The sequence below is a fragment of the Giraffa tippelskirchi genome, chromosome 9 (genome assembly GCF_054371585.1).
Source record: "Giraffa tippelskirchi isolate mGirTip1 chromosome 9, T2T-mGirTip1v1.2.pri, whole genome shotgun sequence".
Taxonomy (NCBI): Eukaryota; Metazoa; Chordata; class Mammalia; order Artiodactyla; family Giraffidae; genus Giraffa; species Giraffa tippelskirchi.
In genome coordinates this window covers 130026918-130302048 of record NC_137283.1, presented here as the reverse complement: position 1 = coordinate 130302048, position 275131 = coordinate 130026918, and the positions used below count along the sequence as shown (strand labels likewise).

At 40.2% G+C, this 275131-nt stretch overlaps 2 protein-coding genes, 2 long non-coding RNA genes and 1 other non-coding gene across 17 annotated transcripts; 2 read left to right on the top strand and 3 right to left on the bottom strand.

Annotated features, from left to right (window-relative positions):
- Positions 1–39471: 39471 nt before the first annotated feature.
- Positions 39472–119458, top strand: MRAP2 (melanocortin 2 receptor accessory protein 2). Of its 4 annotated transcripts, none has more exons than XM_081529779.1 (4): positions 39472–39806; positions 92095–92227; positions 102179–102278; positions 117899–119458. In XM_081529779.1, exons 2-4 carry the CDS (start codon positions 92101–92103, stop codon positions 118287–118289), a joined length of 618 nt encoding a protein of 205 aa, XP_081385905.1. In that variant the 5' UTR covers positions 39472–39806; positions 92095–92100; the 3' UTR covers positions 118290–119458. The 4 variants fall into 4 exon arrangements, with proteins under 4 accessions (XP_081385905.1, XP_081385907.1, XP_081385906.1 ...); XM_081529781.1 differs by lacking the exon at positions 92095–92227 and adding an exon at positions 50524–50602; XM_081529778.1 differs by lacking the exon at positions 39472–39806 and adding an exon at positions 69509–69624.
- A 9179-nt stretch (positions 119459–128637) lies between these two features.
- On the bottom strand, positions 128638–223865 carry CEP162 (centrosomal protein 162). Of its 10 annotated transcripts, none has more exons than XM_081529772.1 (29): positions 223765–223865; positions 222631–222744; positions 220005–220120; positions 210656–210767; positions 206764–206910; positions 206248–206428; positions 202066–202133; positions 194754–194869; positions 193819–193849; positions 190717–190833; positions 179953–180144; positions 179315–179396; positions 174784–175066; positions 173679–173937; positions 170362–170495; positions 169872–170099; positions 169190–169330; positions 166942–167054; positions 164950–165055; positions 158994–159120; positions 157990–158153; positions 156617–156721; positions 154089–154301; positions 152325–152974; positions 148264–148405; positions 147085–147183; positions 142202–142336; positions 131797–131979; positions 128638–128902 (listed from the first exon to the last, which is right to left on the bottom strand). In XM_081529772.1, exons 3-29 carry the CDS (start codon positions 220059–220061, stop codon positions 128840–128842), a joined length of 4248 nt encoding a protein of 1415 aa, XP_081385898.1. In that variant the 5' UTR covers positions 220062–220120; positions 222631–222744; positions 223765–223865; the 3' UTR covers positions 128638–128839. The 10 variants fall into 10 exon arrangements, with proteins under 10 accessions (XP_081385898.1, XP_081385903.1, XP_081385897.1 ...); XM_081529777.1 differs by lacking the exons at positions 222631–222744; positions 223765–223865 and adding exons at positions 212766–212875; positions 221836–222041; XM_081529771.1 differs by lacking the exons at positions 222631–222744; positions 223765–223865 and adding an exon at positions 221836–222041.
- Positions 195594–195665, bottom strand: TRNAF-GAA (transfer RNA phenylalanine (anticodon GAA)). The gene has a single exon. It is a non-coding gene; the product is annotated as a tRNA-Phe (tRNA).
- On the top strand, positions 222102–248208 carry LOC145521329 (uncharacterized). The gene is made up of 5 exons (XR_014065323.1): positions 222102–222184; positions 242271–242875; positions 244740–244823; positions 246620–246709; positions 247441–248208. It is a non-coding gene; the product is annotated as an uncharacterized LOC145521329 (long non-coding RNA).
- Positions 248209–265311: 17103 nt separating this feature from the next.
- Positions 265312–274126, bottom strand: LOC145521330 (uncharacterized). The gene is made up of 2 exons (XR_014065324.1): positions 274046–274126; positions 265312–266866 (listed from the first exon to the last, which is right to left on the bottom strand). It is a non-coding gene; the product is annotated as an uncharacterized LOC145521330 (long non-coding RNA).
- Between the last annotated feature and the right edge of the window lie 1005 nt (positions 274127–275131).

The window sequence follows — 275131 nt, the reverse complement described above, 5'->3', positions numbered from 1 at the left end:
CACGTAAACTTGTCCTAAACTAGTCTGGGGCTGTATTTGTTGATAACTACAGACCCCCATCTTTGGGCAAATGAAAGTCTCTGCTTGGTCTCTGATATTTAGAATGGTGGTTGCTAGCTTAAAAAGAAAACATGAAACCTCCGCCAGACTCCTTCTCTTGGTGTCTTTCTGCTTTGGTTTTCTTATGAATCATCTTCACGTAGGGTTGCCAGTTTGGCAGGCCTCAGAACGCCAAAGTAACCTATCTACAATGCAAAAAACATGTTTTCTACCCTGGTTCAAGTCCTCTTCTGCTGCCGGGTTCCCACTCATGGAATGGAGGCTCCACTTTGGGGGCAACATGCTGAGCTTGGGGCCCCCATAATGAGGCACTGTTTCCTCACAAGGAAAGCAAGGCCTGAGGACTTCAGGCCACTGCCCCCAGCCCCCTAGTCCTCCAGCAAGTGCTCAGCTCTCTTCACCTCGAGAGAAGCTTCTGTTATCCCAAGAATATTCATGTCCAAATCCTTCCATGGATGTATTTTTTCATTCCTCTTGGATAAATACCTACTACTGAAATTGCTGAGTCATATGGTAACTGTATATTATATTCTATTTTATTCTGCATATATTTTTAGATCTAATGTTGAGACATGCTAGTTAGATAATCATGCTTTTGAAGGTACTGTTTCAAATTTTTAAGAAAATGCCAGGGTTAGGGGTTTTTTTGTTTGTTTATTTGTTTTTCCAAACTGGCCGTACCATTTTACATTCCTACCACCTCTGTATCTGAATTTCACTTCTTCCACATCCTCAACCTTGAATTATTTATCTTTTAAGCTTGTAGGGGTATCTTACTGTGGTTTTTTAAATTTATTTATTTTTAATTGAAGGATAATTGCTTTACAATATTATGGTTTTAATGCATTGTCTGATGTCTACTGATGTCAAACTTGTTGTCATGTGCCTATTGGCCACTGGTGTGTTATCTTTCATACGGTGTCTGTTTTAATCTTTTGCTCCATTTTTAATTGGATTGTTTTTATTATTAAATTGTCTCTGGTGGCTCAGACGGTGAAAGCATCTACCTACAATGCGGGAGACCTGGGTTTGATCCCTGGGTTGGGAAGATCCCCTGGAGAAGGAAATGGCAATCCACTCCAGTACTCTTGCCTGGAAAATCCTATGGACGAAGGAGCCTGGTAGGCTACAGTCCATGGGGTCACAAAGAGTCGGACACGACTGAGCAACTTCACTCACTAATTCTTTATATATCTAGATAAGTCCTTTTTCAGATTTGTTTCATGCATATTTTCTTCTATTATTTGACAGCAAATCCTATGGAGTGCTTAGTACAAGAATAAGTTTAGAAATATAAATCAATTTAAATTTGACTAAACCAAGAGAGTAAAATAAATAATAGTGCAGAGGGCAACTCTGAAGTTGATATGTGAATGACTAAAATTCTAGGACGAGAACTCTGGTAATGGAGTTGGGAGAACATTCTGGAAGGGAAGGGTCTGAGAGGCAGACAGCTAATGACAAGCAGGATCATAATGAAACACCTTCAATTCTGGTTCAATGGCAAACACATTAAATAATGAAAATCATCACTGTTGGCAAATACCACACAGGCTTTGTGGAAGCTTGGCTTTGGGGGAAAAACAACCACTGACTTGTTACAGTACATTTTGTCCACTGCTCTGTTAGCAACTGGGCACTTGGAGGTAAATCTGAAAATGCTGCTGGCAACCCTCTTCCTTAAATTTGAAGAGCTTATGTTCTGACTCAGGATTTTCTAATTAGCCATCGCAGCCCATGATGATCAGAACAGCAAGGAAAACATATCTTTTGGTAATGTTTGCTGAGGCAGCCTGCATGGACTTCATTACAATTCTGTTTCCTCTCATTTAGAACATGCTGAAAAACATAGTTATTTGTGTTCAGTACAAATAACTCTTACTTGTAAACACGACTAAGGGAAAAGCTGCTGAAATTCTTAGTGAAATACATTCAGGTATTTGTTATGCTGGTGATCTCTCACTTTCTGAGCAAGTTAATATTTTACTTATATATAAGAATTGTCACAAGGCAGGTCTTGGATAGCCACGTGCTCGCACAGTTTAGGAAAAAAAATCACAGAAATCATTATGCATCTAGGTTTTCCTCATTGCCTTTCACATATTAGGTTGTGTGTTTTAATATATACTCTGGTGTCCCAGGGGTGAAGAATCCACCTGCCAATGCAGGAGGTGCATGTTCAATCCCTGAGTCAGGAAGATCCCATGGAGAAGGAGATGGTAACCCACTCCAGTATTCTTACCTGGGAAATCCCGTGAACAGAGGACCCTGACAGGCTACAGTCCATGGGGTCGCAAAGAGTCAGACATGACTTCACAACTGAGTATACACTCATAAAGTAGATAATATTTTAAAATCTTGGATTAATTGTTCTAATCTTTGGTGAGGTGAGAATTCTTTGCAATATACCATTAGAAGAAGGGCCATTCTTCCTCACCCAGTTTCTGCTGCTGCGAAGTCGCTTCAGTCGTGTCCAACTCTGTGCAACCCCATAGACGGCAGCCCACCAGGCTCCCCCGTCCCTGGGATTCTCCAGGCAAGAACACTGGAGTGGGTTGCCGTTTCCTTCTCCAATTCCTCACCCAGTTAGGAAGTGGCAAAAGCACCCAAATACAGGGCTCCTGGTAATTACTATGGTTTAGGAAAAGCACAACCTAGATGGGTGGGATGGAGGAGATGGGAGGGAGGTCCAGGAGGGAGGGAATATATGTATACATACAGCTAATTGACTTCATTGTATAGCAGAAACTAACACAATATGGTAAAGCAATTATACTCTAATTTTAAAAAATACACAAAAGTAACATGTGAAGATACCATCAGCTCACTCAGTAATGAAGCTGTGGACCTCAGCCCCTTGGTGCTAGACCAACTCTAGAAAAACTGCTGGTTCCTTGGTGCACCACCACCCCTCATCCTAGCTCGGGCACAAAGGAAGGCCCTACCTGTGTGTGCTGCCAGGTGTCCTGTAGGATGGAGAATCATCTCTTGCGGGAAGCATTTTCATTCCTAAACGTGCCCTGTTTTGTCCTCTTGGTCATGAATTCTTGATTATAGTGAATATTTACGTAGTGCTTTTTCCATTGACAAAGCCAGTTCCAACAACCCTGCAAGGGTAGCTGGTAAATGTTTAACAACCAACTTTTCAGTTCAGTTCAGTTCAGTCACTCAGTTGTGTCCGACTCTTTGCGACCCCATGGACTGCAGCATGCCAGGCCTCCCTGTCCATCGCCAACTCCCGGAGTTTACTCAAACTCATGTTCATCGAGTTGGTGATGCCATCTAGCCATCTCATCCTCTGTCGGCCCCTTCTCCTCCTGTCCCCAATCCTTCCCAGCATCAGGGTCTTTTCCAATGAGTCAGTTCTTCACATCAGATGACCAAAGTATTGGTGTTTCAGCTTCACATCAGTCCTTCCAATGAATATTCAGGACTGATTTCCTTTAGGATGGACTGGTTGGATCTCCTTGCAGTCCAAGAGACTCTCAAGAGTCTTCTCCAACACCACAGTTCAAAAGCATCAATTCTTTGGTGCTCAGCTTTCTTTAAAGTCAAACTCTCACATCCATATATGACTACTGGAAAAACCATAGCTTTGACTAGATGGACCTTTGTTGGAAAAGTAATGTCTCTGCTTTTTAATATGCTGACTAGGTTGGTCATAACATTTCTTCCAAGGAGTAAGCGTCTTTTTATTTCATGGCTGCAGTCACCATCTGCAGTGATTTTGGAACCCCAAAAAATAAAGTCTGTCACTGTTTCCATTTTTTCCCCATCTATTTGCTATGAAGTGATGGGACCAGATGCCATGATCTTAGTTTTCTGAATGTTGAGTTTTAAGCCAACTTTTTCACCCTCCTCTTTCACCTTCATCAAGAGGCTCTTTAGTTCTTCTTCGCTTTCTGCCATAAAGGTGGTGTCATCTGCATATCTGAGGTTATTGACATTTCTCCCGGCAATCTTGATTCCAGCTTGTGCTTCCTCCAGCCCAGCATTTCTCATGATGTACTCTGCATATAAGTTAAATAAGCAGGGTGACAATATACAGCCTTGACGTACTCCTTTTCCTATTTGGAACCAGTCTGTTATTCCATGTCCAGTTCTAACTGTTGCTTCCTGACCTGCATACAGGTTTCTCAAGAGGCAGGTCAGGTGGTCTGGTATTCCCATCTCTTTCACAATTTTCCACAGTTTGTTGTGATTCACACAGTCAAAGGCTTTGGCATAGTCAATAAAGCAGAAATAGATGTTTTTCTGGAACTCGCTTGCTTTTTCGATGATCCAGCGGATGTTGGCAATTTAATCTCTGGTTCCTCTGCCTTTTCTAAAACCAGCTTGAACAGCAAAAACAAGACTGGGAGCTGACTGTGGCATAGACCATAAACTCCTTATTGCCAAATTCAGACTTAAATTGGAGGAAGTAGGGAAAACCACTAGGCCATTTAGGTATGACCTAAATCAAATCCCTTACGATTATACAGTGGAAGTGACAAATAGATTCAAGGGATTAGATCTGATAGAGTGCCTGAAGAAGTATGGATGGAGGTTCGTGACACTGTACAGGAAGCAGGGAACAATACCATCCCCAAGGAAAAGAAGTGCAAAAAGGTAAAATGGTTGTCTGAGGAGGTCTTACATATAGCTGTGAAAAGAAGAGCAGCAAAAGGCAAAGGAGAAAAGGAAAGATATACCATTTGAATGCAGAGTTCCAAAGAATAGCAAGGAGAGATAAGAAAGCCTCCCTCAGTGATCAGTGCAACGAAATAGAGGAAAACAATAGAATGGGAAAGACTAGAGATCTCTTCAAGAAAATTAGAGATACCAAGGGAACATTTCATGCAAAGATGGGCACAATAAAGTACAGAAACGATTTGGACCTAACAGAAGCAGAAGATATTAAGAAGAGGTGGCAAGAATACAAAGAAGAGCTATACAAAAAAGATCTTCATGACCCAGTTAATCACAATAGTGTGATCACCAGCCTAGAGCCAGACGTCCTGGAATGTGAAGTCAAGTGGGCCTTAGGAAGCATCACTACGAGGAAAGTTAGTGGAGGTGATGGAATTCCAGTTGAGCTATTTCAAATCCTAAAAGATGATGCTGTGAAAGTGCTGCACTCAATATGTCAGCAAATTTGGAAAACTCAGCAGTAGCCACAGGACTGGAAAAGGTCAGTTTTCATTCCAATCCCAAAGAAAGGCAATGCCAAAGAATGCTCAAACTACCGCACAATTGCACTCATCTCACATGCTAGTAAAGTGATGCTCAAAATTCTCCAAGCCAGGCTTCAGCAATACGTGAACCGTGAACTTCCAGATGTTCAAGCTGGTTTCAGAACAGGCAGAGGAACTAGAGATCAAATTGCCAATATCCGCTGGATCATCGAAAAAGCGAGAGAGTTCCAGAAAAATATCTATTTCTGCTTTATTGACTATGCCAAAGCCTTTGACTATGTGGATCACAATAAACTGTGGAAAATTCTGAAAGAGATGGGAATACCAGACCACCTGACCTGCCTCCTGAGAAATCTGTATGCAGGTCAGGAGGCAACAGTTAGAACTGGACATGGAACAACCAACTGTTAGGACAAACAAAAACAAAAAGCACTGATTTATAGAGTTTGCCCACTCGTGTGGTTTGGGTCCTTTTGCTATGGCCAGATTTAATGTGAGGTGACTGAATATGGCCTTTGGAAGAGATGGGTGCCGTTGACTTTGCCCCCTGGGTGACCATCTCAGGTTATGGAACAGAGTTGGCAGCTGTTGACATACTTTCACTTAGCACTCTCCGTCACTCAGTGAGGTGGGTATTAGATACTCTTTTTTTTTTTTTTTTTTTGAAGCTTTAAGAAGCTTAGGCTTCTTTAAGGCTTCTCTGATAGCTTAGTGGGTAAAGAATCTGCCTGCAATACAGGAGACACGTCTTCAATCCCTGGTTTGGGAAGATCCCCTGAAGAAGGAAATGGCAACCCACTCCAGTATTCTTGCCTGAGAAATCCCATGGACAGAGGAGCCTGGTGGGCTACAGTCCAAAGGGTCATGGATGCAACTGAGGATGCAAGAAGCTGTGACAGGTCAGAAAGTGATAGAACCAGGACTGGAATGCACTTGGTCTGATTAACGTGGGCAAGTTCACAAGCTGGTAGGAGTTGTCACAGGGCCTTGGAGCCAGGGGTGCTGATAGGGAGAGCTCTCTTCTTTCTTGGGAGCCCTTTGAGTTTTGTTTTCTATTCTGTGAAATTAGAAAACACTACATTATGGTCAGGGCTTCCCTCTTAGCTCAGTTGGTAAAGAATCCGTCTGCAATGCAGGAGACCCTGGTTCAATTCCTGGGTCAGGAAGATCCGCTGGAGAAGGGATAGGCTGCCCACTCCAGTATTCTTGGGCTTCGCTTGTGGCTCAGCTGGTAAAGAATCTGCCTGCAATGCCGAATACCTGGGTTTGATCCCTGGGTTGGGAAGATCCCTTGGAGAAAGGAAAGGCTACCCATTCCAGTATTCTGGCCTGGAGAATTCCATGGCTGTATAGTCCATGGAGTTGCAAAGAGTCAGACATGACTGAGCAACTTTCACATTATGATCAGGCCTAGAGATTGCCAGAAGCACCTTTATTTTATGTATCCTGGTTTAAAAATTACCCTGAGATGAGACAGAAAAACAAGGGCTTCCCTGGGCAGGACAGAAGAGTGAGTACAGAGAAGGCTCTGTCCCCGTTTAGCTGGGTGGCTTTGGGAAATGGATGTCCTCCCTTGGTGCCCTGTTTTTCTCATATGTACAGTGGGGATGAATGATGCCTGAAGCAGAGAAAGGACTGAATACACCTTAGCCTCTAATGCAATCTCAGAATGTTCTGACTTTTTATATATTTGATGGAACAAAGAGCTGAACTTTTTGGAGGAAGGATCACGAGTATTTGTAAGCTCAGGAACATAGGATGAAATTAATGGGAACTTTATGAAGCATTGCTATTACATTGCTTTCTGTTACAAATACTTACAAACACTTTTCAGAGTTTTGGCTAACATGAGGATTGGTATATTTAGTTTTGAGTAACAAAGTAATCTGATGTCAGCACTTCCTTATCTTTTTAATAAAAATCAAATATTTCAGACATATAAAAAAGGTTTAGAGAAACTGTCAGGAACAGGCAAGTATTGTCCACCTAACCTGAGAAACAAAGCACTTAAATATTACTGAAGACTCCTAGGGACAGTGTTCATCATTCCCATGCACATTTTTTTATTCTGTAACTTTGTACTTGGCCTAAACAATATCCCCATGCAGAATAGAGAATTGTCTTTTATGTTTTTAAATTCATTGTTTTTCAGTCACTCAGTTGTGTTTGACTCTTTGCAACCTCATAGACTGCAGCAAGCCAGGCTTCCCTGTCATTCACTGTCTCCCGAGTTTCCTCAGACTCATGGTCATTGAGTCAGTGATGCCATCCATCCATCTTATCCTCTGTCGCCCCTTCTCCTCATGCCCTCAGTCTTTCCCAGCATTAAGGTCTTTTCCAAGGAGTCGACTCTTCCCATCAGATGGCCAAAGTATTAGAGCTTCAGCATCAGTCCTTCTAATGAATATTCAGGACTGATTTCCTTTAGGATTGACTGGTTTGTTCTCCTTGCTGTCCAAGGGACTCTCAAGAGTGTTCTCCAACACCACAGTTCAAAACATCAATTCTTTGGCACTCAGCCTTCTTTATGGTCCAGCTCTCACATCCATACATGACTACTGGAAAAACCATAGCTTTGACTATATGGACCTTTATCGGCAAAGTGATATCTCTACTTTTTAATACACTGTCTAGGTTTGTCATAGCTTTTCTTCCAAGGAACAAGCATCTTTTAATTTCATGGTTGCAGTCCTCATTTGCAGTGGTTTTGGAGCCCAAGAAAATAAAATCTGTCACTGTGTCCACTTTTTCCCCATCTATTTGCTATAAAGTGATGGAACCAGATGCCATGAACTTAGTTTTTTGAATGTTGACTTTTAGGCCAGCTTTTTCACTGTTCTTTTTCACCTTCATCAAGAGGCTCTTTACTTCCTCTTTCATTTCTGCCATTAGGGTGGTGTCATCTGCATATCTGAGGTTATTGATATTTCTCCCAGCAATCTTGATTCCAGCTTGTGCTTCATCTAGTCTGACACTTCACATAATGTACTCTGCATATAGGTTAAATAAGTAGGGTGACAATATACAGGACTTCCCTGGTGGCTCAGACGGTAAAGTGTCTGCCTACAATGCAGGAACCAGGGTTTAATCCCTGGGTCGGGAAGATCTCCTGAAGAAGGAAATGGCAACCCACTCCAGTATTCTTGCCTGGAAAATCCCCATGGACAGAGGGGCCTGGTAGGCTACAGTCCATGGGGTCGCAAAGAGTCAGACACAACTGAGCGACTTCACTTTCACTTTCACTATACAGGCTTGATGTATTCCTTTCCCAATTTGGAACCACTCTGTTGTACAGTTCTAACTGTTGCTTCTTGACCTGCATACAGATTTCTCAGGAAGCAGGTCAGGTGGTCTGGTATTCCCATCTCTTGAAGAATTTTCCACAGTTTGCTGTGATCCACACAGTCAAAGGCTTTAGCATAGTCAATAAAGCAGAAGTAGATGTTTTTCTGGAACCCTTTGCTTTTTCTATGATCTAACGGATGTTGGCAATTCAATCTCTGGTTCCTCTGACTTTTCTAAATCCAGATTGTACATCTGGAAGTTCTCAGTTCACATACTATTGAAGCCTAGCTTGAAGGATTTTGAGCATTACCTTGCTAGCATGTGAAATGAGTGCAATTTTATGGTAGTTTGAACATTCTTTGGCCTTGCCCTTCTTTGGTATTGGAATGAAAACTGACCTTTTCCAGTCCTGTGGCCACTGCTGAGTTTTCCAAATTTGCTGGCATATTGAGCGCAGCATTTCAACAGCATCATGTTTTAGGATTTGAAAAAAACTCAACTGGAATTACATTACCTCCACTAGCTTTGTCCATACTGATGCTTCCTAAGACCCACTTGACTTCCCACTCCAGGATGTCTGGCTCTAGGTGGATGATCACACCATCATGGTTATCAGGGTCATTAGGACCTTTTGTGTAAAGTTCTTCTGTGTATTCTTGCCTCCTCTTCTTAATCTCTTCTGCTTCTGTTAGCACCTTACCGTTTCTGTCCTTTATTGTGCCCATCTTTGGATGAACTATTCCCCTAGTATCTCTAATTTTCTTGAGACCTTTAACTTTTCCATTCTGTTGTTTTCCTCTATTTCTTTTGCATTGTTCACTTAAAGTTTTCTTATCTCTACTTGCTTTTCTCTGGAACTCTGCATTCAGTTGGGTATATTTTTTCCTTTCTCCTTTGCCTTTCACTTCTCTTATTTTCTTAGCTATTTGTAAGGCCTCCTCCAACAACCATTTTGCCTTGTTGCACTTCTTTTTCTTGGGGATGGTTTTGATAACTGCCTTTTGTACAATGTTACGAAACTCCATCCATAGTTCTTCAGGCACTATGTCTATCAGATCTATTCCCTTGAATCTATTGCTCACCTCCACTGTATAATCATAAGGGATTTGATTTAAGTCATACCTGAATGGCCTAGTGGTTTTCCCTACTTTCTTCAATTTAACCCTGAATTTTGCAATGAGGAGCTCATGATCTGAGCTACAGTCAGCTTCAGGTCTTGTTTTTGCTGACTGTATAGAGCTTATCCATCTTCAGCTCCAAAGAATATAATCAATCTGATTTTGGTATTGACCATCTGGTGGTGTTAATGCATAGAGTCGTCCCTTGTGTTGTTTGAAGAGGGTATTTGCTATGATCAGTGTGTTCTCTTGGCAAAACTCTGTTAGCCTTTGCCATACTTCCTTTTGTACTCCAAGACCAAACTTTCCTGTTACTCCAGGTTCTCTTGACTTCCTGCTTTTGCATTCCAAGCCCCTTTGATGAAAAGGACATCATTTTTTTTGTGTGTGTGTGTGTTATTTCTAGAAGATCTTGTAAGTCTTCATAGAACTATTCAACCTTAGCTTCTTTGGTATTAGTGACTGGAGCATAGACTTTGATGCTGAATTGTTTGCCTTGGAAATGAAATGAGGTCATTCTGTCATTTTTGAGGTTGCACCCAAGTACTGCATTTTGGATTTTTTGACCTTGACCATGAGGTATACTCCATTTCTTCTAAGGGATTCTTGCCCAAAGTACTAGATATAATGGTCATCAGGGTTAAATTTGGCCATTCCTGTCCATCTTAGTTTACTGATTCCTAAAATGTTGGTGTTCACTCTTGCCATCTCCTGTTTGACTGCACCCAGTTTACCTTGATTCATGGACCTAACATACTAGGTTCCTATGCAATATAGTTCTTTACAGCATCAAACTTTTACTTTCACCACCAGACATATCCAAAATCATTTGGCTAAGCCTCTTCATTTTTTCTGGAGCTGTTTCTCCATTTCTCCCCAGTAGCATATTGGACACCAACGGACCTGGGGGGTTCATCTTTCAGTGTCATATCTTTTTGCCTTTTCATACTGTTCATGGGGTTCTCTAGCCAAGAATGATGAAGTGGTTTGCTATTCCCTTCTCCAGTAGACCACATTTTGTCATCACTCTGCACCATAACCCGTGTATTGGGTGGCCCTACACGGCATGGCTCATAGCTTCATTGAGTTATGCAGTGCTGTGATCTATGTGATTTCTGTGATTATGGTTTTCATTCTGTCTGCTCTCTGGTGAATGAGGATAAGAGGCTTGTGCAAGCCCCCTGATGAGAGGCACTGGCTGTAGGGAAAACTGGGTCTTGCTCTGATGAGCAGGGCCTTGCTCAGTAAATCTTTAATCCAATTTTCCGCTGATGCATGGGGCTATGCTCCCCCACTGCAGTTTGGCCTGAGGCAGCCCAGTCCTGGAGTCTGCAGTCTCTATGGTAGGGCTAATAGCAATATCCTCCAAGAAGACTTATGCCAACATGCTATGCCTCCCAGGACCACTTCTCCTAGTGCTCCTGACCCGAAAGCAGGCCAGTGTCAACCCATACCTCCTCTAGAGACTCCCAAACACTCACAGGCAAGTCTGGCTCAGTCTCTTGTGGGGTCACTGGTCCTTTCCCTGGGTCCTGGGTCCTAGTGTGCACAAGGTCTTGTTTGTGCCCTCCAAGAGTCTCTGTTTCCCCAATTCTATGGAAGTTCTGTAATCAAATCCCACTGAACTTCAAAGTCAGATTCCCTGGGTATTCCCAGTCCCTTTGCTGGATCCCCTGGTTGGCAAGTCTTTTGTGGGGCCTAGAACCTTTGCAACAGTGCAAGAACTTCTTTGGTATAATTTTAAACTTTATATAACTGATAATTGTATATGGTCTTCTGCTCCTTACTTTGCTTTAATGGCATGGTTTGATAGAGAAATCCATTTTAATATATGTAGCACTAGTTTCTTCATTTTAACTGTGATATAGTATTCCATATGAATACATACGAATATGAATACATAACATTAAAAAATCAATTCTTCTATTGATGGACATTGAAAGTTTTTCCATTTTTTTAACCATCTTCAAATAGTTAATATCAATAACCTCAGATATGCAGATGACACCACCCTTATGGCAGAAAGTGAAGAAGAACTAAAGAGCCTCTTGAAAGTGAAAGAGGAGAGCGAAAAAGTTGGCTTAAAACTCAACATTCAGAAAACTAAGATCATGGCATCCTGCCTGATCACTTCATGGCAAATAGATGGGGAAACAGTGGCTGACTTTATTTTTCTGGGCTCCAAAATCACTGCAGATGGTGATTGCAGCCATGAGATTAAAAGACGCTTACTCCTTGGAAGGAAAGTTATGACCAACATAGACAGCATATTAAAAAACAGAGACATTACTTTGCCAGCAAAGTTCCGTCTAGTCAAAGCTATGGTTTTTCCAGTAGTCATGTATGGATGTGAGAGTTGGAGTATAAAGAAAGCTGAGTACTGAAGAATTGATGCTTTTGAACTGTGGTGTTGGAAAAGACTCTTGAGAGTCCTTTGGATTGCAAGGAGATCCAACCAGTCCATCCTAAAGGAGATCAGTCCTAGGTGTTCATTGGAAGGACTGATGTTGAAGCTGAAGCTCCAATACTTTGGCCACCTGATGCGAAGAACTGACTCATTGGAAAAGACCCTGATGCTGGGAAAGATTGAGGACAGGAGGAGAAGGGGACGACAGAGTATGAGATGGTTGGATGGCATCACTGACTCAATGGACATGGGTTTGGGTAAACTCCGGGAGTTGGTGACGGACAGGGAGGCCTGGCATGCTGTGGTTCATGGGGTCGCAAAGAGGCGGACACGACTGAGCGACTGAACTGACTGAAATAGTTAATATTTTTGCGCATGTCTCCTTATACCTATATGTGAGAATTTTCTCTGGAATTTATACCTAGGAGTAGAATTTTTAGGTCACAGATGTGTGTACCTTCCATTTGGCTAGAGAAAAACTCTCTATTTCAAAATTGATTGTGTCAGTTAACCCACTCACTATCAGTGGATTGGATTTCTCATCCATGCATATCCTTAAAATGCTTTTTATTGCTTGACTTTAGAAATCCAGATCTAATGGATTTGGAATGCTCTCAGTGCATCCTCTGGTGTGTTGGGCATTTACCTCTTTGCTCTCGAATCTTTTCTCTCTCCTATCCTGGAAGTAGGGCTTCCAAGGTGGTTCAGCAGTAAAGAATCCGCCTGCCAATGCAGGAGACGCAGGTTTGATCCCTGAGTTGGGAAGATCCCCTGGAGAAGGGGGACCCACTCCAGTATTCTAGTCGTGGAAATCCCATAGCTGGAGGAGCCTGGTGGGCTATAGTCCATGGGGTCGCAAAGAATCAGACATGACTGAGTGACTAAACAACAACAGTCCTGGAGGTAGCCCATCTCTAATGGACAATTCCCAGGGTCCCTTGCCTGCTGGGACAAGTCCATGAGATCCCTAAGAGTCGGGCACAACTGAGTGACTGACACTTACTTGCCTGCTGGCTTCCATTTTTGCTCAGCTAATGGGAGGGAGACACTGGTGGGAAATTGAAGGGGAGAAGCCAGGGTCTTTCTCTCTATCCACTCTGCCTCCAGTGGGGCCTGGGCTGTATCTCTGTGGCCCCAGCTCCCTTGGCCAGCCCCTGCCATGGCTCTGACTTGGCTGGATGGCCCATTCTCCACTCAGGGCCTGCTGGGCAGCCCCAAGTCCTGGATTCTGAAAACACCATCACCTCTCTTGCCTTTCCAGCCTAGGGGTTCCTGCAGTTATGTTTCCAAAGCCTCTGTATTAAATGTCCTGTACTGAAGACGTGCTGCAGTCCATGGGTTCACAAAGAGTTGGACATGACAGCAACTGAACAACAGCAATAAATTGAAGGACTAGATGTGTACGTTGCTTTCCAGTGTGAACCCAGATGGTACACCTGACCCAAGTGGGATTGAGCTTTTCTTTTTCTCCCCCCTCACCAGCCCTCTTTCTCTCTCTCCCTTTTTCTTTTGCCCTTTAGATCTTCTCAACTGTGAACAAATTGCACATATCTTTGTACTTTTTTCTTTGGGGGTGTCTTTTTCTTATTGATTTGTAAGCATGCCTTTAAAATTCTGAATATATATAAGTTGCAAATGTTGTATCCTGGTCTGTGACTTGTTTTTTTCACTTTTTAAGTCATGTATTTTAATTCTCAGGCTTCGCTGGTGGTTCAGATGGTAAAGAAAGCGCTTACAATGCGGGAGACCTGGGTTCCATCCCTGGGTTGGGAAGATCCCCTGGAGGAGGGCATGGCAGCCCCACTCCAATAGTCTTGCCTGGAGAATCCCATGGACAGAGGAGTCTGGCAGGCTACAGTCCATGGGGTCGCAAGGAGTTGGACACAACTGAGTAACTAAACACATTTTAATTCTTAGGAATGTCTATTTTAAATGTAATCATATGTATCAAGCTATCCCTTCGTGACTTATGTTTATGTGGCTTATGTTTTTCATATCATTGAAGAATCCTTTCCTAGCTAGGAGTTAAAAGGATGTACTACTGTGTTTTTTTGCTTTGCATTTTTCTAACTTTTGCTTTTCTCATTTCATATTCACATCTTTGTTTTTCAAGGATGTGCCAGGTATTTAGTTCACCTGAAATTAATGTTCATGTATGGTGCAATGTAGAGGTCTGATTATTTCTTTCATATGCATAACCAGTTATCCTGGAATCAGTGTTGTGCAGCAGCTACCTTGTACCAACAATAAAAATTCTTTGTTAGTTCTCAAGAATCTCTTTAGTTGGCTGGTAAACACACTGCCAGTTCATTGTCAACCATGGTAGGAATTTTTATACCGCAGCTATGGGCGAACACTACAAATCAACCCCCTCTCCAACTTCTGGAGAACCATACTAGCATACTCACTGCATGGAACCGTCTATCACGAACTTCCTTGTGCAGTGCAGTGTTTCTGTAGCCATTATGGTATCAATTGTATGCATTGCAACAATTTTGTGTTTTTTTTTTAAATAAAACAGGACTGAATAGAAAAATACCAGAATGCATTGCACATAGTAATTGTGACTATTTTCTTTGAATCTTCTGCTTTCATTTTATGTTTTGATATATATTGACTTATGTACACATAACTGTGTGGTTTGGGTTGCAATATTAAATGCATTTCTTACTGTGGGTAATTTAAAACAAAATGTGAAAAACACCGGACTACTTTGTCCTTCTTGTTTTCCAAAGTCGCTTCTGTCACAGGTCAGGTTTTCATCTATGAACGCATCAGTACCTGAGTTCTCCATTCTGTTTGTATGCTTCTTTGGCTCTTCCCCTGTTCCATGCTGCTTCATTCTTCAAGTTTTAGGAAAGTCTGCATAGGTGCCAGGATGAGGGGCCTCACCCTGAAGTTCTTCCATATTGTCATGTCTGACCTTGGCTCTTTGCTTTTCTACATAAATTTTAAGACAGTTTGTCAAATTCCATGAACAGTAGAGATTGTAACTGAAGCTTTATAGCTTATGGGGTAGGAGGGCAGTTAACATCCTTATAATATTCATTCTTCTTATCCTTGAACATGGGATCCACTCTTCTTATCCACTTATATAGTGAACTTCTTTAATGTCTTCCAATAAATTTTTATGATTTCCTTTATAAAGATATACATGTTTTCTTTAGATTTACTTATAATAAAGTTTGCATTTTGTTGCTGTTACATATGATATGCTTTAAAATTGTATGCATGTGTATATTTAGGTAGGAATGCAACCTATTCATATGTATTTGTCTTATTCCGACCTCAATTAGTAATTCTAATAATTGAGTTTTCTCAAGTTTGAGTTAGATAATGAATTCAGTTCAGTTCAGTCTCTCAGTTGTGTCCGACTCTTTGCAACCCCATGAACTGCAGCACGCCAGGCCAATGAATACTATTTGTGAATAATGGTTGTTTTATTTCTGCCTTTAAACTAATTTTAAAATTCTTTAGAATTAATATGTCACCATTAGATAGGATATTTGCTATAGTTTTACAGGCTTTACCAGATTAGGAAATCCCTTTTTATTCATAGTTTGCACGGCATTATTTTTTGTTTTTTTAATTTATTGCAGTATTGTTGAGTTATTATGTGTTAACTTCTGCTGCACAGCAAAGTGAGGCAGTTATACACACACACACACACACATATATATACAGTCTTTTCATATTCTTTTTCGTTATGATTTATCACAGGATATTGAGTGTATTTCCCTGTGTTCTACAGAGGGCTTCCTGGGTAGCTCAAATGGTAAAGAATCTGCCCTCAATGTGGGAGACCTGGGTTTGATCTCGGGGTCAGGAAGATCCCCTGGAGAAGGGCAACCCACTCCAGTATTCTTGCCTGGAGAATTCCATGGGCAGAGGAGCCTGACAAGCTACAGTCCATGGAATCCGAAAGAGTCGGACACGACTGAGTGATTAACACTATGGTCCACTACTCTGGTGCTCTACAGAAGGATCATATTGTTTATCCATTCTATGTACCATAGTTTGCATCTGCTAATCTCAAACTCCCAATCAACCCCTCCCCGACCCCCTCCCCTTTGGCAACCACAAGTCTGTTCTATCTGTGAGTTGCTTCTGTTTCATAGATAAATTCATCTATGTTATAGTTTAGATTCCACATGTAAGTGACATCATATGGTATTTTTGACTTCACTAGTATGATAATCTCTAGTTGCATCCATATTGCTGCAAATGGCATTATTTTATTCTTTTTATGCATATATGTACCACATCTTATTTATCCATTCATCTGTCAATGGACATTTAGGTTGTTTCCATGTCTTGGCTATTGTAAATTGAACATTGGGCCACGAGTATCTTTTTCAAACTATAATTTTCTCCAGATATATGCATGGCATTTGTTTTTAATTTTTTTAATTGAAGTATAGTTGCTGTACAATATTATATGTTACAGTTATATAATATAGTGAATCACAACTGTTAAAGTTTATACCCCATTCATAGTTATTATAAAATATTGGCTGTATTCCCTGCATTGTACAATAAATCCTTGTAGCCTATTTTATACCTTTTAATCCCCTACCTCTCTCTTGCCCTCCTCCCCACAGATGACCCTAGTTTGTTCTTTTTTTGTATATATAATTTTTATGATTTATTTTTGGCTGTGCAGGGTCTTCATTGCTGCATGAGGAGCAGGACTTACTCTCTAGTCGTGGTCCATGGGCTTCTCACTGTGGTGGCTTCTCTTGTTATGGGGGCTTCCCTGGTGGCTCAGACAGTAAAGAATCTACTTGCAATATGAGAGACCCAGGTTCAATCCCTGGGTCAGGGAGATCCCCTGAGAAGGAAGTGGCAACCACTCCAGTATTCTTGCCTGGAGAATTCCATGGACAGAGTATCCTGGTGGGCTACAGCCCATGGGGTTGCAAAAAGTCAGACGCGACTGAGAGACAAACTCTCTCTCTCCTTGCAGAGCATGGGCTCTCAGGCATGGGGGCTTCAATAGTTGAGGTTCTCGGGCTCTAGAGCACAGGCTCAGCAGTTGTAGGGCACAGGCTTTGTTGCTCCAGGCACACCATGTGGGATCCTCCCAGATCATGGATCAAACCAGTGTCTCCTGCATTGGTAGGTAGGTGGATTCTTTACCACTGAGCCACCAGGAAAGCCCCTAGTTTGTTCTTTATAGCCAAGAGTCTGTGTTTTTAATTTTTAATGGTGTTAATTTTATCAAATGTTTATCTTATTCTATTTTCTATTTTAAGTATGATTTTTCTGTTGTATTAAAATTTGTATTAGGTTGAGGAAATTTCCTTCTAAATCTGCAAACAAATATGCTATGTTTTTAAAATCATCAAATTAAAGAAGTTTTTCTCCATCTATTGAGGGGATCTTATTTTCTCTTTTATTCAGTTAATATGATAATAGATAAAATATAGATATTAAAAAAACAGGTTTTTCTAGACTTAACTCATATTCTTGGGGTAAACCCAGTTACCCAGTTGGGTCATAATTTTTATTTCATTTTCTAATCATTGGATCGTCTTTGCTAACATTTTATTAAGAAGGTTTTTGTCAGTGTTTGTGAAATTAGCGTTGTTATTTTCTTTGTTTAAATCATTCTAACCTGGTTTTGATATCAGAGTAATATTGGTTGTGACTTTATTTTGGGGGGCTCCAGAATCACTGCAGATGGTGATTGCAGCCATGAAATTAAAAGACGCTTACTCCTTGGAAGGAAAGTTATGGCCAACATAGACAGCATATTAAAAAGCCGAGACATGACTTTGCTGACAAAGGTCCGTCTAGTCAAGGCTCTGGTTTTTCCAGTAGTCATGTATGGATGTGAGAGTTGGACGGTGAAGAAAGCTGAGTGCCGAAGAATTGATCCTTTTGAACTGTGGTGTTGCAGAAGACTCTTGAGAGTCCCTTGGACTGCAAGGAGATCCAACCAGTCCATCCTAAAGGAGATCAGTCCTGGGTGTTCATTGGAAGGACTGATGTTGAAGCTGAAACTCCAATATTTGGCCACCTCATGCGAAGAGTTGACTCATTTGAAAAGACCCTGATGCTGGGAAAGATTGAGGGCAGGAGGAGAAGGGGACGACAGAGGATGAGATGGTTGGATGGCATCACTGACTCAATGGACATGGTTTTGGGTGGACTCCGGCAGTTGATGATGGACAGGGAGGCCTGGTGTGCTGAGGTTCATGGGGTCACAAAAAGTCGGACACAACTGAGCAACTGAACTGAATGTGTGTTTTGGAGTAGATAATTCTTCTATTTTATGGTAGAGTTCCTAGGTGGCACTTTTGTTGGTAGATCTCTTTTGTGAAACTGTTTGGTCACTTTCCCCCGATCCTACGGACAGATTTTTATTGGGTTGGCCAAAAAGTTTGTTCATGGTTTTCCTTAAGATCTTATGGGAAAAACCTGAGTGAACTTTTTAGCCAACACAATATATTCTTGTTTGTCTTTAATACTTTTAAGTCTCTTTGGAGTTATCTTAGTCTGTTTAGGTTGATATAATAAAATGTCACAGACTGGGTCGCTTATCAGCAACATAAATTTATTTCCCACAGTCTTGGGGGCTGAAAAGCCCAAGATCAAGGTGCCAGCCAGGCCACTTCCTGGTTCACAGCTGGCACCTTCTCTCTGTGTCCTTACATGGTGGAAGGGGTAGGGATCTCTCTTGTGTACGGTGCTAATCTCATTCACGAGGGCTCTATCCCCATGGCTTAAGCATCCCCCTACTAAGTAGGGCCCACCTACTAATACCATCACCTTGAGGGGTTAGAGTTTCAGTATATGACTTTGTGGTGACATAAACATTTTAGATTATAGCAGGGATTCTGTGCTTTCCCCCCTCATTTGAGTCAGTTTTCCTAATGTATTCATCTAGAAAATGGTTTATTTTATCTAATTTTTCTAATTCCCTGGGAAAAAATTGTTCAAAGTATTTTCTTATTTTGGGTGTTGGATCTATAACTGTAGTTAAGGGCATTTTCTTCATTCCTATCATCTGCTAATTATCTCTCTCTCATCAGTCTTTTCCATACTTTAGCTATTTTACTAATGTTTTTACATAATGAGTTTCTGGTTTTTTTCTGTCCTCCCGAATGTATTTTTGTTGTCAATCTTATTATTTTTGTCCTTCCTCTTTTCATCTACTAACCGTAGCTGCTTTACCATGACTCCTTTTCTTCCTGGGACTAGCAAGTGAGGCTCAAGAGGAGGAAGAAGAAAATGTACTATTCTGGAAATGAAATTAAGCCAAAAGAAAAAATTGAGGCTGCCATTTCTTCCAAGAAGTGCTAGTCTCAAGTTGTTCTTTAAAGGAAAAGTTTTGAAACTCTTCTTTCAGCTATTTGGAAAGCCCTGGAAGGTATGTTCTAGGGGAACATTTTCAGAGAATGTTAATGGCTGTTTTTACTGAATAATAAATGTCTAGGCAATCTTAGAGGCAACAGGAAAAGGATCTTTATTTTCTTTATTGCTGTGATTCATTGTAGAGCTCGTAAATGCTACATTACAGCATGGAAGGCAAGGGAGGAGAAAATAAGAAAGCAATGACTATATAATTTATTTCTAAGTCACAGTTCACAAGCTGAGCTCTGGCATTTTGCCTCGCTGATGTACCCCTACCCACATGAAGCCAAGGCCCACACAAATGGCAGGATATTCCCTACCTCCTGCATCTGCAAGCACCCAAATGATACACAGCTATGAGGAAGAGTCTGTTCATCTCAGTTTTTGTTTTCACCCACCTCATCCCTGTGTTAATTCAAAATTTCTGATGACCTCTGAGCCCACTTTGGGTGGACACTTCCATCTCTCAGTAAAATAGAATTTTTTTTTAAATCCAGAAGACCCTAATTTAGAGCATAACAAATGAGTAAACAAACAACTGTGAATTGCAATAAATGCTCACTAGAAATATGCAAAGAATACTAGGAGAGGTATAGAGATACTCCTTTCTTAGTCTCAAGGAATCATAACAGGTTTCCTGGAAGAAGAACTGAAGCTTAGGTTATCAAGCTGGGGGAATCACTTCACTCCATGATGGGCATGGAGGGGTAAGAGGATTTAAGGCTAGACGGATGAAGGATGAGTGAGTCATAAAAGAAAGTGAGGCTAGGCCATGGAGGAGCCAGTGTCAAACATTCTGAAACACTCCAATAATGAGAAAGGAGGCAGGAGGGGAACAGAGAGGGGAGTGGTGGAGCATCTCTTTCTTAACTGGATGAGCAATAGTGCTGTCCAGCGCAGAAGATGGGCACCAAGTCTCAAGTTTCACCTAACGGACAACAGCTGCTCAATCAGAGCTGCTCCAAGCCTGAGATGTCTGCTCCCATCTCGCCTGGCTGGTCTGCTACTTGCATGTGCCCACAAATGAATAGACCCTGCCACCTGATGACCTTCTCTCCTGCCTTGTCATTTCTAGAAGGGAGTATCAGCTGAGCCAGACCAGGGTAGTCAGGGATGGGGGCCCAGGCTGACTTGGTCAGTCAAAGCCAGGCCTTGGGACATGAAAACTGAGTGAAGGCCATGCTGGCTGACCAACAGGCTGACCCCACCATGTGCGACCGGGCAGCAAATAGGGGACCTAAACCTTCTTGGAGAATGTTCTATTTCAAAAATAACTTTGAAGTTACTGCCATAAGAAATATAAGAAAATTGTGTTATTAACAGAATTTCTTATACCAGTTTTCTTATACTTAATCTTTATCTCTGGCTCTAGGGTCTATGCTGAAGAATGCTAGATAAGATTGCAGAGGCCTTCAAGATGTCAGGGATGGGACAATGGTTAAGATTCCACCTTTCAATGCTGGGGGTGTGGGTTCAATCTCTAGGGAGGGAACTAAGGTTCCACTTTGTGGCCAAAAATTAAAAAAAAAGATGTCATGGATGGAGTGTGTGGCAATTAGCATAACTGATGCCATCTGGGGCCCTTACAGTTTCTCCTGTCCTGCTGACTGCCCAGGATTGTACTGTACAGTAAAAATCACTTCTCTGTTATCAAGGGCTTTTTAGTTAACAGGTATTATTTAACAATCATTAGGACCAGGTAGCCTCTATTAGTCCCCCCCTGAAATCATAAAAACCTTCACTGACATATTTCTGGCACCCATGAGACTAGATTCATGAATCTTGACTTAAGAATGTGCTTCCTGTTTCTGAATACCTAACCAAGTAACTCAGGTTAACTAGAAAAGTGCCCCGGTGACCCCCTTGGTGGTGCAGAATGCAGCTGCAAATACTTCCAGGTCATTGTCTCCCCTCCCCCAATCCAGATACCACCCTGTAAGTTACCCTATATTAAACTGATTGATTGATTTTATGAAGTTGCTTGCCTCACTTTTCCATCTCAAGATACCTTCTCAGTTCAGTGAGCACTTTTTGTTCCCTCTGTTCTCCAACACGGCCCTGGATGAAAGGCTGGTAAACAGGGATAAGTCCCTGATCCAAAGTGTTTCTGAGGAAGAGAGGGTGCAATGAGCCCCAGTCAAGGGAATAACTGAGATCTCTAGCAAATGTTGCAGAGCATTTTCATGAGCTGCATCTCATTTTTCCCTCACCAAACGGTATGCTCTACACATTGTACTCTATCAATAATGCCCACTTTGCAGGTGGGGAAGAGGTGCTGGGGGAAATTACATAACTAACTAAGCTGGTGAGTGCAACATTCAGGACTCATACCTAGATCTTTAGACTTCTCAGCCCACATGCACCTCTCCCTGACCATAGCCTTGGCCTTGGGTAACTTGGTTGGTTATGAAAGGATGGAGGTGGGCAGGATGTCTAGTTCTTTAAGGCTTGGCAGACCAAGGAGGTTCTCAGTCCTGGGGAGCACAGTGGAAGTTTGCAGTGAGAACAGGGTCAGCGGTTGAAGGAATTGACCTTGTTCCCCTTATATCAGGGGAACCTGATATCCCCTTATATCCCCAACCTCCAGGATCTAATGCCTGATGATCTGAGGTGGAGCTGAGGTAGATGTAATAATAATAGAAATAAGGTGCACAATAAATGTAATGCTTGAATCATCTCCTTCCCCTGCCCACCATCTGTCTTCCACAAAATTGGTCCCTGGTGCCAAAAAAGTTGGGGACCGCTGCCTTACCTTCCTTCCTCCAAGGCCATGGTGGGGGCAGCTGGAGTACACAGTGGGGTGAAGTGGCCTCAAAGGACAGTGGGCAGGAGGGAGGAGGGGAAGGTACCTAAAGCAGGACTTTGCTTTTTTTCACCTCAAAGTCAAGATTATTCTCATGCTGCTTAGCAGCCTTGTATGGGAAAGTTTTTCCTGGGTAAGTGTTCTTTGTTGTGTTTAAGCGGGTATGTCAATGGCCTTCAGATACAACCCCAGCTTTCGGTATTTCAGACCTAGTCAGGGTCCTTCTGCTGCTGCTGAGGAATGATGCTCAGGAGCTTGGGGGTTCATAGGCCAATTGCACTGCATTTCCTGTAGTAGAGGTGCATCCACCAGCCATGAAGACCAGTGCATACGACTGGAGTTAATCTTGCTTTGTCTCTTCTCTATGTGGGTGAAGTCTTGTTCTGTCTAGCACTTGGCTGTGTAGTGTCTTCCTTGGCCTCTCCTGTACCAAGATGCAAGAACGTGTAATCAAACTGTGATAAGAAGACATGCTGGAAGCTATGACAGGAAGCTTATGGGAAGTCTTGATGATGCTGATAAAGGAGAGGTGGAGGGTCAGGGCTGATTAATCAGGGCTCTATGAGGACGTAATCCCAGGCCTCCCAAATGGCACCAGTCCTTTCCACACACATACTATGAGATTTCCTCCATGACCTGGGAGATGTACTTCCTCTTCCTGCAGCCTAGAATCCTTGTATGTAACACGACAGTTTCTAGTTCCTTTCCTGGCCTGGCCTTCTACGTGTGTGTGCTGTGCTCCGTTGTGTCCAACTCTTCCTGACCTCGTGAACTGTAGCCCACTAGGCTCCTCCGGCCATGGGATTTTCCAGGCAGGAATACTGGAGTGGTTTCCATTTCCTACTCCAGGGGATCTACCCAACCCAGGGATCGAACTCGCGTCTCTTGCATCTCCTGCATTGGCAGGCAGGTTCTTTATCATTGCACCACCATGACTCCATAATTTGTTTTCACACATCAACGCTGTGATTTGGAAGAGAATGAGATGATATTCTGGTAGAATTTGACAGCTCTAGTTCTCTTAGCAAATTAAGTGAAAATATTCAATTTTTGATATTCAAATCCATCTTTGCAAGCTCTGATTAGCGTGGACTAGTTCTGTCTCCCAAATTACTTCTGGGCAGGTTCATCAGACTCGTCAATCAAATTGCCTGATTAGTCCCACTCATCCTTTCCACAGCACATCACACACCAGTATCTAAGGTTGGGAATGGGTACCCTCCCTGCAACAAACAAGGAAAATAGCCTCCAAATGCTGTTTTAAAAACACAGCAAAAAATGTAGGGAATATGCAAAAATATAAAGGAAAAAGCAAAAATGGCTAAAATCCCACCAATCTTACTCCAAGATGATCACCATCACAATTAACATGTGGGTGGCCATTCTTGCATCCATTTTCTACATTTAGATATACAGACATACATAATTTTGTTTAAGTGAGCATATACTATAGATACAAGGCTTTTAAAAGTTGACTGAAAAACCTATATTTGAGAATTTTATGAATTTAATAATTTTATTGTAGAATTTAAAAATTATACTTTTTCTTATCATTAAAGAAAGGATCTTGGCATAAAAAAGAAAGATGAGATTTGCTCTCTCAAACCACAGTTGTACCATCCATGTCTAAAGATACTGACGAATATGGAACTGACACTGTAGAATTCTCTAACAAAAGAGACTGCAAAACTCTACATGAGAGAGATGAAAAAAACCTCTGTTTCCTTCACTTTATAGGTGTTAATAATTTGCCAACTGGGTCTTATGCAACAGAAAATTTTTAGATAGTATAGAATATCAATTAAATTGTCACTCTATATTGCCAATTTAGTGTTGCCAATATTGAGACCAATAAATCAGAGTTCAAAGAATAAATAATCAAATATTTTAAACATAGGCTTGATGAGCTCTTTAAATTCCAAAAATGATTTGTTTCAGCTTTTGAACTAGAGATGAAAACTCCCTGAAGCACCTTCTAGGATAAGTTACATGACTGAAGAAGCACAAACAACTTGGAGACAAATAAATCCTGTAACGATTTTATAACCAGATATTGTTCACTGCCTGCTGGATGAAGAGGAAGTAAAGGGAATCCCAATCAGTACTACTTCCCAAGGTAACAGCAACTCAGTGAATCCAAGGCTTAGCTACAAATATGGAGACGGAATTCGCATCTTTCCTTCTGCAGAACTGCACTTTCACTTTACAAATGGATTGGTCTATAAACAGGACTGGAGTGACTTTTTTTTCCTTCAGCTCATCTCTTATCAGTACTAACTGAGCACAAAGAAGAGGTTCCTATATGTGAAAGTTCCACAGCGAGCCTCATCTACGCTGGAAAATTCAAAGGGTTGTTTCACTTTTTTTTTTTTAATCTTATGGTTTATCCTTGTACAAATGTGTTGACATTTTATTGAAGATGCAAAAGCACTGGTGTGTAAAAACGCTGGAGCCTTAATACAAATTAAGTCAATTGCACTGAACCAGTGGTGTTTGTATTATTCAACATCATGCAAGCCCTAAAATAGAAACAAATACCAGTTTCATTTAACAATGCCCTTGATGCAGAAGAAAAATATTGTGTGAGACAAAATAGTGAGGACACATAAGATATTTCTGCTGTAGACTGAAGGCAGTTGTTTCAAGGAAAAGCTCTTTGAATTGTAAGCTGAGCTGACTGTTTTATTCAGAGAAGACTATTTTTATTTGAAACAACAAATGACATACAAGCTATGGTTATTCAGACTGGTGGGTTTGGCAGGCAATTTTTTTTTAAACTAACAAAGTAGGCTGTCACTCCCAGGACTGACATTTTTGGCTAATTTTGTATTCTTTGCTAATGATAAAGTTTTGACTTTCAAGAGACTAGAATTTTGGAAAACTTGTGTCTTCTGAGTTTGACAGCTTCCAAATACTTAAAGATATTTTTGATGATATTGATGGAGCTATTGATAAATGTGATTTTTTTTTTGGATATTGTACAATTTGATGTTGTTTAGTCACTTAGTCATGTCTGACTCTGTGACCCCATGGACTGCAGCACACCAGGCTTCCCTGTCCTTCACCATCTAGTTGATATCAACATTTGAAAGACCTGTACAATGTTGTGAGTAGATATTTACCAATATGCTATCTGGGGGGAAAAAATCCATAACTAAAAGATCTACTCAAAGTACAAGATAGACCAATGGATTTTAATGTTACAAAATACAAAAGGTTCATTGACATCATTTCAGATTCCACAGTGTAGTTTACCTTTGAGAAACTATTGTGGTTGAATTTTGGTATTGTATCAAACAAAGTTATCCATAGTTATTTGCTGCTGTTGTTAGGACACTAAGTCACTTCCAACTCTTTGTGACCCCATGGACTATAAAAAGCCAGGATACTCTGCCCTCCACTGTGTCCTGGAGTTTGCTCAAATTCATGTCCATTGAGTTGGTGATGCTATCATAGTTATTTAAAGGCTATTTAAATGCTTCTCTCATGTAGAGAAAAGGGAACCCTTGTGCATTACTGATGGAAATGAAAATTGGTACAGCCATTGTGGAAAGAATTATGGAGGGTCCTCAAAAAGTCAGAAACAGAAATATGACCCAGCAATATGACCCAGCAACCCCATTTGAGTGTGTGTGTGTATATATATATCTCCAAAGGAAGCAAAAACAGGATCTCGAAGAGGTATCTGCATGCTCATATTTATTTCAATATTATTCACAAGAGCCAAGATATGAAAACAACCTAAGTGTCTGGCAGCAGATAAAGATGTGTTTTACTCTTTTGTGAGCCCATGGACTGTAGACTGCCAGGCTTCTCTGTCCATGGGATTTCCCAGCCAAGAATACTGGAGTGGGTTTCCATTTCCTTCTAGAGGGGATCTTCCCCATCCAAAGATCAAACCTGAGTTTTCTGCGTTGGCAGGTGGGTTTTTTGCCACTGAGCCACCAGGGAAGCCCCATATGTACAAAGGAATATTATTTGGCTATGAGAAAGAAGGAACTCCTGCTGTTTGGGAAAATGTGGATGGAACTTGAGGGCATTATACTAAGTTAAATAAGTCAGACAAAGAAATACAAATACTGCATGAAATCACTTATATGTGGAATCTAAATACAAAGTCAAACTCCTAGAAACAGAGAAGAAAATGGTTAGCAGGGGTCGGAATGGGGAAACTAAGAAAAGGCTGAGAAAAGGATATAAACTTTTAGGAATAAGATGAATAAGGTCTGAGGATCTAATGTAAAACATGCAGATTATAGCTAGTAACACAGACTTATATAATTGAACTCTCTTAAGAGAGTATAAATGTTCTCACCAAAGGGGAGAAAAAAAGGAAAATATATGAAGTAACAATCTTTTAAGAGTGTAAAAAAGGGTCCTGAGGCCAAAACATTTGAGAACCACTGAGTTTGCCCAATTTGTTTAATTAATGCCTGAATTGAAATTACCTATTATATTTGCATTGTTTATTAAAAAGCTACACTCTGTTAAGGAAATAAAATTTAACCTATGCCTTATAAAATTGTTCATAGAAACAATAATGTTGATTTAGCACTGAAATATATGGTTCAGGGAATTCCCTGACACTTCAGCGGTTAGGACTACACTTTCACTGCTGAGGTCAATCCCTGGTTAGGGAACTAAGATCCCACAAGCCAGCCAGAAAGAAAGTATGGTTCAATAGTACCTATAGTATTTTGTTTTCTTTTTAGTGAATTTGAAATCAAAACTTATATTTTCACCTCCTATTACCCTTTCTTTCTTTTTTAATATCTGCTTAGCGAAGTGGTAAGTGGTAAACAACTTCAAACCATTTGACCAAAATGGTTCAATGACTGAGATACACATTAAATGTGTACTACTATTGGGTCATGGGCAAACTTAGGCCTTTCTATTTCAATTTAAATGAGCCTTCATTTTTCAGTTCAGTTCAGTTTAGTTGCTCAGTCGTGTCCGACTCTGTGACCCCATGAATCGCAGCATGCCAGGCCTCCCTGTCCATCACCAACTCCTGGAGTCTACCCAAACCCATGTCCATCGAGTCGGTGATGCCATCCAGCCATCTCATCCTCTGTTGTCCCCTTCTCCTCCTGCCCCCAATCCTTCCCAGCATCAGGGTCTTTTCCAATGAGTCAACTCTTCACATGAGGTGGCCAAAGTATTGGAGTTTCAGCTTCAACACCAGTCCTTCCAATGAACACCCAGGACTGATCTCCTTTAGGATGGACTAGTTGGATCTCCTTGCAGTCCAAGGGACTCTCAAGAGTCTTCTGCAACACCACAGTTCAAAAGCATCAATTCTTCGGCACTCAGCTTTCTCCACCGTCCAACTCTCACATCCATACATGACCACTGGAAAAACCATAGCCTTGACTAGATGGACCTTTGTTGGCAAAGTAATGTCTCTGCTTTTTAATATGCTGTCTATGTTGGTCATAACTTTCCTTCCAAGGAGTAAGTGTCTTTTAATTTCATGGCTGCAATCACCATCTGCGGTGATTTTGGAGCCCAGAAAAATAAAGTCTGACACTGTTTCCACTGTTTCCACATCTATTTCCCGTGAAGTGATGGGACCAGATGCCATGATCTTAGTTTTCTGAATGTTAAGCTTTAAGCCAACTTTTTCACTCTCCTCTTTCACTTTCCTCAAGAAGCTCTTTAGTTCTTCTTCGCTTTCTGCCATAAGAGTGGTGTCATCTACATATCTGAGGTTATTGATATTTCTCCCGGCAATCTTGATTCCAGCTTGTGTTTCTTCCAGCCCAGCGTTTCTCATGATGTACTCTGCATATAAGTTAAATAAGCAGGGTGACAATATACAGCCTTGACGTACTCCTTTTCCTATTTGGAACCAGTTTGTTGTTTCATGTCCAGTTGTAACTGTTGCTTCCTGACCTGCATACAGGTTTCTCAAGAGACAGATCAGATGGTCTGGTATTCCCCTCTCTTGAAGAATTTTCCGCAGTTTATTGTTATCCACATAGACAAAGGCTTTGGCATAGTCAATAAAGCAGAAATAGATGTTTTTCTGGCACTCTCTTGCTTTTTCGATGATCCAGCGGATATTGGCAATTTGATCTCTAGTTCCTCTGCCTTTTCTAAAACCAGCTTGAACATCTGGAAGTTCACGGTTCACGTATTGCTGAAGCCTGGCTTAGAGAATTTTGAGCATTACTTTACTAGCGTGTGAGATGAGTGTAATTGTGCGGTAGTTTGAGCATTCTTTGGCATTGCCTTTCTTTGGGATTGGAATGAAAACTGACCTTTTCCATTCCTGTGGCCACTGCTGAGTTTTCTAGATTTGCTGGCATATTGAGTGCAGCACTTTCACAGCATCATCTTTGAGGATTTGAAATAGCTCAACTGGATTTCCATCACCTCCACTAGCTTTGTTCATAATGAGGCTTTCTAAGGCCCAGTCCATCAACCTGAAAAAGCTGACTATGATCACTCACTGGTGTGCGGTGTCAGCAGAGGCACCACCAGCAAGCCTGTGTGTGGCAGGATGTCCTGCTTGAAGGGAGACAAGGTACTGTTATGAATCAGCCTCCAGAGTGCCTGTGAAGACTACATCTGTGACTCAGGACCTGGGATATAGTAGGTCAGGTTGGTTTTTTAAAAAATAAATCTAATTTAAAATTTTGTTGTTCAGTCACTCAGTCGTGTCTGACTCTTTGCAACCCCAACCCATAGACTGGCTTCCCTCTCCTTCACCATGCCCAGAGTTTGCTCAAACTCATGTCATTGAGTCGGTGATACCATCCAACCATCTCATCCTCTGTCCCCTTCTCCTCTTTCCCTCAATCTTTCCCAGCATCAGTCTTTTCCAGTGAGTCAGCTCTTTGCATCAGGTGGCCAGAGTATTGGCCTGGGATGTAGTAGGTCAGGTTGGTTTTTTAAAAAATAGATCTAATTTTTAAATGACCCTACCATTCCTCCCCTAGGTATTTACCTAAGAGAAATAAAAGCATATATCACACAAAAATTTGTGAACAAATATTCATAGCAGCTTTATTCATAATGACTCCATGTGGAAACAACTCAAAAGGAATCTTTTGCTGGTGGTATGTAGTTCACTATGTTGATTGTGGTGATGGTTCACAGTGTATGCTGCTGCTGCTGCTGCTAAGTCGCTTCAGTCGTGTCCGACTTGGTGCGACCCCATAGATGGCAGCCCACCAGGCTTCCCCGTCCCTGGGATTCTCCAGGCAAGAGGACTGGAGTGGGCTGCCATTGCCTTCTCCAAGCATGAAAGTGAAAAGTGAAAAGTGAAAGTGAAGTCGCTCAGTCGTGTCCGACTCTTCGCCACCCCATGGACTGCAGCCTACCAGGCCCCTCCATCCGTGGGATTTTCCAGGCAAGAGGACTGGAGTGGGTTGCCATTGCCTTCTCCCTATAAAAACCCCTGCCTCAAAACTCACTTTTTAAGGTCTGTTTTTGGATACAACAATGTTGGTCTTGTTCATTTCACGGTGTATACCTATGCCAAAACTTACCAAATTGTACTCTAAATACATGAGCACTGTATTCTGTGCCAATTGTACTTCAATAAAGCTGTTGACATATTCTTTAAAGGAAGAAACAAATAGGACTCTGAAGCAGACAGGTCTGAGTAGTACCTTAATCATTCTCAGTAATTAAACAGGACACTGTTTCATCTCGTTATGAAAGTGCAATTACTTTTCCCCCCAACATCTCAAAATTTAAAACAATTTTTTTTTCCAAACAAACTACTTTTTTAATGTATAGTTGAATTACAATGGTGTGTTATTATCAAGTGTACAGTAAAGTTATTCAGTTTTATATATATATATATACTTTTCCATTGTAGGTTAGTAGAAGATACTGAATAGATTTCCCTGAGCCATAATGTAGGTCTTTCTTATTTATCTATTTTACATACAAATACTGTGTATCTGTTAATCCCAAAGTCCTAATTTATCCCTCCTCTTTGGCAAGCATAAATTTTTTTTCTATGCCTGTGAGTCTATTTCTGTCTTGTAAATAAGTTCATTTGTATCATTATTTTAGATTTCACTTATAATCACTTCTTGGCCTTTTGGCTACGATCAAGTGTAGATTTCACTTATAAGTGATATCATATGATATTTGTCTTTCTCTGACTGACTTAATGTAATAATCTCTAGGTCCATCCATGTTGCTCCAAATGGCATTATTTCATTCTTTTTATGGCTGAATGATATTCCATTATATATTATATATTTATATATTTTGTTTCCATGTCTTAGCTACTGTAAATAATGCTGCTATGACCATTGGGGTGCATGTATCTTTTCAAATTAGATCTTTTATGTTTTCCAACTATATGCCCAGAAGTGGCATTGCTGGATCATATGGTAACTTTATTTTCAGTTTTTTAAGAAAACTTCATACTGTTCTCCATATGGCTATACCAATTTACATTCCCACCAACAGTATAGGAGGATTCCTTTTCTCCACACCCTCCCCAGCATTTATTATTTGTAGGTTTTTTAATGATGGACATTCTGATTAGTGTGAAGTGGTACCTTATTATAGTCTTGATTTGCATTTCTCTATTAATTAGCGATAATGAGCATCTTTTCATGTGCCTGTTGACCATCTTTCTTCTTTGGAGAAATGTCTGTTTAGGTCCTCTGCCCATTTTTTGATAGGACTTCTTGTTTTTTGATATTGAGCTGTATGATCTGTTTGCATATTTTCAAAACAAATCCCTTGTTGGTCACATTGTTTGCAAATATTTTTTCCCATTGCATAAATTGTCTTTTTGTTTTATTTATGATTTCCTTTGCTGTTCAAAAGGATTTAAGTTTTGTTAGGTTCCATTTATTTATTTTTTCCATTATTCCAAGAAATGAATCAAAAAAATGTTTGCAATTTATGTGAAAGCATATTATGCCTATGTTTTTCTCTAGTTTCATAATATCTGATCTTGCATTTAGGTCTTTAATCCATTTTTAATTTATTTTTGTATCTGGCATTAGAGAATGTTCCAATTTCATTCTTTTACATGCTGGCCAGTTTTCCCAGCACCACTTATTGAAGAGACAGTCTTTTCTCCACTGTATATTCTTGCCTAATTTGTCATAGATGAATTGAACATAAGTATGTGGGTTTATTTCTGGACTCTTTATCCTGTTCCATTGATCTATGTGTCTGTTTTTGCACCAACACCATACTGTTTTGATTACTGTAACTTTGTAGTGTAGTCTAAAGTAAGGGCGCATGATTCCTTCAGCTTTGTTATTTCTCACGATTGTTTTGGCTATTTGAGGTCTTTTGTGTTTCCATAAAAAGTTAAAAAATGTTCTAGTTCTGTGAAAAAATGCCATTGATAATTTGATAGGAATTGCATTGAATATGTAGATTGCCTTAGGTGGTATGGTCATTTTAACAATATTAATTTTTCCAGTTCAATAACACAATATATGAAAAATGCAATTACTTTTTAAGACTAACTCCTGATTTGTTTTTCCTGTGCATTTGAACTACTCATGGTCCATTGCTCTGTTGCTCAGAGAACCATACAATTCTTCAGGACACCAGCCACGCTCAAAGTCAGGCTTGGGCTGCCTGCCATCAAGTTCTTCTTCCCACCTTTGAATCTGAGTGAGAAATTACATGTAATATTCTTTAGTTTAGGATAAGACCACCTCATCTCCTTCTCCCACCCCCGACCTGATCTCCTTCCCTAACCCTGACACAACCCTTTCTTTGAAATACCAGAGCCCCAGGCAATATGACAATATGTATGCACAGGAAGTAGTTTTCTGAAGATTGATTTTTTTTTTTTTAACAAACTTTCTTCAGAAAACTTAAAAATTAGTTAACAAGCTCAGGAGTTCAGCCTGACCTGGAATTTCCATGTGAACAATACACATTGTTTAAAAAAAAGATTAAGAACACCTAAGACCAACGCATATTTGTTGCAGCTGCTCAGAGAAAGACTGTGATGTTCATTCTAGCCTCTTGGCAGTAACAGATAATTCTGAGTTCTCAGCTGTGACATAGAGGCTAATTCTACAAGGTCACAGGGGGAGAAGCTAATGATGTGAAGCTTCAGGTGTCCTGATAAAGAAGTGAATTTAGCATAAAATGTGACCATCAGACAGTTTTCAAAATGAAACCCTAAAAATAAGATTCTGATCAGCAAAACATCTTATAAAATGAGGAATGTAGTTTATGACCTTGCGTGCTAAGTCCTATTTCAAAACGCTGTAAAACCACATAGAAGAGACTCTCTCTGGTGTAGTAAAGGAGAGAAGGCACTCTGTTCTGGTGCTTGTCTGGTGTGTAAAGAGAGAGACAGCCTGGGAAGGAGCAGGGACTTTTAACTTCTAGGACTTGAGTTCAGTACTTACGAGCTGTATGACCTCAAGTTACTTTGCTAAGTTTCATTCTCCTCCTCCATAAAATAATGATCACTGATCTGCTAAGATTGTTTCAAGGTAAGCAAACACTGGAAAACATTCAGCAGTGTTTAGTGGGAAGGATGTAATAACTGTCAGCTTTACTATTACAGTTTAACTGTGATGTGCCTTGCAATTTTCTCCTATTCAGAGTTCCCCAAACTTGTCCCACCAGAGTCACTTGGGACACATTAAGTGTATGGATTCCAGGGCCCTGTCCCAGACCTACTGAATCTGCACCTCCCAGGGAAGGGGTCTGGGAGTCTGTTTGAAAAGGACCTCGGGGCTCCAGGCACATTTGGGAAACACTGATTTGTTAGTCAAACTCCATATTCTCCACGTGCGTGCAAAGTTGCTTCAGTTGTGTTCAACTCTTTGTGACTCTATGAACTGTAGTCCTCCAGGCCCCTCTGGCCATAGGATTTCTCAGGCATGAATACTGGAGGAGGTTGCCATCCCCTTCTCCAGGGGATCTTCCCAACCCAGGAATCAAACCTGAGTCTCTTCCATCTCCTGCACTGGCAGGTGAGTTCTTTACCACTAGTGCCACAGGGGAAGCCCTGTCTCTACTTGGGTGGGTCTCAAATTTGGGAAACTGATTAAAGTACACACTCCTAGCATCCACCCCTGCCAGAGATTCTGATTTAACTCTTGGATGGAGTCTACTAAATTACATTTTAAATAAGCCACCCTGGTGATATATGAGGTAAAGGACTCTCAGCCCACACATGGGAAACACTGCCCAACATTGTCATACCCCTATTTAGACTAAACAAAGAACTCTAAGAGGAGTCTGGTATCTGGAGAAAATATCCTCTACCTTTGCTTCTGCTACCAATTCATGGAATACATGAATTAGAGGGAATCACTTTGCTAACTACTGTTTGATCTCACAGATTAAAGTTGGTCCCTTCTGTGCCAAGTTCTTTGGCTTGAGGTTAAAAAGTAACCGTCTATTACACAGTCCACGGGGTTGCAGAGAGTCAGACATGACTGAGCAACTGAGCTGAACTGATTCTGTACTTGATGTGTCTATTCGGGGTTTGCATGGCTGTGCTTATAGAGGCCTTTTTGTCTACTTGGATCACCCAATCTGATTTAGTGCCTTGTAGGCACCCTCAAGTTGAGAATGTACCTGCTTAACTTGTGTGTGATGCTGAGAACCGCTGAGGCGTTGCTGACGAGCAGAGGGCCCAAGGGGAACGAGAACAAAGGAGCTGAGAGCTGGCCTGCTGATAGAAGCACTCAGGTCAGAGTGAGGCTCAGTAGTGCTGTACTTACCAGCTGCCCCAGTGCTCCTCCTCGGGGTTCTGGATTCATCTAATGTGCTGAGAGAAGCAGCAGACAGGCTGTCTTAGTACAGGCAGGCTACGTGGACATGATATGTGTCAACTTTCTCTTCTTTGGCTGCACTGGGTCTTCACTGCTGCCTGTGGCCTTTCTCTAGTTGTGGAGCACAGGCTCTCAGCACATGGGCTTCAGCAGTTGTGGCACATGGGCTTGGTTGCCCTGCAGCATATGGGATCTTTGTTCTCTGTCCAGGGATCAAACCTGCATCCTTGCATTGCAAGGTGGATTCTCAACCGCTGGACCATCAGGGAAGTCCCTGTATGTGTCAACTTAATTGTGCAGCACTTGAGAGGTCAAAGATAAACACACAATTGTGTAAGCAGTTGAAAGACAGGTCTGGGAAGCTGTGACAGGATGTCTGAGCTGGGGAGTGTGGAAGGCTGGAAGAGAAGCACAGCCCAGCAGAGAGGAGCAGGGAACTGCTCTGCTAATCCTGTGAGCCTCCACCAGGCACTGAGACATCATTTTGTTGCGACAAGTATATGGTCACCCACACAAAGTTAAGAACCAAAACAAAACAGAAGTTATGGCATACATATAACCCAGTATGTCCATCTTGCTAAATAACTGGCATTTCCAAGTGTGTATGAGTGTGTGGGATCCGCAGGCCTGGGCTGGAGTTGTTTCGTCCATCTCCCTTGAAAATGGATTCACTCTATTTTCTTAGAAGTCAACCCAGGAAGTCAGTTTTATTTTTCATAATGTACCAGTTCCAAACTCTACAGTTCTTGAAACTCATTTAAATTAATCATTCAAGGAGATTTTATTTCCTAGCTGTCTCTTTCATCTATGACAGTATAGGAGCTTGAAATCTGCCTCTGATAAGCAGCATCATTTAGAGAGTTAGAATGAAGAATAAAAATTGGGGAAGCACTAAAGTCCATTCCTCTCTCCATTCTTCATTTACTGGGGGAATTCTGGCAAGTGAGTTAAATTCCTAGCTTCTGAATTTCTTCCCCGCAAGGTCCACAGCCAGTCACTAGCTGAACCATGTGCACACAGCCTTCTGAGGATGGAGATGTCTTTCCACAACTGTCTTTCTACAACTCCATGCTGATGAACAATAAAAAGTATGAATAGCTTAAAATTATAGGTAATGTTGGAAACTGTCAGAATGCAGGTCTTCTTACTAAAGTTCTAGCAATCTATGTCTGAAAGAAACAGTTTTTCATTTGTTTTTTAATGGCCATAATGGTCTCCACCAATAACAGAAAATCTCATTAGCACCCTTTCTTTCTGCACACACCTGCTCCACATAGCCTAGAGGCAAGGGGGGGCTTAATTTGTTCTGTGTCAGGAGAAGGGAGGTATTCAGAAAATTAAACCTTGGATCAATTTGAAGCAGACACAGTCGGAAGAGATCTCATCATGAAGTTCTATTTATAAAGTTCCTGTATTCACACAACTCGCCCAACTTACCAGAACTCAAGCCAGCTTGTAAACCTTGTGTGTTTCTTTCCTCCCAATCTTCCATATATCCCTTCTGCCCTATGTATTAGCTAGAAATATTTTTAGCTGCAACTAATAAAGTGCAAGTATGAGTAGCTTAAATATCATGAGGGTATACATTTTTGTTTACTGAGACAACTCAGGATTGCTTGTCATCTCAAAAATGATGTTAAAGACGTGGATTATTTATTTATTTATGTGTTCTGCTTCACCAACCTTAGAGTGTGGATCTGTCCCTCTTGTCTGTCATCAAATGCTCGTAAGAAGGCTGGTGTGACTCCAGCATCACATCCTTACATCATTTTATTTTTAAATTAAAAAAATTTTTTTCACTGAAGTATAGTTGATTTACAGTACTGTGTTAGTGTCAGGTGTATAGCAAAGTGATTCAGTTATACATATATATATATTCATATATATGAATGTATACAATATATTCATGTGTATATATTTATCAATATATACATATATGTTATTTAGTTGCCAAGTCATGACTGACTCTTTTGCAACCCCATGGACTATAGCCTACCAAGTTCCTCTGTCCATGGGATTTCCCAGGCAAAAATACTGGAGTGGATTGTCATTTCCTTCTCCAGGGTATCATCGCGACCCAGGGATTGAGTCTCCTGCATTGGCAGGCAGATTCTTTACCACTGAGCCACCAGGAAAGCCCATACATATATATGAAAACATATAATAAATATATTCATATATATATGAGTAAAGATACACAGCAAAATGATTTAGTTATACCTACACATATATTTGTATATATATACACACACATATATACTTTTTCAGATTCTTTTCCCTTATAAGTTACTACAGAGCATTGAATATAGTTCCCTGCATTGTACAGTAGGGCCTTGCTTGTTGGTTATTGCTTTTTTTATGTGTGTATATATTAATCCCAAACTCCTTATGTCATTTTTAATGCTGGGAAGCAGAAAGAAAAGGGGCAGATGCAAAAAAGTGTAGCTTGGCCCTGACTCGTGACACAAGGAAAGTAGAGAAGACCAGCTCATCCCAGTATGGCTTAAGTTAGGAAAAATGAAAAACAAATAACCATAAATAATATTGAGCACTTTGGGCCAGGCCTGTGCTTTACATTTGTTATCTTAATTCTCATGGCAGTACTATGAGATGGGTACTATTAAAAGCACGGTTCTATAGCAATAAAAATTTGATGTAGCAACATTAAAAGGGATTTTTACACACATGAAGGCTTTTGAATGACACTGTATCCTGCCATTTCATACCAAATGTCCTCATTTTTGTACTGAATAGGGACATGTGTGACTCAGCTTGCTTCAAGGAAGGAATTGTGGGCTCAGCTACTAAGAGTGTTATCAGCAGACACCTTCAGGTGGAGACCCTGCAACCGAGAACTTTTTCTCCTGAGGCCACCCCTCCCTGGAGTGGCCCGCGCCCTGTGACTGAGCGTGGGGGACCATGCAGAACAGGGATTCTGACCCCACAGGGACAACTCTGAGGGACCAGGGCAGCTAGACTTCTCCCTGCCCTCCCCCCTTCCAATTCTTCTTTCCCACAAGTCTTGATACTAAGGACTCCCTAAAAAAACAACTTGAAGTCAACTCCATCACAGAGTCTGCCTCCCATAAAAATCACACTGGACCTTTCTGACTTACTTCACTCTGTGTGACAGAGTGAAGTATGGTATCACTTATATACGGATTCTAGAAAAATTGTACAGATGAACTTGTTTACAAAGCAGAAATAGACGCAAATATAGAGAACAAACTTATGGACACCAAAGGGGAAAGGTTGGAAGTGGGGAGTGGGATGGATTGGGAGATTGGGATCGACATATACACTATGATGTATAAAATAGATAACTAATGAGAACCTGCTGTATAGCACAGAGATTCTATTCAGTGCTCTGTGGTGACCTAAATGGGCAGAAAATCCAAAAAAGAGGGGGTATATATGTACACATCCACACATATAACTGATTCACTTTGCTATACAATAGAAATTCCACAACATTATAAAATGGCTATGTGCTTAGTTGCTCAGTCATGACCCCATGGACTATAGCCGACCAGGCTTTTCTGTCCATGGGGATTCTCCAGCCAAGAATACTGGAGTGGGTTGCCATGCCCTCCTCCAGGGAAAACAACTATACTCCAATAAAAATTAATTGAAAAGAATCAAACTGGGACCATTTTTAACACCTTTCCACCCCTTGTCTACATACTGGGTTTCTTCCATGTCCAAAGTAGAGTGTTCCTAAGAAAGTTTTTGTAAATCAGAATGGTGTGAAGTGGAGAAGCAATTGCCCAGGGACACATCCAGCTAAGGGATACACAAAATAAATTGAAATTAAACTGTAGATGCTCACAGACAGCTGCTTCCCAGGTGGTTCAATCGTAAAGAACCCGCCATCAATGCAGAAGATGCAGAAGACCGGGTTCGATCCCTGGATCAGAAAGATTCCCTGAAGGAGGAAATGGCAACCCGCTCCAGTATTCTCGCCTAGAAGATCCCATGGACAGAGGAGCCCGGCAGGCTACAGTCCATGAATTTGCAGAGTCAGACACAAATGAGTGGGTACACTTGCTCAGAGACACAGTTAAAGCTAAGAAAACCTGATACTGAGATGCTGATCGTAGTTCCAAGGAAAGAGCTTGGTGCTACTTTCTCTGCTTAGGGTACACATGGCCTCTAACAGCTCACTGCAAACAAATGCTGAACTTTCTTTTTGTTCTTCACCTTTTTTTAATAAAAGCAAGAATCCTTGTAGGATTTCTTTCCATTAGTGAAAGCAGGTGCTAATGTAAGCCTTTCATAAAAATGAAGCGGTATAAAAGTGAACTTTCAAAAAGAGTGGAGGGTAACTAACTACATTGGATTTTTATTTTACATTATTGCAGACGTACCAGAGCACTATTTTATTCTATTTTTTAAACTTAATATACTGTCATGAACAGTTCCTCATATTACTATTTAGCCTTCATAATTACCTATTTAAAATGTAAAACTAATATAACTGTATCACAGAACATTTGAAAAAGAGTTACCACTAATTCCACTACCAAACTGTTGATCTTTGGTATTTTTTTTTAATTCAAATTTACCTTTTATTTAAATTAATTATCTTATTTTTTTACTGAAAATTTTTTCTAACTTTTTCTTCTTTTTTTACTTTTTGGCCCCGCTATTCCCTGGTGGCTCAGACAGTAAAGTGTCTGCCTACAATGCGGGAGACCCGGGTTCAATCCCTGGGTTGGGAAGATCTCCTGGAGAAGGAAATGGCAACCCACTCCAGTACTCTTGCCTGGAAAATCCCATGGACGAAGGAGCCTGGTAGGCTACTATCCATGGGGTCGCAAAGAGTCGGACACGACTGAGTGACTTCACTTTCTTGTGGCTTGTGGAATCCTAGCTTCCTGACCATGGATCAAACCCATGCCCCCTGCATATAAATAGTTTTCATAAGGTTATAATCACAATGTATGAAGTGTCCTATTCACATTTTACAATTCTTATTTGTCTACTTTTATGCTCTCCCTTGGGCCAGAAAGTGTTAAGAGCAGGTTATAAAGTTACATAAGCTTACTAAAATGTATGCTAGGCATCAGCCAGGGCCTCCTTCAGAGAGTCAAACATGACAAATGAGAATTCAGAGCCCTTCTATGGTTTTGAGAATTTCTTACAAGTCATATATTCATCGTTTTTTTTTTTTTCTCAGCTCTCTGTCTGCCTCAGGGAGACAAAGTACCTGAGTAAGTCCTGTCATGTCAACCGGGATGACAAGCAAAGCACCTTCACCAGTTTGCCACACACATATACCAACCCCACACAATAAACACCGAAATCTACTTTCACCAGGCATTTTGTAACTTTGATCATTCCCTAAAGTTTTGGGAGCCCTAGGGTGCAAAGCCTCTGTCATCTGGCTGGAGTCCCCATCCTTCCTCCTCTGAGTAACTCTTCCCCTCACCTCACCCACAACAGTCCCACCCACTTTCAGGCCCTGCCTAACCAAAAGCAGCTGATTCTGATTCACATCATTTCCTCAAGAAAGGCAGGTCTTGCTCTTCAAGGATGTCTCTGGCTTTTTGCAGCTAAGAAGTGTTTCTGGACTTCTAACATTACAATACAAGGGTTAGGAAACAGGTCAGAGAGAAAGAAGCTGATGCCAAGAGAGAGGTTAGCACAAGAAGTGTAAGTCAGTGAAGTTGCCACATTTGGGAAGTTGCTGGGGAGGGTGGAGGAAGGGATGAAGTCCAGCAAAACAACAAAGTATCTGAAAAATGTAGCAGCTGGTGAGGCCTGAAGAGCAGAAGTGGAAAGTCTGGGACCAGCATGAGAAGTCTGGGCCTGGGGGAAACTGGCCCCACCTTGAGATGAAATGAGGACCTTGGGAAGGTAGGTCATTTGAGAGGGAAGGGGCTGCATGCACCTTCACAGAGGAGGTATTTGTAAATGGACTTGGAGTGCGGATGAGCTGGGAACTGGGCCCATTCCTGGGTCTGTCCTGGCTCCTGGCTGCCTGTGAACATTTGGGAAGAACTATGAGTTGACACTATCAAGTCAATCCAAAGATAAGGGAGAGTTGTAGTGAGGGTAGAGTGGAACAAAAAAAAAAGAGTATTTTTGGTATGGATTAGGTGATGGGGTGGTGTAGGGAGATGGATTGACTGGAGCAAAGGAGGAGACTGTATCTATGAATTCTGGAGTGTTCACAGTTAGGGTTTTTTCTTTTTGTTACTTTGTCTGAGTGTTGGAGTTATTTTGTAAAAGGGTAAGGAATCGTGCTGGGGATGGAAAATGATTTTCTGCCTCTTGCTGTGTTCACCTGTTACCATGGTGACTGATTTCATCTGCCAAGGAGGGAGGACTTACTACAGAGACACCCTATATTGGACTGTTGTGATTTCAAAGGGAAATATTTACAGCTGTCAGTATAGCTGTTCCAGTTGAGACTGTGACTTCATGGCACATTCAGCTACATTTCTAAAGAGTTTGTTATTGATTCCAAGTAACATCACTGTTTTTGATCAGCTACCAGGAGCAAATCACAGCAGGATGTATATTAACCCCTACATTGGTTGGGGATAGTTTATCTTTTTCTTTCAGTTCTGTCAGTGATAAAGTTAGTTGCTCCACTTGGGGTTTTGAATCCAACCAAAAGACGAAAATAATTGTGTGAGACACATGTGGCTGGGTCCTGGGGAAAGCTATTGTCCTCACTTCGTGACTTTCTGGGAGCAGAAGTCAGAGAGTCCTCCTTCTCCAATAAAATGCCCCTCCCTTGAGCATTGGTGAGAAATGAACATTTTAAAGGAGGCTGCTTGGGCAGCTGGTTTATATTACAGAGCTCAGTCCATTTTACCTCTTCCCTATGGTGGAATCCTTCACTTACCAGAATCCTTCTTCCTTAGACAATAAAGGGGTACTTATAAATAAAAAAATCTTTTTTTCCCCTCTGCTTGTGTTTAAAACTATATGCGTTATTGTAGGTTTGTGCATACTTTTGGTTTGAAGCCAGGTTTCTTGGCTTTTGAAGTTGAGTACCTCTTCAGATTCCATCAATAACAAAATCTGGATATACTGTCCTGCACCAAAAGCACAGAGAGGAAGAGTCTGAGTCTTTCAGACTCCTAGTATAAGGCTGTACTTGCATGCTTGTTGTATCTGACTCTTTGAGACCCCAAGGACTATAGTCAGACTCTGTCCTTGGAATGTCTCGGGCAAGAATATTGCAGTGGTTTGCCATTTCCTATTCCAGGGGACCTTCCCAACCTAGGGATCGAACCCTCATGTCTTGCATCCTCTGTATTGGCAGGAGTATTCTTTTCCGCTGAGCTACCTGAGAAGCCAGTGTAAGATTGCCTCCAACTTAATTAGCAAAGTGTTGTTCTCATTCTAATTGAGTGCTTGAATATAACTTTCAAAAAATGATTGCTTCACTTTCTACAGTGGTGTTTTCCATCTTGAAAAATAATTTTGTTAATTAAGTTAATCTTTTTTTTTTTTTTAACACCGAAAGCAGTTTGTATTGGGGTATAGCTGATTAACAATACTGTGAGTTTCAGGTGAACAGTGAAGGGACTCAGCCATACAAATACATATACATGTATCCATGCTCCCCCAAGCACCCCTCCCATCCAGGCTGGCATATAACGTTGAGCAGAGTTCCATGTGCTATACAATAGGTTTTTGTTGGTTATCCATTTTAAATATAGCAGTGTGTGCATGACCTTCCCAAAGTCCGTAACTGTGTCTTCCCACTGACAACCATGAGTTCATTTTCTAAGTCTGTGAGTCTCTGTTTTGTAAGTAAAATTTCATTTGTATCATTTCTTTTTAGATTCCACATATAAGAGATTACGTTAATCTTGATGAAATATTTGTGTGTAAAGAGAGATTTGAAGGAAATATTGAGGATTTTTACATATTCCTAGCCCTGTTCTGAAACCAGCACTACTCTATCCTCAAACACAGTTCATCAGAGAATTAAAAACAGAATCTGCTGACAGACACTCATCATTGAAACCTTTTAACCTTTTCCCTAAACTTTAACTTCACCTAAAACAGATGGTCTCTTATTCATTCTTTATTCATCTACAGATTTGTTGAGATATTACTGTGAACTTGGAACATTTTGAACATACATTGTGGATATTGTTGATATTGTACTTGAATTTGCTTCTGGAAGAGGTATTTTTTGTTTTACTTATATGGCAAAGTAGACTTTAGATTAAAAACCTAAGATTCTTTTGATTAATTTTTTATAAGTACCACTATTTTATTTTTTGAGAAGAGTAATGACTAACTCAGGACTAAGAAAATTTTACATATTTGCCATAATAGGGCTTCCCTGGTGGCTCCGATGGTAAAGAATCTACCTGCAATGCAGGAGACTTGCGATCGATCCCTGAGTCAGGAAGATCCCCTGGAGAAGGGAATGCCTACCCACTCCAGTATTCTTCCCTGGAGAATTCCATGGACAGAGGAGCCTGGCAAGCTACCTCCCATGGGGTTGCAAAGAGTTGGACACAACTGAGCGATTAACACTCTTAATAGGAAATTTCCCCTTGAGTGCCTCATCAAAATATCATTAACACCTAGCGTGTCTTTCATTTCAGCCGTATGAATAAAACCATTTTAAGAGCTTTTGTTTTTATTTCCCTTTTAAATGCAGGTATGGGAAAGACACATAGTGTCTTTGTGTCTATTAGAAATAAAGATACTACGATAGCACAGATGAAGACACAGTTTCTCTTTCCAAGGAAGTTACACTAATGTGGGGGAGACAGATAAGTAAGTAAATATTACATAGCAGTATAGTAAGGGTAATGAGAGAGGTACGCAGAACATTCAAGGATGACTAACTGGCCTAGAAAAGTTGGAGGAAATCAGGAAGTTTTCTCAGGGGAGTTGACACTGGTATTGATATTTAAGGACCAAGATGAGTTTGCCTATCAGGATAAGGTTGAGGGAGGACACAGGTGCTCCAGACTGAGGAAACTACAATAAGGCAAGGAAAATACTGGTAAGCAGATGGGACTATGATTTTAGCAAAAAAAAAGCTCACCACTTGTTGCTGCTGCTGCTGCTAAGTCACTTCAGTCATGCCAGATACTATGTGCAACCCATTGCTAATTCAAAACGCTGTAAGGTATGTTGTTATTATTATTTCTTTTTTAAAAATTATTATTTCTTTTTTATGAGAGGAGAAAACAGAGGTTTAATGAGGATGAATACTTGCCCAAGGTCCCAGTGATGGAATGGGACATCCAGACCAACTCAGCTGAGCTTAGAGGAGTTTGTTTCCACTTCTTTTGAGTAGAGTCAGTATAAAATTGGACTGAGAGAAGGCATAGGCTTCTGTTTGATTCAATTTCCTGATAAATGATATGATCATGTATTATAATTATGAATAATTTACTCAGTTATGATAAATAAAATGATTTCATAGGGACTTGGGTCTTTGAACAAGAATTCGGATGTAAGATATGAGCCTGAGATGGAATTTCCTGATTGAAACATTTTGATAAATTAAAGTGTATTTTTCTGACATGTAAGAGATCCATTTATAAAACCAATGCTTCTTAAAGAGGTCCTATTTCTGTTTACTGTGTCATGGGAGTTGTGAAGAGGTGGATGTTGGTAGCGTCAGGTAGAAGCTTTTGTGGGCTTTCCTTCTTTTTCTCCTTAAGGAAAAGAACTAAAATGCTGAAATAAGTGGAACATTAAGTTTGGAAGTTTTAAATACATATGGTCTCAGAAAATACACACCTAAAGGATCATTTTCTTCAATGTGCTCTGAAAGTGAAACGGCACCTATTTTCTGCCGTTTCACTTTCAGAGCACATTTATATTCCCCATTGTACAACCGCATTGGTGGAAAACCCACTGTGTATCTTTTGAAATGAATATAGCCCGGTGTACTCAAGAGTCTGTTTAGTACATCCCACAGATTGCCTGAATTTTGACCTGAAGTTGTAAACTTAAGAGAGCAGACTAGTAATCATTCTATCAAAATGTTTGAAATGTATAAGCACAGAATAGTGCCTAAATTTTCTTATTCCCAATTACATTTTTTATACCTCACCCTCCATATAGTAAGTATGATTTAAGACCAGGGACTGTGCTAACTATGGGCCACTATATTGGTTTCTAAGGATAAAAAGATAACATCTGGTATCTGCCAATTTTAACAGGACACCAAACTTCTATTCCACTAATCACCATGTAGCTTAGTGAACAATAAAACAGAGATATGGGCATTCAGCTGGAGAAGACATAGAAAGACCCAGCGAATTATGTCATAATTAGGGAGGGCTTCAAAGGCATTTCAAAGTGTTTCACAAAGACATTACTTCTTCAGTCTCAAGAATGAGTAGGGTCCCTTTAGGAAGATAAGTAGAAGAATATTGCAAAAAGTGAGACCAGCATCAGCAAAGGCATGGAGGCATGAAAATGCACAAGAGATTTTAAAAACAAGAAGTTAAAACCAGGCCAGAGACGAGAGTGTATCATGTAGAGAGAGGACAGCAGATGTCTAGCAGTGGGACCAGTTTAAAAGGTGTCCTGGTGTGGATTATGAAGGGCTTTGCTCCCTGTTCTAAAGTAATTGAACAAAAAGCCAGTGCAGGGTGTTTAAGCAAGTGAATTGAGAGCTCAGTATCTCAAGGCTGGTTGGCTTCAGGCTATATATGCTTTTGATAACCTAGTCCTGTTTTCACAGTCTGATTTGGATATTCAAGCTCAACCATTCATGTCTCCAGGAAAGATGGCAAATAGTCAGCAACCATCTTGTACACAGTTCTGCTCTGTCTCCTCCCAGTTTTCCCTTTTCGAGGCTGAATCAGACTCACTCCTCATGGAGCTTATTCTTCAAGTCTTTAGATAACTGCCTTTATAGGGTTCCACTGAACTTCTGCCAAGTTCTTTTCTTCCTCCAGTCTTCATCATTAAAAACTCATTTATTTATTTTTGACTAGGCAATGCATTTGAATAATTCAAACATAAATCCCCAAATAGTATTATATCTTTCCCATCCTATCCTCCATCTGCCCATTTGTTATTGTCCTTTCCCAAAGATAACCACTGTTTTAGTTTCCTATTTGCCTTTCCAGGATTTTTAGCATATAAAAGCCAGTGGAATAATATGTGATTTTTCCTTTTTTAAAAAACAAAGGTTAGATTTCTCTTCATTAAGTTCTGCACTTTAATTTGGTCACTTAATGTCTTGAAACTATTTCTAAAGTAGTTCACAAAGGTTTTCTTCGTTCTTTTCTAAGATGCACAATAATCCATTGAATGACTATACTATAATTTTTTAAATCAACCCCCTATTGACGGACAGCTAGGTTGTATGCAGGTATTTGCTATTTAAATTTCACACATGTAAATATATGTAGTGGAGAAGGCAATGGCACCCCACTCTGGTACTCTTGCCTGGAAAATCCCATGGACGGAGGAGCCTGGTAGGCTGCAGTCCATGGGGTCGCTAAGAGTCGGTCACGACTGAGCGACTTCACTTTCACTTTTCACTTTCATGCATTGGAGAAGGAAATGGCAACCCACTCCAGTGTTCTTGCCTGGAGAATCCCAGGGACGGGGGAGCCTGGTGGGCTGCCGTCTATGGGGTTGCACAGAGTCAGACATGACTGAAGTAACTTAGCAGCAGCAGCAGCAAATATATGTAGAGGGTAAGTTTTTTAAAGTGCAATTTCTATGTGAAGGGAAATATTTTTATATATGCAATCTAATTTTGGTGTGTTAGTGCATGCTACGTTGCTTCAGTTGTGTCTGACTCTTTGCGACCCTATGGACTGTATCCCACCAGGCTCCTTTATCCATGGGATTCTTCAGGCAAGAATAAGGGAGTGGTATGAATAAAACTCATATTATAAGATTTTAAAGGTGGAAAGAAAGCAGAAATCATGTTCTCTTCCAGCAGTGGAGGCAGATGAGTGGCCATCAGCTGCTCTGAGTCTTTGCAGGAACTTCCAGATTCCCCTTCTGGCCACCCTTCTCAGGACTACAGGGCTACTGGGAAATTGACTGAAGTTACTGGGTATTTGGCAATAAAAATCAGCTGAAAAATCTACAGTTCAGTAAAGGAGCATGTTAATCATTCAGTCATGTCCAACTCTTGGCGACCCCATGGACTGTAGCCCTCCAGGCTCCACTATCCTTGGGATTCTCCAGGCAAGAATATTGGAGTGGGTTGCCATTCCCTTCTCCAGAGGATCTTCCCAACCTAGGAATCGAACTCAGATCTCCTGCATTGTAGGCAGATTCTTTACTACCTGGGCTACCAGAGAAGCTCAAAGGAGCATAGTATAATACTAATGTTAATAAATGTATATATATTCACACACACATATATATTTCTCTATATATCCATATATACAGTTAATATAACAACTTAATGGAATGACTATTAACAATAGTAATGAATAAGATAAAATATCAAGAGATAAGTGTATCAATAATTAAACAAAGGCCTATGTGAAGTAAATGATAGGATATGAAGGACAAAATGGACTTGGACAAATGGAAAGACATTCATTTTCTTGGATGGCAAAACTCACTATCATAAAGAATTTATTGAGATTTTCTTTGTATACTAGTCTGGTCAGTTTTAGTTGACTATACTATGGGTGCTTGAAAAGAAGATGTATTTTCTAGGTGTTGCATTCTTATTAGTTATCTCTCTAATTAATTATGTTATTTAGATATTTTATATCCTTGTTCGGTTTTTGCCAATTTATTTCTGAGAGATAAATTAAACTCCTATTAGAAATACATTTTTGCCAATCTTTCTGGTATTTCCTATAGTTTCTGAGTTATGAAAATTTTTGCTGTTATTTTATGCTTAAGTAAATACTTATGGCTGTTATAGAGTCAACATTAATTACAAGGAGTTAGGATTTTAAAATGCCTTCTCATTGTTTCATTTAATGTTCCTTTTCTGGTACTACATCTATTCTGATTTTATAATTGGGATCCCTGCTTTATTTTGGTTTCTAAATAGCTGGTATAACTTTCCCCACTTTTATTTTAAATCTTTAGGACTTACTTTGTTTTAAGTGAGTCTTTTACACACAACTTGGAGTTGTGTTTTGTTGTTCAGTCTTGCCTATAATTCTTTTTCTTTTAGTAGATACGTTCAGTCAATTTATATTTATTGATTTAAAAGACATGTAGTCTAACAACCAAAAAAAAAATATTTCAGTCTGTGATCTTTATATTCTGGATGATTTATCTGATACTTAGGAAGTTTAGTGGTTTTGTTTTGTGGTTACTTGTGTAATTGTAGATATGTATTACCCTTAGCCTTTTATTTCTTTAGAGACAATACCGATTTTTCCTTACTATGAGCAATAAGGTGCTGGGCTGTGCTAAGTTGCTTCAGTCATGCCTAACTCTTAGCAACCCCACGGAGCATGCTCATATCCAAGGGAGTCTCCAGGCAAGAATACTGTAGTGGTTGCCATTTCCTTCTAAAACAAGCTTATTTTCATGTTTTCCACTCTACTCCTTCCCCTACATCTCCTAATTTTGGTAAAAAATAATTTTAAAAATTTATCTTTATACCTTTATATATGCTTGTATTTGTATTCATTTTACAGCCTTAAATGATATCCTTTGACTCAGATGTATTACAGATCATTATATTTTTCTTCCCCACTTTTTTTTCCATCTTCCCATTTCACTTTGTAATAGTTAAATCACATTTATACCACTAGACATATACTAATTATTATACAATTTCTCTATATTGCAGGGGTCGTATCATGTTTACCATTTTGTTTCTGTCCCTCTAATTCTCATACTACTTAAGTAGTTTTTCTCTGTTTGGTAATTTAAACTACCTGTTGGATTTCCTTTGCCTGTTTCTTTATCATTTTCTTTCTAATTCTGTTCAATTTCCAAAGAATTTTTTTTATTACAATATCAATTTGATTTGTGCTTCCTCCAATTTTGTCTTATTTCTATGGTTTTCCTTTTCCAGTTCTTTGCTGCTTTCTACCAGCTCTTGTTTCATCTCCTCCCATCGTTTGCCATCTCCTCCCTGAGTACTAACATTTCTGTCTTCTATTTTGGTTATTCACTGAAATGCCTGGGGGAAAAAATCTGCTACCCAGACACTTACCATGAAACAAATTATCTTCACAGGGGAGGTGCTTTGATATAAATATCTCATAGTTTATGTGGCCTGTTATGTAAATGGGGATTTATGTAAATCCCCAGCCAATGATATGCATGCTGAAATATTTAGGAGGTTATGAACTAATGCCTATAATTTACTTTCAAATGCATAAAAATAAGATAAATTGATAGGTAGATAGAAGGTTGGACCAATGGATAGTTATATGAGAGAGCAAATGTTAATGATATAATCTAAGTGATGCTGACCATAAAATTCTTTTAACTTTGCTGTATGCTTGATATTTTTCAGGGTGAAGTGTTGGGGGAAATTGTGGAAGTCCAAGCAATTACTGTGTAGTTGTTGATTTCATGGCATTTATAGTGTTCCCAAATTAAGGGCATTTTACCTTTAATTCCAATAGATAAAAATGGAGGAGTCAGTCACAAACACTTGATGATTACTCTCTACTTTGCCTTTTTCTCAATGCTGCTTGATTGGTGTGTTTGGTTCAAAGGTTGGGTTGTCTTAACTTGAAATTCATTGCAAGGTGCTTTTGGCCAAGATCCCTCCAAAGATGAGAAAAACATCACCCAGTGGAGCTGGTTTCGGGGGAACTGCTGCTACAGCAATTCCATTACTATTCTGAAATCAGGAAAACTACTTTCCAAGCATTCTTGTTCTGGAATGCCACTGAAAGTTGTCCAAGTTTGGTGGATCAGATAGGAAACTTCCAGTTTTGGTCTCCTCCTTGACCATCCAATATCTGAGTTGTGTAAACTCCCAACACCCTAAATTTTGGTCTCATATTATATATGATAAGTTTGAATGCTTTAAGTCAACTTCAAATAGGATATTTCCAGTGACTGCCCAAGTGCTACAGCTCAAGTGGATTATTTTAATGAGGCCAAAGGGCCGTTGCCTGATGGGTGTCTTTTAAAAGCCACTATATAAAACATATATAAAACCTAACTTGCTGACATGAAAATCTCATGAGTGAAGCCAAAGGCTTACATTTTTAGGGTGAATAGGTCCGTAAAATGGTTTACACAGAATGGTTTCTTGAACTTTAGTCATTTTTGTTAAAATTATAAAAATTTGTTTCTGGCTATGGTGAGTTGAATTGTGTCGCCCTAGAAAAGTACGTTGAAGTCCTAAGCTCTGGGAAGTGTCTATGTGACCTTATTTGGAAATAGAATCTTTGCACATGTAATTAAGATGTAAGTTAAGATTAAATCATGCTGAGGTAGGGTGGATCCCTTATTCAGTATGACTAGCATCCTATAAGAAGAGAAAGCAGAGACACAGACACACATGTGATGATCGAGGCAGATGTTTGAATGATGCATCTACAAACCAAGGAATGCCAAGATTACTGTCAACCACCATAGGCTAGGAGAGAAGCCTAAAACAGAATCTCCTTCAGAGATTTCCAGAAGGAACCAACCTTGCTGGCCCCTTGACTTCGGACTTCAAGCTTTCAGAACTGTAAGAGAATGAATTTCTGTTGTTTTAAGCCACCAAGTTTATGAGATTTTGCTCTGGCAGCCCTAAGAAGCTAATAAACCAACCAAAACTATGGAGTCCTGTAGACATAACTTCCAAGGTCAACATGATGATAAATAACCTCTTCCTGTTTTCTACAATCTCACTACTTATTTCTTTACTTCTTAGAGTCATGCCAGGTCATCAATGATGCTTTCAACTTCAATTACAAAGGACCATAAAATAAAAATACAGGTAGAGATTCACCAATAGAAGCAGGAACTAATGGGTGAGTCATATTTAGGTGGTGATTCCAGCAAGACATTCTGGGCCAGATATTGATTTTGGTTAGAGAAGGATGCTTATAACTCCCTTGGTAGAATTTGAACTCTCCCTGCTAACAAGCTTTCTTTCTCCTAATAAAAGAAGTAGTGGAGAAATTATTTTCTTTTTTCTTAACTGTATTTCTTAAAGATTTTTTTTAATGTGGACCATTTTTAAAGTCTTTATTGAATTTGTTGCAATATTGTTTCCATTTTATGTTTTGTTTTTTTGGCCACAAGACATGTGGAATCTTAGCTCGCTGACCAGGGATGAACCTGAGCCCTTGGAAGGCAAAGTCTTAACTGCTGGACCACCAGGGAAGTCCCTTGGGGAAATAATTTTTTGAAAAGTCAAGCACAATTTAAGTCAGCTTCTGGCTTCTTTTTTAAATAAGATTTTTTCCTCCTTTGTCCTGAGTTTCCTCACTAAATTCATATTTTCTCAGCCTTGAGCTTAGAAAGGAAATGCAAATACACATACAATTTTGATATCATTTGTCTCTCTAAAACAAAAAAAATTGAGATTTATAAAAATCATTTAGAACTGTGGGCAGAATTTCCTTCCTCTGTTGTGATTTTCATGGTAAAGTCCTTAAAACTTGGCAAAAGATGAAAGTAAAAAAAATAAAATTTCCATTGAAAATTTCCTTTTCCTTTATTCTTTCAGAGAGACACAAATCTGGGCACCTGTATTTCTGGACATAAGGAAATGAGGCAGTGGACTTGGAACCTCCCCAGATTTTAGGGTCACTTGTTGTTCATTGAGTTAAACACAGTTACTAATTGGCTAGAAGAAAATACTTTGAATGACTTGTGTATTGCATAGTGTTTGGCCTGGGGCCAATAAGTTCATCCTGGTAAGGAAAGGAGCCAGGAAGGGGAGAAGATGGCTGAGGAGGAGCCAGAAATTGCCTGATGAAGAGCTTCAAAACAATGTTTTCTCAAGTTTTTATTGTTGCTACAAAAATGCCTTTCCTCTACTGCCTGCTGACCTGCCCTGGGAATTTCAGCTTCCTGCTATCTTTGTAGCTCTCTCAGAGGAGGGACTAGTGCTTTGAATCTCAGCATCAAAAATCACGATTGAATGTTTTTTCGTTTCTTTGTGTCCTAGGGGCCTCACTGTTCTAAAGAGACACATGGATAATGCTCTGGCTGGTAAAAATAAGCATGAACTCATAACTGTACTTTTCTGCTGGGATATCAAAATGTCAGTGTTATGACCGAAGGGAAATTTGATGGAACCATTATATTGGGAGGGTGTGTAAGCCAAGTGGTCTTCTGAATCCCACACTCTAAACTAGTCACAGGCTATTTAACTCCAGGGTTTTAGGTTTTCCCTCTCAAATCTGTATATCCAGTGGGGTTGGAAAGGAGGTATTGATTGGGCATCTTTTCCTTACCTGTATTTCTTTCTATACACTACTAATTAACACCCTCATGTGTTCACTAGAATGGAGGGGGGGGGTTTATTTGTTTCTTATTAAGCATCTTCTTTTCAGGTCTCACTTCTCAAATAGAAATGACATAAAAATAATTTCCGAGCCCCTAATTGCTTTTTCTTTCAAGGTTCCGTGGTCTCTTAACATGTGTTTACCAACACATTGCCTGTATGTACTCTGAATCCCAGACCAGTTATACAACAACAATAATTTAACTAGGTGTCATTATGGATAACTGAGTTTTGCTGGGAGTGGGGGAAAGTTGGCCTCTTTAGAAAGTAAACTTGCCAACTTCATCAGCATGAAGCGTGGGTGCTTTTTCTTGGTGGTTCTCACTTGTACTTTGTGCACTTCATTGCCCTTTCATGCTGGGTTTGACCAGCCTGTCTCTGCTCTCCTGAGGGGTCGTCTCAGGACTTTGTTCTTGGCGCATGACTCTGGCTATGGCTCTGCAGTTACTGCAGGGCACCACTCAGATCTCTCTTCCCACCTCCTTTCCCAAACTCCTGTTATTGTCCCATGCTGCCCTGGAACTTGTTTAACCAAATTTTGAAAGCCTGCCAGGGCCACTGAACACAGAGGCCCCAAAAGCTTTTCCTTATTCAGGATATCTACTTGGAATATAAGGAAGATGAGTTATTGGTTTAAACCTAGCATCTGGTATAGAGCTAAACCTCTCCCGCCCAAAGAGACATCTGAAATGGAGCCCACAGTTGATTGCACTTTGATGATTCAGTGTTCACTCTGCTTCCAAAATCTGGGGGAATATCCATTAGAGTCTGGCAAAAAACTCATGCTCTCTAATCAGCAGTACAAGCCCTGAGCTTTCCTCAGAAGCTGAAGGGAAGGACTGGTTTTCAAACAATGTAATTGCCAATCAGACAAGACAGAGCTTGCTCCTTTTGTTTGATTTTTGAGCTAAATGATTTCTCCTGGTCCTGGGAGGGAACTGACAGCTCGGTGTGTCATCCACCCTCTACAGATAACTGTTTCTGGTGACTGAAGGAACTATAGGCACATCCATAATCTGCATTGAGTCAGGCACCATGCTGCTTACAGATCCATTTGAGTCCTAAAGTAGAACGCTCTCCAGAAGATTAAAGGGAACTAATGTTTCTACTATCATGAGAAAGAAAGTGCTGTGTGACTTTAGTTCTTTCTGTTTATTTATTTGGCCTCACTGCGTCTCATGTGTGATTGTTTCCAGACCAGGAATTGAACCCGTGCCCTCTGTACTGGAAGCACGGAGTCTTAGCCACTGGATGTCCAGAAAAGTCCTGTTTTTTTCTTATAAGGCAGATACCTTACCAAAGCTGATCCCAAAGGGATAAAAATGAAAGAGGAAATGGGTAGAAAATTAAAATAATTGGGAGTCCAAGGACAAAGGTAGACTCTATAGACTCAAGTGGTGGAGTTGGTTAGAGGCAGAGCTGGAGGTACGATGAAGGGACGTGTGCCCAGGGACCCTCTGATCTACATGCTACCTGGAAAATACCCGAGTTCCCACTTGGCATGGTTGACTTGCTTGACTGACTGCTTTCGTTCAAACATTCCATCCATCTGGCTAGATCTGACACTGTTTGGTATCACTGTCCTGCTTGATGTTATGAGTTTAGCTGAATTCAGATTCAAAGAGTAGTTTATAATGAAAATCTTTGATTTCAAATTTGAGGGAAATCTGTCTGATGGGAATGACATCTCCACCTAGGTTTCTAAATTCCATCCATTTCTCCTCTTGATGCTCATCTAAATTATCTTGGCAAACTAATTGCCAAGTCTTTACATCTGGCACATCTCAAAGGTGATTCAAAATGGGCACTTGCCTTTGGTCTATGGACCCTCCCAAGAGGCATGAAGCTCACCTTGCAGACTGATGCCTGATACATGAAGCTTGAACAAACCCCTTTTGTCCTTTACCAGCCTCCTGACTGATCACAAGATGGGACTGTCTAATCAGATTCACAGGAATCAGAGATCTTACCCAGGGGCTTCCCAGGTGGCGCTAGTGGTAAAGAACCTGCCTGCCAATGCAGGAGACATAAGAGGTGTGGATTTGATCCCTGGGTCGGGAAGATCCCCTGGAGAAGTAAATGGCAACCCACTCCAGTATTCTTGCCTGCAGAATCCCCATGGACAGAGGAGCATGGCAGGCTACAGTCCATGGGGTCACAGAGAAGGATACAGCTAAAGTCACTTAGTACACATGCACACACCCAGGGTCAAGCATTCCTGATATTTCAAGGAGATAACAGATCAAGAAGCACAGGGTAATCAGGGACCAGCCTAGGGCTGTCAACACAGGTCTTTAGGATGTTTCATGAAGTCCTGGACTCACTGTAGCTCAGGGGAATTCTGGACATGTCTGAGGGATATGGCAGGTCAGATCAAGTACAGAAGAGAGCCATTTTAGTCTTGAAACCTCTCCTTTTCATACTCAGTTGGTTACAGAGCTTACATGCCTGTGACAGAGAACTCTGCCCCAGAACTTTACAAAGCCCAGGCTTGATCACCTGGTACCCATGGGTAAACCTTTCCTTAGAGAAGGACTCTTCTACCAGCAATTTAATTACTTTGCTTGGCAGGAGAGCTGTCATTAGCATCTTTACAGAGAGATTAGACCAAGATTAGACCAAGTTACCTTCTTTGTTTTCTGTGGGCATCTCTGCCCCCTTAATGAGGAGAGTGAGTTGCAGACCTGCTGTTTAATCATACCCCCTAGAGATAAAGTGGAAAGACTTGGAAAGTGCCTTTCCCTTGGAAAGCTTGAGGGAGCACTTTTCTGGGGAATCCATGCTGAGAGGAGATGTCACAGAGTCCATTCTTTTCAGCAAAGGAAAAAGCCACGGGACAATATCTCCCAAAACAGCAGATATTAAAAAATAAACAAACTTCTAATTCTTTTCTATTTGAGTTGAGAACGCTTCTGCCTGGGGACTTTTCCCCCCTAATTATGTTCTGCATGCATGCCAGAGTTTGAGTTCCCCAAGCCACCATCACATCTTGTAAAAAGGAAGCAACCCAGCTCCAGAAAATATTGTTGGGCACAGAGAAAAACCACAGCATGGACACAAACTAGAGCGAGCAGCTTCATCGTCTCCCTGGGAGACATTCTAGTTTCACAGAAAGTCTATTGGAAGTAAAACCCACTCAGATCTTGGGGTGAATGTTTTTGCAAATTTTTTTTATTGAAGTATAGTTGATTTACAAGGTTGTGTTAGTTTCTGGTGTACAGTAAAGTGGTTCAGATGTATATATACATGCACACACATATATACATGGTGGAAAAGATATAGATTATAACAAGACATTGAATATTTCCCTGTGCTATACAGTAGGTCCTTGTTGATTATCTGTTTTATGTATAGTTATGTGTATATTTTAATCCCAAACTCCTAATTTATCCCTTCCTCACCCCAATGTTCCCCTTTGATAACCATAAGTTTGTTTTCTATATCTGTGAGTCTATTTCTGCTTTGTAAATAAGTTCATTTGTATCATTTTTTTAGATTCCACATATAAGTGATATCATATGATATTGCCTTTGTCTAATTTGCTTCATTTAGTATGATAATCTCTAAGTCCATCCATATTGCTACAAATGGCATTATTTCATTCTTTTTATGACTGAGTAATATTCCATTGTATGTATATATCACGTCTTCTTTATCCACTCACCTGTCGAAGGACATTTAGGTTGCTTCCATATCTTAGCTTGTAAATAGTTGTAAATAGTGCTGCTCTGAACACTGGGGTTCAAGTATCTTTTCAGATTAGAGTTTTCTCTGGATGTATGCTCAGGAGTGGGACTGCTGGCTCATACAGCAATTCTATTTTTAGTTTTTTAAGGAACCTCCTTTCTGTGCTCCATGGTGGTTGTCCAAACTTATACTCCAACCAACAATGTAGGAGGGTTCACTTTTCTGCTGAGGCTGCTTTGAAGTTGTTGTTCAGTCACTTGACTGTGTCCAGCTCTTTGTGACCCCATGGACTGCAGCACACCAGGCTTCCCTCTCCTTCACTGTCTCTTCTAGCTTATTCAAACTCATGTCCATTGAGTAGGTAATACCATCCAACCATCTCACCCTCTGTCATCCCCTTCTCCTTCTACCCTCAATCTTTCCCAGAATCAGGGTCTTTTATAATGAGCTGGCTCTTCACATCAGGCGGCCAAAGTATTGGAGTCTCGGCTTCAGTATCAGTCCTTCCAGTGAATATTCAGGGTTGATTTCCTTTAGGATTGACTGGTTTGATTTCCTCACTGTCCAAGGAACTTTAAAGAGTCTTCTCCAGAACCACAGTTCGAAAGCATCAATTCTTCGGCACTTAGACTTCTTTAAGTTCCAACTCTCACATCTGCATGATTGCTGCTTTGAAGTAGGCCATCCTTGATTCCACTTTTCATGTGACTCTGGAACTGAAATAAAATTAGTTGCTACTTGTGAGGAGTGGCTGGCTGATGCCTTATTACCAATAGGAGTATAAACAGATTCATTGATTTGCCCAGAGCACAAAATTGTTTACTTTTGGACTCAAAAGTCCAGACTCAAAATGACTTGTCTTTTCTCTGCAAGGCTGAGCCTATGGCCCTGTGATTACTGCCAGCATCATGCATAACCAAGCCACTGCTGCTTCTGATGAGTATTTACTATGACAGATGCTATCCTAAGCCCTTCACGTAAGTGACATCCTTCTAATCCCAACAATTCTGAAGACAGTGCTTATCTTTACTTTGCAGATGAGATAACTGAGGAACAGAACAAGTGAGTGGCAGATCAGAGATTCTACCCTAGGTCTCTCTAACTCTAACCCTGCCTCCTCACCACCCACTACATCATCTCTCCTTAACTGCTTGGATGCCACCAGACAACTTCTTTCCTTTCATTGATCTTTAACATTTTTTTCTCAAGTGAACAAGGGTGAGCAATTATTGGATTAGCCAAAAAGTTTGTCCTGGTTTCTCTATAACATGTAACAGAAGAACCCAAATAATTTTTTTTTCCCAAACCAATATTTTGACAGGGCACAGACGCTGAATTTATTTATTTTTTTTGTTCTCCCGAGTTGAGACACAGTTTTTGAAGGGCATGAGCCAGCTGTGTCCTCCTTTGCCTGGCAAATCAATAAAGCTATTCTTTTGTTTGTTTATTTTTCTTTTTAAATTTATTGTTAATGGGAGGATACTTGCTTTACAATGTTGTGTAGGTTTCTGTCACATAACAACATGAATCAGCCATAGTATACCTATGTCTCCTCCCTTTTGAACCTCCCTCCCACCTCCCACCCCATCTGACCCCTCTAGGTTGTCACAGGGCACCAAATTTGAGCTTCTTGCATCATACAGCAAATTTCCACTGGCTGTTTAATTTTACATATAGTAATGTATATGTTTCAATGCTACTCTCTCAATCTGCCTTTTTTTTTTTTTGCCAGAACACAGACACTGAATTTAGAACTGTCTTCAGGATTTAGCTTTTTCAGGTTTCCCATCTACCTAGATAGATGTAAGTTTTATATTGTTTTCAGCCGACATCCTTTCCTTTCCTGATGCTGAAGCTGAAGCTTCAATACTTTGGCCACCTGATACAAAAAACTGACTCATTTGAAAAGACCCTGATGCTGGGAAAGATTGAGGGCAGTAGGAGAAGGGGACGACAGAGGACGAGATGGTTGGATGGCATCATCAACTCAAAGGACAGGAGTCTGAGCAAACTCCAGGAGATAGTGGAGGAGAGAGAAGCCTGGTGGGCTTTTTCTCATATATTCTATACAGTATGTTATGTATAGTACAGAAATAAATTGGGTTGACCAAAAAGTTGGTTCATGTTTTTCCATATGATGTAACAGGAAAAGCCAAACGAACTCTTTGGCCAGCGTTATAGTATTTCTGGTCTTCCCTGGTGTCTCAGACAGTAAAGAATCTGCCTGCAATGAGGGAGACCCAGGTTTGATTCCTGGGTCAGGAAGATCCCCTGGAGAAGGAAATGGCAACCCATTCCGGTATTCTTGCCTGGGAAATCCCACAGACAGAGGAACCTGGTGGGCTAAAGACCATGGGATTGCAGAGTCGAACATGACTGAGTGACTAACACTTAGGCAACTTAGGCATAGTATTTCTATTTATAAATATATGATATATCTATGCTTCTACATGTATGCATACAGATACATATGTATATGAGTGTATACACAGTTGTTGTTGTTCTGTAGCTCAATCATGTCTGACTCTTTGTGACCCCATGGACTGCAGCCCACCAGGTTTCTCTCTCCTTCACTATCTCCTGGAGTTTGCTCAAACTCCTGCCCTTTGAGTTGATGAAGCCATCCAACCATCTCATGCTCTGTTGTCCCCTTCTCCTACTGCCCTCAATCTTTCCCAGCATCAGGGTCTTTTCAAATGAGTCAGTTCTTCGCATCAGGTGGCCAAAGTATTGAAGCTTCAGCTTCAGCATCAGTCCTTCCAATGAATATTCAGTGTTGATTCCTTTAGATTGACTGGTTTGATCTCCCTGCTCTCCAAGGCATTCTCAAGAGTCTTCTCCAGCACCACAGTTTGAAAGCATCAATTCTTCACTACTCAGCCTTCATCCAACTCTCACATTTGTAGGTGTGTGTGTGTGTGTGTGTATATATATATATATCCTCCCAATGGCACCCCACTCCAGTACTCTTGCCTGGAAAATCCCATGGACGGAGGAGCCTGGTAGGCTGCAGTCCATGGGGTCGCGAAGAGTCGGACACGACTGAGCAACTTCACTTTCACTTTTCCCTTTCACGCGTTGGAGAAGGAAATGGCAACCCACTCCAGTATTGCCTGGAGAATCCCAGAGACAGCGGAGCCTGGTGGGCTGCCGTCTATGGGGTCGCACAGAGTCGGACACGACTGAAGCGACTTAGCGGCAGCAGCAGCAGTGTGTATATATGTGTGTGTATATATATATATATATAATCCTTTGCTATACTAGGTCTAATGTGGCTTTTTTCTCAGGTAATGAGGACTTGAAAAGGGAGCTTGCTGCCATCTTTTCACTCACTTCTCCCTCTAAACAGAGACCTGCTAGAAACCTGCCATGGAAGGATATGTTTACTTTTCTTCATTTCCAAGGACAGAGAATGCCTGTGATGTCCCAACGTGTCCCAATCTGGACTCTACTTCTAGGTAATCCAGTGATAACAATGAAGAACTTAGTTAAACTACTGGAAAGTGAAAAGCCAGTATTTCACTAACCAGAACACACTGGAATCACTGAGAAAACAATCATGCAATTCTCAAAAATAGTTAATGCTTGAAGATGGAGATGAGGACAGACCCTTGCTTCATCCAGACATCAGTTTGACCCATGGACCGGCGTGTCTGTTGTACCAAGCATTTCTGATACCCAGATCCCTATCTTACCCTTCCAGTTTCTTCAAAGTCATATGAAATGACATAACTTTCCATTTCTGAGTTACTGTAATTTCACAAGAACAGCATACTTGAAAAATGCAATGTTTAGAACAGCATCTAATATTGACGAGTTATGGTTCCCAAACAAACGCTGATAAAGCATGTACTATGTGCCAGGCAGGAACTTTTAAAACATGGATAAAATACAATGTCAGCCTGTGAGAACCTCATAGCTTAGAAATTGAAATATCTTAGGCTTGTAATGAGACTGCTTCTGAGGCTTAACTTCTTTCCTATGTTAAAAATGCAGTCATTTTCAGGGGATTCAGGACATGTTGCCCATTTGGGAAGTCTGAGTTGGAACAGTAGAAGTCCAGGCCCATGGGTCAGGACACAGCTTGCACAGCGCACTGGGACAGTGGCTCTTGGGGCTTTGTTTTCCTCCCTCTCCACGACTCAGGTTGTGCTCCTGGGCCAGTCACTGGACCCTCTAAACCTTTACCTCCTCATGCACAATGGAGAGAATCCCTGATCTATTCTCCTCATGCTGTCATTCTGGGGTCAAATAAGAAAAATCACACAGGGACCTCCCTGATAGTCCAGTGATTATGACTTCACCTTCCAATGCAGAGTGTGTGAATTCCATCCTTGGTCAGGGAGCTGAGATCCCACATGTCTTATGACCAAAAACCCTAACGTTAAAAATGGTCCACGTCAAAAAAAGAAAATCTTTAAAAAACAGCAACAACAACACACACACATACACATAAAACCATTTTTGAAGACTGCATCAGGTATCTGTAAGCACTATGAAGGCTAGTTTTTTTTTTTCTGTTTTTCTCACTCTTGCATTCCTAGCATCTAAAATAATGCCCAAATCATGCTAGATGCATGATGCAGATTTACTGAATAAATGCACTCCATTATAAAAGAACTTGCCTTGTCACTATAAACTGTTCAAAATTATGGTAATTGATTCTTTTCTATATTACAAAAGGAAAAACTCATTTTGTGTAACTTCTAGAGTGACCATATCTCAGGGTGGGAAGAGATCTTACAGAGCATCCAGCCTAGGTTTGCAGGGTGACTTGAATTTGCCTTGAGTCCTTGATATGGGCCAGATCGCAGCCTTCAGATGGAATCTCTCTGGGTCATGCTGCAGAAGTTCCCCTTACTTGGCAGAAACCTGCCTCCACCCAACAATTCTCCCCCAATTCTTCCCCTTTTACTTAGTAGCGTTATATTATCATCCTTCCCTGCTCTCAGTTTTCTCATATCCAGGCTAAGTTGAGTAATTTCTCATTGATAAACTTAAGGTACTTCATAACGACATTTATTATTAATAAAATAACTAGACACAAAATAAAAACTGTTACTGGTACATTCTGCTCTTACCCACCCACAGGCTTTTGCAAAGGTGGATGTTGCTGGCGCCACCTATTGGCAGACACCTGAAAAATGTCTGCAAATGTAAAATACTCAATACATTTGTAGTTCCAGTACAGAGAGAAAAATTGCTGTGAATTTTGTTATATCTACTTTTATATAATATAAACACAAATATCATTACAGCAAATCTTATAGTAGAAAAAAATCAGAATTTACCAAACTTTCAGTAATGAGATGAATTATGGTACCTACTCAATGAAATATTGTAGCTATTAAAAGTGATGGTCCTAAAGATTATATAATAAAATAGAAAATGCCTACAATATAGTGGGGTTAAATGAAACAAATACAAATTTGTAAAGATTATATGATTACTACTTAAAAATAATTGTAAACAGCCATGTTTCACTACAGTCTAAAAATAAGTGAAAAATGCCATCATTGGTAGTTTTATGGTAGTGAAGTTATATATGATTTTCTCTTTTGTCTTTCTATAAAGTACTTCATAAAGTACTAGTGCTACTTTTAAAATCATAAAAATTCAAATGTTTTTACATTTCTTTCAATAGCTCTCTCTGACATTTTAGACAAAACACACATACCCAGATGTATATACATTCATGCACCACTTCCTTATTATTCCTCTTCTTCACTTTGAGTCACTTTCTTGTAAAATGTGGACATGCATTTTGGTGGAGCCAGAAATATTAAGAATAGTTTTACTGATCATTTGAAAAGAGGCAGAAGTGTGCTGAATGCTTTCAGTGCATAGGGGCATATGGCATCTGCCTATCCTTGTTAAGCATCAGTTTCCACATCTATAAAACGGGGCTGAGAACAACAGCAGCAGCAATTTCATAGGGTGATTGTGAGGATGGAAAGTGATGTCTCCAAAGCAACTGGCATGGCATGGAGTAAGTGCTCTGAGTATTATTGGCTTCTATTCTGTGGTGGTGGTTTAGTCGCTAAGTCGTGTCCGATTCTTGAGACCCCATGGACTGTAGCCCGCCAGGCTCCTCTGTCTGTGGGATTCTCCAGGCAAGAATACTGGAGTGGGTTGCCATTTCCGTCTATTCTGAGATCGTTGTAAAATTACAGTGGATTGAAATTGTGTCTCTGTGTGTGTGTAAGTGTGGATTGTCAAGGAAGGCTAGAGAGGAATGGGACCAAGGGTGATAGGAATGTGACTGAGAGCTAGAGGCAGCCTCCCACAGCAAGTTCACCCAGGGCCAGACTATCTGAAATTCCTGGGAGATGAGGGAGGAGCAGAGAGGGTGTGAGCAGAGTGGCCAGGTACTGGGCCGGCAGTGCTTGTGAGTTTGCAGGAATTCAGTGAAGGCTGAGGGTAGTGGGCGCCCATTTGAGCGATGGCATTTGGGGGGACTCCTTCTGGGTCAGTACATGTTCTCTGACAGCAGGGATACACTGGCTTGGTCATGCATGAACCAAAACCAGATAAGGAGATCCTTCCTGTAAAGATGGTGAGTGTAAAATTCCTCTGAAGCCAAAGGACCAGGAACAAATGGTGGAAGGAAGGTGGGTTCCCTGGGAAGATGAAGCCACAGGGGGCTGCAAGACCTCTTCTTGTTCTCACTGGTAGGGTTGCTGTGCAAGTAGGCAGCATGCAGACAGAGAAAGCCATGCACATGTAAGGGCCACCCACGCGGCCATAGTTTCCAATATCATAGCCAGAGTCAGTATGCTTTTCCACTTCGGAATAATTCCTGCATGTGATACAATTTAAGGAAAAACGAGGAGCAACTAGCCAGGACAAATCCAATCTCTCTTTCTTATTTGCTGTCAGACTGGGTCAGCCCAGAGTCAACAGACTGAATCTTCCTCATTATTGTGTGATAGTAAATGAATGAGCAGCCACCAGAAATTCACTCCAAAACAGTTTGATTTGGAAAAAAAGAAAGATGTGAGCATCAGAGCTGCTAGCTGCAAGTTATCACCACAAGGTTATAGTTTCTCCCTGGGCCACTCTCTCTCTCTCCCTGGCGGTGTAAAATGTATTCTTGTTGACATTTCAGAGCAGCTGGCAGCTCCATTGTCTTGATTGAATGCCAAACATGAACTCAAATGCATTAACTGTTTTGTCTGCCTGGTGCCAGGTCTGTGGGTGGACATCTTGCATCGTTCTGCTGGAAGAATAACAGGATTAACAGAAAGAGGAGAGCTCCAGACACATGCTCAAGTCTCAGAAGGAAAGGAATGGGGTGGATATACCCAGGAGGGAGTCTGTGTGTGCATATGTGTACAGATGGTGTTCCGTGGCCTGTGTCTGCTCCATGCAGTAAAAGGGCACGGTTGGCAAGGGAGAGCAGTTTACATATTCTCAGGAACAACTGTGCTAATTTGAAAAGAACAACAGGATAATCAAGACAAGGCAATGAAATCCAAGTCAGGCAAAAAGGAAGGAAAAGGTGACAATTCTCAAATCACCTAAGAAAATTGGTGGAGCACACCTACCGTAGCTGACTTGGGAGAGATTCTCTATTAGAACATGGCCAGCTTCAGACTAGGAGAGGCAATGGCAACCCACTCCAGTACTCTTGCCTGGAAAATCCCAGGAACCGCGGAGCCTGGTGGGCTGCCGTCTATGGGGTTGCACAGAGTCGGACACGACTGAAGCGACTTAGCAACAGCAGCAGCAGCAGCTACAGACTGTGCTCCTCATGTTGTAGGTTTCTGAACATTCACTCTCTTATTTATTTTTGGAAACTTAATTAAACAACTGTATGGAGGCGAGTTGTACTTTCTGCTCCCTTGGATAACTTTGCATAGTGGAGTGTGTGTGTGTATGTATGTGATGATTTTGCCTTCAATTTGGATTTTTTTTTGAACCATGGGTTACATTTTCTTTTTTTCTTAAATAGGAGATTTTCTTATATTTTTGCAATGAAGCAAACAGTTGGCAGACAAATTACGGCTAGAGACAAATGACAAATTTTATACCATCTTTCTGATTAAACTACAAACTATTTGGAAAATATGTAATGTTTTTATGATAGATTATCTTTTCATTAACAGGGTTAATGCTGTCGTACTATACACTTTGACCTCTGAAAACAGTGTCAATATTTCATTCCCATCCCTTTCCTTCAGTTGTTTCTTGCCTCATTACTGAACTCACTCAACCTCTGCCAAGTTTCCCTCTCCCAGACACAGTAGCTATTAGGAATGTGTCCTTCTCTGAGAGAGGTCTGGATTTTTACTGCTTCCTGCTGGCCCATTGGCATGGATCCTGGCCAACCGGAAGATAAATGGAGCTTTCCCAGGTCTTGAGCCAACACTGAGCCGTGCCTGCCAGTCCTGGAAGCCATCTGTGGCCAGCTAGCCACGCCTGAGTCCCTTCTTTACATTCCCCTTCCTTTTCCCTATCCCCTCTCCAAAGTCACTCCTCTGCAGTGATTTTCCAAATACCTCCAGGTTTTTCCCCCAGCTCATTCTGCTTCCAAATCTTTTCTTGTTGCTCAGACACTTGGGAACCCCCTTGGTGTGTTGCATTGCATTTATCTTTTTCATGAGAAATTTCTTAACCAGACGTCATCATTTTGAACAGCTGGGAAGGAGTCTCTCTTACATGTTCTTATTGATCCATCCTTCCCTTCCCCAAAGTTCCCCATCCCCAATAGGATTCAGGATAAAGTCATGTGCTCACCACTGAATGAACAAATGACTGAATTTCTCAAAGGTAATTCAGATAACTTTTTTTTTTTTTTTTACCTCTGGCTGTTATTTTGATAGATTTTCTTACTCTATTCTCTAGTGTCTTATTTCATCAATGATTTCCTCTCTCAACTCTGCCTTCAACTTCTTTCCTCCTTCTGGATCCTTGCTGTCAATTGATAAACAGGTTTAAGTCTCTTTCGTTGGAAACAGAATAAAGACAAAACACAGGCAACTTTTCCCTTAACTCTGTATCCCATGGAGAAGGCAATGGCACCCCACTCCAGTACTCTTGCCTGGAAAATCCCATGGATGGAGGAGCCTGGTAGGCTACAGTCCACGGGGTCGCTAAGAGTCGGACACGACTGAGTGACTTCAGTTTCACTTTTCCCTTTCATGCACTGGAGAAGGAAATGGCACCCCACTCCAGTATTCTTGCCTGGAGAATCCCAGGGATGGCAGAGCCTGGTGGGCTGCCGTCTATGGGGTCGCACAGAGTCGGATACGACTGAAGCGACTTAGCAGCAGCAGCTGTATCCCATTCATTTATGGAACATGTGTTACTGGACCTCCTATGTGTCAGTATTGCTGCCAGCGCCAGATGGAGACAGAACGGTTGCTGCTCTTGTGGAGTCAGTGAGGGGATGCAGATAATAAATACACCAACACACGAAGCTCTAGCTGCACCTCTATTATTCAAGGTGAGGCCATTAGGTGTCTTTGTCAGAAGACTTTCCATCAACCCTTCCTGCAGGCTGACATGCCTTGGTGACAGAGTGTGGGCTGGCTTTCAGTCTCCTGTCCCTTGGGTCTTCATAGGCCTGCACCAAGGTCCTCAGCAGTCCCACCACCCCTCCCCTCCTCCACCCACCAGCCTCCTTAGAAGGGTAGCCTGCAACTGCAGCCCTTATTCCTGATCCAGCAGCAATCTGGCCTCAATTCCCACCACATGACCTTCATGCAAAGGTCAATGGTCTTCGGTTCTTAGTCCCATGACCTTGAGCCTTAGACCCTAGTGCTCATTTCTCCATTAGGGGTCACCTTCCTCCTCTCATCCACCCCTGATTTCTCTAGTTGCTTTTTCTCTGTCGTCTTCCCTTCCTCCCCCCTTCCTTCCTAGCTTCCAATACTGGCCCTCTGGTGTTTTCACTCCACATTCCCAGGGAGAAGTCTCACCCCTTCTCATGGCTTCCACCTCATCTCTCTGCTGATATTGTCCCAAGTTGTCTTCAGATCATCGTTCCCATATTTCCAAGATCTGGCATCATGGGCATGTGGTCAGCATGGGGCCTGGATCTCCACACTTCAGAGGGCCTCATTTGAGGTTTAATGCTGTGTGGTCACCATATTGATATTCTTAAAAACTTTATCTTTGAGGTGTGAATCTGTGTGTTATATACCTGTGAGTTTGTCAGGGCTACCATAACAAACCACCATGGACTGGATGGCTTAAAGAACGCAATTTTGTTCTCATAGTTCTGGAGACTGGAATGCCAAGATCAGGGTGCCCTCTGGCTTGGTTTCCTCCAAGGAATGAAAAGAGAAGGTCTGTTCCAGGTCACTCTCCTTGGCTTCCAGAGGTCCATCCTCTTGCTGCCTCTTCCCATGGTGGTCCCTCTGTACACGAGTGCCCCTGGTCTCTCTCTGTGTCTTAATCTCTTCTTATAAAGATACCAGTCAGCTACCTGCTCCTTTTGTCTTGAGAGCATACTGGGGTGAAGATGCTGAGAGGGTCAGGGTCCAGCCATCCTTGCCCAGGCTTGGCAGCACCACTGCATGTTTTGAGGTGATTTGGCAGGGCTCAGCCTTACACCCCTGCCCGGATATACAGAGCATCCTCGCTGATGTTGCAGTCCCTTGGTAACTTCCCCTTACCATGGCCTGTGGTCTGTGGATTTGACAGCAGGCCATGGTAAGGGGAACTGATTTCCCTATATCCCAGCCGCAGGTCAGTCAGCTCCTTTGGGACTCTAACTAAAGATCACAAACCTCTCCTGCACAAAGTTTTTGTATATAGTCATCCATGATTTTATACATGTTCAGGGGATAATTGACTCCATGGAGCTAATGTGTGGACCATCTGTGGTTTGGCTTTGCTTACCTTTTCAGCCCCATCTCAGTACCTCCTTCACTGTGCTGCAGCCCTCCTGAATTCCTGCAGCCCTTCTCTGAATGCACGTTTTCTTGCATGTCTCCATATGTTTACATGTGCTCTTCACTCTTCCTACCATATGCGTTTATTTAATATATTCTATCAAACTATGATGTATCCTCCAAAATTAAAATTACATTTTATCTCAGTGAATCCCTATTGTCATCACTTAAGGTTCAACAAAGCACTCCCGTGGGGCCACTGTGCATCTCTTTTATAAGATTTCTAACACTGAAGTCTGATTGTTTCCTAATTGGTCTGTCCCTTCTACAAGATTGAAAGCAGTTTTGAGGGCAAGACTATGTTTTAACCACCTGTCATTTTCTCAGCACCTGCTGCAGAGCTGAGTACAGTAAATACAAACATTTGTTGATCACTCAATGTATGAATGCACGTGTGAATACATAACTGAATGAGGAGATGCATAAGTTTGTGGTGAAGGACATGTACTTTGGAGTCAAACAGCCCTGGGTTTAAATCTCAGCTCTGGCAATGAGCTGAGTTTAAATCTCCTTGGTTTAAATCTCAACTCTAGTCTCATGACCTTGGGAACATTACTCATAAACCTCAGTTTTCCAACTTCAAAATGGGGCAAATTGAATTGACTTCAAAGTAAATTGTTGTCAGTTTGTATTGACAGACAACAACTATGGCTATATATAAGTCCTATCACTAAATTTCTGTGAGCTTGAAAGGTGTTATGGAATGAAGTGACAAAATTAAGGGACAGTGGACAGAAAAAGACAAGTACTGTATGATATCACTTATATGTGGAATATAAAAAGTACAACAAACTAGTGAATATATTGAATAACAAAAAAGAGACAACTCACAGATACAGAGAGCAAACTTGTGGTTACCAGCAGGGAGAGGGAAGGAGAAGGGGCAATACAGGGATAGGGGATACAGGGATAGGGGATTAAGAGGTATAATCTATTATATATAATAAGCTACAAGGATATATTATACAACATGGAGGATACAGGCAATGCTTTATAATAACTATAAATGGAGTATAATGTTTAAATATTGTGAATCAGTATACAGTATACCTGTAACTTACATAATATTGTACATTAACTATATGTCAATTTAAAAAGGAAAATGAAGCTGTGTTCTTCTAGAGTTATTCACAAAAAACTCATTAAATGTCTGCTGGATACAAGACACTAAGCTGGGACTTATGGAGAAATAAGGAGGAGGAATAGGAGGAGCTTATTTGAGTTAAATTCTAAAATGACAGGTGCCATAAAGAGGGATCAGATTTTAGAATAAGAGTTCGTTTGTAGCTGGGGCAGTGAGGAAGGCTTCCTGGAAGAAGTGGCATTTGAGGTGCACCTTGAAGAAAAGGAAGACGATATTGCTGGCACTGGGAGAAGGAAGAAGGAAATAGATGCAGTCATGGGGAGGAATGAACTATCAACAACCTCAGATACACAGATGACACCACCCTTATGGCAGAAAGTGAAGAAGAACTAAAGAGTTTCTTGATGAAAGTGAAAGAGGAGTGGAAGAGTTGGCTTAAAACTCAATATTCAAAAAACGAAGATCATGGCATCTGGTCCCATCACTTCATGGCAAATAGATGGGGAAACAATGGAAACAGTGACAGACTTTGTTTTCTCGGGCTCCAAAATCACTGCAGATGGTGATTGCAGCCATGAAATTAAAAGACACTGCTCCTTGGAAGAAAAGCTAAGACAAACCCAGACAGCATGTTAAAAAGTAGAGACATTACTTTGCCAACAAAGGTCCATCTAGTCAAAGCTATGGTTTTTCCAGTAGTCACATATGGATGTGAGAGTTGGACTATAAGGAGAGCTGAGCATCAAATAACTGATGCTTTCGAACTGTCTTGTTGGAGAAGACTCTTGAGAGTCCCTTGGACTGCAAGGAGACCAAACCAGAAAATCCTAAAGGAAATCAATCCTGAATATTCATTGGAAGGACTGATGCTGAAGCTGAAACACCAATACTTTGGCCACCTGATGTGAAGAACTGACTCAGTGGAAAAGATCCTGATGCTGGGAAAGATTGAAGGCAGGAGGGGGAGGGGACAACAGAGGATGAGATGGTTGGATGGCATCACTGACTCAATGGACAAGAATTTGAGCAAGCTCCAGAAGATGGTGATGGACAGGGAAGCTTGGCCTGCTGCAGCCCATGGGGTCGCAAAGAGTCAGACATGACTGAGAACTGAACTGAGCTGATGGGGAGGCGGAGATGCTCAGGAGAGAAACGGGAGCTCTGCCTTCCCTTTGTTGATATTGCTCCCACTGATTGTTGCAGTTTCAGCCTCCGAAACTGAGGGTTAGTGGCCTTTTCCACACAGTAAGATCATGCCCTTGTTTTCAGGAGTCATTGGCCCTCTGTCCAAAAGATGCCACCCGACTTGGACAGCTAAGGCAGAGACGGGCCTGTCTGCACCATGTTTTCTCAGCAGTAGTCATTCTGAGGCTCCGTGCTCTGATTGCATTTGCCGCATCCTGTATCATCAACAGGGCGGTACGGGCTCTTCTGTGTGGGTGATGGATCGCTTCCCGGTGACCGGGAATGTGTAACCAATATGGAGAATTACGGAAGGACTAGTGCATCTCATCACGGATGGTCACATTATGCCATTTAGAATTAAACTGCCTATGGCCAAGGTTGAGGAATATAGCTGGAAGGATGGTTTGCAAAACACTTCATTTTACATAGAGTGATGAAACTAGCTTTAAAAAATAAAAAAGAATCAGCTGTCATTTCCAGGAATCCTTTTCTGGCACCAAGAGATGGAGTTAATGAGAGTCACCAACCTGCCTGCCTGCTGCTCTGGCTGCATTTACCCCACTGCAATACAGCGCTGGTTCCACTTGGCTTCCAGGGCGCCAGGCCTCCTGAGCTTGAAGGCAAGCCCTACCGGGAGGTCATCTCCAATCCCCTGCTTTAATACTGCATTCCTCATCATCAGCATTCTCTGTCCTTTTCCTGAGTTATTTCTTCTCTACAGCACTTGTCGCAATCCAATAAAGGACACGTTTGCCTGTCTTTTCACTAAAATATAGGCCCCAGAGGACTGCTTCCCATCGCCCGATCAGTGACCGGCATGGAATGGAATTAAGGGCTCAAAACGTATTTACTGGAAGGCAGGAGCGAACTAGGTCTCTAACTTGAAATCACTCCTGTTTCACTCCCATCTGTTGGGGGCCCTGTCTGGGAGACCCGGTGCCGGCAGGCATGAGGAGATCAATTTGAGGTACTAAAGTAGCTCACGATGGCGAGTCCCAGCCTAACTGAACCTGAACCCACTACCGAGGATTTTTCCTAACCCCCTCCTAGACTCAGTTCGCGGGCTCTGGTTACCTAAAGTTGGCCAAGGGGGAGCACTGCCGAGCCCCGGGAGGGCCAACAATGCGCTCGGGTCCTTTCCCCTTCCTCGAGACAGGCTGTCATCCAGAAGGTGCGTGAGTGTCACCCCTCAACCCAGGGCACAGAGCGTTCAGCAGAGCTAGCTCCTCCAGTGGGGCGCCCTTAAACTCGATGGGGGTTGGGGGGACGGCCCCAAGCCGCCTCCGCCTTAGGTCGGGAGCGCGCGTCCCCGCCGCACCGCAGCGCCGGGAGCGCCCGGCCCGCCAGACAGCTGAAGGCGGCGGCCGCGCTCACACACCTCGCAGGAGCCGGTAACCACGGACAGCACGGGACTCTGGGGGCTTGAGGCTCTGGCTCCCACGGACAGTCGGGCTTGCTGAGGTTGCGAGGGGGTGGTTTGGGTGGAAGGGAGTGGGGAGGAGAGATCTGCTGCTCGAGGAGGGTGCCCGGGGCAAGAGTGCGGACGCGTGGAGAGGACCCAAGTTCAGAGCCTTCCTGCAAGCCGGTTGCTGTGCGCGTCCTGCCGGAGGGCGTCCAAAAAAGCAAGGAGCACGGCCCCCGGGGCTGGGGTGGGCTTCCTCCTTTCCTTCTTGCACTCAATAATAGGTCACACCTTCTCCCTCCGGGGAGAACTTTCCTTGTTTTGGCGGGCCAGGCCCGATGTCCCCAGCAACCGAGAGATCCCCCAACCCGGGACGGGAGACCTGCCTGTCCCGGTGGAACGCGCTGCCCGCGGCTCCCGGGTGCGCGCCCCTGGCAGTGGGCTGGGCTCCCGGAATAACGTGGGTTTGACTGTTAATTCGTTTTGCTTGCGCCGAGGCGCCTGCCTGCAGGTCATTCTACTGTTTACAGGGAAATACCGGGTTCGGTTTTTTCCCCTTTTTTCATCGTTTCTGTATAGTGAATTGAGGAAGATGGAGAGTCGCCTCATTAGAAACTTGTTCGGAGGCTTTGTGCTTTACACCGCGGTTTAGATGACACGGGCAATCGCAGATGATACTCCGGATTTCATCTAACAAAATCGAAGCCTGCGATGGTGTGTTCTAAAAGCAAAGGGAGCTTGGGGAAAGTCTCCCTGCTACTCCAGGGAGGAGAAGGGAACTCCCACGTATAAATTAATTCTGATAAAATCCCAAAGGTAAACGGTCATATTTCCAGTTTACACGTGAAGAAAATTAGGTTGAGATATTAAATTTCCCAGCCAAGTCTCCCAGTTAACAGTGGGGAGGCGAGGTCTGGAATCTAGGACTGTGATCCAGTGGGGGCGCATCACCTAAAACGCAAGCAAGAAAGGCCAAGGCTACAAGGATAAGGTCCAGAGTGCAGGAGGGGTAGCCAGGTGCTGGGGTGCCTGTTGTCTGTGTTCTTGTCAGGAAGATTGATTACCCAGTGTTTATGAAAGATGAGGTGATATTAACAGGTGACAGGGGAAGGCAGTGTTGCTTCCAGTCTGTTTCTTTCTTTTCAATAAAGGAAGGGCAGCCCAAACCCCTTTAAGAGGATCTGGGAACCCTGAAATTGAGCTGAGGTTCAAGTAGCAGGCATCCTAGCTCACAGTCCCTCAGAGCAGGCTTGAGAGATGGTAACCGAGCCCATAGACTTCAAAAGAAGGAAACACTGAATCCTGGCAACCGTCCAGAACAAATTCTTAGAGAAGCTAGCTCAAGAGCACCTAGCTCAAGAGCACCTGGGAAAGGATTTACAAAATCAGTTTATGCCAAATGAACTTTGTTCTCTTTCCTAGCAACCTAGTGGGGCTGCAGATTGGGGCACGCCGTATCTACTGTTTTTCAGCTGTGGGTTGTGACTCATCAGTGCAATGCTATCAGTGTAGTGAGTTGCACCAGCCTTTTTTAAAACATGAAATTCAATAGAAGGGACGAGAAAGGATCAGAGTGCACTGTATGTACAAGGGCAAGTATTGGGTTATGAATTGTGTGTGTGTGTGTGTGTGTGTGTGTGTGTGTGGTTTATCCCACTGCCTCTGCATGGGTGTGCATACCTAATCCTGGCTGCCCTATTGTTCCTTCCATGCTAACTTCCTCTGCTCACCGTGGGGTCATCTTTTACTTTGCAAATAATATCATCAGCATCTTCTGGAAAATGTAGCCTTCCTCCTGCCCATTTCTCTAGGCTCCCAGGTGTTGAGGTATTTTACCAATCAGAATTCCTCTCCAAATCCTTTATTTTTGATCTTCTAATGTTGTGGATCTGATGACAGCTTGGCTGTGTGCTTCCTACTGCACAGCTTCCTTTGGTCCTCACAGCCAGGTGGCTGAAGTTGTTTACATTTCACAGCTAGGGACCTATGAATAACTCAGTCACTGCTTCCCACCCTCATCATAGGTGTGTGTCCTGCCTTTACAGAGGCATACTCTCCCTAAGGATAAGGTGTGGGAAGAGTGGGCTCACCACAGGGCTCCATCTCTGCACCTCCCTGGTGTCACTCATCATGAGACAGATATAGAGGGAACATTTTTGTAGGATTCTCTATGAGACCCATCTCCAGGCAAGAGATATAATGTTGAGCTCATAGTATGGTTGAAGGTCTTCTTCTGCATTTGGGATCAAAGAATCAATGAAAAAAGTAAAGGATGGGGTGGCTCTGCTAAGCTGCAGGTTCATGTGAGAGAAGTAACCTGAGGTCTCGGTGGCCCACCAGGCCAACATGAACCTGTGTGAAGCTGCTGCTCAATAGCAAACATGGGTTGCAGTGATGAGAACAGGCTTTAAAAAAGAAAACAAACAAAGCAAATAGATATTTGCATGGAGCTGATTATGTGCCAGGTAGAGTTGTAAGTGTTTCACAGTTGTTTTCTCAATCCTGTGACACCCTCATGAAGTAGGGAATATGATTATCACTGTTGACTTTAAAGATATTCACAACCTAAAAGTTGAGAGTTATGTTTAATTTGGTGGAAACTTTTAGGACTTAAGTCTGGGAGGCAGCATCTCAAGTAACCCTGAGAGAACTGCTCTGAGGAGGTGGCATGGGGGGCAGATTATATAAAAGTTTTGCAACAAAGAGCAGGTAGTCAGAATATCAAAAGATGATCGTTAATTAAAGAAAATTAATATCCCAAGTTAAGGAATTTAGCGCTTTTCTATGTGTGGGAAGATGCATGAGTCTGGGCTCACTGAAATCATTCCTTTGATATGCACCTCAGCTGTCTGGGGCCAGTATCTTGTGTTTTTGCATCCCAATTTTCCTCAGGGCTCACCATAGGAAGTGACTGCTGGCTGCTAGATGGCAGGACTTTTCTTTCCTGACTTTCCTCAGGCTTACCAGCTCACCATCTGTGGTGGCTGCAATTTCTGATGACTGTGACATCCTTGTTTTCTGATATGGCAGGATATACTCCATTTGTCATCACCATTCCCATTTAACAGATGTTGAGACTAAGGCACAGAAGGATTAAGAAATTGGTCCAAGATCATAGCAAGTATAGAGCTGGGATTACAGCCTGGGCCTTTAACCACTACCATCTACCAACCTGTGACGTTCGAGTCAGAGGAGCTGGGGACCACTCTACTCAGGGTCACATCCTGGGTGGCTCCTTTATAGGGGACAGAGACCAACTTCAGAGGATCCCAAGGAAGGTGATGGGATGATGAGGGTCTGAGTACCAGGCCGTATGAAGAACAGGAATATCTTTTTTCACCTGGCAAAAAAGCAGCCTTGGCCAGTTCTGAGGACATTCCTCAGATATCTGAGGAAGAGAAAGTAGGTTTGCTTCCAGAAGTAGATCAAGTCATTGCTGGGGGGTCTGTCAGGACTGGGGAAGGGATTGCCTCTGGGTGAAGGGGTGTCAGATTTCATTACTCAATGCCCTTTCTAGTGCTCAAATTCCTCAATTTTATTAGATCTATACCCTGGTGGTTCAGACGGTAATCTGCCTTCAGTGCAGGAGACCCGGGTTCAATTCCTGGATCAGGAAGTGGGTTGCCATTTCTTCCTGGATCTTCCCCTGAAGAAAGGAATGGCAACCCACTCCAGTATTCTTGCCTGGAGAATTCCATGGACAGAGGAGCCTGGCAGGGCTATAGTCCATGGGGTCATAAAGAGTCAGACATGACTAAGAGACTCCCACACACACATATAAGAGAAAAACAAGCTTTCAGTAACTGGAAATGAACAGACTTTCCTAGACATCTGTGTGTGCCTACAAAAATAAAATAGGGAACCAAATTAAAGTTCTGAACAAGGCACACATTCAAATTATGCGCAATTTCAAAGTAAAGGGCAAGACCAAGAAGTAGAAATTCCAGTGTAGATATTTGAGAACTTTTCATGATTCCCAAACCTCATTGGCCACTTCCGGAACAGAAGTTCTTTGAGAGCAGAGGCTTTGTTAAAAAGATTTCTTCAAAGATATATACTTGTACTTCCTTCATCCCAGACATAATGTGAGGGGCTGTCATGGTATCACGAGTTTAGCTGTACATGCATTTAGGGTTCAGTGGTGGCCTAAGCTGCAGGATCACCTGCCTTCCCAGAATTTGTCAGGGCAAAAGATGCCCAAGGATTTCCTGAAGACCTGCTGTGGCCTTGTGGGGAGACGATTGGCCTGGGTCCACTCCAAGTTCAGCCCAAGTGTGAGGGCAACCCCAGCAGCTAGTGTTTCCAGAAATCTAGAGGCTCACTCCCATCTTAGGAGTGAGCCATCAGTAGAAGGAAAATGAGTACATGAAAGCACCCATGTATAGAGTGTAGGATATGACAGCCACTAGAAAGAATGAAATATGATTTTCAGGAGCATAGCTAAAACTATGGATGATTAAGTGAAGAAAGTCAGAACCAGGAATATGGCAGGAAATATTCCTTTTCCAGAAAGGAAACCAGAAATATGGCATGAAATACTCCATTTGTCCAGAAAGAAAAATATCATATTACTTATAGATGGAATCTAAAAATAGTGAATTAATTGAGAAAACATAAATGGACTCAGGGACTTAAAAATCAAACTTATAGTTACTAAAGAAGAAAGAAGGGCACAAGGGGTGCATTAGGAGGTTGGAATTAACAAATACAAGTTATTACATATAAAATAGTCAATAACAACCTATGTATACCAAGGGAAGTCTATCAACACTCTGTAATAACCCATATGCAAAAAGAATCCAGAGATGAACAGATAGATGTGTATGTATAACTGAGAAAGCTTCTGTACATGTACAACACATACAACATTATATGTCAGTGTTAGGACAGTAAACAATAAAAGTTAATATAATAAAAAAGGAGGGAATGAGACATAAGCTTTTGGAAAGTGATCATTAGAAAGTGTAACTTTCCTGCTGCTCTATCTTAAACCATTGCTTTAGTTTAAGTTTCCTTTTCTGTGAAACAGAGATGGAAATACCTGGTCCCACTCCTTTCTTGCTTATTAAAAGATTGATTCAGCTCCAGGCTGTAAGGAACGGTGTGTGCTGCTTGGAGACAGATTTTGGGGGTTTGTTCTGGCACATTTCACTCTAATTTACAACCCCCAAACAGGACTGCCACAGCCCTTCCACTTGCTTTGATCTTGGAGAAATGAGAAGCTGGCCAGCTCTTTGGCATAAGGAAAGAGAAAAGACATCAGCCATCCCCGGCTCGCTGCAGGAGTCCGGCGTGCAACAGGCCTAGCTGGCATAGGCAGGAGATTTATTGTTATAACCAGGTTGGAGTTTCTTTTGTCTCCAGGCAGCACACTTTAATTCTTGGGAGACTTTGAAGTGGTTGCTTGAGTAGAAAAATCCCCAGGATTCTGCTCAAGTGTTAGTCTGAGGGAGGGAAGGATGAATCCACCGAATGCATTTTAAGGAGCAGCGGAAGAGAAAAATGAAATTAACATTTCATCAGGTCCCATAAATTGTGCCAGCTCAGAATGTGTGTTACATACGCTTCAGTGGAAATAGTAAAGAGTAGCAGTCTATACTTGATGTGTACTTCAGACGAAGACTTCAAGAGGAGCCTTTAGAAAAGAAAAGGAAATGTTTACTTGCAAGAGAATTCAAGGGAGCCAGGCTTCAGAAGATTGGTTCATCAAATGAAATCACAAAAAAACTTGAAGGAAAATGCCCCCAGATAGTTTCCAGTATTCTCAAATGCACATAATCTGTTATCCATGTTTGAAAACAGCTTTCTCACACGATGGTCATATTCCCCAAAGTAATGACTTATCTTCAGACATTCCCATGGTAAGCAATCAGGGTAAAAAAAAATTTAGGAAGTCCAGGTTTACAGGACATTTTCAAAGTTTTATGATTTTGGAGACCAAACCTCCAGACAGGATGGTCATGTTATTTTTGGCTTATTTCAGGGTGCAAAGGGATTTTTTTTTTAACTGGAGTATATGAAGTGCTTGGTCCCATTGGAAAGAAAGGCAAGTATGCATTTTTGCTTCCTCTCTTTGCCAGGGTGAGTCTTCAATCCATCATGGTGTTGCTGAGATGTGAAGTAAAAAATAGAAGTTGAGAATCTTTGAGCTGCTAAAGGTGGATGTTTTTGTCTCAGTTTAATTGTTGCTCATGTCCATGTTACCAAGAGCTATGTAATTTCCCCCTGACTAGAGAACATTGGTAAATTTCATAACCCTTCAAGTTAAAATAACTTATAAGCTTCAAATGATTATTTTTCTCTAAAGGTGCATTTGTTTTCCTCGGCCAAAACAACCATTAATTAAAGGCAAAGACAGGGCAGATAGGGGAGCTGCTTCCTTAAATACTGGTGCTGAATTCCCCTGGTTGATCAAGGAAAAAAACTAGGAGATAAGTGATGCTAATAGTTATAAACATAATCTGTCTTTCTACCAACCTTTGTGTAGATTTCCACAGAAAATATAATTCTATCTTCTGTGAAAAACAAAGCAAAAACCAACAAGAAAAAACTCACAGAAATTTAAGATGCAGATCTGAAAATCTGGAAACTACTAGAAACTATATCTTGTAAACCTACCTACATTCCTACCTATGCTTCTTTAAAATTTGCACTAAATTACCACCATAGGCAAAGAGAGTTAACTCATTTTTCTGGGAGTCTGAAGTGGAGCCCAAGGTTGCCAGAAGCAAGTAGATGTTTATATTGAGCTTTCATTTGCTATTTGTAGTTATTTTGTAACCTGTTTAATATTAAAATGTCCCCTAAATTTTCTCTTAAAATTGATGCTCCGGAAGGTTGAACCGGGTGGGACCCAAGACTTTGGGTCTTTTTGGCACCATTGGTCCTAGGAGAGAATAGATCATTAGAAAGTGTAGCTTTGTTGCTGCTCTGTCTCCAGCTCTTAAACCATTGCTTTAGTTTAAATTTCCTTTTCTGTGGAACAGAGATGGAAATACCTGGTCCCACTCCTTTCTTGCTTATCAAAAGATTGATTCAGCTCCAGGCTGTAAGGAACAGTGTGCACTGCTTGGAGACAGATTCCATCAGCAATAAATACAAAGTCGGTTTGTTTGCCAGATCATCCTCCAAGTGATTTAAGACACAGCCAACCTCACACTCCTTAGTCGTCTTGGGCCAAATGTTTCAAAAACTCCATTATTTAAAATGGAAAGGGCGGTTGTCTCCCTATCGTCATTAAAATGGTAATTCACCTGGCCATGATACTTTCTAATAGCATCTATATAAATCAGTATGACGGTTTGGTGAGAGGCACTAACGGAATCTGATTTATACTCTCGTTATTAAAATGAGAGCTTCAAGTAATCCATGTGATGGGATTTAAGAGAAAGGAGAGGGTCCTCGAGGACTGAGAGACTTGGACAGAATTCCCTGAAGGAAATGGTGACTGATCTTTACCCTTAGAGGCAAGTGGGAAGCTGGAGAGCAGGAGATGGCAGTCCAGACTGGCAGGTGGGGCAGAGTGGGCAAAACCTCAGAGGACCATCTCTGAGGGTCCCCTCACCCCAGGCTCCTCTGTCATAATGAGTCCTTCTATTTCTTCAAAGTTTGTTTTTTTATTTTAATGTGGGCCGTTTTCAAAGTCTTTGTTGAATTTGTTGCAGTATAGCTTCTGTTTTGTGTTTTGGTTTTTTGGCTGGAAGTCATGTGGTTTCTTAGCTCCCTGACCAGAGATCTAACCTGTACCCCCTGCAATGGAAGGCAAAGTCCCAGTCACTGGACACCAGGCAAGTCCTGCTGAGTCCTTCCTTTCTTAATGACTGTGTTGTACCTGTTATCTGTTTGTCATCAGGCTGCTGTGATGTTTCTTAATGAGTGTGTGTGTATGTGTGTGTGTTTGAGAGAGTGAAATTCAACAGAGGAGAGCATGGTTCTAAACTCAAGCCTGAATTCTCTGAATTCCTTGTGGGTACAGGCCTTGACTTTTCAACCGCTGCTAAATCGTTGAACATCAAACTCATAGTGTTTAGAATTTCTTTATTGAGCTGAATTGACTCATACTAATTTTAACATGCTCATGTTCTTTCTCCTTGAGGGGCATGTTAATAAGAATGTGATCAATGTATTGGTTGATGTTGTCATATACTAGAATAGGTTTTCTTTCCGAAAATGTATTTGTCATTTAGTGCCAGTAAGAGTGATTGGTATAAAGTAAGTTATTTTTAATGGCCTTTCTAGGACAGTTTGTCTAATTAATTCATCAAAGAAAACATCAGTTTTAAAAACTTAATTTCAGCACCTTTATTCTTGTTTTCTTTAATTAATTTATTTTAACTGGAGGATAATTTCTTTACAGTATTGTGGTGGGTTTTGCCATACATTGACTTGAGTCACCCATGGGTACACATGTGTCTCCACATCCTGAATCCCCTTCCCACCTCCCTCCTCACCCCATCCCTCCGAGTTGTCCCAGAGCACCAGCTTTGCGTGCCCTGCTTCATGCATTGAACTTCAGCAGCCATGTTCTTATGCTAGGACTGCTGTAACAAAATACCTGAACCCGAGTGGCTCTAACAACAGAAATTAATTTCCCAGAACTCTGCTGACTGGAAGTCCAAGATCAAGGTGTCAGGGGAGTCAGTTTCCTCCAAGGACCATAAGGGAAGGATCTGTTCCAGGCCTCTCTGGTTTACAGATGACCATCCTTTTGCTTCTTCTTCACATGGTGGGCTCTGTGTACACCAGTGCTCCTGGTGTCCTGATCGCTGCTTCTTATAAGGACACCAGTCAGATTGCATTAGGGCCCACCCTAACAGCAATCGAACTTAAGTACCTCTTTAAAGACTGTTTCCAAATATAGTCACATCCAAAGGCTCTGGGGAGGGACTTCGCTGGCGGTCCTGTGGTTAGGACTTTGCCTTCGAATGCAAACAGTGCAAATTCGCTTTCTGGTCAGGGAGGTAAGATTCCACATGCCTCTGGGCCAAAAGCTTAAAACAAGAGCAATATTGTAACAAATTCAACAAAGACTTTTAAAATGGTCCACATTAAAAAAAAAATCTTAAAAACAAAAACGCACAAAGGTATTGGAAGTTAGGATTTCAACATATGAATTTGGGGGGAACAACTCTAATAGCATCTTAGTCATGCTGCACTACACGCACACATCACTGAGTGTGTGATGCAAGTGGAAAGCAACTTATTAAGTTCTAGAGTCATAGATCTGGAAAGGAGTCTCACTACATCTCTTTTAGTCCTTTTCCTTTGCTTTCAGAGAGAGTGAATATGTAAGCCATTCCAGTAGCTATCACGTGAGTGCAGTGGACAGAGGCAAGACCTGAAAGGAAATGTCTGTTTGCTGTAAAAATACTGGTGCCAGGCTGCCAGCTCTCTTTCCTTGCAGAGAACTATTTTTATTGTGAGATTATATCTCTTCTCCTTGGAGGGCGGTTAAAATAACTTTTTGTCTATGAAAGGATCATTGTTAATGATAGCTGTTTTTGTTTTGTTTTGTTTTTACAAATTTCCTTACTTGGCAAAAAATATATATATATACTGGCATCCCTGTTTTCCAGGTCCATGAAATACAGCTGGTCTCCAGGAAACATTTCGCAGAGACTAGAGCCGATTTTATGAGATTGAGGCACTTCCTTTTGGTCCTGGGGAAGCAACTGGCTTTACATGTAATCCATGAGAAGGCCCTGGAAGCTTTGGAAGGAACAGGTGGTGGACTTTATCCTGAAATGTGGCAGGCTAGTGTGACAAGGGACCATGGGAGGTGAAAGTTACAGAAAGAGTATGGGAAACGGAACTAGTCTGTTTGCTGGACTAGCCAGAATGGGAGGGCCACAGCTCACACAGCATAAATATACTGCCAGCTTCTCCCTGGTACAAGGAAGTGTGATTCCTCACAGCCTGGACAGAGTGAGTATTCCTTTTACGTGGTGAGGAACTGCCACATAGGCTCTTGAACTGAGCAAAGCTGGATCCTAGAAAGTTGGCTGTGGAAGAAGGACCCACACGGGGAAGGCGCCTGGATGCCCAGCACCATCTTCTGTCGCCTGGGGAACCTCTCAGCTACCGTCCCCCATCTTAGGACACTCGTCAGAAAGGGTTGATTTTTGTTATATTTTTCTTATTTAAAATATTTTAGAATGTTTTTGGGTGAAATATGCATAATGTACCATTTTTAAACTACAACTCAGTGGCATTAAGCACATTTACAGTGTTGTGCAACCCGTCAACCACCATCCATCTTTAGAAGTTTTTCATCTTCCCAAACTGAAATTCCATATTCATTAAATCAACCTGTTTGCCACCATTTTTGGCACCAGGGACCAGTTTTGTGGAAGACAGTTTGTCCGTGGACCGGGGTGGGAAGGGGATGGTTTCAGGATGATTCAAGTACATTTCATTTATTGTGCACTTTACTTCCGTTGTTATTACATTGGCTCCACCTCAGACCATCAGGCATTAGATCCTGGAGGTTGGGGACCCCTACATTAATCAGTAGTTCTCCATTTTCCACTTCTCCTTGCATTTGGCAACCAACATTCTTTGTCTGTATGAACTGGAGTGCTCTGGATATACCATGTAAGTGGAATCATGCAGTATTTGTTCCTGTGTGTCTGGTTTATTTCACTTAGCATGCTGTTTTGAAGGTGTATCCATGTTGTCGCATATGGCAGAATTTCCTTCTTTTTTAAAGCTGAATAATATTCCACTCTATGTACACACTATATTTTGTTTATTCATTTATCCATCAGTGTACATTTGGACTGCTTCTTTCTTCTGGCTGTTGTGAATAATGCTGCTGCAGTGATGTACAGCTATCTCTTGGAACCTCTGCTTTCAGTTCTTTGGGGTATATACCCTGAGGTAGAAATGCTGGGTCATAAGGTATTCCATATTTACATATTTGAGGAACCATTATCCTGTCTTTCGTAGAAGCTACACCATTTTGTATTCCTAGCAGCAACACACAAGGGTTCCAATTCCTCTGCATCCTTGCTAACACTTACTGTTGTCTGGTTTGGGGACTTTTGTTTGTCTGTTTATTTGATAATAGCCATTCAAATGGGTGTGAAGTGGTGTCTCATGATGAAGCACTGCTTTTTGATAGTTGGTTCTTCGGCTTGTGTGTTAGTCATTCAGTTGTGTCCAACTCTTTGTGAGCCCATGAGCTGTAGCCCACCAGGCTCCTTTGTCCATGGGATTCTCCAGGCAAGAATACTGGAGTGGGTTGCCATCCTCTTCTCCAGGGGAATTTCCCAACTCAGGGAAAGAATCTGTCTGCAATGCAGGAGACCCAGATTCAATCCTTGGGATGGGAAGATCTTCTGGAGAAGGGAATGGCAACCTACTCCAGTACTCTTGCTTGGAGAATCCCATGGACAGAGGAGCCTGGTGGGTTACAGTCTGTGGGGTTGCAAAGGGACACGACTGAGTGACTAACCCTTCACTTCACTTCTTTGGCATGATTCTAGCACTTTTAAACATTTTTATGTATTTAAAATTGGTTTTGTTGGAATATAGTGGATTTACAATGTTGTGTTAGTTTCAGATGTAGAGCAAAGTGATTCTGTTATACATATATTCATTCATTTTCAGCTTCTTTATTCATATAGGTTATTATAGAATATTGAGTGAGTTCCCTGTACTATACAATAGATCTTTGTTGGTTATCTTTTTTATATATAATAGCATATGTATGTTAATCCCAAACTCCTACTTTATCCCTCCCTGATCCCCTTGCTCCTTTGGTAATCATGTTTGTTTTCTGTGTCTGTGAGTTTGTTTGTTTTGTAAATAAGGTCATTTATATTCTTTTAAAATTAGATTTCACATATAAGTGATACCATATATTTGTCTTTCTCTGTCTGACTTCACTTAATATGATAATCTCTAGGTCCATCCATGTTACTGCAAATGGTATTATTTCATTCTTTTTACAGCTGAGTAATATTCCACTGTATATATGTACCATATCTTCTTTATCCACTCCTCTGCCTCTGGACATTTAGGATGCTTCCATGTCTTAGCTATTGTAGATATGCTGCTATGAACACTGGGGTGCGTGTATCTTTTTGAATTAAGGTTTTCTCTGGATATATGCCTAGGAATGGCTTGCTGGATCATATGGAAATTCTGTTTTGTTTGCTTAAGGAAGCTTCATACTATTCTCTATAGTGGCTGTACCAATTTACATTCCCACCAACAATGTAGAAGGGTTCCCTTTTCTCTATATCCTCTCCAATATTATTTGTTTATAGACTTTTTGATGCTGGCCAGTCTGCCTTGTGTGAGGTGATCCGCATGTAGTTTTGATTTGCATTTCTCTGATATTTAGTGATATTGAACATCTTTTAATGTTCTTTTTGGCCATTGTATGTCTTCTTTGGAGAAGTGTCTATTTAGATCTTCTGCTGTACTTTTTCAGAAGGCTCAGGAATATAGCAAAAAGTAAATAGTAATAGGAACCCCAAAAGACTAATTATAAGAGAGTGGTCATCTTGGGATATGTCCTCGACATGCCTAGGGGGCTTCCCCGGTGGCTCAGTGGTAACGAATCTGCCTGCAATGCAGGATACGTGGGTTTGATCCCTGGGCCAGGAAGATCCGCTAGAGGAGGGAATGGCAACCCACTCCAGTATTCTTGCCAGGAATATCCCATGGATAGAGGAGCCTGGCAGGCTATAGTCCATACAGTTGCCAAGAGTTGGAAATGACTGAAGCAACTGAGCATGCACAACGTGCCTAGAATATTTTGAAGTCCGGAACAAGGAAAACAAGGTCCAGAAAGAGGCAGGAGTTCACTAAATGGATGACATTTCTTTAGTGAGGACTCCAACCCCTCCACAACAGGACATCCGTGTTGGGATACAAGACAAACAGCAGAGCATCCTGTCACATGTGTAGTGGGCTAAATTACATTACATGACTCCTTTGCCCTCATTCTACATTCTCCGGCTAATCTTCTTATCTTGAATTTTGTTTCCCAGACTGCAAAACCTCTGCTCTGGTCTTCTTGACCATTTTGTTCCTTATTGTAATTCAACAAATGAATGCTCTGGTTATAAATCATTCTCCTTTGCTTGGTCATTGTGCCCGCCTGACCCCTGGAGGACTGTGAAAACCCAGCTCCCTAAATCTGCAGAACTGAGGGCAGTGTGCCTGCCACCCCCTCACATATCTCAGAGCCGTGCGTTGTCACTTTCAGGCAATCCTTCCCAGATGGAGGCTTTACAGCTTCTCTATGGAGTGTTTTTCCTTGTGTAGGCCTGACAGTTTTCTCTCTGTCCAGCTGAAGTCTCTGTTAAAATGGGAAAGTTCTCTTCTTGGGTTCAGGGTTGAGAAAGAGAGTGAAAAAAAAAATGCATGGCTTTTCCACATCATGAGAAACTGACTCGATGAGTATTAATTGCATGTCTGCTATGAGCCAGATTTTGGGTGGGTTGCTGGAAATACAGCAGTGAGCAAGTGGGAGAGGTCCCTGTCCTGATGGAAAAGAGACCAAAGGGAGGAGAGAGCCACCAAAGGACTGCTTCGTGCGGTCCTAGCATGGCCTGTACTGTGGTATATTGCTGAGACTGTTCCCATCTCAAAAGACCTCTCCAAGGGGCTCAAGGACAGCCATTGTGTTCCCCACCTCATAATTCATGCAATAAGCATATGCTGTATTGACCCAGGGAGTAAAACAGAGCCAGAAAGGGCCAACTTTATAAAGTACTTTTCAGCCTATGTGCGGCTATGCAGGTGCTCAGAACATAACTGGAGAAGGTGAGTGTAGAACCCACCCCTTACGCTCTTTGAGAGATCCTTTCTCCTGGTAGAGAAAGGATGCCCACTTGTTAATTCAGCATCTCTGCATTTCAGGTGTTGGCTGAATATCTAGTTGCACAAAATATAAGTTTCCTTTCTGGTTTTGGAAATTGTTTTTCTATGGTGTTGATTCTGATTTTCAGACAGGAAATCTTCAGGCTTGCAAGCACTTTCTGTTCCAAGTTTTGCTCCTCAAAATAAGTTGCTGTTGTGCAGTGGAGAAAGAGGAAGAGACAGGAAGAGGATGCATCCAGAATTTCTCTGTCAGCCGTCAGTCACTGTGTTTTTGTTTATTTATTTATTGGCTGTGCTGGGTCTGTGTTGCTGTGCAGGCTTTCTCTAGTTGTGGCAAATGGGGGCTACTCTTCATTGTGGGGCCTGGGCTTCTCATTGCGGTGGCTTCTCTTGTTTTGAAGCACGGGCTGTAGGCTTGTGAGCTTCAGTAGTTGTGACTTTAGACTCAGTAGCTGTGGCTTAGTTGCCTGCAGCATGTAGGTCTTCCTGGACTAAGGATCGAACCCATGTCCCCTGCATTGGCAGGCAGATTCTTATCCACTGTACCACCAGGGAAGTCCTATCACCACATTTTTTGTGAGTAACTGAGTACTTTCTAGGAAATGGCCAGCAAAGCATAAACCTTGATAGTGTAGAGAAATTTTGGAATTGTGTCCATCTGAAAAGGGAGGAAGAACTATGTGTGTGTGTAATATTTCTAGTCTGAATTGAGTAACTAGAGTCTTGGACTTCACAAGTAAGATGTATGTTCAAGTCAAGATAATAGTTAGGAGGAGGACTGAAGCCCAGGAAGCATGGCCTCCTTAATTGAAGGAAATAAAAAGCCATACTCTGTGTAAGAAGTTGCTGACTTAAAATGGATTCACCAAAAAGGAATCTGCAAACATGAGAATTAAAGTGACAAGTGCAAATAGAACACGGTGGTTCTCATTCACATGGAATCTATAAAAGGAGCAAAGCACGGGGTAAGAAGACCATGTCAGCATTTGTTAAGTAACATTCTGGGAGGGGACCACAGAGGTTCTGATTTTATAGAGTCAAGTGTGATTCCTTGCTGAGATGCAGTGCCTTTTGGAAATGCTTTAGGAATATCCAGCTGGTTCTGGCCTAACCATGAGCCCAGCTCAGAACCCTGAAGACTCTCATTAGATTTCTGTATGGTCCATCCCACGTGGCTGCACGTAAGCTGGGTGGATCATCAGTTCTACTTTGGGTGCCTGGTCATATCTCTCTGCAGTGAGGGACTGAAGCTTCTAAAGCTATGATTCTGAAGTTCTGACCTTGGACTCCTCAGTGACCAAAATAGGGCCTGGCCAGACTTGACCTTTGATTTTTTGAATGTCTCAGCTGAAAAGAGAAAGGGTGATGAGTCAAGAGGGTGACTTCTCTGTTGTGAAGGAATAGCTGTTCCTATGAATAGAAGGAAGATAGAGATAAGTGATTAATGAGATCGTCATGGCCCAGGTCAGAATGGAGGTTGCTATCCTGGGTGGCACACCGACTTTTGGAATTTGGGAATTGAAGAGCAGAAAGAATGCCTACTGTTGGGGATTTTGATCTCAAATGCAAATGCGTCATTAGGTCTGCCTCTATGCAAGCTGACCAGCTTGGGTCATTAGGTCGGTCTGTGGCACTGGCAAACAACTGTTTGGTGTATCTTCCTGGCTGTGTGTGTGTGTGTGTGTGTGTGTGTGTGTGTGTGTGTGTGTCTGCACACGCGCACGCATGTGGATACTCATTTTTTAGGATTTATAGGCATCTTTTGGATCTCCCCTTTATGTGCTAGTCCTGTGTCTGAGTTGGTGATCACTTGGAAAACTCAACTGCTCATGTCTACCCCTTAACATGGAAATAAATGTCCAGTTCCAAGGAAACAGCTCCCTTGTCACATGCACCCATCATGACCCACCACAGATATTGATGAAGAGTTTTTAATTCACTCCATGGGAACATCCATGTTCATATGTGAAAGTGAAAGTGCTAGTCTCTTAGTCATGCCTGACTCTTTGCAACCCCTTGGACTGTAGCCCACCAGACTTCTCTTTCCATGGGATTTTCCAGGCAAGAATACTGGAGGGGGTAGACATTCCCTTCTCCAGGGGACCTTCCTGACCCAGGGGTTGAACCCGGGTCTCCTGCATTGCAGGAAGATTCTTTATTGCCTGAGCCACCAGGGAAGCCCCATGTTCATATACATCTTCTCAAGTTCAGGGAGGTGGAGAGAATTATTTGACCTGATTTAAGAAGGCAAGAGGATATCCAGGAGTGGTGTGGGAACCTGGGTTGGAGAAAGAAAGATTGGATAATTGGAAGAAGACATGAAAGTGTTGGGCATGTGAATGGGAGAAGGGGCAATGTTTAGATAGTTCTGAGAGGTTCCTAGGGCCTGCTAATTGTCCTCTCCCACTCCTATAAACTGGCCTAAACTACCCAGTGCACACCTGGAAAAGGTAAGTTTATTTTTCAGGTGGGGCTTTGAGGTGAGGTTATAATTTTTCATTATTGTTGTTGGCAAGGATGTGTTCAGCTACTCAAAAGAGCAATTAGTCTCTCTGTATAGCACCAATAGGCTTGTTTGGGATATGTTTCCTCTGGAAGATGTTTATTTACTGATTCTAATACTATGAAAAAATCTGACATTAAGAGACTCTCAGGAGGGAGTGTGTAGGAGCAGCTGGGGAGCAGAAGGCAGCCGCACACCGAGCTCTGTGTTTCCTGTTTGCTGTGCTCTGAAGAGAGCAGCTGTCTGAGTCCAGCACCCCCATGAACAAGCCTCAGTGCCCCATCTCTCCCTCAGTGTGTGTTCAAGCCCAGACATTCCTCACTGTGGTGACAATATACTCTGGGGACTGCTACCCAGACTTGCTGGCAGCTTCCAGATGGTGAAGCAGCGCCAGCTTCTGTGTCTGCAAAGCTCAGAAAGGCAACCCTGGGCTTCACCGATGAACATTATGCAGCATCCTGCCTTCTGTCTGTTGTTTGTCCTGTGCATGTGATGGCCCAAGCTGGCTCATTTGACACTTGCATGAAAAGCACTGCCTCATGGACTTTTTCAAGGGTGTGGGGTAGAAGCAGAAGCCAGAGGTTCTGTCCTCCAAATCTGTCTTGGCAATTCAAGAACTGAGAGGAAATAGCCAGTGAAAACACAGGATGCTCCTTTCATCAGAAGGACTCCACAAAGATGGCTGCTCTGGGGTGGGGATGGTGTGGCCTGCATCCCATTCTGCTTCCCCAGAGAACCTCCTATCTCCAGGCATTTGACAGGCATCCTGTCTTAAAGGACCATCTTTCCACTCTCAGGACCTTGTCACCTATGACTTTCATCACCCTTTGGTCTCCATCCATCCCTAACTAGTTCATTTAAATGAATAGGAATAATGTAAGGGAGAGAAAAAAGAAGTTTAAAAAACACCTCTCTGTGGTGGGTGAGTTGTTGATACTTTTTGATACCCGACTCTTTTACAGATATTTTACTTGCTGGTTCCTGGCTGGTTCTGTGCAGGTGGTACTAATGCCTCTTTCTGAGCTGATAGAGTAGCAGGAAGAGCCGCTGGTCCTGGGCAGCCATGGATGGGGGACCACTGTGCACAGATATGGAGAAGAACATCATGGGGAATGATGCTCAGAGCATGGAAAACACTTGCTAGTATTTGTTTTCTTCATCATTTTATGTACTTTTTTCTGTTTTTCTAGTTTCTGTTTTGACACCAGCTGAAGCCAGGTGCCTTCCTCTGCTTATTACATTGGCTGTAATGCTAATTTCCCATAAAAATGATATGATCAAATCAGACTTCCTCTTATTTGCCTCAAAAGGAGAGAGATTATTACCATATTTTTGATCGGATGAAACATCATGAATCCCATATTTCTCATTGTGATTTTAAACCATCAAAATGAATGTCTTTCAATTTATTTTTTGTTATAGTAATTTTATTCATCTAAACCACACAGATCAACTAACCATATGGTGAAGTTGATAGGAATCAGCTGACAGGGAAGTTGTTGTTGTGTAAAGAATAAACCTAGGCATTTCTTTCTCAGACTAGCATTTCCCTGCATCCTGGCTCTGCACATTTCATACACATCACATTTCATCTTTAGAACAACTTCATGATGTTAGTACTGTTATCACTTTTACTCTCCTGTTGGGAAAACTGAAGCTCAGATCATTTTTTTGCCACAGCTCTCGAGGAGGGAGTTGGCAAACTTTTTCTATAAGATATTAGAAAGTAAATATTTTAGGCTCTGGGGACTCTGCTATCTCTCTCAGAACTACTCAGCTGTTGTACTGCTAGAGAAGACAAAACAAAGACAAAAACGAGGGTAGCTGTGTTCCAATAAAATTGTATTTATGGGCTCTTATACTTGAGTTTCTTAAAATTCTCTCAGATCATGAACAATACCATTCTCTTGTTTCTTCCCAATGGTTAAAAATATTAAAACATTCTTGGAAATTCCCTGGTGGTCCAGTGGTTAAGACTCCACACTTCCACTGCAGGGGGTATGGGTTCAATCCCTGGTCAGGAAGCTTAGGTCTCACATGCCACATGATGTGGCCAAAAAATAATTTTAAAAAATAAGATGAATGAAAAACTGAGAAAAAAGAAATAAAAATAAAACTTAAAAATATTAAAACATTATTCACTTACAGACTATACAAAAACAGGTGGTAAGCTGGATTTGCTGGCTCTAGTATACATGATGAGAGTATGCAGGAAAGGAGGCATGGGTTAGGATGAAGTGGTAGGAAGAATACTCCTGTCAGAGGGAACGGTATGTGTGCAGGTTGTAAGGAGAATGAGGTATTTGAAGAACTGCAAGAAATCCAAGTGCAACTTGATATATGGTAGGAGGCAAGAAAAGGGGAGATGGCAGGGCTCAAGCCATGACCTTGTAGAATATCTTAAGGATTTTAGGCTCTGTCCTTAGAGCAGTAGGAAGCCATTTAAAAGTATTAAGCAAAGGAGTGACAAGGGCAATTTGTCTTTATAAAAAATCATTGGCTGATGTGTGGAGAATGGATTGCAGTGGGTTGGTAATAGAAGAAGCAGAAAAAACAGGAGGCTCAAGAAGCAGGCCAGGTGGATAATGATGGTGTCAATTAGTGACCATAGGCAGAACCACTTCCTGCCAACAACAGGAAGTTGGGATGGTTGGTTTTGCGGAAGAGGAAGATGTGGCTGGCTGAAGTGTCTTGTTTGGCAACATAGCAAATGGAGGGAAAACAACAATGAAGACTCTCATCTTCTGACTTCAAATACAGTGCCTTTTTCTGTGTGGTGTGAAATTCTTAACATTCTCAAATGGGAATTATGTTCATCCTAATCTACCATTTATCTCTGAACCTCACAACTGAAGAGCTACTCTTCTGTCTCACACACAGTTCCTTTCTTCTGAAGAGAGTGCTCATAATTGAGGAGAGTGCCTTTTGGGTTTGAAGTGTTCATTTTCATTTCCTGAGGAAATCTATTTCATTGTCAAGGGAAATCAACTCTTGTTCAAATAATAGAAATGCCAAAGAAGATACTGTGGTAATGGTTTCATGTTATTTCTGTGCCAGTACTAGAAAGGTAACTGAATCCTTACTCAAAGGTCAGCTTTTCTTAAAATTTGTTTAGCTTTATTTCCCAAAGGAGAATCGGTAACTTTTCTTCTAGCTTTGGAGTAGTGATTTGTCTGGCTGGGCACTCACAGTCACCTTCTAATTCTGATACTGTCACACATCTCTGGGTCAGAGCACACCCTCTTTTGAACATCAGGATGTGAGGGCTTGGATGGAGTCTGTTTCTATGGTGTCCAGGACTGGGAATGGGGAAGAAAGAAAGAGGGAAAGTGATGACTTCAGACTACACTACAAAGCTGACTTCAGGCTATACTACAAAGCTACAGTCATCAAGACAATATGGTACTGGCACAAAGACAAAAATATAGATCAGTGGAACAAAATAGAAAGCCCAGAGATAAATTCACACACCTGTGGACCCCTTATCTTTAACAAAGGAGGCAAAAATATACAATGGAGAAAAGAAAATCTCTTTAACAAATGGTGTTGGGAAAACTGGTCAACCATCTGTAGGAGAATGAAACTAGAACACTTTCTAACACCAAACACAAAAATAAACTCAAAATGGATTAAATATCTAAATGTAAGACCAGAAACTATAAAACTCCTAGAGGAAAACATAGGCAAAACACTCTCTGACATAAATCACTGCAAGATCCTCTATGACCCACCTCCCAGAGTAATGGAAATAAAAGCAAAAATAAACAAATGGGACCTAGTTAAACTTAAAAGCTTTTGCTAATGAAGGAAACTATAAGCAAGGTGAAAAGACAGCCTTCAGAGTGGGAGAAAATAATAGCAAATGAAGCAACTGACAAATAATTAATCTCAAGTATATACAAACAACTCATGTAGCTCAATATCAGAAAAATAAATGACCCAATCAAAAAATGGGCCAAAGAACTAAACAGACATTTCTCCAAAGAAGACATACAGATGGCTAACAAACACATGAAAAGATGCTCAACATCACTCATTATCAGAGAAATGCAAATTAAAACCACAATGAAGTATCATCTTACACCCGTCAGAATGGCTGCTATCAAAAAGTCTACAAACAATAAATGCTGGAGAGGGTGTGGAGAAAAGGGAACCCTCTTATACTGTTGGTGGGAATGCAGACTAGTACAGCCACTATGGAGAACAGTGTGGAGATTCCTTAAAAAACTGGAAATAGAACTGCCATATGACCCAGCAATCCCACTGCTGGGCATACACATTGAGGGAACCAGAATTGAAAGAGACATGTGTAGCCCAGTGTTCATCGCAGCACTGTTTACAATAGCCAGGACATGGAAGCAACCTAGATGTCCATCAGCAGATAAATGGATAAGAAAGCTGTGGTACACATACATAATGGAATATTACTCAGCCATTAAAAAGAATATATTTGAGTCAGTTCTAATGAGGTGGATGAAACTGGAGCCTATTATACAGAGTGAAGTAAGTCAGAAAGAAAAACACCAATACAGTATATTAATGCATATATGTGGAATTTAGAAAGATGGTAACGACCACCCTTTATGTGAGACAGCAAAAGAGACACAGATGTAAAGAACAGACTTTTGGACTCTGTGGGAGAGGGTGAAGGTGGGATGATTTGAGAGACTAGCATTGAAACATATATATTACCATATGTGAAATAGTCACCAGTCCAAGTACCATACATGAAACAGGGCACGCAAAGCAAGTGCACTGGGACAACCCAGAGGGATGGGATGGGGAGGGAGGTGGGGGGGGTGGAGTTCAGGATGGGGGATACATACACCCATGGCTGATTCATGTCAATGTATGGCAAAAGCCACCACAATATTGTAAAATAATTAGCCTCCAATTAAAATTAATTAATTTAAAAAAGCAAGAGGGAAAGGTGAGACTCATGCTTTGGGACAGAAGGGTAGTAGAGATTTTGCCTCAGCTTCTCTGGAGGTTGTGCCCTGGAGGCAGCAGTGGGTGGTCCTGACCTGTGGTGGGTGGAAGAAGGGGAGCTTCAGAAAGCTCTTGGGGTGGGGCGGTGGTACTCAGTAGTTATACTGCTCAGCGAATCTTGGTTTTGGCTGGTACTTCATTCAAATTCTTCCTTATGTTACTGTTATTTGTTGCTTGGTGTTCTTTCCCCATTATGGCTTCCCAGGTGGTAAAGAATCTGCCTGCAATGCAGGAGACACGGGTTTGATCCCTGGGTCAAGATGATCCCCTGGAGAGGGAAATAGCCACCCACTCCAGTATTCTTGCCTAGGAAATCCCATGGACAGAGGAGCCTGGTGGGCTACAGTCCGTGGGGTCACAAAGAGTCAGACAGAACTGAGTGAGCATGCATACACATTCTTCCCCCATTATTAGGGAAAGTCTCTGGGATCCTGGCCTGACATCTCTTTCTAGCCCACAATATACAGTGCCTACATATCGCAGGTGCACAGTGTGGATACTGGCTCTGTGGACTTGTCATTTTAGGTGTCCATGCTGTACACTGCAACCTCATTTCACAAAGAAGTGAGCACTTTTTTTTAACATAAAATTGTAACAAACAAGGCATTGGCACATCCAGAAAATAGGACAAATTTCAGGTGCTAGTGGTGGCCAAGATTGGGGCTTCCATTGAGGATCTTCCTGAATGATGTGACTTTTGATGTCCCCTTCTCTTTGCTCCACTCCATTTCATTAGATGTAGGTGGCATGTCTTTATTTTTCTATGGAAGGTGCTTGATAGAAATCTATTGAGCTGCTTCTCTCCTGCTACTGATTTTATTTATTCTCTGTAGGCTCTTTATAGGTGGTGATACGTGGTCAGGCTAAAGTTGTGAGCTCAGAGGATTTTGGTGCACTCTCTCCCTCCTTCTTTCTTTCATCAGTTATTGGAACTTGGTTATGTGCTAGGCACTGGGTTAAGTTCGAGGGAAACAACCTCAAAAGAAGACATGGTGTCTGGTTACAAATATATACCAGTCTTGTGGAGAGAGAAAAGGAAATAATGGCCACTTGGGATGAAGTGTGGGCAGCCAGGGAGAAACGTCCCTGACCTGATGGATAGGACCTCCCTTAGGCCTTTGCCTGCTGACCTCCAGAAGAGGGTCAAGGACAGTGTGGGTAAGTTAACAAACTCTACACTTGCCTTTCTCCATTTGTGCAGGTAGAAATGTCTGCCCAGAGGTTAATTTCTAACAGGACGTCCCAGCAATCTGCATCTAATTCTGATTATACCTGGGAATATGAGTATTATGAGATTGGACCAGTTTCTTTTGAAGGACTGAAGGCTCATAAATGTAAGTCTTGTGCAATTTCCCATTGTAAGCATGTTGTGTGTTTGCCTTAATCTGTGAAGCCACCAGTGTTTACTTTCCCTGGACATGCTTATACATAACTATATCCTCTACCCACTAAACCCCCTAAATCCCCTCCACATATAGGCTCGTTGATCTGGGATGTATAACATGAATGATGAAGAACTTGAAAGATTCCCTTAGTGGAAGATGAGTCAATGTCCCTTTCAAATTGAGACTTAAAAAAATTAATGATTCCAGCTCTCCAAAACTGTGAACATTTAGACCATCAAAAATGTACACACAAATAGAATCTAGGACTCTAATTTGAAGAACCTTCCTTTTATAACACTTGGTCCACAGCATCCTTTCAGCCCTGCTGGGTTTCTGGGACTGTGGGAAGCAATCTGTCTGTGTTTTTTCATGATAAAGGACCAGAATAGCTCACGATCATTCCCAACTCTGTGTTATAGGCATGAATTGTGTTTCATGTTATTGGAGTAATTAATCATCTACCACAGAGCAAGGAAATATAGTTCTATGAAAGGGGTACTGTTCACCTCTAGTCGTAACTGCCTGCTGACTGGCAAGCATGAAGCAGCTCAGTTTCCTTAAGCAGAGTTGACATGAGCAGAAACTGCTGCCCATTCCCGGGTCCTGTCGTGCTTACCCTGTAAATATCCTAGAGATGTTTGGTTGTTTCAGAATGAATGTCCACAGTACTATAAAAGTGGTAGGTCCTTTACTGGCTCAGATGAATGGGACATGTTTAGGAAATACAAGAGTGATTAGAATTGAAGACGAATGTGGCCAAGGAAGTGCTTTCACATTTTCTGGCCTCTGCCTCTCTGAGCTGTCTTGGCATCATGATCTCTCAACCCCTACTTGCTGCTCCATTGCCAGGTGGACTTTCTAGTTTTTTCCAGTTTCATTGAGAAATAACTGACAAATAAAATTGTCATATATTTATACAATAAATAAAATGATGATACATTGTGTATATTGTGAAAGGATTCTCTCCATCAACTTCATTAACATTTCTATCACTTCAGGTATATGTATTTGATTGTTTATTCATGGGTAAGAACATTTAGGTTCTACTCTCTTGCCAACTGTACAAGACGGTATTATTAACTATACTGTCCATGTTATACGTTAGGTCCCCAGACCTTATTCATCTTATAACTGAAAGTTTGTACACTTTTTACCAGCCTCTCCTGATTTCCCCACCCTTCAGCCTCTGGCAACCACTTTTCTACTCACTGTTTCTTTGAGTTTGACTTCTTCTCTTTTAGAGTCTACGTATAAGTGATATCATGCGCTAATTGTCTTTCTCTGATTAGCTTATCTCACTTCATATAATGCCTTCCAGTTTCACCCATGTTGTAATAAATGACAATATTCCCTTCTTCTTAAAGGCTGAATAATATTCAAATATCTATCTATCATCTGCCTACCACATTTTCTTAATCCATTCATCAGTGAATGGACAGTGAGGTTGTTTCCATACCTTGGCTATTGTGAATAATGCTGCAGTGAACAGGGAAGTACAGATATACCTTCTTCAAGATGATGCTTTCATTTCCTTTGGATATGTTTCCAAAAGTGGAAAAGCTGGATCTTATGGTAGTTCTATTTTAATTTCTTGAGGAACTTGATACATAGTGGCTATACCAGTTACATTCCTACAACAATGTACAAGGGGTATCTTTTCTCCACATCCTCACCAGCATTTGTTCTCTCTTGTCTTTTTTGATAAAGGACATTCTAACAGGGGTGAGATGATATCTCTTTGAGGTTTTGAATTGCATTTCCCTAATGATTGGCGATGTTGAGTTACCTTTTCATGTGCCTGTAACATTTGGATATTGTCTGTGGAAATATGTCTGTTCAGGCCCTTTGCCCATTTTTTAATTGGATTTATTTTGCTATTGAGTTATATGAGTCCCTTGTCTACTTTGGATATTAAACTCTTACCAGATATGTGGTTTGCCTATGTCTTCTCCTATTCCATAGGTGACCTTTTCACATTATTGATAGTTTCTGATGGTAAAGCATCTACCTGCAATGCAGGAGACCCAGGTTCGATCCCTGGGTCAGGAAGATCCCCTGGAGAAGGAAATGGCAACCCACTCCAGTACTCTTGCCTGGAAAATCCCATGGACAGAGGAGCCTGGTAGGCTGCAGTCCATGGGGTTGCAAAGAGTCCGACAGGACTGAGCTACTTCACTTTCACTTTGCTATGCAGAAGCTGTTTAGTTTAATGTAGTCCTACTTGTTTATTTTGCTTTTGTTGCCTTTGCTTTGGGTGTTAAATCCAAAAAATCATTACTAAGAGTGATATCAAAGAGCTTACTCCTATATTTATGACCCTTATTTTGAACTCTCACTAAGATCTATTTCTAGAGATTTATCTTGTTCTTTTGTTTGGAACATATTCCTCTATTTCTTCCTTCTTCTTGACTCTCTGTGTTGGTTTCTGTGCATTAGCTAAAAGAGCCACTTCTCCCAAGCTTAAAGGAGTGGCATCTAGGAAATGTTTTGTGAGAAGCCCTGGCCACCAGAGCTAGGAACTCAAGGGACATCACCTGTATGGGCTGCATGTGCCTGCCAGCTGCATTGCAGGGGTGGGCAGAGTGCTTGCCCAGCCCAGCTGTGGCTTGCAGCTGTGACACAGGGGTGGGTGGGGCTCCCAGGGGGGCACCCCTATGGACGCTAGCAGGTTAGAGGGAGAATTCCAAGATGGCACCCACCAGCCCTGGAACTAGCAAGGTAGAATGAGATCATTAAAATGGCATCTGCCAATGTGTCCATCACCGGAAAGAGTCCCAGCAAATTTGTGCCTCTCCAGCAGAAGCTTTAAGATTAGTTAGTGGGTCTCCTTAATAGTCCAGGTGATTTTCAAATTGGTGTTTTTGTACTGGATCCCGGGGTGAGGGAGTCTGTGCATGAGCCCTTTAAACATATTCTCCATTCCCTGCAGAGCTCTATTTTTCCTGAAAGTAATACCCATTGGTTTCTTAAAGTCAACCATTTTGGAGGCTTGTCTTTCCTAGGCAGGATCGACGATTTGGGATGCTTTTGATGGAGCTCAGACCCCTCTCACCTTAGAGAAGAGTTCTGTATTTTTGAGCTCTCTCCCAATCGTGGATTGCTGCACCTAGGATGGAGTTTTTTTCTGGGTTTTTTTTTTTTTAGTGAGACTGTGTTTCTGCCTCTGCTAACTGTCTCAGTGCTGTCTTTTTATCCTTTGTTGTAGAGGCTCTGCTTGTTCAGTTTTCAGGTCTTTTCTGAGGAAAATATCCCTGTGTAGTTGTAGTTGTATGTCCGTGGGAGAAGGTGAATTTAGGATCTTCCTACACCGCCATCTTGAACTGCCTCCAGTGGGGCTCCAGATGTGTGGTCCAGGCCCTTCCTCAGGGAGGATGAGAACTGGGGCTTACCTCTGATTGCACATTGCTCTGCTGGGGGTGGGGTTAATGGCAGGAGATGACTCAGCCTTTCTTACTGATTTGAAGGTGGGTACTTTTTCATTTGTCAGATGTGTAGGAGTCATTCAGCTAGCTTCTGGAACTCTTTCAGAGGGAACTGCTCCATATGTAGCCATATATTCGATGTGTCTGTGGGAAGAGGGGACCTCAGGAGCCTCTCAAGTCTCCATCTTGGTTGACCCCCAATTCCAGCTAATTAAGTTTTAGCCTTTTCCCCACCCCTGATTGCAGGAAGGACCACAAGAGCCTGGCTTCACCTGTAGGTCCTGAGGGTCTGGGTGCTGCTGATTGCTGGTGGCTGTGGTTGAGCAACTCCCGGACCATTAGAGGGACAGGGGCAATGATAGCTGGCTGGTTCCTGCCCTCTGGTCTCCATCGATGAGGTTGTAAAGGGCTTTGGAGTTAATAATTTCCTATATAGGAGCTTTCTATTTTTGTTCCTTAAAAAGCATTAACTAAATCACATATCCTTTACCCCTGAAGTGAATAATAATCAAATGCTTTCACACACTCCTTTGTTGATGTCTGCTCAGTAGTTCTGTATAGATGTAAAAGAAAAGCACGTGGATTCCATTAGGATGTAGTGTCATCCATTATCTGATGGAGGGCTATTGCTGTCAGGCTGTGAATCACCCTTCTTAATTTGCTTTAATTCTTTATAATCTGTTATTTTTCTGGGACAGTCTGTGGGTAAGGATACTTGCTGTTAAGGATTTTAATGAAAATCAAAATGAGTGGGCAAATCACCATATATTTTCCTGTAATCTAAGCTTTTATAACTTCATGACACAGATTTTATTTTTGTGTCATTTTGCTCCTGCCTCTTTTTCTTAGTTTAAAGGGCAATACTGCTGTAATTTTGGTTGGGGCATTTCCAGAGACAGTTGAAAATCTCTTTGGGGCATATTACATTTAGAGATGATTATAGCTGGAATAAATTCCTGCAAGATGTAGGCAGAAATGTAGGCATTACTTACACATTTTACTTACTATACCATTAAGGAGGAGTGCTTTTAGTGTTAGCATTCATTTTAGGCAAAAAACAGAAATTCCTAGGTAAGTCTTTACTATTTTGATGTAAGAGATCTGATTAGACGCCCTTAGCTTCCAGAACAAACCCCAAGACCTACAGGAAAATAAGTCAATTATTGTATTGTATACCTTTAGGATTAGTGTCTTCCATTTTAAAAAGCTGTAATTCTGGGCTTCAAGTGCATCTCCTTGTTTTGCTGAGAAAAATTCAAAGCCAATTAGGTGCAAGTTGAAAAGAATGAAAATCAGTCATTTCAAGGGGAAGCATTTAGGAAGATAGCAGTGACCATAACAGTTATCTTTTACTTTACCTGTGATGGGTTGTTCTTAGCAACAATAGTTACATCTCTAGATAGACTAAGTTCTGCTGCCTGCTGAAATTAAGATCCTATCTCTATAGGGTCTTTCATCTGAGAAACAACCTCTGATGATCATTGTAAATTCTCCTTTTGCCTTCAGTTTTGAATCTGGTAATAAACTTTATAACTATCTGAAGTGGACCTGTATCTGATGTACATTTGGTACCAGAAAAATGGACATTCATTCATCCATTCATTCTATACGTATTTATTGAGCACCTGTTATTTGCAGCACTATTTTTGTTAATAAATTTAATTGAAGGATAATTGCTTTCCAGTATTGTGATGGCTTTTGCCATACATCAACATGAATCGCCCACAGGTATACATGTGTCCCCCTGTCCTGAACCCCGTCCCATGTCCTTCCCCACACTGTCCCTCTGGGTTGTCCCAGAGCACCAGCTTTGGGCGCCCTTCTTTATGCATCGAACTTGCACTGGTCATCTTTTACTTATGGTAATGTACATGTTTCAGTGCTATTCTCTCAAATCATCTCACCCTCACCTTCTTCCACTGAGTCCAAAAGTCTGTTCTTTACATCTGTGTCTCCTTTGTGTACAGCCTTATTTTAAGCACTGGAGATACAGCAGTGAACAGAAAAGAAAAAAAAAAAACCCATCTCTTATGGATCTTGCATTCTACTCAGAGAGACAGATAATAAACAAATAGACAAACTATGCCAGATGGTGAAAAAAAGATAAAGTAGGGAAGGGAGGTGTGAAGTGTGGAGGTGAAAGTATAGATAGCATGGCCATGGAAGGCCTTCCTGAGAAGGAGAAATATGAAAAAATGCCTGAAGGAAGTGAGAGATTGAGCTATAAGATACCCGGGGAAGAACATTACAGAAAATGCTCCATGGTTTGGAGTAAGACCTGTGATCGGGAGCACAGTAGACACAAGTGCTGGAAGCCCACTGGTGGCTCCTTGCCAGGAGTCCATACCACAGAACTGATCCTAACACCTTAGGAACCAGAATCGGTATGAGGACAGTGCTTGCTCTGGTGTCCTGAGCCCTGTCTTTCAAATTAAGCATTGACCCTTGCTTTTCATACAACCATGAGATAGAAAGGTCACAATATATTCTCTTTAAAAAATTTTTTTATATTGGATTATAGCTGATTTGGGCTTTCCTGGTAGCTTAGCTGGTACCAAATCGACCCAGTTCAATTCCTGGGTCAGGAAGTTCCCCTGGAGAAGGGATAGGCTACCCTCTCCAGTATTCTTGGGCTTCCCTCGTGGTTCAGATGGTAAAGAATCCTCCTGAAATGCAGGAGACCTGGGTTTGATCCCCGGGTTGGGAAGATCCCCTGGAGGAGGGCATGGCAACTCACTCTAGTATTCTGGCCTGGAGAATCCCTGTGGACAGAGAAGCCTGGCAGGCTATAGTCCATGGGGTCACAAAGAGTTTGGCCAAAAACAAACTTCTTGGCCAATCTAATACAATTTTGTGTTAGTTTCAGATGACCATTAGAGTGATTCAGTTACACATATACCTATTCCTTTTCAAATTCTTTTTCCATTTACATTACTACAAGATATTGAGCAGAGTTCCCTGTACTATACAGTAGGTCTTTGTTGGTTATCTATGTAATACACAGTAGTGAGTATATGTTAATCCCAAACTCCCAACTTATCCCTCCCCTCCATCTTTCTCTTTTGGTAACCATCAGTTTGTTTTCTAAGTCTGTAAGTCTGTTTCTGTTTTGTAAATAAATTCATTTGTACCATTTTTTTTAATATTTTACATATACCCATTATGATATTTGTCTTTCTCTGACTTACTTCACTTGGTATGATCATCTCTAGGTCCATTCATGTTGCCACAGATCACATTATTGCATTCTTTTTAATGGCTGAGTAATATTCTGTTGTGTATATGTACCACATCTTTATCCATTCATCTGTTGATGGACACTGAGGTTGCTCCCATGTCTTGGCTGTTGTAAACAGTGCTGTAGTTGAACATTGGGGTGTATATATTCTTTCAAACCAAGGTTTTCTCTGGATATTTGCCCAGGAGTGGTATTGCTGGATCATATGGTAGCTCTATTTTTAGTTTTTTAAGGAACCTCCATACTGTTCTTCATAGTGGCTGTGCATTCTTACCAGCAGTGTAGAAAGGTTCCCTTTTCTCCACACCGTTTCCGGTATTTATTGTTTGTAAACTTTTTAGTGATGGCCATTCTGACTGGTGGGCGGGGAAATGGGATGGGATAGCTACTCTCATCCTCCCCTAGAATGGAAAACATGATATATGGACAAACAGATCATACCAGTGAAAACCGTGCAGCTGTCAGCTCTCTTGTTTCATTCCATTTGCTAGAGTTCAGGTAAAGGGAAAGTTATTTTATTATGATGCATTCTATTTGGAATTCCCCTGGGCAATTTTCTCTTACTGTACTCTCTTACTATAATTGGTCTCTAAGTAGCTTAGTCTCTAGACAGAACAGAAGTAGCTGTTTGGCTGTATTAGAAACCCCTGTGGAAGGCTTTTCCTTAACCAACCAGGTTTCTTGGAGCCCCCACTCATCCTATGTAAACCTCTGTTCTGACTTCCTCCCGAGAAAGGATACTTTGGGGAAGACCTGAGGCTCTGTATTCCTCTTTTCACTGAAATGCTTGTGTCCATGAAACTTGACATAGAAATAAAACTTGAAGAGAGTTTGGTTGTTCCTGTTATGAGATGGAGCTCTCTGATGTTCTCTGAAAGGGGCTCAGAGTGAGAAAGTTACCTGGGCTTGGGCCGCGTGTCAGAGGATGAGGTAGAGGAGAATTAATGGAGATAATCTGAGGAAGCAGAATTTCCTCTGGAGGAGAATGTGAGTAAGCAAAACTACTTAAAGCATATTGTCATGAGAAACGCGGATTCCATGTTACCAAAGAGAATAGGTGAGAATGCCATTGGACCATGGGGATTCCAAAATTCTAACCAGAGCTCCCCTCATTCCCACTCTCTTCTTTCTCGTGACTTTGCTGAGGGCTGAGACCCTCTCAGGTCCCATGTTATTGTTGCTTTTGGATCAGCTCCCTGGGTCACTAGAAGGCGGGGTAAGGGACTGGGCTGGGTTAAAGGCACACTCCTCACCTGTGCCCACCCTAGACTGGGGGGCTGAAGGACTCATGGGGATCCAGCCACCACTGGCAGTGTGAGAGCTGTCCTCATGAGGACCTCTACCTAGTAAACAGATTTGAAAATGAATCAACATGACTAAATTCTCAATGAGGACTTACATAACACTGGCAGGTCATTTTTGAATTGGCTTTTGCTATTCAGGCAGTTGATGAAGTACAGGAGGCTGAGCTGTCATTTATCTGCAAAATGATGCTTTGCAGTCTGTGCCCCCATAACTGAGATGCTATTGTTACATGTTAATTGCATTTGTACACATGTGTTTTTTGGTATTTGTCCTTATGTCTTGTTAGGCTTCATTTCCATTAGTTTGTAAGGCAAAGTCTACAATTCCTGTTTCTCAGGCACTCAACCCTGGGAAATATAAATTGCTTTTGCATCCAGAGTACTGAATAAATGCCATTGAATAAACTGGGGCTCTGTAACAACCTAGAGGGGTGGGAAGGGGTAGGAGGTGGGAGGGAGGATCAAGAGGGAGGGGACATATGTATACCAATGGCTGATTCATGTTGATGTATGGCAGAAACTAACACAATGTTGTAAAGCAATTATCCTTCAATTAAAAATAAATAATTTTAAAAAGTGTTGTTAAATAAAGTTTGTTACCCTCTAGGTGATAGTATATTTAGAATAAAAGTAAGAATTATGCAAAGCAAATTGCTAATCTGATTTCTTCATATTAGAGTGCTATATACACATAATTCAATTAGAATAATGCTTTGTATTTAAACACATTTAGTGTATAAGTTCTATTCACCTTTTTTAAAATTGCTAGGCATCCTCACTGTATCGCCATGTAGTTAAACTTCTTAAATCAGAAAATGTAAAATAATTCAACTCTGTTGCTTCCCGCAAACTTAAGACCTTATGATGATGTTCCAGGTTGTGTAGACAGCTCAGTCTCATCCCCATCTGAGAGACACACACTAGTGACTATTACCTGTGATAGGGTCAAGGAGGGACCTATGTAGAGAAGCACAGACAGAAAGGTCATGGGGTTCACAGGAGGGAGCAGGCACATCAGTTGGGGAGATTAGGCTTTCTGAAGGAGTTGATGTAGGGAATGCACTTTGAATGAGGGATAGAATTTCATTATCTCCAGTTTGGGGAAAGTTGTTCCAGCCAAGTGAAGGTATGGGCCCCTGAAAAGGTGTGAGTATTAAGAAACTATGCCTAAGGGTTCAGGTAAATACAGGAATACAGTGTCCCCTAGACTGATTGGAAGCATGAGTTTTAAAGTAAGGATCAACTGGGAGAAAACGACCATTTAAAAACAATAATAGACTGCAAATGTGAGCTACCTTCTTCTCAGATGCCAGATATTGTAAAACTGCTTTGTACATGGACTGTGTTCTCATGTGAAAAAGGTCAATTCTATTTTTGTTGAAGTAATTTTCATGAAAGAGCAATATTATCAGAGGTATGAAAAAGCAGATTCCATTAGAGATGAGGCCCACGCAAAGACCGAAGGCAGGACGAGCACTCAGGAGGCCATTTGTATGTTCTTTGCAGGATGTAGTGAAGACCTGAGTTATGCCAGCATGAACGTGAGTGAAAAAACAAAATTGGGTTGATTTGAATCAGACGTCATTTTAAGCTTCATCCTGTAGTTTCTGCTAAAAATTGGATTTTCTAACTCAGGACACTTCAATGGAATCTTGAGGACCTAGACAGCCTGTTTCCATCTTAAATTCTTCCATCGGGATGTAGAAACCAAGAGTCAGGAAGGCTGACATCTCCTAGTGTTACCTGAGTCAGGAACCTGAAGACATAGACTCTTCCCCTTGTATCTTAACTGTTCCCTGCTGTCCGATAGTTCAAAGTTGTCTCAGAAGACTGTGACCATCCTCTCTCATTTCATGTATCAAAAAGCACAGATTCCTTGAATGTTTAAATTTTATGTTGCTATGCAATACTAATCCCAGTGTTAACTGTCTTACAGATTCCATTGTGATTGGATTTTGGGTTGGTCTTGCAGTCTTCGTGATTTTTATGTTTTTTGTGCTGACTCTGCTGACCAAGACAGGAGCCCCACACCAAGAGTAAGTTTGAGCTGTTTCTAAATGTCTGTTAAACCCCACAGGGACTTGAAGAAACAGATATAGTATCCAGGGGGTGGGGTTGCTTCTAATGGGTGGAGAGATGGATTTGCTGTCCAGACTCAGGTGCTGGTTGAGTGGGACCTGTTTTCCTCCTAGCACTTTGCCTCTTGCCTCTGAGGCTTCTTTTCAAGTGAACCTTCATCCACCTGGGTTTCTTGGTCTTTCCTGTATTCTTAGTGCTGATCCTGGCTCAATGTTTGGTTTGAAAGATTATTAATTAGGATGGATTTTCTCCTTATTCCCAAAAGAATTTCGGTGACTCACCAGACTGAAAACAATGAAAAAGGACAATAACAAAAATAGGATGAAAGCTAGCTTAAAAAACATTTCAAGGAGCAGAGAAATCATTGTAACTGGATACTCGACTAAATTGTTTAATTATTCACTGATTTAGCACTAAATTTCCTCAAAATGAGATAAAGTGGAAACAGTAAGGATTATAAAATTTTCATGGTGTGGTAAAGAACATCTGTGATGGGCTTTGGATTTATGGAGGAAATGACTGCATGGATGCTTAATGAATGTTGAATACCATCAAAACATAATTGGTCGGTTATGGTTTGAAAAAACTCAGAAATGTCTTAGAGACTTTTTTTAATCCCAACTCTTCCAAAAAAAGGAAAAAATAACAACTTGTTTGATACCTTGTCAGTCAGTTCCAGAAGGCAACAGATAGCACATTCAAATTAGGTAATTAGAACTTTTTAAAAAATTAATTTTCTTATTGAAATGTAGTTGATTTACAATGTTGTGTTAATTTCTGCTCTCCAGCAGAGTGACTCAGTTATACACATATTTCTGTTTCTTTAGTATTATTTTCCATAATGATTTATCCCAGGGTACTGAATGTGGTCCTCTGTTTTATACAGTAGGATCTTTCTTTTTATCCATTCTATATCTATTAGTTTGCATTTACTAGTCCCAAACTCGCAACCCATTCCCCTGTTACCTTGGCAACCACAAGGCAATCTCTATGAGTCTATTTCTGTTTCATAGATAGGTTCATTTGCACCATATTTTAGATTCTACATATAAGTGATATCATATGGTATTTGTCTTTTTCTTTCTGACTTACTTCACTTAGTGTGATAATCTCTAGTTGCATCGATGTTGCTGCAAACGGCTTATTGCATTCTTTTTTATGGCTGAGTAATATTCCATTGTGTATATGTACCACATCTTCTCTATCCATTCATCTGTTGATGGACATTTAGGTTGTCTCTGTATCTCGGCTGTTGTGAATAGTGCTGCTGTGAACATCGGAGTGTATGTACCTTTTTGAATTAGAGCTTTTGACACAGGGACTAGTCACAAATTGTGGCCTGGGAAGAGAGCAGCCCCTCTTCCTGGATGGTGCAGGATGCCAGGGCTCAGAACACTGAGGAGTAGATGCCCTAAACCTGAAGGGCCCTGATTGTGTCCCAGGAGCCCTGCAGAGAGATCGGCTGAGAGGAGCAATGACCCAGGTCAAGGGACACAGCCCAGTGTGACCTCTTAGGGAGGGAGCCTCCAATAAATACCCAGACCTGTCTTTCCCCATCTTACCCCTTTCTCACCACTGCTCCCCACTGGCTGAGCACCACACCACTACCAGTGGCCAGAGCCTACATCAGAGATCAGTTTCCCAGGGCACAGAGCAGGGTGGGGAAGGGTAGGGAATGACCTGGAAGACTAAATGGAAGAAAGTGAACCCAAATCCTCACATTTCCATTCAGTGTCTCCCTTCATCCTCACAGCCTAGCAGTGGTGTTCTCGTTGTATCTCATCACACAGTCTGCAGTGTCTGCTGTTCAGTCTTCAGCCTGCAAACTCTTAACAACTAGTCATAAATAAAGGGAATAGTTCTGCCCATCACGCAGCTGTTTTCAGACATTAAGATCTGGGAGAAAAATTCAAACACATGTTAAATGAAAGTAAAAGACCATTTTATTGAAGGCTATGGAGATGGATGGTTGAGAATCTCTGGAATAGCCACTAAAAAATATGAACTTTCCCTTTTCTGTCTCCTTGTTTTTGTAAACATCTGCACATGCCTTTGCTTCAGTATATTGGTCCAAGGAATTTAGAAATATGGTGTGGATTACAGCAGTAGTAAAAGAAGCTGAGGACAAACTCAGGTTACGGCACAACTGGTAGAGTGATTGGGGAATGGTAAACCCCTTTATCTTCCTTCTCCTCAGAGAGCCAGATGGACTTTTGCACGGTTATTGAGATGTACTTGTTTGACATACAATGCACGTGATTTTATAGATGGGAACACCCTAGCTCAAAAGGGAGCATGACTTCCCATAATGAGTAATTTTGTGTTTGTCTAGGCCATGATATTTGGTAAAACATTATTCTAGATGTTTCTGTGAAGGTTTTTTTTTTAGGTGAGATCAGTCTTTTAGGAAGACTGATCATCTTCCATAATGAGGTTGGGCCTCATCCAACTGCAAAAGGCGTTCCTAGAAACAGATGGACCTCTGTCTAGCAAAAAGGAATTCTGGCAGAGGACTGCTTTCAGACTCAGACTACAGATCTTCCCTGAGTCTCCAGCCTGTCCAAACCCTACAGATTTTGAGCTTGCCTGTCTCCACCATCACATGAACCAATTTCTTAAACTAAATCTGTCCCCACTTCACCCTGAATGGATAGATAGATATAGAAATAAATGCGCACAGGCACACACACACATCGACACACACCCACACACACACCCAAACACCCCTGTTGGTTCTATTTCTCTGGATAACACTGACTAACACATTGCCTTAATATTTCACATTGACCCTGGGTAGCTGAGGCTTGTTTTTCCCCTTTTCCTGTTGGCAGTTTGTCCTTCTAATACATTATTTCTCTTTTGATGGTGATTCTGAGTCGTCTCAAAGAACAGGGGTCATTGTAACCCTCCATGCTTTTGGTGAGGTTAAGGAGAAAGTTTGACCTTTTTATTTTTACTTTTAATGAAACGATGGATCAGCCCTCAGGGCCACACTTTAAATGTTTTTCTGAAGCAGTGTAAGACATGCATTTGGCTATAGTATGTCAAAATCAAACTGAATGATACAGACATATGGAAAAATCCCTAAATGGAGCAATTAAGAATGGTTTTATATCTTAGTAAACTTGACATTTATTTGGCAGGAAATATTTCTTGTAAAATAGACATTATCCAAGCAGCCAACTTTAATATAAAACAGTTTTAAGTTTGCCCCTGATAATTAGATATGGAGGACATAATGATAAATCACTGAGAATAATGCTACGAACATTTTTTGACATTTACCATCTGCCAGGGTCTGTTAATCACTTTATAGTATAATCTCACTAAATTCTCACTGAAAGATGAAGTAAATCACATAGGATTTATCCTGTAAAATCTCACTTTATAGATGAGAAAAAGGAGACTGAATCACTCATATAAGGATTCACAGGTTTAAAAAAAACTATGCATATTAAAAAGCAGAGACATTGCTTTGCCAACAAATGTCCATATAGTCAAAGCTATGGTTTTCCCAGTAGTCACGTATGGATGTGAGAGTTGGACCATAAAGAAGTCTGAGTTCTGAAGAATTGATGCTTTTGAACTGTGGTGTTGGAGAAGACTCTTGAAGAGTCCCTTTGACTGCAAGGAGATCAAACCAGTCAATCCTAAAGGAAATCAGTCCTGAATATTCATTGGAAGGACTGATGCTGAAACTGAAGCTCCAATACTTTGACCACTTGATGCAAAGAGCCAATTCATTACAAAAGACCCTGATGCTGGGAAAGATTGAAGGCAAGAGGAGAAGGGGATGACAGAGGATGAGATGGTTGGATGGCATCACTGACTCAATGGACATGAGTTTGCGCAAACTCCGGGAGACAGTGAAGGACAGGGAAGCCTAGCGTGCTGCAGTCCATGGGGGCTTGAAGAGTCAGACACAACTGAGCGACTGAACAACAACAACAACAAATGGAGCCAAGCCTCAAACTAAAGTCTCTTTGAAGCTCCTGTTGTTAACCCTACATTAAATGATTTCATATCAGTAATATTAAATCTTTTTCTCTTACAGCAACGATATAAGCAAGAAATCAGATTTGTTTTCTTTTATCACATATTGGATCAAGCATGGGCTCTGGAGTCAAACATTGCCAGATTTACTGGAATAATTTACTGGATTCTTAACCTCTTTGTACTTGATGATTCCTTACTTGTAAAAATATAGTATCTGCCTGCTAGGGTTACTGTAAAGATTGAGTGGACTGATGCCTATAGAACTGCTGGTATGCACTAGCCTCACAGCAGGCAGCCCTCAATGAAGATCAGTCCACTCCTGCATGGCTCATGGCATCCTGGGGAGGGCAGAGGGGTACAGGTAAAGAGTAGGAAGGAACAGAAGATTCTCATCCTCCCACAGGACAGTCAGGCCCTAAGCTTTCATGTTGGAGCTACATGTGCCAAATGTGACTTTGTTCTACCCTGGCTTCACCTCACCTTGGGTATGTCTCAGAAAAAGTTGTTTTTCAGTCACTCAGTTGTGTCCAACTCTTTGCGACCCCATGGACTGCAGCATGCCAGGCTTCCTTGTCCTTAAATGTCTCCCAGAGTTTACTCAAACTCATGTCCATTGAGTCAGTGATGCCATCCAACCATCTCATCCTCTGTCATCCCCTTCTCCTCCTGCCCTCAATCTTTCCCCACATCAGGGTCTTTTTCAATGAGTTGGCTCTTCACATCAGGTGGCCAAAGTATTGGAGCTTCAGCTTCACTATCAGTCCTTCCAATGAATGTTCAGGACTGATTTCCTTTAGGATTGACTGGTTTGATCTCCTTGCAGTTCAAGAGACTCTCAAGAGTCTTTTCCAGCACCACAGTTCAAAAGCATCAATTCTTCAGAACTCAGACTTCTTTATGGTCCAACTCTCATATCTATACATGACTACTGGGAAAACCATAGCTTTGACTATACGGACCTTTGTTGGCAAAGCAATATCTTTGTGTGAAGAAAGAGTAAGATGATTTTAGAAAGGAGACTAAGTAGAGAGTCTTAGTCATGGCTCGAATGTCTGAATTCTAACAGCTTTAGGTAACAAGGTCTCTGGGTTGTGGGTCACAAAAAACAATTGCTTCAAGTAAGATATCAGGCAGTTTCCTTTTGGAATATGACTCAGTTCAGTTCAGTTCAGTTGCTCAGTCATGTCTGACTCTTTGCGACCCTGTGGACTGCAGCATGCTAGGCCTCCCTGTCCATCACCAACTCCAGGAGATTACTCAAACTCATCTCCATTGAGTCAGTGATTCCATCCAACCATCTCATCCTCTGTTGTCCCCTTCTCCTGTCTTCAATCTTTCCCAGCATCAGGGTCTTTTCAAATGAGTCAGTTCTTCCCATCAGGTGGCCAAAGTATTGGAATTTCAGCTTCAGCATCAGTCCTTCCAATGAATGTTCAGGACTGATTTCCTTTAGGATGGACTGGTTTTATCTCCTTGCTGTCCAAGGGATTCTCAAGAGTCTTCTCCAACACCACAGTTCAAAAGCGTCAAGTCTGCGGCACTCAGCTTTGCTTATAGACCAACTCTCACATCCATACATGACTACTGGAAAAACCAAAGCTTTGACTAGACAGACCTTTGTTGGCAAAGGAATGTCTCTGCTTTTTAATATGTTGTCTAGGTTGGTCATAACTTTTCTTCCAAGGAGCAAGCGTCTTTCAATTTCATGGCTGCAATCACCATCTGCACTGTTTCCACTGTTTCCCCATCTATTTGCCATGAAGTGATGGGACCAGATGCCATGATCTTAGTTTTCTGAATGTTGAGTTTTAAGCCAGCTTTTTCACTCTCCTCTTTCACTTTCATCAAGAGGCTCTTTAGTTCTTCTTCACTTTCTGCCATAAAGGTGGTGTCATCTGCATATCTGAGGTTATTGATATTTCTCCCAGCAATCTTGATTCCAGCCTGTGCTTCATCCAGTCCAGCATTTCTCATGATGTACTCTGCATATAAGTTAAATAAGCAGCGTGACAATATACAGCCTTGACATACTCCTTTCCCAATTTGGAACCAGTTTGTTGTTCCATGTCCATTTCTAACTGTTGCTTCTTGACCTGCATACAGATTTCTCAGGAGACAGGTCAGGTGGTCTGGTATTCCTATCTCTTGAAGAATATCCCACAGTTTGTTGTGATCTACACAGTCAGAGGCTTTGGCATAGTCAATAAAGCAGAGGTAGATATTTTTCTGGAACTCTCTTGCTTTTTTGATGATCCAACAGATGTTGGCAATTTGATCTCTGGTTCCTCTGCCTTTTCTAAATCCAGCTTGAACATCTCTTAAGTTCACGGTTCATGTACTGTTGAAGCCTGGCTTGGAGAATTTTGAGTACCACTTCTGATTAAGGCCCCCACTCAGAAGTAACTAGTGTTGAATCTGCCACTTAGTTCTATCTTTTTCTCCATGGAGACATCCTGGGCAGACTGAATGGCTGACCTATGGAAAGAGTGTGTGAATCTCCTTGGAAGGAGTAAGACATAAGGATGGCAAATAAGCTTCTTCCCTGAAGTTTACAATTTGGGGCCATTTTATCATGAGAACTTCAATTCCAGAATCACTGTCCACTCAGTGGCTTCTGTTAAGGAGAGGATGTGTCATAATGAGATTATGAGACAGAAGTAAACAGTTCTCTAAATCTCACTGTAATGCAACCACATGTTTACATTCTATTCAAGCTACATGTCTTCTGAGGGTTGGCAAGGGGTGGACCGATGCTTCTTCATCGTAGCTGCAGTGTTTCTAAGGTTCAGCCTCCTGAATTGCTATGACAAGGAGTGGGGCACGTGGAGAACTCACACCTGCTGGTCTGTTCTTCATCCAGGAAGTGGCACGCATCCCTTCTTCTCACAGCTCATTGTCCAGGACTAGCCACACCCACCTGACTACCAGGCTGGGGAGGGTAATCTGTATGCCCAGGAGGAGACTCAGATAAGGATGAGTGCTGGTAAAGCAGACAGCAGAGGGAGAAAGACTCTTATAAAGCTGCCATCATGCCTTTTTAAAAAGCTTTTAGGTCCAAGAAGTAGCTTTAATGGGGATTATTTTCCCATGGAATATCTGCTGTTGTATGGGGTGGGGGTGGGGCCTCTCACTTGAATCCTTTATGGACAGTCAGGATAAAAGAACCATTTTTCCTGTGCTTTCTCCACTGAGGAGCCATTTACTCTCTTTGCCGTCTTGTTAAAGCATCATAATCGCCTCATTGTCATAAATCTGCCAGAGAGAGTAAGGGAAAGTCCTGGGTTGCATTTTATGTTGAATATTTTGGACTTCTTAAAAAAAATGATCAACTCTCAGACATCGTACACCTCAGATATCCTCATTTTGTGTAGCCTTTGCTAAGTACACTTGTCTAGGTGGGGATGATCTTTTTTTTAGAGATGAGGACGGTATTGCTCATGACTTTGCAAAAATGGAAATTGCATTTTACCTGGAGTTGCCATTTACCTGAGTATGATTCTCACCCAAGCATGGGTATAGCACACCTAAAAGCTAACAGCTGGAGACTGTGCTCAAGGTCTTCGATAATGACCAAGGTCACAGGAACCAGCTGAATGCAGACATAGCAGGTTGTTCCTAAGGAATATCTGTTATTCTGAGAGGTCTCCATATATCAACAGGTAAAAAATCCCACTGCTTTATATATCTGATTCAAGTTATACATCTTTGTTCAGGAGTTCCTTTTAATTCTCCATCAATGAAGAGGTATTTCCTGAGTGCATAGCTACGGCTTACCCAGGACGTGCTGAGGGTCATTCTAAGGTAGTAGAGTCTTTCCTCAGAGACTGACATCTCCCTGGCAAGTCAGAACTACCAATGAAAGCAACCAAGAGGCACTAGTGTGCACATGCGCGCACACACACACACACACACACACACACACACACACACACAAGGGTTTGGTTGGTGCCTCTGCTAGGGCATGAAGCTCTCAGGACAGGCTATGGCTCCAGAAATGGTTATTATCATTTTCTCACTGGTGGTTCATCACAAGAGTTTTCACTCTTAGTAGGTCTTTGTTTGGCTTATGCATCTCTGAAAGTCCACTGGAAGTCACTGCCGGAAATAGTAGGTGCCCACAGGCTGGACTGCCCACCACTTTTTTATGAGTGGGGCAAACCTGACAGTAGTGAAGGCATGCTAAGACTCGTAGCAGCAGGCAGTCCATTTGTAAAAACTCATTATAAATCTGTAAAATTCCTAAAGGAGTAACGCAGAGCCTTATGGGTGTTTTCCCTCTGCCGGTGAAGGTGGGAGTAGTCTGACCTCCTGACTTGATTTGTCTTAGGGTCACAGAGGAAGGAACACGTCCCTAAATACTGGAGGTGGCTGTGCCTTTCCCAGAAATCAGGGCTCCAGACCACCTGCAGATACAACTGTCCCGGGTACTGATTGAGGGTCTAATGACAGCAAGTCCCTTTGAGAGATGCAGAGATGAGTGGAATACAGCACAGCAGCATATAGGAGAGAAAAGATCACACCAAACAGCTCTGACATGAGACAGGAAGGGCTGCACCCCGTATATGACTGATCTATTCACTAAGTAGTGTCTGACTCTTTGAGACCCCATGGACTGTAGCCCACCAGGCTCCCTGTCCATGGGATTTCCCAGGCAAGAATACTGGAGTGGGTTGCCGTTTCCTCCTCCAGGGGATCTTTCCAACGCAGGGATCAAACCCACATCTCCTGTGTCTCTGCATTGGAGGTGGATTATTTACCACTGAGCCTCCTGGTAAACTGGTGTAAGAGAAGATTGATTAAATAGGACAGGAGCCCAGAGAAGGGGAAGAGTCCTTCCTGTTGGGAGATCAAAAAGTCCGTGGAGGTGAGGACATGGGAGCTGGATAGCAAAGGACAGATTTGATTTTGACAGGAGTAGAAGGAACAGCACAAGCAAAGGCACAAAGGGGGACCATCCTGCCGGCTTTGGGGGACAGGCAGATCCCATGTGGCTGGACTGTAGGGTTAGCGAGGGGACTGGTGGGAGCAGACACTGGAAAGGCCACGTGATGTGGGAGTGGACTCTCTGAAAGATCAGGAAGAAGGATTTGGGGAATCAATGAGTTTGTGAGCAGGGGAGTGTCATGGAAGCAGATGACGTTCCCTGCAGGTGCTGGTGGACTGGATGGGTCCTCGTGAGGGAGGATCTCTGATCTGGTTCAGGGATTACATGACACAACCCAGAGTGAGAAGAAGAAAAGAATCGGAACAGTCTGAACAGTCTTTTTACTCTGACTGGTGGAGTTCGGGAATATTGCAATCAATAGATTAGGTACAAATTGCATTTCTTACAACAAGCTGAAAATGAGGAATACAGATTCTTAAATAAGTGAAGCAAATGATTTTTAGGTTCTACCAAAATCAACAGTTGTCATTTTTCTAAAGTTAGTATGACACAGGAAAATTTCTTGCAAACATACTAGCTTGATCTCAATTTCATGATGACAAGGTATAGAATAGGTAGGACTGTGGCAAATATAATGAAAGGCACTAAAATCCTTGGTGATTCTGAATTTTCTAATTTTCTGAGCCTGTTCGAGCTCCTATAAATACCATGGATATTTGCTAGATGGTTTGTTAAGTAACAGAAGTTTATTTCTCACAGTTTTGGAGGCTGAAAAGTCCAAGGTTAACGTGCTGGCAGATTCGGTGTCTGGTGAGGACTTCTTCCCTGGCTCATAGATGCTAGATTTCTCGCTGTGTCCTCATATGGGGGAAGGAATGAGGACTCTCTCTCTCTCTCTCTCTGGGGCCTCTTTTATCTGGGCCCTAGTCCCATTCATAAGATGAATCACTTCATTTCCCAGAGGCCTTGCCTCCTGATACCATCACTTGGGGGATTAAGTTTCAACATAGAAATTTTGGAGGGACATACATTCAGTCTCTAGCACACGTCTTCTTCCGTTTTCTTTCTCTTTATGATACTTCTGACATGATATTACTTGCTAGCTCAGTCAACATCTCAAAGTTTCTTGTTCTTTCAATATTCCAGTTGTTGAAGCTTCTGGCTTGAATTATCACTTTAATCAAGGTGGTATTTAAGATGTGAGCCTTGTAATTTTTCATTTTCACAAATGTAACCAAGACAGAACAAGTTGGTCTTAAAACTGTTTTGACTCCGCTAGTAGGTACCAGTGAGCATTATTTTTCCATATGTCAACTGAGTTTGAGAAGATGGGAAGGTTGCAACTAGCCCTCTTCTGAGCAGCACCCAGATTACCCACCAGCAGATGCTTTATAAGGCTGGAAAGACATCCTTAACAATATGGTACATGTTTCCTGAAAACCGAACATCCAGCCACAAAATCCACCCCCTCCCACCCAATTAGTGAGCATCCTTTGAGGGCTTCCCTGGTGGCTCAGACAGTAAAGCGTCTGCCTGTGATGCGGGAGACCTGGGTTTGATCGCTGGGTCAGGAAGATCCCCTGGAGAAGGAAATGGCAACCCATTCCAGTACGCTTGCCTGGAAAATTCCATGGATGGGGGATCCTGGTGGGCTACAGTCCATGGGGTTGCAAAGAGTCAGATACGACTTCACTTTCACTTTTCTTTGATGTTTCAACATTGAGTGTACAAGGACATTTTCAGGTGTGACTCCTGAGGCCTGGTCTGCTTTAAAGACGGGGTAACCACTGGGTGGGGTAGAGAGGTTCATTGGTCTTTCCTGAAGCCATCTTACCAATAAATGGCAGGAAGTCTCCTTCATGGTATCTAAGACCCTGCAGCCTCCAAGGTGGGCCAGTTACAGAAGATGCAAAATGCCCTTTTAGTAGCTCTGTGGTCTGTGAGCTCCAACGACTCAGGGCAGGAGACACCATGAACGACTCTGGGACAGCTTGGGGGTATGGGGAGCACCATGGGCTGCAGTCAGAGCCAGTGTTTCCCTTGGGCAAAAACAGGTGCAAGGCAGACCTCAATGGGCTAGTTTGCCAAGTCTCTCATACCTCTGATGCTGGAGCCACACTCAAGATCTCTATTAATAGACACTTTCTCTATTTTTTTTTTGATTATGCTCTACATTTTACTTATGTTATTTAATCCACATGTTAGACCATCTCTCTATTAAGGCTCACCAGCCCTTGCTTTTAAGGCCTTCCCTGGATATGCCCTTGTATTGATTTCCAACCCTGTAGGCACTGTAGGAGAGGCCCCCTGCCAAGGCAAGAGAGGCTTTAGTTTCAAGATCTCTTCATGACTGATGTATTCATTCATTTAACAGAAATGTAAGAAGCAACTACTCTATGCCTAGTACTCTGCAGGGCACTGAGGACCCACACAAGAAACTACCCGCCCTCAAGAGCTCATCGTCTTAAAGAGGGTCCTAGGCAGAGAAAGAAAAGGGCTTAATGCAGAGTGAGAGGGCAGGTGGAGAGAGGCCCCCAGTCCTCTGGGAGAGATCCCAACTCATTGGAGGAGTCAGGGAAGGAGGTGGAACCAGAAATGTTTCATGAATGGCCCATTCATGGTTCCCATTTCAGGAAGGGCAGAGTAGTATGTTTCAGAATAACCTTGCATATAACAATGATAAAATCTGGACAAACTATAAAGAATGAGTATTGGAAGGCGTTGGAGAATGAACATTAGCAGACTAAACCAGAAAGGAGAAGTGCTTTTGGCCCTTGAAGGAAGGAACCTTCAGTAGTTTGTCTATGGTAATATGGCTTTACACCTGAAGGCTTTCAGTCTGCAAACCTGGTATATCTCTTCACATACTAAGCTCTTCCTTAATTTCCCTTTGCAATATTGAAATTTTCAGTGTACAGGTCTTACACATCCTTTGTTATATTTATTCCCAAGTATCCTATTTCTTGATGCTGCTGTGAATGTATTTTTTTTTCATTTTCTTATTGTTATTACCAGTGTGTAGAAATACAGAGATTTTTGTATAAGGTCAGTTGAAAAGAAAGTGCTGGTACAACAGAATAAACATATGAGAAAAAATGAACCTTGATCCCTGTTTCAACATGTATAATAAACCCAAAGTAAAAAACTCCTAGAACGGTTCAATCCAATAGAACTTTCTGTGATGACAGGAATGTTCTTTGTGTTGCCTGATTAGGTAGCCACTGGACTCATGTGGCTGTTGAGCACTTAAAACGTGAGTAATATGACTAAGAAATCGAATTTTAAATTTTACTTAAGTTTGAAGAGCCACCTGTGGCTGTTGGCTACTGTATTGGACAGGATGATTCTAGAAGAAAGCTTAGGAGAATATCTTTGTGAGTTTAGAGTTGGCAATTAGTTCTTAAGATGTAAAAGCACTAACATAGATGATAAAAGTTAGTAATTTGAAATTAACTGAAATGTAAAGCTGCTTATCAAAAGACATCTCTAAGAAAATGAAAATGCAGATCACAGATGAAAATGCTATTTTATTCAGACACAAAGACTATTTATTGCATGACTCCATTTGTATGAATTTCAAGAACAGGCTAATCTGCAGTGATAAAAATCAAAACAGATCAAGACTTTCCTGGCGGTCCAGTGGTTAAGACTCTGTGCTCCCAATGTAGGGCGCATGAGTTCAGTCCCTGGTTGGGGAGGTAAGATTCCTGCATGTCCTGCAGCGCCCCTCCCCACCCCCAACCTCACCCAAAACAAAAAACAAAACAGATTGCTTCTAGGAGGTATTGCCTCCAGGAGGTATAAATTGACTGGAAGTTTAAGAACAGGCAAAGCTAATCAATGGAAGTAGAAATCAGACCTGTGTTACCAGAAGGGGCTGGAAAATGAATGGAAGGAACCTTTCCAGAAGAAAAGAAACATTCTATATCTTGGTTAGAGGGGTGGTTACTTGGGTGTATGTGTCAATAAAAATACATTGAATTTTATATTTAAGATCTATGGATTTCAGTACATAGATTTTACTCAGTGATGGGATGAGTAGAAACTGAATTGAAACAAGCCATGTCCATGACCACAGTTTTTCACATACAGGTTTTTTAGTTTATTAGTCAAGGAAGGAAAGAGGAATAAAATGATGGTCTGTTGAGGTGTCTTAGACGGTAAAGAATTTGCCAGCAATAAGGAGACCCGGCTTCAATCCTTGGTCGGAAAGATCTTCTGGAGGAGGGAATGGCAACCCACTCCAGTATTCTTGCCTGGAGAACTCCATGGACAGAGGAGTCTGGCGGGCTAAAGTCCATGGGGTTGCAAAGAGTCAGACACGACTGAGTGACTAACACTTTCACTTTTCAGACTCTAAGAGAACAAAGATGGATTTTTCCTTTATTTTCATGAACGGAGAATCAGATTGTACTTTTATCACAAGGGGAGATCATGGGGAGAAAGATGAGTGGGGGTGAGGCAGGGAAGGCCTCTTACTGTCCACTGCCCGGGCTCTGCCCTGGGGAAGGGGCAAGATGCTCTGCTCCTGTGCCTTTGTTCTTCAGCAAGGGCTGGTGAGGAGGGAGGTGGTCAATGGCCCCAACTCATAATCCTGAGAACACGTAGCCTGGGTGATGGAGGAGCTGCTGTGCACAACTAGGCTGGCTTTCATATTCAGCTGATGCTCCAGATAGGCAGGAAGCGAGTCCTCAGAGCTTCTTAGCCGGGGATTGGGAGATGGCGTGACCCCAGCCATCCTAACCGAGCTTTTTTCTAACATGTTAATCCCCTCTTTTTCCTCATTGACATTTTAGTTTCTTAGGTCACAGGTTGTTGGCGCCATTCATCCCTCTTCTCAAACATCTTTTAAACTTGGGTGAAGTGACCACCAGGGGAAGAAAATTACTTACTGAAAGATAAAGACTACTTACATTTGCATTAAAGCACAATTCTGTCAGTCTCTCTCAAATGGTTTTTCTCTGAATTCTGAATACATCACCTATAAATGTTGTACTCTTGTATCAATCATTGATCTTTATATCACCTTTGCTGAGTGGGCAATGAGATTGGTTAATCAGGCTTATCACTAAAAGGAGGAACTCAGATTTCTGAGAGGAATTCCTCATCTGATGTCAGCTGGGTTGTCATGCAGGAGATAAACCTGATATAAAAGTGTCTCCGCTGCCTGGATTGCAAAGCTTCTAGAATTACTGAACTCTGAAATCCAGGTGATTCCTGATAATTTGGAGGTAAGTTTCTAAGAGCTGTAAATGGATCCTATATCGCCTACCCCATGACAGCTTGGTCATAAACGCTGTGTCGTGAGTCATCAATGGGATGGGGAGGAAGAGGTTTAAGAACTGAAGTCACTGAGATTACACATACGTTAAATGTAGACTCCAGAGCCTACTTGTTGTCAAGTTCTATTCTGGATTTGAAGGTGTGTTCAGACATGCTTCTTGACCTTATGGAGTCACTCTACCTGGGTGGGAGTCACTTTTATATCAATCTGGAAAGTATGGTGATTAAAGTAGGTGGGCTAGGGACTTCCGTGGTGGTCTAGTGGCTAAGACTCCTTGCTCCCAATGCACGGAGCCTGGTTCAATCCTTGTTTAGGGAACTAGATCCCACATGCCACAACTAAAGAACCTGCAAGCCACAACTATGACCTGGTGCAGATGAATTTTAGGTGGGCCATCAGGTTATTCAATTTGTATCTGCTCTTTCTGTCATGTACTTGCGGTGCTCATTGAGAGTTATTATATTCATCCATTCACCAATTTCTACCATTAAATTGCTAATTTGTTCCACACTAAATGAAACAGGGAATTAAGAAGCTGAATTTTTTCCCCACTCCTGTCACTGATTGTGTCAGTCAAGCAGGCAGTCTGACTGCTCCTTACCTTAGCTTCAGTTCAGTTCAGTTCAGTCGCTCAGTCGTGTCTGACTCTTTGCAACCCCATGAATCGCAGCACGCCAGGCCTCCCTGTCCATCACCAACTCGCGGAGTTTACCCAAACCCGTGTCCATCAAGTCGGTGATGCCATCCAGCCATCTCATCCTCTGTCGTCCCCTTCTCCCCCTGCCCCCAATCCTTCCCAGCATTAGGGTCTTTTCCAATGAGAAAAGACCTTAGCTTCTGCCTCTGTGAAATAGGTATAAGTTTTGGCCTAAGTGACTGCTCGGGTCAGTTTTGAGAATTGGGAGAGATCAATGGATATGGCAGTGCTTTGACAAACATGAAACTCACCCCTGTGGGATCGAATTGTTGTTCAGGCTGGTCTGATGTCGGCCAGCGGCTCTAAACCTGACCATGAGTAGTGTTCCTTGGGGATTCTAAGAAAATACAGATTACCTGTCCCTTCCACCAGAGATCCTGAGGGTCTGCAAGCAGGAATATTGCATTTTGAGAAGGCCTACAAGTAATTCTACTGCAGATAGAATACCAAGGGTCCCACTGAGAAATACTGGTGTATGATGCAGGATATAGAAGATCCCTCAGTGAAAAGCATCTTTTCAGGACGTCCCAAGGGCCCACACCTTGAGGCTTTTGCCTTGCGTTTATTTGTACGTCTTCAGAAGTGGTGTCTTTCAGTTTGATGCTTGTCTGCACTTTCTGTACAGGGAATTGCACTTCATAGATGTTGGAAACCATCATCCCACGGGTAACTGAGATGGAGGGTAAGCAGTCTTTTATTTTGCCTTTCTTCACAGCAATGCAGAGTCTTCAGAGAAGAGACTCAGAATGAACAGTTTTGTGTCAGACTTTGGAAGGCCCCTGGAGCCAGATAAGGTGTTTTCTCGACAGGGCCATGAGGAATCCAGGTCCTTCTTTCACTGCTACATCAATGAAGTGGACCACTTGGAGAAGGCCAAAGCTTGTCTCCAGACCACAGCCCTCGACAGTGAAGTTCAACTCCAGGAAGCCATCAGACGCAGTGGGCAGCCAGAGGAGGAGATGAACAGGCTCATGAAATTCGACATCCCCAACTTCGTCGACACGGACCAGAACTCCTTTGGGGAAGATGATCTCCTGATTTCCGAAACACCTATTGTTCTAGAAAATAAGCCAGTGGTCCAGACCTCACACAAAGAGTTGGACTGAGAAGCACATTTTATCAGGTGTCTTCCTGAAAATGTTGGGTTTGTCGAATAGCCAGAAATCTCTATTCATCGAGATTGTGTGTGTGTTTGTGTATGAGAGACAGAGACAGAGACAGAGAGAGAGAGGGGGCAGAAAGAGAAGAGAACCCCCTGAGAAGAAAGACGGTGAAGCTGAGTTTTCATGCCTTTAAACATATTTGGAGCTTTTGGGGGAACCAAATATTTACGCTATCTCATCTTCCGTGTTGAAAAACTTGGTCACACATTCTGTGTCAGCGTTCATGAACGGGGTTTGATGTGTTGCATTTCTCATCTGGCCCTGCCACTCCCATGCTCTACCTTTAGCAAGTTACTTTGATTCTCTGGGCTGCCACCTTTTTATCTGTAAGGCGAGGAGTCTGGAGTAGATGATCCAATAATTTGTGGACTTTTGACTTTGTATTCACATGAGGCTGGAAATACCCCAAATTGTATAAACTAGAGGCTGCCCCCTGGTTCTTGTTATAACATTCCCCCAGGTCTGTACCTCTCCCTCAACCCTTAATTGAATCCAACTTATGTCAGGAGCTCGAGCATCTCCCAGGATGCTCGAGCATCATCCCAGGATGTCAGGAGACCTTGTCTTTCATGGTCACTGTGGCCAAATTTATAGTGCTTTGCTAAAACAGCTCAAACCTGGAGACAGCCCCCACACCGCATGCCCCAAGATGAGTACCTTATATGACAATCCCATCCCCCAAAATGTATGGAAGGTTGTCAGCTGAGTAAAGGGAAGCAGTGCCTTCTGTGTCCCTGTGTTAGTGTAACTGTGATTAGTCACACTGCTGTGTCATTGGCTAGTGAACAAGAAGAGTGCTATTTGCCAGGCTGTCTGTTTACTTGGCAGATTTGTGGGTGATGGTTGTGTGGCTAGTGTGTAGCCTTTGAGTTGGGATGGTGAATGGGTTATAAATACCCCATCAACAGACATTCCAGGTGGCTTGGTACAACTGAAGAGTTAATTTCATGAAGGAATTAAATCTGCACACTGTTTTGGAAATGACTTTGTTTTGCACAGTCATATTGCATGCATGGCCAGCTACTAATCTCTGGGTGGTATTTTCAATATGGACTTTTGTTTACCACCTGTCTTGCTTAAACTGAAAAATAAATACATTTATTGCACCACAATTTTCTCTGGTTCTTTGTTTTCACACGTCCAATTTTTCATTTTATTTAAAAACAGTTCCATGTTTATATAACTCCTGATTTCTGTCATCTCTAGGATCCTAGTGGTGTAAGTCATGTAACAAGTTTCTTTTAGGATTTAGTCCACCAAAAGAAATCCTTTTCCTATAATGTCTTTTGAGGAAAATAGTATTCTTTAAGACTCAAAGCATGGGACATTTCTTATAGTTAATATACATTCTTGCAAAAAGAAACTTCCTGTTTTCATTAAAGAGTGCTGATTTTAATTGCTTTTATGAATGTGAATATTATTATTCATAATTTAAGTAATAAATATAAACCACGATTATATATAACTAAGATGCAAAACTGTTTAAGTGGCTTTTTAGTTAAAAATAGATTTATTAGAAGACTGACGGATATTTAAAAGATGGAAAACTATCCATGGCTATATACCATCGTTCTTACTGACTAAATGTCAAGAATTGTGAAGGGTCTAAGATTTGACCCCTCTTTCAAGCTTACAAATTATCATGACACAGTTCTGTGGAAGCTGGCAGAAGGCACAAGACTCCTGGGTGAGAGACAGAGAACTTCATGACGGCATAGCAAGCAGCATGTGCTTCATGTTCGGGTTGGTTCCTGAATCCCTTTGCTGTTGCTGTTGTAACAAAGAACCACTCACTCAGTGACTTAAGTGAAAGTGAAAGTCAGTCGTGTCCGACTCTTTGCGACCCCGTGGACTATACAGTCCATGAAATTCTCCAGGCCAGAAAACTGGAGTGGGTAGCCTTTCCCTTCTCCAGGGGATCTTCCCAATCCAGCAATCGAACCGGGGTCTCCTGCATTGCAGGCAGATTCTTTACCAACTGAGCTATGAGGGAAGCAACCCACATTTATTCTCTTACAGTTCTCAAGTGCAGAAGTGCAAGATCAGTGACAGTGGGCTAGAATCAAGGTGTCATCAGGGCTGTGTTCTATATGGAGGCTCTAGCGAAGGATCCATTTCTTGTCTTTTTCAGCTTCCAGAGGCTGTTCACATTTTTTGGCTCATGGCCCTGTATCACTGTCACCTCTGTTTCCACTTTGCTTCTCTGTCTCTGACCATCCTGCCTCTCTCCTATAAGACCTTTGTAATAACACTGGATTACCCACAGTAGTCTCTCATCTCAGGATTCCTAACTTAATCACATCCACCAAGTCCTTTTCATCATGCAAGGTACTATATGCATAGGTTCCAGGGATTAGGAATGGACATGTTTGGCGGGGGGAGGGCATTATCCTACTACATTCTCCTCTGTGACCCCAAAGATTCATGTAAAATATATCTGTCTCACCCCCAACATCCTCTAAAATCTCAATAATTACATCATTGAATCAAAGTCCAATATTTAGTCTATATAGTGTCAGCTCAAGGGTCCCAAATATTATCATCTTAGTCATCTAAATCAGGTATGGCTGAGACCCTGGGTAGGATCCAAGACATGAAAACAGCCTAAATGTCCATTAACAAGGGAATGGATACAAAAGATGTGGTACACACACACACACACACACACACACACACACACACACACACACACTGGAATATTACTCAGCCATAAAAAAAGAATGAAGTAATGCCATTTGCAGCAACATGGATGGACCTAGAGATTGTCATACTGACTGAAGTAAGTAAGAGAAGGGCAAATATCATATGACATTGTTTATATGTTGACTCTTACAAGATGATTCAAATGAACTTATCTCAAAACAGAAACAGATTCACAGACTTATGATTACCAAATGGGAAAGATGGGGAGAGAGATAAATTAGGAGTTTGGGATTAACATACACACACCATTGTATATAAAATAGATAATCAAAAAGGACCTACTGTGTAGCACAGGGAACTTTACTCAATATTCTGTAATGACCATTGAATTTTATATGTAAGATCTTATATATATTTTATTTATATGTTTAGTTCTTTAAAAAATTGATCTTTTTTCTTGATATCCTGATTTCTATTATGTATTCTATGATTTATGTTTAATGATTCAGTCAAACTTATTTTATGTTCTCTTTTAGATTGTTTCATAATTTCAGGCTCTGGAATAGTGTTCATCTTGGCTTCGAGGATTAGCTACTTCTTCCTCATGCCAATTATTTACTTCTGTTTTTTGTCTTGTGTGTATATGCATGGATGCATGTGTAGCGTAGTGTGAGCTCTTCAGCATGTATTGTTTTTTCCTATGGTTATCTCACACATTCTAGTTTATAAAAGTTTCCCTAGAGAACAATTTGTATTGCTTATCCTAAGGCCCCAAGTGATTTGATCAATCTGGAATTGTTAAGTTTTTGCTTGAAAATTCCTGAATCATAAAGAGAGTATATCTATTTGGATTCCACATCCACATGAAGCATGGGCTTGGAGTTTAGATTTTTTTTATGGGAGACTTTGATTTTTTTACCTGGAGACCCTGGCAGCACCAATTGCTTCATCTTTTTCCTGTGTCTGCATGTAGAGTTCATTCAGTCTCACTTTCAATGAAGAGGCAGCTTTTTCAATAACTTTTATGCAGGGAGTTTCTCAGGTGCTTCCCAAGTGGCTCAGTGGTAAAGAATCTGACTGCCAATGCAGGAGACACAGGAGACACACAAGACTCAAGTTTGATCCCTGGATCAGGAAGATCCCCTGGAGGAGGAAATGGCAACTCACTCCAGTATTCTTGCTTGGAAAATCCCATGGGAGGAGGAGCCTAGTGGGCTGCAGTCCATAGGGCCTCAAAGGGTCAGACACGACTGAGTGATTGAGCATGCAAATCTGGGGGGTTCTATAAAGGCAGGCTCTACTTCTGCTATGAACTCCCCTTTTTATTTCTAAATGGACAGTGTAGCCCTATTCACTATGCAGATTAAAACCTCTTTCCTCCAGGGTATTGTGGCATCAACTTACAAGCTTACTTTTCTGGCTTTAAGTATCCTTTTTATTAATATATGTCACCTGGGAACTTCTCTCTCCTTCATATTTAGCTCTATATTATTTTTGTTGTATTTTATCCAGCATAACTATTAATAAAAATTTTACTTAAAAGGGATTCAAATTAGTTTAGTTCACCATGTGTCCAAAACTGAAAGCCTCAGTTCTAGAGTATGAGCTCGATTTTTCTTAAACGTACATGCCAGCATGTTTCTCTGGTGAATGTCTTTATGTTGTCATCTATTTACCCACAAATTCCTCTATTTTCTTGAATATATTAATGGGAATTATTTTATAGTTTTGTTATCTCTTTACATCATCTGTGAGTTTGCATTAATTGTTTAATGTTTCTTATTCTCATATTATCAATCATATAGTCTTGACACTTTTCACATCTAGAAATTTTTATTACATGGCAGACATCATGAGTGAAAAATCCCTTGATGTGTCATATGTTATCTTCTGTGAGAGAAATTTCTCCCCTTTCTTCCTATGAGCCAGACAGAGTGAGGGTCTATATCTTACTCCAGTTGAGGTGAGTCAGGACTGAATTGTTTTTTCTTAAAACAGCTTTGGGGTATGTTTGGCAAAATAATTTTCACATATTTAAAACATACAATTTAATTCATTTGACACAAGTATATCCCCAAGAAGCCATTACCACATTCAAGACAATGAACACACCCACCACCCCCAAAAGTTTTCTGCCCTTTTGTAATCCCTCCCTTCCCATCTCTTGCCCTGGAAACCACTGATCTGCTTTCTATCACTGTATATTGATTTGCATTTTCAAGATACTTGTATGAATGGATTCAAGCAGTTATCTTCTCTATTTTGTCTGACTGCTTTCATTCAGCATAATTATTTTGAGATTCATCCCTGTTGTGTGCATTAATAGTTTATTATTATTACTACTTGCTTAATAGTGTTTATTGCTGAGTAGTTTATTGTGAGTAGTGTTTGGATAGACCATAATTTGTTTATTCATTCGCTTGTTGATGGATATTTGGGTTATTTACAATTTCGGCTACTATAAAGAAAACTGCAGTGAATATTTGGTTACATGTCTATGGACATATGCTTTTATTTTCTAAAGCACCTAGAAGAGGAATATCTGGATCATATCTTAGATGTTTATCCTTTTAAAGAAACTGCTTATCAGTTTTCTAAAATAATTGTTTAAATATTACTGTGAATTCCTCATAGTGTATATGAATTCTTATTGATTTACTTCATTGCCAACATTTTGCAAGGTCAGTCTTTTTAATTTTATTCATTCTAGTATGTGTGTGTAGTAGTATCTCACTGTGGTTTTTAGTTGCATTTCACTAATGACTAGTAAGCCCCCCTGGTGGCTCAGATGGTAAAGAATCTGACCTGCAATGCTGGAGATCCTGGTTCAATCCCTGGGTTGGGAAGATCCCCTGGAGGAGGAAATGGCAGTCCACTCCAGCTTCTTGCCTGTAAAGTCCCATACAGCATCTTTTCATGTGCTTATTATCCATCTGGATATATTTGTGAGGGGTGTTTTCAAGTCTGCTCATTGTCGTACTGGGGTGTTTGCTTTATTATTGAGTTTTGATAGTTCTTTATTCGCGATATAAATTCTTTTCCAGAGTGACTTAATTTCTCCTTTAAATGGATCATACTTCTGGTGTTATAGCAAAGAATATTTGCCAAACCCAAGTCATAAAAGTTTAATCCTATTTTTTTTCTAGCAGTTTTATAGTTTTAGATGTCCTATTTAGATCTGTAATCCATTTTGAGTTAATTTTTGTGTACATATAAAAGTACGGATTGAAATTTTTTTTTTTTTTTTTGGCATATGGATACCTAATTGTTGCAGCACTATTTGTTGAAAAAAAGTCCTTTCTCCACAATTGCCTTTGCACTGATACTGAAAATCAGCTGTCCATATATGTATTGGTTTAGTTCTAGGCCATACTTTTTGATTACTGTAGCTTTAGAAAGTCTTAAAATCAGATTGTTTAAGTCCTCTAACTTTGTTTTTCTTATTCAAAGTTGTTCTGGGTACTTGGGATCCTTTGCATTTTTATTTGAATTTAGGATCAGTTTTTAAATTCCCTTCCTTACATGCGATTCTACCAAAATTTCACCCATTTCTTTGGCCATCTCCAAAGCCACATTTTCCAAAAAAGGCTTTCCAGATCCCAGGTGAAAGCAGTTTCTCTTTCTCCTGTGCTCCATTCACACTTCATCATCCTTTTATTGCATTTATTCATATTTGGCTACATGTATTTGTCTGATCTCCCCTGCCATATAAACCTGCCAGTAAACCTCTCAAGATCTGGGAATCTTGACTTTGTTCTGTCTGCTGAAAAACTAGTTTTATACTTTGCAGGAGTGAGTCTGACACTAAGAGATGTCTGTGGAAGACATCTAGCTCATTTCCTGCCTGTTGTCAAGTAATCTGACAGATTTAGTATTGTTTTTTCTATTGTTATCTCCAAGATGGCTCATTCTTTATTATTTCTATTGATACTAATGCACTTTTAAAGAAAAATAGATAATTATTTTCCAAGTATCAAAATATACTATATTTGACTTGTGGTGCTAGTTACATGCAGCTTAACAATTGTCTTAACCATCTACTTATTGTTCACATTCTCCCTGTTCATTGAACTTTTGGGAAAATGTTCATCCTTGAAGACATCAATGATATCTTTGGCTGCCAAGGGCAGTAGTACCTCACCTCAGACCTACTGTGTTTCTAGTGGTTCCCTCCAGTCCTACTCGAGCCCTCCACTGGGGGAACCGCAGTTAAAAGCCTGTTCTCAGGAAGGGTTTCTTTAGGAGGTATAATCATGTCCTTTTTATGGGGACGTTCGGTCTAGAGATTTGGCAGCAGGGGAATATGTTTAACTTTCTTTATAGAGCCTAAACTCTTCTGTACTTATTAGGAACATATACAATGAGGAAATTGTTTGGAAAATTAGATTGCTTGGGAATCTTGGGAATTGCTTGGGAAAATTAGATTTCCTATTACATGTGGGCATTATGTTGGTGTGACAGTCATCTTGGGTAATGTTTTATCTGTAAGCAATGTAAGGTTTAAGACACTTAAGAAAGGCTTTTTGTTTTCTTTCTTAGTCTTTCCACATTCATTGCATCTGGTGAGATCATATGAACCCTGTTTATTTGCAGCCCAGCACTAATCTTTTTTAAAGGATCACATGTTTGAAAGGCTAGTAGCCAATTCATTGGAAGAAAGAAATCCTCTTAGAGTTTTGTCCTAGAGTAAAAACTTGGTTAGTGGTTAAAGAAAATTCATATTAAAATCTTAAATACAATGATATAACATTTTAAAAGATGATGAACTTAGTTGATTCCATTAAACACTACAGCAGTTAAGCCTGTTTCTGCAGCAGCCTTGCAATGATTCCCTCTTGATCAGAGTCCTTGAGAGGCCCCTGCAATCACTGTCAATATCATCATTATCATTATGGATTTGACTCCTCTAGAAGATTCTAGAAAAATAAAGAAATGGGAAGGGGTGTGTATGTGTGTATACAGTGAGAACAATGATCAGGCATTTGATGTAGGCACGGCAAACGAAGGATGTGGTGGGAACGAGATGATCAAGGAGGAAAGGAGCAAACCTGTTTGAAGATCAGCAGGTTGGTATGAATAAAGGGAGTGTGCTGGGCAGAATAATGTCCCTCCCTTCCCCACAAGGTAGCCAGCTGTGAAAATGTTACTGTACATGACAAAGGGGACTACAGATATTTTAGGGAAAAAATCCAAGAGGATTTCTATCTTTTAATAAATTGCCTTTTAAATGCATGATAAAGATTAGTGCTGGGCTTCAAATAAACAGGGTTCATAGACTCATCAGATGTAATGAATGTGGAAAGACTAAGGAAGAAAAAACAAAAATGCCATTCATAAGTGTCTTGAGTCTTACATTGCTCACAAGAGGAATCATTACCCAAGGTGAGTGTCACAGCCACATAAAGCGTGTGATGGGAGAAGGGGATCCTGAGAGGAGACGGTGGGAAGAGTAGCCTGGATTATCCTGCAGGGGGCGCCTAGTCTAATCACCTGGGTCCTTAAAAGAGAACACATCCCAGCTGAGCTTAGAGTCAGAGGGGGATGTAATCTTGGAAGAACGTCCCGAGAGAATGCAAGCTTGCTGGCAGTGAAGGTGGAGGAAGTGAGGGCACAAGCCAAGGGATGCCCTGAGAACCAGAAAAAGCAAGGAAATATTCTCTCCTGGAGCCTCCAGGAGGAGCACACCCTGCCGATACCTGGATTTTAGCCAGATGAGAACTGTGTTGGACCCCTGATCTCCAGAATGGTAATGTGAGAAATCTGTGCTGGCTGAAGCCATTATGTTTGTGTAATTTGTTACAGTAGTAATAGAAAACTAACATAGGGAGGATTTGTGTAAGAGGTGGAGATGGTCTGATGGAGAGGGAGGCTGGGGTGAGGATTCTGACATTTACACCTAAAAAGCAACAGGGTGAAGGGGGAATGCGGAGCGCTGAAGCAGAGCTGGCAGTGCTGTTTCGCAGACTCTTTGGAGTGAGGAGAACATTGGAGTAGAGGAACAGATTCAACCTCTACCAGAAAAATAAGTAAAATGGTGATAGGGCTTCTGTGGTGGTGGATATGGGAGTGGAAAAGGACAGATTGATATAAGCCTTATTTTGAAGAAACCACGTTGGGGAGAGTTAGTCGATGTATAAACTGAGTATGTGCGTCCTCTCAAAATTCTCATGCTGAAACCCTGTTCCCCAGTGTTAGGAGGCAGGGCCTTTGGGAGGTAGATAGGATTAAATGAGGTCCCCAGAGTGGCCCCTCAGGAATAGAATTAGTGCTCTTATAAGGGTCTCAAGAGAGCTTGTGTCTCTCTGCCCTCGGTCATGTTGAGGATACAATGAGAAATCTGCTGTCTTCAAGCGAGGAAGTACCGACACCCTGATGTCAGACTTCTCAGCCTCCAGAACTTAAGGAATATGCTCATTGTTTAAGCTACCCAATCTATGGTAATCTGGTACAGCATCCCAGGTTGACAAAGACGGTCAAGGATGCCTTAGAGTTTGGAACTGACTGGAGAAGGTTGAAACCCATGGGAGTGGGCAGCTGGTTTCAGGGAGAAAAGTAAAGGAGTTGGTTTCAAACACATTTGACTTTTATGAGGACACTGGGTAATTCTGGCAGGAACTGGGAATGGGGGCTGGCACTCAGGAGAAAAGAACAGTAGAGATGCAGACGCAATGTTATCCTGCTGGTAGTAGTTGTGCTGTGAGTATGAGAGTAGATATGGTCTCTGGGGATTGATGGGAGCAAAGGGTTGCATGTAGATGAAGGTCCAAGCTAAAGGAAATTGGTCCTGAATATTCACTGGTAGGACTGATGCTGAAGCTGAAACTGCAACACTTTGGCCACCTGATGCGGAGAGCTGACTCATTTGAAAAGATCCTGATGCTGGGAAAGATTGAGGGCAGAAGGGGACGACAGAGGATGAGATGGTTGGATGGCATCACTGACTCAATGGACATGGGTTTGGGTGGACTCCAGAAGTTGGTGATAGACAGGGATGCCTGGCGTGCTTCAGTTCATGGGGTCGCAAAGAGTCAGACATGACTGAGCAACTGAACTGAACTGAACTGAAGGTCCAAGGACAACAGAAGGTGATAAATTTACTAAGCCCCTGTTATGTGTGAGGAACTAGGCTCCTATGAAGGTTCTGACCCAAGTCAGGGGAGTAAGCACCTGCTTGCACATGGCCAGGATGATGCGCAAAACAGGTTAAGACGTGGGCATGCAAATATTTTTGGTCATTTACACTTCCTGACGCTGGTGGGAAAAAACCAACCAGGATCTTCAGTCCACTCAGGCTTCTCCAATGAGCAGGCTCAATTTAACCCTTTAGTAAACAGTTCTTCTCTAATGACTTCACTTTTCCCTGCCTCACAAATCCAAATTCCTTCAGACCTTTCTCCAAGGAACTACACAGGCCCTCTGCATCAGGTCTTTCTCACTGTACTACAATACCCTATGGTGGGGGACACTGGAAGGCCACAGAAAGGGTTTATGTTCAGGGCAGGCTTCCTAAGACTAGCTCACTGGGTCAGACTCCTGCCGTGTTCTTGCCTCTTCACTTCTGTGCTCCAAGGAGGCATACCTGGTACAATTACCGCCGCCCTCCCTTTTTTGTCTGCTTTTCCACCAAGTCTAGCCTCTTGCTACTGAATTTACTTACAACCCATTTTATTCCACTGATGAAACGTGGTGCCTCTTTCCTCTGTAGATCCCCTGATAACGCTGCTCTTCAAACTTATTTCTTACGACAGTCCTATAAAGTAGGCATTGGTGGGAAAGATTCCTCCTATTTGCACTATTTAGGTGATCGTGATTGAAGCTTTCGACAAACCCAGACCTACTTTACTTTCAGTTCAGTCCAGTCGCTCAGTCGTGTCTGACGTTTCAGCTTCAGCATCAGTCCTTCCAATAGTTTGCTTTAGAGAGAAGGAAATAGGTTAGTTTGGGCTAGGAACTAATCCCTTAGCTAGCTGGACAGGTGCTGAGAAGGATTACATGTGCTTTTCATTAAGGGACTCTTCAATAGAAACTGAAAAAGGCTGTAATTAATGGGTTTAAATAGTAGAACAGAATGATCAGTAACTGGGATTTGGCTCTAGTGGTAAAGAACCCGCCTACCAATGAAGAAGACATCAGACTCTCGTTTGATCCCTGGGTTGGGAAGATCCCCTGGAGGAGGGTATAGCAACCCACTCCAGTATTCTTGCCTGGAGAAACCCCATGGACATAGGAGTCTGGAGGGCTACAGTCCAAAGGGTCACAGAGTTGGACACGACTCAAGTGACTTAGCATACAGCACAGGGATTAGAAAACTTTCAAACTTCACTCCTCTAACCATTCATTGCTAGAGTGAGTGACAGTTGCTCAGTCATGTCTGACTCTTTGCAACCCCATGGACTTTATAGTCCATGGGTCTTCCCAACCCAGGGATCGAACCTAGGTGTCCTGCATTGCAGGTGGATTCTTTACCAGCTGAGACATAAGGGAAGCCCAAGAATACTGAAGTGGGTAGCCTATCCCTTTTCCAGTGGATCTTCCTGACTGAGGAATCGAACTGGGGTCTCCTGAATTGCAGGTGGATTCTTTACCACCTGAGCTATTAGGGAAGCCCATTCATTGCTAAGGGGTTCTTCAAAGTAGGATAACTAAGTGTTTAATCTCGGGTAAAATTAAAATGACTTGTTAAATAAGGTGCCTGTAGATATTGGACCACCCCAATCAGCACCCTTAGGTTTGGCTACCATCTTCTTGGTATTTAGTCACTGATTTAGAACTTTTCCAGTATGGAATGGAACCCTCATATTAAAGCCTGGATTTCTGAGGGTCGATGGGTAGAGCTAGTTATGGAATGCTGTGGGCTCACAAGTAATATATCTGATCGTAAACCTCTCTGCTCACACAGAAGCAGCGGTGTGAGCAGCAACCTTGAATCTTGAGCAGAATCTTGAATTTTGCCCTTCCCAGGGCCGGCAAGCCTGTGGATGCAGGTGTTTTATGACATCATGAGGGGATAGAACTGGTGGAAGAAGATTTATAGTCTCTGGAGTTTGAGTTTTCATAAAAGCCTTTCTTTTTTTCAAGATGGTCTAAATGTGTCCACCTGTGTTCTCATCGTAGACCCTCAGTGCAAAAACTAAGGGCTGAGATATGGTCTCTGAGGTTTCTGGCTGTAACTAACAGTTCTGATAGCACATATGGACCTTTACTCTCTAAATGAAACTGAAGCTGTGTCACATGTGCAGCTTATTCCAAAATATGGAGTCCTCATCAAAACAGGATGTATCTTCTCTGGAACTGATAATCTGTTTGATGTCTGCACTACTTGTGTTTCAGAATCAGCCACGCTTGTGCTTAGAATGAATGGCCCATGGAGAGTCAGTCAAAAAGACAAAGGGAAGGTACAGCTATAAATGAATAGATTTGCAGATAAAAAGTATACAAAACACACTCAAATAATAACCAAAATACTTTATAACTTACAATTCTTTCACATAAAAAAATAGCAAACTATAATTAATGCTTTCTACCCTTAGGAAAAGGACATTAAAAATGCTGGACATTAATGCATACATTAATTGTGTTCCTTATATTTGATTTCCACATTTCACATTTACTACCTATAAGTTCTACTTCACATGTCCTTTATAAAGTACTTCATTTTGTTAATGATTATTCTAGAATTGCACTTGCTGGCATGTGGTTATTGAGCACTTAGAATGTGGCTGATTCAAACTGAGATGTGCTGTAAGTGGAAAATTTACCTGATTTTGGAAACTTAGGATGAAAAAAAGAATGTAAAATCCCAATTTTTATATTACTTTAGATATATTACATAAATTACAAAATTAATTTCATTTCTTTTTATCTTTTTAAATGTGGCTATAAAAATTTTAAAATGACATGTGGCTCACAGGATCATCCTACTGGACAGCAGTGAGCCAGAACATTTGAAAACAAAGCAGCCACCAGGGGAAGCCCCAGCTACAGCTCTCACTTACCAGTATCTCATGTGCCTACTATCTGCTTTTGGAAATGGAACTGTGAAGTAAGAGAATAATCTGGCTACTTTTATGCATGCTTTTAATTTCTTTAGTGAACATATATTTACTTCTTAAATGAAGTAAAAATGTTGCATTCTGTTTATCACCTTAGAGTTACAAAAGAGGGACTGGCATTTGAGACACACAGCATAAACAAAACAGTGAATACATCAAATTCCCCTATTACTTGTGATATATACCTTGCACCTTGTATCAGGTGCAAAATGAGGCACCTAGGAGTGGAAATCTGGGAGAACACGAGAGTTCACTACCTGTGCACAAGTTACAACTCTCATCAGAATGAACATGAAGCACCATTACACCAGTGGCTGGCTGAGCCACTGTGCTCACATTGCCCCCATTTCTGTGAGAAAGAGGAACTGTTCTTCTGGGCAAGAATTAAAAATACACACCTAGTCAACAATGGCCAAGTATCTGCAATTTTGTTTTCCTCCTATATCTAGTGTGTAAGTGAGGCCTTTTGCAATAAATATTACCAGTTCTAATCATCTGCCATAAAGGGACTTGTCCGTAAATTATTTAAAATGTTGATGACTAATTTTTTCCAGTAAAATACACCATTAATGCTGCTCTTATTTTCCCCTAACTGATAAAATATAACTTATTTTGAAATGTTGTTCTTGTGTTCCAGCAACATACTGGAACACTTTTTTCAAAAGCCTCCTTCTGATGGGGACCCCAATCATCTTCAGGCCTCTCTGTGAGGTCACATGATATGTGAGTCTCTACTAATACTCTGGTGCACTCACTTCTGCCAAAGCAACTGGCACGACCAACCCCTGCCGGTGCAGCTCTCGGAGAACGTCCAAGATAGAGTCTAACTCCGTTCGGAACTTGTCCAGCTCCCGATTCTTCAGCTGTGCAAGCCTTTTCCATTTCTCAATTTCTTTGTTTTGCTCGGTTTCTACTACTTGGTGTGTCTGCTGTATTATCTGCAAATTAAAAATACCACATTACTGTTAGAGTTTATCGGGGGGGTAATGAGCCTCTAACAGCTTCTAGGAGCTCAGCTGGGCCAATGCTGACAAGGGTAATCTGGCGACCTATGTATCAGAGGGGATGGGGCAGAGGGAGAGGAGCCTTACCTAACAGGCCCCATTGGATCAATAAAGGCTTATAAGCAAAGAGTAAGTGGGAATTTTAGTATCTAATTCTGATAGGGAGTTAAGAAGTTTAAAGTTTTTTATTTTAAGCCTGGGTTGGGGGCAGGGCAGGATACCAAAGCATTTAATACCTTGGAATGAATTCAAACATCCCTAAAATGCTGTTCTTAAGAACTGCTCTTGAGATGCAATCAAGACAGTTTTAACGCAACATGTCACCACTAATGAACCATACGTTGACACCTATCACGTGCCAGGCTTGGCTTTAAGTCTTACATATGTTAACATTTAATTTTGTAACACACTAGGAGATAGTCTACGCATCCATCTCCATTTAACAGGTAGGAAAAGAGAGTCACAAATAAGTAAAAAAATTAACTCACCCTAGATTCACACAGAGGCCACTGGAGGCAGTTAGAATTCACACCCAGGCAGGCTGGTCCCAGGGCCCCTGCTCTTAACTGCCCATACTAGACTGCCTTGTTTATGTGGATCAGGTTTTTTCAGCTGTGAAACAAGTACCTTGTCCAATAACTTACAATACTGTTCTTATAATTTTATTAATAAAATACCTTACCAGAAGGGAAATGTTAATCACAGACATTACAAACCACACAAAGCTAGACATAAAAAAATAACTGGTTAAGGCAACAAAACCAATAATGTTTCCAGACATTATACATGCTGAACCTCTGCAAGAAAATTTTTATTTATAATTCTGCCTGGCTATAGAATACTTACTTCATAATTTATTAATGAAATAAAAGAATTTCAGACATTGTATAAACAGGTGCTTGAGTTATGGGGAATACAAAATGCTGTATGAATTTTCAATTCATTATTTTGATGTCTCATATATTAAAACTTGGCATTAATGATTTGTCAATCATATTCAGACATAACTGACATAACATTGTACAAGTTTAAGGTATACAATTAAAAGACGCTAATTCTTTGGAAGGAAAGTGACCAACCTACACAGCATATTAAAAAGCAGAGACATTACTTTGCCAACAAAGGTCTGCCTAGCCAAGGCTATGGTTTTTCCAGTAGTCATGTATGGATGTGCGAGTTGGACTATAAAGAAAGCTGAGCGCCGAAGAATTGATGCTTTTGAACTGGGTGTTGGAGAAGACTCTTGAGAGTCCCTTGGACTGCAAGGAGATCCAACCAGTCCATCCTGAAGGGGATCAGTCCTGGGTGTTCATTGGAAGGACTGATGTTGAAGCTGAAACTCCAAATATTTTGGCCACCTGATGTGAAGAGCTGACTCATTTGAAAAGACTCTGATTTTGGGAAAGATTGAAGGCAGGAGGAGAAGGGGACAACAGAGGATGAGATGGTGAGATGGCACCAACGACTCAATGGACATAGGTCTGGGTAAACTCCAGGAGTTGGTGATGGACAGGGAGGTCTGATGCGCTGCAGTCCATGGGGTCGCAAAGAGTCGGACACGACTGAGCAGATGAATACTCTTTTTGATATGGCTCCATGTGGGTTTGACTTGCATTTTCCTCATAATTAGTGATGTTGAGAATCTTTTCATATAGTTGTGGGGGATTTAAATATCTTCTTTGGAACAACGTCTATTCATGTCCTTTGCCCATTTTCTAAATTAGTTTTTTTGTTTTTGCTATTGAGTTGTATGAGTCACAGCTTACCTTTACATCATGCTGATAAATTTCCCTGGTTGTGCAGATGCTTTAGTTTGATGTGGTCCCATTTGTTTATTGTTTATTTTGTTGCTTGTGCTTTGGGTATCACATCCAAAAAGGATCTATGAGAAGTTACATATCAGCGAACTTTTACCCTGTGTTTTATTCTGAGAATTTCATGGTTTCTGGTCTTTAATCCATTTAGAGTAATTTTTGTGAATGGTATAAGACAGGGATCTAGTTTGTCTTTTGCATGTAAATATTACATTTCCCCAGAACCATTTATAATGAAAAGTGTCTTTTCTCCACTGGGTATTCTCGGCTCCCTTATCAAATATGTGTACATGGATTTATTTCTGGGTTCTAGATTCTATTCCTTTGGGCTATGTGTTTGTTTTTAATGCCAGAACCATCCTGTTTTGATTACTACAGCTTTGTAATATAGTTTGAAATTAGGAAATGAAGATACCTCCTGCTTTGTTCTTCTTCCTTAGGATTGCTTTGACTCTGCATGGTCTTTTTGGTTCCATACAAATTTCAGAATGCTTTTTCTATTAGCATATAAAATGCCATTGGAATCTTGAAAGAGATCACAGTGAATCTATACATGGCTTTGGACATTTTACAGTATCAATTCTTATAAATCATGAACACTGAATACCTTTGTCTTTAATTTCTTTCATCAATGCCTTATAGTTATCAACATACAGATCTTTTACCTCCTTGGATAGATTTATTTCCAAGTATTTCATTCTTTGTGATATTATTATAAATGGAATTATTTTATTCTTCAGATAATTTTGTTGTTAGTATATAGAAACATTACTGACTTTTGTATACCGATTTTGGTATCAGAGAACTTTAATGAATTCGCTAACCAGCAGTTTTTAGGTAGAGTCTTTAGGATTTTCTCTATATAAAATAATGTCATTCACAAATAGAGACAATTTCATCCTTTGCCTGACTGCTCTGGCTAAGGCTTCTAATACTATGTTGAATAAGAGTGGTGAGAAAGAGCATTCTTCTCCTGTTTCTGATCTTAGCAGAAAAGCTTCCAACCTGTCACTACTGATTTTGATGTTAACTGAAAGGCAACCCACTCCAGTGCTCTTGCCTGGAGAATTCCATGGACAGAGGAGCCTGGAGGGCTATAGTCCATGGGGTCACAAAGAGTCGGACACGACTGAGAGACTAACACACACACATGTGGTCCTGTTATATATGGCCTTTATCATGTTGAGGTATGTTATTTTTATACCTAATTTGTTGAGAGTTTTTATTAAGAATGGGTGTTTGTGTTAAATGTTTTTTCTATATTGATTTGAGATGCGTGCATGTGTGTGCTTAGTCGTGTCCAACTCTTCGCAGTCCCATGGACTATAGCCTGCCAGGCTCCTCTGCCCATGAAATTTTTCAGGCAAGAATACTGGAGTGGGTTGCCTTTCAGTTAACATCAAAATCAGTAGTGACAGGTTGGAAGCTTTTCTGCTGAGATCAGAAAACAGCTTTTCTGTTATTTCCTACTCCAGGAGATCTTCTCACCCAGGGATTGACCCTGTGTCTCTTGTGTCTCCTGCATTGGCAGGAAGATTCTTCACCATTAATGCCACCTTGGAAGCCCTGCTTAAGATGATGATATGATTTTTATCTTCAGTCAGAATCTGAAAAAGAGTATGTGTATATGTATAAATTAATCACTTTGCTGTACATCAGAAACTAACACATCATTGTAAATCAACTACTCCAATAGAAAAAAAAAAGAGAACAAGGAAGTCAAAAGATTGCTCTAGCATCACATATAGTGAAACCTTTGCATTTTCTAGTGGAGACCTGTTTCCTAGATTAACAGTAGAGATATTTGTAAGAAGCTAAATGGTAGTATCTTTTTTTGGTCTTGTGGGTTTTTTTTTTTCCCCCAGAATTGAAATTATGGAAGAAATTTAGTATTTTTAGTGAAGTGTGAAAAGGACCTTTTAAACCTGTAGTTTTCCTTGCTATTTGGAAGCTGCTCTCAGTTCTGAGTTTGTAACTTTATTGGAGTAGTTTATTTACAATGTTGTGTTAGTTTCAGGTGTACAGCAAAGTGACTCACTTATACATATACAAATATTCCTTTTTTTTCAGATTTTTTTCCTATATAGGTTACTATAGAATACTAAGTAGAATTCTCTGTGCTATGCAGTAAGTCCCTATTGGTTATATATTTTATATGTAGTGGTGCGTATACGGTAATCCCAAACTCCTAATTTATCCCTCCCTTACATCACATTTCCCCTTTGATAACCATAAGTTTGTTTTTGAAAGTCTGTTTTGTAAATACGTTCATTTGTGTCATTTTTTTTAGATTCCACATACAAGCAATATCGTAAGATACCTTTCTTTGACTTGCTTCACTTAGTATGATAATCTCTAGGTCCATCCATGTTGCTGCAAATGGTATTTGTTCTTTTTTTGTGGTGAGTAATATTCCATTGTATATATGTACCATATCTTCTTTATCCATTCCTCTGTTGATGGACATTTAGGTTGCTTCCATATCTTGGCTATTGTAAATAGTGCTGTAATGAACACAGGGGTGCATGTAGCTCTTCGAATTATGATTTTCTTCAGATATATGCTCAGGAGTGGGATTGCTGGGTCATAAGGTATTTCAATGTTTAGTTTTTTAAGGAACCTCCATACTGTTCTCCAGAGTGATTGTACCAATTTACATTTCTACTAACAGCATATGAGAGTCCCCTTTTCTCCACACCCTTTCCAGCACTTACTGTTTGTATACTTTTTCATGATGGCTGTTCTGGTATGAGGTGCTATCTCACTGGAGATTTGATTTGCACTTCTTTGGTAATTAGTGAGGTTGAGCATCTTTTCTTTCCTTTTTGGTCATCTGTGTATGTTCTTTGAAGAAGTATCTATTTAGATCTTCTGCCAATGTTTGATTGTTTTGCTTTTTTGATAATAGAGCTGTATGACCTGTTTATTTTGGAGATTAATCCTGTGTTGGTCACTTCCTTTGCAAATATTTTCTCACGTTCTGTGGATTGCCTTTTTCTTTGTTTATGGCCTCCTTGGCTGTACAACAGCTTTTAAGTTTAGTTAGGTCCTGTTTTTATTTCCATTATTCTGGGAGAGAAATTAAAAAAAAATATTGCTGCAATTTATGTCTGTGTTCTGCCTATGTCTTCTTCTAAGAGACTTACTGTATCTAATCTTACATTTAGGTCTTTATCCATTTTATTTTTGTATATGATGTTAGAGAATGTTCTAATTTCATTTTTTTTTTAAACTGGAGGATGACTGCTTTACAATATTGTATTGGTTCTGCTGTACACCTACGTGAATCAGTCATAACTATGTATGTGTGTGTATACATATATATATACACACATATATACATATATGTGTGTGCACACACGTGCACGCGCACACACACACACACATATAAAACCCCTCCCTCGTGAGCCTCCCTCACACACACACACACACACACACACATATATATAAAACCCCTCCCTCGTGAGCCTCCCTCCCATTCCCCACCAATCCCACCTAGGTTGTTGTAGAGCACCAGGTTGAGTTTCCTGTGCTATACAGCAGCTTCCCAGTAGCTATCTATTTTACACATGGTAGTGAGTATATATATCAATGCTACTTTCTTAATTCGTTCCACCCTCTCCTTCCCCTGCTGTGTCCACAAGTTTGTTCTCTGTGTCTATGTCTCCATTCCTTCCCTGCAGATAGGTTCATCAGTACCATTTTTCTAAGTTCCATATATATGCATTAATACACAATATTTGCTTTTCTCTTTTGACTTACTTCATTCTGTATGTCTTCCCTGATAGTTCAGTTGGTAAAAAATCCGCCTGCAACGCAGGAGACCCCAGTCTGATTCCTGGGTTGGGAAGATCCGCTGGAGAAGGGATAGGTTACCCACGCCAGTATTCTTGGGCTTCCCCTGTGGCTCAGCTGGTAAAGAATCTGCCTGCAATGCCGAATACCTGGGTTCAATCCCTGAGTTGGGAAGATCCCCTGGGAAAGGGAAAGGCTACCCAGTCTAGTATTCTGGCCTGGAGAATTCCATGGACTGTATAGTCCATGGGATCGCAAAGAGTCAGACACAACTGAGCAACTTTCACACTGTATAAGAGGCTCTAGGTTCACCATTTCAGATCAACTGACTCACACTTGTTCTTTTTATGGCCAAGTAATATTCAATTGTATGTATGTACTACACCTTCTTTATCCATTCATTTGTCAAAGGCCATCTAGGTTGCTTCCATGTCCTGGCTATTGTAAATAGTGCTGCAATGAACACTGGGGTGAATGTATTCTTTCAAACCATGGTTTTTCCCCAGATATATACCCAGGAGTGGGATTGCTGGATCATATAGTTTTATTCCTAGTTTTTTACAGAATCTCCATACTGTTCTCCATAGTGGTTGCATCAATTTGCTTTCCTACCAGCTGTGCAAGAGGGTTCACTTTTCTTCACATCCTCTCCAGCATTTATTGTTTATAGATTTTTTGATGATGGCCATTTTGAGTGGTGTGAGGTGATATCTCATTGCAGTTTTGATTTGCATTTCTCTGATAATGAGCAATGTTGAGCATCTTTTCATGTGTTGATTGGCTACCTGCATGTCTCCTTTGGAGAAATGTCTGTTTAGGCCTTTTCAGTCATCTGTCCCTGCACTGGGCCCTTGGGTGGGAGGGTCTTTGTGTGCAAGCCCATTAAAACTATTTCTCAAGTTTGCTATGGACTGTGCATCTTGTGGACACAAGCCCCATTAGCTTTCAAAGTTGGATTTTTGCCAGGGCTCATCTCTCAGGTTCAGGTATTAAAAGTTAGAGTGCTCAATGGGGTTCAAAGCCTTTTTCCTTCAGGGAGAAGCTTGGATTTTCAGTTCCCTATTGAATGTGAATCACTGTGCTAGGGGAGAGGTTTATGGTGAGACTGTGTCTCATCCTTTCCTACCTACTTTGATGTGGTTTTCTTTTTTCTCATTTATCCAATGTATAGGAGGTGCTCAGCTATTTTGGGGGTTCTGTCCTGAAAAAATCATTCCGTATGCTGTAGATTCAGTGTGCCCAGGGGAGGAGGTGAGTTCAGGGTCTTTCTACATTGCCTACTTGAACTGGAACCTGTCTTTGACCTTTGAAAATTTAATTACAATGTGTTTTAGTGTAGCCCTTCATGGGTTAAACCTATTTAGGGTGGTCCCTTGTGCTTCATGAGGGTCTTCCCTGATAGCTCAGCAGATAAAGAATCCACCTGCAAAGCAGGAATCTAGGTTCATATCTCTCCCGAGGAGTTTTAGCCATTATTGCCCTTAATAAACTTTCTGTCCCTTTTTCCTTGACTTATCCTTCTGGGATTTCCATAATGGGGATAATTTTTTTTTCTGATGGTGTCCCATAAATTCCACAGGATTTCTTCACTTTCTCATTCTTTTTTCTTTTTGCTTCTCTGACTGGATAATTTCAAATGACCTGTTTTCTAGCTTACTGATTCTTCTGTATGGTCAAGTCTGCTGCTGCAGTTGTCTACTGAATTTTTCAGTTCTATGATTCTTCTTTTTTCTTTGAATAGTTTATATTTCTTTGCTGAACTTGTTTTGGTCATGTTTGTTTTCCAACTTCTATACAGTGGTCTTTCTGTGTCTTTTTGTAGTTAACTTAAAAAGGACTTTTATGAACTCTGTTAGGACAGTTCACACATCTCCATTTTGTTATAAGCAGTACTGGAGCTTTATTAGTTTCCTTTGGTAGTATTATATTTAACTGGTTTTCATGATCTTTGATTTTTGTGTTGGTATCTGTGCATTTGAGTAAGTGGACTCCTTTTCTAGACTTTATGTTTGCCTTGGCAGAGACTATCTATTGTCCATTAGCTCAGCTTGGGGTTTTGGACAGGTCAGCTGGTAGTGTCCTTGGGCAGGTGGAACTTGCTATCAGGGTCTCTTTTTTGGGTAAGGACACTGCTTGGGCTCTGAGGTCAAGAGGCTGCTGCTGGCTGGGACAACTGGATAGGACTGGAAGCCAAGTATGGATATAGGATGAGTTCTGCAGTTGCCTAGATTTTCTGGTCATGCTTTTTTTTCAGACTCAACTGAGTACTATACTTAGCAGTAGATGGTGCCATGAATTATCGAGGTGGCAGAAAAAGTCCAAGATGGGATTGGCTTTTTGGGGACCTAAATCAGGCAGAATTGTGACTGAGCTTCCACATCAGACAAGACTACTAAGCCAGTGGCTTAGCTTTGCAGATAGGCAGTATTGCTGTCTAGGCTCTCCAAGCTCAAGTGCCATTGTAAATGAGGCTGTAGGATGGGCTACACAACTTCTAGGCACCTGGTTAGGTTTCCTGTTGGGGGAGCTGGAAGCTGTACTCAGCATTAGGTGGGGATATGAATTAGCTTCCCTGCACAGGCAGGTGGTGGAAAAGGTTCCAAGGCTGGCCAGCCTCATTGTCTGGGGTACTGCATCAGGCAGAGCTGTACACGGATATCCCTGGCCATATAGAGTCAGCAAATGTGCACAGCCACTGGTTGGTATCTACTTGGGCATCACTCTGAGGAACCTGGTCTACCAAGAGTCAAGTGCTGGTTACTGTAAATCCTGTCCCCTTTTTCTGTTTCATCCCCAATGGTCAAGCCCTACAGATTACCCCTGAAATACCCATGAAGGAAAACTCGAGTGGGTCTCCTAGGAAGCAACCCACAATGGTGGGAGAGGTGGATATTCACCTTGGATTCTCTTCTGGGGGAGGAAAACTGCTGTCAGTTTGGTTGTTCATCTTACACTTCTAATGTGGTCCTTCTTGGTCTCTATGGTGTAAAAGTGTGCTTCAGTTTCACCCATGTTCCCAGACTTTCAAACTGTCTTATTTATAGATAGTTGCTACATGGTCTTCTAAGGGATACTGAAGTCAGGAATGACCTATTTCGCCATTTTGATAACGTCCTAATTTTTTACCATGCTATATATGAAACGTATCTATCACCTTTATATAAATCAAGGATGTCCTAAAAACCCCACTATATTTTTGCTTAAACAAGTGAAACAAATTTTATAAACCATATTGAAATAATATATAGAGAACTTATATATATGTTTATATATCACATATAAGACTACAAAATATGTCCTAAGGCTATAATATAGTATGTGCTTAGTAAGAAAGCTAGTGTTAAACATATTTATCAACAACTTACAACCATTTTCTACAGCAGGAATTATATAATATTGGTAGCCTCTGGTGAAACGGTGACACACTATGATGCCTGATTTCTACTATGACTGGCAGTTTCTTAGAATACAACATGTTTTTAAGAGAAGTGCACAAACAAAAGCCTAAGAAATCAAGTGAGAAATCAAGTACATTAATCTCTTTGTGTTCCATTTCACATTTATTAGTTTCTGTATGATAAAGAGCTAGAATCTTGGTATGATTACGTAGAGCTAGGGTTTCTCTGTGGAACTTGGGCTATCCAAAAAGCTTTGCATGTATATGATCCTTTATATACTGTTTGTATGTGCCCCACCCTCTTGTTCATATGTTAAAGCCCCAATACACAGTTTTGCTGTATTTGAAGTAAGGGACTAATTCAAGTTAAATGAAGTTACAAGGGTGGAGCCCTAGTTAGACTGGATTAGTGTCCTCATAAAAAGAGGCATCTATTTGCCCTTCTCCACCCCACAGAGCACATCCAGAGAAAAGGTCATCTACAAGCCAGAAAGAGCTCCCACAGAAACTGAATCAGCTGGAAGCTTGATCGTAAACTTTTAGCCTCCAGATATGTGAGAAAACTATTTTCTGTTTTTACAGCTACTCAGTTTATGATATTTTGCTGTGGAAGCCAAAGCAGACTAAACTATACTGTTCAAGCAAAACTAAGTATCAGGACCAAGGCTAGTGCTTAAACACACATCAAACCCTTCTGCCATCTTTAATTTCTATTAATTTATCTGTTTGTAGTTATTTGTAGTAATCCTAATGTTACTAGTGCTAGGCAAATTGTATTTTAAATGATCACATTTTAATGTAAGCCTGTTTCTTACTAACATTTATTGAAATGACTTAAATATGCAACATGGTTCCCAAGAGTCCTATTCCCAGGGTAGAATGCCTATCTTTTAGGCATCCATCAATAATTAAGAACATAATACAAAAGTTGTTTCTCTATTTTTCTAGATATAAGGTAAACCAATCTTCAGGTATTTGAGAATTAGTCTTATTTTCTCTTAAAAGCTATACATTTATGTATAATAAAATCAATATATAATGAAAACACTCTGAAAGAAGTAATCTGTTAGGGATGACAAAAACATAGTAAACTGGAAGTACTTAAATGTGAAGAACTGTACAAATATGTAAATGTGATTTACTAATTTACCTGTTGAAGCTCCTGTTCTCTTTGCTCATGTCTCATTTCCATCTGTTTGATTTTCTTTTCTAAGACCATGAAATGTTTCATCTCTGGTGTATGATTTTCTTTGGCTTCTCTCAATTCTTCCAAGAGTTTTGTAATCTAAAGTTGAGATATGAAATAAATGGGAAATTATAACAAGGAAATAATTCATTTTTCACTGGCAATCATTAGAAGTAAACATTCACTGCATATTCTTTGTATAAAATTTCTTTAGATCAGAGCCTTCTTGTTAACATCAAAGGTATCTGGAGTTGTTCGAGTAATAGCTTTCATTTCTTTGGTCCAGAAAGTAAAGGCTCATCCTAGCTCTGAACTGACCTCACATTCGAAAAGGTTCCAGATGATTGGACCACTTTCTCCCTCCCAGGTATGCAGGCTGGCTGAAGTGCTCAAAATTAAGTTGGGCACTTTCTTTGATGTATTCAGCCTCGCTACAAAGTATATGTTAATAGTGTGACTACTTTTTGGATTAAATAATATATTTAAAGCACACAGAGAGTTCAAGAAATATGAATCCTTTTTTGTCAATTCCCTATAATTCTATTTGTAATTCTCTTCTAGTTCTTATCATTTTATAACAATTCATTCCACATGTGAACATACACATATAAAACAGAGATAAGTTAAGTGCTGAACTCTTTCTGTGCTGGCTGTGTCTTAGGTTCTAGAGTGCACAGTCCCTGTCCTCATAGAGATGACAGTCTAGTGCAGTACCTCCTTTTTCATGTCATGGCCCAGAAAAAAAAAGGTAAAATTTTTATGGCACCAGGGAGTGAAATGGAGGTGATATGAGGGATCTCTATATTGGACTTCATATAACAATTAATAGCACTCTTTATACCATATAATTATGATAACCTGCCAACTGTTATCAAAACGAAAAATAATTAACAAGCAAATGAAAATGGATAAAGTTAACAATCAGTCATGTTTTACAAGGAACCACCTAGTACCTAAAAACACCAATAATACTTGAAAAAAAAAAAAAAGAACCAATATACTCTTCTGAAGTTAGTTTAAAAAATGTGAAAATATAAGCAAATTAAATCAGTGGCAAATCTAAATAGTTTAAATGTAGGACATCCTGGATACCACCAGTGACCAAATAAATAAACAGACCTTAATGGAGATGACTAACAGAAAGGTTGGGGAGATGCTGTACATACCATGCCGTGGTGATGAGTGGTGAGCAAAAAAAATCTTGTCTGAAAACAAAATAGTAAAAAACAAACCCCTGCAAACAAAAAACTACCCCCAAAACAAAACAAGCAATGATTATTGAACTAAGAAAATTGTCAGAGGCACTGTCACACATGTATTAGTCAAATATCACTTCATCCTCTACGAACACTTTAATGATTGAAAAATGACTGAGTTTGTTTTTAGACCACCTTTCCAGTCACCATTATCTTGTGACCACAGGTAACCCACTCTGGGTACACCAGGAAAGTTCTAGTCTATAGGAAGGAGCAGCTGAGGGAATGACAATTCTAATATGATATGCCGCGGTGGAAAGATGCGTGCACAGTAAGGTGGTGAGTGAGGGACTCGTAACCTGAAGGAGAGGTGGCTGCAGGATTCTCAATCGGAGGCAGCTGTGTCTGAACTGAGTCTTAAAGGACACACAGTAATGAGTTATGGCAGCATCGTGGGCTAGGTGTTATGCTAAGTACTTTACAAATATTGACTCAGTTCATCTTTTTTATCAGAACTTACATTTGTTTGTGCTCTCATTAACCAAACAAAATATAAGCTCCGTGAAAACTGGGATTTTGTCTTTGTTCTCTTCAGTTTTCCTAGATCCTACAGCTGTGCACAGCAGAGAGTAGGTGCTTAACAATTACCCATGAATAAATCAATGGAGTTACCTTTCAAAGATTAAACATTCATTTGTAAATTACATAAATTCAGAGATTTGGTTCTAGACAAAGAGTAGAGATAACGTTCCTTCATTTGTACCTCTTAAAAAGCACCTTTAAGAGTATAATTAAAGTTAAGTCTTTAAAAAAATTCTTATATTTTAGTGAATTTTTAGTGAATATGTCCATTGGAGGCAACTGGATACATAAGGAAAGATGCATGATCAAAAGTGTTTCCTGCTTTAAAACACACACACATACACACACCTCAATATCCCTGGGACCAAACAACATCCAAAATGTATACTGTCTAAAGTTCTTATCATATCCATTTGCTAAATAATCCAAACACCTCAAAAAAAGAGAAAGGTGTGAGGTTAAAAAAAATGCTTCCTGCTACTCGAATAGTATAGAAAAACCTGGCAACAACCTCAATGTCCAATGATAGGAGACTGGTAAAAAAGTAAAGTAACTGAGAGCCTTGAACCTGGAGAGGCTCTGAGTCCTATGCTGGTACTTCAGTTATGGCCTGGTAACCTCAGGTTACTTTAGCCACCTGATGAGAGAAGCAACTCACTGGAAAAGACCTTGATGCTGGGAAAGAGTGAGGGCAGAGGAAAAGGGGGCAACAGAGGATGAGATGGTTGGATGGCATCACTGACTCAATGGATGTGAGCTTGAGCAAACTCAGGGAGATAGTGAAGGACAGGGAAGCCTGGCGTGCTGCAGTTCATGAGGTCACAAAGAGTCGGATGTGACTTAGGGACTGAATAACCACCACCACCTCAGGTAAGTTATTTCATTTTTCTTAGCATCAGTTTCTTCATATATAAAATGGGAATAATAGTACCCACTCTTTTGGGTTATTGTGAGAACCACACAGAACACTTAACACAGTGCCTAGTATATAGAAAACCCTTAATATACAGTAACTATCATTATTACAATTTTGACTATTATAAAACGTAGGTTCAAGTAAATATTTAGCCATACAGTGATCATAAGCCACCCCTGGTACTGTAGATACAGGCTAGGAAATAGCTTCACTTAGGTATGGAAATCAAACCAGAAATCCTGCCCAACTGTACTCAGTCAGTAGCATTCCTCTTGCCCCAACTTCAGAGCTCAGGCAGTAATTTTTTTTTTTTAATTGTAATTGTTAGTCACTCAGTCGTGCCCGACTCTTTGTGACCCCATGGACTGCAGCCCACCAGGCTCCTGTGTCCACGGGATTTTCCAGGCAAGGATACTGGAGTGGGTTGCCATTTCCTTCTCCAGGGGATCTTCCCAACCCAGGGATCGAACCTGGGTCTCCTGTACTGCAGGCAGATTCTTTACCGACTGAGCTACAAGGGAAGCCCTAATGGCCCCGCCCAAAAATAGACCCTGAAAGCAAGCACCACACAGCCAAGGATACGATCAGCAGACACCAAGAAACTCAAGCTGAGCTGACTGGTGAAGAACCATCTCTGCCAAAGCAAACCTGACTCAAATGCACAGATAATCAATGCGGGAATCAAGGATCACAAAAAAATCAGGGTAAATATGACACCATCAAAGGAACCTAAAAAGGTCCAATAACTGACTTGAATTATGTTGAAAAAATTGAAATTACTCAGTTTTTTCTTATGGCTCTATGAAACTGCTTTAAAAAACAAGCAGTCAAAAAACAGAATTCACCACTTTTGATATCATACATAGTGTGCTTTCACTCGAGGCCATGGTGTAGTAAACGACAGCAACACATTTCCTAAACAACCAGAGAAACCAGTCAATATACGAAACAACTATTTTCAAGCACTGGCTAATAGCACTGCAGGACTGTAATTCATGAGAGAAGGGAAACAAACAAGATGCGCTCTATGGTGACCTAGTGTGTTGGCTGGAGGCAATTTTGGAATCACTAGAAACAGTAACCTGTATTCCCACTGGCCTGAGATGAAATGATTCATAACACACAGGACATCAGAGAGGACCTTTAGAGGGTTATCAGTGGTGGGAATAAATAAGCCCTGTTAAAACAGCTATTATAAGTACAGTCCATATCAAAAGGCGGATTGTCATTAGCTTTATTCAAGGAATGAAGTGATTTCCTTAGTCTTCTAGTTAAACAGGGTTGGAAATCATGTGTTTCAGCTTTCCTATTTTCAAAATATTTAGCTATTCCCAAACTAAGAACACGGTAACTTGACCAAAATGGATCTTCCTCTTCATCTGGCAAACATGAACATGTATTTCCTTTTACTGTTTTCCTAAAAATTTTACTTCAGGTCTGTGAGGTTCTGTAAGTTTATCACTTATACAACAAAGCTGATGTATATTTTTGACAATGAAAAGTATGCACAGTGTTCAACTACAGTCCTTCAACTCCTAGAACAAGATGTTTAAGTGCATAGTTGTGTGACTGTGGAGTATTCTACATTAATCTTTCCATGATGCAATTTGGTTGTATGTTTTGCTTTTATCATGTGATTTAATAAGCCCTTGAATAAAAAAAAAGATGTATAAGTTTCAAAGAATAGAATGCACAGTTTATTCGATTTTTCATACTTTCTAGAATCAAAAGGATCTCAGAGTAATCAAAATGTTGAGTTTCCAGAAAGATCTATTTCTTGTAATGGTATTGCTTTTGATGATCCACCAATACTGTCATAATAATTTACTTACCTTTTTCTTAACTAAATTAAATAATCTTACTACTTATTGCAGAAATGGCCTTAACTATACAATTTTACCTCCTAAAAAAATCAAAACAACCAAACCAAACCTGCCCCATTTCCCCACTCCCCAGAAAATCTTAACCAATACAAACATAAATAATTTAATTGATATTTGAGCTTCATCTGGGGAAATATTAATATTTTCTTGACATGACAGACATTTCTGAGTTATCTCCATTTGTACATTTAACTTAAAAAATTATGCAGGACTATATGATTGAAATGGCTAAGAAGCTTATGTTAGCCCAATATTTTGGTTATTTCTTACCTCTTTCTGTAGGATTTCTTCTCGAACTTGAGAAACTACCAGAGACTCCTGTTTACTCTGCAGCTCGTTGACTTGATTTTGAAAATGTTTTATAAGTACCTAGGAAATTATGTTAGCAGTACTGAGTTAGCCAAGTTTTTCCATGAACATTTGAAAAATATAGGAAAGTGAACTAATGACCTTTGTATGTATTAAAAAAATTAAAAGGATCCTATTTTAAAATTGCCTGAATCTAACAATAATGTTTTTACATATAAGAAAATTTACAGTAATTTCATATCTCATATCTTGTCCATGCTCAAACTTCTACAACTGATGGATTTCTTTTTAATTAAGATGCTGTTAAATTATTATGGGTGGGAGAGGTGGTCATGAGAGAATTAATTCTTAAAGTTCCCCCCCTCTACCCAGTTTGGTTTTTAAAATTAAAACCTACAAAAAAGATGAAGAGCACATGGAACATGCATATATTCTTCAACTTGAATTACTCACTGCTAATGTTTTGCCATATTTCTTTTTTCTTAGATACCTTATTTGAAAGTAAGTTCAAAGTTCTCTTTTAATGATTTTTTTTCAACTTGCAAAAGCCACAGAAGACAGGCCACATAGTTGACATTGGTAAATACTACAAGTTGACATTTATACTATTCAAGAAGGATGACACACTTGAGGAAATGCAGATGAACTGTCAACATGCCCTGTCATAATTCTCAGATGACTATGCTTCATATTGACTAGAATTATGTACGTGTCTGTTCATTACTTTATCCCCCGTGCCTGAATGGCTAGGAAACATTATTTAATGAAAAACAGGAAAGAAGAGTGACTTGTCAGTTTGGGGTGAAGGGAGATGGTTCAACACAGGTTCAAGTGCTAAGGTCCTAATCACATTCAATTTATCCCTGAACCACCTATTACAACCTACTTAGGAGAAGGACTATTTGAGAAATACAGGGACAAAATTGCAAAAACACTTATTTAGATGTATAACAGTAAAGTTGAATAGTTAAACACATGTATGGTAAGGGTGTCAAATCCTATTAAAAAAAAAAGCAACAATAATTTCTCATTTCTATCACCAACCTCAAGCAGTGAAGTTAAGTACTTCCAGATACTTTGGCAACGATCTTGAAAAAAAAAAAAATCACATTACAGTCAAAGTTTATTAAAGTCACCTACCTCCTGAGTTGCTATTTTACGACTTAGTTCAGCTACTTTGGAAGCAGAATTTTCAACTGCATTTTGGCAAAGGAGTTTCTCTATTTCCCTCTGATGAGATGCTTTGAGAGATGTGATGTGTGCTACAGTTTCTTCCTTGAACCTTTAGAGCAAACGAAAGAAAACCACACATAAAAGTGGTTCTTCAACCTCTAACTCAGTTAGCCTATCAATAGTATAAGAAGCCTGGAGATTAAAGTAAACGGAGAGAAGGCACCAGTATCTACTGCACTGTGCTCAGTGCTTTAGACACTACTGCCTAGGAATTCTTACAGCCACTCCATGAGCTTGCTCTTACTTACTCAATTTTATAAAGGCAAACTTGAGTGTAGGAAAGAGTGATATGTCTGGGGTCCTAGGTCAGTAAATTGTAGAGCTGAGGTTTGAGCCCAGCAGAGCTGGACACCACCACCAGCCTGGGACACTTTGAGAGAAACAAAGGCTATAAATGTTGTCTGGATTTTAGGCAAAGAGCTTGTTATTTTACCTTTTAAGATAAACTCAGATTTATTGCCCCAATTCTTTAGATTCTCAAATGCTTTGTCTCTAGGCAACTCTCACCAGTTTTCGGCCCATGCATAACTGCAGGGCTAGGTCCAGGTTGTGCGAATAAAATGATCTTTGTTGTAATTCTTAGGACATAAGGTAGTCTGAACCTAATTGGACCATTAAATGTGAGAGACTGCTCATTTGTCTCTGTGACAAAATTTATGCATTTAGCGGCAGTTCAGTAAATGGTAAAGTTATGACTAAAAAGCGGGATATTTCTTACAGATAAACATTTCCTCTCTTATTGGAAAAATTATTAAAAAATGACACAATTTTATTGAAAGCAGATATTTAGCAGTCACTGTTGATACTTATTAATATGGCAAGTCCCAAACTATAAATAAACATATCAGTTGCTTATTTGACTATATGAATACTTCTTCACTGAAACAGTGTTATTAAGGTCCTCGGACAAGCATAAAAGTCTAAAGTACCCATGATATAACTGAACTATAGTAAACAAAAAAAAAAACAGCCAAAAGAAGAAAGGTTACTTTTCACATCTCTGGTTCAGAGCTGCCTGAGAAACAGACTAACAACACTAAAAAATTATAAATTATGTCTATGAAAATTTATAGGAAAATCTGAATTTTAAATTATTTTTGGAGATGTCACTTTGCTAACAAAGGTCCAGATAGTCAAAGCTATGGTTTTTCCAGTAGTACTGTATAGATGTGAGAGTTGAACCATAAAGAAGGCTGAGCACTGAAGAACTGATGCTTTCAAACTGGTGCTGGAGAAGACTCTTCCTAGTCTCTTGGACAGCAAGGAAATCAAACCAGTCAATCCTAAAAGAAATCAACCCTGAATATTCATTGGAAGGACTGATGCTGAAGCTCCAATACTTTGGCCACCTGATGCAAAGAGCTGACTCATGAGAAAAGATCCTGATACTGGGAAAGATGGAGGGCAGGAGGAGGAGGAGATGACAGAGGATAAGATGGCTGGATGGCATCACCGCCTCAATGGACATGAATCTGAGCAAACTCCAAGAGATAGTGAAGGACAGGGAAGCCTGGTGTGCTGCAGTCCATGGCGTCACAATGAGACAGACATGACTGAAGACTAAACAACACGATTCCTTTCAACTGGCTTCATTACTACTATCATGTTCAGGACAAAGAATCAAGGTTTCAAACTGGAAGTGATACAACTGCCATGATGGCTCAATCAGATGTGGCTGCCTATCAATCAATAAGCATTTGTTAGGTGCTTCTTCTGCTTACTCTCCCTGCACTCTGCCAGGTCCTCTCTCTTCCTTCATTCAGGCACTCACTACTCATTCTGATGCTTCCAACTCTGGGTTTCTTAATTTAGTCAAGTGTGTGTGTGTGTTCAGTCGTGTCCAACTCTTTGCAACCCCATGGATTATAGCCCGCCAGGCTCCTCTGTCCGTGGGATTTCCCAGGCAAGAACACTGGAGTCAGTTGCCGTTCCCTTCTCCAGGGCCATTTCCCAACCCAGGTATCGAATCTGTGTCTCCTGGAGTGGCAGGTGAATTCTTTACTACTGAGCCATCTGGGAAGCCCTAGTCAAGTGTATTGAAATTCTAATCTCTGAAGGGCATAATGTTATATATTCTCAATATGTTATATAACTTCCTAGTTAATATGTTGCTTCACAAACATTAAACTACACGTTTTAAACACTCTAAACCTTACGTTGAACTTCATATTCAGATCTATTATTGCCTACAAGTTGCAAAATAAGTATAACCTTACATCAGTTCTCATGAAGCTGTAAGGTGGTGTATGACAGTGCTTTCCTGGTACCTAAGTTATACCGGAGTTGGAGGTGGGAGCAGGAAATTTCTAAGAAGCTCTGGGTAATATTTTTCCTAGAAAATGAAACATGAATGAGCAAAAGGCAGGGAAGAAACTTGGCAAGTAACACAACTCTGATAGAGCAGGGTTAGAATGGTGTTGGGACTTGAGATGCCAGGGACAGAAATTTAGTCTTGATGTTTGAAGAAACTTGGGAGTCACTGGAGGACAGTGATTCAGACAGAGGAGTACTAAAGAATATTAATGATTTTTAAGCAAGATGATCAGGGGAGACAGAAACTGAAATCAGGGAGATCAGGGTGGGCCAACTGCCTAGTAAACCAAGTGGGCCACACTAACAAAAGGAGGAAGAAAGCAAAATAAGTACTTATAAGGAAGCACTCCACAGACTGCCAACCCAAGGAATAAAGGTGGTAAAGCTGGGCCTGGAAATTGAAAAAGTATGGCCACAGACAGTGACAGGGATGCTGGAAGGGGGGATTACTTTACATGTAAAAAAGAGGGGAAAAAAAGTTGAAATACTACTGATTCCAAGAGGAACAATCCAATAAATTTTCAGATTTAACATCTGAACTCAGGGAAGAAAATAAGACTTGAAAAAGTAAAATCTAGGAGTCAGGGTCATAGAAGCCATGAAGAATGGATGAGTTTAGCAAAGAAGAAGGAGCATAGAACAGACAGTCAAAACCCAAACACTTTGTAACAACGTCAGATTTTTGAGGCAGGAGAATGAAAAGGAATCAGGAGTCACTTAAAAGCAGCAGAAAAGGAGCTTTATTGAGAGCTGACATGTCATGGAGATTAAGGGAGGAACCCTTTCAGGAAAGGCAGTGTAGTCAACACTGTCTCCACAGTGTCAATGGAGAAAACGCCACTGACTGAGAAACGTTGTTCTCCAGAGACCAGCGTCAACAGTGTGAGGACGAGACCATGCTTAGAGGAAGTCAGGGGGAAAAACAAGGAGAGGCGACCTGTGGGAAATCTGGTCCTGAAAGGCAGAAAGAGGACCAGAACTTGGTTTGATTGGGTGAAAAAGATGTAAGCCTCAGAGGAGACAGACAGGAGATGGTTCTTGGAGATTTTGAGAAAGAAAGGGATTAAGTACAGAAGTTCTACAAGGCATGAACAGATGTGATCACAAGATTAATTTGAAGAGTTATTTTGGAAAAGAGCACCGTTTCCTCTTAGGATATCAACTGGTTTTAACAAGAGCTGTTTTCTGACAGCCATCTGCCTACCACAACCATAAATTTGTAGAGATGAGTCAGCTTACTAACACCATTTGGATATGTGCAGAGAAACAAGACTGGGCAGGAAGGACGGGGTTCACATGAAGATCCCAGTTCATCAGATTCTCGGCTTGCAACAGGTAGGAGATCCAACCCTCAAACAGATCTACACTTAGCCATGTTATACAGCTTCTTAAACTTTGGTTTGTGAATTTGGTTCAGGGGGCTTCCTGCTGGCTCAGATGGTACAGAATCTGCCTGCAGTGCAGGAGAACCAGGTTCAATCCATGGGGTCGGGGAAGATCTCCTGGAGAAGGAAATGCCATGTTATATAGGTTCTTAAATTTTGGTTTGTGAATTTAGTTCAGGGTCAAACTAATTACCCAGCGGAAATACATCTTAAGATTTAAAAATTTTTCTTTCTATGTCTCTACATACTGACAAATTCACTTATTTTTACCTTTTCATGGTGTTTTCAAATTGATTCACTGCAGCTTCAGATTGCATCTTCAGCTCATTCCCCTCCACAGTTAACCTCGCCACTTCATTTTTCAACCTGCAGTTTTCTTGTAAAACCTCTGAAACGTGGGAATCAGTAAAAGTATGTGGTTGGTAAAGCTTGCCCTCCAGGGTTCCGGAGGAGTCAGCATTTCCTTTGCCAGGGTGCAGACCATCTTTCTTCACCCTTTTGGCAGTCATCTCCTCTCGAGCCTTACAGTGCTGGTTAGAGAGCATCTTTCTCCTCTCCTTCTGAAGCCGCTCCACAGTTTTGGAAAGATCCTGTATCTCTCTCCCCTTGGCAGCCAACTCCTCATTGAGCCTGACAAGTTTAGCTTTAGAGTGAGCCTGTTCCACCTGGAACTCTATGGACTGGAAATCTTTATCATCCTTCTCAGTCTTCTTGAGTTCCAAGTCAGCCTTCTGATGTTTAAGAACATCTATTTCAGCTTCAAGGTTTCTTACAGTGATTTGATGGGCTTCCTTAACATCATCCAGTTCCTTCTCCAGTGCTTTAGCCCTTGAGGAGTTGTCCTGTTGGTTTTGGGCTGCCTCCTTCAATTTGCAAGCAAGTAACTGCTCCTGTTCCTCCAGTCTCTGCTCATACTGAATCTGCAGAAAAGATTCCATGCAACAACAGACCACTGCTAAACGCTTCATTAGTTACCAAAGCCCTGAACTCTCCCAGGCCCTGCCTTTTCAGGGACCCACCATATATTCTGATGCCTCCAAGTCCACGCTCCTTGAGCCAGTCAAATGTGCTGAAGTCCTAATCTTTGATGGGGATCCCATTACATATTCTAAATATATGTTATATAATTTCATAATGCTGTATGTTGTTTCATAACATTAAATTACACATTTTTGTACATTAAAACTTATTTTAAGTCTCACCATTACTGTGTACCCTTCTCTATGCAAACTGACAAACTATTCTCCTTGAGGATAAATAGGGAAAGCAGTTGGGGATACTGAGGTCTATAAGAAATAGCACATTTTCAATGTCTTAATATCAATTTAGAAATTTCACCGAAGTCAGACTAGAAATTGCATACTGGAGCTAAGATTAACAAAAATAACCTAACAGTCCAGGCCAAGGAGGGAGGCATGATAAGAGTTTTGTTCATTCATTCAATGAATATTTACTGAGCTACAACTGCCGGCACTGCATCAGACCCTACAGATAAATTCAGTTCCTGCGTTCCAACAGTTCATAGCCTGGTGAGGAGAGTGACACGGCAAGTTTCAATGTCCATTCAATGTGGTAATGGGGCTATGAACACACAGCAGAGAGGATGAGGTACCCAAGTGTGTCTGGAGGCCTTGAGGGAAGGGGAGATGGCAGAGAGAGAGCACATTCAAGTTCAGCCTTGAGGGATGTGTGTAAATTTGGGGATAAGTGGAAACAGGGCTATTTCAGAAGTAGGAAGAGCACATGTGAAGGTAACAGAACACTTGATGTGCACTGGGAATCAGAAATGAAAGGAAGAAGTGGCCAAAAATGAGCAGGGGCAAAAGTGGGATGAGATAGGGACTGGAAAAAGGAAAAAGTTGGGAAAATTTAGACAGATCAAAAGGGAGGGGTTGGAATTCATTCCTCTATTTGGTCTCTGCACCGCTCCCCGCCGCCCCATCCCAAGACATACTCTTCTGTCTCGTTCTAAGAAGCTCTCAGCTCCCATGGCACACCTCAGAGCCCCACCTCCATGGCTAACCTGGCACTTACCTTCATTTTCTGAAACTGCTGTTCCATGGTACGAAGGCTTTTCTTTGCTTCTTCATCTCTGCCCTCCAGATCAGCTTCTAGTTTTTTTATCCTTTTTTCCATAAACTCCACTGTATTTCTATCTGCTATATCACCAGCTGCTGATGCAGCCAGTATTAAAGCTGGCAAAGAATTGGGGTATCGTCTCTTTAGAATTCCTTCCATTTCCTTAACCTAGTGAAATATTGTAGTATGCATTTAAAGTCACATATATATTAAAATTAAGCAGTTTAATGTACACATTTAGATTATATTAGCCATGTTTAGGTTTCAAAGAGATGTTTATATCACATCTCAAGACTAAATCAAATGTACAGTAGCACAAATTTCAAATTTTCTAATCTAGATTATCTGATTAAAAAACACTAGAGTATACTGTCTAATTTAGTTTAACTGATTAATTTACAGAAACCCTCTTATATTTATTTGAAATCAATCTTGTGACTTCCTATTATACTCCTCAATCTAAATCTCTGCCTCACTGGTAAAACAGGAAGAAAACAATACTGATTTCATGGTGTTCATGCAATTAAGTGAGGATCAGATGACATTTATCTCAGTGAAGTGATTAGCATAGTGGCCAGCATGTGATGAGGGCCTGATAATGGTTTTATTATGCTGGTCTCAAAAATCACTTTTCCTAAGGCAAAATGGATGGCTCAAAATCCTGTTTCTAGACTATTAGTCCTAGTAGGTACTTAAAGGTAACACCATTTGCAAAGTTAACAGCAAACATTTCCATACCTGAAGACTGCTTCCACATTCATAAATGTACACAGATATGTACATCGATATGTACATAAATGTACACAGATGCCAAGTGGAATATATCCAGATATAAATACTGATTAATTTCATCTGCAAAATTTTCAGTTTTCCTTTCTCTAGTATTAAAAATCTAGATTATGTAAGCATATAAAGGTATACATACATTCTATGTATATTAAAGAGAGACCATATTTGGCAGAAAACAACAAAATTTTTACTCTTATACGTTTGGTTCCACAGTATTCTCTTAAAATTAAGTCATCTAGTGCAGAAGTGGTTCCTTTGGTCTTTTCTCGCAATTCTGGATGGCTTCTCCTACATGAGCTAATCTAAGTCTTAAGCACTGGGAAAAAAAAGTCAAACAATCCTGGACCATAGTTATTTCAGAATATTTCTAGCTCTTCAAACCACCTCTTTCCTCTTCTTTTTGTAGCCACTGAACCAAACTACCAAATCACACCTTTTAATCTAACAGGTCCTGTAAAACTAACAAAGTTCATTTTTTGCCCATTTTCCTTCTTCTTCTAAAATGGGGATAATATTCAGCCCAGCGATGACCTCACAGTTTCAGGTTTGTGATGGAATAATAGCTGTACATCTAAGTGTCACAACTACAGCATCATGTGCCCTTATGAACAGGGCTGGAAATTCTAATTTTGTTTTAATATTTAATTACGAATACAAACACTACATTACAGAAGGTTTTAAAAACATAAGGAAAAAGTTAATTAGTATTCCTGCTTACAAAATAACTACTTCAATGAAAAAGAAAAAACTTTATCCTAATAAGCGTCACTATACAGTTTTTGAAAAAAGTCTCCCAGCCACACTGACCATGACATAAGTATTTCTAAGTCTAAACAGTGACAGAGGAGCCTGGCGGACTACAGTCCACAAGGTTGCAAACAGTTGGACATGACTGAGTGTGCACACACACAAGCAGTGTGAGCAAGAGCTCAAAATTGTGGCCAGCTCTCTGGGAGGCTGGACGTTCGGTTTCCAGAGCGTCCCACAAGACTTCCCAAGCACTACTAACATGCTCCCAACTGGAGGGTCTCCTACCCTGTCCTCCTCTCTCACCTATCCTTCTTCAGGAGAAAGGATCCTAGCTCTACACCCAGAGTGTCAAAGTTCTGTTTCTTTTTGGATGTCAAATAGAGTTGGGATGCAATGGCACCCCACTCCAGTACTCTTGCCTGGAAAATCCCATGGACAGAGAAGCCTGGTAGGCTACAGTCCATGGGGTCGCTAAGAGTCGGACACGACTGAGCGACTTCACTTCCACTTTTCCCTTTCATGCATTGGAGAAGGAAATGGCAACCCACTCCAGTATTCTTGCCTGGAGAATCCCAGGGACAGCGGAGCCTGGTGGGCTGCCGTCTATGGGGTCGCACAGAGTCGGACACGACTGAAGCGACTTAGCCGAGAGTTGGGATGCAAACAATCTTTCATCAGTAGGTCTACTACCTAATGAGACACATGACTCTAAAAATTTTATTCATAGAACCGCATATTATATAAAATGATTTTGTTTCCTGCTTTTTATTGTTACTTTGAATACTGTATTCAAAGTTGAACGCAGAGGCAGTTCTATATGAAAATGAATGAAGAACACCAAAAGCTTGCAAGTTGACTATATCGTATAGGAACGTCTAAAACAAACAAATAAAAATGCACTGTATATTAAAATATCTTAATAAAACTTTACCCTGAACACACACCTGTCGCTCTAGATCCTGAATTTTTTTGGTATCAGCTGCTTTTTCTTTTAAACGTATCTTCTGCTGGATGGATGGATTTCCAGATTCAGCTTTCAGCTTCTCAACCTACCAATAAGTAAAGACCATGTTAAGAAACATACACTTGAAACACAGCAGAGAGACCTCGAGAGGGAAGCACGATGGGAGTTCATTTTAGGGCACTGTGCTGGAGACACAGAGCGCAAACAAGAAGAGCCAGACCCCTGCTTTCATGGGGCTCATGTCCTAATGGAAGAGAGCTCTGATGCGCTAATGAAGTAAATAAGGAACTTCTGAGCATGACAAGTACTACAAAGAAAATAAAGAGAAAGAATGAGAAAGAGTGAGTCAGAGGAGGGCAGGACTGGTAGCTACATTATATAAAGAGGTCAGGAAGATCTTCCTGGGGAGTAGAAATCAGAGCTGAAACAAAGGAAGAGTGAGACATGGGAAGAATGCAGGCCAGGCCACTTCAGGCCAAAGTGACAAGTGGACTGGGCTCAGCATGCTCAGAACCAGAAGGAGGTCTGCTGTGGCTGGAGGAGAGTGACTGGGGAAGGGCAGTACAGATAGGGCTGGAGAGGCAGGGCACATTCAGACCACATGGGGACCTCACAGGCTGTGGTAAGGAGCTTGGATTTACAATCATGCCTTAGTTACGGGAGGGGTGGGCCGGGCACTAGCTCCCAATCCCCAGAGATACTAAGATCCAAGGATGCTCAAGCCCCTTGTACAAAATGGTGTAGAATCTGCATGTAACTCCTGTATACTTTAAGTCATCTCTACATTGGGCTTCCCTGGTGGCTCAGATAATAAAGAATCTGCTCACAATGCAGGAGACTCGGGCTCAATCCCTGGGTCAGGAAGGTCCCTTGGAGAAGGAAATGGCAAACTCCAGTATTCTTCCCTGGAGAATTCCATGGACAGAGGAGCCTGGCAGGCCACATACAGGCCATGAGGTCGTAAAGAGTCAGACATGACTAAGCAACTTTCACTTTTTTCCTGTATACTTTAAATTATATCTAGATTATTTATATTACCTAAAACAATGTAAACGCTATGAAAATAGTTGCCATTGCACAGCAAATCCTGCTTTTTGACATTCTGTTTTTTTCTAATATTTTTAATCCACAGTTGGTTGAATCTGCTGGATAGGGAACTTGTGGATACAGAGAGCTGCCTGTATTCTCAGTTTAATCTAAAATAGACTACACAAATAAACACAAACCAAAGTCAACCTGACCACTGTAATTAACAGAATTTCAAGTATATTGATTCAATAACACAAGCCTATGACAGAGTGTTGAGGATAACAGGGTTCATCTATAGAAATACATTCTGAAATGATCTATTACCTCAAGTTTCAGCTTCTCAATTTCTTCATTTGCTTCTTTAAGCCGAACTGCATCTTTATCTAGAAGTTCCTGATTTTCAGCATACCACTGTAATCTTTTTTGCAGACGACTGATTTCCTGTTTATGGGTTTCTTCTATAATTTTTATTTCATATAATTTTTCACCTATAAGATCAAGTAATTCAATAACTCGATTATAATTTTTCAAAATGTGGAAATAAACTAAATTAAAAGATTTTAAATGAAAACCAATGCCTCTCTAATGAAAGCATTATTAAGAAAGAGGCAAAAAAACTTTTTTTGTAAGGTTGTGTCCACTTTAGTGTATTAGTGAAGGAAGATGAAGACTGTGCTCATAGTCTACATCATCAAACTTGTAGCAAAGTTGGCATCTAGAAATTCTTGATTAATAGTTTTTCCAATGATTTTCATTATAAAAGTAAAGTCATTTCTATGAAAATAAATGTCAGATTCAATAGATTGGGCCTTTCCATTTCTTTACCTATGAATCTGTCAGGACCCAGCTCAAATGCCCCTCTTCTCTGAAATCCTCATTAGCATCCTCATGTTTATTTCTAATTTTTTTAATATTAAACTTTCCTGCTTTCTTATTTTACTCCTCTTTGTTTTCCCTGGTGAGGTACGCCATATCCATCTTTGTGTTTTCTACAACACAGTACAAAATTGGCAAATACTTGAGAGCATATGTTTCAGACTCAGAGATAAAAAGAGGGACTATACCTTGAAAAGTCATAGTCTACCTGAGATGAACTAAGTATGTGATGCCACAAATTCAAATACATGATTTTCTTTGATCTTGTAATCACTGATGCTAAAACCAATCAAATGCACATACCTATTAATAACTAATATTTTAAAAGCTTCTAAAATTATAATACACTTCAAGGAATAGCATTTTGATTATACTATCCAACTGCTATTACTTAACTCAAGATGAGAACAGTAAAGAGTATAAAGGTAAACCGTTTCAGCTCAGACTTTTACCTGTAGCATAAGCAATCTGGTCTTTGGCTTGGTCTCTCTCTCTCTTCACTTTTTCCAAGTCTACTTCAAGAGCTTGTTTGTCCTGCTTCAGTCTTTTGATGTCTTCCAACAAACTGTTCTTTTCTTTCTTGATAGTCATAAAAATACAAAAGCAAATTATTTCCAACCACAATCAATTGTAGAATAGTGTCTCTTTTACCCAATTCATCATAAAGACTGCTCATTATTTTTCTTAAATTTCAGCTTGATTTTATCACCATTCCCCTTCCAGTGATACAAGCTCCCCAGAGCCTTCAAGAATCAGTTCTCATCACTTAACACAGCTTCTAGGCCCTTTCCAATCTCTTTTCTTACTGCTCCTCGGTTTCTCCACCCTCCTAACCAGGCTGCCTCTTCCACCCTCAGCACCTACCATCTGTTCTCCCAGGAGCCAGAGGAATTGTCTTCAGGAGTCAGTTAATATCATTCCTTGGTCTGAAACTCTCTGGTGGCTCCCACCTCTTTTAGGGGAAACCTATAGCTCTTACCATGATCTTCAGTGTCACAGAACCCAACCTTACCCACTCAGACGCACGGCCTGCACATCTCCCCCTCCCACTGCACGCCCACAGAGACCTCCTAGCTGTTCTGTGAACCCGCCCAGCACATTCCTGTCCCAAGGTATTGGCACTTAGTGTTCCCTCTGCCCTCAGCCAAGTGGCTCGCTCCTTCACTTTATCAGGATTTCTGCTCAAATGAGGCCCCAGGAAGGCCTTGTCTGGTCACTCTAAACTAGCAACCCCCACCCTGGTCCCCAGGTATACGGCTTTACTTTCTTCTCACACACTCATCACCACTTGACATATTATATATTTACTTGAAAGGAGAACTTTACTTTTCTCATCCTTGTATCACAAAGGCAAAAACTATGCTTGACACAACAAGTTAAATTCTCAATGTGCTGTACATGCCATACTCAACAGCCCTTACTCCTAGCCTTGACAGTCAAATTTACTTTTCAAAGTGTAGTTCAAATGAGGCTCTTCCTGATAAACCCCACCCCTGCATTCCCACAAACTTCCAGTGTACCTGGAAGTACAGCATTTATTCAGTTCAGTTCAGTCGCTCAGTCCTGTCTGACTCTTTGCGACCCCATGAACCGCAGCACTCCAAGCCTTCCTGTCCATCACCAGCTCCCGGAGTTTACCCAAACTCATGTCCATCGAGTCGGTGATGCCATCTAAATATCTCATCCTCTGTTTTCCCCTTCTCCTCCTGCCTTCAATCTTTCCCAACATTAGGGTCTTTTCAAATGAGTCAGCTGTTTGCATCAGGTGGCCAAAGTATTGGAGTTTCAGCTTCAACATCAGTCCTTCCAATGAACACCTAGGACTGATTTCCTTTAGGATGGACTGGTTGGATCTCCTTGCAGTCCAAGGGACTCTCAAGAGTCTTCTCCAACACCACAGTTCAAAAGCATCAATTCTTCTGCGCTCAGCTTTCTTTATAGTCCAACTCTCACATCCATACATGACTACTGGAAAAAACCATAGCCTTGACTAGACGGACCTTTGTTGGCAAAGTAATGTCTCTGCTTTTTAATATGCTGTCTAGGTTGGTCATAACTTTCCTTCCAAGGAGTAAGTGTCTTTTAATTTCATGGCTGCAATCACCATCTGCAGTGATTTTGGAGCCCCAAAAAATAAAGTCAGCCACTGTTTCCCCATCTATTTGCCATGAAGTGATGTCTCATATGACACTGATTTGTATTACCTGCCTTTTCTCTTTATTAGGCTGAAAGCTCTTTGGGGATATCAAGACTGATTTTACTATTTGTTTACTTTATGGCACTAAGCACATGGCAAGTACTCAGTAAGTGCACACTCAACTCAAATGATAACTGCTGAAGAAACTCCTATATTCAAGGTGGTACACTTGGTATAGTTCAGTGTCTAGAGGAAAATTCTTAGAAACTTTGTATCACACTACCTTACAATTTAAAATCCAGTCTTATGAAGAAAATAAATCCACCCCTAAGGCCTTGTATTAATATAACTGTGGTTTTAGTGGCATCATTTCACTGTTTAATCTTTTGTGTGATCTTCTGTGGATGTCTAGAGAAGGAAATGGCACCCCACTCCATTACTCTTGCCTGGAAAATCCCATGGATGGAGGAGCCAGGTAGCCAACAGTCCATGGAGTCGCACAGAGTCAGACACGCCTAAGCGACTTTACTTTCACTTTTCACTTTCATGCATTGGAGAAGGAAATGGCAACCCACTCCAGTGTTCTTGCCTGGAGAATCCCAGGGACAGTGGAGCCTGGTGGGCTGCCGTCTATGGGGTCTCACAGAGTCGGACACGACTGAAGCGACTTAGCAGCAGCAGCAGCAGCAGCTGTGGGTGTCTTTTCAGGAGAGTGCTGAGTTTCTTCAAGAATTTACTGTGCGGACACTCGGAGGCCTCTGCCTATCTCTCTGACCCTCTTTTCTATCATTCTTGTCCTTACTCACCCACTCATGCCTCAGAGGCTTCCAAGGCACCATGTCCCCCTGTCTGGAAGGCTTGGTCTTTGCACAGTGAGTGGCTGCTCCTCCTCAGCTCCTGACGCAGACACTACTTTCTCAGGAGCGCCTCCCTGCTTGCTCACCCACACTGCTGAGAGCTGCCTAACCCCTGCCCTGCCTACCACTAGTCTCTGTTCTTGTTTTTCTCAAAGAATTTAACCCCCATGTGCACCTATTTCTTGTTCACTTATCTGTCTTCCCTTGGTTGAATACATGCTCCCAGTGAGCAAGGTACAGGCCTGTCTTGTTTACCTGCCGTTTTTCCACAGCCAAGAAGTGTTCCTAAGTGACTACTGAGCTGCAGTCAGCCTCATCCTCCTCCTCATCATGGGAAACTAGAAGCAAAGGGCTCAAGATCTTTGCTTTCAGTATGTGCCCATCCATAGTTTACAAAGAACCGGCTCACATTTCACAACTACACTAATGGCTATTAATTTTTTAAGTAGGTTTGACATGAACATTATACTACAGATTAATCCCAGTATGAATTTTTGCTCTAGAACTACTTAAACTCAGAAAACCAGAGTGAATGAAAATAAACATATAATGGCATTCCATCTTTGGGTATTTGCACGAATAACCACATCCCAAAATAACTTTTATCTTCAACTAACACTTATTTTTTTTAAGGTGTTCCTGCTTTTGGTACTTTCACCATGATGGGCTTGGATGTAGATTTCTACTTATGTATCCTGAGCAGAACTCACTATATTTCCTGAATTTGAGAATTCATCTTTAATAATTTCTAGAAAATTCTTGGCCATTGCTTTATAAAAATATTTAATTACATACTATAGCATCTCCTATTTCTGTTATTTTCTATTTCTCTACTTTGTGTGTTTCACTCTAAGTTTTCTTAGATCTATCTTCCATTTGACTAATTTCTTCTCAGTTACATCTGATCATCTATTTAACTTTTCTACTTATTCTCTTTATTTTTCTCTGAATTTCCCTGGTCTGTTTTCTTCCTTCCTCACCTTGAATTTCTCACTTATTCTGTATATTTAACCATTTTAAATCTATTTAATTTATAGTCTACTCAATAATTCTACTGGGGTTTTAATCCTGTTTATTAAGTCACCCCATGCCTGCTCATGTTGGGCTGTTTCCCTGGATTTTGTAGTTCTGCATTGCAAGTGTACTGTCAACATGATTTAATCTGTAGGAATACTGTGTGAACTGGGTTAAGAGTGGACACCCTTAACAGTGTTTTGCACGTGTTTCTTCTAGACATACTTAAGATGACTGCTGACTGAGGATCACATTTTATAGTTTTATTTTTCCAGATTGAGCATGACCCACCCTTGAAAGTGAAAGTCGCCTAGTTGTGTCAGATTCTTTGCGACCCCATGGACTGTATAGCCCATGGAATTCTCCAGGCCAGAATACTGGAGTGGGTAGCCTTTCCCTTCTCCTGGGGATATTCCCAACCCATGGATAGAACCTTGGTCTCCCACATTGCAGGTAGATTCTTTACCAGCTGAGCCACAAAGGAAGCCCAAGAATACTGGAGTGGGTAGCCTATCCCTTCTCCAGCGGATCTTCCCAACCCAGGAATCGAACTGGGATCTCCTCCATTGCAGGCGGATTCTTTACCAACTAAGCTATGAGGGAAGCCCAACCCATCCTTGAAGGTAGTGTCAATTCAAATACTAAAACACAAATGAAAGGAGAAGGGATGACAGCTATACTGAATAATCAATAAAGCACTGAGATGAGATCTTTTCCTCCTCTCTTTCTATATATACTAAGTTGAGAGAGAGGTTTTCTTGACAATTCAGTCCCTTATGAAAGTGGGTGGATTTTTTCCTAAAACACTGTTTTACTGAAGGATGTGGCCCTGTGAAGTCCTGGGGTCCTATCTCCACTTTGTTGTTCAAGCTCAAGGCTCATGGTTACTGAGCTGACAGCCTAGGAGCAATGCTTACTTCTAGCTCTGTATCCCTGTTCTATTCTGACCCCAGAAGTTAACTTTACTTTCTTGAGAGTTGGGTTACATAATTTGTAAGATGTTAATTATATTTTAGCCAGCATGTTCTGGTGATTTCAGTGGCAGTTTTGGTTTCCCATTTGTTCGAAAATGTGTCCAAAATCACACTTTTAAAAGGTCACTAATAACAGCCTTCAAATGAAGTTAATGCTGTGGTTGAAATCTTATCATGATTTCCCAAGCCTTCATAAGCTACAGCAATTTCTCTCTTAACTTGCTAGTTTTTGAGGCCCACTGATAAGTGAAGGTGTCCAATCATTTATTCTTTCTATTTTTCTGCTTACCTATCTAATCATTCTGTACCCACATGCATCTTAAGGAAGTTCTCTAATGGGTTCATGTTTGAAGCTGCATTTTATATACTACAAAAACCTGCCAAACATCAACTACTGAACTATGGCATGTTTAAATTTCTGTGTAGCCTAACTTTATATAATAAATTTCTAATTAGAAAGTGATATGCAATTGGAATTTTTCTAGTGTGCATAATCGTTGAAATAGATTGGAAATGCTTAACGGGAGGGAGTGGGGAAAGCTAACTGCCCTTCCACAGGAGCTGTCTGTGGCAGTGGTTTGAGTGTTATAGTGACTGGTGGGTGCTACAAGCATAGTTCTTGAGGACAGGAGTGATAAAAATCAAGCAATGCATATAATTGTTCTGCTTAAGACAGAAATAATCTGCCCTAAATTCCCAAACTTTTCCCATTGGTAAACACTGCTTTAGGAAATTCTAGGCCATGTGCTTTATAGTACAATTCAGTAAAAATAAAGAAGAAAATTATGTAGCAAATATTGCATTTCACCACTCTGTCAGGCAAATCAGATACAAATACTTGCAGATATAGTCTCAGCCCCTCATAAGTGCACAGTCCACTTAGGAAGACTGAGGAAAAGTCAACTCACTTTTTAAGGTGAATGATCACTTTCAAATTGTTTTCCTGTTTCAGCCCTCCATTTTCAAAGAGGAGTTTGTTTGAAGTTAGGTATGTACATGCATGCATGCTCAGCCACTTCAGTCGTGTCCCACTCCTGGCAACCCTATGGACTGTAGCTCCTCAAGCTCCTCTGTCCACGGGATTCTCCAGGCAAGAATACTGGAGTGGGTAGCCATGCCCTCCTCCAAGGGATCTTCCCTAAATAAGGTTATGCCTCCAACATGGCTCCACATGATAAATAAATGCCTGATGAGAGGTTGGATAATAAAAGATGCCATCTATAACTAGTATCATATTGTTTCCTTTATATTGAGGTCACAGGTATTTCAATGCTAATCTTAGGTATTTCCTAGTTTTTAATTGGTATGAAATTTATAAGCAGATTTATTCATAAGTTACAAAAACAAATTTTTCTTTTTTACACATGTAAGGATTTTTATAACACACTTTCCTATTGCTAATGGTTAAAATCCTTATATACCTTACCTGTGCTGCCCGTAGTTCTGCTAACAGATCTGTAAAATTTTGATTTCTGGTGGGCTCTGAATCTTCAACTGCTTGAGACAGGAAACGACTTCTGTGCATCTGTTCTCTGATTTATTTTGAAAATAAATACATACATATATATATATATGTTTATAATGCCCTCCTTTAAGTACAAAATATTCAATTCTTAAAAATTAAAAACTCTTTGCACATCAAAACTGAGTCACTGAAGATAAACAGTTCATTTGCACTAAAGAATACAATACTGAAATGTTAAGAGTATACTTTAAGGGAAATGTTTATGTATAATCTAAAAGAATTGAAACTCTAAGAGTATTGGTGTATTTGTAATATAAAAATATTTCTTGCCAATTTTCAGAAAAAAGAAAATCAATGTCTGGGAAAGACTTACTGCATTTCCCCTGTGGTGTTCTGTACTCCTTGTCATATCACTCTAGACTCCTTTCTGAGAAACACAAATTGCCAATCATACCCATGGAAACTAACAAATAAAACCAAACACAGTCTACTACTGGTACCTTCAAGTTAGTTTTTCTTTTTTTTTCCAGAGACCATTATACAAGGAGTTTAGGAATCTGTATATGATCATGTAAGTCTAAAGAAACCATTTATTCCATTGTGGAAATTCATTTAGAGCCTCAGGTTTGGAGCCAGGAATAGATCTTCTCTTTTAGAAGCCAGGCAATAGAAGATATAAAATTTTAAAATATTTTATTGAAGCATCTGGGAAAAAGCAGATGTAGAAGCCCTGAGGCATCAGAACTATGCAGATTATTAGCTTTGGCATGGGGGTCACACACGAAGCAGGAGAAAGGGGTGACCCCCCCACTTGATACAAAATTGCCCTCAACTTGCCAACCTATGTACTTACTAGCTTTGTCTGCTACAAGGTGTGCCTTTTTCTACTGCGCATGAAAGATTAGTGTGAGCTAACAGCAGCCTTGTCTCTTATGCCCTAAATTATCTTACAAAAAAATGGAAGTAGTATGTAAATAAACATAATGTACATGACATTCATAGTCCAAGACGTTTCTTTGGATAGTAGTTCTATCTGAGATTGCAGGTGTTTAGGTGAAATGATAAACAGCTGGCAGTCATTTCCTAAAGGAAGACAGAACCCTAGCCTGCCCATGTTTGGTGGTTCAGCTCTTTGACTTAGTATATTAAAGATGGACATAGTAACATCCCAAAGACCTTACAGTCTGAAGTATGATTGGTTCCTAAGTGGGTGCTAGCGCTCTGTCAGCCTGCCATGGTGTTTGTTGGAATAACTCCCAGGTTATCCTTCTCTGGAGAAATTTCCTTGCCAAACAGCAGCTCCTGCCCCTTGCCCCAGAGGATACCTGCTTCCCGGGGCCCACTTCATCCAGTGACAGATTGCCTTGAGGGTTCAAAGGGCTGCTTTCCGCTTGCCTCAAGTAGGGACCAACTATGCAATGAAATCTGTTCTCCTGCATGTCCTGGTGAGAGTGGAATGAAGCCAACCTCCAGCCGAGACCCAGTCTCACTGATTTTCCCTTTTACCACCCACCCCCACCCCCACCTCATCTCACTTCTCTTGCCCCTTCTCCTAAGAGTTATCTTCCAGGAAAGCATCTCCACAAAGATCTCCATATCTCAGGCTCTACTTGTATGCAATCTGACCTAACACAGTAAATAATACTGTAGTTTATTATTGTTATTTATTATTATTATATTACCTAAGTATCTCAGGTTTAAAAGGAATAATTCAGTTTCCTGAAATTGATGTGAAACTCCAACAGCAATATATTGAAAATACTAAAGTATGTACTGATCATTGAACACCAAAGAGAATCCAATGAATATGAAAAATATAAAAGTTACAAAACGGTAAATCAGTGTACAACTTCTAAAATTTCTAAGTATAACTAAATGTATTATTAATATAATAATAAAATGCTTAGAAATAGTCCAAGTATATTTGATCTTAAGAATTTAAAAAAGACTTACTTTAAGGCAGCTAATTCGCTAAATAAACTCTGGTTTTCCTTGAACATTCGCTCCTCATTTTTCTTGTTTTGTTCTTGGAGATCTTTCACTTGATTATACAATTTTTCATTTTCCTTTTTATAAACAGAAAATTACATTTTAGTTAAAAACCAGTAGTACTTACGTAAGTTTATTTGCTCATAAAAGATATATCTTTTAAGCAATTTTAAAGGCTTTTCAATTTCTTCAGTTTTTGAGTAGCAAAATCTTTTTCAAACTTTTTGTCTCAGAAGAAAATTTGTAATCCAAGAACAGTTCTTTCTAAAATGCTCAAAATGATTAGTTGAAAAAAAACTCCCCAAACCAAAGAGCCTGTTGGAGTAATACACTGCATTTCATGGGAGTAAATGGACCAGTGACTGCAGGAAGAACCACATCGTGACTTGTGTGCTGGGATGAAAAGGCCATTGGGGCTGTTTGCACACTCTTTTTCCTGCTTTTGGCCCATCTTTCTGCAGTGAGGTAACTGGACGTAGCCACAGTGGGTATTCGTGTTTGTTTCTGGAATTTTATGTGAGCAGGGAGTTGGAGACGGGGTGTTTCCAGAAGATCAGGGCAGTGAGTGCATAGACTAGACCCAGTACAACATCTGGCTTGAGCGAAAGAGGGACTCAAACAGTGAGGTTAGGGGAGAAAGTACCCATCTGCGCTCAGATGCTCTGGCTTATTAACCTCTTTAAAATCAAGAAATTGATAAAAACCAAGGACCACTGAGAATCTCATGAAAACTATGAACTGTCTCACCATGTCTGGCCCAGTGCCTGACACATAGTTCATGGCTGATTTTTGGCAGAATTAATGAAACTCAGAAAAACACATGCATACATAGACACATCAATTTCATGTTATCTTTATGGGAGTGGGTGGCTGGCAAAATCATAGGTCTGTGAAATCCTGCTTTAAAACCCATGCTCTGTATATAGCAAGCTCAGAATGGCAGGGAGGGTTTGGAAGGTTCTAACTAACTCCAGGGCGGGGTATCTGGCAAAATCCCTACTATTTCATTAACAGCTGGAATATCTGGGGACTTCTCAGGTGGTCCAGTGGTTAAGACTCTGCCTGTGTTCCCAACACAGGGGCCTTGGGTTCAATCCCTGGTCAGGGAACTAGACCCCACGTGCCGCAATGAAGAGTTCACATGCCGCCACTAAAGATCACACATGCTGCAAAGAAGGTCAAAGGTCCTAAGTGCCCCAACTAAGACCAGTGAGAAAATAAATAAACAGTAAAAATAAAAGCTGTAACTTCTGATGTGGTAATGCTTTCTTTGGATGTCCCCAGAATGAAAATGCTTGTTATTGTTAGGCTGGATGCTTAGGTTACAGTTGTCAAAAGAAAAAAAAGGAATGAGACAGAGGAAAAGGATAGGGAAGTTAAAAAAAAAAAAAAAGTCATAGGGAGGAAACTAAGACAAGTCTCACGCTGGAAGATCGCCAAACCTGCCCTGGCTGACTGTTGGTCAACACCACTGAGACTCCCTTATCACAGAGAACAAATGTATGGCTTTCACAGAACACACACGTTTTCTCCCATTTAATTCATTTTTTATTTTTACTCTCAAGGCATTGGCAATTGATTTCAGATTTATAGTTCTCAATGTAGTATCAAAACTAGCCAATATTATCTACGGAAAAAAAAAAGATCCCCCAGAGAAGGGAATGGCAACCCACTCCTGTATCTTGCCTGGAGAATCCCAAGGACAGAGGAGCCTGACAGGCTACAGTCCCTGGGGCTAGAAAGAGTTGGACACGACTGAGTGACTAATATTTTCACTTTCAAAGGAAAAAAGACAGTTTCTAAGGAAATCTGACTATTAGAATTAGTAACAGGCCAACATGCACTAACTGGTTACTGTGTGGAAGGCAGGAAGAGGTTGATCTGCAGTCTTAGTTTAATTTCACAACCATTGTGAGACAGGTATTATTATCCTCATCTCACAGATGAGGAAATTGCCTGAGAGAGGTAATGTGATTTGCCGAAGGCTACAGAGCAGGTAGTGAAGCAAAAATCCAAAATCAGATTTTTTTGAATCCAGAACCCATGCTCTTAACCACTTTAATTCTCCCCATAAAAAATGCAAAGACTAGTCAAATTATTACTTCCTTACATTGGCATTACCTGTTAAATGGATGCAGAAATATTTTTAAGTGCCTTATTTTTATAATCAAAGAATCTCAAGACAAACTAACTTTGTGCTGAAGAGCCATACCTGCTGATATCCTTGAAGAAGCATCTCTTGTTCTTGTATTTCTTTTTGGATTTGCTTCAATTTTTCTTCAGTGACAGGATCACTTGTTTCTCCCAAATGCAACCACCTGTGTTTTTTGTTTGATTCTTCAAAGCTACTCAACTTTGAGAAAATGCAGGTATTATTTCATTTGGGGAAGAAAATGATACAGTGAGAAGTGAGGAAGAACATCAGAAAACTCCAGGTGTATAGACCTAAGACTGTCTTATAAGCACACTAGAATTATCGTAACACCAACTACAGTTAAGTCACTATAGTGATGCTTTGTACTGATGGTTCTGATGGTGGAAGTAACTCAGAAATGCTACACAGTGTCACTTTCCTGAATCTAGAACTTCTATAGCTTTTTTTCTGACACTGTTGTCTTCCCTGAAGGTCACAGTGAACCAAGTGATTAGTTTTCAAAAAGGACTGCTAACAAGAAAACTATCAAAACGAACCAATTTAATTTCGATTTCCACCCCCCAAGGATTTCATGTAGGCTCTTCCGTAAGGAGGCACTGTCAGGAACCATGTTCATGTTTTATGCAGCAAATATATCAAGTCAAGAGGCCCCAGGGACAAGAAAATAACAATGCATTTAGCAGGAAGTACAAGTTATTTTTAATAAATAAAAGGAGAAATAGGATAATGTGTCTAGTACCTTGGCTTGAAGAATGTAATTGTCTTGATTCAGTCTGAAGAGTTCCTTTTCCTGTTGTCTCTTTAGTTCCTCCATCTTATTTTCCAGCTCTTTCTCCTTTTCTGAGAAAGTGACTTTAATTTGTTCAATTAGGGCTTGGGCACCTTTCCATTTTTCCTCTGCTTCCTGAACTTTTTTAAACATAAGCAATTCTGTCTCCTTGTTCCCACCATGGTATCCTGAAGAATCCTTTTAATGAAAAGCATTACTTCATTATGTAGAGTTACATAGTAGAGTCAAACATAGGTGGTTAGGGGAAAAAAAACCCACAAAGAATAAAAATGACATGTTTAACAATGTTCTACTATTCAAGAAGATCAATACGTGTTCAATGAAAGTGATGAGTATCTGTCAGCACAAAAGAAAGTTCAAATATTTCATTTTTTACAATTGCTTCAATATATATAGAACATAAAACAGTATGAATATTATTTTTAAATTTAATACCTACATTCTGAAACTGAACACAGGAGTCAGCTTCTGTGGGGCCCTCAGATGACTTAGGAGTAGCCAGCCAACTTTCAGTCTGGTGAGCTGGTTTACCCAAAGATGCAGGCTTGATCAGCTTTGTTGCAGGTAAGATTTCTAAATATTGTGAACAATGGATAAAAGCACCACAAATACAAACCATGTTGAGTGTGTATTCAGGCAATTATTTAACAATAAGTACTAATACAATGACAACACTAAGACAAATGAGCATCTCAAAGGAAGCTAATGCCTAACAAACACTGCAAGGCACCTGTTTCATTGCACTTGAACTCCAGCCCATAATCAACATTCTACTCAATTTGACACAGAAGGCTCATTGACCCAAGATTCACATTAAATGACAGATGGAGCTGAATAAATGTAAGGAGAATGTGGATTAGGGTAATTTCAGGTTTTATTATTTTTCAGTAAGTTATTGTTTTAAATGTTCATAGCAATAGCAAATAAAAGTATTTAAATGATGACTCAAAGAGCAGCTGATAATGAAATATTTCAGTTCAGATAAAGTATGCTTTCAAAGCACAATTTTTATAAATAATGTAAATCAAGATATAGTATCACTGGAATAATATAAATTTCATGCAAACCTCATAACAAGTAGTTTAAATCTGATTAAAAGTAAAATGATAAAACACCTATAATACCGTTTATTAAATTAGAAAAAAATGTGGTTTATACATATATATACATACACATACACACAAACACACACACATATTCCAGTCAAATTTTCAGTTTTTAAGTACCTTGAAAATCTTACAGAAAGAAGAAATAATTCTAAGACCAATAAGTTACTCAGTTTATAATAAAAAAAAGATTAACGGAAATACCTAGAAGAGATCCTCAGGCCCTTATTTTAATATTACAGATTCTGAATTGAATACTGCATAAACATGTACTTGATTGCCTTAGATGTAAATGAAACATTCGAAACTTATATTTTTAATATAATTTCTTCAAGATGCTAACTTTTTAAATGCAAGGTTGATTTTTTCATTAAAGTTAAAACACATGGTCATTTAAAGATTTGGAAAATATAGAAAAGTCAAAAGAAACAAGTCCCCAACAGGACCTCATCCTGAGATTTCCTTCTACTTTCTTCCAGGCATGCCAGTTTTTCCTCATATAGTAGCCATCATATTTAATTGGACTGTGTGATGTGGAAGGTTTTTCTGGAGAAAATTTCTTACACTGTTCATAAAGGAACGGTTTGAGTCACTGTAAAAGCAGGCATTAAACCTTTCAAGTCACCGGAGGTCCATTAACATGGCCAATGAATGGGGTGTGATCTGCTAGCATTGTGATTCTTCCAAGGACATGGCAGCCAAGAGTGACAAGTGGTTCTTGCTCAAGCTGCAGTCAGCTTTTATGCCAGAATTCTTCCTTCCTGAGTTCTTAATTTTGGTCTCCCTAACTAATTATTTTCAGTAACAGTACATGGACAATATCTTCTCTTTATACATGCAAGAAAATTTGCTTGGATATAAAATTCAAATGTGAAAAGTGCAGTGTTTGGAACTCATGAGCCCTTCTTGAAAAAACAATGGATTAAGAAAATTTAGTCAAATAAGAAACCAATCAAAATAATTGTAGAATGCGATGGCTGAGGGACTGGTGAAAAGCATTCTGGTCCTTTAACAGCCAGAACCAAGACCCACATTCAAAAGCTGTGGGGAATTACAGTTGCTGGAGAGAATATAATACATATATCTTGAAGAAGTAAAAATAAAACCAACAAATATGAGCTGCAGGCATGTGAGTGGGGGTTTTACTACCTCATATTTCATAGAAGGGAAACTGATAATGTATAGAATTGAAAAATGTAGGTAAAAACAACAACATGGTTTTGGCAACCTTTCAGGGGTTTTCATAGTCTATTTTATTAAAACAATCTTTTGGGATATAATATTTCTTAGGAGGAAGTTTCTTTTTCTTCTTACGGATTTAAGTACAACTAAATCTAATACTTATTTTAAAGAACTTATGAAGTGTGATCTATTCTTACAAAATGTTTTGTCTGTTCGTTCACAAGCTTGCCTTTCTCCTTCCTTCTAGTCGTTTCACAGAAAAGTAAGAGAAGACAAGACCACAGGAGACTTCTTAGAGGAAGGGATTAGAGGTCCACAGGTTGAGAATAGGAGGAAAGGATGTTTGCGTTAAGTCAGCAATTAAAATTCTGTGTCTCCAGAAGACCCACCCCTGACTGCTGTTCCCCTGCTGACACGGGTCAGCCCCAGCCTTCCCAGCTCACACGCGTGAGTTTCTGCAGCGAATATGCACGAGCATAGACAGAAGAAAAGAATCTTTGATGCCAAAAGAATTTTAAATACAGTCAAAGTGGTCCTGAAATTGACAGTTGCAGGGAAAGGCAAGGGGAAACGCTCTAAGGCAGAAGTCAATTTTCCAACGAGGTTATTTCTCCTCTGACAACTACTGTTACTAGGTAACAATGATGGAACTGGTCACCTATTCGATTTAATCACACAGAAAAGGACAAAATGCTTCTGGCTCTATTGCTCTCCCTTCCCCAATGAAGTCCAAAGGCAATAGAAATGTGGGTCTAATTCAAACATCTCTATTTCTTTTACTAGCAGCATGGGCTTCTAAGCACCCTTGCCTACTGCCAACATATTAACAAATGAATAGATTAGGAAATAACTAGATTAGGAGGCACTGTGACGAGAGGCGAGAGGAGAAGGGGACGACAGAGGATGAGATGATTGGATGGATCACCTACTCAACGGCAAGAGTCTGAACAACCTCTGGGAGCTGGTGATGGACAGGAAAGCCTGCTGTGCTGCAGTCCATGGGGTCACAAAGAGTCAGACACAACTGGGTGACTGAACTGTGACATATAGAAGTAGGCATTCTGTGATCCAGAAAACATCTTCACTCTCCAAGTCTATACTGAACTGATACCCAGGTTATTTCTTTCTGGATCAATCTTCATCTGTACATTGCCACTTGATTCTGAACTGATAGCTCTGCTCTGGCAAACATTTTGGATATTACAAAGCCAACCAGATGAGGAGGAGTTGGGATTCCCCTATTTTATATTCACTTTCTATATATACTTTCTGGGTTTCTCTCAGGAAGACCTAGAACTAACGATGAAAAACCTCCTGAACTCAACAGAGTTGAATCTTTCAGAAATGGAATGTAATCCCTTACAATTCACTTTTTTTTCTATTAATAAGGAAATTTCACAGAAGGAGAAAGGAAACAAGGAAAGCAGAGAACAAGGAAAATAATATACTATATGTATAGAATGATTACCTTTTTTCCTACTTTGATTTGAGGCAGGAATAGATCTCAAGTTTTTGCTCTTCATGATGTCCTTTGAAGTTTTCTTTTCAAGATTAGAAAATGTCTTGAATGGTGAACTGGGTTTGCCATACCCTGAGCTCCTACCTGATGCATATAATCCACTCTGGGGTTTTCTTTTAAATAAAGGAGGTGCACTTCTGGCCTTCTTGTACGGTACCTGTTTACCAGTTACAGTCCCTTCTCCAGAATCGAGTTGAGATCTTAAAGCCTGCATACAAGTACAAACTCTTTAGTACTTAAATAAACTTCAACTACAGCTGCAAGTAAAATTAACAGGTAGCAAAATCATAGTGATAACTAAAGAACATAATTTATAGAAGGCAAACCATTAAAGTTCTCTAAATTAAATTCATCAGAATTTTAATATTTAGAACCAACATTTTCAAAATCAAGAGTAAGACAAAGCAAAATAATAAAACAAAATAAGCTTGCCAGAAAGCAATGAATGAACATGGAGGAAAGCACAGAAGAACAAGTTTTGAAATGACAAAAACCTTATCTTTTTTTTCTCCAGATCTCTCAATGTAAAAATTTATTAGTACCCTGCCTTATTCTATAAGGTGATAGTTTATGGTAAACACATAACTCAAAACTGTAAAATAAAAATGGAATACTGTGGTCATGGTCTGATTATATATAATCAGAATAAATTGAGAACAGAGAAAAAAGGAACAGTGAAATGTAAGTTTCTCAAGAGCTGTGAACAGCATGTATATGAAATGCCAACTTACCTACTTTTGCAGAACAGAGACTGTCAAGCACTAGAATGATGAATACACTTAATTTTCTTTTGCTACTGAAACTCTAGAATATGTTTACTAAAAAAATGAAAATACAAAGAATGGTTTCTAAAAGAGAGCTAATGCTACAGTGGTATTTTTAAATTTGGGGACCAGAGAGTGTTATAATAGATACTGCTCACAAGATGTCCAGGATTTATGTGGAGGTCAGTATGTAATCGATCCCACTAGCTTAGGAAATACATACTTCTCAACAGTATTTACATAACTTCATTTATCAGTATGTCAAATCAATTCAAATTATAAAAACTTACCTTATTTGTTTTGTCATCCTGAGGTAATAATGAAGGACCAACAGATACTTTTTTCTTCAAAATATCAAGGTACATTTTATCTATTTGTTCTTCCACAGTATTTACTCTTGGATAGTTATTTTCTGTACCTTCATTTGTTGCCTTTTCTAAAACTACATTCTCTTCATTTTTGTCCAAAAATTGGCTCACAGTTTGTGATTCTTGAGACACAACATTTGGGTTAATCTTAAGGGGTAAAGGGCTAACAAATTCAGTTTCTTTATTCTCAGCCAGTTTCTTATAGCTATAAAACAAAACAGGACACAGAGAATGAACCCTATATAAGTCCTCAAAATATCAGTTTTATTAATATGTGTATACACATTATATATAAACATGTTTACATTACTATATAATACTAAATATATTTAATATTTGTAAATGTTTAAATTAGGTTATTAATGTTAAACATATTATTTACAATTCTGGTTAAGAGAGCAAACTTACACAGCATCACATAATTGTTTTAAAATAATAATTGCAATGCAGCATAAGGGACTTCATGGTTGACTCTGAGACCTACTTCAAAGGAAAGACAAACCAAACAAGACTGAGATTGCTTTTATCCAAGAAAAATTTAAAAATGAATTTCTAAATGGCCTTTTTGTATTATAGCTCATAAAGACAACATGCATTTGAGGCAGGAAAAATATTTTATACATTTCTAGCTTCCCTGGTAGCTCAGCTGGTAAAGAATCTTCCTGCAATGCAGAAGACCCTGGTTCAATTCTTAGTTGGGGAAGATCCCCTGGAGAAGGGACAGGCTTCCCATTCCAGTATTCTTGGGCTTCCCTGGTGGCTTAGCTGGTAAAGAATCTGCCTGCAATGCCAGAGACCTGGGTTTGATCCCCTGGGTTGGGAAGATCCCCTGGAGGAGGGCATGGCAACCCACTCCAGTATTCTTGCCTGGAAAATCCCCATGAACAGAGGAGCCTGGTGGGCTACAGTCCATGGAGTCATAAAGAGTCAGACATGACTGAGCAACTAAGTACACACAACAGAAGAAATTAAGAAGTAACCATAATTTAAATCAAAGCATAAAACATAAACATTAAAATGAATAATTTCATTCATAGTACAGGAAATTTTTTAAGTGAAACAAGAAAAATCACTAGGACTTTAAAATCACTCCTTTAGTTTAAAACACTTAAAGGCAATGTTACATTTCAGATCAGTAATTTTTAAAATATGGAAACTATTCCTTAAAGAAATATTATAAATGTGATTAAATATCAGCATATTATGAGAGTTCCAGAAATATGTATATTGTCATTTTTGAATTACTAGTTCATGGTCCATTAGGTTACTTGATTTTTACATTTGTAAAATAAGATTAAAGGAAAGTTTAGGGGCTACCATTTTCACATAAGATAGACTGGCTTTTTAATAATTGTTAGAAATACTTGAAGTAGCTGGAATAATCAGAAAACGTATCGATACTAGTTCTTTCCTTCTTAATGGTAGCAGAACCTGATTATCATCATAATTGTTCCCCTTTCCTGCTGTGAACCAACTGAACTACATTTCATCACTGCCTTCAGTCTAGATGGGGCCATACACTAGTTCTTGTCTTTAGAATGTGAATGCTATGATGACAAGAATCTAAAATAATGAGGCTTAGTAGTTGGGTTTTAGGTGGCAAGGAAATTGATACAGAGGCTTGGAGAGGTAACAACCCATGTTTTACGGTAACAGAACATTTGCTAAACTGACACCTACAACAGTTTGTAAGGCAGACCACACGGCTACCCAGTCTAGGGTACTAAGAAAATGGTAGGAGAGAATAGGCAGTTTTTAAGTGCCAGCTACCACTGACTACTTTTGACAAGATATTATGAGAAAACAATAATTTCAAGATAGAATGGCTTGGTTTGTTACGAAGAAATCAGAGGGAACAAAGTCTGGACATTTAAGGTGTCTTAGGTTCACTCTCGGTGTCTAAACTCAAACGGTAAGATTCAGCATTACAAAATGCTATGAAAAAGCAAGATACCAATGAGACTTCTTGGTTGAAAAGGGTGACTCAGTCCCTTGGCAAATATTATATTACTCTAAGTGTCATCTTCAAACTTAAGGTTATTGTTCCTAATAATATATTCAGACAGCTGCAATTGAGAGAGAAAAAAACAGAGGGAATAAGGAAGCAGACATAAAACAGATTTACAACCTTTGTCTAGCAAAGAGTGTTAAGTGTAGTTACTGGCACATGGGACTGATTGGAACCAAGTACATCAGAAGCCTAATAAACTTTCTGAAGGAACTGTAATGACAAAGAAACCACAACTCTACTTAAAAAAAGAAAAAAGGCTCGAGACTTGTTTGGGAGCCTTAAAACCACCTGCAGACAGAAAGCAGATGGAGAAACGAGTGCCTCCTCCAAGTCGGGCATACCCTTCCCCTGAAAACCACTTCAGCTGAAGCCAACGGTGATGAAATACAAGACAAATTCTTCAAGGATTGGGACCAAGAGCTACATGAAACAATAGAGTTACTTGGTAGTTTCTCCTTAAGAGCAGAATCATGGCCTGATTAAGGAAAATTCTTACAAGGTCCTTCAGTAGATTTCAAAGCTGCATTACTGATGGGTATATTTTCTTCTCATACTTTTCCATTCTGAATGGGAAGGGTGTGGGTAAGGAAGTAGTAACTTGTCTTTTTAATTCACTGATTAGCAGACAATGAGGAGCTACACTCAAACCTGATAAAGACAATTGAGCTTCACCTAGAAATACTGGCCTTTCAGATGGATACAGTCCTAAATGGGACTTTGGGCTGTTTGCTTTGGGGAGGAGCTGAGTAGGTCTTTGTGTGAAGTAGGTCTTTGTAATGAAGAAGAGTGGAATGGATATTTGACAGAGTGGAGATTCTGGTGGAGATAGGCTAGATGCCTACCAAACACATTTACTTTCTTTCTGGGTACACAAGCAAACCACATTTTCCATTCCTTTTGGACCTTGTTAGCTAGAGGTGCTGGTTCTTAGCAACAGAATATGGACTAAAGTGATGTAACATTTCTGTTGAGGGAGTTAAAAGGAAGTACGCTAAACCATTTTTTTTTCTCTCCTTATATTTTTCCTTATCTGAAAAATCCGGTTGACAGAGGAGCCTGGTAGGCTACAGTTCACTGAGTCACAAGAGTCGGACATGACTTAGCAACAAAACCAGATGAGTTTTAGTATAAGCTACGATGAATTATTTTGTCTCAACTAGCACAAATGTAGGAAAAAGACCAAATCACTGCAAGTGGATTTACATGATGAAGATGGAGTTCAAGGAGGGGCTCAAAAACTTGTCTGTTATAACATAAATGAACAAGTGAATACATGAACAGATGACAGGCTTTTCACAGAAATATTTTATGGAGATAAAAACCTGACAATCTGAGTGTGTTCCTGGGTCATGGCCATATGATCTTGAGAAATTAATTTAACCTCTTTAAGCCCCAGTTTCTTATCTATGAAATGATGATAATGGAATAGACTTCATGAAATTGCTATAAGATTAAATAAAGTCTGATAGGTAAAGAGCTTTGTACAGCACCTGGTCCACAGTAAGCATGTGATTAAAATGTTAGCTGTTATTGTCATCATCATCATCTGGTTCCTGTGAGAGCTCTACCAGTTAAGTCTGCTTACCCTGGGTGCATCACTTGAATGGTGGGGATAAAGATGCTGACCCATCTGTTATGAAGATCTCACGAGATAACGGATGACACTCCTGGTGCTGCATGGATGCCAAGCTGTCCTACGACAAGGTGACTGTGATAGGATTCTCTGTGATGGTGAATGATAGCCAGGTCCTGTAAGCTGTCATTAAAATGGACTGGAGCTGGAGATTTTTGTGAAGCCCATTTCTCTTGTGACCCAAGATCTCACCCTGGGAGATGACGGCTAGTCTGTGACTAAGCGCAGAATTTACTGGTTTATAAAGAAGCGAGTAGATGACTCACACACAGAGTAAAATTCATGTTCACTCTCAGTGTTCGAATCAGCTGTCTCTGAGCTATTTAGAGCTGAAGGGATTTTATTTTTCAGTGAAAAGCTTTAAGACTACCCACCTAATGGCAGCAACTTTTTGGTAGCAATTGTTTATTTTTTTATTTTAGAACTAGATGAATTTTGATAAATTAATTGAGTAAAGATTAATATGAAAAGAAAATAGGAGTGACTCACAGGTAGACTCATACCAGCTACCTGTTAATCATTCACTAGGAACGGTTCAGTTCAATTCAGTCGCTCAGTCATGTCCGACTCTTTGTGACCCCATGAACAGCAGCATGCCAGGCCTCCCTGTCCATCACCAACTCCTGGAGTTTACCCAACTCATGTCGACTGAGTCGGTGATGCCATCTAACCATCGCATCCTCTGTTGTCCCCTTCTCCTCCTGCCCCCAATGGGAAAGACTGGTAGAACAAATGATTCTAGAAGTTTGCAGTGACAAAACAAAAAACAAACAAACAAACCTGCACAATCCATTCCAAGAAACTCATACCTGACAGGTTGTAAATCAAAACCACTGACCCCAAAGGAATCTATTCTGATAGGCTTCATCAGCTCCTCTACTGTGGGCAGATCTGAGGGAAGAAAAGTTAAAACAGCAACCAAAAATGTTATGTAAATTGCTTAATTTAACGTCTAATACCACCAAACTCACATTTTCTCTGACTGACATAGTTAACAAAATAATACATATAATAATCCCAGGTTCCCACTGTAAACTTATTTGTATCAAAAAAATCTTTGGTATTTGTATTTGAAACGTATTTCTACTTTCTTTCCCTCTCTCTAAGTATATGCATATGGGTATATCCACAAACATTATGTACTTAGTTGATCCCCCAAAACTGTTCTCCATTAAAAAAAATAACATTAGTATATGTTCATGGAAAAGTATAAAAAAATATGAAAATACTCAAGAGATTTCTTAATTTGGTCAAAGCATATTAGAGGAGGAATTAAAATTTTAACCTATTTTCGATGCTAACCTTATAGTTAAAAGGGTAATTCCCAGATTTATTTAAACAAACTTTTAAATTCAGATACTGAGAAATCATTACTACAGCCAACTGTATTTAAATTATACCATACTGAAAACAGCTGAGAGAGAGGCTCAAACAAAGATGTTTTTACCAGACTCTGTAGTAGAAATGTTTTTAGAGGACCCTTCATTTTCTTGAAGATGATCTTTTGTTGAGCTCTTGGTATTTTCTGCTGCATTGCTCTCGGTTCTTTGTTCATCCGCATCTCCCAAAGAATGGGCTATGTGACAATAAGCCTGATGTAGAGCTTCAGTGTCACTATTGCTCTGTCCGTAAGAAATACCTGTTGAGATAAATGTCATCTCTAGTATAACCACACAAATACACGAGAAATTTAAAACACTAAGTTCATCCCTTAATCTGTTAAGCATGGTGAACAAGGCTGTAGGACAATACTGACATGATACAGAGTGAAATACAAACCTTAGTAATGGGTGGCCACAGCCTGCCAGCATGAATCTCAGCAGGCTCAGGGACTCTTTCAGCAGGCTGAAATGTGTTCTGACAGGCTAACTGTAAAATCATCTCTGCCTACTATCCCTATACAACCTCTCTGCACTGGAGAAAACTATTCCTAAATTTCTCAAACTGACACAAAAAGTTTTCAAGGATTCTCTCCTCTGCTCCACACCCCGTGCTCCCCCAGCCCCGCCACCTCTCTCTCCACTTTCCTGAGCCACCAAACATCTAGTACTCATTTCTTCAACTGAAACTCAATCCTCTAACTTTGCAGTCCAGTGTGTTCCAAAACCCTGCTAAAGCTGCTATAATTAAAAAAATAACTTCCTAGTAGACAAACCCAGCCTTTAACTTTCTTCAGCCTGAAAAATTTTCTCTGCCCTGTGAGACATGTGACCCTGCTCTTTTCCTGGGGACTGTTTCCTCTGTATAACACCTTCTTGTTCTCACTGCTCTGATGGCTGCTTTTCCACCTTCTGTGGTAAATAGCTCACCTCAGGACTCCACCTTCAGCTCTCTTTTTTCAAACTTCTCTTTTCTGTGGGTGTGTGTGTGTTGGGGGGTGATAGATAATTTCATTAACACCCTTTGCTTAGTAATTGCCCATAAACATTTGACTCCCAAACCTGTGTCTTCTGTTTAATCTATCTTCTCTTTTCTGAACGCTGAAATTCTTAACAGACATGTAGACATCTAATATATCCTCAAGTGAATTAATTACATTCCCCAGCAAAATCGGTTCTGCTCCCAGTATCTGCTACTTTGGCTATGGCATGATCAGTCATCCAGTTTTCCAAAACAGAGAACCTCATGTCAGAGTTCACTTTTCCTTCCCTATTAACCTCCTTCTCTTCCCACCAACTGATAAACTCTGGAGAAAAGAATTCAAAGAATCTAATGACAATGATGAGCTAAGATTTTTATGAGTATTTTCTTACTCATTTTGTACTTTTCATTATTAACAGTAGAATTTTCAAAATTAGAAGAATAAAAGCATTATAGAAGAGTAGAAAAAACAAGAGAAATAGGGTGATCAGACTCCTGTTCTCTTGATAACTGTGACTAATAATTAATACCTAAAAAGAGCATATATACAGCCTCCTCTTTCTCTATATAATCTGTAAATTGCATAGTATAAAATTCTGAGGAACTAGTTTCAACTCTAAATGTAAGAGGGCGCCAAGTACCACATGTGATTATGTAAGAATGCCTTACAATGGAATAGCTTTCCATCTGCTGCTTCAGGTCATCAGGTCACCACTGCTATTTGGAGCCTGCCCAATATGGAATAAATTTGCTTAAATAAACTAAAAACAAAAAAGTGAAGGAGACTTCCCTGGATGTCCAGTGGTTAAGAATCCACCTTGCAATGCAAGGGATGCAGGTTTGATCCCTGGTTGGAGAACTAAGATCCCACATGCTGCAGGGCAACCAAGTCCATGTGCCACAACTAGAGAATCTGAGTGCTCTAACTACTGAAGCCTGCATACTCACAGCTTGTGTGCCACAGCCAGAGAATCTGTACGCCACCATGGAAGACCCCACAGGCTGCAACTAAGACCCAATGCAGCCAAATAAATAAATAAATACATTTAAAAAGTGGGGGATACCACCAGGTCGGAATCACGAACAGCTAAGTGGCAGGGATGTTCAGCAGCACTTGAGGAAAACAATCTTGCCTGCTAAAGTAAGCCTAATTTTCCCCCAAAACCATCTATCAGACTCAAAGGGAGAAGAGAATTAATTTTTATGAAGAAATGAAAAAGGCAGAAGGCATTTTTCCTCCTCTAGAGAAATATCTGGATGCTTAAGTATCTGCTGAGTATGCATGAAAGAAATGATCCCAATGGGAAACAGCATCACAGTACTGAATGCTCATACCTAATTTAACAGGCTTGAGGTGCCAGAAAGGTTTTGGCTTAAAGTAACAGCTGAGCAAACATGTGGAAAAGCAAATTACCTAAAAGTTAAAAATTAGAAATGGAAGATAGAGAAGCATTAGATGCTGCTCAGAAAACAGAGCAAGTGAAAGGTACTTGTCTCCTAATTTGAATCATTAATCCAACTGATATTAAAAATAATTTCAGGGTCATAGATGCTGACCTTTTTTTAATATATATATATATATATATATATATTTTGTGAAAGTATAGTTGACTTACAATGTTTCAGATGCACAGCAAGGTGATTCAGTTATACAAACATACATATATTATTTTTGAAATTATTTTCCATCATAGATTATTACAAGATATTCACTAGAGTTCCCTGTGTTATACAGTAAACTTTTGTTGCTTATTGCGTTATCTACTTTTTAGACTCTTTGTGACCCCATGGACTGTAGCCTGCCAGGCTCCTCTGTCCTGGGAGATTCTCCAGGCAAGAATACTGGGGATCTTCCCAACCCAGGGACTGAACCCAGGTCTTCCACACTGCAGGCAGATTCTTTACCGTCTGAGCCACCAGGAAGTCCTTTAATTAGAAATCTAGCATTCTGTTCATACTAAGTCAAACAAGTAGAATAAAAATGTCATAATATTTTTAGTTAGGCAAAAATTCATAAGTTTTCTAAAATATATATGTGTATTTATATGTATGTATACAAAAGCTTTTCTACTACACTTGATAAAGGCTTGGAAAGAACATCAAAAAAAAAAAGAGAATTGGAGAACATAAACTAAATGAAATGGGAGCACTGAATATGAAATAGAAAAAGTGAAACATGCTACATAAAAGTAAAAGATCATCATGTTTTTAAACATGACTGCTCATCAGAAACATATCTGGAGCTCTGGAGAAAAAGAGTAATACTTGAGCATTTGTATTTTGCAAAAAATTTCAAGATAATTCTGATATGCATCTGGATTTTAAAAGTGATTACAGGTTTTTCTATTAGATCCTATTTTTGGTGATAAAGAGTTCTATTATCTTTCTGTTGACCAATCACAATACACTGGTATTAAGTAATAGTTACATAGTCACAAGAGTAAAAGATGTTTATCAGTTTTCACAATCAATAGCCAAACAAAAAATAAAAGATATAAGCCAGAAAGAAAAACACCAATACAGTATACTAATGCATACATATGGAATTTGAAAGATAGTAACGATAACCCTATATGCGAGACAGAATAAGAGACACAGATGCATAGAACAATTTTATGGACTCTGAGGGAGAAGGTGAGGGTGGGACGTTCTGGGAGAATAGCATTGAAACATGTATATTATCATATGTGAAACAGAACACCATTCCATGTTCGATGCATGAGACAAGGGCTCAGGGCCGGGGCAATGGGATGGCCCAGAGGGATGGGATGGGGAGGGAGGTGGGTGGGGGGTCCAGGAAGGGGAACACATGTAGACCCATGGCTGATTCATGTCAATGTATGGCAAAAACTATTACAATATTGTAAAGTAATTAGCCCCCAACTAAAATAAATAAATTTATTAAAAAAAAAAAATTCCCCCCAAAAAATAAAAATAAAAATAAAAAGCCAAAAAAAAATAAAATAAAAAAATAAATAAAAAAATAAAAATAAAAATAAAAGATAATTACAATTGCAAGCCATAATGGGAACATGATTAACTTAACAAAATAAAATAACTACATACAATGGAGGTGTGTCAGGCAGAGTGATGTGGTAAGTGGAAGTGCATATATGCACATGTTTTCACCCACCCAATCAGTCTATGTCTTTTGGTCAGTGCATTTAATCTATTGACATTTAAGTTATTGATACGTATGATCCTATTACCGTTTTCTTAATTGTTTCGGGATTACTTTCTGTAGTTCTTTTCCTTCTCTTGTGTTTTCTGCCTAAAGAAGTTCCTTTAGCATTTGTTGTAAAGCTGGTTTGGTGGTGCTGCATTCTCTTAACTTGTGCTTATCTCGAAAGCTTTTGATTTCTCCATCAAACCCGAAGGAGTCTTGCTGGGTATTTTTGGTTGTAGGTTCTTCCCTTTCATCACTTTAAATATTTCATGCCATTCCCTTGTGGCTTGCAGAGTTTCTGTTGAGGAATCAGTTGATAGTCTAATGGGAGTTCCCTTGTATATTATTTGTCATTTTTCCCTTGTTGCTTTTAATAATTTACTTCTGTCTTTACTTTATGCCAGTTTGATTACTATGTGTTTTGCTATGTTTCTCCTTGGGTTTATCCTGCCTGGGACTCCTCTGTGCTTCCTGGACTTGGTTGACTATGTCCTTTCCCATGTTTAGGAAGTTTTCAGCTATTATCTCTTCAAATATTTTCTCAGGTCCTTTCTCTCTATGTTAAAACCTTTTTAAGCATTTTACAGAGAGAAAAGGGCTGACTTCTTGCATGTATTTTATATATTACCGCAAGTCAAAAACTCACTGTATTTTCCACTTTAAGAAGCAGAGAAGTGTCAGATCCTATTGGGCAGAGGCAGGGGTCTGGTTGTGAAGCAACACTTTCCTCTTGTGACTGCTCCAGTCACGCAACCATGGCACAAAATGGTCCCTGCCCTTGAGACAAATGAAAACAAGCAAAAGGCTAGATCTGACCATCACTTTAGAGTTACCAACCTTTTTAAGACAGTAAAACACAAGTTTCATGAACAGTATCATCAAAAAAAAAAAAAAAGAGAGATAAAAATCTGACGATGTATCACCTAAACTGAGCCTGCTTAAGGCTGGAAGACACATGGTAAACAAAGGAAGCGGCTGATACTTTCAGTTCTTAATCCAAGCTCAGACTCTGATTTGACAATTTTCCAGTGTACTTTTGTAAATACTAGGTAAATTTAATACTTCATAGCCAAAAGGTATTTATGCCTTCAGGTTCTTTATTATAATTTGACTATTAACAGAGTATTGAAATAAAAAGTGATGAAAACCACAGAGCTGCTACTTCTAGCTGAACTGTAACAATATGCTAGGCACTATACATAATCTCAACTGACATCAAATGATGTCATTTTAAAGAAGAGGAAACAGGCTCTGAGGCACTAATTGTCCATTGTCACCCAGCTGGTAACTGACAAGGCTGAAAATATGAATCCAAGACCATAAGACAGTAAGGTCATACTCTATTCTTCTAGTAACTGACTCACCAAATTATTTCAGAATCCAGAATATTTAAGAAATAAGACCAAAAAATTTTAATTTTATATAATTTCCCAGATCATATTAGAGTTTCTATTTCCAGCAATGTTTTTTTATTTCTGAGTTTCTTATAATGTACAGCAGAAGTTCTCAAACTGCTCTGATTTTCATTCAGAGAAAATCATGGGTTCCACAGATGTTTGAATTTTCATTTTAAAATATGAAGACCAGAGTGATAAGTCTTTCCTCTGGCTTCATTTTCATGCATATCTTAGAACAAAGTTTCTCTGGCCACCCTGTATATAAATGAACCTTCTATAATGTATCACTGATTAGAAAAGCTATAGCTCTACACTTGGCTTTTAAAAGAATCCATATCTACTTACTGAAAACAGTGCAAGCAGACTATCAGAGCACATATGACAAGTATTTAAATAAAAACAGTAATATGACTGAGGAACATGTGCCCAGCATGTGCTTGCATCATGGCAGAATATTCAGTCAGGTAATAACAAGTAAATGAGTAATGTTTTGATAGAAAACTTCTGCTGTAATTTTTTGTTGTTGTTTTAACTTTGTACCTGTTATATTCACATTTAACTGTTATACTCACATTTTAAAACAGAAGTAAATGAAACAAGACAGTGGTGACTCTTAGAACGGCAATGACTAGAAATAAGAGATGTGAGTGGACTGAGGTTTTGATCACGCTTTGTTTTTTGATCTCATTGCTGCTTACATGAATGTGTTCAGTACTTGAAAATTCATCAAACTGCACTATGATGATACATGAATTCTACTACAAGTATATTATATTGCCATAAAAAAGTATAAAGAAATAAAAAGTAAAATTAAAATGCAAGCAGATGTTCAGAGTTGGCTAATGATTTACCATTTCTATTGCTCTTTTTTTGACTAGTGTCTGACTTGATTTAGTTGACCATACTGGTCACCTAAGACTTGCAAAAGAAAGCTGAAAAGATCCCATTTGCACTTGTTTATGTGGTAAACCAAAAATATTCTCATATTATACAATAAAAATAAATACAAACATACTGGAAATTTGATGATATAAGAATGTAACAAGTATCTGTAACATTTAATTCAGAAGACCATTACTGTTCTCTTCTCACTAACTTTTCAAGTAAATGTCACAAATGTAAACATTTATATTTATACTGATAAAATACATTTTGTATCTATATAGAGAGTACTACCTAAGATTCCATTTGGGAGGTAGGTAACAGTTCTACTGCTTCAAGAAGTTTGACAAGGCACTATCTTAAAGGTCTCTACAACTTTTAGTCAAGTCTAGATGGTCCTACACATTTCAGAATTTCAAGATGTAATCTAGCTTTTTCCTACCCAGAAGGAACTATGGAAAAGCACAAAAACAAAGTCTCAATTCTCCTACATATAGCAAATTTAACAGAATTGGGGGGGGGGAGGAAATTATTTAATATTCATCTCAGTACCATACTTTGTACCAACAGCATTTATTAACAAGTATTTCTTTTAAAACACACTTTACTCAGCCTATTGGCATAAAGTCTCACCATTAGCAAGTTCAGGCTATTTAACTTGTTTAAAAAGGTAGAAAATGTGAGATTGAAAATTTTACTGTTGATACAGCCTACCAAAGCTGAAATCAAGAATAAACAGATAATGTGAACAGACCAATTACTAGAAGTGAAACAGAATCTGTAATAAAAAACCTCCCTACAAACAAAAGTCCAGATTGGATGCCTTCACTAGGGAATTCTAACAAAGATATAAGAAAGAACTTATACTAATTCTTCTCAAGATCTTCTAAAAGACTGAAGAGGAGGGAAATCTCCCACAGTCATTCTGTGAAGCCACCATCACCTTGATCCAAAACCACACAAAGACACTACCAAAAAAGAAAATTACAGGCCAGTATCTCTGATGAATACAGATGCAAAAATCCTCAACAAAGCATTAGCAAACAGAACCCAATAGTACATAAAAAGGGTCAGACACTGTGATCAAGTTGGATTCTCCCCAAGGTCACAAGGATGGTTCAACATATACAAATCAATGTGATACGTATACCACATCAACAGAAGAAAAGACAAACCATATAACCATCTCAATAGATGCAGAAAACGCATCTGATAAAATTGAACATTAATTCATGATCAAAACTCTCACCACAGTGCGTACAGAGAGAACATAAATCAACATAATAAAAGCTATTTATGACAAACCCACAGGCAACATAGTACTCAACAGTGAAAAGCTGGAAGCCTTCCCACTGAAATACGGAACAAGACAAGGACGCTCTCTCACCTCTTCTATTTGACATATTTTGGAAGTCTGAGCCACAGCAATGAGACAAGAAAAAGAAACAAAAGGGATCCAAACTGGAAGGAAAGAGGTAAAACTGTCATTACATGCGGATGACATGATACTCTATATAGAAAGCCCTAAAGACTCCACACAAAAACTGTTAGAACTAATAAATGAATTCAGCAAGGTAGCAGGATACATGGCTACAGAACTCTGTTGCATTTCTTTATACTAACATGAAATATCAGAAAAAGAAAAGGAAAATCCCTTTCAATAATGCATTTAATAAATACCTAGGAATAAACCTGACCAAGGAACTAAAAGATTTACATGCTGAGAACTATAAAATACTGATGAAGGAAATTAAAAATGATTTAAAGAAATGGAAAGCTACTCCATGCTCTTGGATTAGAAGAAACAATATTGTTAAAATAGCCCTACTCAAAGCAACTTACAGATTTAATGTGATCCCTATTAAATTACCCATGACATTTTTCACAGAAGTAGAACGAATAATGCTAAAATTTATATAGAACCACAATAGACCCAGAATTGCTAAAATAAATATGTGAGGGAAAAAAAAAGGTTGAAGACATACCTTCCAGGCTTCAGACAATACTACTAACCTACAGTAATCAAAACAGCATGGTACTGGCATAAAAACAGACCCATGGATAAGCAAACAGAAAAGAGCCCAGAAATAAACCCCCACACTTATGGTCAATTAATTTTCAACAAAGGCAAGACCATACAATGGAGGAAAAAAACAGTCTCTTCAATAAGCAGTGTTAGGAAAGCTGGTTGGTCTCATACAAATCAATGAGATTAGAACACACCCTCACACCACACACAGAAATAAACTCAACATGGCTTAAGACTTAAATATAACACATGACACCATAAAACTTGTGGAAAAGAACATAGGCAAAACATCCTCTAATATAAATTGTATCAATGTTTTCTTAGGTCTCATTAAGGCAAAAGAAATAAAAGCAAAAATAAGCAAGTGAAACCAAATTAAACTTATAAGCTTTTTGCACAAAAGGAAACCATAAACCTACAGAATAGGAGAAAATATTTGCAAACGACGCAACTGACAAGGGCTTAATTTCCAAAATATACAAACAGATCAATAGGAAAAAAAAAAAACCACAAACAAAAATGAACAGAAGACGTAAACAGACATTTCTCCAAAGAAGCCATACAGATAGCCAAAAGGCACATGAAGAGATGCACAATATTGCTATTAGAGAAATACCCAAGTCAAAACTATAATGTGATATCACCTCACACCATCATGAAAAAGAATGACCATCATGAAAAGGTTAACAAATAATAAATGCTGGAGAAGGTGTAGAGAAAAGGAATCCTCCTACACAGTTGGTGGGAATGTAAGCTGCTGCAGCCACTATGGAGATCAGCATAAAGGTTGCCTAAAATACTAAAAATAGAGTTACCATATGATCCAGCAATCCCAACTCCTGAGTGTATATCCAGAAAAGATCAACACTCTAACTCAAAAAGATACACGCACTACAATATTCATAGCAGCACTACTTACAAGACTCAAAACAAGAAAGCAACCTAGGTGTCTATCAATAGATGAATGGATAAAGAAGATGTGATGAACACACACACACACGCTGAAATACTATTCAGCCATGAAAAACAATGAAATAATGTCATTTGAAGCAGCATAAATGACTTTACAGGTTATCATACTAAGTGAAGTAAGTCAGAAAGAGAAAGATAAATACTGGTATGATAGCAGTTATATGCAGAATCTAAAAAAAAATACAAATGAACTTATTTACAAAACAGAAACAGACCCACAGACACAGAAAACAAACTTCGTAAGTTAATAAAGGAGGAATAAACTAGGAGTTTGGGATTAGCAGATCCACATTACTATATATAAAACAGATAAATAACAAGGACCTACTGTATAGCACAGGAAAACTATATTCAACATCTTGTAATAACAAATAATGGAAAAGAATCTAAAAATATATATGTAGACATGTAAGTATATATGTCTACATACACACACATATATAACTGAATCACTACTGAAACTAACACTTAATAAATCAACTATACTTCAATAAAAAATGTAAAATTTTATTGATATAGTTATTACATGTATTGTTATATATCATATATATTTTCCCCAGAAATGAAGTCAATTAAACACAAAATAACCTCAGATATGCAGATGATACCACACTTAGAGCAGAAAGTGAAGAGGAACTAAAAAGCCTTTTGATGAAAGTGAAAGAGGAGAGTGAAAAAGTTCAGGCTTAAAGCTCAACATTCAGAAAAGTAAGATCATGACATCTGGTCCCATCACTTCATGGGAAATAGATGGGGAAACAGTGGCAACAGTGGCAGACTTTATTTTTGGGGCTCCAAAATCACTGTAGATGGTGATTGCAGCCATGAAATTAAAAGATGCTTACTTCTTGGAAGGAAAGTTATGACCAACCTAGATAACATATTAAAAAGCAGAGACATTACTTTGCCAACAAAGGTCCCTCTAGTCACGGCTATGGTTTTTCCAGTAGTCGTGTATGGATGTGAGAGTTGGACTGTGAAGAAAGCTGAGTGCTGAAGAATTGATGCTTTTGAACTGTGGTGTTGGAGAAGACTCTCGAGAGTCCCTTGGACTGCAAGGAGATCCAACCAGTCCATCCTAAAGGAGCTCAGTCCTGGGTGTTCATTAGAAGGACTGATGCTGAAGCTGAAATTATAATACTTTGGCCACCTCCTGCAAAGAGTTGACTCATTGGGAAAGACCCTGATGGTGGGAAGGACTGGGGGCAGGAGGAAAAGGGGACGACAGAGGGTGAGATGGCTGGATGGCATCACCGATTCGATGGACATGAGTTTGGGTAAACTCCGGGAGTTGGTGATGGACAGGGAGGCCTGGCGTGCTGCGATTCATGGGGTCGCAAAGAGTTGGACATGACTGAATGACTGAACTGAACTGAGAGACTAGCTATAGTTTCTCATTCTTACCTGTTCCTATCATTTCATTATCAGTCATATCTGGCAGAGCCTTTGGCTTAGTTTTTGTTGTATCCTGTTCATCAAGGTTGACTTCTGCAACGGAGTCTAATGAATCAAGCAGCACTACTGGAATAACATAAAAGAAAAATATTAGGAATATAAATAAGCTTGTATGGTTCTACTCATAAAATACTTAAATCATGTGCAATCTGTATAAAAACAAAATAAATGTTTACATATAAAGAATATATAACTATATACCTAGAAAAAGAATGATTTTCTTCTTATATACAACAGAGCAGGCTTACATCAAAACTTATCTATGCTTAAATACAGGTCTAATGTATATTTATATGTAAAAGGCAAAGGGCTGAGGAAAAAAACAAAAAAAAAACCCCTTTTCTCTTAATTTTATTGACACATAGTGCTTATTAAAAATTGTATATATTTGAGATCTATGACTTGTTGACTTGATGAACGTATACATTATAAAATCCAACCAGTCCATCCTAAAGGAGATCAGTCCTGGGTGTTCATTGGAAGGACTGATGTTGAAGCTGAAAATCCAATACTTTGGCCACCTGATGATAAGAACTGACTCATTCAAAAAGACCCTGATGCTGGGAAAGATTGAGGGCAGGAGGAGAAAGGGACGACAGAGGATGAGATGGTTTGATGGCATCACCAACTCAATGGACATGGGTTTGGGTGGACTCCGGCAGTTGGTGATGGACAGGGAGGCCTGGTGTGCTGTAGTTCATGGGGTCGCAAAGAGTCAGACATGACTGAGCGACTGAACTGAAATGATACACTATAAAATAATCAACCAAATCAAGCTAATTAACATATCCATGTACCCTTTTTTGTGTATGTGATGAGAACACTTAGGATCTCCCTGCTGAGTGAGTTTCAAGTATACAACATTAACTGCAGTCACACTGTTGCACATCAGATATCCTTAACTTACTTGTACCCCTTAACCAACCTCCATATGCCCCAAACCTAGCCCCTAGTAACCATCATTCTACTCTGTTTCTAGGATATTGACATTTTTAGATTCCACATACAAGTGAGAATAAACAGTATGCATCTTTCTTCATCTGGTTATTTCACTTACTGCAACACCTCCACATTTATCCATTTTGCTGCAAATGGCAGGATTTCGGGGTTTTTTTAAGCTATATATTCAACATTTTCTTTGCCCATTCATCTTTTGATGGACATTTAAGTTCTATCCATATCTTGGCTATTGTGAATAATCCTGCAATAGACAGGAGAGTGGGGCTTCCTAGGAGGCTCAGCGTAAAGAATCTGCCTGCCAATCCAGTAGACCCATGAAACGTCGATCCTTGGGTCGGGAAGATCCCTTGGAGGAAGAAATGGCAACCCACTGTAGTATTCTTACTTGGGAAAATCCCATGGACAGAGGGGCATGGTGGGCTACGATTCAAGGGGTCACAAAGAGTTGTACACGACTTGGCAACTGAGCACACACACAAATATGGGAGTACAGATATCTCTTCCAGTTATATATCCAGAAGTGGGATTCTGAATAATGTAGTTTCACTTTTAATTTTTTTTCAGAAACCTCTGTCCTGCTTTCCATAATGGCTGCACCAATTTATATCCCTACCAACAGTGTACTGAAGTTCTCTTTTCTCTATATCCTCACCAAAACTTATTTTTCCTCTTTTTGATAACAATCATCTAACAAGTATGAGATGATATCTCATTATGGTTTTGATCTGCATTTCCCTGATGATTAGTAAAGTTTAGTAATTTTTCATACACTTGTTTATTGCATATCTTGAGAAATGTCTATTTGGGTCTTCTGCTCACTTTTAATTTTTGTTTTTACTGAGCTGCATGAGTTTTCTGTACATTGTGGATATTAATCCTTTACCAAACATATAGTTCATAAATATTTTGCCCTACTTTATAAGCTGCATTTTTACTCTGATGTTTTCTTTTGCTATGTATGTAGAAGCTTTTTTAGTTTAATTCAATACCATTTAGCTATTTTGCTTTTCTTGCTTGTGATTTGGGGGTCATATCCACAAAATTATTGCCCAGTATACCATCAAGCAGCTGTATTCCTATGCTTTTCTTTTCATTTTTGCAGTTTCTGGTCTTATACTTAAATTTTTGATCCATTTTGAGTCAACTTTTGTATGTGGTATGAGATAAGGATCCAATTTCATTCTTCTGCATGTGGACACCTAGTTTTCTAAACATGAAGTATTGAGGAGACTATCTGTCCTCATTGTACATTCTTGGCACCCTGTTAAAGATCAGGTGACTACAGGTGCATGGACTTATTGTTTCATTGGTTTTATGTTTGTTTTTATAGCAGTACCATACTGTTTTGGTTACTATAGCTCTGTAATACATTTTGAAGTCAGGGAGTGTGATGCCTCCATGCTTTGCTCTTTCTCAAGCTTGCTTTGGTTATGTGAAGTCCTTTGTGGTTTCATAAAAACTTTAGACTTTTTTTTTTCTATTTCTGTGAAAAATGTCACTGGAATTTGATAGGAATTTCACTGAATCTGTAGATCGCTTTGGATAGTATGGACATTTTAACAGTAGTAATTCTTTTAATCTATGAGCACAGAATGTTTTTCTATTTATTTTAGTGTTCAATTTCTTTCTGATGTTTTATAGTTCTAGGCATAATTTACCTCCTTGATAAAATTTATTCCTAAATTTGTATTCTTTTTGATGTCACTGCAAATAGAATTGCTTGTTTGTAGTCTTCTTGAGGGATATTTGTCTAGCTTTCATATCAAGGTGATGCTGGTCTTACACAATGTTTGAAAAAATTCCCTCTTCTTCTGTTTTTTAGGAAGAGTTTAAGGAGGATTAACATTAATCATCTTTGAATGTTTGGTAAAATTTATCCATAAAGGAATTTGGTCCAAGGTTTTTAAAAAACATATATCCTTAAATACAACAGGCAGAATTTAAGGTAGGCATAAAGAACATATTGAGAAAATCTATAAATTTTAATTCATCAGAAATTATTTAAAAACAGACAGTAATTTATTCAGAATTAGATACAATTCTGAACAGACCAACTGTCTACAAAAATTCACGAATACACATAATATTTACCATTAGCCAGCATGCCAGTTTTTTCTTCTTCCTAAAAAAAGAAAATTATATGATTTGAAATTGAACTTATATGAAATGACTACACTGCAAAGAGTAACACAACTTGAAAGCCAGCACAATACCCAATTATGAAAAGATCAAGAAATGCGCTTTCTGGATTTCTTTCATCATGCTCACTCACTGACAATTCTATAAGACTAGACAATGTAGCAGTGAGAGAACTTCTACAAGTCTCTTCAGAACCTTGGTGATTACCAACAATTAATTTAGGCCTTTATGAGCCTTGTTTAAAGTACCTGATGTCACCTGCTCATCTACCTTGCTCAGAAATTATCCTCTTTATTGAACTCCAAGATAACATCACTAGTTTATAACAAACAGCAATTGTCTACTATTAATTAGGTAGCTTCAAGGATAAGTTCTGTCTGGCATGTCTTGGTAAAAACTGAGAAATGAGAGAATTAAGAGTACAACATTCCTAAATGTGAACTGAATAATTTAACTGACAATTAACAATATTAATTTAATTTACAGTCTTAGCCCAGTAAGTTTCAGATAGTAACATTACTATTGGCATAAATACTAGGGAGGAAATGTCTCACAAGGACAAGACCAACCAAAGAAAAGTACAGTTTAATATACCTGTTTAAAAATTAAGATTTGAGATTTTAATGAAATTTTCAATCTTTAAAGCTTAAAGAAATTTCCCAAAAGAAATCTTTCAGAAAATCATCAACTGCCATGTATTTCATTAAGATTAAAATTGACATCCTGAGTTAAGAAAGTGTCTGAGTATTAAGAGACTTATAACTTTACAACAATGAGCAATACTATAAAGAACTCTGTATTTTGAGCTGTTTTTAGAGCAATAGTCAGTAGTCAGCTAAGGTAATGAAAGAAGTTTCCAAACTGTCAAACATATAATTGATACATACCTGTTTGGGTTCATTTGTTTTTTCTGATTTGGAATTTTCTTTGGAATTAGTCTCTCCTTTAGGAGTCAAAGGTGCATCAATATCCTCCTCATCTTCAAAATCATCACTATAATTTTCTGAAGAAAATAGTTTTAAAAAAACCACAAGAATCATATAGTCAAAAAAGTCAAATTCCCAGGCAAAGACTGTTGATTTCCAAAAGAAGTCTGCATAAGAGTAATTTACTTCAATGTTAACATAAAGATATCTTTAAGAACACACTATTTTGAGGAAAAGATTGATGAGAATTCAATTCTTAAGACTTGGGTGGCTTTTCTTTGTACTTTCAAGTAGTTATCCGTTTTATATTTTTAATACTTTGAATTATTTTCCAACTAAAATTTTCTAGAGGTGTTCAAAATATTATATACTTTTAAAACAAACTGCAGTTACTTGATTTTTAAAGATAAAAATCTCAAATTGCTTACTTCTAAAAGGCAGCACTTTTGAAAAATCTAGAAATGCTTAAACAAAGGTTGGATTTTACTTAAGTTGATTTTTTTAGTCTTTACAGTTATTTCTACTGTTACCCTTAAGCAGTACTTATGAAAGCTCTATCTCTGACACCCCTCAGGAAATACTAGCCTTAATGACCTTCACCGTTTCCCAATTCTAGGCATCTCTCGGCTAAAAGTGAAAGTGAAATCGCTCAGTTGTGTAAAGTGAAAGTGAAAGTGAAGTCGTTCAGTTGCGTCCAACTCTTTGCGACCCCATGGACTGTAGCCCACCAGGCTCCTCCATACATGGAATTTTCTAGGCAAGAGTACTGGAGTGAGTTGCCATTTCCTTCTCCAGGGGATCTTCCCAACCCAGGGATCGAACCTGGGTCTCCCGCATTTCGGGCAGACGCTTTACCACCTGAGCCACCAGGGAATCCTCTCAGCTAAAGTCCCAAATTATTATCTCAATGACTCTGCAGCAGAAGGCAAAGGTCTGTCCAGTTAACATGATGCTATCAGGCTTCTTATGGTGAAGATGGGCAGAAACTGTCTCACCAGGATCTCATCATCAATTTTTAATTGGTTGTCTATAGCCTTCCAGTTGAAGGACTGAGTAAGATTTGTGGGCTGCAGAACAAGAATGGCCTTTTCAGAATAGAACTGATCATTCATTATCTTATTTGTATTTCAAAAATTAGATCACATTCAGAGACAGGATGGCCTAATGGGCAAAAAGACTGCATGAGGTTTGAGAGTCTGCTTCTGGAATGACCGTCTTTCAGTCTTCTCTTTGAATGGAGATTAACAATGGAAGTCTGAAAATGAGTAAGTTAAACAGAGATGTTCCCAGTCAGATCTACCTGCAGAAATATTTCCATTTCAGTTCACAGGTATACAAGGGTGGAAGAACATGGGTATTGTGACTTAGGCAGATAAACTAGGTTGGTTGGTTAATTACAACAGTATCTATAGGCTGCAGTCCATGGGGTAGCTACGAGTCGGACACGACTGAGCGACTTCACTTTCACTTGTCAGTTTCATGCACTGGAGAAGGAAATGGCAACCCACTCCAGTGTTCTTGCCTGGAGAATCTCAGGGAGAGGGGAGCCTGGTGGGCTGCCGTCTATGGGGTGGCACAAAGTCGGACACAACTGAAGCAACTTAGCAGCAGCTACATTCTGAGGCTGAGAAGCTCACCTCTATTTTTCTTCTATCTGAAAAAGAACTCTGCCTGGAATTTTATAGTATCAGCAGACATAATTTAATTCACATAACAGTTACAGAGAAATTACCTTGTATTAAATTCTAGATGCTAGGACCAATATCAGATGCTTAACATTTTCATATTCTAGTGGGAATCACTGAATTTTAAGTACCTCAGGAATTAGTCTTGCTTAAGTAAAGATGATGAACAAGGACGGAAGACATATGGGAGAGTGTAAGTGTAAGTAAGTAAGTAAGTGTTGGTCGCTCAGTCATGTCTGACTCTTTGCCACCCCATGAACTGTAGCCCTCCAGGCTTCTCTGTCTATGGGATTCTCCACGCAAGAATACTGGAGTGGATTGCCATTCCCTTCTCCAGAGGATCTTCCTGACCCAGGGATTGAACCCACGTTTCCTGCATTGCAGGCAGCTTCTTTACCATTTGAGCTACAGGGAAGTCCTACGGGAGAGTATGACATGAACTTAAACAACTACTTGGGATTCAGGAACTTGCTAAAAATCAATGGAAGAGGATGTAGTGTTTGTGTCACCTCAAAGAAGCAGTACAAGAAACAGTTCAGATACTGTGGCATAGTGCTTGTAGCATGACCAGAACCAGGAGACTTGTATTCAACTTCTGATTCTACTATTTTTCAGTTGTAGAACCAAAAGCAAGTCACAAACTCTTTGCCTCATGCTTCCCAGCTATAAAGTAGGAACAATAACAGTAATTATTTCAGAGAATTGCTGAGAAGATTAAGAGTTAGTGTTATATAGTATGCACTGTATGTTAGTCTTAGCCAATATGTTGAGCAGTAATAATTTATCTGTTAGAATTATAGCTTGTGTTATACTTAATCTGAACTAAAAGTTAATAAAGCCAAATATTATTTAAGAAATGTACTAATCTAATGTGCACTTTTCAGAACGACATTTTGTTGGCACTTAGTAATGGAATAGTCTATAGGCAAATATTACCAACATATAAAAGACCAATTTCAGGAATTTTGTCACAAATAAACTAGGTTTGAAGCAAGAAGGAAATGCCATTGGTAGACACAGAGAGAAATAAGACAGACAAAAAATAAAAGGAAGGAAAACAACGAATCAGCAATTTCTGAAAGAAACACCAAGGGAAATTAAGTTTATATAAAAATGCAAGAATAAAACCCAGTTGAGAAAGTGGTTCTCATATGAGAAATATCAGAGATAATAATATCCACCAGCTCTTTCACACTGTTTGGAAAACAATGAGAATATTAATTTTTATTTTATTTTCTCGGGCTCCAAAATCACTACAGATGGTGTCTGCAGCCATGAAATTAAAAGACACTTGCTCCTTGGAAGAAAAGCTGTGACAAACCTAGACAGCATATGAAAAAGTACAGAAATTACTTTGCCAACAAAGGTCTGTATAGTCAAAGCTGTGTTTTTTCCAGTAGTCATGTATGGATGTGAGAGTTGGACGATACCCAAGGCTGAGTGCCAAAGAACTGATGCTTTTGAACTGTGGTGTTGGAGAAGACACTTGAGAGTCCCTTGGACTGCAGGGAGATCCAATCAGTCCATCCTTAATGAAATCAGTCCTGAATATTCATTGGAAGGACTGATGCTGAAGCTGAAACTCCAATGCTTTGGCCACCTGATGTGAAGAGCTGATTCATTAGAAAAGACCCTGAAGCTGGGAAAGATTGAAGGTAGGAGATGGGGACGACAGAAGACAAGATGATTGCATGGCATCACCAACACAATGGACATGAGTTTGAGCAAGTTCTGGGAGATGTTGAAATACAGGGAAGCCTGGCATGCTACAGTCCATGGGGTCTCAAAGAGTAGGACATGACTGAGTGACTGAACAACAACAATTTTATACTTCTGATCTGTTTGACTGGAAGACATTGCACATTCAACACTGGGGATTTCTACTATTATACTTCATATCTGTAACTTTGAAAATATAATTTGCATAAATAGAAAATAAGCAAACAATTCTTGATGTAAAAGATCTAAAAGATACATTTTGGAGATAAGTTTTTCCTTCTCTCTTAGAATATTTGGCTGATAAATTTTAAGTATGATGGAATCTAGAGGATTTTCACCTGTACCATGTTGGATTTCAAGGACTTTGTAAATAGTACATGCACATTCAGTTGTGTCCAACTCTTTGCAACCCCATGGACTGCAATCTACCTGGCTCTTCTATCTGAGTAATTTTCTAGGCAAGAATACTGGAGAGGGTTGTTATTTCCTACTCCAAAATAATGCATAAAATGCATAAAGTATATGAAACAAATGTTTTCAGACATTGGACAATCAGCAGTGCAAAAAATACGATTCTTAAGAAAGATAAACAGGTGAGCTGAGTCTACATTTACTAGAAGGTACATACATCCTGCAGTGCTAAGCAGGATCAGGGAGATCAGGACAGTCTTACTGTGTTAATAAAACAGAGATAAGACTACTGAAAAGACAAGGTAAGCTGCAGGCAAGTGATAAAGGGAAGATGGTGAGCTGGTAAAGAATCTGCCAGCAATGCAGGAGACCTGGGTTTGATCCCTGGGTTGCAAAGATCCCCTGGAGAAGGGAATGGCTACCTACTCCAGTATTCTGGCCTGGAGAACTCTATGGACTCTATAGTCCATGGGGTCACAAAGAGTTGGGACTCCACTGAGTGACTTTCAGAAACAAAGCACTAGAAATCTGCAGGGGCCCCCTTGAGTCTCTCCTGCATACTGAATCATTTAAGTATAGTTTGACCAAAGAACAAGTGGGATGTTGGAAGTTGGACAATTTCCATATTTTGCACAGGGAAAAGTGATTTTGAAGCTCTAACCAGCTTGAGTGGAAAAAATCCTTGTTGTTCAATAGGAGCATCCAGTGAAAATATCAACAGGGCTATGTCTCAGTAGCTGTGTCAAACTCTGCTAAAGTAAGGCTACTCTGGACTTCCCCTAACAAAGCAGAAGAAAAGCCTTGAAAAGATCAACCTTTTAGCCAGAACAAAGCTCAACACTGTTGAAAAGAAGAAAACAAAATTCAGAAACTTAACAATGTAAAACTCTACAACATATTCAACACTCAATTAAAAATTTACTAGAATTACAAGGAGGAGAAAGTCACCATAACTAGAAGAGACCCATAAATAAACAAATAGTGGGATCACAGAATATACTCAGTGTTGAGGACTTGAAAACAAAGAACATGAGGAAATATACTAAAAGAAATGAAAAAAGAGATCTGCTTTTTAATATGCTATCTAGGTTTGTCATAACTTTCCTTCCTAGGAGTAACTGTCTTTTAATTTCATGGCTGCAATCACCATCTGCAGTGATTTTGGAGCCCCCCAAAATAAAGTCTGCCACTGTTTCCACTGTTTCCCCATCTATTTGTCATGAAGTGATGGGACCGGATGCCATGATCTTAGTTTTCTGAATGTTGAGCTTTAAGCCAACTTTTTCACTCTCCTCTTTCACTTTCATCAAGAGGCTCTTTAATTTTTCTTCACTATCAACCTAGACAGCATATTAAAAAGCAGAGACATTACTTTGCCAACAAAGGTCCGTCTAGTCGAAGCTTTCGTTTTTCCAGTAGTCATGTATGGATGTGAGAGTTGGACTATAAAGAAAGATGAGTGCAGAAGAATTGATGCTTTTGAACTGTGGTGTTGGAGAAGACTCGTAACAGTCCTTTGGACTGCAAGGAGATCCAACCAGTACATCCTAAAGGAAATCAGTCCTGAATATTCATTGGAAGGACTGATGTTGAAGCTGAAACTCCAATACTTTGGCCACCTGATGCGAAGAACTGACTCACTGGAAAAGACCCTGATGCTGGGAAAGATTGATGGTGGGAGAAGGGGATGACAGAGGATGAGATGGTTGGATGGCATCACCGACTCAATGGACAAGAGTTTGAGTAAGCTACAGGAGCTGGTGATGGACAGGGAAGCCTGGCGTACTGTAGTCCATGGGGTCACAAAGAGTCAGACACGACTGAGCGACTGAATTGAAGGTGACAGACGCTAACTAGGCTTATTACGGTGAACATTTCACAGTGTACACAGATATTGAATCATTATGATGTACACCTGAAGCTAATAAGTTATATATGTTACTTAATTTAAAAATAAATTTTAAAGATTCATTTGAAAATAAAAAGTAAAAAAATTCACTGGGAATGGTAACTATGTGAATAAGTATAAATATAGACTTTTATATTATGTGTAGGGATTTATAATAGTCTGTTAAAAGCAATAATAATGTTGAGGCCTTCCCCAACAGAAGGTGCTAAGCCTTGCACCACAGAAGGACATGGCCGAAGCTGACTGAGCCCCTTTGTAACCTTGCCAAAAGCACCCTGATAATCACTATCAAGTTTGCTGACTCCCAATTAGGCAAAGATGCCCATTCCACTAAGCAGCCTATACCGCCCCAATCCATCACCTAACACCAACCATCCAGCAAGAATTTTGTCTTAAGGCTATAAAAATTGGCTATTAACCCACAAAAACTGCCGACTCCCCTCATCTGTCAGCCCACTGTGCTTGCTGTATCCCCTTTATTTCTGCTCTTTGTTCTGAATAAATTCACTCCCTTCTGAAATGCTCTATGTCTGGAAATTCTTTTCCAACCTGTGCTCAGACTGCCTCAACAACTAATACTGCTGTACTGTGGGGTTTTAAGAGATGTAGAAGAAAAATGTATGGCAAAAATGGCAAAAAGGTTGGGGTAAGTCTATTACTGTTAAAATTCAAATAAAGTGGCATAATGTTATTTTAAAGTAGGCTCTAATGAAGTAAAGATGCACAGGCACAGTGTGAATCATAAGGCAACTATAAAAAAAATACAGCTAATAAGTACAACAAGCAATAAGAAGGGTTAAGATGGAATGCTATAAATACTCAACCCAATAAAATGTAGCACAAAAGCAGTAACAACAAAAAGATGGAAAGAAACAAATGGCAAAACAGTAAACAAACATACCAATGAATAGCTGTCTGCAAAGGGTAGAAACATTTCAACCAAAAGTCTGAGATTGTCTGACTGGATATAAAACCAAAATTCAAGCTATACACTACCAAAAGAAAACCATTTAAAATATTAAAACAAAGACACATTTAAAGTCAAAAGACAGAAAAGGATGTATCTCCCTAACCATGCTTTGGAGGTTTTTGTCCTGGCTGCACACATTCCCCAGGTCCTAGGACAAAAGTTCCTTTTTCTGTTTTCCCAATAGGTCCGCTATCCATTCCCAACAAACAAAACAGTCCTGCTCTTATAACAATTTCTTAGTAGCTCCGTTTGTGACACAGGCAACTCACTCTACCTGTTCAAGCTCTTTCCAAGATAAGAGAAAAATAATTAAAAATAAAATTGTATTATCAAGTGAAAATAAAGTCACTCAATTGTCTCTGACTCTTTGTGACCCCATGGATTGTAGCCCACAAGGCTCCTCTGTCCATGGAATTCTCCAGGCAAGAATATTGGAGTAGGTTGCCATTTCCCTCTCAGGGGATCTTCCTGACAACCCAGGGATCGAACCCAGGTCTCGAAGCCCTCTCTTATCAATGTCTTTATTAAAAGCTATATTATCTTTTCAAATAGCGTAAATTTTAAAACCAATAAAATTACCTGCTAGTTCTTCATGTTTTGATTCATTCTCATGTTTATTTTCCGTTGGCTCCATATTAGCTTGATTACTAGAAAATATTTAATATCACACATTAATAATACATTTCCATGCAATCTTTTGTGTATATTTTTTAAAAAGTCTCTTAACATTACGTATTTCTTCTTAAGTACGCTTGTTCTAGCAAAAGCTAAAAATCTGGAAACTATGCAGGCAATGTTTTAAAAATGAAGGCTCTTCAAAGCCTGAAACTAACTGTAGCCAATGAAGAAATATAAGGCAGGGGCTGAGGGCAGAAAATGCCATATTTTTTAACTTTATACACAAATATATACAATTTTACACATAAATGTGTGCCTTATATTTCTCAGGCCCCAGACAGCCTTTCTACACTACAGGTTAGGAATGGCCCACAAGCTGCAAGAACCAATCAAGTATATGTGGAAGCCAGAAAAAAAATTCTTAGAGTCAGTATTTGCATGCTAATAAGCAATTTCATCCTAAAATGGAAGCTGAATGAGAGCCTTAAACCAGTAAACACTCAGCAAGGTGTTTTAACTATATTGGTATATCAGTTCATATACTGTGCTTTTTTCAAACCAAAGAATCAGTTCTACCTTTTTCAGTCCCCTAACCAAGTCTTTAGTGAAATCATTAGCAGGCCCAAGAAACTATAAACTCTAATAACAGTAGCAGCAAACACCATATATTCAATACTACAATGTACTCTGACTAGGCTGTTCTTGACTAGAAGTATCATAATTAGGAACATTGTTCAGTTCTGTTCAGTCGCTCAGTCGTGTCTCTTTGCAACCCCATGGACTGCAGCATGCCAGGCCTCCCTGTCCATCACCAACTCCTGGAGTTTACTCAAACTCATGTCCATCAAGTCGGTGATGCCATCAACCATTTTATCCTATGTCGTCTCCTTCTCCTCCCACCTTCAATCTTTCCCAGCATCAGGGTCTTTTCAAATGAGTCAGCTCTTATCAACAGGTGGCCAAAGTATTGAAGTTTCAGCTTCAACATCAGTCCTTCCAATGAATTGTCAGGAAATTTCCTTTAGGATGGACTGGTTGGATCTCCTTGCAGTCCAAGGGACTCTCAGGAGTCTTCTCCAACACCACAGTTCAAAAGCATCAATTCTTCAGTGCTCAGCTTTCTTTATAGTCCAACACTCACATCCATACATGACTACTGGAAAAATCGTAGCCTTGACTAGACAGACCTTTGTTGGCAAAGTAATGTCTCTGCTTTTTAATATGCAGTCTAGGTTTGTCATAACTTTTCTTCCAAGGAGTAAGCATCTTTTAATTTCATGGCTGCAATCACTATCTGCAGTGATTTTGGAGCCCCCAAAAATAAAGTCTGCCACTGTTTCCCCATCTATTTGCCATGAAGTGATGGGACCAGATGCCATGATCTTAGTTTTCTGAATGTTGAGCTTTAAGCCAACTTTTTCACTCTCCTCTTTCACTTTCATCAAGAGGCTCTTTAGTTCCTCTTCACTTTCTGCTCTAAGTGTGGTATCATCTGCATATCTGAGGTTATTGATATTTCTCCCGGCAATCGTGATTCCAGCTTATGCTTCTTCCAGCCCAGTGTTTCTCATGATGTACTCTGCATATAAGTTAAATAAGTAGGGTGAAAATATACAACCTTGACATACTCCTTTTCCTATCTGGAACCAGTCTGTTGTTCCATGTCCAGTTCTAACTGTTGCTTCCTTACCTGCATACAGATTTCTCAAGAGGCAGGTCAGGTGGTCTGGTATTCCCATCTCTTTCAGAATTTTCCAGTTTGTTGTGATCCACATAGTCAAAGGCTTTGGCACAGTCAAAGTCTACAGCCAGTAGTAGATGCTTTTCTGGAACTCTCTTGCTCTTTCCATGATCCAGCAGATGTTGGTAATTTGATCTCTGGTTCCTCTGTCTTTTCTAAATCTAGCTTGAACATCTGGAAGTTCATGGTTCACATATTGCTGAAGCCTGGCTTGGAGAATTTTGAGCATTACTTTGCTAGCCTGTGAGGTGAGTACAATTGTGCAGTAGTTTGAGCATTCTTTGGCATTGCCTTTTTTTGGTATTGGAATGAAAACTGACCTTTTCTAGTTCTGTGGCCACTGCTGCATTTTCCAAATTTGCTCGCATATTGAGTGCAGCACTTTAACAGCATCATCTCTTGGGATTTGAAATAGCTCAACTGGAATTCCATTACTTTCACTAGCTTTCTTTGTAGTGATGCTTCCTAGGCCCACTTGACTTTGCATTCCAGGATGTCTGGCTCTAGGTGAGAGATCACACCAGCATGATTATCTGGGTCGTGAAGATTTTTTTGGTATAGTTCTTCTGTGTATTCTTGCCACATCTTCTTAATATCTTCTGCTTCTGTTAGGTCCATACCATTTATGTCCTTTATTGAGCCCATCTTTGTATGAAATGTTCCCTTGGATCTCTAATTTTCTTGAAGAGATCTCTAGGAACATTGTTAAGAATAAGGAAACATTAAGAAATATTCCAAAGGGACAAAAACTTGTGGCCAGCAAACCTGTGTATGCTTATTCTGTGTTGTCACTGTTAAGACAGGCAATCACCATGGGCCATTAGGATCTCTGCATGTTCTTGCTGGGTAAGCCAAGAACATAAGGCACAGACCCTCCTTCCTAGGTCATTTCTCAACAGTTGCAGTGATCAACTCTGAAAGACAGGCAATGTTTATGCCCTCAAAGCAGGCTTGTTTCTACTTATTAAAAAAGCCATAGAGTCCCCGAGCTCAGTAACCCTTTCCTGTAAAGCAGCCCACTACATGGCTGGACAGCCATCATGGACCCCATGAAACCTGTTGGACAAGGGAAACTGAGGCAAATCAACGTGGCACTTGGGTCCTGCTTTTGTCAAGAGAAAGTCATTTTGTTTCTGACCCAAGAACCCTTGTCAATTGTCAGCATCCATAAAACCACAGTTTAGTTTGCAAGTAGGGTAAAAATCTCAGACCCTACGTAGTTCATGACAGTCACTGCTTTGTCCACTGTCTGTAAGAAACTAAGCTTCCTGAGGAGACCAGGCACTCTAATGATCAGAGGCTATGAGTTTCCTGACCCTTAATTTGAATGTAGTTAGGTATTCTTAAAATCTTAAACTTGTAATCTGACTTCCATTTATAATTTTCAAAATTAAATGGAAAACTTAAAACTTAGGATATTAAAGGTATCAGGTCTCACAAATCTTGAGAATGCCAAAGGTCTATGGCATGCACAAGGCACCAGCTCAGTAAAACTTCAGCTAGTAGAATTTCCAGGATAAATGAAGTTTCCTGATAATCTTTAGGGTGAACCATACACAAAGGGAGGACACAAACCAGATCTGTCTTTGCTCCCTGGTTCCTCTTTCCCTTTTTGTTCCCATCTTATTTTTAAAATTTTTGGCTGTACCACACAGCATGCAGGATCTTAGCTTTCCAACCAGGGATCAAACCTGTGTCCCCTGCAGTTGGAAGCATGGAGTCTTAACTACTTGACCACCAGGGAAGTCCCTCCCCTGAGTTTCTAACAGCTACCTGGACTCACTTTATCTGTAGAAGACGACTTAATAAATTACCTTCCTGGTTAGGTCTCGGAGAAGGCAATGGCACCCCACTCCAGTACTCTTGCCTGGAAAATCCCATGGATGGAGGAGCCTGGTAGGCTGCAGTCCACGGGGTCGCTAAGAGTCGGACACGACTGAGCGACTTCACTTTCAATTTTCCCTTTCATGCACTGGAAAAGGCAATGGCAACCCACTCCAGTATTCTTGCCTGGACAATCCCAGGGATGGCGGAGCCTGGTGGGCTGCCATCTGTGGGGTCGCACAGAGTCGGACACGACTGAAGCGACTTAGCAGCAGCAGCAGCAGCAGCAGGTTAGGTCTATTTAGCAATATGCTGTTCACCTCAAAAGTATATTGTGCATGAAATTTTGAGGCTCAAATACAAATGTATTCCAGTCAATATATATACCAATCATACTCTACACACTCATAAAACACATATACCCTGATCAAAATAATGAACAGAAAATAGAATTAAAAATAAGATTTAAAATTTGCCTGTTATAATGTTTACCCCTTTAATCCCATGCATATACTAGCTTTATAAAAATATAGAAAGACACAAAAATTATTTAATTGTTTATATTGTATTTACATTACCTATGTAAAGCTTTAAAATGTATGGAGTCATTAGAATCCAATTCCTTATTTAACCTTGAATAATCAATGGACGATGTTAAGCCTTTCTCAAGCCTGGCAAAAAATTGTTCTTTTTCCTCTTGCTCTTCTAACGTGTCCACTCCCAATCCGAGAATGCTACGATTGAGCTCAGAAACTATCTCTAAATAGAAAGCACAAATATATTTCATTAACATATACAATTTTGAAGAAATGAATTTTAATGCTGCATTTATTGAAATTATATAGCAAAACTTAAAAAAAATCTAAAACATATTTTACCTACTCTCTTACCACCAAACATAGATTTATGTTCATAATACATAAGGTTATGTGGATTCTCCAGAGGTCTAACTCTAAACCTTCTGGGAAGATATTAAATCTGTTTACACACTTCAGTGAAGGAGGCTCCAAGAGAGCTAAGAGTTAATTTTTCTAAAAACTCTGATTATAAGCATCATAATTAACCTGTCAACTTATATCCCCCACAATTCTTACCGTTGGCTTCTAAGCTGTCAATACTCAAGACAGAGGTTCCACTGCTCTTAAGAAACTGAATCCTTTCAGCAGACTCCTCTTCTGTTTCCATAACAGGCTGAGAAGTCTTCTTTGTTTTCAAATAGCTTACATTTGTCCCAAATGGTCCTGAAATGAGATTTAATATAGTTGGGATATTTACATTAAGAGAATTGTTTTGACCACTATGCCAACATAGTAATACTGTTATACTAGCTTAGACTTGTTAGGCTATTATATGAGTTATACTAGGAGACAGTAGCTAAATCTGCTATATGAAATAAAAATTCATCAGACAAAAAATTCAGGAAAATTACAGTTCTATTTGATTGGGTGAATCTTACCCGATGGAATATTTTAAAAATTTGCGTCAAGACTTTAAAAATTAATTATTCTGAAGCACAAATACTTAATACATTAACCATGCCACTTGAAAGATTATCTCCTGCTTTACATGAAGGAAGGAAGGGAGACAACTCTAGGCTGGGGAACAAGCAGGTCCAAGGGTCAAAAACAGGAGGGCAGGCCACATGCAAGGATGCAAAAAGGTCAGTGAGGGTAGTCTGGGGGAAGTAACCCCAAGGCGGGAGTCAATGGTCAGACCATGCTCATCTTCATAGGCTGGGGAAGGGGTTTTGCTCTTCATTCTAAAAGCACTAAAAAACACTGGAAAAGTTATACAATAACAAATTTTCTTTATCCTAGCAATACATAATTGTTGTAAAAAACTGATATATGGAAAAAATAACTATAATGTATGATATAAAGATTGAGATTAGAAAAACACCACTTTTGCTTAGAAGAAAGCCTTATCAAAATAAGTTACAAATTCTGACTTCAATTTCCTACTTACTGTCCTACTGGAAAGGGTTCAGAATCAAATTATTTTATGGCTCTGTGTGAATAATGGTTTTAATGGGTCCAATAATAACATCAACACAGAGAAAATCAGATTTCAGATGAAAATATGCATGCCAAGGTTGGAGTGCTGTCGAGGCATCTGTCCAGGGGTCTCAGCCGGGCTCTGAAGCTGGACTCAGGGATGTGACCCACACTAACCCACCTCACAAGAGACTAATACAACCGAAACCAAGATCTGATTCAGTTATTTATAATGAAGAGTATAACCAGTAGGAGAATTAGATAGTTTCACCTTCTCTGCAGAACATCTTGTCTTAATGGCAATTGAAAGGGAAAGCAAAATTATAAGGTAGAATTGGCTCAATGCTGATGTTTAATGGTGTCTCTTTAAGACTGGAAATGCATTACTCTCAAGAGGGCTGGTTCAGTTCTCCCTTAGAAGCTTCTACATGCTTGCTGGCAGGAATCATATTTTGTCTTTGTATACTAGTGCCAAATACTCAGAAGGTAATATGAGCTCAGTAAATGCTTGTGAATGAACGAGGGACCAGATTATGCCCTTGGGTAGAGAAACCTTCTCCACTGTGTTTAAATGGACATTGTCAAAGTTTCCTTCCTAAGTATCCTTTGCATCCCTTACTAACCAAATCCACTGATTGATACAGTCTTTAAAAAAATTTAGTCTCTTTAATCAGGTTACATTAAGTGTTGGTCTAGAACTCATTCTTTCCCTTTAGGGTGAGTTTGCATAAGTTTGCATACCCCAATTCTCATCCACTACTTTCTAGGAGACAGATTTTAAAGCTAATTAAGTCTCAAATTTTTGTCAACTATTTCAATAGTACTTAACCATATAATATCCTTTTCAAGCACCAATATGGGGAAAGATTCTAAAACAAAAAATTCTTCACATACAAGCTTTAGCATTGTGCATGATTTATAGATTTATGAAAAAATACACTGAATTTTTCAATAAGGCAATTCCTTACTGTGAAGTGTTAAAAACAACAGAGAAATGACTATTAAATTGTAACATTTACTTATTAAATACATTTATTATTTACTGTTGAGGGTCAAGGAGTACAAGGAAGGAAAAAGAAGAACTACAGAAATCCTATCAGTTCATAAAATAGTGCTTAAAGATCCACAGATTCTGTAAACATAGGTACGTAACAGAGGCAGCCTGGGGATCCTTATGAATTTGGCAGTATCACATATACTAGCTATAACGAAGAAAACAGGCAAAGAGTAATTTTCCCATTGTAAAAATGTGACTAGGAAAAGTTCTGGGAGAGATATACGCATGTGCTAGACAAGATCAATAATGAGTTCTTTACCATTAAGACAATGGTATTTGTTTTTTTTTACTGTTATTAACAGACAGTGATACCAAAATCAACAGGTCTACTAAAATCTTCCAAATGCAATGACATTAATACACTGTCAAGAGTATCTTATTAAATCACCTTAAATCAATTTACCATTAAACATAACTTATAAATATACCTATATTATTCACCATCTAAAACTAATTATAAATTATTTGAATGCAAAATAATCTGATAATGCAGAAATAGAGTCTCAATTATGTAACAAATATAAAATTAAATAATATGAAAATCAATGCAAACTTAAAATTCACTATTAGTATTATTTTCTTTATATATTTATATTGAGTTGGCCAAAAGGTTCATTTGATTTTTTCCAAAAGATGGCTCTAAGAGAGCTGAGTTATCTTTAACTTCATTAGAAAAAATTTCGTTAGATTATATTGTGACAGCTGGCATGTTAGGGTGCATTTAAAAAAAACCAACCTTACCAAAACTGGTGACTTGTTGCGTACCCATTTTAATATTGAAGATGGAAGAAAAAGCAACATATTCGGCATATCATACTTTATTATTTCAAGAAAGGTCAAAATGCTACTGAAACATTAAAAAAGATTTGTGCAGCGAGTGGGGAAGGTGTCGTGACTGATCGAACGTGTCAAAAGTGGTTTATGAAGTTTTGTGCTGGAGTTTTCTTGCTGGATGATGCTACGTGGTCAGGGAGCCCAGCTGAAGTAGATAGTGATCAAATCGAGAAATTAATTGAGAACAATAAATGTTATATACCATGTGGGAGACAGCTGACATACTTAACATATCCAAATCAAGCTCTGAAAATCCTTTGAACCAGTTTGGTTATGTTAATCACTTTGGGTGCCACATAACTTAAGCAAAAAAACTTTCTTGACTGTATTTCCACATGCAATTCTCTACTGAAACATAATAAAAATGGTGCTTTTTAAAATAAGTTGTGATGGGTGATGAAAAGCGGATACTGTACAATAATGTGGAACCAAAGAGATTGTGGGGCAAGTGAAATGAACCACCACCAACCACACAAGACTGGTCTTCATCCAAAGAAGGTGATGTTGTACATATGGTAGGGATAGAAGGAAGCCCTCTATTATGAGCTCCTTCTGGAAAAACAATGCCAACAAGTACTGCTCCCAGTTAGACCAACTAAAGGTAGCACTTGATGAAAAGCGTCCAGAATTAGTCAATATAAACAACATGATCTTCCATCAAGCTAACACAAGTTTCTTCAATGACCAGGCAAAAACTGTTACAGCTTAGCTGGGAAGTTTTGATTCATCCGCTGTATTTACGAGACACTGTAATTTTGGATGCCCATTTACTTTGGTCTTTACAAAATTCTCTTAATGAAAAAAATTTCAATTCCCTGGAAGACTGTAAAAGGCACCTGGAACAATTCTTTGCTCAAAAAGATAGTCTTGGGGAAGATAGAATTACAAAGTTTTCTGAAAAATGGCAGAAGGTAGTGGAACAAAATGATGAATATGTTGTTCAATAAAGTTCTTGTTGAAAATGAAAAATGTGTCTTTTAGTTTTACTTAAAAAACCAAAGGAATTTTTTGCCCAACGTAAACAGTGCAGTAAGAAAATCCAGAATCAAAAGTCTTGTCTGCCCCCTTGTGGTCAAATAATTTAAAATTAGCAGTATTTACCACCATTTTCAAATTCATCTTCGGTTATCCACCACGGCACTGTATCTTTCTTCTTCACTTCTTTAGGTTGTCTAGGTGTTTTATTTGAATTTTCAAAAGAATCATCTGAAAGCTAAATCAGATATAAAATACTGAATTTTATATTCAAGAATCCCAGATTTATCACTGAAAATGTTTCTCTTAATTCTTGACCATTAGTGCTTGTCACAATGATTAATAAACTTTAATGAAAAAATTTTATTTCTCCTTTTCTACTATTTAGGTCCAAATCTTACTACAATCATAAACTCCTACTCTAAACCTAATCTAGGTACCTCCCTTACTCTCAGCCAGTATCTCTCTTTGACTGAGAAAATGAAGACCCTACAGACAAAACCACCCTCCTTCTCACCCCCTTCACTCCACCACTCAACTCACCTGTTAAGACACTGATTTCCTCTCTCAGAAGAGAAATTCTTTCCTCCACTCCAAGGAGAACCTGCAGGGGGCCCACTTCCCTCATCAGGTTCTTACTTACCAGGTAACCCTAGTGCATCTCTGTCTCGCTCCCTCCTCAACCTCCTATCGCTCCTTCCCTCAGGTTATTAAACCTGCTCATTGCTGCATCCCCAGGGCCAAGCCCAGCACCTGGCATAATCATAGGATAAAAGAATGCAGGCTGATTCATGTCAATGTATGGCAAAAACCACTACAATATTGTAAAGTAATTAGCCCCCAACTAAAATAAATAAATTTATTAAAAAAAAAAAAAAAAAGAATGAACACTCAACTCTTCTCTAATTAGAAAAGGGCTTCCCAGGTGGTTCAGCGGTAAAGAATCCCCCTGCCAATGCAAGAGATGTGGGTTCGATCTCTGGGTCGGGAAGATCCCCTGGAGAAGGAAATGGCAACCCACTTCAGTAGTCTCGCCTGGAAAATTCCTTGGACAGAGGAGCCTGGCAGGCTACAGTACATGGGATCACAGAAGAGTCAGACTAAACAACAAATTAAAATGCAAACAAAAACAAACAAAAAAAAGAGGCAAAGGTTCTTAGTCCTACATCCCCCTTTCACTCTACCCATCACTTTTCTTTTATATACATTCTAACTCCTGAAGGTCATTGCTAAACTCCTTAAAATCTGGTCTCCATCCAAAACAACCCTCCTCAGTCACCAAAGGCCTCCAAAATCCACAAATAAAGAACCACTGTCAGCTGTCTCGCTGGTAGACCACAGGATTAGACAAAGTGACCAACTCTCACTTTCTGAAACTCTCGAGTCCACAGTACCACCTCCTCCAGGTTACACCTCATCTCTCTGTGACCTTTCCTAACCAACTCTTCTAGCTCCTGGCTCTTCTGCTCTTTTGTTAATACGAAACTTGCCCAGAACTCTGCTCTTAGTCCTTTTAACCCTCACTTTAACACACTTTTTCTGGAGAAGAAACTAACATTTATTAATGACTTGCCTGATCTATGTCAGGATCTATACCCAGGTTATCTCACTCTTCAAACAATCCAGCAGAGATTTACTGATAGGGAAGTAAACTCAGAGAAGTTAAGCAACTTGCCCAGGTTGCTACTGTCAGTAAGTGATAACAGAGATGGGGTTCAAAATTGGGTTTCCCTGATTGAAACCTGTCCACTTTCAAAGACACTGTATGGTCTCCCAACTAGGGCAATGGAATGACTTTTTAAACTTTTGAGATGATTACACACACATTTCCACCTGCCAAGCAAACAACTCTTACTTCAATGACTTGTAAGAATGCCATTTAAAAATGTTCAAAAAGAACTCACTGTCTTTCCTGATCACCAGGCAGGAAGAGGGGGAGAAGGAAAGAAAGAATATTCTTTACTCCATCTGAATTTTCATTGGATCACTTTCCACTCAGTCTTCAACTTCACTGTCACTCTGAAATGTTCCATTTCTCTCTCCTTTCTGTCTCTCCCTGATTACCCAACTCTGATAACCTGCCTCAGATTCAGTCTTTTCCTCCTAAACTCATGGCTATGTAAGAGCATGAAAGGACTGCAAGTTTTTGGAGCCAGAGAAATCTGAGTTCAAACTTTAACTTCAAAATAAGTTAGTTTTGTTTATACATCTAGAAAACAGGCAAGGTAACACCGACCTTGCAGAGTTGTGGCAAAGATCATTAAAGAAATGGAGAATGCCCGGGCAGGCACCGTCTAATGCATAGAAGGATTCTCACTTTCGACAATCTTCCACATTGCTTTCTGGCTACATCATAAAAATCAAAACAAAAAAGCTGGTTAACAACAGTGCTGCTGAGGATACGGAGAAACTGGAAGCCTAAAGCTACTAATATACTGCTGATGAGAGAGTAAAATGGTGCAGCCACCTAGAAAACAGTCTGGCAGTTCCTCAAAAGGTTAAATGTTGAGGTTAAACCACATGACCCAGCATTTCCCACCCTCTGGCATATACATAAGAGAAATGAAAACATGTCCCCACAAAAATTATATACAATTGTCATAGCAGCATTATTGATAATTGCCAAAAAGTATAAAGAACTCAAATGTCCATCAACTGATAAGTAGGTAAGCAAAATGTGGTAAATCCATACAATGCAATATTATTCAGCTATAAAGGAGGAATGAGGTACTAACAGGTATGTCAGCATGGATGAACCTTGAAAATGTTAAGTGGCACAAGCTATAAGAAAGATCCATATGAACTTGGGTAGGAAGAGAAGAAAAAAGATCAGGTCAGGACCTGTTCTCCAGGGAGGGGATACAGAAAAGGAAGGGGATTAAAAGGCTCAGAGACCCACCCTGGGGAGTAAGTGCCTAGAACTACATATGTGGGGCACCAGCCCTGGGGTCTGACACTGGGAACATGATCCCCTTAGCTGGTTAGAAAGCCAGTGACAGCAGGGCCGTAAGAAACCCAAACTCTGCCTGTGACGAGTGTGCACACATTTGCTTACTCCCAAAACAAGGTGGAGGAAGCAGACGGAAACTGCACGGAACGCTGGCTGCCGTCCTGTAACCACCCTGGAACAAGCCAAACCCCTACTCCAGCCCCGCCTGCTCCAGCCCCGCTCCTCTCTAGGGAAAGATGACAGTGCTAGGAGGGAGGTGTACACACAGGGAACAGGACCAGCTGGGACCCGACCCTCAGGGTTTCTGCTCCAGCAACTTCGGACCTGCTCCCAGCCTCACGGGGTGGTGTTTGTCACCGAGCAGAGAAGCTACTGGCTGACACCTGGCTCTGGCTTGAGCACCTTCATCTCTAGTCCCATTGCCTACCAAGATGATAGGTGTCAGCACACCCTGGAGAAAGACATGACTCCTGTCTATGGCAGATCCAGCTCTCCCATCAAAGCCACAGGGCACACAGACTGTATAGGGATGCTCCCTCAAAGGGACACCCCTTCAAGATGCGGATAGGTAACTGTTTCACCTAATTTCACAGAGATGGAGAAAGTTAAACAAAATGAGAAGACAGAGGAATTTGTTTCAAACAAAAGAACGAAAACTAATGAAACAGAGATAAACAATTTACCAGTAAGAGTTCAAAGCATTAGTAATAAGAATGTTAATTAAATTAGAAAAAAGAATAGATGAACACAGTGAGAATTTTGACAAGAAACTAGAAAATATAAAAGAACCAATCAGATCTGAAGAATACAACTATAATGAAAAACACACTAGAACGAATTAACAGCAGAATTTAGAGGACGGAATAATCAAACAGGAAAAAGAAAAACAAATTTAAAAAATGAAAACAATTTAAGGGACCTCTGAGACATCACCAAGTATACCAATATTCTTATCATAGGGGTCCCAGGTGGAGAAGTCAGAGAAAAAGGAGTTGAAAATCTATTTGATGAAATTATGGCTGAAAACTTCCTGAACCTGAAGAAGTAAACAAACATCCAGGTACAGGAGGCCTGGAGAGTCCTGAACAAAATGAATCCAGATAGACTCACACCAAGACATATCACAAGCGAAGAGTTATTAAAATGTTAAAAGCGGAAGTTCAGTTTAGTTCAGTCGCTCAGTCGTGTCCGACTCTCTGCGACCCCATGAATTGCAGCACGCCAGGCCTCCCTGTCCATCACCAACTCCCGGAGTCTACCCAAACCCATGTTCATCAAGTCAGAGATGCCATCCAACCATCTCATCCTCTGTCGTCCCCTTCTCCTCCCGCCCCCAATCCTACCCAGCATTAGGGTCTTTTCCAATGAGTCAACCCTTCGCATGAGGTGCCCAAAAGTATTGGAGTTTCAGCTTCAACATCAGACCTTCCAATGAACACCCAGGATTGATCTCTTTTAGGATGGATTGATTGGATCTCCTTGAAAGTCCAAGGGACTCTCAAGCGTCTTCTCCAACACCACAGTTCAAAAGCATCAATTCTTCGGTGCTCAGCTTTCTTCACCGTCCAACTCTCACATCCATACATGACCACTGGAAAAACCATAGCCTTGACTAGACGGACTTTTGTTGGCAAAGTAATGTCTCTGCTTTTAAATATGCTATCTAGGTTGGCCATAACCTTCCTTCCAAGGAGTAAGCGTCTTTTAATTTCATGGCTGCAGTCACCATCGGCAGTGATTCTGGAGCCCAAAAAAATAAAGTCTGACACTGTTTCCCCATCTATTTCCCATGGAGTGATGGGACCAGATGCCATGATCTTAGTTTTCTGAACGTTGAGCTTTAAGCCAACTTTTTCACTCTCCTCCTTCACCTTCATCAAGAGGCTCTTTAGTTCTTCTTCACTTTCTGCCATAAGGGTGGTGTCATCTGCATATCTGAGGTTATTGATATTTCTTCCAGCAATCTTGATTCCAGCTTGTGATTCTTCCAGCCCAGCGTTTCTCATGATGTACTCTGCATATAAGTTAAATAAGCAGGGTGACAATATACAGCCTTGATGTACTCCTTTTCCTATTTGGAACCAGTCTGTTGTTCCATGTCCAGTTCTAACTGTTGCTTCCTGACCTGCATACAGGTTTCTCAAGAGACAGGTCAGATGGTCTGGTATTCCCATCTCTTTCAGAATTTTCCACAGTTTATTGTGATCCACACAGTCAAAGGCTTTGGCATAGTCAATAAAGCAGAAATAGATGTTTTTTTGGAACTCTCTTGCTTTTTCGATGATCCAGCAGATATTGGCAATTTGATCTCTGGTTCCTCTGCCTTTTCTAAAACCAGCTTGAACATCTGGAAGTTCACGGTTCACGTATTGCTGAAGCCTGGCTTGGAGAATTTTGAGCATTACTTTACTAGCATGTGAGATGAGTGCAACTGTGCAGTAGTTTGAGCATTCTTTGGCATTGCCTTTCTTTGGGATTGGAACGAAAACTGACCTTTTCCAGTCCTGTGGCCAGTGCTGAGTTTTCCAAATTTGCTGGCATATCGAGTGCAGCACTTTCACAGCATCACCTTTGAGGATTTGAAATAGCTCAACTGGAATTCCATCACCTCCACTAGCTTTGTTCATAGTGATGCTTTCTAAAGCCCACTTGACTTCACATTCCAGGATGTCTGGCTCTAGGTGAGTGATCACACCATCGTGATTATCTGGGTTGTGAAGCTCTTTTTTGTACAGTTCTTCTGTGTATTCTTGCCACCTCTTCTTAATATCTTCTGCTTCTGTTAGGTCCATACCATTTCTGTCCTTTATCGAACCTATCTAAAAGCGGAAGTGATTATTCTAAAAGGCAACAACAGAAAAACAAAGGGTCACATACAAGCAAACCACCACTCCTCCCCCCACCAAGCTATCAGATGATTTTTCTGCAGAAACTTTGCAAGCCAGAAGAGAAAGATATGATATATTTAAAATGCTAAAAAGGAAAAAACTAAAACCTAGGATACTCTACCCAGCAGGATTATCATTTGGAACTGAAGGACAGATGAAGAACTTCTCAGACAAGCAAAGACTAGACGAGTTCATCAATACTAAACTGACCCTAAAAGAAATGTTGAAGAGTCTTCTCTCAGTGGAAAAGAAAATGCTGTAAGAAGCAAGCGCGTATAGGAAAGGAAAAATCTCACTAATTAAGACAAATATATAGTAAAGGCTATGAACCAACCACTTAAATAAATTATCACAAAGATTCAAAAGAAAAATTGTATCATCAACTGTAATTACAATAAACAGGTAAGGGATAAAAATGAAGACGTAAAATATGACACAAAACACAAAAACACAAAATACTGGAGAGGGGAGGAAAAAATATAGATCTTTTAGAATGTGTTTGAACTTACCATGGATACACAAACACTACAGACAAAGGAACACAAGCATATCACTAAAGAAAATCATCAAACCACAGGGAAGAAACAAAAAGGAGAAAAGAACAGAGAAGTAGTACAAAACCCAAAAATAAGCAATAAAATGGCAGTAAGAACAAACCTATTGCTTGAAATGTCAATGGACTAAATGCTCCAAAAGACACAGAGTGGCTGATTGAACAGCATCAACAAAAAAAAGCCATCTATAGGTTGCTTACAAGAGACTCACTTCAGAGATAAGGACACACAAAAACAAAGTGAGAGGCTGCAAGAAGTTATTTCACACAAATGGAAACAATGAGAAAGCAGGGGTGGCAATACTTATATCAGACAAAACGGACTTGATAACAAAGTCTATAACAAAGACCTAGGGCATTATATAATGATAAAGGCATCAACACAAGAAGAGGATACAACGTTCACTAAAACATATGCACCTAATATAGTGGCTCAGTAGTAAAGAACCCACCTGCAACGCAAGAGACTCGGGTTTGATTCCTGGGTCAGGAAGATCCCCTGGAGAAGGAAATGGTAACCCACTCCAGTATTCTTGCCTGGGAAATCTCATGGACAGAGGAGCCTGCGCATTACAGTCCATGGGGTCGCAAGAGAGTCAGACATGACACAGCAACTAAACTACAACAAATATATAAAGCAAATGTTAATAGATATAAATGGACAAAAATAGTCTCTATGTGTGTTAAAAATCACATCAAAAAAAATACATAGGAATAAACTTAACCGAGAAGGTGAAAGACGTTGTTGTTGTTTAGTCGCTAAGTCGTGTCTGACTCCTTTGTTACCCCATGGACTATAGCTGACCAGGCTCCTGTCCATGGGATTTCCCAGGCAAGAATACTGGAGTGGATTGCCATTTTCTTCTCCAGGGCATCTTCCTGACCCAGGGTTCGAATCCCTGTCTCTTGCATTAGCGGTGGGTTTTTTAGTACTGAGCCACCTGGGATGCCCACAAAAGACATACAGTCTGAAAACTATAAAATACTGATAAAGGAAACTGTGATACAACAAAATGGCAAGATATCTCACGTTCATGGACCAGAAGAAGATTATTAAAATGTACATACTACCCAAAGCAAGCTACACACTTAATGTATACCTATCAAAACATGCATGACATTTTTCACAGAACTAAAACAATCCTAAAATTTATATGGAACAATTAAAGGCCCTGAATTGCCAAAGCAATCTTGAGAAAAAAGAATGAAGCTGGAGGTATTAAGTTCTCTGACCTCAGACTATACTAGAAAGCTCCAGTAATCACAACACTGTGGTACTGGCACAAAAATGACACATCCATCAATAGAGCAGAATAGAGAGCTCAGAAATAAACCTTTGCATTCATGGTCAATAAATCTACAACAAAGGAAACAAGAATATACAATGGAAAAAAGTCTCTTACTGAAGTAAGTGGTGCTGGAAAAACTGAATAGCTCCATGTAAAACAATGAAATTGGAAAATTTTCTCACATCATATACAAAAATACTCAAAATGGATTAAAGACCTAGCATAAAACCTGAAACCATAAAGCTCCTAGAAGAAAACATAGACAGAACACTTTGTTATAAATCATAGCAGCTATTTTTTTGGGTCTATCTCCTAAGGCAAAGGAAACAGAAGCAAAAATAAACAAATGGGACCTAATCAAACTTGAAAGCTTTTGCACAGTAAAGGAAACCATTGACAAAATGAAAAGAACCTACAGAATGGGAAAAAACAATCACATATCATATGTTCAATAAGGGGTAAATATTCAAAATACATCAATAGCTCATGTAACTCACTATCAAAAATAGAGCAACGCCGCCCCCCCAACCCCAATCTGATTAAAAAATGGACACAAGATATACACATGGCTAACACACACATGAAAAGATGCTCAACGTTACTAATCAGGGAAATGCAAATCACAACCCCAAAGAGATATCGCCTCACACCTGTCAGAATGGCTCTGTGCATGCTCGGTTGTGTCTGACTCTTTGCAACCCTGTAGACTGTCGGGCTCCTCTATCCAAGGGATTCTCCAGGCAAGAATACTGGAGTGGGTTGCCATTTCCTCCTCCAGGGGATCTTCTTGATTCAGGAATTAAACCCAGGTCTCCTGCATTGGCAGGTGGATTCTTTACCACTGAGCCACCTGTGAAGCCTATCAGAATAGCTACAAATAGCAAATGCTGGTGAGGATGTAGAGCAAGGAGAATCCATGTACACTGTTAGTGGGAATGTACATTGGTGCAGTCACCATGGAAACAGTATGGAGGTTCCTCAAAAGACTAAAAACAGAAGTATCAAATGATATAGTGATTCCACTCCTGGATATATCTCCTACGACAAAAACACGCATTCGAAAGATAAACATATCCCAATTTTTCAAAGCAGCATTATTTACACTACCAAAGATATGGAAGCATCCTAAGTATTCATCAACAGATGAACAGATAAAGAAGGTGTGGTATATATGTATATATGGTGGAATATTACTCAACCGTAAAAAGAATAAAATTTGTCATGGACTGAACCTGCGTCTCCTGCATGGCAGGCAAATTCTTTATCGTCTGAGTCACCAGAGAAGCTCCTAGTATTGGCAGAGGGAACAGCTAGTAGTACAAAGCTCCTAACATGAATTGAGTTGGCATACCTGGAGGAGAAAAAAGGCATGACTGGAAAATGGGAAGGAATGGTATAAAGTCAGCGAGGTGAACATACCCAAAAGCACTAGGGCTTTGTCAGCCCCAGGAAGCAGTCTGGATTTTATCGTCTGCGTGATGGGAAGGAATAGAGTGTTTTACATTGGAGGAACAGAGTCTGATTTATGTCACAGACCATGTTGGCTGCAGTGTGGTGAAGGAACACTGGGACAGGAAATAGGAGCTGTTGCAGTAGCCTAATGAGATAATGGTGCCCTGGATTAGGATGGCTGCAGTGAAAAGGGAGAGAACTAGAGGGATGATAGATATACTCTGGAGACAGATGACAGAGCCTGATGACTGACTGATTGTATCTTACAGGTGAAACGGAGAATTGAAGAAATGAGTTTCTGGTGAGACAATTTACAATATAGCTTCTACAAATATAAACTTACTTCTTTCATGAACTGTTCAAACTCTTCATCCAGCTCTTCTTTGGAATAGTGGGCCATTATCAATACTTTTCACTTTCCAAAGTAAACATTCTGAAGTGTTTACAGCATTGGAAACACTAAATTGCAAGAGATAATAAACATCCTTTAAGGAACTCCGTATCACGTCAAAAAAACAGGCAGACTTGAACTTCAGACATTTCTTTAAAAAAAAATTATATTGAAATATAGTTAATTTACAATGTTATGTTAGTTTCAGGTGTACAGAAAACAGTTAGTTTCAGGTGTTTGTTCACTTACAGTTCAACATAAAAAGGAAGGAAAAAAAATAAAAAGATGGGCAGAAGACCTAAATAGGCATTTCTCCAAAGACATACAGATGGCCAAGAAGCCCATGAAAAGACGCTCAACATTACTAATTATTAGAGAAATGCAAATCAAAACTATAACGAGATATCACCTCATACTAGTCAGAAAGGCCATCATCAAAAAGTCTACCAACACTAAATGCTAGAGAGGGTATGAAGAAAAGAGAACCCTCCTACACTATTGGTGGTAATGTAAATTGGTGTGGCCACTACGGAGAACAGTATGGAGGGTCTTTATTAGAAACCAAAAATATAACTACTGTCTTGCTGTATCTCACTGTTCCATTCGCTGAACCCAGGGTAGGCAAGTCGCCAGCCATAAGCTGGAAGAAAACTCAAGGAACCCTAGGAACTGCAGACATATTTAGTCTCTCCTGACTGGCACAGCAGACGCAGTGTATTCTGCCGTGGTTGACCCAGCAGATCCAGCCATAACCCGGCCATAATACAGAGGCAAGGGCTTTTCAGGTGGGGCTTATATAGGTTACGTGCATGCCCACTGCTATAAGTGATCTCAGCTCTTACATAACCATATATTTACAAAATGTGGGGTGAGAGCAAGAGGCTGTGGGGTGAGAGAGCCTGACCACAGCCACTAGGGCTAGTTGGCTCTTTCCCTACAACTACCATATGATCCAGTGATCCCACTCCCGCGCAGGCATTTCTCTTATGATTTAGCATATATGTACAAGCATTGACCAGTAAACTGAATGAGAGATTCCTAATTCATTAATAAAATTGATTTAACAAGCAGCTTTTACAGTGTGCATTATACTTAAGAGTTCAGAATTGCATTTTCATCCTTAATATCTAATTATTAGAAAGTGGTCTCCACAATATTTCCTAAATCTATGCATATCTCTGTGGGTGTATGTATTAACATCTCTTAAACCAGGGCTTCTCAAGAAAACTTTTAAAAACTAGCATATTCAAAAGACTGTTTCCCTTCTGCAAAAGAAAAGGCAGAGTTTGTGCAGTTTTATCATTCAGCTAATTATCAATCCATATTTAAAAGTTTTGCAAAATACACTGTTCCTGATACTGGGGACGCCTCCAGATACAAATTTCTGGATTGAGTTATTAAGACTCCGAATCTACCTAAAACAAAGTGGAGTATACAAGTTAGAAAAAAATTAGCATCTTTCAGAGGGAGGGAAGGTCAACAAAAACTATGCAATGGTGATGCGCAACGCTAAACTCTCCCGTCTCCCCTCATGAATCCAACGGCGGGTCTGCGCCAACTTCTGGACTGTAACTCCTTGAAGCAGCTCCGACCCAAACTTCCTTTTGTAGAGGCGAGAGGTGTGGAGACTTGCGAGAGGTGTGGAGACTTGGACAACACTTTGGCCAATCTGCGCAATCACACCTCCTCCCCCACTTCAGCATTTCGGTTCAGTTCAGGGTGGCGGCGGTTAAGGTCTTGGCCCCAAATTCTAGGTCAAAGGCGGATCCCGCCCGACGAGTACCCGGCCGCAGAAAGCGCAAGTCTGGCGTCCGCGAGAAGACAAAGGCGCTCGCCGTCGAGTCGGGGCGGAGGTGGGGAGTGACCCGAAACTCAAGGCCCCAAGAAGCAGGTCTGAGCACAGTCTGGACGCTGCTGAACAGAGCGGGAAACAGGTATCCACGCCTCACCTACCTTTGCTTCCGAATTCCGCGCTTTCCCGGAAGGTCCAAGGGGTGGGGGTGAGGGGCAGCCAGTTGCCAGGGTAACGAACGTCAGCCGCCAGCCTCCGGAGTCACATGATGCAAGCTGGTCACCGGGCTTGCGGGCGCGGAGGGACTGCAGTTTGCCTCTTCTCGCCTCCGCGAGCGCAGGTTAGAGTGGTCGTGACTCAGCAGGACTGTCTGGCGGGTGGGAGCCACTGCTGCTGCACCATTGGAGACTCTGCGGCCCTCCCTGTGCTCCTTGGGGTGGTGGATGTACGACAGGGTCGTGAGCGCGGGAACAGGACTGAGGGGTGTGGCGGGCCCGCCCGTGGCTTCCTGGGAAATGTAGTTTAGCTCCCCTGGTCCTAGTATTTCAGCGTTTCTCACCGCTTCTCATCTCTTCCAAACCTTCTCTTCCCGCGTTAATTCAGCCTTCTGCTTTCCAAGAAGAAACCTTGAAAAATATTGAGTGATTTCCTTCATATGCAACGCCCTGCGTGCGCGTCGTGAAAGAAACTCTGTTTTCAGGAAAGAGCTCTGTTTTCAGGACAGGGACTCGGTTCCACCATCTAGTGGACAAGAAATTGAAAATACACAGACACCCCAAGCCCTACCTGTTAGTATATCAGAGCATCTCTGTGGTTTCCCACTGTTCCTTTGCGCCTGTTCTATTGCGGCATCTTACAATTATTTTCTTGAATTTTGCTTTATTTTTTCTATTTCTTCCTCTAGAAAAACAAAAACAAAGCACGTTGGCGTTTCAGAGGACAGCATTTAGAATATAAAAAGAAAAATCAGCATCAATTGAAAGCATTGCTGCTGGCAGACATAAAGACCTCATCGTGTCCTGCCTGAACTTTTCTTTCAGCAGTTGTTTATTGTAATACAAATGTGTGCATGCCAGAAACTGTGCCCTATGATAAAGATTTGAATAACATTATGATAGCGATTTTAAGAAGCTATTGTTTTATTTAGCACTGAAGTTGCTAGGAGCTGCACATGGGTTACTTCACCTCTTTACAGTCTAAAAGACAATTCAATTAAGTCTATATTTTTGTTTCTAACAAGTGCTGACTGGGTGAAGACAGTCATAATCCCTGCCCTGGTGGAGTCTTTGGTCTAGTGGAGCAGATAGACAAGTGACTGGACAATTGCAGTTCTGTACAAGCACAGCTATTGTAGGAGAAGTAGGGTGTGATTAGAAGACATTAGAAGCTCCCTCAACCCTTGGGGGATGCAGAAAGCTACTTTCTCTGTGAAAATGATCTGTTTCCTCTTTATCAATTCTTGCTGCCCTCTACTCATTCTTTAGGGGTTTAGGTTTCAATTTAGCCTTCATTTCTTCTAGGAACCTTTCTCACCCATCCTTATTAGGAAGCGTTTTGCAAATTAGGCCTCCTTCACAGTCATTCACAGATACCTATTAGCCTCAGATCTTCTTGGCCTCATTTTTTACTCTAGCTGCAGCTGCTGGGACCACTTCCAGTCAGGCTGTCACTAGCTACACACAGGTGTAACTCATCTGTGTGCCTGCCTGGAGCCTGCAGTGTGGACCTCTGGCTTACTGATCCATGGGGCTCCTCTGACTCTCGAGGGAACCCACTCAGCACTCAATACTCGAAGCTTGGAAGTGTGAGGAAATTAATCTGTATAGGTCCAAGCTCGATCAATGGGGGTTTGAGCTGATGAGCAAATTATTTTCCTTTATTGACCCTGGACAGAACTGATACTCATTTCATAAGACTAACCAGAGTGTCCTCTGTGATCCAGAGCCAGTTGTTCACCACAGAGACCAACTTGTTAGCACATTCATCCTTCTCTGTGTCACTCTTTGTTCATGGCTACTGTTACTTGGCAACCCATTCCTGAATATTAATAGATGACTCTTGTGCAAAGCTGTGTCTCATGTTCTGCTTTCAGGCAAACATTAGGAAAGATGGGTAGATCACGATTAACCCTGGAAAGTGGATCATTAGGATGGTATTTAGGAGCTGGGTAACTCAGCAGTCAGATGGCAATGAAGATTCCACTGCTAATGGGAAATGGGTTGGTGGTAACCACTGAAACACAGCTCTGCGTTTCTCATATGAGGTTGGTTGGGCAGACGTACAGGTGGAAAATGAGAGTTGACTCATATACTTACTGTTATACTTGAATGGTACGGTGGCAGTGGGAATTATAAGGATGGCTGGATTTTTATTGATTTCTTTGAATTATTTGAAATAAAGAAAATAACTGGTTCAGGTCAGCCAAAATCAATTCAAAGCGCATCATAAATGGCAAGGACCTCTATGGGCATTTGAAGACATCATCATTTTCTTCAGCGTAAGTGCAACGGAGAATGAAGGCACAGTCTCATTGGCTCTCCTGCATGAGGGCCCTCATGTGAGAAAGGCAACTCACAACATGACACTTGTCCTCTTCAGGATCCAGCCCTGCCGCCATTCACCATCTCTGTGCCAGTGACTCAGGTCAAGCCTCAGAATCTGAGCACGGAAATATAATCCTTGCTCTGGGAGAAAATGGCTTTCAGAAAGTGCAGGTCCCACATTATACATACTAGAAAGGAGCCAGGGGAACACATGAAGGAGAGGATCTTTGGAGTGTTGAACTGATAAGGAGGATAAAATAAGGCTGTATAAGGATTTATGGACGTGGGAACACTTACTCATGCCTTGGAGTTCAACGTGCAAGTGAGAACACGTGGTGCTGGTCATTTGCTGCTGGGATGTTTCCCTGAAGCCTGAATGTGATAATGGCCAATAGGCAGATGAAGTAGAGATGCTGAAATTGCTTTGGCAGAGTATTATTGAAGATGTCAGGAGGCTCACAGAGATGAGAATGGTAGAGTAGTTTTGTTATGTGATAGCTAGAGCCTAGCACCTGACTTTGCTCCTTAGGAGGACTCATAGGACATTCCCTTCAGTAAGGCAAGAAGAAATTCATTAGTGTAAAAGGACTTGGGGATTTCTGTCCTCCACAGGTCAGAGTTTTTATTAACAGGAGATGCTGCTATGGAACTAGTCTCCCCAGTATCAGTGGGGTTATGAGATTTCTCAGTGGCAGTAGCAATACAAAACTATCAAAGGCAAGATGGCTGTAATTACTGAAATGGGCAGAAGTATGTCATACCAATGAGGTTGCCTTGACCTGCAGAAATCTGTGCTGATAGCTAATAAATCGTGGTGTTGTGAGGGATGAGATTAAGTGGAAAGCTGATTGAGTGATTACTTGATATGTGTGCATATGTTTGTGTGTGTGCGTGTGAGTGTGTAACAAGGAGATCTTGTGAACAGAATGCTAACGTCAGCTATCACAATGGAAAATCCAGATCCTTCACCCTATTTCTGGATTTATTTAATTTCAATAGACCTAATTACCAAGGGTTCAAAGGGAGGTGAGTGCTCTTGAGGAAGTATGTGTAATAAGATTGGTTATAAGCATTCTCACTACACTTCCACAAAGGGCCTTATGGCCATTTATCAGGGCCACCAGACGTCAAAGTAAAAGAGTTCCACAGAAATTATCACCTGATCACTTTGGGCTCCTTATTTGAGTAATTTGGCTCCTCGCTCCTGGATCATCAAGCAAAAGAGAATTAATATGTTAGTACATTTGTAAGACTACGTGCTCAGTCACTCAGTTGTGTCCAACTCTTTGTGACCTCATGGACTGTAGCCCACCAGGCTCCTCTGTCCATGGGATTCTCCAGGCAAGAGTACTCTAATGGATTGCCATTTCCTTCTCCAGGGGATCTTCCCAACCCAGGGATCAAACCCGCATCTCTTGCATCTCCTACATTAGCAGGCAGATTCTTTACCACTAGTGCCACCTGGGAAGCCTATTTGCAAGGGTAACCTACCCTTATTAACACAAAGAGTTTGAATCACTGCCATATGATGGAGGCAGGGAAAAATATCCAACAGCTTGACTAATGCATCCCCTCATGTTTTGTGACAGGTGATAATGATGAATTGCACTTACAACAACTATGCCCTGAGGAAAAGTGAAAGTGAAAGGAAAGTGTTAGTCGCTCAGTTGTGTCTGATTCTTTGTGACCCTATGGACTGTAGCCTGCCAGGCTTCTGTGTACATGGAATTCTCCAGGCAAGAATACTGGAGTGGAGTGCCATCCCCTTCTCCAGAGAAACGTCCCCACCCAAGGACTGAAACCTGCTCTCCTGCATTTCAGGCAGATTCTTTACCATCTGAGCCCCCAGGGAAGCCCTGATGAAGGCAAAGCAAATCAAACCTAGAGGAAGAAGGTCTGGATCACTCCAGGCAAGCAACCTTAGGTCAGCTGAGATACTGGTCATGGCGAGAGAAATTTAGAATCAGTGGCAGAGAAGGGAGATAATGACTATCAAGCTTTGGGGACCAACTGTGGCAGCAGGGACTGTAGCTAGTTCCACAAACCCTCTTGCAGAAATCGTGGCTGGCCAGCCTCTGGCAGGAGACTTGGTGACAGATTTGGAATCAATAGAGAGAAAAAGTGAATCTGTGTGTTGCAAAGGTTCTAGTGCATCAGCAACCACTTTGTACATCACCTAAAATTCACTTAGCCCTGTATTCTACTGAAGTCACTGTTTCTCCAATCAGTTCTCATTGACTTTGACCAGCTTCATGCAGGTGCCACTGGAAAGTTTCTCACCTCTGGCCAAGGTGTGAGCCTCTTGCTTCTTCTGAATGTTTTCTGGCGAGAAGTGTGAGTGTGGAATGCCCACTGAACTACCACATATGTGTAACGTACAAGTGGTATGTGGTAATCAAAGTCTAAGGGCCACTAAACCTATGAGGGATGAAAAATGTGAAAGTGTTAGTTGTTCAGTCATGTCCATCTCTTTGCAACCTCACATGCTGTAGCCTGACAGGCTCTTCTCTGTCCATGGAATTCTCCAGGCAAGACTACTGCAGTGGGTTGCCATTCCCTTCTCCAGGGGTTCTTCCCGACCCAGGGATCGAACCCAGGTCTCCTGCATTGCAGGCAGATTCTTTACCATCTGAGCCACCAGGGAAGCCCTATGAGAGATGAAAGCCCATTGAAAAATCATTCTCTATTTTTTTTTTCCAGCTGAGCCATGAGGCATGCAGGATTAGTTCCCTTAATAGGTCGAACCCAGCCCCTGGCAGTATAAGTGCAGAGTCCTAACCACTAGGCATCCAGGAAATCCCCCCTTCTATTTATTTCATGGGTTTCATTGCAGTCTCTTAGAAGGCCTATGGAATCCAGCATAGGTTGGCCATAGTCATTTTGATAATGCATCCTTTTTTCAGTTCTTCCTTCCTGCTTGTTTTTACTCCCTAATTCATTATTCCCGGGCTCTGGGATCATGTGCCTGTATGTAAGTTGCTGCAGTTGTGTCCGACTCTTTGTGACCCCATGGACTGTAGCCTACCAGGGTCCTCTGTACATGGGATTCCCCAGGCAAGAATACTAAAGTGGGTTGCCATGCCTCCCTTCAGGGAATCTGCCCAACCCAGGGATCAAACCCATGTCTTTTAGTCTCCTGCATTGGCAGGCTGGTACTTTATCACTAGCCCTCTGGGGTCATATTCCCAGATAAAGTACCTTTTCGGGAGTAACTCAGGTTGAGACAGTAATCTTATTAACTAAGTTGAAGTAATAAATAAATAAATCCAAATAATTCAGGTCTTTATATGCAATCATGCTGCCTTATTCATGTATAGACAGATTTAGGAAGAGTGATGACTTTGAAAATTAAAATAATTGTTTCAGCTTATCCAAACTTTATTCCATTTCCATTTGAGAGCTAGTTGTCACAGTAGTAAGTTGTTGCATCATTAAAATGTTCACTCTGCTTTATAAAATACACACATGCATTTAGAGATTTATAGACTGAATAAGAGGAGTTTCTTATGCTTTGAAGTGGTATGAACTTGTGCAACACTTTCTAGATTATTGAATAATTGATACCATTACATTTTCAAGGTAAATAAATATGAAAAGAAGGGAAAGGAGCTTCACTAACAAAATAAATGGAATTTGTGGTATTATTTCTGTTGGTATTTGTAATGTCAGTTTACGTTTTCACCATCAGAGGTCATGAAAGAACAATGTTGAACAGAAAATTTGAGCTTTGCTGAAAAAAAACTTGATTGAAATCTGAACTGTAACATTCTTAGAAGGCTTTTTACAAAAGAAAAACCAAAATCTACTTAATGTCATTGTACAGAAAGAAAAATAATTCTTAACAATAAAATTATCTGATAAGTTACAAGAGCATGAAGCTCTTATTTGCCTCTGATGCTCTCAAGTTTTAGTTTAAGAATAAAATTTTAAATGCAAATATTGATGACTCCTTGTCTTGGGAATATGCAATGTTTAATTTCAGCTAGGTTTCTGGGGTCTATAATTGACAAAAGAAGTATCTCACTTATGAAAAAGGAAGAAAATAAACAAAATTAAAGCTTAGACATGTTTGCTGCTGCTGCTGCTGCTGCTAAGCCACGTCAGTCGTGTCCGACTCTGTGCAACCCCATAGATGGCAGCCCACCGGGCTCCCCCGTCCCTGGGATTCTCCAGGCAAGAACACTGGAGTGGGGTGCCATTTCCTTCTCCAATACATGAAGGTGAAAAGTGAAGGTGAAGTCACTCAGTCTCGTCTGACTCTTTGCGACCCCATGGACGCAGCCTCCCAGGCTCCTCTGTCCATGGGATTTTCCAGGCAAGAGTACTGGAGTGGGTCGCCAGTGCCTTCTCCGTTAGGCATGTTTAGAAGTACATTTGTTAGTGCACATAGCATTGACTTCATAAAACAAAGTAAAGTCTGTCTCATGAACTTTGCATTTGAGAAACTAAGTTTGCAACAAAAAGAGCAGGCAATCTGAACATCAAAGACCAGGTATCAAGTTAAGGAATTTAGCATTCTGTGTATGCGAAGATGCAAACCTCTGGGCTCACTGAATTCATTCCTTTCTTACACACCTTTGCTCTGTTTCCTTGCTCACCTTGCTTCTTCCATTCCCCCAGCCCTTCAGCAGTCACCATGGAGGGTGGCAGCATCCTCTGGATTGCAGTTGTGGGAGCCCTTATTCACATTTGGAGGCCAGAAATAGCTGATGGCTGACATTTCTTGTTTATTGATATGGAGGAGATATTTTCATTTCACACTAACAATGCACAATGTATCAAATATCTTATTGATAGTAAATTTTATTTTAAGTATCTACTATCACTATGTATTGTCTGTCATAGGTAGCATTTGTTAATTTAAAACTTTTATTGCCCTAGGCAAATTATTAAAAATGCAAAAAATCAGTAAGTTAAAATAATTTTCATTGGTGTCATAAAAACACAAGTTATCAGTTGTCATTGCTCTTTTGGTGAGTAGTCATAATAAAAAGCCTCCTTATAAAATGATCGTTAACATTTTTGCATGAGCATAGTTTTGTATGTTTCCAAAAATTCTGTGACATATGAAATGAATCACAAAAAGACAAAAACCGTGTGAATCCGCTTCTGTGAGGTGTCTAGCATAGACGGATGCATGCAGACAGAATGAAAATGGTGGGCCTGTGGATTATTGAATGGGTAATGGGATTTCAATTTTTCAGGATTTGAAAAAAGCTCTAATGGTTGCACAACAATGTGCATGTATTCACTACTGAACTGTACCCTTAAAAAGGTTAGGATAATAAATGTCATGTTATGTGTATTTTACCACTATTTTAAAAGGGAGGTTAAAAAATACTGTGGCACATGAATTGACATTGGACAATCAAATTTGTGGTTGAGAGAAATTGTATTTGACTTGTACAAGAAATCTGGATTAAAATGTGACACTATCCATCCCAAACTCCTCATTGATCCAACAAATACAACCATAGTCTATACCATAGTGTTGTGAGAAATACATGAGTTAAAGCATGTAAAAATTTTCATCAGTGATTGTATGTCATAATACTCAATGTATGTTAGTGGTCCTGTTGTTTTTCATGAAGCACCTCCTATGGTGTATGTGGTAAACAGTGATTTATTATCTAATATTATCACCATTACTATTGGTTTGGGCTTCCCTGGTGGCTGAGATGGTCAAGAATCAGCCTGCAATGCGGGAGAGCTGGGTTTGATCCCTGAGTTGGGAAGATCCCCTGGAAGAGGCCATGGCAACCCACTCCAGTATTCTTGCCTGGAAAATCCCCATGGACAGAGGAGCCTAGCAGACTACAGTCCATGGAGTCACAAAGAGTTGGACATGACTGAGTGACTAAGCACAGAGTATTGGTTCTGGCTTTCCAATATAGTGTATAAAAGACATTTTTCTTTTGTCTTTTGGAGTCCCAGAGGCCTAGCAACTATTAAAAAGCCTAATAAGTAATTAAAACAGAAGTCTGTGACTCACAGAGAAATAAATTTTTATGGATTAGTAGTTTTAACAGCCAGAACTTAGACTTCAGTGATGTCCATGCAATTGTTCCTCACCTCATTTCTGTCCTCTTTTTTGAGTCAATTCTATCTTACTGGGTTTCATCACTCGTCTTTCAGTGGCTCAATTCTGGAAACCTCCGTACTGCTTCTATCTGAAATTATTCTTTTTGCATACAGAGATCATGGGTATGTGGTATTTGAGGGAAGCAGATTAGAATCTGGAACATCAGAAGTTTTCACAGATTTTATTATTTTAATTCATGCTCCTTTCTTGATAAAAGTAATTGTTTTAAAGTCATTCTTTCTATTTAAAAAAGTTTTTTAAAAAAATTTTTTGTTGCTCATATTTGCTTGATTCTTTATTAAATTTAGAGTCCTTCAATTTTAACGTTTAACATGCAGAGTTTGAAAGAATAGCAAGGAGAGATAAGAAAGCCTTCCTCAGTGATCAGTGCAAAGAAATAGAGGGAAACAAAGGAATGGGAAAGACTAGAGATCTCTTCAAGAAAATTTGAGATACCAAGGGAATATTTCATGTAAAGATGGGCTCAATAAAGGACAGAAATGGTATGGACCTAACAGAAGCAGAAGGTATTAAAAAGAGCTGGTAAGAATACATAGAAGAACTGTACAAAAAAGATCTTCATGACCCAGATAATCACGATGGTGTGATCACTCACCTAGAGCCAGACATTGTGGGATGCGAAGTCATGTGGGCCATAGGAAGCATCACTATGAACAAAGCAAGTGGAGGTGATGGAACTCCAGTTGAGCTATTTCAAATCCTCAAAGATGATGCTGTGAAAGTGCTGCACTCGATATGCCAGCAAATTTGGAAAATTCAGCAGTGGCCACAGGACTGGAAAAGGTCAGTTTTCATTCCAATCCCAAAGGCAATGCCAAAGAATGCTCAAATGACCACACAATTGCACTGATATCACATGCTAGCAAAGTTATGCTCAAAACTCTCCAAGCCAGGCTTCAACAATACGTGAACTTCCAGATGTTCAAACTGGTTTTAGAAAAGGCAGAGGAACCAGAGATCAAATTGCCAACATCTGCTGGATCATCGAAAAAGCAAGAGAGTTCCAGAAAAACATCTATTTCTGCCTTATTGACTATGCCAAAGCCTTTGACTGTGTGGATCACAACAAACTGTGGAAAATTCTGAAAGAGATGGGAATACCAGACCACCTGACCTGCCTCTTGAGAAATCTGTATGCAGGTCAGGAAGCAACAGTTAAAACTGGACATGGAACAATAGACTGGTTCCAAATAGGAAAAGGAGTATGTCAAGGCTGTATATTGTCACCTTGCTTATTTAACTTATATGCAGAGTACATCATGAGAAACGCTGGATGAAGCACAAGCTGGAATCAAGATTGCCAGGAGAAATATCACTAACCTCAGATATGCAGATGACACCTCCCTTATGGCAGAAAGCGAAGAAGAAGAGCCTCTTGATGAAAGTGAAAGAGGAGAGTGAAAAAGTTGGCTTAAAGCTCAACATTCAGAAAACTAAGATCACGGCATCTGGTCCCATCACATCATGACAAATAGATGGAGAAACAGTGGAAACAGTGACCGACTTTATTTTTTGGGTCCAAAATCACTGCAGATGGTGATTGCAGCCATGAAATTAAAAGACACTTACTCCTTGAAAGAAAAGTTATGTCCAACCTAGATAGCATATTAAAAAGCAGAGACGTTACTTTGTCAACAAAAGTCCATCTAGTCAAGGCTATGGTTTTTCCAGTAGTCATGTATGGATGTGAGAGTTGGACTATAAAGAAAGCTGAGCGCAGAAGAATTGATGCTTTTGAACTGTGGTGTTGGAGAAGACTCTTGAGAGTCCCTTGGACTGCAAGGAGATCCAACCAGTCCATCCTAAAGGAAATCAGTCCTGAATATTCATCGGAAGGACTGATGCTGAGGCTGAAACCCCAATATTTTGGCCACCTGATTTGAATAGCTGACCCACTGGAAAAGGTCCTGATGCTGGGAAAGATTGAAGGCGGGAGGAGAAGGGGATGACAGAGGATGAAATTGTTGGATGGCATCACTGACTCAATGGGCATGAATTTGAGTAAACTCTGGGAGTTGGTGAGGGACAGGGAGGCCTGGCATGCCTCAGTCCATGGGGTCGCAGAGAGTCAGACATGACTGAGTGAATGAACTGAAGTTTAACATGAAAATAGATTCTGCTTCTTGTGTGAATACTGGTGTGTTCTGTTAGTTTAAAAATATTTAATCTAGGTTTTTTTGGTTTTGATTATATAATAAATCTTAAGAGGAAAACTATAACTTAATATTCGATATGAAACGGGAAAAAAGTTTTTTAAGTGGGGGAAAATTTTGATTTTTTTCTTGAAGTCCCTCTTTGAAGAACTCCTTTATCCTGAAAGTCAAAATACCCAAACCACTTTCTAGTCACCAAATAAATCTCATTGATGGAAAACAAGGTTTCTGTGAAAGAAAAAACATACAAAGAGACTGTTTCTACAATTCCACCAGGCCTTTCACCAGTGCCTCTAACAAGTTCCAAAATGAATGTCAACTCCATCCCTGCTCTCTGCAGGAGCTTTTATGAGCAATGAATTGGTTCTCATGGTGAAAGGCAAAGGTAGACAAATCCTGAATAATCTACCATCTGCGTTATTCCATATTCAATAATCAAGGATATTAAGAGTAGCATTAGTTCTATAACACCACTGCCTTATTAAAAATCCATTTAACTTCGGGAAAATTGCATAATAAGGAAGTGAAAGTGAAAGTAAAGTTGCTCAGTTGTGTCCGACTCTTTGTGACCCCATGGACTATAGCCTACCAGACTCCTCTGTCCATGGGATTCTCCAGGCAAGAGTACTGGAGTGGGTTGCCATTTCCGTCTCCAGGGGATCTTCCCGACCCAGGGATTGAACCCGGGTCTCCCGTGTTGCAGGCAGATGCTTTACCCTCTGAGCCACCAGGGAAACCCAAATAATAAGGAAAAGAACATCTAATTCAACTTTATTTCATGCTCACATCCAAGCCTTCAGTGACCTTCTGATACTTCAAGTCGGAAACAATGGTTTTTCTTTGCCTATATTTCTAGTAGAAATGTTATGTTTTAAAATATTTATTTACTTATTGCATACTTGCTCTTTCTCTTTCTCCTTGTTTTTCAGTCACTAAGTCATCTCTAACTCTTTGTCACTCCATGGACGGTAGCATGCCACGCTCCTCTGTCCTCCACTACCTCTTCAAGTTTGCTCAAATACATGTCCACCTAGTTGGTAATAGTATCTAACCATCTTATCCTCTGCGCCCCCCTTCACCTTTTGCCTTGAATCTTTCCCATCATCAGGGTCTTTTCCAATGAGTTGGCTCTTCACTTCAGGTGGCCAAAGTATTGGAGCTTCAACTTCAGCATCAGTCCTTCTAATGAATATAGAAGATTGATTTCCTGTAAGATTGACTGGTTTGATCTCTTTGCTGTCCAAGGGACTCTCAAGAGTCTTCTCCATCACTGCAGTTCAAAAGCTTCAATTCTTGAGCATTCAGCCTTCTTTACAGACCAACTCTCACATCTGTACATGACTACCAGGAAAAACATAGCTTTGACTATACAGACCATTGTCAGCAAAGTGATGTCTCTCCTTTTCAATACACTGTCTAGGTTTGTCATAGCTTTCCTTCCAAGAAGCAAGCATCTTTTTTTTTCCTTCCAGATAGTAAATTCATTAAGAATAGGTATTCTGTTAATAAATTTTGTGTCATACCAATGTTTTGCACAAATAGATGTTCAGTAGCTTGTGGTTAAAACTATTGGATTGATTGTCTCTTGGTTCCATTCTATTATCTAATGATTTAAGTTATAGCTTAAAACTTTTCTAAAATGAGTGTCATTTCTATGGAGGTAATGCTGCCCCTCCCCGACCCCCAGCCCATTCTTGTGTATTAGATAGATAGATTATCCTTTGGCCTGAGCATGGGAAAGCACATTATCTCTAGCAGGAATAATTACAATTACACTATAAATGTGATGATCCATTATTACTTTCTCTAATTTCAGGGATAGCAATGAAAACCAAATGTCCAGAACAATGAGAGCTGTGGGAAATGTAGAATCTCTTCTATCAGCTCAACAGTTGCTCAGAGTCATCCCACATGTTCTGTATCCTCCCAGGGTCTGGGCAAATGGGTGAATAAATTGCTTCTTTTAATCTAGATAAATAGCACATCAATGGGAAAATTCTTTAATTTTGTGTCTTAATTCTGAAGTTCAGTTCAATCGCTTAAGTAGTGTCTGACTCTTTGGGACCCCATGGACCGCAGCATGCCAGGCTTCCCTGTCCATCACCAACTCCCAAAGCTTACCCAAACTCATATCCATCGCTTCAGTGATGCCATCAAACCATCTCATCCTCTGTCGTCCCCTTCTCCTCCCACCTGCAATCTTTCCCAGCATCAGGATCTTTTCTAGTGAGTCATTTCTTGACATCAGGTGGCCAAAATATTGGAATTTCAGCTTCAGCATCAGTCCTTCCAATGAATAGTCAGGACTGATTTCCTTTAGGATGGACTGGTTGGATCTCCTTGCAGTCCAAGAGACTCTCATGAGTCTTCTCCAACACCACAGTTCAAAAGCATCAGTTCTTCAGCACTCAGCTTTCTTTATAGTCCAACTCTCACATCCATATATGACTACTGGAAAAACCATAGCTTTGACTACATGGACCTTTGTTGGAAAAGTAATGTCTCTGCTTTTTACTTTGCTGTCTAGGTTGATCATAACTTTGCTCCCACGGAGCAAGCAACTTTTAATTTCATGGCTGCAATCACCATCTGCAGTGATTTTGGAGCCCCCCAAAATAAAGTCAGTCACTGTTTCCATTGTTTCCCCATCTATTTGTCATGATGTGATGGGACCGGATGCCATGATGTTAGTTTTCTGAATGTTGAGCTTAAGCCAACTTTTTCACTCTCTTCTTTCACTTTCATCAAGAGGCTCTTTAGTTCTTCTTCACTTTCTGCCATAAGGGTGGTGTCATCTGCATATCTGAGGTTATTGATATTTCTCCCAGCAGTCTTGATTCCAGCTTGTGCTTCATCCAGCCCAGCATTTCTCATGATGTACTCTGCGTATAAGTTAAATAAGCAGGATGACAGTATGCAGCCTTGACGTACTCCTTCCTGATTTGGAACCAGTCTGTTGTTCCATGTCCAGTTCTAATTGTTGCTTCTTGACCCACATATAGATTTCTAAGGAGGCAGGTCAGGTGGTCTCATATTCCCATGTCTTTAAGAATTTTCCACAGTTTGTTGTGATCCACACAGTCAAAGGCTTTGGCATAGTCAATAAAGCAGAAGTAGATGTTTTTCTGGAACTCGCTTGCTTTTCTGATGAGCAATGGATGTTGGCAATTTGATCTCTGGTTCCTTTGCCTTTTCTAAAACCAACTTGAACATCTGAAATTTCACGATTCACATACTGTTGAAGCCTGGCTTGGAGAATTTTGAGCATTACTTTTCTAGCATGTGAGATGAGTGCAATTGTTGGTAGTTTGAGCATTGTTTGGCATTGCCTTTCTTTGGGATTGGAATGAAAACTGATCTTTTCCAGTCCCATGACCACTGCTGAGTTTTCCAAATTTGCTGGCATACTGAGTGCAGCACCTTCACAGCATTGTCTTTCAGGATTTGAAATAGCTCAACTGGAACTCCATCATCTCCACTAGCTTTGTTTGTAGTGATGCTTCCTAAGGCCCACTTGACTTCGCATTCCAGGATCTCTGACTCTAGGTGAGTGATGACACCATCATGGTTATCTGGGTCATGAATATCGGTTTTGTATAGTTCTGTATATTCTTGCCACCTCTTCATAATATCTTCTGCTTCTGTTAGTCCATACCATTTCTGTCCTTTATTGTGCCCATCTTTGCATGAAATGTTCCCTTGGTATCTCTAATTTTCTTGAAGAGATATCTAGTCTTTCCCATTCTACTGTTTTCCTCTCTTTCTTTGCATTAATCACTGAGGAAGGCTTTCTTATCTCTCCTTGCTATTCTTGGAAGTCTGCATTCTAATGGGTATGTATTTGCTTTTCTCCTTTGCCTCGCTCTTCTCTTCTTTTCTCAGCTACTTTTAAGGCCTCCTCAGACAACCATTTTGTGTTTTTGCTTTCTTTTTCTTGGGGATGGTCTTGATTACTGCCTATTGTACAATGTCAGAAACCTCCATTCATAGTTCTTCAGGCACTCTGTCTATCAGATCTAATCCCTTGAATCTATTTGTCACTTCCACTGCATGATTGTTAAGGATTTGATTTAGGTCGTACCTGAATGTTGTAGTGGTTTTCCCTACTTTCTTCAATTTAAGTCTGAATTTGGCAATAAGGAGTTCATGATGTGAGCTACAGTCAGCTCCCAGTCTTGTTTTTGCTGACTGTATAGAGATTCTCCACCTTTGGCTGCAAAGAATAGAATCAACATGATTTTGATATTGACCGTCTGGTGATGTCCATGTGTAAAGTCTTCTCTTGTGTTGTTGAAAGAGGGTGTTTGCTATGACCAGTGTGTTCTCTCTGCAAAACTCTGTTAGCCTTTAACCTGCTTCATTTTGTACTCCAAGGCGAAATTTACCTGTTACTCCAGGTATCTCTTGACTTCCTACTTTTGCATTCCAGACCCCTATAATGAAAAGGACATCTTTTTTGGATGTTAGTTCTAGAAGGTCTTGTAGGTCATCATGGAACTGTTCAACTTCAGCTTCTTCAGCATTACTGGTCGAGCCATAGACTTGGATTACTGTGATATTGAATGGTTGCCTTGGAAATGAACAGAGATCATTCTGTCATTTTTGAGATTGCATCTAAGTACTGCATTTCAGACTCTTTTGTTTACCATGATGGCTACTCCATTTCTTCTAAAAGATTCTTGCCCACAGTTGCCGGAGTCCAGCTCCAGCGGGTCCAGAGTTCCCTCAGGATGGACCACGTCGGCGATACGAATGAGAAGACACAGCGAGTCTCAGCGTTTCCAAGTGTCTCCCAAGTGTCTTCCAACTTTTTTGTTTTTAAGACAGCTTTTATATTTTTAGTGATATATAGAAACAAATGTAAAGTATAGAGTCATACCAATTCAGCTTAAGGGACATACCGATTCAGCTTAAGGGACATACCAACTTGGCTCAAGGAACATACCAACTTAGCTTAATGGGTATATCTTAATGGGCCTATCAAGTTAGCTCAATGGGCTAGCAGTTTCGACCCTCATCGAAGTCGTTTGCATGTCTTTAGTTACAAAAAGCCTCATTTTGTTTACATCATCTTCTGGCCTGGTGGCCTGCTAACACCTTGTGACTCTCTATTGATAAAGGTTGATCAATCAGAATACTTTTGTATAGGGCACATTAGGAAAGAATTCATCAACAGGAAGTTTCAAGGTAAAACCTGTTTTTGGTAATTTACTCTATGCCTTGAGCTTAACAGAAAAGAATGTAGTTCCATAAAGTCAAAGAACAGCAAGCTGAAATTCAGCTCTAAGTAAGAATCATCAGTTAAATCAACAATTGTCTTATTATTTGTATTAAAGCTAAACTTCTATTTATATAAATCCCTAACTATTATGCTTTCATTATATAGGCTAAATATGTTAAGAGTAAAAACATAGTGAGTAAATACAGATTAAGTAACAGTTTCACAAAGCAATATTTTTTGTATTTCCTAACAAGCCTTTTTTCCTGTGAAGGGTTTTTGTGCCCATGGGGGCTTTCTGTGCGGAGGCTCTCAATGCTGTTTTTTTACTAGGGAGCAGTTATGCACATTAGCTTCAAAGGCACAGGTACATTTATTAAACAAACCAATATATTAGCAAAAGGAATTTAGATCAGCATACTCTATATCCCAGATAATTTTATTTAGGGTGCTACCGTTCAGGGGCCTTGTTGATTTAAGGTTTCAGAATGATCTTTTTTAGAAGGGAATCAGGAAAGGCCTTTTATCTAAGTCATAGAAAATAAGAAGAGGTTTATTATAGTAAACATCAGAAAGACAGATATCTTTAAGGTGAGCACTGAGGCAGCCTTCCAAGAATCCCTGAGGCCTGAGAAGCCTTGCTCAAATCAGTCCTTTTTCTCATGACCCTGTCATGAGTGGGACTCTCGTGAGCTGGCTCCCGGCACACAGTAGTAGATATAATGGTCATCTGATTTAAATTCACCCATTCCAGTCCATTTTAGTTCACTGATTCCTAAAATGTCAATGTTCACTCTTGCCATCTCCTGTTTGACCACTTCCAATTTGCCTTGGTTCATGAACCTAAAATTCCAGATTCCTACACAATATTGCTCTTTACTGCATCAGACTTTACCTCCATCAGCAGTTACATCCTCACCTGGATGTTGTTTTTGCTTTGGGTCCGTCTCTTCATTCTTTCTGGAGTTATTTCTCCACTGATCTCCAATAGCATATTTGGCACGTACTGACCTGGGGAGTTCATCTTTCAGTGTCCTATCTTTTTGCCTTTTCATGCTATTCATGGGGTTCTCAAGGCAAGAATACTGAAGTGGTTTACCAATCCCTTCTCCAGTGGACCACATCTTGTCAGAACTCTCCACCATGACCTGTCCATCTTGGCTGGCCCTACACGGCATGGCTCATAGTGTCATTGAGTTAGACAAGGCTGTAGTCCATGTGAACAATTTGGTTAGTTTTCTGTGATTGTGGTTTTCATTCTGTCTGCCGTCTGATGGATAAGAGCCTTATGGAAGCTTCCTGATAGGAGAGACTGACTGAGGGGGAAACTGGGTCTTGTTCTGATGGGCAGGGCCATGCTCAGTAAATCTTTAATCCAATTTTCTGTTGATTGGCAGAGCTGTGTTCTCTCTGTTGTTTGACCTGAGGCCAAACTGTGGTGGAGGTAATGAAGATAATGGCAATCTCCTTCAAAAGGCCCCATGCACACACTGCTGCACTCAGTGCCCCTGAACCTGCAGCAGGCCACTGCCGACCCACGCCTCCACTGGAGACTCCTGAACACTCATGGGCAAGTCTTGGTCAATCTCTTGTGGGGTCACTGCTCCTTTCTCCTGGGTCCTGGTGTTCATAAGCTTTTGTTTGTGCCCTCCAAGAGTCTGTTTCTTCAGTCTTGTGTAAGTTCTGGCGGCTCTATGGTGGGGTTAATGGTGACCTCCTCCAAGAGGGCTTACGCCATACCCAGGTCTGCTGCACCCAGAGCCCCTGCCCCTGCAACAGGCCACTGCTGACCCATATATCTGCAGGAGACACTCAAACGGAGTTCTGGCTCAGTCTCTGTGGGGTATCTGGGTCCTGGTGCACACAAGTTTTGTTTGAGCCTACTGAGTCTCTGGCAGGTATGGGATTTGATTCTAAACGTAATTTTGCCCCTTCTACCATCTTACTGGGGCTTCTCCTTTGCCTGTGGACGTGGGGTATCTCTTTTTGGTGGGATCCAACATTCTCCTGTTGACAACTGTTCAGCAGTGAGTTGTAGTTTTGGAGTTCTCCAAGAATATGAGCGCACTCCTTCTACTCCACCATCTTACACCACTGTTAATTCTAAAAGGCTTGGAATAAATTTAAAAGTCTCAACCAACTGCTTATTGCTCCATAATAGGTTTCCTCAGAGTCCTTAGAGTGAGCATGACAATTGGTGATCACCTTTGGTATAAGGTGTATGCATTCTTAGTCACTTCAGTCATGTCTGACTCTTTGCAACCCCATGGACTATAGCCCACCAGGCTTCTCTGTCCTTGGGATTCTCCAGGCAAGAATTCTGGAATGGGTTGCCATGCTCTCCTCCAGGGGATCTTCCTGACTCAGAAATCAAACCTGTATCTCCTGCGTCTCCTGCACTGCAGGTGGATTCTTTACCACTGAGCCACCAAGGAAGCTCTTGGAATAAAGTACCTGGTCCTGATGTCTATGAGAAGTCTGAATAAGTGTTGCTTTTTTTTTTTTTTAAGCCATATTTTCCTCATACGTTAATGTAACAAGTTAAAATAGCTTCAGCAGTTTTATTTCCTTCCTCTTATAAAAATTCAGTAAGTCCCCTACATGCAAATGAATTCTGTTTCAAGACCACATTCATAAGTCTAATTTGTTCATAAGTCCAACAAAGTTAGCCTAGTTACCCAACTAGCACAATTGGCTGTTTAGTATTTGTACTGTAATAGGTTTGTTATACTCTTCACACAAATTATACATAAAAATAAACACACAAAATAAAGAAAACATTTTTAATCTTACAGTACAGACCTTGGAAAGTACAGTAGTACAGTACAACAACTGGCATACAAGGACATGTTCGCATCTTTGGAAAGTTTGCAACTTGAAGGTTCATATGTAGGGGGCTGGCTGTGAACACATTTAGGCTGTTTATCTACTCTGAGAAGCAAAATTCTAATATATAGATAAAGATGCAGCATTTATGTTCTCCTCCCTTTTTTCCCACAGGGAAGAGAGGTGTTAATGTTTTATTTTTCTTAAAAAACAAAAAAAGTAAAGCTGATGAGATTCTGACCATTTTGAAGTTGTTTCTGATTTCTTGATACTGTTTTGAAAGGAAATACATTTGAGTTCATTTTAGTTGAAATTGTTTTTTTATTTCAAGATATGTAATATGAACACTACAAGAAATGAAGATATTAAGTCATATATTAACAAAAACAAACCTTTTGTGTAAATCTAAGAAGAGGTCATCAGTTTACTAGGGGGAAGACCTCTCCCAGCCGTGTTTTTAACCCTGTAACCATGGAAAATGTTACCATCACAAATATAGTTTGTTTGAACCCAAGCATCTGGGAACATGGCAGACAAATGTCCAAGATGTCTGCCCTCATGGAGGATGAAGCTGGTCGGTCTGAGGGCTCCCTATCCAACACAGCAGAGTCAGAACATGGGACATCACAGGGGTGGGAGGCAGGTCTGGCAGGGCGGGCTTGGAAATGAAGTGAAAACCCATTATGGGCAGCCTGCCGAGAAGGTAGCATCTGACATTAGAAGGGAATTATATATTTTTGTCTGAGATCAGCAGTTTTTTAAAGTTTGGACAATACAACCAGAATATACTGCTAAGCTGAATTTGTTTTGCATTTTCAGTTCTGGCAACTCTTCAAGAACAAAATGTAATTTTCTTTTTCACTTCTTTTTGAATTTTGAAAAGTTCTCTACTGTTTAAAGATTGAAATCTCAGAATATAACATTATTTCAAATATCAAATTTGAATTTGAATTTCATTAACTTTATACATTTAGCCTCATAGAAAAAATGCATAGGCCATACATGAAAATTATCTGGGCTGGATGGCAAATTTGATTAATTTTATTGGTACTTTATTCTTCTAATTATCTGTATTAGAAGTGTAGTCTTTTTAAGTTTGGGAAAAGAGGGAAGTACCAAGAAAATATGAAATGTGCAAGTATGCTTCACTGTTTTTACATTTTTTAAATGTTTTGATTGAGATTTAAGGTAAAGAAATAAATTATTAGAGATAAATGTTCTCTAATTTCTATTTAAAATATATTTTTAATCAAAAAAGCCATCAAGGTGTTAATTTTCTAAGTTATTGTCAACATGGTTGCATTTCCCATGTTTATGCCTCTTCCTTGGGCAGGACCTAATGTGAGAGTTTTATATTTCAAAAAGTCCACAGAAGCTGAACAATCAGTAAACTTTTAAGGATATTTATAGTTTAAATGAAAATAAAGTTATTGTATGTTTGTAATAAAGATTTCATGTTGTGAAAGGGGTCCAAAGTAATAATTCTCTAATACCAAAATAAATATTAACCTAGGAATGGTGGATGTACTCTGGTTGAAACTTATAACAAAACTTCTTTCTTCCACTGTTGTTTCTTTATCTAGGTCATGGTGAATCTAAATATTTTTTCTTAAGGCTGAAGACTCACATATTGTTTGATTTCTTGATATACTGAACCAAAGTCATGAACAGGATAAGGAAGAGAATGAATTTAGAGACGAAGTAGGGAAGGACAAACAGTACATGTTTATAGTTTCATAAGAATACGTCTCATACCCACACTGGCCCAATATATTATGATAGAACCCAAGCAAGACCATTTGGAATAAAAAGTTTCTCAAAAACCACTGTCAAGTGACTTCCTTGGTGGTCCAGTGGTTAAGAAACTACCTTCCAATGCAGGGGACAGGGATTCAATCCCTGTGCTGGGAACTAAGATTTCACATGCTGAGGGGCAACTGAACCTGTGCGCCTGCAACTACTGAGCCTGTGAGCCGCAACTAGAGAGCCCATGTGCCACAGCTATGGAGTTCACGTGCTCTGGATTCTGCACACCAAAGCTAGAGAGAAGACCACGTGCCACAACCAAGACCTGATGCAGTTGTAAATAAATAAATAAAAGAAACCAAGATCCAGAAATTCTATCAAAATGAACTTCTGAGGGCTGCTGGAGTGCAAAGCTTCCAGAACACATTGATGAAAGAAAGCTGTAAGTTGTGAAATGAAAAATAAGTTTCCGTATGTGTAAAAACAATATCTCACTGAGTCTTACAACAAGAGAACAATTTTCCCCTGAATTTGTGTGTATTTATTCTTTACACAATTTTCCCATTTCAATGACAGTGTATAGTACTCAGTTCTTTCTCCAGGTAGCTATTTCAGTTTGATTTCCCTTTTTGCAAGCTTGATGCATGTTGGTGGGATACTTACCGTGTTTTTTCACCACTCTCTCTCAAATGCCTGAACAACAATAACAGTTCTCAGTGCCTCAGGGAGGCATCCAGCTGATGGCTGACGGTGGTGTTTATTGAAGAATCATGTTACTTTTAGGCTAGCATCTAAGTGGATAACAAGTAGCATATCTCATTCCTAGAACAAATGAACATTATTCACAAATCTTTCTGTTACTTTCAGACAATATTAATAGTATAAAGAATATATTATCTTCTATTTATGTTATTCATCAAAAGAGTTAATACTTACTATGAAGTTTACTGCCCTTAGAAATTTAATAGCAATACTATATGCTGAAATTTATCAAATTTTATATGGTTATGCTGATATATTGTGCAACATTAAAGAGTTTAAAGAATTTTATCTCATTTGCGATCTGAAATCTAGGTAGAGAAAATCAGTTCTTTACTGTCTTCATAACACAGGGAAGACAATATAAATTTTAGTATGTGTGAGTTCAGGGCTTCCCAGGTGGCATGGTGGTAAAGAATCCGCCTGTCAATGCAGGAGATGCAAGTTTGATCCCTGGGTGGGGAAGACCCTCTGGAGAAGGAAATGGCAACCCACCCCAGTAGGCTTGTCTGGGAAATCCCATGGACAGAGGAGCTTGGTGGGCTTTAGTTCATAGGGCTGCAAAGAGTCAGACACGACTGAGTGACTAAACAATAACACGTATGAGTTCTACCCAAAAGGATTTGATTACTTTTGAAATTGCTTTAACCTTCATCTATGAAATAATGGAAAACTTTTCACAGTTTCTGTATTACCCAGATTATAACTGGTTTAGCCAATAAAACAACTGCACATAAGCTTTGGTACAGCTGTGACCTTAGTATTATGCCAAAGAGCACACTGTAACGAATATTAAACTGAGAACCCAGTTGAGAGGTTCTGGTTATAAGGCTGGTGGGCAATGTTCAGGCCAAGAGTGCCTTCCAGCTTGCAGTTGTCTTGTAAAGTTCCAGAAACCATCAGTTTCTGGGCAAGAAGATGGTTCCCCTACTATTGGCAGTTGAGGCCAGCATCTTGTAGGGATCACCCAGAGACTCCTACACATTCTCCCTAGGGGAACCACAAAAATTACTCAACAGACTTTATGGAGAACATTATTTTGTCTCAGGCACAATGCCTGGCTCTGAGGGCACAGACATAAAGACATAGTCCCGGCCAAGAGGAACTCTCTATTGAGATGGGACATTGAATGGTGAAATGACATCAGAATGACAACACCCTGTAAGAAGTACTCCGATTAAGTGTGATGACCACAAACAAAAGATGCACCAGCTCTGCCTGAAGGCACCAGCCAGCACTTCACAGAGGAGGTAACATCAGACCAGGGGCAGATAGATGCACCCTTATTAGAAACAGGGAACCATCTTTTCAAATATTGACAATAGAAATTTTAAGGAGTCAAAAGGGAACATACCTTCTTGAAGAAGGTTTCATAGCCCAGGCAGCCGAAGCATACATTGTACTTGATACAATGTATGTATCAAGCATACATTGATTTTTTGTTGTCAGCATCTGATTCCACTTTTTATAGCCAGCCTCTCCGTATGATGCTGAAAAGTATGCCTCTTGTTTTTGCTTCCTTTCCTGTCTCCCCCTTTTCTTGGCAGGGAATGGATATCTGACTTCGGCTCTGCCAGTCGGATGGAGCAAAGAGAAGCAGAAAAACACATCGCCTGGAGACTCTTTCTGAGGTCAACAGCATCACTGGGGTTATGGTTTCCAGAAGCAGTGGCTGTGGGGCCAGTGCCACACCCAGTGTCCAGAGAGAGCTGCAGTGGTGGCTCAAAGCACAGGACCATTGTTCTATGGTGGCAAGAATGGCAGTCTCGACTCCCTTGGCTGTGTAGTCTGCTTTGGGCTGTGGTTTTTCTGCTTTGCCTCCCTTTCTTTCTGCCTTTTCTGAGTCTGGTTCCTCCACCCCAAATTTTTGTAAACTCCTTGATATATCCTGTCGTAAATACCTTTCCTGTTTTATCAGCCATAATTCTTGCAACTAAAGGACTGGGTTTACATCAATAGTGCTCATGTTTGTGTTGGAAGGTTAGGGTAGAGTGTGAAGGGTTTCATATGTCATGCCACGTGTTTTTTCACAATGAAGACTTCAAAATATGAGAATGTTATGATCATATTTGTATTTTAAAAATAGTTCTCTTGTCTGTTTGAGCTTGGCAGGAAGGATAGAGATGAGCATTCCAGGTAGAAGACTATTGGGATGGTCAAGTGAGAGATAATAAGGGCTTTAAAAGAAAGGGGCAGTGAGGAAGAGAGAGGAAAAGGAGATTTGAGAGGTTTTCCGGAAGCTAAATGTTATCGGTTTGCTGACTCATGGAGTGGGCTAGAGGAAGAAGTTGGTGATGTCTTTGAGGCTACTCAGTTGGATGAACAGATGGATATATAGGTGCTGGGGCCATTGACTAAGTAAGCTAAAGAGGTTTGGGTGTATGCTGAATTATTGAACTTAAGGTGCAGTTGGAGATAGTCAGTAATTTACATTTCTAAATCAACAGAATATTTTTTTCAAACGACCTATTGCAGGGAATTCCAGTTTATAAAACACTTGAAAATAGGCTCTGGCTGAAGTAGGCAGGGAGCCTAGAAATCCTACCTGTTGGGACTGCCCCCTTGATTCTGAAGAAGGGCCTCAAGGACCATCCTCAGAATGCCAAGTCTCCAGGTGTAATAGACACCTGCATGTAGATATCTGTGGATCTGTAAGTGCAGATCCACAGCCTCTCTCCAAAGCCCCCTCTTCCTTACCTATGCTTACCCATGGGTTTGCCTTGTTTCTCTTTTGCCTCCCATTGCTGCTGGCAGTGCCATGTCTGCACCTGCCACTGCTACCAGGAAACCCTCAATGTCCACACCAAGAACACCATTTCAGGGCCCTAGCCAGGCTCCCTAACCTGAGCACCAGAACAGTGCTGGGTGCCAAACACAGCAGGGCATAAGGGTCTTCTCTGCCAGTCCCTGACGTATCTTTCTCCCCACCAAAGCACAGTTATACAGTTCCATCTGCCTATGGCTATTGCCTTTTAAATATTTCCAGCCTTCTGGTCTCGATGGGATCAGATACCATACCATCCCTTCCATCTATAACTTCTTTTTCTATCTCTCACCCTGATAAAAAGTAAAGGCAAATAAATGAAGTCAAGCAGATATATTTGTCAGGGTGTGCTTGTGTGTACATGTGTATGTATGACTGTGTGTGGGGAGAGCGGGGTGATATCTAAACCATCAATATCCACTCAAAAATGCCCAGCTACCCATGGAACACAGTTCACCAACCACTGTCCTATTTTGGAAAGAACAATGGAGTTCCAGTAGAACAAGGCCAACTTATTTATGCTATTTAGCGCTGTGTGGCTTGCACTTTAAGTTACTTCACCTCCTTGAGAATTCATTTTTGCTTTTTTGTTTTCTTTTGATGTGGACCATTTTTAAATCTTTATTTAATTCATTTCAATATTGTTTCTGTTTTATGTTTTAGATTTTTGCATGTGGATCTTAGCTCCCCAACCATGGATTAAACCTGCACCCTCTGCACTGGAAAGGGAAGTCTTAACCACTGGACTGCCAGGTAAGTCCTGCAAACCCTTGATTTTATCAGTAAGATGGGAATAATAATACTATTTATTTCTCAGGACTATTAAGATATAGGATCATGTTGGTAATATGCTTGGCTCTGGTAGCACTTGGAAAATAATTCAGAAAAGTAGGTCTGATCTATTTTCCTAGATATTTAACATGAGTGTCCTTATCATATGCCCTTTCAGGTGGGATTCCACTTTGTTCTCTGACTTTTTCACTCAAAACTGATTTCTCCTATTTGGGTGCACATATGTATGACAGAAGAAATACGTGCTTATACACAGATGAGAGAGACATTGAGTATGTGAACCCATTTCATGTATAAGGGGAACCATGTCTTTTCCTTGTTATGGAGAAAAGTATTTTTTCAAAAACTGTGTGTGTGTAAGATCTTGTTTCAAAAATGACTTGAACTGCATAGGTATTGTCAAGATATCCCCCATCTACTCATCTGTGAGCAAGGTGGACCTATAGAAATGTTTGTGCAAAAATGTTTGTGCCTTTTGCCTCCAAGCACCTAGCAGGGTTGGAACAAACTGGTTATGATTTAAAAGCTTTTTCCAGCAAAACAAGCTTTGGGAATGAAAATAAGCACTAGGGGTATTGGACAAGGCAAAATAATGCAGACGTTGACCATTTTCATTTTTGTAAAATAGTGTTTTGTCAGTTGCTTGTAGCGTTTCGGTAACATATTCTGTTCTCTTTGTCCCTTTTTATCAGACACCAAGTTCCTCAAAGAGATTTCCTGCTCCTTGTGAATCCATTCATCTTTCCTTCCTCTTAAACAAACCTTTGCATGGACTAACTAGTAACAGAAGACTTCCGTTTTGCAGACTTCTGGCTTAAATTTTCTACTTCTTAGTTTGCAAAGTTTTAGATTGGAAAATTAATTTAGAGTGAGAGGGAAGGGAAAATGTTATCACCAACACTCACAAAAAGTGTCGTGTTTCTCCTGTTTCCCAGTTTTAAATCTATTATCCCAAATGAGATCAACTCTACCCAGGCTGTTCACATATTTATTCCTTCATTTGTTTAGTCAACAAATATTTTGTGAGCACCAGTGACTGATAAGCTCTGGAGAAGAACTGGGAATAGGGTAGAGATGTTCTTGACCTGAACAGAGATTAAAAATAGTCAAAAGCAGAAAAAGTTTTGCAAAAACCACATAGAAAACAGAATCCCTGCTGACCATTTTTGTGATCCAGTATGGAAAATTCAAAAGTTATTGGAAATAATCCTGTTCCCATAGGCCGCCGGTCCTTCTCATCACTCCCCCACCACTCATTTAAGTCAGTTTTATTATTCTGACTTATCAGTGGAGACTTAGCTCAGCTATTAAAATATAAAACAATTCTGCAAATCTGATGTTGAACTCATTTACATTTATATGTTATGTACGTGTTACACTTAAGATGAATTATTTATTAAAATGTCCATGTCATATGTAAATGCTTTCAAATAACAGTGTCACTCTTCAGCGTTATCTCAGAGAGTCTAACTTTTTTTATTGCTTAGTTTTGTCGGGCGAGATTATCACTGTGAACACAACCAAGAAAGCAGTTTGAACAAAGTTCTTAATTCATCACTGTTTGTTTGCTTTTAGTTCAGTATGAAACTGTTAACCTTTACGAAAAGACAACTAGGAATCAGGCTAAATATTTATTTTCATAATCTCTAGTTTCACATATTTGTAAGTTCAAAACTGAAATCCTATATCTCCTCTGATACCCTAGCAGAGTTAATGGTACAAACTCCTTTTTTGAACTTTTTCCCCTGACTTAGTCTCTTAATTTTTTATGGCTCTGAAAAATAACACATGCAAAGGCAAAGCCAGATATACTTTATCTTTCATGTTTGACAGATGTTCCTTCACCCATGTTTCACAGGCATAATCCATCGTTTGAAAACACAGAGGTGGATGTTTCTGCCAGCAAAGCCTCCTGAAAAGAGGACTGCTTGTCTTGATTAGCTAATCCTTTATAATGAGTCTTAGGGCCACACACCATTCAGATTTCTGGATGAGACAGGACAACACGTGGTTAAAAAAAAATGTTAGCTTACAACTACAATGTAGAAGGTGACTAGAAGTGGAAAATAGTGGGTGACAGTGCTATTCAGAACACTTTCCATTGGTGCTATTTCAATAGTTTTTTATTATTATTATTATTTACTTTAGATACAGAAAGTGAAGACCAAGCATAATTTAAGGGCAGTTCCATTTTTACACAGAAGCATAGGTGTTCACAGGAATAATGTTAATGGATGAAGAAGAAAAATGTAAGTCTATTAACTATGAGCAACCGACAATCCAGGGGCTCTAGCTCCCAAACTGATATAAGATGCTAGTTTGCTTTAATTATCCAGAAGGGCAGAGATATACTCTCTTCTGATTGAGCTGGAACCTGTCTCCTTAGAATGCTGGCAGATAGAGCAGCTTTGCCTTTCAGATTTTTCAGCCAGTTATTTTTAGTTCTTCTGAAGCCTGGGAAATAAGAAATAGAACCTCCTTGAAAAATCCAAGCGAGCCAACCATAGCAGGGCCTCTGAATCTGATTAGATAAAACAACAAGGAGGTTCTGTCGGGGCAGAGGCAGGAAGAGCCAAGGTGGGTGGCAATCTCTGCTCAACTCCGGGGAAATGTAGCCTCAAAGTGTTCAAAAGTGGGTGAAAAAAATAACATAAGCAATAGACAACTTTCCCACATCTCAGGTCACTCTCTAAATACAGCTAGAAAAATTTGCCCCACACTAAACTTTTTTTTTTTAATTTTTGAAGTATAATAAACAGTATGTGAATGTATGTTTATCCTAAGCACCATACTGAGAGAGAGAGATTCACTCTCTAGCCATGAGACATTCAGTCTCAATATTATAACCAGTTTTCATTCCTCTTAGTAGCTTACAAGGTAAATCAGGACCAAGTTTAAGCTATAAATGTGGATATTTGTTGTAAATTTCCTAATATGATATTGGAGGAATTGAATGCAGGCATTTCCTTCAGTCATGGAAATGGAAGAGACAAAGGAGGCCGGGTAGTGGGAATTCTCCCAGGAGGAGTTGCGAAACAAAGTCTCTTCCAGTTCTGCCATTGGATTCCTGGCTTTGCCAGATTCTGGCCTGGTGACTAGGAGGCATTCTCTAACCAGGGAGTTGGGGGTGGTCAATGTGCTGACAGGTGTCATCAAGAACTTTGACAGAGCTACTGAAATAAGCAACAATTACACATCCCTGTCCCCAGCTTCACCACTTTGTGAAAGAAAACAAATAAAAGGGGTCCTGGTACTGAAATACAAGAAGGTGGACATCTGGCACCTTCCAGGCTTGGGATATCACTGAAGGGCCCTGGATTTCAATCTCACTGTTCAAGATTGTCTCATACATCACCTTTCATTAATAACTTCAAAATCTCTCCAGCTTCTTACCCATTTCCTCCCATATTGCTGATTTTCATGGTTAAGAAGAAGCTAAAAGAATCAAATTATAAAAAGGCAATTAATGGCTTGTTGTTGTGTAGTCACTAAGTCTTGTTCAGCTCTTTTGCAAGTAGCCCTGTGGACTACAGCCTGCCAGGCTCCTCTGTCCATGGAATTTTCCAGGCAAGAATACTGGAGTGGGTTGCCATTTCCTTCTCCAGGGGAACTTCCCCACCCAGGGATCGAACCTTCATCTCCTGCATTGCAGGTGGATTCTTTACCACTGAGCCACTGGGGAAGCCCATTTAATGGCTTAGCTTTGAGTAGAGTCAGCTCTGCTGCACTTCTTTCCTTTTTTCTCTCTGAATTTCTCAACTTCTTGCTTCATTGATCAGTATCCTGATTCTTTTAACACGTTATGAGCAGCTGAGAGGTACCATGGCTGAGATGGGAGAAGGTTTTAATGGAGGAACAGGAACATGCTTGGGCCAGGAATCCTGAGGTCTGTGGAGAGAGCCAGGAGGCATTCAGGTCATATAAGAGGATGAGGAAGGTGGGATCCCAGCAGGGATATGACTCCACCAGATTCCACCTGTTAACCAGGCCTCCTCCAGCTGCTTCCTGTAGACATACACGTTCTGTGGCAGCTATGGATGCTGGGAGATGTCCAGAAGTCAATGAACAATTATTTCACCCCCACTCCTTCAAGTCTGTAAGCATCACTGATGGCCCCAACTTGTAATAGGTAAAGATGCACTTGGCTTCCTGGCCACCTTAGCATCCAGCCTGGGCTGAGATCAACCAGGTGTGAGCCTGTCTGGCAGTTCTGTCTCTTTCCTGTGCCTCCCTGTGTGATGCTGCATGGAAACAGGACCCAGAACTGGCCTCTCTGTACCCCTGTGGCTCTGTTAGTTTTGGGATTCTTGGAGTCACTCAGAAATCTGATGGTCCCACTTTGGACAGCTACCTACATCTTTCTGCTTTTTTGGATTGCAGATACCCTTAGACAAAGGTATGAGGAGACTTCTGGTATTAAGATATTACACAACAGTTTATACCATACATTTATTTTTAACCAAAGAACATGCCTCGGCAAAGTGCTTCTGTCTGTCCTGGGAAATGGACACATACTTCCTTCCATTCGGTTAGCATATGTGGTCACCTTTACAGAAGGGTTCTGACTGAAGATGACAGCTTCTTTGAAGTTTCACACATTGCTTGTAAGGTAGACTATTTGCATGAAAAAAAGCCCTGAATTTCTCATCCAAAATATACATTCAAAAGAAAAGTCATGGAACCCATGGTCTAATTTTAAACTTTAAATGGGAACTTGGTTGTTAAAACTTTGTATGAAAATGCTAAAATTAATTAGACAGTTGTTGATCAACCTAAGGTAGAGTAAATAAGTCATCATTTTCTTGTCATTGGTTTCCCCATCTTCAAAATCAAATACATTCTTCTTAGGGAACATTTTTCAGTTTACAAAGTGTTTTCCCACATGTTAACTTTTTTAATTCTTGAAGCTGTTTGGACTAGATGGTTTATAAGTTCCTCCCAGCTTGAAACTTCTATTCATTTGTGGCTGTATTTCTATTAAAGGATGCAGACTGGAAGGTGGTTTCAACCAACAAAAACAATGGAAGGAACCGACCCCAGGCATGGAAGCAGCATGCAAATGTTCTTCATAAAGACCTTGTATCTTGAGCTAGCACTTTTTAGAGTCACCATATGGTGCTCAGGCTTTTTGTTTTAAGGGTCAGAGACTCATCATCTGCGAGTTCCCAAGCGGAGGAGGCAGTCTGTCAGTGACCAGGGAGCCTGAGCAGCTGAGCATTTGAAGTCAGGCAGCCACCCACATAGTACCAAATCTGCCACCAAGGAATCAGCCGTGCGGGCTCTGAACCGGAGCACAGAAAAGATGACACCTGTCCACTCGTTTATTCCCTTTCTTTCAGCATCTTTTTCACTAATCACCTCTGAACTGCATCAGTATGAGAAATAAACACTGGCAGAGACATGCCTCCAACAGAACATGCAGAGACTCTCTCCAAAGTGTGTCTTGAAAATAATACCCAGATTAACGCCCCCCCACCCCACCCCCCGCCAAAAAAACCCAAAAACCACGTTGTTCTCTTTGTTGTTGCCTGGTTTTGGAAAGTGGCTGTTTTCTTAGTGTGAAAAGAAACTGAAACATTTTCAAAGAGGTAAGAATTGGGTGATGTGTTTGTCAGGATCCATAGCGTCTTGACTAGCACTTGAGAGGGTATTTCCATGGCAAGAAATTCTCTTAAGCTTCTTGTTCTTATTGAAAAAAATCATTGGACCAGTATTGTGGAATGTCCTCATTTTTGAGGTGGAATAAGGCATGAACTTGGGGTTTTATTCACCAAGGAAAGACCCTTGTAATCTAAAAGCATTGACTGTAAGTCTAGTAAAATGCACCCAGCATTTAAAACCAAATTTCTTCCTTGAAAATTCATAGAGGAAGATTAAGATCTTTTCAAGTTCAGGATTATTCCTCAACTATCAAGTGTGTTAATAATCCTATATTCTGGGGAGCTATGTGAGGTGTTCTCTTAAGAACTGGAGCAAAGGCACCATGGCTGACTCATCCTCGGGTTTGGATTACATGTGTGGGGTTGTGTTTTGGATGGAGCTTTCTGGAATAGCAACACTCCATCAAAAACACAGTGGCACACCTGTACTCCAAATGGTTGAATAAGGCAAAACATATGACATCAAAACGCTGGGAATCATATTAAAAAGAAAAAAAAAAAAAGAAAGAACGCAGGCTGTAGCAAAGATAAAGACAGCACCAAAGCACTGATAGCCATGAAGAATAAAAAAAGTTTTAAGTATATTGCTTATGAAATGATTTATCTATCATTTAACCTCTGCTCATAAGCCATGTTTGTTCTACGTGATGTCGACATGAACACCACACTCAGAGGGTGTGAAAAGTTGCTCATTTGGATGTTTCATTCTAAAAAGTAAATTCTTATCACAAGTTGTACAACTGGAAATGACTGCTTCTTATATTAACAATATCTCTGAAATGCCATGAAAAAAGTAATAAAACGGCTTCTTCTGGAATTTTCATTGGTCACTTATGGTATAGAATAGATTTTGCTATTTTCTCTTAAGAATAATGTAATACTTTAATGTCTAATGTTAACAAGGGGATTTATGTCATTTTTCATATAGAATGTTCACAAATTACCTTTCCATTCTAATGAATTCATACTCAGACCTCTTAGAAGAAAGCGTTAATAGTGTCACTCTGGTGGAACTTTTTAACTTTACGTAGTTTATTTTTTATGGATATGATTTTAAAACAAGTGTAATAAAAATTTTCTCTTTGTGTAATGACCTCTGCATAATTAATTAACTGCAAGAAATTGTTCTTGTAGGTAAAGTTTAAGCAGGCAGGTGTAAAAGTGAACTTCTTCTAGATAAAAGCTTATTTCTGTCTGTCAAAAGATGGATTTTGAATAACTGAGTCTGAACAAGTTCACTAAAACTTGTTTTACAGACCTTCTTGTAGTGGTGTGGTTGTTGTTTAGTTGCTCAGTTGTGTCTCTTTTGCAGCCCCATGGACTGTAACCCACCAGGCTTCTCCAGGCATGAATACAAGAGAGGGTTTCCATTTCCTTCTCAAGGGGATCTTCCTGACCCAGGGCTCGAACCCACGTCTTCTGCATTGGCAGGAGGTTCTTTACTGCTGAGCCACCAGGGAAGCCTCTTATAGTTACCTACACAGCTTTATATTGTTTCCCTTGTTAGATAATAAGAGCACATTGCCCATTGGTTAATATTCCTGTATTATAGTTTTTTATGGCTTTATTTTTAGTTTTTTTAATACAATGCTTCTATATTGAGACTGCAGTAGACTTTGATTGTAATGAGCTGCCTTCTCCCCATGCATTACATGCTCTGTGCATTATACCTTAAGATAGTTGCTTATCAATTCCAGGGCTGCTCCATGCTGACACTGCCATCAGAGTTTGCAGATTTAGCTTTCTGGTAACCCTATGCCCATTGACAGGTTCTATGAAGACCAAGGTTTTGCATAAAACCCTTCCTTTGTCCTCTGGAAATATCACAACAGAAATAATAATTAAAAGCAGTAACTACTTTTCATATTGGACACTCAGGAAATACACTCACAGCATCTAACTTGAAATTTTGGTGCTACTATGGTCTTTATTGAGGAACATGTGGCTGACAATTGAGAACCCGGGAAATAGCATGTGGATTAAAGGAAATAAATTAAGAGCTGAGTTATATAAATCTTGAGGGCTTGTTGCACCTGGAATCATTTTCATGGCCATGCACACAATTGGGCTTTCTCTTCTTTAAAGTATCCTGGCTGCAGAATGAAAATTGCTGTTTTGAGTAAAATACTATACAAATCTTTCATTTGGCTGCTAGGAAAAGATACTTTTTTTGGAAACATTTTATTTTTCTTCTTGAGATTTTCAAGATGGACTGGAGTATTTGGGGGTAGAGATTACTAAATTCTTTGGCCACACACTTTTATCTTGCACCAGCATTTCTCTCCTTGTGCACTTTTGTTTAGCTTTCACTGAATCCGTTTAACTCCAGCCTGTGCTTTATATTCTGAGAAAATTTGGGGAATTGACACAGGCTGAGTTTGGTACAGACAAGCTGAATATGGAATATGAAGTTTTAGGACATTTTAAAAGAGACACTTTTGAGAACACTAAACATATTAAATTTGTACAACCATAGAAATAAACATTACAGTTTCCTTTCATACTATGTTTGCTGCTGCTGCTGCTAAGTCGCTTCAGTCGTGTCCGACTCTGTGCGACCCCATAGACGGCAGCCCACCAGGCTCCGTCAAGAATACTGGAGTGGGTTGCCATTTCCTTCTCCACGCATGAAAGGGAAAAGTGAAAGTGAAGTCGCTCAGTCGTGTCCGACTCTCAGCGACCCCATGGACTGTAGCCTACCAGGCTCCTCCGTCCATGGGATTTTCCAGGCAAGAGCACTGGAGTGGGGTGCCATTGCCTCCTCCTCATACTATGTTTAGGGAGAAATAAAAAAGATAGCAGTATTGCTATTTTTAAGCTTCTACTTTCCAACAGCATTCTGCTAAATATTATAGGGGCATCATTCAATAATACGAGCATTTATGAAGCATTTAATATATAGCAAACTCTGGCTGAAGCCCTTTAAGTATATTAAGTCACTAAATCCTTCCTAGGAACCCTATTAGATAAGTGTTTTGTTATTTCCGCTTTGCAGATGAGGAAACTGGAGCTGACAATGTAGAGCTTTAAAGTTCTTAACCATTTTGCTAGCTAGCTTCTCCAGAATACTCTATTTTCTGACTCAATCTTTGTTATAGTCTGCTACTTAGGTGTAACTGTCCCTTTTGTACACAAGGATACAAAGCCCAGAGATTCAGTCACTTGTACCAAATGATATAACTGGAAAGCAAGAGAGCCAGAATTCAACTCAGGTCTGAATGATGCCAAAGCTTATGTTTCTCCAGTGACAAGTGGTACACTTTTTCTAGAAGGCTAAGTCAATGGCTGTAGAGAGCTTGTTCTGCAAGCGTGGAACTGGCAAGGCTCTGGGATCATGACCACAAGGCAGTGTGGCCAGGGCACTGTGATCTGCCCAGAGCTGCAGCCCATCCACATGGTTCCAATTGGCCTCCGTGGCCAGGCTGCAGGATTAGTGCTCAGAGAGAATTGGGAATTTCAGAGTGGTTTACTTCCCAGAGTGGCCATGTGCCTTCAGACAGGCTCTCTGTGGAAATCCCGCTGGGACTTCCACATAGCACACATATTTGTAATGCCTTCCTCTGCCTCAGGCTACAAGGGTGCTTTGTAGTCAGAACCTAGTTCATTTTAGTATCCCATCTGGTCTTTGGTGGAGTACATTGGAGAAAGTGAACCATAGATTAACCTCCGAGCCAGAAAATATTTTCATGGTTCCCATTTCCATAGGGTCACAAGGGTGTATGAGAATAGAATGCTTGGCAGGAAGTAAAAATCCATACTCTCAGAAAAATTCTACTTAGTTCTAACTATATCTCTCCAGACTTAAATACTTACAAGATAAGAGGCCACAAGTAGAGGCCAGTGCAGAAAATATCACCCTGTTCCTATGGCAATGGGTTAAAGAGGAAAGACAGGGTATTTCAGTGCTTCATGTTCAACTCATATAGAAATAAAATTTCAATAATTGCTATCTATGTAAATGTATATTTTTGTATTATGGGGCTTCCTATTAATTTGGGAGATTAAAATGATCAAATATAATAAAATACATACTAGAACTACTATTCTTCGTATTGTTTTGTGAATACAAATGCACACATTGTCAATATGGTCCCTGCTTGTTTACATTGTTTTCCAAATTCATGGGCATCATAAGGTGTGTGCCTGCAACTATATTTCTTAGGAGGAATCAGCTCAGATACTGAGTGTCTAGCCTTTCCTCTTTTACAAAGTAGAGATGAACATAATTTCATCTGCGAATTGAATCCTGCAAAGGAAAATAAATTATGTGAATCTGGCTCACTGTACCATGAGACCATGAGCCTACTGTGGCCGGATTCTGAAATCTCTTAGAACAGAAGGTCTTAACCCTGGGCCTTTAGGATACAAATAGACTTCAGTAGATCCATAAGGCCCTGAAATGGAATGTAAAACTTTGTGTCTGTTAACTGTGGGAGAAAGTACCATGACATTCATCTGAGTCTGTAAAGTTTTGTAACAGTCCACAGAAAAGACTGTTACCGAATCAAACTGGGGTCCACTTGCCCTCAGGAAGTAAAGCCAATGTACTGACGCCAGGGTTGTGATGAAGGAAAGTGCAGTATTTATCTCAAGCAAGGAGTTCAGGTCTTTTAAGCACTAGCTGTCCTGGACTCCTTGCTTGGCACCTGCAATAAACTCTGCACTTTCCTTCACTGCAATGGTGTCGGTAGGTTGGCTTTACTATGTGAGGGCAAGTGGATCCAAGTTTGGTTTGGTAACAGGATAAGTGCGATATACATGGAAATTCCACTAGCATTGCTTTCTTTCTCTTGGTTAGAAACAGAGATGATGAAAGCAACACAACAATAAAAATCACACATATGCACACTTCCATTTTACTGCTTCCTCATGGATATGGTTACTTTTTTTGTGTGCAGAGCAGGTCGTGGATGAGTATGAGGAGGGCCACTGCTTTTTGATGTGCAGAGGTTGACATAAAATTCTGCAAATAATACATAAAAGAAGTATGCTGTATGCATAATATCTTTCAGTTCAGTTCAGTCGCTCAGTTGTGTCCGACTCTTTGCGACCCCATGAATTGCAGCACGCCAGGCCTCTCTGTCCATCACCAACTCCTGGAGTCTACCTAAACCCATGTCCATCGAGTCGGTGATGCCATCCAACCATCTCATCCTCTGTCGTCCCCTTCTCCTCCCACCCCCAATCCTACCCAGCATTAGGGTCTTTTCCAATGAGTCAACCTTTCGCATGAGGTGGCCAAAGTATTGGAGCTTCAGCTTCAACATCAGACCTTCCAATGAACACCCAGGATTGATCTCTCTTAGGATGGATTGATTGGATAATATCTTTCAGTTGTTTCTTAACTGGCACTGAAACAAATTCAATGACAATTCTAGAAAAAGTATTTCAAATTATTCACATGTCATTCATAAATAGTTACTGGAAGTCACAAAATGAAATCAAATTCTGAGAGTGATTTTTCATATGGGAATAAGAAAATGCTGTTTGTGCTCTTTAGGATAGAGATAAAAAATATACCAAAAACAGATTTTAAAGATTAATTTGTAAGAAATTCCCTCTCTTCCCTGAATTATATTAATAGAAAAAAACACTAAAACATCATAATGCAGATAGTCTGCACCTTACATGCATGAAAGAACATCCACTCAGAAGCAGCAACCCAGGAGCCTGAATTCTCTTCTCTGTCTGTGACAAGCAGCTGGCATCTCCTTGTACTCTCCCTCTCCTCCTTCCCTGCTGCTTGAGACCACTTATACCTAGGATACTCTACTTAGCAAGACTGTCATTTAGAATTGAAGGAGAGAGAAAAATGTCTCAGGCAAGAAAAACTGAAAGGAGCTCATCAGTACTAAACCTTCCCTAAAAGAACTGTTGGGTTCGGTGGTAAGGAATCTGTCTACCAATGAAGGAGATGCAGGAGACACCAGTTCGATTGCTGGGTCAGGAAGGAGGAGAAAATGGCAACCCACTCCAGTATGCTTGCCTGGAGAATTCCATGGACAGAAGATCTTGGTGGACCATAGTCCATGGGGTCACAAAGAGTTGGACACGACTGGGCAACTGAGCACAACAACTAACGAAATGTTAAATGGTCTTCCTAAGTAGAAAAGAAGTTATCTTCATTTTATAAGTGAGAAGCCCAAGTATCTACTTTAAAAAATAGGAAAAATGCTTTTATAGATAACTGATTGTATAGCACAGGGAACTCTACTCAATATTCTGGGATAACCTATATGAGAAAAGAATCTACAAAAGAATGAATATATGTATATGTATAACAGAATCAGTTTGCTGTACACCTGAAACTAATACAACATTGTAAATCAACTATGCTCCAATAAAATTAAAATATAAAATATTTAAAATGTTTTTAAAAAGAAAAAAATTTATTTTCTTTCTTTAAACCTGTGCTTCGAAGTTTGGAGCACTAGGCAACTAGAAGAAGGGTCCTTGTCTGGGTAAGGTCCATTGGCATCCAAGGAAGTCTCTGGTTGGGTTTTTACAGCCCAGGGGCTAGTTCTCAACATCAGCTAGGCTAAATTTAAAATGTTTGATATTAAAATTAAGTGTGTGTGGTTTGGTTGCTCAGTCATATCGGATTCTTTGTGACTCCATGGACTGTAGCCCGCCAGGCTCCTCTGTCCATGGGATTCTGCAGGCAAGAATACTGGAGTGGGTTGCTGTGCCCTCCTCCAGGGGATCTTCCCAACCTGGGGATCGAATCCAGGTCTTTACCATCTGAGCCACTAGGTAAGTAAAATTAAGTATAGGTAACTTTATTCCAAAGAACTCAGTAACCACAGTCACAAAAGACTGATGTATAAAAAAAATTACAATGTATTAATTTCTAATGAGACATTGAGCTATTCAGTAGATCAGCCTCTTCTGATCACTGATCATTACTTTCTTTCCCAATAGATAAATATTTATGGAAAAACAAGGTTATAATAAGACAGTTGTTTCCTAAGTGTGAAAACACAGGCATGCTAAGTTATTTCAGTTTTATCTCTTTGCGACCCTATGGAATGTGGCCCACCAGGCTCCTCTGTCCAAGGAATTCTCCAGGCAAGAATACTGGAGTGGGTTGGGATTTCCTTCTCCAAGGAGTTTTAATTGAGTGATTTCCATAACTGGGTCATCAAGCTACAATAGCTAATAATAACACTAATAGCTACCAGTATTGAGCTTTTACTGCATAGGAGATATTGCGCTGATTCACATGGATTTACATTTCAATATGATAAAACTACTTTATAGATGAGGATACAAGATCAGAGAGATCAGGCGATTTATATAAGATCACACAGCTGATAAGGGATTAAAGCCAGGATTTAGCCAGAAGGTCATTTTGAATCTAAGACCTTTGTGTCTCACCCAAAGATGGGGTTGCCTCCTCCACTGGAGGTTATATTTGGAGGTCAAACTTTTTCTCCCTAGAACAATGCTGTCCTCATTCTGTCAATATTGATCCTTCTGATTTTTTCTTCATATTTCCATGGGTAATTAGCACCTTATTCTGACTGAAATATCCTTTATTTGTACCTATCAACACCCTAATCATAAATTCTGCACCCGAGAGCCATTTTCTCCAAGTTAAGTATCTGTACTTTGCAATTTTGGATTCTGATTCTGGAGTTTAACTTGTAGATGTTTATTACTTATTCCCAGGTTCTTGGTTTATATTTTCCTCTTGTGTTTCTCAATTCTGAGTGTATTTCAGAAATTCTCCACCTTGGCTGTGCAGTAGAAGCATCTTGGAAGCTTAAAAAATACTCCCATGAAGTCTAACAGACCAATTAACAGATCAATTAAATGAGATTGCAAGAGTAGGCTTGTACATTCTACTAATCAACAAACAAAATCTTCCCAGGTGATAAAAAAAAAAAATCAGCTTACTTACATTCTCTGGACTTTTTAGTTAATTTATTTGGTGCTAATGGTATGCTCAGAGTATACAGTTAAATTACCTTTACTTGTGAGGTCGAATTTCCTCCTTAATCTTTCTGTGTTAATACAACTTTAATGTAGATTATTCCTGTGCTTTGTGTGGCCAAGATATTGGGTCTTTGAGTGCATGCACCCATCTTTCTGAAATACCAATTTTACCCAGATATTTAGGAGGAAATATCATCTTCCTTAAGATAAATTCAGTTATATCATGAATTTCCATTCAAATTTTCCATGAATTTTAAAAAGTAATTCCTAAGACTTCAGTGAAATTTCTCACATGTGGTGGCTTCAGTTATGGTACTAATTCTCTATTCTTGGCCATAGGGAAAATTCCACAGAAAAATAAAGAAGAAGAAGAGGAAGGTTTAGGAGGCAAAACAAAAATTAACATTATTCTGTATAGATGATATAATAATGAGGCAAAGACAAGAGCTTAAGGCTTTAATGGAAAAATGGAAAATGAGAAAGCTGAAATGAAAATTGGGAGCCTCTACATAAAGATTCATTTGGCAAGTAAATCAGACACCTACCTAGACTGCCTTGGGCACTGGAGCTATAAAGATGAATTGAAGGATCTTGCAGGCTAGTAGGGACTTCCCAGGGGGCACAGTGGTAAAGAATCGCCTGCCAATGCATAAGACACAAGAGACGCAGGATCCATCCCCAGGGTCAGGAAGATCTCCTGGAGTAAGAAAAGGCAACCCACTCCAGTATTTTTGCCTGGAAAATTCCATGGACAGAGGTGCCTGGTGGGCTATAGTCCATAAGGTTGCAAAGAGTTGGACATGACTGAGCACACACATGCATGCACGCAGGCTAGCAGGAAGAATAATTACACAGATGTGGTTACAAGACAGGGTGGTCACTGCTAGGAGAGAAGAATGTACAAGTGTAAATGGGGTTGAGTGCCAACTCTGATAATTTTTTAAATATTTTATTTGTATTTATTTATTTGGCTGAGCTGGGTCTTAGCTTTGGTATGCAGGACTCAGTTCCCCAGCTAGGAATTGAACACGGGTCCCCTGCATTGGAGTCATAGCCACCGGATCTCCAGGGAAGTCTCCTAATGCTGCTAAGTTTAAAAATTAAGAGTGGGAACTAAAAATTGGCAGAGATGATGTCATATATTTGTTTAGTGCTTTATAGTTTCAAAGCACTTTTGCATGAATTACTTGTTTAATCTTCCTCAAGCACTTTGAGATAAAAGAGATTATCTCTAATAAATGAGGAAAAGTAAGAGACTTGCCCAGTATCATGTTCCGAGGTCCATGTCCCGATCTTCTGTTTCCCATGACACCATCTTCCATTTGCGCTGATTAAATATGATGCTACTGGTGCTAATCAGAAAATGGGAGAATCACTGTATTCTTTTATCTTCCAATTTAAAAATATAAAATGTTAAATTCTTTTAGATATGAACACAAGCCCTCACTTAACACTCTCCATAATACCAGCACAATGCTTATGACAAAATTGCTGCTTGATTTATAAATGATTCTGCTCATACCGAATGCTCATGGAAAAACAAAAACAGAAACCTCTGCCAGTCAGTGCCTAATCCAACTCAGGAACAGAATTTGTCTTTCCTTTGAAATACTTAAGGAATCCTTTCCATGGTTAAAGGTTAAAGCTTGTCTCATGGATTTCCCTTAAAAATATGTTTTTCAACTTGCGCTGTGTGTTATTATAGCAAATAAAAACATTAGAAAAAGTTCTGGGTATTCTTTTTCCTTTAGATAAGTGCAGTGCTACTAGATTATGTGACATCACCTTTGGCTCCCATGTTTGGAAATGAGACCGTATAAAAGATGACAGGTTTTAGTAGCCACGTCATAACAGGGGATGAAATTTAAAACAAGACTGACAAAATAAAGTTTGAGGAAACTGACTTTTTTAAATTACACATTTATCGTGACAGTTTGGGGGTTAATCTTTGGAACCAGCACAAGGATGAATGAGGTAATCGTTGCACATGTTGTGGATAAGATAACCAAATGGGGGAAAAGCCCATTTCCAGGCTAATGTGCAACTCAGATTATGTGCCTGATGGCTGGAAACTGTTGTGTGGTTAGGATCATACAGGGTTCAAATGAGAAAAAACAAACAAAAAAATCACGCCCAGGGAGCGGTGAGTGGTCACTTCAGAGCTGAACCTTTCTGAATGAGGGCATGAAAAGAGCCGGCAGGACTGGCAGCAGGCTGGGGTCCGCCAAGGGACAGATTTGAAAAGCAAGAGAATGGGAGGCGAAGTACAAGACTCCCTCGCAGAAATGACATTATAAGGGTGGGTAATTAAAGCTTCACTGAAGAGTGAAATCTGATGATAAAGCTAGCTTAATGCTGTTCATGTGTACATTAGGGTATGAGAGGAGATTGTAATGCTGATTCCCATTCCCGGATGCCCACATGTTATTACCATCACAGAAACGTTCAGAGGTCTTGCTTGGATCCATCTTGTTTGATTCTGCGGCTTTGAGGAAGGGGAAAGAAAGCGCTGTGAGGGACGTGTTGACTGAAATGCACCATTAATTTCATGTCTCTTTTGTAAAAACCACTTTTAAAGTGTGCCAAGATATTTTAAGTGTTTCAACAACATGCTTTTGTGACAATAGAGAAACGAGGGTACATTTTCATGGTATCAATAAAAATATCATAGTAATTTACAGGGTTGAACTGAACTCCAAATTGAGTCACGGTGAAGCTCTTTCAGTATGGACAGAGATAGCAGCGACCTCTATTTTGTTCCTGAGCCCCTGAGATCAAAATAAACATGATCTCTGACTGCCTCCATGATCCAAAGTCTTGGTTGCCAGGGGGCTTGAGTTTTATGGAGGGCCCCCATTTTTGGAACTCTCTTCCTTTCCCTACCCCACAGATTCCAGATTTATAAGCTTTGAGGTCTTAGAAGAAAAGGGGAAAAAAAGGTCTATTTGTTTCTTTCTTGACTCCTGTAGGTTTCCAGATGGTATTGGAAGCTATTACTGGCTAAGAAGAAGCACTGGTTTGTATCTCAGTCTTGTAGTGGGTCTGTAAATTCGGCAAACGGCTCACTTTGAACATCTAAGCAAGCAAACAAAGCATTTTCAGTATTTGCTGACACTCACTATCCTTTCCTTCTCCAACTTTGCCAGATGCAAACATTGGGGGGCTAATTTCTCTAGTTTCTGTTCTATTTAGAACCTCTTTAGAGAATTACATTGATAAGAATCCCATATCTGGTTCTTTGTATTCATGTGTCTGTGGACATATGATCCCATGGTTAATGATGTAATGTCATAATGTAACTTAATAAGTTAACTTGGATATGGCAACAAGATAGGGCTTGTGGATTTCATCCCCCATCCCCACCTCGCCACAATGTCATGCTACTTTCATCAATGCTGCATTAAAGTTTCTACTATCCCACGCAGAGTGGTTGGCACTCTGGTATGCAAAGATGTTTAAACCAAGTTTCCGAATTGAGAGCATCCACAAAATTATTGAGATAATGGTGAGTACAAACATCACTTTTCAAATCTGTTGCTCTAAGAGAAGGAGGCAATGAGGCTTGATGAAAAGAGACAAACATAGGCTTTGAAGATGGATGTTTACCTGTTCAAATTCTGGTTCTGCCACTTACTTACCTTGAGCACCCCACTTTACCTCTTAGAGCCTTGGTTTCCTTTTCTGAGTAGTGGGGAAACTGACAGTGTGATTTCATAGGGATGTTGTGAACGTTGACTAGGATAGTTCATGAAAACTGCCTAATACTGAGCTGGATACATAAAAGATACTCAACAAACATTGGTTCCTTCCTCTAAACAAGGAATAAAGGATCCATAGCTGAGGGGATTAGGGGATGCTCTTTAAGCAACTGGGCTTTGAGCAGGGTATTGACAGATAAATAGAATTTCATGCCAGTGATTTGTAGAACTCTGTTCAGGAAGACAGAATAGCATAAGGAAGGAAGCATGTCTGGGGAGTAACATGCAGTTTAATTTGATTAAATAATAGGGGAGTTCTGTGTAGGCATGGGCTACAGATATAGCCATGGAGAGCCTTGAAATGCAATGTGAGGAGTTATTATAAAATTCTGAGAGCAAAAAGTATTAGTGAGAGAAGTAGGGGAAATTGTATAATGGGAGTTGTCCCAAAGAAACACATTTCTGGTAGCAATACATGCATTAGATTACAGTGGGAAGAGGCAGAGGTCAGCAGATGGCTTAGAACCACTGTAGAGTAGCTCAGAAGAGAAGTAATGAAGATTTAAACTGGTGTGGCAGGGGAGAGGGCATGCATGTGTGAGATGAGCAAGAAGGGACTGGAATTTTCCTTAAATCCTACCTAGACAACACCCTCGCTTCTCCCTGCTTGTCTCTGTGTTGTTCACACTAGACAGAATTCTGTTTATAGAATCACCTCCTCTGCTGGTCAGGGAGTTTGCTGAGAACTGTATTTTACTTATGATGGTATTTCTAGACTTTATCATGGCTTCCCTGATAGCTCAGATAGTAAAGAATCTGCCTGCAATGCAGGAGACCCCAGTTCAATTCCTGGGTCGGGAAGATCCCCTGGAAAAGGAATAGGCTGCCCACCCCAGTATTCTTGAGCTTCCCTGGTGGCTTAGATGGTAAAGAATCCACCTGCAATGCGAGAGACCCGGGTTCAATCCCTGGGTGGGAAGATCCCCTGGAGGAGGGCATGGCAACCCACTCCATGGACAGAGGACCCTGGCGTGCTACAGTTCATGAGGTCGTAAGAATTGGACAGGACTGAGTGACTAAGCACAGCACAGCACAGACTTTATCGCAAAGTCTGAGATGTCAGATTTAGAAAAGAGTTTGTGTTGTGCAAGAATAGATGGGGAAGGTGGACAAAACATGGAATGGCAGGAGGAAAAGAAAAAGAGAGGGAAGTCAAAGATAAGTCCAAAATAAGGGGAAGGCGGTAAGGAGAGAGATGAGAGGGATGTTTGGGAACAGCTTGAGTTCATTCACAACTGGGGATGTGGAATTTTAGCCACTAAAAAATTAGATTAACACTTCACTTCTTTTTTCCTTTAGCCCAAAGCCTTCACCCTGTACACTGCTCTTAATAAATAATACTTGATGAAGATGGTGATGATGTGTCCTCTTCATGTTAATCCAGGCAGCTCTCAGTTTATGAATGGGTTTGGTTCCAAATGTCTGTTGTAAGTCAGCTGTTTGGCTATCAGATGTATTTTTCCTTTGAGACAGCGTAATAGTCAGTGGTTCAATTCTCCAACTACTTCACAAAAGGCTATTTAATCCACAAAGTCTCAGAATTATAGTGCTAATGTAGTGGAGAGTAGTAATTCCTTTCAGGCAAATCACATACTTCTTGATGGTTTGTAAAGTGCTTTCACATACGTTTACAAAATGGAATATCTCTGCATAGTATTTTTTTCCATTGAAAAATGTGTTTCAAGTTTTAAGTGAGAAGACTAGCAACACATTCTCCACCCACTCTGGTCTCTGAAACAGCTTGGCTTCCATGGAGAGGCTCCCACACTGCCCTTCCCAGAGGCATATGCTCCAAGTGAGACCCCGAGACAGGGAAGCAGGGTGAGTGTGTGGGGAATGGAGTCATCACCAACCCTCTAGGCAGAGAGCCAATTGGTATCTAGATTCTGTCACTAACAGCTGGTAACCTTGTGTGGGTGTTTAGTTTTCAGATGGGGAGTGGGGAAATAGTGATGCCTCCCTCATAGGGCTTTGTGACATTGAAGATGAGATCCTGTGTGAAGGAGTGCATCACACAATCCGTGAGTGCGTGCTAAGCTACTTCAGTCATGTCTGATTCTTTGCAACCCTATGGACTGTAGCCATAGACTAGGCTGCAGTCCCTAGGAGCCAGACTCCTCTGCCCATGGGATTCTGCAGGCAACAATATGGAAGTGGGCTGCCATGCCCTCCTCCAGGGGATCTTCTCGGCCCAGGGATCGAACCTGAGTCTCTTACGTCCTCCTGCACTGGCAGGTGGGTTCTTTACAGCTAGCGCCACCTGGGAAGCCCCATCACAAGGTACTTCATACATAATAGATGCTCTCTATTCTCTCCCACCTGCCCACCATCACTAAACTCTGAAGCCGAGGGGGCGAGGAGAGACTCCTGTGGTGATCCCATCCTTTGATGAGCTAGATGATAGGAACCGGGGAGAAGCTCTGGGTTGGGGGAATGGGTAGCCTAGGTAGGTTCAGTTCCCGGAGGGGGATCAGTGAGGGCTCCGGAGTGCCAAGTCTCCCAGACACTAGCGGCAGCTGCAGTGCCCATTTCTGCATCAATATTGTGTGGAGTTCCATCAGGAAGGGAATCAGGGCTGGGTTGTGTGTCATCACCGTTAACTGACATACTCCCAAATCTCAGTTGCTTATCGTAGTGGAAGTTTAGTGCTTAGTCATACTCATGTGAAGTCCCGCAGGCAATTTTCCTTCTCTAGGTTTCAGTGATTTATGTTCTTTCTAATCTGGTGGTTCTGCCGGTCTTCACCACTTGCCATCATGCTGCTAAAAGAGGAAAGAAACAAGCATCATCAGATGATGTGCATTGGAGATTTTTATGGCCAAGCCTGAGAGGGACACACATCACTCCCACTTATATATCATTTGCTGTGTCAGGTGACCACATAGGATCACAAAGCATTGGCAAGTGCATCCTTGTTGATTTGTCCAGAAAGACAAAGAAATAGCCTGGTAGTCAGCTAATAGTGTCTGCCACAGTTGAGGACAGGGTCCTGAGTATCTCCTAGGTACAAATTGTTTGCAAGTGAGTAGCTACAAGTAAAAAAAAAAAAAAATCACCTGAAGAAAGGTCAAGCTGAGTGAATACCAGAGCATTCTCCGAAGATAATGGCCTGAGTACTTTAGGGGTAAACCTCGGCATGTACACTAGTTTTCGTTCTCTGGCAGAAATGAAGGAAATGAAACAGATCAATACTCACCAGTTTTCAAAACAGATGAAAACATAGAAATGATGATTCTTTGACGTTCCTCCACAAAAAGTGCTGAAAACAATATCAAACTTGATAATATAAATGAGCTTTTTGCTATTTCAATATATTGGCACTGTCTGAAAATACACAGCCACTTTTCATGTTGTTCTTTCCTTTCTGTGAATTAACACGCTGACTCAAGGTCTGCGTATTCAAGTCATGCCCAGAGCTGTGGTTAATTAGTTCAAGATATCTACTGCCTAACCTTCTCTGTTAATCACTTAACAGGTCAAAGGTGTTCCCTGTTCTCTGCTTTGTTCTGGATGTCAGAGATAAGACACAGGATGGCCCCACAAGAAGCTTACAGTCTAGCGGTGGAGACAAAGACTGTAAAAAATTAGCGCAGCGCTGGCGGCATGTTCAAGGGATGATGGCTCCACAGAGGAAGGAAGTGCTGAGAGTCTAGGGTGAGGACAGAGGAAGAAAGTGAGGAGTTGCTTAGAAACAGAGATGAGAATAGGCAGGAGCCAGAATGGGAGCCAGAATAGGACAGTCATTCTATCCTATCGTCGATTGAGAGTTAATTTCACTCTGGTGCGCAAGCCGAGGGAGCTCAGAGGAATCTTGTCTATTGATTTCAGAATCTTGCCAATTTATTTGTAAAAATGGTTTCCCCAAACATCTCTGTGTGGTCTTACTCTATAAAATTATATTAACACAATGCATGTGTGTGTCTTCTGGAGCATATGAACATTTTTCAGATTACTGGCAAGGAAGATATCTATATATCAGAGGCAGCGAGAGTTGCAAATTATGTTCCTTGTGTCCCCTGGGCCTAGGCTTGTAAAATGATTGTTTTTTCCTAGAAGAAAAGTTGCTCAAAACCAATTTAAAATACAGTCAAAATGCATTCCACTGGAAGTTTAGGGTTATTTCATATTGCGTTGATTTAAATACTGGTTTAGCAGCCAAAGACTGGTTTGTGCTACATGCTAAGTAGCTTCAGTCATGTTAGACTCTTCAATCCTCTGAACTGTAGCCTGCCAGGCTCCTCTGTCCATGGGATTCTCCAGGCAAGAATACTGGAGTGGGTTGTCATGCCCTCCTCCAGAGGATCTTCCCGACTCAAGGACTGAACCTGGGTCTCTTATGTCTCCTGCATTGGCAAGTGGGTTCTTTACCAATAGTGCCACCTGGGAAGCCCCAAATACTGGTTTAGCCATAACGAAAAAGCAGTCACTTTGCTTATTCCAAAGCCCCAGGGAATGGGATCATAAAGGAAGGGGAAATAACTGTCTATTATAACCTAAGACATTGCAGTTATGCAATAAATATGGGATCATTTGGAGTGTTTGTCAGTTTGGGAAGCATCTAATCATTAGAGCAGTTCTCACTTTTGGCTTCTAGTTAGGACCTCATGGAGAGTTTCAAACCATTCTGATGCTCAGATCACACCCTGGACAAATTAAATCAGAATCTCAGGAAGTGGGGTGCATGTACCAGCATTTTTAAAGCTCCCCAAGTGATTTCAATTCACACTCCAGTTTGAGAAGCACTGGTCTGTTAGACAGGTTTACCAAGTATATGGAAAGAGCAAGTTCCAATTAATCAACTAAAATCACTTCAGTCACGTGCCAGACACTGTGCTTGGTCCTGGGGGCTGAGACAGGCCCTGCCTTCAAGTGTGCCAAGCTATGGGAGAAGGCTGGAGGAGGCGACTGGTAAGGAGCTGGAGACTGGGTATGGAAGCTGGTTCAATGTGCACCAGTGAAAGGAACTGGGCAACACCCTGGTAAACACTTGATAATAGTCTTGTTTTGTAGCTGGAGAAACTGGAACATAAATCTAGAAGGACTCATTAGAGGAAAAATTTTTTCTTAAATGTAAATGAGAAGCCAAGAAACTGGTTTTATCCTTGTGTGTAGCACACTGTTACTTTTGCTTATCTACTCCAGTCTCTACTAAGGATTTTTAAGAAAACAAAATCCAAAAACATACCAAGGAGGCTTATTATTTATTTTTGGCTGCACCATGCAGCACCTGGGATCTTAGTTTCCTGACCAGGGATTGAGCCCAGGTCCCTGCATTGGAAGTGCATTGAAAGTGCAGTCCAGTCTTAACTGCTGGACTGCCAGGGAAGTCTCCAAATCAAGGAAGCTTTCTTAAAGAATTGCTTAAAAACAACAGTCTGTTTCTGGATAATATAATATGTTCAAAATGTACTATAAAAAGAACACACTTAAAAAGAGAACCACCAATGTTTTTCCTTTAACTGTCTAGAACTAAAGAGCTCTGCCAGGTAGCAGGACAAGATTTTATTTTATAAACCAGTGACAGCATTCTCATATGTGGTTATAATCTTTAATATTTCAAAGATATTAAGACATTTTTTGACTGATATCTGATAAAGGAGTGAAAACCACATCGATTCTTACTTCTTCTTTTACTTTTTTTTTCCCCAATGGAGTGGGCCATTCTACGTTTTTCCCAAAGTAAGATCGGTAATTACACTTTCTTTTCCCTTTTTCAGATGAGTAGATGTGTGGAATGAGAGTGGGTTTTGAGTCTCACGTCTGCTGCTCTATGTGAGTCCCACAGAGTCTGGGACTGTGTTTCCTTGTCTGTAAAATGGTGATTGTAAACATTTGGCTGAAAAGCTAAAGTATTAACTTTAGCAAATGTGAAAGAACCATATGCAGGCTTTTATATTTATTAAATAAAAGCTGATAAATGTATGAGCACTGAGGCCATGCAGCACTCTTTATTCTCAAAAGTACATTTAGAATATCTACTTGATATTATTATGTGTTTTCCTTAATCAGCTGTGCTCAGCTATCTTTCCCCATCAAGCAGAAGAAGCCATGGTTGTTGTTGTTGTTGTTTAGTTGCTCAGTCATGTCCAACTCTTTGCAACTGCATGGACTGTAGCCCGCCATGCTCCTCTGTCCATGGAGTTCTCCAGGAAGGAATACCGGGGTGGGTTGCCATTTCCTTCTCCAGGGAATCTTCCTGACCCACGGATCGAACCCGCATCTTCCGCATTGCAGGTGGATTCTTTACCACTGAGCCACCAGGGAAGCCCCAGGCAAGCCCCTGTGTGTGTTTCATCACTCAGTTGTGTCTAACTCTTTGCGACCTCATGGACTATAGCACACCAGGTTCCTCTGTCCACAGGGATTCTCCAGCAAGAATACTGGAATGGGTTGCCATGCCCTCCTTCGGGGGATCTTCCCAACCCAGGGATCAAACCCAGGGCTCCCACATTGCCAGCAGATTCTTGACTGTCTGAGCAACCAGGGAAGCCCAGGCAAGCCCCTACAGCCTTTCAATAAGTTTGTCAATTTTGCCTGAGGTACTTTATGTGAATCTCTGTTACTTGCATCCAAATGACTCCAGACTAAAGTATGAAGTATTGCGGTCTTAAGTAGCTGCATGTCCAACAAAACTGAAACAACAGATTCCTACAGAGTTCCTGCAGTGTTGACTGGGGTGGGGGTAGGGGAAAGATTTCTAGGTATTAGTGAACAATTGCTAAAACAGAAAGGAATGTAATTACAGATTAGCATAATTTTTGCATGTCAAATAACAATTTTAAACACAATATGACTTATAGTATATGTTATACAACACAACTGGATTCTCAAATATTGTCATGACTAGCATAAGAGCAAATGTTCACTTTTATAATCCAATGTCTTAACTAACGAAGTCCTCTTATCTTGATGATGTATAGGTTAATAATCATTTCATTGATTTTTTACAAATGTGTTATTTACTCCTAGAAAAACAGAGAGAATAGATGCTAATCTCATTATTATCATCACTTTTCCAAATTTTCAAAAAATGTTTACAATGTTGTGTTGGTTTCTGCCATACAACAACACAAATCACAAGTTTGACAATTCAGCACTTGTTGCTATTATTTTTTTCATTCATTCAGCCTTTATTATTAAAAATTAAAAAAATTTTTAGTTGGAATATAATTGCTTTACATTGTTGTGCTGGTTTCTGCTGTACAACAACATGAATCAGCTTTAAGCATATATATATCTCCTTCTTCTTGAGCCTCCCCCCCACCGCACCCCCAATAATCATTTTAAAAGGCAACTGTTTCTAGGTTCCAGGAACAAGAGGTCAGCCTCATTTGTGTATGAATTCTCTGTGACTTGACTCATATCATAACAGACCATTTCAACTGGATGCTGATGTTTTAAATTAAAACATCAAGTCAGTTTATACATCTGGCCTTACTTGGTGGTTTTCTAACTTGCCAATGGTATATCTTAAATGTACTTATATTCATCATAGTTCAAAATAGCCACATCCTTAAATAATAATTTTTTGAAAATATAGGTTCTTAGAAATATACCCACTTCAGTTTTTGTTGTCAGGTCCTGGGCTGAGGAGGGGCTGGGGAGGAGAAGAATGCCAAAGCTGCGTTTTGGGCCACTGGCCACCTCCCAGAGCTGTTTCAGGGTCTCGATTGCCCTGCCAAAGGAAAGATGGGGACACGGGCGTCTACACTGTCGTCCTCCTCTGCCAGCTGCAAACCTCATCACAGTTCCTGTGAAGTCCATTTCCACAGATCAGGTTACTGCCAGGGAAGACTTTAACAATCTCCTACTCCGCTTTCCACCAACAACAATTAGTATTAGCAAATGGTTCAGGCCACTGCTGGGCTTACATATGATTTCTATTCAACAAAAGACAAACGCTTTACTCAAACCAGACCCACATGCTGAACGCTGGAGCTCTCCTCTTGGATATAATGAAGTTGAGACAGTTTCTATCTTTCATTTAAATAAAAAAGATCACTCTCACATTTGAAATCAAGTTGGCTGTCTTCCCTAGCTGGGTTAGCCATCTGGTAAGGGGGACTTTGGTAGGACTTATGTTCAGGCCAGGAGTTTAGGGGGAAAAAAATCATTATCCTCCTTGTGTCCTTGTGTGCCTTACTCTTTTAATGTGGTCAAACTTTTTTTTTAATGTTTTCACAGCAGGTTCCCCACCCCCTTTCAGATAACACATATGGCAAATAAGTTACATTTTTAATATATTTTACAGCTGAAATTTGCTTTTTTTAGAGTTGTGGATCAGAAAAGCACATACTCGATTAAGGTCACTAAAACTCATTGTAAAACAATAGAGATGCAAAAGGTTCACTGTTTTGATCAACTACATACTTGTGGTTCTTTTAATGTTGCTGTGCTATTTTTCAGGGTAAGGTAAGGTCAATTTCCTTTCCATGTGTTTCTAAGGTTGATAATTGCCCCCACAGAGAGGGAATACAACTTTAGCATATCCAGTGATCTTACTGTTCTATTTAGTTAGGTTTTTTTATAAACATATCTTGATAGCTACTATCTACAGTAAGTCCCCTACATACGAATGAGCTCTGTTTGGAGAGTGCATTGGTAAAGTCCTATTTGTTTATAAGTCCAACAAAGTTAGCCTAGGTACCCAACTAACACAATTGACTATACTATACCATACTATAATAGGTTTATAATACCTTTTCACACAAATAATACATAAAAAAGCTAACAAACACATAAAATAAAGAAAACATTTTTAACCTTTCAGTACATTATCTTGGGTCTTCCCTGGTGGTTCAGATGATAAAGATTCTGACTGTGGTGCAGGAGATCCGGGTTCACTCCCTGAGTTTGGAAGATCCCCTGGAGAAGGGAATGGCTACCCACTCCAGTATTCTTACCCAGAGAATCCCATGGACAGGGGAGACTGGCGGGCTACAGTCCATGGGATAGCAAAGAGTTGGACATGACTTGAGCGACTAACACACACACACACACACACAGTACCTTGAAAAGTACAGCAGTACACTACAACAGCTGGCAAGTTTGCATCTTTGAAAGTTCGAAACTTGAAGATTCGTATAGGGGACTTAATGTACCTAGTTACTCTTCGCCTATTTTCTTCACAGATAGGCTGATTATATCAAGAAGTTAAGAAACCCATTTAGAACAGCCACCTCATAGTAACCATTCTTTCCATTACATACCCTTTAACTTCAGAAAATCACAGATAATCAAAGTTATCAGTTTCCTATAATTGAAGGAAGCTGAAGAGTTCATTCTTGTTCTGCAGATGAGGCAATTAAATTTCAGAGAAGTAGGTAATTTTTTTTTATAAGCCTGCCCAGCTCAGACAGACTGAAGATGGGGCTGGAATCTATATATTCTTTTTGCCTTTTATAATTTTATTCATTTTCCCAGGTACTATGCATTGCATCTTGGAATACAATTTTTTATGGTAGTGACAATTTGCAGGGAAACCATACATCTTCATAAAATACTCATTTTGAAACTTCCTAGATCTCAGTTAGGAGCTTGTTGTTAGTCTAGAAGAAGCTGACCTTGTGTGAGTCATTAAATAAGTAAATTAGTATGTAAAATATACATTAATACATATGCATAGTACTCTAGACTCATGCGAGTACTTTCTTTTTCTGTTTATAGCCTGAATGCATTTAAACATTTTAAGATAAAAATTTTTGGAAATCAATCAGCTTGATATTAATTTCCTCAAAGGGAAGGAAGGAAAGAAGGAAGAAAAATCAGAGGAGAAGTCTATGACATGGACTTTGTGATGTGTCAGTTTGGCTAGGTTGAACTAAATTTCCCAGAATCCTCTTTCTTGTATGGCATGATTTGAAAGTGAAAGAAAACAGCAGCTATTTCATAGCATGCACACACACATACATACACACAGTACAGCTGAGGTGCTGACTCACCCTGAAATGAAGCAGCACCCGGGCTCTCTGGGTCTTCCTTAGTTCCTATGACTCTTGAGCCTGGTGTGTCTCTTTAGCTCTGTGACTAAGGGCCTCAATTTCTGCAAGTATTAGTGTTTGTTTTCTATTGTTGATGTAACAAATGATCATAAACACAGAACCTTAAAACAGTGTCTTATCTTACTTTTCTGTAGATTAGACATCTGACATGTATCTCTGTGGCATAAAATCAAGGCCTTTTATTCAATCCCATGTTTATTCTGATGGGGAAAAGAACTTTGCATTAGTGAAGCCCGTGACAACAGCATGATTTCTGTCAAAGCTGGAAAAAGGTAAATTGTAGGGAAATTCTTATTCTAACCACTTTTTCAAGATTTTCTTCTTTAAACTCCAGGCAGCAAAATGATAAATATAAGAAAACTATCTGTTAAACACCATGACTATAAAAGTATATTAGTTGTAAGCAAATAATATATATCCTTAAGTATTAAGTAAATATATCATCATGGGAATTGAATTTGTACAGCTTGAAGCCTGAGTAAAATTACCAACCTCTTTTTTTTTTTTTTTTTTATTAAGCAATGAAATTCTTCAGGAAAGAGGTGGGATTTAAGGTTCTTTGGTAATGAATTAAGAAAAATAATTGGTTTCGGCAGGAGGTTGTGTTTTTTTTTCCATCATGTATTGCAAATCCACTTAGAAACATCTAGATTAATTCCTGTCCCTTTTTTTCTGTCCTCCCATCTGAATATAAATGGAATATAGTCATAGACGTATAAGTGCAATCAAATCATGCAGGCAGTGTCAAAAATACAGTAATGTAGGCATAGTCACAGAATTTCCATATGTAACTGGCACAGACAAGTCTTCCTCCCATGAATCTCACAGAGAAACACCCATCATTATGCAGAATTACCTGGAAATTTGACAGTCTGGAAAATTTTTGAAATATGGTGGATGCCCACCCTTTATGCCTTGGAAAAATCGCATCCAATTTATGTTCTTGTCTAACTTCATTCAAGACTTCTGCATTTGTTTCTTAGCTAGTGTGCTGATTCTGTTCCCAGAAGAACATTGCTCCCTCCA

Coding starts and splice junctions, on each gene's coding strand:
- MRAP2 (XM_081529779.1), top strand. CDS start 92,101: ATGTCTGCCCAGAGGTTAATTTCTAACAGGACGTCCCAGCAATCTGCA. Junction 92,228..102,178: donor AGGACTGAAGGCTCATAAAT/GTAAGTCTTGTG, acceptor ACTGTCTTACAG/ATTCCATTGTGATTGGATTT. Junction 102,279..117,898: donor ACAGGAGCCCCACACCAAGA/GTAAGTTTGAGC, acceptor CTTTCTTCACAG/CAATGCAGAGTCTTCAGAGA.
- CEP162 (XM_081529768.1), bottom strand. CDS start 217,501: ATGGACTGTAATGCGCAGGCTCCTCTGTCCATGAGATTTCCCAGGCAA. Junction 206,429..206,763: donor TGACAGCTTAGAAGCCAACG/GTAAGAATTGTG, acceptor CTTTCTATTTAG/AGATAGTTTCTGAGCTCAAT. Junction 158,154..158,993: donor CCAGATTGCTTATGCTACAG/GTAAAAGTCTGA, acceptor TTGATCTTATAG/GTGAAAAATTATATGAAATA.